General features: G+C 36.6%; 2 protein-coding genes, 1 non-coding gene and 2 pseudogenes across 3 annotated transcripts; 4 read left to right on the top strand and 1 right to left on the bottom strand.

Annotated features, from left to right (window-relative positions):
- Positions 1 to 97,558: 97,558 nt before the first annotated feature.
- On the bottom strand, positions 97,559 to 217,590 carry BRWD3 (bromodomain and WD repeat domain containing 3). The gene is made up of 41 exons (XM_060138136.1): positions 217,386 to 217,590; positions 217,200 to 217,258; positions 216,968 to 216,997; positions 216,507 to 216,566; positions 204,512 to 204,662; positions 203,059 to 203,157; positions 172,312 to 172,472; positions 170,802 to 171,023; positions 170,001 to 170,101; positions 169,428 to 169,498; positions 168,362 to 168,462; positions 166,069 to 166,109; positions 162,599 to 162,703; positions 161,413 to 161,566; positions 157,490 to 157,624; positions 156,328 to 156,456; positions 154,847 to 155,072; positions 152,645 to 152,812; positions 146,761 to 146,944; positions 143,262 to 143,355; positions 141,105 to 141,254; positions 138,328 to 138,404; positions 137,569 to 137,737; positions 136,588 to 136,701; positions 131,976 to 132,083; positions 129,223 to 129,347; positions 119,762 to 119,844; positions 118,559 to 118,670; positions 117,552 to 117,613; positions 117,293 to 117,448; positions 116,296 to 116,416; positions 115,159 to 115,284; positions 114,994 to 115,072; positions 110,118 to 110,174; positions 108,889 to 109,029; positions 107,937 to 108,011; positions 106,443 to 106,592; positions 104,964 to 105,127; positions 104,509 to 104,606; positions 103,806 to 103,964; positions 97,559 to 99,172 (listed from the first exon to the last, which is right to left on the bottom strand). Exons 1-41 carry the CDS (start codon positions 217,414 to 217,416, stop codon positions 98,421 to 98,423), a joined length of 5,400 nt encoding a protein of 1,799 aa, XP_059994119.1. The 5' UTR covers positions 217,417 to 217,590; the 3' UTR covers positions 97,559 to 98,420.
- Positions 129,827 to 130,640, top strand: LOC132513912 (tubulin alpha-1C chain-like). The gene is made up of 2 exons (XM_060138551.1): positions 129,827 to 130,255; positions 130,393 to 130,640. Exons 1-2 carry the CDS (start codon positions 129,905 to 129,907, stop codon positions 130,579 to 130,581), a joined length of 540 nt encoding a protein of 179 aa, XP_059994534.1. The 5' UTR covers positions 129,827 to 129,904; the 3' UTR covers positions 130,582 to 130,640.
- On the top strand, positions 149,157 to 149,757 carry LOC132513630 (protein lin-28 homolog A-like; annotated as a pseudogene).
- Positions 193,548 to 193,654, top strand: LOC132514191 (U6 spliceosomal RNA). The gene has a single exon (XR_009538679.1). It is a non-coding gene; the product is annotated as a U6 spliceosomal RNA (small nuclear RNA).
- Positions 217,591 to 272,822: 55,232 nt separating the features above from the next.
- LOC132514141 (U2 spliceosomal RNA) lies at positions 272,823 to 272,962 on the top strand (annotated as a pseudogene).
- Positions 272,963 to 288,358: the final 15,396 nt, after the last annotated feature.

Below are 288,358 nucleotides of genomic sequence, written 5' to 3'. Positions count from 1 at the left end.
AACCCACTGAACCAACCTTAGCCACTGGGGGCAGACACCAAAAACAAAGGGAACTACGAACCTGCAACCTGTGAAAAGGAGACTCCAAACACAGTAAGTTAAGCAAAATGAAAATACAGAAAAACACACAGCAGATGAAGGATCAAGGTAAAAAACCACCAGACCAAACAAATGAAGAAGAAATAGGCAGTCTACCTGAAAATGTATTCAAAGTAATGATAAAGATGATCCAAAATCTTGGAAATAGAATGGAGAAAATGCAAGAAACATTTAACAAGGACCTAGAAGAACTAAAGAGCAAACAAACAAAGATGAACAGCACAATAAATGAAATTAAAAATTCTCTAGAAGGAATCAATAGCAGAATAACTGAGACAGAAGAAAGGATAAGTGACCTGGAAGATAAAATAGTGGAAATAACTACCACAGAGCAGAATAAAGAAAAAAGAATGAAAAGAACTGAGGGCAGTCTCAGAGACCTCTAGGACAACATTAAACACACCAACATTCAAATTATAGGAGTCCCAGAAAAAGAATAGAAAAAGAAAGGGACTGAGAAAATATTTGAAGAGATTATAATTGAAACCTTTGCTAATATGGGAAAGGAAATAGTCAATCAAGTCCAGGAAGCACAGATAGTTCCATACAAGATAAATCCAAGGAGAAATATGCCAAGACACATATTAATCAAACTAGCAAAAATTAAATACAAAGAAAAAATATTAAAAGCAGCAAGGGAAAAACAACAAATAACATACAAGGGAATTCTCATAAGGTTAACAACTGATGGCTATCATCAGGAAGTCTACAAATAATAAATGTTGGACAAGATGTGGAGAAAAGCAAACCCTCCTATATTCCTGGTGGGAATGTAAATTGATGCATCCATATGGAAAGCAGTATGGAGGTTCCTTAAAAATAATGAAACTAAAGATAGAGTTACCATATGATTCTCTAATACCATTCCTAGACATATATTCAGAGAAAGCTATATTTCAGAGAGATACATGCGCTCCAATGTTCATAGCAGCACTATTTACAACAGCCAAGATATGAAAGCAACCTAAATGTCCATTGATGGATGAATGGATAAAGAAGATGTGTATATATATACAATGGAATGTTACTCAGCCATAAAAAAGAATGAAATATTGCCATTTGCAGCAACATGGATGGACGTAGAGATTATCATATTAAGTGCAGTAAGTCAGAAACAGAAAGACAAATGTCATATGGCATCACTCATATGTGAAGTCTGAAATATCATAGAAGTGAACTTATTTACAAAACAGAAACAAACTCACTGACATAGAAAACAAATTTATGGTTACCGAAGGGGAAGAAGGAGCAGAGTTAAATTAGGAGTTTGCGATTAACAGATACAAACTATTACATGTAAAATAGATAAACAACAAAGTCCTACTGGGACTAATATTCAATATCTTATAATAAACTATAATGGAAAATAATCTGAAAAAGAATATATATATATATGTATGTATGTATGTATAACTGAATCACTTTCCTGTACACCAGAAACTAACACAACATTGTAAATTATCTATACTTCATTTTTTTAAAGTGTGTGTATTAATAAAACTGTAGGTTATGATGTGATGTGAATCTTCAGTTGGAACTACTAATATAAAAGTAGCTACATTCAAAATTGAAGAATTGAAGCTGTGACAAAGTTAACATTTTTTAAAAATCTGAAGTTAGGACTGATAACACTATATTATTATTTTCTGATAAAGAGCAAAGCAGCACAAGGACTCTGATAAATACAAACATATTGACAGTGAAGTCATTGACAAATCTCTAGGATCTCTCCATACAGCATACAATTTCTAAAATATTTATACTAATAACATTTATCTGTACCAATTTAGCCTAGAAAATCTAAGCATGTCTTCCGATCTGACAACTATTGCCATGCAACACATCACTTGTTGTTACTTCACATAAACAATTATTATTAGAACCTCTCTCTTTACAAGGTCAAAGAACAAATCTTTCATGATTTTCCAAGGGCCCTCCAGGATATCTCAGACAGTTTTAGGTACAAGAGATAGTAAGATTCAATTCAATGTCAGAAGTTGTCATATTTGAAAACTTGATTAAGGTAGGATTTTAGGTTGCTGAGAAACAGTACTTGGATACCTATTTAACCACAATGACAATAAAAGATTTTTAAAGTAAACATAGTAGATAACATGATTGTAAAACATTTTACATCTTTCCTAAGTGAGAAGTATTTGTTCTCTTCAATCATCAAGGGCATAATAAAGTCAACATAAGCCATAGAATATTTGCTATATAGGCAGATTACACAGAATAAAAAATAACCTTATAGAATTTTTATTAAGAGCAACCTGATAGTCCAAGAAAATTTTGTCAATTTAAGAGAGAGAAAAAAGCAAACTCTAGTTTTGCATCTATATAATACTTGATACTAAAGGAAACACAGCTCTTTTTGAAAATTTTATGAAGAGACCAATTAAATCTTAGCCAGCTTTGTTCATGGTAAATAAAATTCCTCTTTCATGAAACTTCTATGACTTTCTATTTCCATTCAGATTTTGCAGTATAGTTTGCTCTTTTTCATTCTGGAAAAAAAAAATTACTTTAGGAAAACTACTCTTTTTTTTTTTTTTTGCAGTTCGCAGGCCTCTCACTGCCGTGGCCTCTCCTGTTGCAGAGCCCAATCTCCGGACGCGCAGGCCCAGCGGCCATGGCTCACGGGCCCAGCCGCTCCGCGGCACATGGGATCCTCCCGGACCAGGGCACGAACCCGCGTCCCCTGCACCGGCAGGCGGAATCCCAACCACTGCACCACCAGGGAAGCCCAAAACTGCTCTCTTTTTCCCTTAACAAAAACATATCCTGCATGCTTTGCATACAAATTCGAACTTCTCTGACACCATTGCTCCGAGTCTTATTTATGTATAATGATTATAACTTGAAATTAATGTCTATTCTTCAGATAAAACTAGAAGGTAGATAACTTGTGTGTGAACTGTCACACACGAGCATTTTTCAGCAGAATAGCAGAGCCCATGAATACATACAATATAGTATTATGTGGTGACACATATCCTTTATACAACTTCTCAAAGTGGCAAAAATGAACACATTCATTAACAGACACAAAGATGTCGCTTCTCTGTAGTATATAAAAATAAGAACCAAAGTATATAAACTTAAATTATGCTTTATAATGTTTCTGTATTCTTCTTACTTGCAAATGATCTAAACATCCAATGACAATTAAGTTAGTAAAGGATCTTTTGTTACCTAAAGATTTTGGAAATTATCTTTCAGCTGACATACAATAAAAAAAATTATTATTGAAATAAATTTTGTCAGAATAATGATTCAATTTGGTTAAGCATATATTTACATTTTTCATAATCTTAAGCATTTAGTAGAATTAATGATAGCTGATTCAATCAGTAAACCTGTATCGTTTAGGAAGAACACAACTCAAGTAGAATAAAAATCTACAAGTGTTGTGCTTAACATTGATTATCAGAGAAGACATAGGTGTTTTTATTAAACAAAAAATATTACACCAATCTCACTTGCCAAAGGTTTACCTAAATTATGTGAACCTGAATTCTTAAAACATTTTTGAGTTTGTTTCTGTAAGTTTACTTTTTACTTTTTAACACACTGAAAATACTGGAAGTTCAATGTCCTTATTTTTTATGAATTTTAAGAACATTCCTTTTATATAAGCACTTATTTATCTCTAAACCAATCAGAGTAGATCTTTAAGATTTTTTACAGACTAATTTGGTAATACCATCTGGAGGTCAGAAAGCATTACACACTTACATAATGAGAGGTAAAAAGCCTTTCTGAATTACAGACACATTCACAGACACACGGAGAGATAAAAATCATATAACTTCAATTCTATTTCAGCCCTGAGTCAAAAGGAAACACAAAATTACAAAACACACCAATTCTTATCAAAGAACCATTCTCTTGTCATTGGGTAGGAGTCTTTAACTGATTTGAGCTTAAAACAGTTAGACAAACAAACAGAAAAGGCTAACAAGCCAGATTCCCTTGCCATCTTGCACTCAACAGAGACAAGATCTCTATAAGTCATTAATCCCCATTTACAGAAATCACTAAATGGTCAGACAAAGCAAAAGAACCTGGCATGAAAAATCAAGTGATTATTCAGAAACAATCAAATCCTTACTGAACAATCAGTGGACAAGAGTCTGGAACACAGGACCAAGAATCAGACTCACCATTTGATATGTGGATCACCAGTCAAGAACAGAGTGCAAAAAGGCTCTGAGATCCCTGGTTACTTGGGTGGAATAAATAGGGATCCAAAGCAAGGTGGAATCCCATCTGAGTCATGGCACGAAACTGTCAAAGACACAATGCACTGGAAAAATAAGGACATGATTTTATTCAGGTTATTGCAATAGAGAGAACAGTCATTAATGAGGAACACTCAAAGAAAAGGAAGAAAGTATGAGACTTTATAGAGTTGGTAGAAAAAGGGGTCATGAAGAGGGGAAACAGTGAGGCTATCTGAATGGTAGAGGCAGTTAGTTCTCAGAATACACCAGAACAGGGTGGTCCTTTGTTGTTAGTTGTTTGGAACACAAAGGGATGGGGGGATTTTTCAACTGTCCCTGCTTTCTGGAAGCACAGGGCTTAGATAAAGTTCATCATTGCCACATGACACATCTTTCTCCTTTTTATGGTGAGAAGGGAAGGGGAGCTCAATTTTACAATACATTAAAAAAGATACATTCAAATATAAATTATTTATTATTTATACACCTAGCAATGGCCTAGACAGAGACAAACCTATTTCAATTTTTTTAATGTGTTGTTAATATTTTTCTCAACAACTTCCAGAATTACCTCATAATCTTGAGTGAATGTAAATTTAATTAAAAAAGTGACAGTTGACAGTCATTTACTCACTCTTGCCTCTTCATTTTCTAGGGAAACCACTAGCAACTCTATATCCTCCAAGCAAGCACATAAGCTTTATTATATTTCCCTCAGTTAAACCTAACAAACTATGTTCTCTCAAACAGCCAGTACCTCATATAACCTTGAAGAATGTGATTAGCCCCAAAGAAAAGTGAAGACATTTTCACTTAGTGGTGAATTATCAATCACATTTCTCAGATCTGTGCATATGTTCATGGTGTCCTACTGTCAAATATTGTGAAAACTGGAACCCTTACATTGTTCAAATATCCATAGGGTAATTAAGTTTGTTGAAATAAAATGTATAAAAACTTAAACACTTTCTCCTGGCTGGAAGAATTCCCAGAAAATATGACAGGAGATTGTAAACATACAAGAAACTAAACAGACGTAATCATCACCCTGGCTTAAAATGCTTTTTTTAAAAAAATTTATTTTCATCTCAGATTTGAAACATTAGTAAAACAGATCCTGAAAGAATGGAAAACATTAGCTCATATAGTTGCGTGTCTTGAAAGATTTTGTGGTTTCAGGAAACGACAAAACAGACGAAAGGAACAGAGTGCTTTCATAAAAAATAACATCCTATAAACAAAAGCCATATGTTGTCTTTGAGGCATATCAAACTCTAAGTTTATTAAAATTTCTACCTTGTACAGTTGCTAGAACAATAAAAATACTGTTATGTACCTGACTTGTCTTTTTCCCAGGGGTGACATTATCTTCTACCAGAGTGACCTTTCTTAGACAAGGTAGTTCCACACAGACTTCAGAAGGACACCAGAGCCTAGAATTTCAGTTCCAGAAATTCTAACCCAGTTCTGATAAAAGTTTCCCTATCCTTACCAGCTCCATGACTAGTCACCCACATGCTCTGAGCTAAGTTTACACTCAAAAAACTTAGGCATAACAGAGGAATCCTATTTTTTTTTCATAAAGTATATTTGTTGACAGAAGCCAAGTGATTAGAAAAGAAGTTCATGGTAAGCCCTGGACATTATACACTCTGAAAAATATAGGAGGAGGAGGTAATTCATATCTAGTGAGGATTCCAACCAAGTAGTGATACCTCCCATGCAAAGGATTAGAATAAACAAAATGTATAGCAATCCCACTTGACTCTAGACCACCCCATTCCTGCAGTATTTTAACAGCAGAGACAAAAGAACATTGTTTGAGAGTAACTTAGGCAGGAAGAGTTACTCAGGTTAGAGAGTTGCAGAACCACAAAGACCTGAGCTGTTTCCCTGGTTAACAAGGAAAGGAGGTAACAAGGGTTTTGCAAAAGATAAGGAAATAAACAAATCTCTTGTGAATACCTACTTATATTTTAAAGATGTCCTTAAAGGGAACTTTGAGGAATAACCTAAGTAAATTCTGAGAATAATTTGCAAATTATCTGAGCAATTCTAGCACAAATTTTGAGTAACGTGAAATTCAGGGACATAAAATTGTTCAGGAGAAACAGGGTGAAAAGGAATCCAGACTGGATCAAACAGGCCTTCTTCTATTAATTATACAGGATTAGATTCCCACCAGATCCTTAGTGAGGAGGAACTGGAAACCCATCTCAAAACTCCACTCCATATCTTTATAGTGATTATATCTATTTAGTGTAGTTAGAATAAATTATATCTAATTTTCACTAAAGAGGGAATTTTAAGGGATTCTCTGAATTCTTGTGTTGTATTCATAAAAATCTTAAAATTTAAAAATTCCTTCAGACATTATTATATATAGGTACCTAACGAAGCCCTGAAACTTTCAAAACCGCTTCACCACATGGAGACCAAGCACCCTTCATTAAAAGACAAGCCTTTGGAGTTTTTCAAAAGGAAAACACATGAACACAAAGAACAGAAGCAATTATTGAAGGTCACCACTTCACCAAATGTATCTGCACTGAGAGCATCATTCTTAGTGGCTAACTGCATTGCTAAAGCTAAGAAGTGCTTTACTACTGGTGAAGAGTTGATTCTGCCTGCTGCTAAGGACATTAGTCGTGAACCTTTAGGAGAGGCTGCAGTTCAAAAGGTGGCACGTGTTCCTCTTTTGGCTAGCACCATAACTAGATCAATTGATGAAATAGCAGAGGATATTGAGGCACAATTGTTAGAGAGGATTAATGAGACACTTTGGTACACAATCCAGGTTGACTAGTCTACTGATGTTGACAAGACAACAAAGCTTGTTCTTGTGTCATATATTTTTCAGGAAGCTGTGCATGAGGATAAGTTATGTGCACTTTTGTGATCAACGAACACCACAGCTGCAGAACTATTCAAGTCTTTGAATAATTACATATCAGGAAAACGGAATTGGTCATTTTGTGTTGGTATATGCACGGACAGAGCTACTGCCATGATTGGACGGCTTTCTGGTTTCACTACTCAGGTCAAAGAGGTTGCTTCTGAATGTGAGTTTCCACACTGTGTCATCCATAGAGAACTGATGACTAGCTGAAAAATGTCACCAGAACTTAACAATATTTTGCAGGATGTGATTTAAATTATCAACCGCATTAAAGTACATGTCCTTAACTCACGTCTGTTTGTGCGGCTCTGTAAGGAGATGGACGTAGAGCACACATGTCTTCTCTTATACACGGAAGTGAGATGGCTTTCTAGAGGTAGATCACTGGCCAGAGATTTTGAGTTACAAGAGCCACTCCAGAGATTTCTTTTAGAAAAACAGTCACCACTGGCAGCACATTTCAGTGACACAGAATGGGTCGCAAAACTTGCTTACTTGTGTGACACACTCAACCTGCTCAACAAACTCAATCTGTCACTTCAGGAGAGAATGACAACTGTGTTAAAGTTGGCAGAAAAAGTGGCTACATTCAAAGCCAAAGTGGAATTATGGGGGAGAAAGGTGAACATTGGGATTTTTGACATGTTTCAAACACTAGCAGAGATTTTGAAAGAGACTGAGCCAGGGCCTTCTTTCTCCCAGCTGGTGCTTGATCACCTATCTCAGCTTTCAAAAGAATTTGAGCATTACTTTCCAACCACAAAAGACCCCCAAACTGGGAAGGAATGGATCCGTGACCCATTTGTGAATAAGCCAGGTGAATCAACTTTGTCCGTGCTAGAAGAGGGTCAATTGCTTGAGATCACAAATGACGGTGGCCTTAAAAGTATGTTTGAGACAACTTCAAATCTCCATACTTTCTGGATTAAAGTCAAGGCAGAACACCCAGAGATTGCCACAAAAGCACTAAAAAGCCTGCTTCCATTTCCAACACCCTATCTTTTTGAAGCAGCGTTTTCTGCAGTGAAAGCAACCAAAATGAGATTACAGAGTAGACTGGACATAAGCAACACACTTCGCATGTCACTGTCTCCCATCACCCCCAGATGGGACCATCTAGTTGCAGGAAAACAAGCTCAGGGGTCCCACTGATTCTGCATTATTGTGAGTTGTATAATTACTTCATTATATAGTACAATTTAATAATAATAGAAATAAAGTGCACAATAGATGTAATATGCTTGAATCACCCTGAAACCATCCCCCCACCCCCCGGTCCATGGAAAAATAGCCACCTATGGGAATACCAGCTGGGTTTATATATACTTGCAAGTACTTAATTGAGAATGAAAGGAAATTGGGCCCTGAAATGGACAAAATGGGGTTCTTTTGGCATTCCAAAGATGAATTTTTAGTGCACAATTACAGCCAGCAGTCTTCTGGATCTCTGCCGGCAGGGTACTGGAAACAACAGTGGTAAGTGCTTTTCTCTTTCCTAAAATTAAATTAGCATGGAAAAATATTTGTAGGGCTAGCTCTTAAGGAATTAAAAGCAACTGTCCTAGTCTTTATAGGACCAGAGGTGTGGTTCCAAAAATAATCCAAAGCCTACCAATCCTTTTACCACTCCCAAAACCTCCCCTATTTATCTTTTTTTAAACAGTGCGTATGTATTTATTTTAAAATATAAGAAAGAAAACCTAAAATAAACAGCCCTAAATGTAAACAGATACTAGCTAACAGGATGATCACCACAGCAGTGTTTTTGTATCAAAAATGGAAACTTCTGGGCTTCCCTGGTGGCGCAGTGGTTGAGAGTCCACCTGCCAATGCAGGGGACACGGGTTCTTGCCCCGGTCTGGGAAGATCCCACATGCCGTGGAGCAGCTAGGCCCATTAGCCATGGCCGCTGAGCCTGCTCTCCACAAGGGGAGAGGCCATAAGAGTGAGACACCCGCGTACCACAAAAAAAAAAAAAAAGGAAACTTCCAAATGTCACAAAAATGGAGTAATAATTAAATCACTTATTCAATAACACCAAACACAAGAAGTAGTAAATATATTTGAATTTTAGGCAAGAAAATGTGTTCCCAAATATATCTATATATCATGCAAGTAGATTAAAAATCATATGTAGAGTAGGATGCTAATTTGTTGCAAGTAAACACTTTCCAATATGCAAATACAGCTAGAGATAGGTACATAGAAAGGCATCAACATCTTCACTGTGAGTATGTCTGGATGACAGACTTATCTGTGATTTTTGTTTTTCTTCTTACTCATTTTGGTTTTCTGCTATGGGTATGTATCACTTCATACTAGGAGAATGGGAGAAGTTAGTTTTCATAAAGGAAAAAAAAAACTCCAAAGAGCTTTATTTTCTTTTAGCATTTGATTTAAACACTTCAAAATATTTGCATTGGTATGTACTAGAACAGATGATGGCCTATTTTTTCAAGTTTTCCTGCATCTATTGAGATCATCATGCAGATTTTGTTCTTCAATTTGTTGATGTGGTGTATCCTTGCATCCCTGGAATAAATCTCACTTGATCATGGTGTATGATCCTTTTAATGTACTGTTAGATTCTGTTTACTACTATTTTATTGAGGGATTTTTTTGTCTGTGTTTATCAGTGATATTGGCCTGTAATTTTTTGTTTTTTGGTATCTTTGTCTGGTTTTGGTATCAGGGTGATGGTGGCCTCATAGAATGAGCTCAGGAATGTTCATTCCTCTGCACATTTTTGGAATAGTTTAAGAAGGATCGGTGTTAGCTCGTCTCTAAATGTGTGATAGAATTCACCTGTGAAGTCATCTGGTCCTGGACTTTTGTTTGTTGGGAAATTTTTTAATCACAGTTTCAATTTCATTACTTGTGATCTGTCTGTTCATGTTTTCAATTTCTTCCTGGTTCAGTCTTGGGAGATTGTGCCTTTCTAAAAATTTGTCCACTTCTTCTAAGTTGTCCATTTTATTGGCATATAGTTGCTTTTCGTAGTCCCTTATGATCCTTTACATTTCTGTGGTATCTGTTTTAACTTCTCCTTTTTCATTTCTAATTTTATTTGAGCACTCTCCCTCTTTTTCTTGATGACTCTAAAATTGTATCATTTTTGTTTATCTTTTCAAAGAACCAGCTTTTAGTTTCTTCATCTCTATTTCATTTATTTCTGCTTAGATATTTATGATTTCTTTCCTTCTACTAACTTTGGGTTTTGTTTGTTCTACTTTCTCTAGTTGCTTTAGATGGAAGGTTAGGTTGGTTATTTGAGATTTTTCTTGTTTCCGGAGGTAAGATTGCTTTGCTCTAAACTTTCCCCTTAGGACTGCTTTTGCTTCATCCCTTAGGTTTTGGATTGTCATACTTTCATTTTCATTTTTCTCTAGGTATTTTTTGACTTCCTCTTCGATTTCTTCAGTGATCCACTGGTTGTTTAGTAACATATTGTTTAGCCTCCACATGCTTGTGTTTTTTTACAGTTTTTTTCTTGTAGTTGATTTCTAACCTCATAGCGTTGTGGTGGGAAAAGATGCTTAATGTGATTTCAATGTTTTTTATATTTACTGAGGCTTTCTTTTTTCCCAGCATGTGATAAATCCTGGAGAATGTTCCATGTGTACTTGAGAAGAATATGTTTTCTGCTGCTTTTGGGTGGAATGCTCTATAAATTTCAATTAAGTCCATCTGGTCTAATGTGTCATTTAAGGCCTGTGTTTCCTTATTGATTTTCTGTCTTGATGATCTGTCCATTGATGAAAGTGGGGTGTTAAAGTTCCCCCCATTATTGTGTTACTGTCAATTTCCCCTTTTATGCTTGTTAGTGTTTGCCTTATACATCGAGGTGCTTGTATGTTAGCTGCATATATATGTACAATTGTTATATCTTCTTGGATTGATCTCTTGATCCTTATGGTACTGTCCTTCTTTGTCTCTTGTAACAGTCATTGCTTTAAAGTCTATTTTGTCTGATATAAATGTTGCTACTCCAACTTTCCTTTGATTTCTATTTGCATGGAAAATCTTTTTCTATCCCCTCACTTTCTGTCTGTATGTGTTCCTAGATCTGAAGTGAGTCTCTTGTAGGCAGTATATATGCAGGTCTTGTTTTTGTATCCATTCAGGCAGTCTGTGTCTTTTGGTTGGGACATTTAATCCATTTAAGTTTAAGGTAATTATTGATATGTACTTTCTAATTCCCATTTTGTTAATTGTTTTAGATTTGATTTTGTAGGTCTTTTTTTCTTCCCTTCCTCTTTTTTTCTCTTCTCTTGTGGTCTGATGACTAATTTTAGTGTTGTGCTTGGAATCCTTTTTATTTTTGTGTGTGTATCTATTGTAGATTTTCGGTTTGCAGTTACCATGAGGTTTTGATATAGCAGTGTATATATAAACAAGATTGTTTCAAGTTGCTGGCCTTTTAAATCCAAATGCCTTTCCAATATCCTGCATTTGTGTTCTCTTCTCACATTTGCTGGGTTTTATATTATATTTGTGTGTGGATGATTTCCTACCTTTACTATATGTTTGCCTTTACTGGTGAACTTTCCCATTTGTAATTTTCTTGTTTCTAGTTGTGGTCTTATCTTTTCCTCCTAGAGAAGATCCTTTAGCATTAGTTGCAAAGCTGGTCTCATGGTGCTGAATTCTCTTAGCTTTTGCTTGTTTGTAAAGCTTTTGATTTCTCCATCAAATCTGAATGAGAGCCTTGCTGGGTAGAGTATTATTGGTTATAGGTTCTTCCCTTTAATTACTTTAAATATATCATGCCATTCCCTTCTGGCCTGCAGAGTTTCAGCTGAGAAATTAGCTGATAACCTCATGAGAGTTTCCTTGTACATTATTGGCTGCTTTACCCTTGTTGCTTTTAATATTTTTTCTTTGCCTTTAATTTTTGTCAATTTGATTACTATGTGTCTCAGCATGTTCCTCCTTGGGTTTTTCCTGCCTGGGACTCTCTACACTTCCTGGACTTGGGTTACTGTTTCCTTTCCCATGTTAGGGAATTTTTCAGCTATTATCTGTTCATATATTTTCTCAGGTCCTTTCTCTCTTCTCCTTCTTGGACCCCTGTAATGCAAATGTTGGTGCATTTAATGTTGTCCCAGAGGTCTCTTATACTGCCTTCATTTCTTTTCATTCTTTTTTCTTTATTCTGTTCTGCAGCAGTGATTTCCACCATTCTGTTTTCCAGCTCACTTATCAGTTCTACAGCCTCTGTTATTCTGCTATTGATTCCTTCTAGTGTATTTTTCATTTCAGTTATCTTATTGTTTATCTCTTTTTGTTCTTTAGTTCTTCCAGTTCTTTGTTAAACATTTCTTCTATCTTTTCAATCTGTGACTCCATTCTTTTTCTGAGATCTTAGATCATCTTTACTATCATTATTCTGAATTCTTTTTCAGGTAGGTTGCCTATCCCCACTTCACTTAGTTGTTTTTCCTGAGGTTTATCTTGTTCTTTCCTCTGGGACATATTCCTCTGCCATCCCATTTTGTCTACGTTTTTTGATTGCAGTTTCTGTTCCACAGGCTGCAAGCTTGTAGTTCTTGCTCCTGCTGTCTGACCCCTGGTGGATGAGGCTAAGAGGCCTATGCAGGCTTTCTGGTGAGAGGGACTGGTCCTGCCCACCGGTGGGTGGAGTTGTGTCTTGCCCCCTGCTGGGCTGCACTGTGTCAAGAGGTGTGTTTAGCCGGTAGCTATGTTCTCAATAAGACTTTAAGCAGCCTGTCTGCTGATGGGTGGGGCTTTGTTCCCCCATGTTGGTTGTTTGCCCTGAGGCTTCCCAGCACTGGAGCCTACTGGCTACTTGGTGGGGCAGGGTTTGGTGAGAAAAGGCAGCCTCCAGGAGGGTTCACACCAATGAGTATTACCCAGAGCTACTGCTACCAGTGTCTTTGCCCCTGCAGTAAACCACAACCACCCCCCACCTCTGCAGGAGACCCTCCAATACTAGCAGGCAGATCTGGAACAGGCTTTTATGAGGTCACTGTTTTTTTCCCTGGGTCTTGGTGCACACAAGACCTTGTGTGCACCCTCCAAGAGTGGAGTTTCTGTGTCCCGCAGTGCTGTGGAATTCTTGTGATCAGACTCCGCTGGCCTTCAAAGCCAGATTCTCTGGGGTCTTCTCCTCCCATTGCCAGATCCCCAGAGGTGAGCTTTACTTGGGGCTCAGAACTTTCACTCCTGTGGGAGAACCTCTGGGATATAATTATTTTCCAGTTCTTAGGTTGCCCATCCAGTGGGTATGGAATTTGATTTTATTGTGGCTGCACCCCTCGTACCATTTTATTGTGGCTTCCTCTTTGTCTTCAGATGTAGGGTATCTTTTTTGGTAGGTTCCAGGGTGCTTTGGTGATGGTTGTTCAGCAGTTATTTGTAATTTTGTTGTTTTTGTAAGAAGAGGTGAGCTCATGTGCTTCTACTCCACCATCTTTTCTGTTTCTTCCCCCCCATTTGTCTTAAGAGGTTTGTAATTTTGAGAAAAAAATTTTGGCCTTAAGGGAACAAAGGCTCCCTTGAATGAACTTTTCTTTTTCCTCCTATGTCTTTGAGATGCAAATGTTCTACCTGGTCTTCTCCAGGAACCTTATCTCTGCTATCTTTTTAAAATGCAAATTTCAGGAAAGAGTATAGGTAATTTGGAACTTGTCTTGTCAAGGACAAATAGAAATCTTAAATGTCTTCTCTATAAGTATTAGTAAAAATTGTTTAGCCACCTAGACAGGTGACCTTGATTTGTTCCATCTGCCAGGAACCCAATTTGAATCCAACCTCTTTTGTAACTGATGGGTTTTATGTTACTTTATAGTAAGTCCTCTACATACAAACATTAAAGCTGTGAACTTTTAAAGAGGCAAACATGCGTTCACATGTCCAATCATGTAAGTTAGTTCAAGATACTGTACTGTTAAGGATTAAAAATGTTTTCTTTATTTCTTGTGTTTGCTTTTTATGTATTGTTTGTGTGAAAAGTATTATAAACCTATTACAGTATAGTACTATATAACCAACTGTGTTGGGTACCTAGGCTAACTTTGTTGGACTTACAAACAAACTGAACTTACAAACGCACTCTCAGAACAGAACTCATTTGTATATAGGGGACTTACTGTACCTGACTCATGGCTGAAATTTTGGAACGGTACTATACGGTCTCTGTCTTTATGTGTTTTTGTGAGTCTATATATGTGTGCTGTAGATGTGTGGTATTGCCAAAGTTAATTTGTAAAAGAGCTTTATTTAATTGGCTTAAAGGAAATTAAGTACTTAAATAAACCCTCACAAATATAAAAGAAACTGGCCAGAATGGATTTTTGGTTCACATGATCTGGAAAATACTATTATTGAATTAATATCTGGAGACTTCCCTGGTGACCCAGTGGCTAAGACTCTGCACTCCCCATGCAGGAGGCCCAGGTTTGATCCCTGGTCAGGGAACTAGATCCCACATGCCACAACTAGGAGTTCGCATGCTGCAACTAAAGATCCAACATGCTGCATCTAAAGATCCCACATACCACAACTAAAAATCCCACATGCCACAACTGAAAAGAAAAAGATCCCACATGCTGCAATGAAGATCCTCCATGCCAAAACTAAGACCACATGTGCCAAAACTAAGACTTGGCACAACCAAATAAATAAATACTTTTAAAAAGAATAAATATCTGGCTGCCAACAAACACATGAAAGGATGCTCAACATCACTAATCATTAGAGAAATGTAAATCACAACTACAATGAGGGGGCTTCCCTGGTGGCGCAGTGGTTGAGAGTCTGCCTGACGATGCAGGGGACATGGGTTCGTGCCCCAGTCCGGGAAAATCCCACATGCTGTGGAGCGGCTAGGCCCGTGAGCCTGCGCGTCCAGGCTGCGCGTCCACTGAGCCTGCGCGTCCAGAGCCTGTGCTCCGTAATGGGAGAGGCCACAACAGTGAGACGCCCGTATACTGCAAAAAAATAAAAAAAAAAACTACAATGAGGTATCACCTCACACTGGTCAGAATGGCCATCATCAAAAAATCTACAAACAATAAATGCTGGAGTGAGTGTGGAAAAAAGGGAACCCTCTTGCACTGTTGGTGGGAATGTAAATTAATACAGCCACTATGGAGAGCAGTATGGAGGTTCCTTAAAAAACTAAAAATAGAACTACCATACAACACAGCAATCCCACTACTGGGCATATACCCTTAGAAAACCATAATTCAAATAGAGTCATGTATCACAATGTTCATTGCAGCTCTATTTACAATAGCCAGGACATGGAAGCAACCTAAGTGTCCATCAACAGATGAATGGATAAAGAAGATGTGGCACATATACACAATGGAATATTACTCAGCCATTAAAGGAATGAAATTGAGTTATTTGCAGTGAGGTGGATGGACCTAGAGTCTGTCATACAGAGTGAAGTAAGTCAGAAAGAGAAAAACAAATACCATGTGCTAACACATATGTATGGGATCTAAAAAAAAAAAAACTGGTTTTGAAGAACCTAGGGGCAGGACAGGAATAAAGACACAGACATAGAGAATGGACCTGAGGACACAGGGAGGGGGAAGGGTAAGCTGGGACGCAGTGAGAGAATGGCATGGACATATATACACTACCAAATGTAAAATAGATAGCTACTGGGAAGCAGCTGCATAGCATAGGAAGATCAGCTCAGTGCTTTGTGACCACCTAGAGGGGTAGGATAGGGAGGTTGGGAGGGAGACGCAAGAGGGAGGAGATATAGGGATATTTGTATATGTATAGCTTATTCACTTTGTTATAAAGCAGAAACTAACACCAATGTAAAGCAATTATACTCCAATAAAGATGTTAAAAAAATAATTAATATCTGGTATTAATGTTAGCTTAAGCTTGTTGGTTTAATTAATACAGACATCGTTAGAGTCATCCACATCAATTATAATACTTTTATTGTACCTAGGTTTACTATAAATCAAATAAGATCTTATTAATCCTGTGACAATATGTGTCAGAAAAAAATAGCTTAATATTATAATACTTTTGTGTAAATGAAATAGAGGTAAATGAGATAAGAGCTTTTAGGTAAACTCTTTTAGGAATAATTATTTCTTGGGAATATCTACTTAGGAATAGTCTCTCATGACTTTCATAACTTGCTACATTAAGTTAAATGATCGGAATTTATTGACTATTGTAGATCGTCTCAAATAGGATAAAATATTGGAACATCAATTGCTGGCGAATCTAAGTTTACCTACCTTTGCCTTCTTAGGAGAGGAAGACTAAAGCATAAGTTTTCCAGTCAGGAAATGGTGATATGGCAAACAGTTCCCAATTACATGCTTCTTGGTTTTTGCTAGCAATTAAGGCTTTTAAGTGTTAAAATTATAATATATGTAATTAAAGCTACTAAAATAAAATGGGAAACATTTCAGTATGCCAGGACTGTAAGATGCATGTTTTCAGTAAAAGAAGGTGTGAGGAATGTAGATGCATTCTGTTAAAGGGAAAAAGGGTACTTTTGTCCTAGAGTTGGGTGTTTTTGAATGGAAAAGAAAATAAGGAACAGATTAGTATGGATACAGAAAGTTGTGGAGGAAGAACACTGAGAGAGTTTTGTGCATGTTCAGACTGGCTAAGATAAGATTGAATTTAATTAAGAAGATGAATTTTAAAGTTAAAGTGGTCCAAAACCTGAATTTAGTTTTCTCTCTAGGAGGACAAATTTTCTTAAAATGTTTAACTGCTTTTGGTAACAGATTGTGTGAGTTTCTGTGCAGTTAATTGATTCATTACAACCTTTGAGATCTTTTATTGTCCCTTTGGTTAAATGAATGGATATTGTTTCACAGTGAACTATGATCCTATTTGACCAGGTGTTTTGAAACTTTTTGATATTTTTGACAAACTTCCCAAACATCAAATTCTAAATGAAGTTCATTTGACTTCTAGCTAACTATTGAGTTTTCTAAAGGGTTCCTGGAACACCTCAAAATATTTGATTTCTCTCCATCCTCAGAGAGAGGAATATTAAATTAATTAGGCATGGGAAGCATTGTCAAATGACTGGTGATAGAACTTCTTAGGCTGTATCATATGGGTAAATGTTATGAATATAGATATTCTAGAAATTATATGGAACTCCTAAAATTTTGGTATGTTCTGGTAAATGATATCAGCCACAATTCTACTTATTATCTTAAATTGTGTGTCACAGAAGTAACTGAGGGGCTTCCCTGGTGGCGCAGTGGTTGAGAGTCCGCCTGCCGATGCAGGGGACACGGGTTCGTGCCCCATTATGGGAAGATCCCACATGCCGTGGAGCAGCTGGGCCTGTGAGCCATGACCGCTGGGCCTGCACATCTGGAGTCTGTGCTCCGCAACGGGAGAGGCCACAACAGAAAGAGGCCCGCATTCCACAAAAAAAAAAAAAAAAAAGAAGTAACTGAGTTTATTATAAACAGTTATTTTACTCTGATGCTTTTACAAAAGTATGTTTCATCTTCAAGAAGATTCATAGTACAGGTTTCTAATAACTTTCAGATCATACCACTGAACTGGGTAAAATTAAATATTCTAATGGAAAACATGATGGTTTCATAAACTGTTAACAGAAGATTAAGATCAAGGATTACTCTCATCAGAATGAGCAAAACTATAGGTATGGTTATAATTTTTGGTTTTTGTCTGAAATATTACTGGTTTGTAACCTGTGTTTTCCAGGTATAAGGAAATCTTTAAATTACACCTCTGTAAGTAGAAGTTAAATATTTATCTTTTCTTTCTACCTGATCCCTCCAGAATTTGGAAACTCTTAAGTTCCCATCAGCTTTCTCAGATATATATGGAAGGCCACCTCCTAACAGGTACAGGAATCTCTATTTGGGGGACCTTGAGAAGAGAGGAATTCATCAAAATCTATCACCTAAATCTATAGATATTACAGTTGGAATCTGTGACATACTCTTGGTGTGTCTTTCCTGGCATTAAGGTTTTTTAAATTTCAATCTGAGATTTATTATGAAAAGTTCCAGCAAAGCCAATTTAAAAGAGCCTATGTGATCAATTAACCAGAACTTTTTTGCAACCAGATTAGTCTTAATTTAGCTATATTTTGTAGAAATGAAGATAATTATAGAAAGAAAAGGATTATGTTTCAGTAGATGTTGAATTTTAATTTTGTTAATTAAGGTCTGTATTTACTGGCTAAAACTCACTTCCCAGATAGCTCCTTTTAAAACTTAGTTGTTAGAAGGACAGTCTAAGCCTCTTTCTCAAGTTATCACAGTAATCTAACTTTTGATTAAGGTTGGATTCTCTGTGACCTACAACCAGGTGATCATGCATACTGGAAAAGACATCAGATAAAGGACTATTTACAGCCACATTGGAAAGGACCACATCAGACCTCTCCTGAATGAACTGCAATTCCTGTTTCTGACACCTGACTTCAACTAAGACCAACACTACCAAACCAGGAGAAGAAGATGACATCTGAAGTAGACAGCTGACCCAAGATGCTGGACCAGGACTGTATACTGATTACTTTGACAATTGCTCACCCTTTTGCTTATGAATAAATGTATTTCTTGGCTCAATTGCATATAAGTTTCAAAAATCCATCAAATTGCTGGATTTGTGGCCAATTACCTATGTCCAGTGTTCCCAGGTTGCCTTGTTGGAATTCTCCTCTCCAAGGCTCTAATTAGATAGCCCTTAGAAATTTTATTTTAAAAGAAAGAAACTCTAGTAGCATGCAAGCTAATGTTACCACTAATATCACTAAGTGAGACCCCCTTACCTGGCCAACTGATAATGCCAGTTCTGAATGTGACCATAAATACTCCTTTTCATTAGATGTGGAGTATTGGGTAGCTCCTAACAGGGCACAATAGATTTATGGAACAAGTTTATGACCTTGGCTCTCCCCCCAGCTTGGATAGGAAGATACATAATTGGTTTCCCTTAGGCTCAAGGTCACCAAGATCGTCTTGGAAACAACCCCTGTCAATCTGTCTTTAATATGGGCACACTGGTCTCAATCAGTTTTCCAATGGTATGATCATTTGATCTCAATCTTTGTTCCTTCACTTGGAATAGATGGTATCATTAGTCACATACATAATTTAACTAAATTTACTCAGCAAGCTTTGAAAGATGGTAATCAAGCCATTAACTTGCTTAATTCAGAAGTCTCCATGATAAGAAATGTAGTCTTACAGAATCGCCTGGGCCTTAATATTTTAACTGCTTTTCAAGGGAGAATTTGTGTTATAATACATACTGAATGCCGCAACTTTATACCCGTTGAGTCTTCAAATGTAACCAACTTATGACCCATATAAAGAGTCAGACTTCAGCTCTGAACACTCCTCTTTCCTCCTGGTTCGTGTCAGGAGGATCCTGGCTTAAATCTTTGCTAATTATGTTGTTGGTCCTACTGGCAATTTTAATTAGTTTGTGGAGCTTATAAGGTGATAGTTTCTTGCTTTTTGTGCTTTGTGTCACCTACTGGTACTAAGATAATGATTTCTAAAACACTTGAAATTTTGATCACATTTAGAGTGTCTAACATAATGGACATACACAATTTACATATTAGGAAAATTGGCTCAAATCTTATTGGACCACTTGGAATTGACTGTAGGACCTTGCTGAAGATTCTACTAGTATAATCCACCAAAAAATGAAAACTGGGTGAGTAGGACTGGGCACTGAAGACCATGATGAACTCAGGGCAGGAAAGCAACCACCCTGGCATTGAGAGACCAAATATCTGATCACCTAATGCTTCCTATTGAAAGATTAATGATCAAAAGGGGGAAATGGCGAAATAAAATTCACATTTTATAGCAAGACAATATTTTTTTTTGTTTTTCTTGAAATTAATTGTTATTGTAGGATAGTTGATTTACAATGCTGTCTTAGTTTCTGCTGTACAGGAAAGTGAACCAGTTATACATATATCCACTCTTTTTTAGAATCTTTTCCCATATAGGCCATTACAGAGTATTGAGTAGAGTTACCTGTGCTATACAGTAGGTCCTTATAAACTATTTTATATATAGTAATATGTATATGTCAATCCCAATCTCCCAATTTATCCCTCCCTGCCTTTCTCCCTTCATGACCATAAGTTTTGTGTTCTACATCTGTGACTCAATTTGTTTTGTAAATAAGTTCACTTGCACAACTTTTTTAGATTGTACATATAAGTGAAAACATATGATACTGTCTTTCTCTTTCTAACTGAATTCACTCAGTATGGCAATTTCTAGGTCCATCAGTGTCATTGCAAATGACATTCTTTCATTCTTTTTACGGTTGAGTAATATTCCATTGTATATATGTACCTCATCTTCTTTATCCATTTATCCATTGATGGACATTTAGGTTGCTTCCATGTCCTGACTATTGTAAATAGTGCTGCAGTGAATATTGGGGTGCATGTATCCTTCTGAATTATGGTTTCCTCCAGATATATGTGCAGGAGAGAGATTGCTGGATTGTATGATAGTTCTATTTTTAGTTTTTTAAGGAACCTCATACTGTTCTCCATAGTGGTTGTACAAATTTACAATCCACCAACAGTGTAGGAGGGTTCCCTTTTCTCCACACCCTCTCCAGCATTTACTTTTTGTAGATTTTTTTGATGATTGCCATTCTAAGCAGTGTGATGTGATAACTCATTGTAGTTTTGATTTACATTTCTCAAGTAATTAGTGATGTTGAGCATCCTTTCATGGGCTTTTTGGCCATCTATATGTCTTCTTTGGGGAAATGTCTATTTAGATATTGGGCCCATTTTTTGATTGGGTTTTTTTTTGATATTGAACCACATATGCTGTTAGCATATTTTGGAGATTAATCCCTGTTGGTCACTTCATTAGCAAATATTTTCTCCCATTCTGATGGTTGTCTTTTCATTTTGTGTATGGTTTCCTTTGTGGTGCAAAAGCTTTTAAGTTTAATTAGGTCCCATGTGTTTATTTTTTTATTAATATTTATTGGAGTATAGTTGCTTTACAATGTTGTGTTAGTTTCTGCTGTACAGCAAAGTGAATCAGATATACATATACATATATCCCCTCTTTTTTGGATTTCCTTCCAATTTACGTCACCACAGAGAACTGAGTTGAGTTCCCTGTGTTATACAGTAGGTTCTTACAGGTTATTTATTTTATGCATAGTAGTGCATATATGTCAAACCCAATCTCCCAATTCATCCCATCCCCCATCCACCCCTGGTATCCACACATCCGTTCTCTTTGTCTGTGTCTCTATTTCTGCTTTGCAAAAAAGTTTATCTGTATCATTTTTCTAGATTCCACATATAAGCGATATTATACAAAATTTGTTTTTCTCCTTCTCACTTACTTCACTCTGTATGACAGTCTCTAGGTCCATTCACGGCTCTGCAAATTGCACAGTTTAGTTCCTTTTTATGGCTGAGTAACATTCCATTGTATATATGTACGTCTACGTTATTCTTCTGTTGAGGGACATTTAGGTTGCTTCCATGTCCTGGCTATTGTAAATATTGCTGCAATGAACAATAGGGTGCATGTACCTCTTTGAATTATGGTTTTCTCTGGGTACATACCCAGGACTGGGATTGCTGGGTTACATGGTAGTTTTATTTTTAGCTTTCTAAGGAACCTCCATACTGTTCTCCATACTGGCTATATCAATTTACAAGCCCTCCAAGAGTGTAAGAGGGTTCCCTTTTCTACAAACCCTCTCCAGCATTTATTGTTTGTACATTTTTTAATGATGGCCATTCTGACTGGTGTAAGGTGGTACCTCCTTGTAGTTTTGGTTTGTGTTTCTCTAATAACTAGTGATGTGGAGCATCCTGTCATGTGTTTCTTGGCCATCTGTATGTCTTCTTTGGAGGAATGTCTATTTAAGTCTTCTGCCCATTTTTTAATTGGGTTGTTTGTTTGTTTGTTTGTTTTTGATATGAGCTACATGAGCGGTTTGTATATTTTGGAGATTAATCCCTTGTCAGGTGCTTAGTTGGAAAATATTTTCTCCCATTCTGAGGGTTGTCTTTTCATCTTATTTATAGTTTCCTTTGTTTTGCAAAAGCTTTTAAGTTTAATTAGGTCCCATTTGTTTATTTTTGTTTTTATTTTCATTGCTTTAGGAGGTGGGTCAAAAACAGTCTTGCTGTGATTTATGTCAAAGAGTGCTCTGCCAATTTTTTCCTCTAAGGGTTTTATATTATCTGACCTTACATTTAGGTCCTTAATCCATTTTGAGTTTATTTTTATGTATGGTGTTAGGGAATGTTCTAATTTTATTCTTTTACATGTAGATAACCAGTTTTCACATCACCAGTTATTGAAGAGGCTGTCTTTTCTCCACTGCATATTCTTGCCTCGTTTTTCATAGATTAGGTGACCATATGTGCGTGGGTTTATCTCTGGGCTTTCTATTCTGTTCCATTGATCTATATGTCTGTTTTTGTGCCAATACCATACTGTCTTGATTACTGTAGATTTGTAGTATAGTCTGAAGTTAGGGAGACTGATTCCTTCTGCTCCATTTTTCTTTCTCAATACTGCTGTGGCTCTTTGGGATTTTTTGTGTGTTTCTATACAAATTGTAAATTTTTTTGTTCTACTTCTGTGAAAAATGCTATTGGTAATTTCATAAGGATTGCATTGAATGTGTAGATTGATTTGGGTAGTATAGTTATATTGAAAATATTGATTCTTCCAATCCATGAACATGTCATATCTTTCCATCTGTTTGTGTCATCTTTGATTTTTTCATCAGTGTCTTATAATTTTCTGTGTACAGGTCTTTTACCTCCTTAGGTAGGTTTATTCCTTGGTATTTTATTCTTTTTGATGTGATGGTAAATGGGATTTTTTCCTTGATTTCCCTTTGCGATCTTTCATTTTAATGTATAGAAATGCAAAATATTTTTGCGCATTAATTTTTATCCTGCAAGTTTACCAAATTCATTGATGAGCTCTAGTAGTTTTCTAGTAGCATCTTTAGGATGCTCTATGTATAGTATCATGTCATCTGGAAACAGTGACAGCTTTACTTTTTCTTTTCTGATTTGGATTCCTTTTATTTCTTTTTCTTCTCTGATTGCTGTGGCTAAAACTTCCAAAACTATGTTGAATAAAAGTAGTGAGAGGACATCCTTGTCTTTTTCCTGATCTTAGAGGAAATACTTTCAGCTTTTCACTGTTGAAAATGATGTTACCTGTGACTTTTTCATATATGGTCTTTTTTATGTTGAGGTAGGTTCCCTCTATGCTGACATTCTGGAGTTTTTATCATAAATGTGTGTTGAATTTTGTCAAAAGCTTTTTCTGACTCTATTGAGATGATCATATGGTTTTTATTCTTCAGTTTGTTAATGTGGTATATCTCATTGATTTATTTATGTATATTGAAGACTTGCATCCCTGGCATAAATCTCACTTGATCATGGTGTATGTTCTTTTAAATTTGTTGCTGGTTTTGACTTGCTCTTATTTTGTTGAGAATTTCTGAGTCTGTGTTCATCAGTGATATTAACTTGTAATTTTCTTTTATTGGTGATGTCTTTGTCTGGTTTTGATATCAGGTGATGGTGGCTTCATAGAATGAGCTTGGGAGCGTTGATTCCTCTGCAATTTTTTTGGAATATTTTGAGAAGTATAGGTGTTAATTCTTCTCTAAATGTTTGATAGAGTTCACCTATAAAGCTACCTGGTCCTGTACTTTTGTTTGCTGGAAGATTTTTATCACTGTTTAAATTTCAGTACTTGTGATTGGTCTGTTCATATTTTCTATTCTACTGGGAATTTACTGTAGGACCTTGCTGAACATTCTGCTAGCATTGCCCCCCCAAAGATAGAACTGTGTTATTAGGACTTGGCATTGAGGAACATGATTGACCCGGACAGGCAAGCATCCACCCGAGCATTAAGGGGCCAAATATTTGATCACCTAATGCTTTCTATTGAAAGATTAATGATCAAAAGGGGGAAATTGTGAAATAAAATTCATATCTTATGGCAAGGCCAGAAAAGTTTAAACATAAACATTTTTCTCTGCCCTTTGGCCTCCTCTTTCCCCCCTACTCTGCACTGTGGATCTGCATTATACATCAAGCAGACCCCCAACACCACTGGCAGAAATACTTGCTCCACCATAAAGAGCAACATTCTCCTAGCACCAAAAAGACAACTCCTTAAAAGATAACATTCCTTCTTGCTCTTGTAAGGGGCCACAATGATGCTTATGTCTGGCTTGTGTACATGGTCAATAATACATCATTTAATGTCCAGACCTTTGTCTCAAAAAACTTATATAACTGTGCCTTGACTTCTAATGGGCAGAACAGTTCTCAGAGTTTTCTGAGATGTTGTTCCCGGGTTATAATCCTTAATTTGGCTCAAATAAAATTTTCCATTTATCTTAGATTGACTGATTATTTTTTCATTGACAACATCATGTTCTACTGTAAGGCACTTAAAAGTGACCAAAATTTATAATATAAATTTAACAATTTATATTATAGAAGCTCAACAGTAATATAGTATCTCAGGCCTCATATTCCTCTAAATCTTCTTTTCCTCAAGCACAAGGACAAGAGTTCAAAATAAAGGATTTACCATTGTTTTCTGAGGAGCGAGAGAGTTTTTTTCTGTTTCATTTCATCTGTATATTCTTGGAGTTTGGGTTTATATTATTTTATGCTACAAATACACATTATTTCAGGCACTTAATGTGATAACTCAACTTCATGAGCTACAAGAAACATCACCATCATTTAAGACATTTTTTCTATAAGGGAATGCATTCCAAAAATATTTAAAGAGCTATTTGAAAGTGAACTATTTGGAAGTTACTGACGTGGGTCACAATATGCCACCTCAAAATATACCACTTTGACATGAAGATTATTTTGAGTTAAAGGCAATTAAGAAAGAGCAAACACAGGAGGAGATCTCTGCCCTGCCCTTATCTACCAAAAAGCAGGGCATACATTTCCATTTGTAAAAGTGTTCCCCTCTCCCTTTCCAGGAAGTGAACAACTCTTATCAAAAGAAAATGGCTTGGGCTTCCCTGGTGGTGCAGTGGTTGAGAGTCTGCCTGCCGATGCAGGGGACACGGGTTCGTGCCCCAGTCCAGGAAGATCCCACATGCCACGGAGCGGATGGGCCCGTGAGCCATGGCCGCTGAGCCTGCGCATCCAGAGCCTGTGCTCCACAACGGGAGAGGCCACAGCAGTGAGAGGCCCGCATACTGCAAAAAAAAAAAAAAAAAAAAGAGAATGGCTTGAATCTTCATAACAAATCTTACTAAACAACCCTATCTACTATATTTTCCTAGTTAACATCTCACTATTTACCACCCTTAGGATCCCAAACCCACTTTTCCTTTGTCTAGTCCCTTCTTCACAGTTTATCATTCTTTGTTAAAATGATATATAATCTCCCTGGTATAACTGCCTCTTTGGTTTTTACTATTTTTGTGTGTGTGAAGCCCCCTCCCCTACGTGAAAATTAAAGACATTAATATATCTTTTCTCCTGTTAATCTGTCTTTTGTCAATTTAACTTGCATGTTCCAGCTACATACATAAGAGGGTAGAAGAAGAATTTTTCTTCCACAACAGTTCAATGGGCTCATAAGTTCAATATTCCAGCATTCTAATATTTGCAATCAAATACAAATTAAAAGCTTATTTATATATTAGTCATATTTGCAATTCTGAAATTATTCATCATTTTCTCTCAATCAATTTTTCTCAACTAGGGGCTTACCTAAGGACAAGATAAATGAGTAATGGTCAGTGGCAGGCAAGTGAGAAAAAGTTCTCCAGGTGATACTGATGCACAAGTCCTCGCTCAATCACTATTGCAAACCTTTGTTTTCTGGTATAAATTTGCACCATGTCTCAGAATATATGCAAACATGGCCCCCTAAAACAGCTTCCTAGTAAACAACCTTATCTATTTCAAACCTCACGCCAGGTAGGCAAGGGTACCCTCTGTACTTGCTTACCACTTACCAACTATTGCTACCTGGGGCCCCACCCTATTTATAAACAAGTCTCTGACTCTCACTCACTCTTCCTCAGCATACTGGTATCCTCTTAAGAGGGAAGCATATATCTACATAGAGATGTCTGAAAGCACCATGTTCTAGATACCAATCCAGATATAAAATCACAAGAGTTCATCATTCTTGGCAGAGGGAAAAGGGGTAGCAACTTAGGTCATAATTGGGATATTCAGTTGACTAAAGGAGCTGTGGAAATTCAAGCACTATTTTAATACTAATACCTAGATTCTGAAATGAGACTGTCCAAATTGACTTGAGGAATTTAAAATCAATTTGGACTGTAGAAGTCTGCTGTTGCTATTTATCTGACTGAAATAAGAGACAAAGATAAAGCCAATCAAAAGTTAACAGGAAACAATATGCTTTCCCAAGTCCCATTGCAGCTGTAAAGTATCATAACAATCCCTTTCTTTGAGTGACTACGGCTCTCTCTAAAATCATAGACTATCAGAAACATCACTGTTTGAGACACTATCAGGAAGAATAAAATAACCTAATTTTACCTGGAGGATCTAAATTACTTTGACCCAGATAAGAGACCTTGATTTCCATCTAATGTACTCTGATTGATAAAAGATTTCTGGGTATAACATCCCACATCTATACTAACTATCTCTTCCCAAGGACACAGGATCTTGGGTCCACTTTGAAATCCAGATCAGATGTTGGTCCCTTTACATGCTGTCCTGCTTTGCCCATGAAGCACTGCTTCATTTGAATTTCACCTAAAATCTACCATTCTCTCAAATCTTATAGTAATTCTATATTTTCCTTTGTTTGGTGAGATACCCCATGATTCCTCTGGTTTTCAATATTGGCCTTTTTTATTAGCTCATCAATCCAAGTCTCATTCAGATAGATATTAAAAAGTCTACTTTTATCCTAGAAGAAAATTATATTTATCCATTCATTTACTATGAAATATTATCCAAAACTTGAAAGTAAAATAAACCTATGGGCATTATGTCTTTTAATGTTATACAGGGCAAATTCCACTCAAAGATTATTTAGAAAAATTAACCTAGTTTAAGTCACTGATATTGGTTAAAAGTCCCAAAATTAGTAAAGTTATATTGTAACATACAGATTTGGTGTAGTGGAGGTGCAAATAATTTCTGTCTGTTGAAACAGATAATTCCAAAGGTTACATTGTATGGCCTTGTAAGAATTAACATGTTTTGTATCTAAAACAGAAATTTTGTGCAGAGGAAGGAAAACTCCCAAACTCATTCTATGAGGCCACCATCACCCTGATACCAAAACCAGGCAAAGATACCACTAAAAAAGAAAATTACAGGCCAATATCATTGATGAAAACAGACACAAAAATCCTCAAAAGATACTAGCAATTTGAATCCAACAATACATTAAAAGGTTCATACACCATGATCAAGTGGGATTTATCCCAGGGATGCAAGGAAATTTTCAATATCTGCAAATCAATCAATGTGATACACCACGTCAACAAATTGAAGAATAAAAACCTTATGATCATCTCAAGAGATGCAGAAAAAGCTCTTGACAAAATTAAACACTGATTTATAATAAAAACTCTCCAGAAAGTGGGCATAGAGGGAACCTATCTCAACGTAATAAAGCCATATATGACAAACCTACAGCTAACATCATATTCAATGGTGAAAACATGAAAGCATTTCCTCTAAGATCAGGAAGAAGAAAGGGATGCCCACTCTCATCACTTTTATTCAACATAGTTTTGGAAGTCCTAGTTATGGAAATCAGAGAAGAAAAAGAAATAAAAGGAATCCAAATAGGAAAAGAAGAAGCTAAACTGTCACTGTTTCGGAAGACATGATACTATACATAGAACATCCTAAAGATGCTACCAGAAAACTACTTGAGCTCATCAATGAATTTTCACAAAGTTGCAGGATACAAAATTAATACACAGAAATCTGTTGCATTTCTATACACTAACAATGAAAGATCAGAAAGAGAAATTCAAGAACCAATCCCATTTACCATTGCATCAAAAAGAATAAAATACCTAGGAATAAACTTACCTAAGGAGACAAAAGACTTGTATTCTGAAAAATATAAGATGCTGATGAAAGAAATCGAAGACAAAACAGATGGAAAGATATACCATGTTCTTGGATTGGAAGAACAAATATTCTCAAAATAACTATACTACCCAAGGTAATCTACAGATTCAATGCATTCCCAATCAAATTATCAATGGCATTTTTCAGAGAACTGGAACAAAAAAAATCTTAAAATTTGTATGGAGACACAAAAGACCCCGAATAGCCAAAGCAATCTTGAGAAAGAAAACTGGAACTGGAGGAATCAGGCTCCCTGACTTCAGACTATACTACAAAGCTTGAGTCATCAAAACAGTATGGTACTGGCACAAAAATAGAAGTATAGATCAAGGGAACAGGATAGAAAGCCCAGAAATTAACCCAAGCACCTCTGGTCAATTAAAGTATGACAAAAGAGGCAAGACTAAACAATGGTGGAAAGACAGTCTCTTCAACAAATGGTGCTGGGAAAACTGACAGCTACATGTAAAAAAAGTGAAATTAGATCATTCATTAACACCATACACAAAAATAAGCTCCAAATATATTAAAGATCTAAATTTGAAACCAGACACTATAAAACTCCTCAAATGAAACATAGGCAGAGCACTCTGTGACATAAATCACAGTAATATCTTTTCTGATCCATATCCCAGAGAAATGGAAATAAAAACAAATGTGACCTAATTATACTCAAAAGCTTTTGCACAGCAAAGGAAACCATAAACAAAACAAAAAGACAACCTACAGATTGGGAGAAAATATTTGCAAGTGATGTGACTGACAAGGGATTAATCTCAAAAATTTACAAACAACTCATGAGGCCTAATATCATCAAAACAAACAACCCAATCAAAAACTGGACAGAAGACCTAAATAGACATTTTTCCAAGAAAGACATATGAATGACCAAGAGGCTCATGAAAAGATGTTCAACATTGCCAACAATTACAGAAATACAAATCAAAACTATGAGATATTACCTCATACCAGTCAAAGTGGCTATCATCAAAAAATCCACAAACAATAAATTCTGTAGAGGGTGTGGAGAGAAGGGAACCCTCCTACACTGTTGGTGGGAATGTAAATTGGTACAGCCACTGTGGAGAACAGTATGGATGTTCCTTAAAAAACTAAAAATAGAGCTACCATATGACCTTGCAATTCCACTCCTAGGCGTATATCTGGAGAAAAACATGGTCCGAAAGGATACATGCACCCTAATGTTCATTGCAGCACTGTTTATAATAGCCAAGACATGGAAGCAACCTAAATGTCTATTGACAGAGGAATGAATAAAGAAGATGTGGTGTATACATACAGTGGAATATTACTCAGCCATAAAAGGAATGAAATAATGCCATTTGCAGCAACATGGATGGACCTAGAGATTGTCATACTCAGTGAAGTAAGTCAGACAGAGAAAGAGAAATATGATATGGTATTGCTTGTATGCAGAATCTAAAATGAAATGATACAAATGAACATATTTACAAAATAGAAATGGACTCACAGACTTAGAGAATGAACTTATGGTCACCAGGTTGGGCAGGATGGAGGGAAGGCACAGTTAAGGAGTTTGGGATTGACAAGTACACACTGCCTTATTTAAATAGGATAACCAACAAGGAACTGCTATATAGCACAGGGAACACTGCTCAATGTTATGTGGCAGCCTGGATGGGATGGGAGTCTGGGGGAGAATGGATGCATGAATATGTATGGCTGAGTCACTTTGCTGTGCACCTGAAAATATCACAACATTGTTAATTGGCTATACTCCAATATAAAATAAAAAGTTAAAATAAATAAATAAATAAAATAGCAATTTTTTCCTAAAAGTTTTTTTGATTGTCTATACATAATTAGCTTCTCAAATTAACTGATTTTACAATCTTTCTGGTTCCCTCATTAATTGATGAATTAAATACAATCTTTGACACCTGTTCCTTTTATATTTGTATAAAAATAGTGAGCTAAACTTTCTGAAAATCAAATTTTAACAGTTTACTCAGTAAACAAACAATACAGATATTCAAACATTTTTACTAATTTTTTTATTATTTATTATTTACTTACATATTTACCATTTCTGACCCTCTTCATTTCTCTGTGGAGATCCAAATTTCCATCTAGAATCCTTTTCCTTCTCCCTGAAGAACTTGTTTTAACATTTCTTGTAGTTCAAATCATCTGGTAATTAATTCAGCCATTGTATGAAAATGCCACTATTTTACTTTTATTTTTAAAAAGAATTTTACTGGGTATTATGCTCCAGTTTGATTTTTTTCTTTCAGTACGTTTAAAGATGTTACTCCATTGTCTTCTGGCTTTCACAGTGTCAAAATAAAGGCAGTTGTCATTCTCATTTTGTTCCCTTAATATGACTTTTTTCTCTGGCTGCCTTATTTTTTTTTTCATTTTTGGCCACACTGCATGGCTTGTGGGATCTTAGCTCCCCAACTGTGTATCAAACCTGGGCCCATGGCATTGAAAGCACTGAGTCTTAACCTCTGGACTGCCAGGGAATTCGCTTTGGTGGCATTTAAGATTTTCTCTTTTTTACTGTTATTTTCCATTTATCGTGTGTGCTGTGTGTAGCAATGCATTTCCAATATTTCTTCTGTCTCTGGTTTGTATAAATTCTTAATTCTCCTGGATTATAATTTGTTTCAAATTTGGAAACATTTGGCCATTATTTTTTCAAATTAATTGTCTATACATCACATCTTCCTTTTGGGACTCCAATTACACATATTTAGACAGCTTGATATTGTCCCACAGCTCACTAAATTTCTGTTCATTTTTTTCTTCTTTTTTACTTCTGTGCCTCATTTTGGATTATTTCTTTTGCTATATCTTCAAGTTCACTAATCTTTTCTTTTGAAATGTCTAATCTTCTCTTATGAATTTGTCAAATTATCAATTCTAAATTGGAGCACAGGGTCTGGATGGTGAGACATGGTTCAAAAATAGACAAGAGAAATTGAAATTGAGAATTTCATTATTCACAGGTCCTGGAGGAAGTGTCTGTCATGCATCAAGAGGTTACATAGAGAAGTCAAGGCAAAGTGCACAGAGAAACAGGACCCGGGACACATGCCTTTATTAGGGTGTGTGGGTAAAATGTTTTGGGGTTCTTGGCCTAAGACCAGATTGGTCAATTCAAACCAAAAGAGCAGTGTTTAATAAGTTCTACAAGGTTCTTTCTAAGGGGCACAAAATAAAAGACACTAGGAGGCAGGAGAGACTGTTTGATTACAAGAGCTTTTGGAGAAATCACATCAGGAACTTGCATTTGCTTGTGACTCTGTGTGCTGCCATTTAGAGCATGCACTTTTGTGAGGGGGCTAGCATCAGTTTAACATCACTATAGGCTGCTTGGGCATACAAAATGGATGCCAAGACAGCAATATCATGGAAGAGTTTAGCTAAACTCTAGACATGTTGTTAATCCCATTTTTTTTCATTTCTGAGATTGTATTCTCTAGAAGATGCATTTTGTTTTTTTATATCTATTCTTTCTTTTCTCATTATGTTCATGTTTTCTTTTACAAGTATGAGAATATAAAGTATAGTTATAATAGCTGTTTTAGTGTTCTTGTCTTGTAATTTTATCTTCCCTGCAATTTCTGATTCAATTGACTGATTTAACTCCTTATTGATTATACTTTATGGCTTCTTTAAATAGCTAGGAAATACTGATTCAATGCCAGTCATTGTGAATTTTATGTTGCTGAGTGCTGGATTTTGTTGTCATCTTTCTAATACTATTGAACTTTTTCTGGCAGGCAGTTAAATAACTTGGGACTTAATTTGATAATTTTAGTACTTGTTAGCTCTCTATGGAAGGCTTAGAATTAGCTTTATTCTAGTTCTAATTTGTCTCTGCTTCTTAGGAATAGCCTTTCTGGGGTCTCTACTGATGTTGCATGTATTCAACAAGATCTTTCTCCTTTAGCTGGAAGTAAGATAAATTATTTTCAGCCCTCTGTGAGCTAAGGAAATTTTTTGACAGATCCTTGGTAATTAATTTTCCTCATAAGTTGTTTTTGCCTGATCTGTGGGGCTTTATCCTCTGCATGCAAAGATTGGAATTCAGCCAAAGACCTAAGGGATTCCCCATGCTAATTGTAGAGCCTGTAGTCTATGTAGCTTCCTTCCCTCAGACACTGTAATTTCTGTAATTTCTCACTTCCCTCATCTTTTCTATTTCTCCTCAACTCAATGTGATTCTCAAATTCTCTTTAGTTTGTCTCTACATATGAGATAGTCTAGGGATTATCTCAAAGCAGAAATCTTTGGTGATTTTAGGTTCATTACATTTGTTTGTGTTTTCCAAGAGATTATTGTCTTGTTCTCCCTTTTGTCTGAAAAATAGCTTTTTCCTATATTTGGTTCACTTTTTTAAATTTTTAACTGCAAAAGGGTTATTCCAGACTTCCTTACTCCTTCCTGCCTAGAAGCAGAAGTTTCACTTACATTCGTTTTTTAAATAATGTTTTGAAGAGTATAGATTTCCAAATTAGCTGCGTTTTTAAAGCACTTTAAAACTGTCATCCATAATTTAACTAAGGTGATAAAACATCTGTACACTAAAAACCATAGGACATTATTGAAAGAAATTCAAGAAAACTCAAATAAATGGAAAAAATATTCTATGCTTATGGATTGAAAGAATTAATGTGTTAAAATGTCCATACAAACCAAAGTGATCTGCAGTATCAATGCAATCCCTATTAAAATTCCAAAGGCATTTTTCAAAGGAACAGAAAAAAGAAAAACTATACTGAAATTTGTATGGAACCATGAAAACACCTGAATTGTCAAAGCAATCCTCTTAAAGGACAACAAGGTAGGAGGCATTACCCATCCTGATTTCAAACTGTATAACAAAGTTATAGTGATCAAAACAGTACTGGCATAAAAATAGGCACACAGAAAAGTGAAACAAAATAAATAGTCCAGATATAAATGAAAGCACATACAGTCAACAATTTTTGAAAAGGATGACAAGACCACACAATGGAGAAATATAGTCTCTTCAATAAATAGTATTGAAGAATAGTAATAGTATCTCACTGGTGGGGAGATCAGGTGGGACAGAAGGGGAGCTTCAGGGGCCAGGAGGAGAGTGCAGCACCTGGTCTGTGGCAGGCAAGACAAAGTGAGACCTACACAGGTGGTCTGTGACACAACCTTCCATACCCCAGCCTGAAATGTGTATCCACCAGTGCAGATGGGGGCTGAGTGTTGGAATGTGAGGCTTGGAGAGCAGACATGGGGAGAGGACTACGGTTGGCTGTGAAGAAACAGCTTGAGGGGATAGGAGTGAGGAGCTCCACAACCAGGAATTCTCATGGAGGAAGATCCAACCACCATAGAAGTGAAGCACCATTGTTGAATGACACACAAAGGGTGGGACCACCATTAAAACCTTTCTCCCCATGTGCAGGCCCCTGCCTCCATGGGTACTAGGAAAGGCTCCAACTGGAGCAGGCTCATGTGCCCCCAGCTGCCACCACCTCCTCAATCCCCTCCCCACTGGGACAAGGTCCTGTGCCCCTGGCTGCTGCTGCCTCCCCCACACCCCCACACCTGGGCAGGCTCATGTGTGTTGAGGCAGCCTTGGGAGCAGATGTCTGTGGGTGTCCCACAAGCAGAGGTGGGGCTGAAACCACAGCTGAAGCCCAGGGCCCATGCAACTGAGGAGAAGGGCTAAAATCTCTCCTCATTGCTGGGAGAACCATGGATTTATACCCCTGCAACTGGATTTGTAAACTCAGCACCTGCAGAACATCTGAATGGACAAGTGCTCCCACAACCAAGATGGGTCTAGCTTTAGAAGCTGTGGAATTTGTGGGCATGTACATGTGGGAGTTGGGCCCAGCCAGAGTCTGAGCTGCCTCCATAACACCCACAGCAGGTCCAGATCCATGATTACTGCAATCATGGGACCTGACTTCAGTGGACCTATGCTGTGGCCTTGTGAAAACAATGCATGAGAGACACCAGGACCAATTGCTGGCATAACCACGATTAAGGTGGGGCTTAGAGCAGTGCCAACAACAGTGTAATCTGAGAGCTCACACAATGTGTGAAAGATGACACAACAGAGCACACCCACAGATGAACAGCTCCAGAGATGGAATACTCAGTACCTTCTCTCCAGTGGGAGTGTTCCAATCCTGCCTACCTCACATCACAGATCAGAAACACAATGAAGAGACAGATCTCAAAGCCTCTATTCCAACATCTAGGGAGAAGACCTTGCCCCTGACAGGGCATTGACAACCACAGAGCAGAGGGGAGGCTCTGCTTAACATCCAGTGCAGGGTCTAGTTGCCAAAACATAAGTCACACCTCCTATCAAGGGGATAATGGCCAGCATACACTAAGGAAAGAGATGGCAGACATCCATACTAAAAACAGCCCTCTCATCAAAAATGATTAAACCTATGCAGGCTACACAGGAATGTTCCCACATAAAGATAACCCTCCAAGACAGTGTGAGGGTCTGGCATCAGAAGGAAGAAACCTCAAAACATTTAGCTTTGAAGGCCAGCAGGGGTTTAGTGTAGGAAATCCACAGACTGGGGAAACAGAGACTCCACACTTGGAAGGTGCACAGAAGATCTCACATGCACTGGGACCTAGCACAAAGCAGTACTTCCATAGAACCTAGGCTATACCTACCTAGGGGTCTTGGAGGGTCTCATGGGGAGGTGAGGGTCAATAGTAGCTCACTGTGGGAGCAAGGACAATGGTAGCAGAAGCCACAGGGAATGTTGATCAGTGTGAGCTCTCCCAGAGGACCCCATTTCAGCATCAGGACCAGCCCCACCCAACAGCCTGCAGGCTCCAGTCCTGGGATGCCTCAGTCAAACAACCAACAGGGCAGGAACAAAGCACCACACATCAGCATACTAGCTGCTTAAAGTCATACTGAGAGCACAGTTATCTGCTAAACATGACCCATGACATGGCCCTGCCCACCAGATGGACCAGACCCAGCTCCAGCCACCAGTGGGCTGGACCAGTCTCTCCCACCAGGAAGCCTACACTAGCCTCTTAGACAGCATCATTCACCAGGGGGCAGACAGCAGAAGCAAGAAGAACTACAAGCCTGCAGCCTGTGGAATGGAAATTGGAATCAAAGAACGTTAGACAAAATGAGAAAGCAGAGGAATATGTTCCAGATGAAGGAACAAGGTAAAACCCCAGAAAAAATAACTAAGTGAAGTGGAGATAGGCAATCTACCTGAAAAACAATTCAGAGCAATGTTAGTAAAGATGATCCAAGATCTCAGAAAAAGAGTAGAGGCATAGATCAAGGAGATACAAGGAATGTTTTAAAAAGACCTAGAAGAGCTAAAGAACAAACAAACAGAGATGAACAACACAATAACTGAATTAACAAATAACCTAGAAGGAATCAATAGCAGAATAACTATGGCAGAAGAACAAATAAGTGAGCTGGAAGACAGGGCGGTGGAAATCACTGCCATAGAACAGAATAAAGAAAAAAGAATGAAAAGAAATGAGGACAGTCTCAGAGACTTCTGAGACTTAAATATTAAACACACCAACCTGGGAATTCCATTGTGGGATAGTGGTTAGGTGTCACTACTTCAACTGCTATGGCCTGGGTTCAGTTCCTGGTCAGGGAACAGAGATCCTGCAAGCTGTGCAATGTGACCAAAATATAAATAAATAAATAAATACACATGCCAACATTCACATTATAGGGGTCCCAGAAGAAGAAGAGAAAGGGAATGGGCTTGAGGAAATATTTGAAGAGATTGTAGCCACAAACTTCCCTAACATGGGAAAGGAAACAGTCACCCAATTCCAGGAAGCACAGAGAGTCCCCCCATATAGGATAAACTCAAGGAGCAACACACCAAGACATATAGCAATCAAACTAACAAAAATTAAATACAAATGAAAAATATTAAAAGCAACAAATTATATACAAGGGAATTCCCATAAGGTTATCAGCTGACTTTTCAGCAGAAACTCTGCAGGCCAAAAGGAAATGGCAGGATATATTTAATTGATAAAAGGGAAAAACCTACAACCAAGTATACTGTACCCAGCTAGGCTCTCATTTAGAATCAGTTGGGAAATAAAAAGTTCTACAGACAACCATGGGAATTCCCTGGGGTTCCAGTGGTTAGGACTCCATACACTCACTGCCAAGGGCCCATGTTGAATCCCTGGTCAGGGAACTAAGATCCCACAAGCTGCATAGCTCAGCCAAAAAAAAAAAAAAAAAAAAGCTTTACAGACAAACAAAAGCTAAGAGAATTCAGCACCATCAAACTAGGCTTACAACAAAGGCTAAAGAAATGTCTCATGAGTGGGGGGTGGGAGGAAGAAGCCACAACTAGAAATAAGAAAATTACAAATGAGAAAGCTCACTGGTAAAGGTAAACATATGGTAAAAGTAGGAAATCATCCACACAAAAATATGATATCAAGACAAGCAACCATGAGAAGAGGAGAGTACAAATGCAGGAAATGAGAATTGCATTTGAAATTGAGACCAGCAATTAAAACAATCACATACATATATAGACTGCTATATCAAAATCTCATGGGAACTGCAAATCAAATAATTGACAATAGATACACACAAAAAAAGAGAAAAAGCAACCCAAACACAAAACTAAAGATAGTCATCAAACCACAAGAGAAGAGTACAAAAGTAGGGAAGAAAGACCAACAAAAAGAAATCCTAAACAATTTAAAAAATGGCAGTAAGAACATACATACTGATAACTACTTTAAGTGTAAACGGATTAAATGCTCCAACCAAAAGACAGACTGAATGAATGGATACAAAAACAAGTCCTGTATATATGCTGTCTACAAGACACCCTATTCAGACCTAGGGACACATGCAGACTGAAAGTGAGGGTTTGGAAAAAGATATTCCATGAAAATGGAAATCTAAAGAAAGCTGGAGTAACAATAATCATATGAGACAAATAGACTTTAATATAAAGATTATTACAAAGGACAAGGAAGGACACTACATAATGAACAAGGGATCAATCCAAGAAGAAGATATAACAATTATAACTATGTATACACCCAATATAAGAGCACCTAAATATATAAGGCAAATGCAAACAGCCATAAAATGGGAAATCGACAGTGACACAATAATAGTGGGGAACTTTATCACCTCACTTACACCAGCAGACAAATCATCCAGACAGAAAATCAATAAGAAACACAAGCCATAAATGACACATTAGATCAGAAGGACTGAATTGATATTTATAGGGTATTCCATCTGAAAGTAGCAGAATACATTTTCTTCTTAAGTGCAAATGGAACATTCTCCAGGATAGATCACATCTTGGGTCACAAATCAAGTCACATTAAATTTAAGAAAATTGAAATCATATAAGCATCTTTTCTGACCTCAACACTATGTTATTAGAAATAAGTTACAGAAAAAAATTGCAAAAACACAAAACACATGGAAGCTAAACAATATGCTATTAAACAACCAATGGATCACGGAAGAAATCAAAGATGAAATTTAAAAGAAATAACTAGAGAAAAATGAAAATGAAAACATGATGATCCAAAACCTATTGGACACAGCAAAAGCAGTCCTAAGAGTGAAGTTTATAGCAATATAATCTTACATCAGAAAACAAGAAAAATCTCAAATAAACAACCTAACCTTATATCTACAGCAACTAGAGAAAGAAGATCAAAATCCAAAGTTAGTAGAAGGAAAGAAATCATAACAATCAGAGCAAAAATAACTGAAATAGAGATGAAGAAAACAATAGCAAAGATCAATGAAACTAAAGGCTGGTTCTTTGAGAAGATAAACAAAACTGATAAAACAAACAAGAAGATAAACAAAATCTATAGCCAGACCCATGAAGAAAAAAGGGAGAGGATTCAAATCAATAAAATTAGAAATGAAAAAAGAGAAGTTAAAATGGACACCACAGAAATACAAAGGATCATAAGAGACTACTACATGTAACAATATGCCAATAAAATGGACAATCTAGAAGAAATGGATAAATTCTTAGAAAGTTACAACCTACCAAGACTGAACCAGGAAGAAGTTGAAAATATGAACAGACCAACACAAGTACTGAAATTGAAAATGTAATAAAAAAAATTCCAACAAGCAGAAGTCCAGGACCAGATGACTTCACAGGCTAATTCTATCAAACATTTAGAGACAAGTTAACACTTATCTTTCTCAAACTATTCTAAAAAATTTCAAAGGAATAAATACTCTCAAGCTCATTCTATGAGGCCCGTAGTATTCTAATATGAAAACCAGACAAAAACACCACAAAAAAATTTACAGCCCAATATCACTGATGAACATAGACACAGAAATCCCCTACAAAATACTAGCAAACCGAATCCGACAGCACATTAAAAGGATCATACACCATGATGAAGTGGCACTTATCCCAGGGATGGAAGGATTCTTCAATATACACAAATCAATCAATGTGGAATTTTTTGATCACAGTTTTAATTTCAGTGCTTGTGACTGGTCTGTTCATATTTTCTATTTCTTCCTGGTTCAGTATAGGAAGGTTGTACCTTTCTAAGAATTTACCATTTCTTGTAGATTGTCCATTTTATTGGAGCATTGTTATTTGTAGCATTCTCTTAGGATCCTTTGTATTTCTGTGGTGTCCATTGTAACTTCTCATTTTTCATTTCTAATTTTATTGATTTGAGCCCTGTCTCATTTTCTCTTGATGAGTCTAACTAAAGGTTTATCTTTTTTTTTAATCTTTTGAAAGAACCAGCTTTTGGTTGCATTGATCTTTTTTACTGTCTTCATCATCTCTATTTAACGAATTGAAGGATAAAAACCATATAATCATCTGAATAGATGCCCAGAAAACTTTTCACAAAATTCAACACCCATTTATGATTAAAAAAAAAAAAACTCTCCAGAAACTAGCCATAGAGGGAACCTACCTCAACATAATAAAGACCATAAATGACAAACCCACAGCTAACATCATTCTCAACTGAAAAACTGAAGGCATTTTCTCTAAGATCAGGAATAAGACAAGGATGTCCACTCTTGCCACTTTTATTCAACATAACTTTGGAAGTTTTAGCCACAGAATCAGAGAAGAAAAATAAATAAAAGGAATCTAAATTGGCAAAGAACAAGTAAAACTATCACTGCAGACAACATGATTCGATACATACAAAATCCTGAAGATGCTACCAGAAAACTACTAGAACTAATCAATGAATTTGGTAAAGTTGCAGGATACAAAATTAATACACAGAATTCTCTTGCATTCCTACACACTAACAATGAAAAATCAGAACCATAAATTAAGGAAACTATCCCATTTACCACTGCATCTAAAAGAATAAAATACCTAGGAATACAGCTATCTAAGGAGAAAAAAAGTCCTGTATGCATAAAACTATAAGACACTGATGAAAGAAATCAAAGAAAACACACACAGATGGAGAGATATGCCACGTTCTTGGATTGTAAGAATCAATATTGTGAAAATGACTACACTACCCAAAGAAATCTACAATTCAATGCAATCATCCCTATCAAACAACCAATGGCATTTTTCACAGAATTAGAACAAAATTTTCACAATTTGAATGGAAACACAAAAGACCCCGAATAGCAAGAGAAATCTTGAGAAAGAAAAATGGAGCTGGAGGAATCAGGCTCTCTGACTTCAAGCTATACTACAAAGCTACAGTAATCAAGACAGTATGGTACTGGCACAAAAACAGAAATATAGATCAGTGGAACAGGATAGAAAGCCCAGAGACAACCCATGCACATGCAGTCACCTTATCTTTGATAAAGGAGGCAAGAATATACAACGTAGAAAAGACAGCCTCTTCAATAAGTGGTACTGGGAAAACTGGAAAGCTACATGTAAAATAATGAAATTAGAACACTTCCTAAAACCATACAAAAGGATAAACTCAAAATGGATTAAAGACCTAAACGTAAGGGCAGACACTATACAACTCTAAGAGGAAAACATAGGAAAAACACTCTTTGACATAAATCACAGCAAGATCCTTTGTGACCCACCTGTTAGAGAACTGGAAATTAAAACACAAATAAAAATGGGACCTAATGAAACTTAAAAGCTTTTGCACAGCACAGGAAACCATAAAGAAGATGAAAAGAAAACCCTCAGAATGGGAGAAAATATTTGCCAATGACGCAACTGACATAGGACCAATCTCCAAAATGTACAAGCAGCTCATGCAGCTCAATATCAAAAAAAAAAAAAACAAAAACAAAAACAAAAAACAGATGGAAGAACTAAAGAGACTTTTCTCCAGAGAATATATACAGATTGCCAAGAAATACATGAAAGGATGCTCAACATCACTAATCAATAGAGAAATGCAAATCAAAACTACAATGAGGTATCACCTCACACTAGTCAGAATGGTCATCATCAAAAAATGTACAAACAATAAATGCTGGAGAGGGTGTGGAGAAGAGGGAACATTCTTGCACTGTTCATGAGAATGTAAACTGATACAGCCACTATGGAAAACAGTATGGAGGTTCCTTAAAAGACTAAAAATAGAACTACCATACAACACAGCAATACCACTACTGGGCATATACCCTGAGAAAACCATAATTCAAAAAGAGTCATGTACCACAATGTTCATTACAGCTTTATTTACAGTAGCCAGGACATGGAAGCAACCTAAGTGTCCATTGACAGATAAATGGATGAAGAAGATGTGGTGCATATATACAATGGAATATTACTCAGCCATAAAAAGAAATGAAACTGAGTCATTTTTAGTGAGGAGGATGGACCTAGAGTCTGTCATAGATTGAAGTAAGTCAGAAAGAGAAAAACAATTACCATATGTTAACATATATATATGGAATCTAAAGAAAAAAATCTTTCTGAAGAACCTAGGGGCAAGACAAGAATAAAGATGCAGATGTAGAGTATGGACTTGATGACACAGGGAGGAGGAAGTGTAAGCTGGGATGACGTGAGAGAGTGGCGTGGACATACATACACTACCAAATGTAAAACCGTTAGCTAGTGGGAAGCAGCCGCATAGCACAAGGAGATCATCCCAGTGCTTTGTGACCACCTAAAGGGGTGGGATAGGGAGAGTGGGAGAGAGGGATATGCAAGAGAGAAGAGATATGGGGATATATGTATATGTATAGCTGACTCATTTTGTTATAAAGCAGAAACTAACACACCATTGTAAAGTAATTATACTCCAAGATGATAAAAAATAAATAAAAAAATAAAGAGTCATGTACCACAATATTCATTGCAGCTCTATTTACAATAGCCAGGACATGGAAGCAACCTAAGTGTCCACTGACAGATGAATGGATAAAGAAGATGTGGCACATATATACAATGGAATATTACTCAGCCATAAAATTAAATGAAATTGAATTATTCGTAGCGAGGTGGATGGACCTAGAGTCTGTCATACAGAGTGAAGTAACTCAGAAAGAGAAAAACAAATACCGTATGCTAACACATATATGTGGAATCTAAAAAAAACAAAAAACAATAAAAACCAAAACTGTTCTGCAGCACCTAGGGTCAGGACAGGAATAAAAGATGTAGATATAGAGAATAGACTTGAGGACACAGGGAGTGGGAAGGGTAAGCTGGGATGAAGTGAGAGAGTGGCATGGACTTATATATACTACCAAATATAAAATAGATAGCTAGTGGGAAGCAGCCAAGTAGTACAGGGAGATCAGCTCAGTGTTTTGTGACCACCTAGAGGGGTGGGATAGGGAGTGTGGGAGGGAGCCACAAGATGGAAGAGATATGGGGATATATGTATATGTATAGCCGGTTCATTTTGTTGTAAAGCAGAAACTAACACACCACTGTAAAGCAATTATACTCCAATAAAGATGTTAAAATAAATTAATTAATATAGAACTACCATGTTTTCCAGCAGTAACACTCCTGGGCATATATCCAGAGAAAATCATAATTCAAAAAGATACATGCACCCCAATATTCATTGCAGCACTATTTACAATAGCCAAGATATGGAAACAACCTAAATGCCCATCAACAGAAGAGTGGATAAAGAAGATATGTTATACATGTACAGTGAAATATTACTCAGCTATAAAAAAGAACAAAATAATGCCATTTGTAGCAACATGGATGGACGTATTGATTGTCATAATGAGTGAAGTAAGCCAGATAGAGAAAGTCAGACAGATATCAAATATCACATGATATCAGTTTTATGTGGATCTAAAAAAAGGCTGCAAATCAACTTATTTACAACACAGAAATAGAGTCACAGATGTAGGAAACAAATTTATGGTTAACATGGGGAAAGCAACAGAGGGATAAATTGGGAGATTGGGATTGACATATACACGACTATATATAAAATTGATAACTAATAAGGACCTTTGTATAGCACAGGAAACTCTACTCGATACTCTCTAATGGCCTATATGGGAAAAGAATCTAAAAAAGAGTGGGCATATGTATGTGTATAACTGATTCATTTTTTCTGTGTAGCAGAAACGAACACAGCATTGTACATCAACTATATTCCAATAAAAATATTTTTAAAAAAGGGGTTGGTTTATGGATCAAGTGGGCTTGACCATACTCCAAAAAATAAAGAAAATTCTTTTTAGAAAAAAAGAAAGAATCAGAGAGAAAGTATAGATTATGTACAATGGAAAGCAATTAAACTAACAGACAACCTCTTAAAGCAACAAGTGAAAACTGAAAAAAAATTATATATTCAAAGTGCTGAGAAAAGATGACTTTCCACATAGTATTGTGTAGCTAACGAAATTATCTTTCTATCACAAGTGTGAAATAAAGACCTCTGAATAATTTTTTTAACATCTTTATTGGAGTATAATTGCTTTACAATGGTGTGTTAGTTTCTGCTTTATAACAAAGTGAATCAGTTATACATACACATATGTTCTCATATCGCTTCCCTCTTGCGTCTTCCTCCCTCCCACCCTCCCTATCCCACCCCTCCAGGCGGTCACAAAGCACCGGGCAGATGTCCCATTGCCATGCGGCTGCTTCCCACTAGCTATCTACCTTACGTTTGTTAGTGTGTATATGTCCATGACTCTCTCTCGCCCTGTCACAGCTCACCCTTCCCCCTCCCCATATCCTCAAGTCCGTTCTCCAGTAGATCTGTGTCTTTATTCCTGTCTTACCCCTAGGTTCTTCATGACATTTTTTTCTCTTCTTAAATTCCATATATATGTGTTAGCATACGGTATTTGTCTTTTTCTTTCTGACTTACTTCACTCTGTATGACAGACTCTAGGTCTATCCACCTCATTACAAATAGCTCAATTTCATTTCTTTTTATGGCTGGGTAATATTCCATTGCATATATGTGCCACATCTTTATCCATTCATCCGATGATGGGCACTTAGGTTGTTTCCAACTCCGGGCTATTGTAAATAGAGCTGCAATGAACATTTTGGTACATGACTCTTTTTGAATTTTGGTTTTCACAGGGTATATGCCCAGTAGTGGGATTGCTGGGTCATATGATACTTCTATTTGTAGTTTCTAAAGGAACCTCCATACTGTTCTCCATAGTGGGTAAACCAATTCACATTCCCACCAGCAGTGCAAGAGTGTTCCCTTTTCTCCACACCCTCTCCAGCATTTATTGTTCCTAGATTTTTTGATGATGGCCATTCTGACTGGTGTGAGATGATATCTCATGGTAGTTTTGATTTGCATTTCTCTCATGATTAATGATGTTGAGCATTCTTTCATGTCTTTGTTGCCAGTCTGTATATCTTCTTTGGAGAAATGTCTATTTAGGTCTTCTGCCCATTTTTGGATTGGGTTGTTTGTTTTTTTGTTATTGAGCTGCATGAGCTGCTTGTAAATTTTGGAGATTAATCCTTTGTCGGTTGCTTCATTTGTAAATATTTTCTCCCATTCTGAGGGCTGTCTTTTGGTCTTGTTTATGGTTTCCTTTGCTGTGCAAAAGCTTTGAAGTTTCATTAGGTCCCATTTGTTTATTTTTGTTTTTATTTCAATTACTCGAGGAGGTGGGTCAGAAAGGATCTTGCTGTGATTGATGTCATAGAGTGTTCTGCCTATGTTTTCCTCTAAGAGTTTGATAGTTTCTGACTTTACATTTAGGTCTTTAATCCATTTTGAGCTTATTTTTGTGTATGGTGTTAGGGAGTGATGTAATCTCATACTTTTACATGTATCTTTCCAGTTTTCCCAGCACCACTTATTGAAGAAGCTGTCCTTTCTCCACTGTACATTACTGCCACCTTTATCAAAGATAAGGTGTCCATATGTGCGTGGGTTTATCTCTGGGTTTTGTATCCTGTTCCACTGATATATCTTTCTCTTTTTGTGCCACTACCATACTGTCTTGATTACTGTAGCTTTGTAGTATAGTCTGAGGTCAGGGAGCCTGATTCCTCCAGCTCCTTTTTTCGTTCTCAAGATTGCTTTGGCTATTCGGGGTCTTTTGTGTTTCCATACAAATTGTGAAAGTTTTTGTTCTAGTTCTGTGAAAAATGCCAGTGGTAGTTTGGTAGGGATTGCATTGAATCTATAGATTGCTTTTGGTAGTAGAGTCATTTTCACAATGTTGATTCTTCCAATCCAAAAAAATGGTATATCTCTCCATCTATTTGTATCATCTTTAATTTCTTTCATCAGTGTCTTATAATTTTCTGCATACAGGTCTTTTGTATCCCTAGGTAGGTTTATTCCTAGATATTTTATTCTTTTTGTTGCAATGGTAAATGGGAGTGTTTTCTTGATTTCACTTTCAGATTTTTCATCATTAGTATATAGGTATGCCAGAGATTTCTGTGCATTAATATTGCATCCTGCTACTTTACCAAATTCATTGATTAGCTCTAGTGGTTTTCTGGTGGCATCTTTAGGATTCTCTATGTATAGTATCTGCAAACAGCGACAGACTTACTTCTTCTTTTCCGATTTGGATTCCTTTTTTTTTTTTTTTTTTTTTTTTAACATCTTTATTGGGGTATAATTGCTTTACAATGGTGTGTTAGTTTCTGCTTTATAACAAAGTGAATCAGTCATACATAAACATATGTTCCCATATGTCTTCCCTGTTGCGTCTCCCTCCCTCCCACCCTCCCCATCCCACCCCTCCAGGCTGTCACAAAGCACCGAGCCAATATCCCTGTGCCATGCAGCTGCTTCCCACTAGCTATCTACCTTACTGCGTTTGTTAGTGTGTATATGCCCATGACTCTCTGTCGCCCTGTCACAGCTCACCCTTCCCCCTCCCCATAACCTCAAGTCCGTTCTCTAAGAGGTCTGCGTCTTTATTCCTGCTTTACCCCTAGGTTTTTCATGACATTTTTTTTTCTTAAATTCCATATATATGTGTTAGCATACGGTATTTGTCTCTCTCTTTCTGACTTACTTCACTCTGTATGACAGACTCTAGGTCTATCCACCTCATTACAAATAGCTCAATTTCGTTTCTTTTTATGGCTGAGTAATATTCCATTGTATATATGTGCCACATCTTCTTTATCCATTCATCCGATGACGGGCATTTAGGTTGTTTCCATCTCCGGGCTATTGTAAATAGAGCTGCAATGAACATTTTGGTACATGTCTCTTTTTGAATTATGGTTTTCTCAGGGTATATTCCCAGTAGTGGGATTGCTGGGTCATATGGTAGTTCTATTTGTAGCTTTTTAAGGAACCTCCATACTGTTCTCCACAGTGGCTGTATCAATTTACATTCCCACCAACAGTGTAAGAGGGTTCCCTTTTCTCCACACCCTCTCCAGCATTTATTGTTTCTAGATTTTTTGATGATGGCCATTCTGACTGGTGTGAGATGATATCTCATTGTAGTTTTGATTTGCATTTCTCTAATGATTAGTGATGTTGAGCATTCTTTCATGTGTTTGTTGGCAGTCTGTATATCTTCTTTGGAGAAATGTCTATTTAGGTCTTCTGCCCATTTTTGGATTGGGTTGTTTGTTTTCTTGTTATTGAGCTGCATGAGCTGCTTGTAAACTTTGGAGATTAATCCTTTGTCGGTTGCTTCATTTGCAAATATTTTCTCCCATTCTGAGGGTTGTCTTTTGGTCTTGTTTATGGTTTCCTTTGCTGTGCAAAAGCTTTGAAGTTTCATTAGGTCCCATTTGTTTATTTTTGTTTTTATTCCCATTACTCGAGGAGGTGGGTCAGAAAGGATCTTGCTTTGATTCATGTCATAGAGTGTTCTGCCTATGTTTTCCTCTAAGAGTTTGATAGTTTCTGGCCTTACATTTAGGTCTTTAATCCATTTTGAGCTTATTTTTGTGTATGGTGTTAGGGAGTGATCTAATCTCATACTTTTACATGTAGCTGTCCAGTTTTCCCAGCACCACTTATTGAAGAGGCTGTCCTTTCTCCATTGTACATTACTGCCACCTTTATCAAAGATAAGGTGTCCATATGTGCATGGGTTTATCTCTGGGCTTTCTATCCTGTTCCACTGATCTATCTTTCTGTTTTTGTGCCAGTACCATACCGTCTTGATAACCATAGCTTTGTAGTATAGTCTGAAGTCAGGGAGCCTGATTCCTCCAGTTCCTTCTTTCATTCTCAAGATTGCTTTGGCTATTCGGGGTCTTTTGTGTTTCCATACAAATTGTGAAATTTTTTGTTCTAGTTCTGTGAAAAATGCCAGTGGTAGTTTGATAGGGATTGCATTGAATCTATAGATTGCTTTGGGTAGTAGAGTCATTTTCACAATGTTGATTCTTCCAATCCAAGAACATGGTATATCTCTCCATGTGTTTGTATCATCTTTAATTTCTTTCATCAGTGTCTTATAATTTTCTGCATACAGGTCTTTTGTCTCCTTAGGTAGGTTTATTCCTAGATATTTTATTCTTTTTGTTGCAATGGTAAATGGGAGTGTTTTCTTGATTTCACTTTCAGATTTTTCATCATTAGTATATAGGAATGCCAGAGATTTCTGTGCATTAATTTTGTATCCTGCCACTTTACCAAATTCATTGATTAGCTCTAGTAGTTTTCTGGTAGCATCTTTAGGGTTCTCTATGTATAGGATCATGTCATCTGCAAACAGTGACAGCTTTACTTCTTCTTTTCCAATTTGGATTCCTTTTATTTCCTTTTCTTCTCTGATTGCTGTGGCTAAAACTTCCAAAACAATGTTGAATAATAGTGGTGAGAGTGGGCAACCTTGTCTTTATCCTGATATTAGTGGAAATGCTTTCAGTTTTTCACCATTGAGGATGATGTTGGCTGTTGGCTTGTCATATATGGCCTTTATTATTTGAGGAAAGTTCCCTCTATGCCTACTTTCTGCAGGGTTTTTATCATAACTCGGTGTTGAATTTTGTCGAAAGCTTTCTCTGCATCTATTGAGTTGATCATATGGTTTTTCTCCTTCAATTTGTTAATATGGTTTATCACATTGATAGATTTGCGTATATTGAAGAATCCTTGCATTCCTGGAACAAACCCCACTTGATCATGGTGATGATCCTTTTAATTTGCTGTTGGATTCTGTTTGCTAGTATTTTGTTGAGGATTTTTGCATCTGTGTTCATCATTGATATTGGCCTGTAGTTTTCTTTCTTTGTGACATCCTTGTCTGGTTTTGGTATCAAGGTGATGGTGGCCTCGTAGAATGAATTTGGGAGTGTTCCTCCCTCTGCTATATTTTGGAAGAGTTTGAGAAGGATAGGTGTTAGCTCTTCTCTAAATGTTTGATGGAATTCGCCTGTGAAGCCATCTGGTCCTGGGCTTTTCTTTGTTGGAAGATTTTTAATCACAGTTTCAATTTCAGTGCTTGTGATTGGTCTGTTCATATTTTCTATTTCTTCCTGATTCAGTCTTGGCAGGTTGTGCATTTCTAAGAATTTGTCCATTTCTTCCAGATTGTCCATTTTATTGGCATAGAGTTGCTTGTAGTAATCTCTCATGATCTTTTTTATTTCTGCAGTGTCAGTTGTTACTTCTCCTTTTTCATTTCTAATTCTATTGATTTGCGTCTTCTCCCTTTTTCTCTTGATGAGTCTGGCTAGTGGTTTATCTATTTTGTTTATCTTTTCAAAGAACCAGCTTTTAGTTTTATTGATCTTTGCTATTGTTTCCTTCATTTCTTTTTCATTTATTTCTGATCTGATTTTTATGATTCCTTTCCTTCTGCTGGCTTTGGGGTTTTTTTGTTCTTCTTTCTCTGATTGCTTTAGGTGCAAGGTTAGGTTGTTTATTCGAGATGTTTCCTGCTTCTTAAGGTGGGCTTGTATTGCTATAAACTTCCCCCTTAGAACTGCTTTTGCTGCGTCCTATAGGTTTTGCGTCGTATTGTCTCCATTGTCATTTGTTTCTAGGTATTTTTTGATTTCCTCTTTGATTTCTTCAGTGATCACTTTATTATTAAGTAGTGCTTTGTTTAGCCTCCATGTGTTTGTATTTTTTACAGATCTTTTCCTGTAATTGATATCTAGTCTCATGGTGTGGTCGGAAAAGATACTTCATACAATTTCAATTTTCTTAAATTTACCAAGGCTTGATTTGTGACCCACGATATCATCTATCCTGGAGAATGTTCCATGAGCACTTGAGAAAAACGTGTATCCTGTTGTTTTTAGATGGACTATCCTATAAATATCAATTAAGTCCATCTTGTTTAATGTATCATTTAAGGCTTGTGTTTCCTTATTTATTTTCATTTTGGATGATCTGTCCATGGGTGAAAGTGGGGTGTTAAAGTTCCCTACTATGAATGTGTTACTGTCGATTTCCCCTTTTATGGCTGTTAGTATTTGCCTTATGTATTGAGGTGCTCCTATGTTGGATGCATAGATATTTACAATTGTTATATCTTCTTCTTGGATTGATCCCTTGATCATTATGTAGTGTCCTTCTTTGTCTCTTCTAATAGTCCTTATTTTAAAGTCTATTTTGTCTGATATGAGAACTCCTACTCCAGCTTTCTTTTGGTTTCCATTTGCATGGAATATTTTTTTCCATCCCCTTACTTTCAGTCTGTATGTGTCTCTAGGTCTGAAGTGGGTCTCTTGTAGACAGCATATATAAGGGTCTTGTTTTTGTATCCATTCAGCCATTCTGTATCTTTTGCTGGGGGCATTTAGTCCATTTACATTTAAGGTAATTATTGATATGTATGTTCCTATTCCCATTTTCTAAACTGTTTTGGGTTCGTTATTATAGTTCTTTTCCTTCTCTTGAGTTTCTTGCCTAGAGAAGATCCTTTAGCCTTTGTTGTAAAGCTGGTTTGGTGGTGCTGAACTCTCTCAGCTTTTGCTTGTCTGTAAAGGTTTTAATTTCTCCATCAAATCTGAATGAGATCCTTGCTGGGTAGAGAGGTCTTGGTTGCAGGTTTTTCTCCTTCATCACTTTCAGTATGTCCTGCCACTCCTTTCTGCCTTGTAGGGTTTCTGCTGAGAGATCAGCTGTTAACCTTATGGGGATTCCCTTGTGTGTTATTTGTTGTTTTTCCCTTGCTGCTTTTAATATGCTTCCTTTGTATTTAATTTTTGACAGTTTGATTAATATGTGTCTTGTCATATTTCTCCTTGGATTTATCCTGTATGGGACTCTCTGTGCTTCCTGGACTTGATTAACTATTTCCTTTCCCATATTAGGGAAGTTTTCAACTATAATCTCTTCAAATATTTTCTCAGGCCCTTTCCTTTTCTCTCCTTCTTCTGGAACCCCTATAATTCGAATGTTGGTGCGTTTAATGTTGTCCCAGAGGTCTCTGAGACTGTCCTCAGTTCTTTTCATTCTTTTTTCTTTATTCTGCTCTGCAGTAGTTATTTCCACTCTTCTATCTTCCAGGTCACTTATCCGTTCTTCTGCCTCAGTTATTCTGCTGTTGATCCCATCTAGAGTACTTTTAATTTCATTTATTGTGTTGTTCATCATTGCTTGTTTCATCTTTATCTCTTCTAGGTCCTTGTTAACTGTTTCTTGCATTTTGTCCATTCTATTTCCAAGATTTCGGATCATCCTTACTATCATTATTCTGAATTCTTTTTCAGGTAGACTGCTTATTTCCTCTTCATTTGTTAGGTCTGGTGCATTTTTATCTTGCTCCTTTATCTGCTGTGTGTTTTTATGTCTTCTCATTTTGCTTATCTTACTGTGTTTGGGGTCTCCTTTTTGCAGGCTACAGGTTTGTAGTTCCCACTGTTTTTGATGTCTGTCTCCAGTGGTTAAGGTTGGTTCAGTGGGTTGTGTAGGCTTCCTGGTGAAGGAGACTAGTGCCTGTGCTGTGGTGGATGAGGTTGGATCTTGTCTCTGTAGTGGGCAGTTTCACGTCTGGTGGTGTTTTCTGGGGTGTCTGTGGCTTTATTATGATTTTAGGCAGCCTCTCTGCTAATGGGTGGGGTTGTGTTCCTGTTTTGCTAGTTTTTTGGTATAGGTTGTCTAGCACTGTAGCTTGCTGGTCGTTGAGTGAAGCTGGGTGCTGGTGTTAAGATGGAGGTCTCTGGGAGATTTTCGCCGTGTGATATTATGTGGAGCTGGGAGGTCTCTTGTTGACCAGTGTCCTGAAGTTGGCTCTCCTACCTCAGAGGCAGAGCCCTGACTCCTGGCTGGAGCACCAAGAACCTTTCATCCACACGGCTCAGTATAAAAGGGAGAAAAAGTAGAGAGATTTAGTAGAAGTATGAAGGAAGAAAGAAAGAAAGAATGGAGGGAAGGAAGGAATGAAGGAAGGAATAAAGAAAGAAAGAAAGAAGCAAAGAAGGAAAGAAGGCAAGAAGGAAAGAAAGGAGGGAGGGAGGGAGGGAGGAAGGAAGGAAGGAGGGAAAGAAGGAAAAAACACAGAAAGAAAGAAGATACAGTAAAATAAAATAAAGTATAATAAAGTTATTGAATTAAAAAATACTTATTTAGGAAATAAAAAAAGGAGAGATAGAACCTTAGGACAAATGTTGGAAGCAAAGCTGTACAGACAAAATCTTACACAGAAGCATACACATACACCCTCACAAAAAGAGGTAAAGGGGAAAAAATCATAAATCTTGCTGTCAGAGACCACTTCCTCAATTTGGGATGGTTCGTTGTCTAAAGGAGGGAAGGAAGGAAAGAAAGAAAGGAAGAAAGAAAGAAGAAAGAAAGAAAGAAAGAAAGAAAGAAAGAAAGAAAGAAAGAAAGAAAGAAAGAAAGAAAGAAAGAAAGAAAGGAAGGAAGAAAGAAAAGTATAATAAAGTTATTAAAATTAATTATTAAGAAAAAAAATTTAAAAAAAAAACCATGGACGGATAGAACCCTAGGACAAATGGTGGAAGCAAAACTATACAGACAAGATCTCACACAGAAGCATATACATACACATTCACAAAAAGAGGAAAAGGGGAAAAAACTAGATCTTGCTCTGAAAGCACACCTCCTCAATTTGGGATGATTCGTTGTCTATTCATGTATTCCACAGATGCAGGGTACATCAAGTTGATTGTGGAGCTTTAATCCGCTGTTTCTGAGGCTGCTGGGAGAGATTTCCCTTTCTCTTCTTTGTTCTCACAGCTCACAGGGGCTCAGCTTTGGATTTGGCCCTGCCTCTGCGTGTAGGTCGCTGCGGGGAGTCTGTTTTTTGCTCAGACAGGACGGGGTTAAAGGAGCCGCTGATTCGGGGGCTCTGGAGCACTCAGGCCGGGGGGGGAGGGAGGGGCACTGCGTGCGGGGCAGGCCTGCGGCGGCAGAGACCAGCGTGATGTTGCACCAGCCTGCGGCCCGCCGTGTGTTCTCCCGGGGAAGTTGTCCCTGGATCCCGGGAACCTGGCAGTTGTGGGCTGCACAGCCTCCGTGGAAGTGGGGTGTGGATAGTGACCTGTGCTCACACACAGGCCCCTTGGTGGTGGCAGCAGTAGCCTTAGTGTCTCCCGCCCATCCCTGGGGTCCGTGCTTTTAGCCGCGGCTCGCGCCTGTCTCTTGGGTCCGCGCTTTTAGCCGCGGCTCGATGCCCAACTTTGGAGTTCCTTTAAGCAGCGCTCTTAAACCCCTCTCCTCGCGCACCAGGAAACAAAGAGGGAAGAAAAAGTATCTTGCCTCTTCGGCAGGTGCAGACTTTTCCCCGGACTCCCTCCCGGCTAGCCGTGGTGCACTAACCCCTTCAGGCTATGTTCAAGCTGCCAACCCCAGTCCTCTCCCTGCGCTCCGACTGAAACTGAAACCTGAGCCTCAGCTCACAGCCCTGCCCGCCCCGGCGGGTGAGCAGACAAGTCTCTCGGGCTGGTGAGTGCCGGTCAGCACCGATCCTCTGTGCGGGAATCTCCCCACTTTGCCCTCCACACCCCTGTTGCTGTGCACTCCACCTCTGAATAATTTACCCTAATACGCCTTTACTAAAATAACTTCTGAAGAATATAGCCCAGAGAGGAAAAAAGTAATCCCAGAATTGGATTAGTAGTGCAAGAAGGAATGAGGATCAAGGAATCTGGCAAATATGTAGATAAATGTAAATAAGCAGTTTGTAAAATTAAATATAATGTCTAATTTGTGGGATTTTAAAATGACAGCAAATCAATAATTTGGGAAGTGTGCAATTGTAGTAAAATTGTTTTAAGTAAAAGTGTGTAAGATTTTTTGCAAAGTGAATTAACATACTACTTTTAGATATTTTAATTTAGGTACACATAGTAAAATTTCAAGGGTGTATAATAAAAATAGAATGTATAAATTTTAAAACAGGTGATAGAAAAATTAAGTTATCAGAATCCAGAGTGTTTGAAAGCTGAACTTTGGTGGACTCTTCCAGGTCAATGTAGCTTTTTGGACTGAAAGACTTTCTAGTCTATAAATGGTAAAGTACCATTGTCTTTTTATGATTCTTTAATAGACACAAAAATTACTTACTAACTACAATTCTACGAGGTGATGACTGCTTTCAAACATCTGGATAACCATCAATGTCCTGATGCTGGTTTTCTACAACCTCTTAGAGCTGGATGAATAAGAATAGAATGCTTTGGACCACTGTGTCCTGCACAGAGTTTTAAGCTGCATGTTGAACAATATCACAGAATTCTGCAGACAAACTTCACATTAATGCACTAAAGCTCCTCTGAAGTCCTATTTAGAGGAATAATTCTCAAGCATGACTGCATTTTGAATCACATGTAGAGTGATTAAACACTGTAGGTGGCTGGACCCTTCTCCAGACCAATTAAATCAGAATTTGGTGGTGGAGCAGGAAGGGGTTTCAATCCCCAGCCCTAGCCTTTGAAAATACTGTAAAATTGCCTATATCCTCTTCCACCTCCTTCCTAAGGACCCAAGGCTCCATTATGCAGCCAGGCTGCCCTTGCTTTCATAGCTTCTTCTGTCTGAAATTGTCACTCTCTCATCTGTTATCCCACTCCCTCAATTCCAACAAAAAATTTACTAATCTTCAGTACTGAGTCACAACAGAGAGTGTTATTGGCTGAAAATAGCTTAGCTAGCTTCCTAGAGAGAGAAGAGGGAGTTGTAGTTTAACAGGGGAATTTCAATTACAGAGAATATAAACTCAAAAGAATGAATCCAGAAAGGAGCAATTCCAGACATCTTATTAGGGGACACAAGGAAGCTATTTGGGTACAAAATTTATCTGAGAGCCCCTCACCTACCTGGAGGTATTATCTTTTCTACCTGTATATAATTTGAGCTGTGAATTTGACTTTTTTCACTTGAGAGTAGAGATATGTGTTTATTCTACAGAATGGAATGTTAGAGGAGAATGATGAAAAGAAAGTAAAAGATAATAGTTACTGATGGTTCTCACAACAGCAAAGATGTTCCAGCCATTGTTCCTGTTCTCTGCTGCTGAGTCCATATACATGTTTGGGGAGGAGGACAGGAATTTTAATTCCCTCCTGCTTTCTGGGAATAACTAAATGAACAAGGAATTATATTGTTCTTGGGCTGGAGGGAAAACATGTTAACCACTTGTTTGTATGGAACTTATCTTGTCCCTTGGGATTGGCAGGTCAGAATCAGTCTTATTTGTACTTTATTTTTATTTAATTACATTGCAAGCATAGTGGGAGGGTGGAGTTTGGATAAATTTTCTTCATTCATATAAAAGAATAAATGTACATGATTTGATCAAAACACACATTTTAAAAAGAACAAGAGCTTGTGATTTATCAATCTGAAGAATTATTTGAAATATCTGTGTCTGTAATATTTTTAATCTAGTGGCAGGATTTTTTTCTTTTTGTAGCAAGAGCTATAAGCACAAATTAATCACAGCTTGAACGTCTGTGCATATAACTAAGATGGTAAAAGAATATACGAAAATGAAAATTGCCAAAAATTGTTGTGGAAGAAAAGAAAATTATATTTGAGTAAAATAATGGAAATAAACATAAGAAGACATCAAAAACTGAGAAGGAAAAACAAGTTGAAGAGTAAAAATGGAAAGAGATTAGTAGTCTATAAATTATTCCATTCCAGGGGGGCTACAGGACACAAAATAATAATAGCTAACATTTATTGACCTTTTTCAATGTGCTGGGTACAGTCAAAGTAATTTAAATACACTAACTCAAGTAATCTTCAAAGAGGTTGGTACGATTATTATCCCCATTTTATAGGTGCAGAGTAAGGAAAATGAGACACTGTGCTGTTAAATATCTTTGCCAAGGTCGTACAACCAGTAAGTTGAAAAGCTTAGATTTTTTAAAAGCTTAGATTCTAACCTTGGCAATCTGAAGCAAGAGGCTGTGCTTTCAATTACTGCAATATGATGTGAGAAACCAGAGTCCTACTCACCCTATCAAGAGTTTCTTTTAATCCCTACTTCTTTAGCCAAGCTAGTAAAACTTGGGAAAGAAAAACAATGGAATCCATTGGGTAAATACGTTTTAAAAACAGACTCAGCTAATATTTGGTCCAAATAATGGTTAAGTGATATTACTCATACCCTTGCATGGTGCTAGAACTCTGGAGTGCAAAATGGGAAGGTGCAATAGCTCTTTGTTAATGTTACATGTCCAGATGTAAACCTCTCAATTTTATTCATTACCGTGGTCACATCTTGGACTTTTCATCACCTGGATAATTAAATGTAACATAGAGGGAGAGTCAAATTAAAATAGCAGAAGGAAAAATTAAATATAAGCTAAGGACTGCCACTTCTGGCTATGATGACACAATTTGCATCAGATCAACCCTTCTGCTAGGAACTATTATAAATGTTGGATTAATATTTTATTTTAAAACTTGTTTGTTTGAAAGCATCTTAGAGCAATCAAGCATTCAGGACTTGAGAGGCCAAAATCCCAGAGAGAGAGAAACAAATGAATTGAGGCAAACCATAACTGATACTATTTTCTTTGTGGACATTTGCTTATACCTGGTATGGGGCATGAAGGTTGAACAGAAATTAGCAAGCACAAAGTTCTCTGTAGTCTCCAGAGGTTAGGGGGTCAAAAATCAGAGTTAAAAACTTCAGAAAACTATAGATAAGTTAGTTGTGTTGCCAGTGAAATGGGAATGGGAATTGGCAGGAGTCTGAGAAATCAAGCAAAAAGCATATGCTAAGAAATTATACAGAACTTTCAGCATTTTCACAAAGCAGGAGAGGCTGAAATTAACATTCAAGGATTGCCAATAGGGGAGAGACCTTGGAAAACCCCTAGGATTGCAGTTGATACCCTTGAAGTGCTGGACCATGAGTAAGAACAAATCAGAAATAAAACAGCCTTTAAAATGTCTGATAACAAGCCTAGAACCATCTCAATCCCTTATCTAACCAAGGTGTTCTGTCCTCATCCTAACTGCAGGTGACAAGAAAACTAAATTCTGCTTAGAATGAGATAACATCCAGATCCCTAGCAAGTTTTTTATACACAATGCCCAACATATAACTTAAAATCATTCATATTTCAAAAACTTAGGACCAAATGAGAGAAAAACAAAGGTAAAAGCACACAATAGGACTCAACCCAATCCCAAAATGGGCAGAATATCTAAATAGACATTTCTACAAAGAAGATATAAGATTGCTAACAAACACATGAAAAGATGCACAACATCACTAATCAATAGAGAAATGCAAATCAAAACTACAATGAGGTATCACCTCACACCAGTCAGAATGGCCATCATCAAAAAATCTACAAACAATAAATGCTGGAGAGGGTGTGGAGAAAAGGGAACCACCTTGCACTGTTTGTGGGAATGTAAGTTGATACAGCCACTATGGAGAACAGTATGGAGGTTCCTTAAAACACTAAAAATAGAACTACCATATGATTCAGCAATACCACTACTGGGCATATACCTTGAGAACACCATAATTCAAAAAGAATCATGTACCACAATGTTCATTGAAACACTATTTACAATAGATAGGATATGGAAGCAACCTAAGTGTCCATCAACAGATGAATGGATAAAGAAAATGTGGCACATATATACAGTGGAATATTACTCAGCCATAAAAAAAAATGAAATTGAGTTATTTGTAGTGAGGTGGATGGACCTAGAGTCGGTCATACAGAGTGAAGTCAGTCAGAAAGAGAAAAAACAAATATCATATGCTAACACACATATATGGAATAACACACAAGGGAATACCCATAAGGTTAACAGCTGATCTCTCAGCAGAAACTCTGCAAGCCAGAAGGGAGTGGCAGGACATACTGAAAGTGATGAAGGAGAAAAATCTGCAGCCAAGACTACTGTACCCAGCAAGGATCTCATTCAGATTTGATGGAGAAATTAAAACCTTTACAGACAAGCAAAAACTGAGAGAGTTCAGAACCACCAAACCAGCTTTACAACAAATGCTAAAGGAACGTCTATAGGCAAGAAACACAAGACAAGGAAAAGACCTATAATAATGAACCCAAAACAATTTAGAAAATGGGAACAGGAACATACATATCGATAATTACCTTAAATGTAAATAGATTAAATGCTCCTACCAAAAGACACAGATTAGCTGAATGGATACAAAAACAAGACCCATATATTTGCTGTCTACAATACACTCACTTCAGACCTAGAGACACATACAGACTGAAAGTAAGGGGATGGAAAAAGATATTCCATGCAAATGGTAACCAAAAGAAAGCTGGAGTAGCAATTCTCATATCGGACAAAATAGACTTTAAAATAAAGACTATTACAAGAGACAAAGAAGGACACTACATAATGATCAAGGGATCGATCCAAGAAGAAGATATAACAATTGTAAATATCTATGCACCCAACATAGGAGCACCTCAATACATAAGGCAAACACTAACAGCCATAAAAGGGGAAATCGACAGTAACACATTCATAGTAGGGAACTTTAACACCCCACTTTCACCCATGGACAGATCATCCAAAATGAAAATAAATAAGGAAACACAAGCCTTAAATGATACATTAAACAAGATGGACTTAATTGATATTTATAGGACACTCCATCCAAAAACAACAAAATACACACTTTTCTCAAGTGCTCATGGAACATTCTCCAGGATAGATCATATCTTGGGTCACAAATCAAGCCTTGGTAAATTTAAGAAAATTGAAATTGTATGAAGTATCTTTTCTGACCACAACACCATGAGACCAGATATCAATTACAGGAAAAGATCTGTAAAAAATACAAACACATGGAGGCTAAACAATGCACTACTTAATAACGAAGTGATCACTGAAGAAATCAAAGAGGAAATAAAAAAATACCTAGAAACACCGGAGGACACCGGAGACACGACAACCTAAAACCTATGGGATGCAGCAAAAGCAGCTCTAAGAGGGAAGTTTAGAGCAATACAAGGCCACCTTAGAAACAGGAAACATCTCGAATAAACAACCTAACCTTGCACCTCAAGCAATCAGAGAAAGAAGAACAAAAAAAAAACTCCAAAGTTAGTAGAAGGAAAGAAATCAAAAAAATCAGATCAGAAATAAATGAAAAAGAAATGACAGAAACAATAGCAAAGATCAATAAAACTAAAAGTTGGTTTTTTGAGAAGATAAACAAAATAGATAAACCATTAGCCAGACTCATCAAGAAAAAAGGGAGAAGACTCAAATCAATAGAATTAGAAATGAAAAAGGCGAAGTAACAACTGACACTGCAGAAATACAAAAGATCATGAGAGATTACTACAAGCAACACTATGCCAATAAAATGGACAACCTGGAAGAAATGGACAAATTCTTAGAAATGCACAAACTGCCAAGACTGAATCAGGAAGAAATAGAAAATATGAACAGACCAATCACAAGCACTGAAATTGAAACTGTGATTAAAAATCTTCCAACAAACAAAAGCCCAGAACCAGATGGCTTCACAGGTGAATTCGATCAAACATTTAGAGAAGAGCTAACACCTATCCTTCTCAAACTCTTCCAAAATATAGCAGAGGGAGGAGCACTTCCAAATTCATTCTATGAGGCCACCATCACCTTGATACCAAAATCAGACAAGGATGTCACAAAGAAAGAATACAGGCCAATATCACTGATGAACACAGATGCAAAAATCCTCAACAAAATACTAGCAAACAGAATCCAACAGCACATCAATAGGATCATACACCATGATCAAGTGGGGTTTGTTCCAGGAATGCAAGAATTCTTCAATATACGCAAATCTATCAATGTGATAAACCATATTAACAAATTGAAGGAGAAAAACCATATGATCATCTCAATAGATGCAGAGAAAGCTTTTGACAAAATTCAACACTGATTTATGATAAAAACCCTGCAGAAAGTAGGCATAGAGGGAACTTTCCTCAAACAATAAAGGCCATATATGACAAGCCAACAGCCAACATCATCCTCAATGGTGAAAAACTGAAAGCATTTCCACTAAGATCAGGAAAAAGACAAGGTTGCCCACTCTCACCACTCTTATTTAACATAGTTTTGGAAGTTTTAGCCAGAGCAATCAGAGAAGAAAAGGAAATAAAAAGAATCCAAATTGGAAAAGAAGAAGTAAAGCTGTCACTGTTTGCAGTTGACATGATACTATACATAGAGAATCCTGAAGATGCTAAAAGAAAACTACTAGAGCTAATCAATGAATCTGGTAAAATAGCAGGATACAAAATTAATGCACAGAAATCTCTGGCATTCCTATACACTAATGATGAAATATCTGAAAGTGATATCAGGAAAACACTCCCATTTGCCATTGCAAAAAAAAGAATAAAATATCTAGGAATAAACCTACCTAAGGAGACAAAAGACCTGTATGCAGAAAATTATAAGATACTGATGAAAGAAATTAAAGATGATACAAATAGATGGAGAGATATACCGTGTTCTTGGATTGGAAGAATCCACACTGTGAAAATGATTCTATTACCCAAAGCAATCTATAGATTCAATGCAATCCCTTCAAACTACCACTGGCATTTTTCACAGAACTAGAACAAAAAATTTCACAATTTGTATGGAAACACAAACAACCCCGAATAGCCAAAGCAATCTTGAGAACGAAAAATGGAGCTCGAGGAATCAGGCTCCCTGACTTCAGACTGTACTACAATTCTACAGTAATCAAGACAGTATGGTAGTGGCACAAAAACAGAAAGATAGATCAATGCAACAGGACAGAAACCCCAGAGATAAACCCACACCATATGGTCACCTTATCTTTGATAAAGGAGGCAGGAATGTACAGTGGAGAAAGGACAGCCTCTTCAATAAGTGGTGCTGGGAAGACAGGAGATTAGATCACTCCCTAACACCATACACAAAAATAAGCTCAAAATGGATTAAAGCCCTAAATGTAAGGTCAGAAACTATCAAACTCTTAGAGGAAAACATAGGCAGAACACTCTATGACATAAATCACAGCAAGATCCTTTTTGACCCACCTCCTAGAGAAATGGAAATAAAAACAAAAAAAACAAATGGGACCTAATGAAACTTCAAAGCTTTTGCACAGCAAAGGAAACCATAAACAAGACCAAAAGACAGCCCTCAGAATGGGAGAAAATATTTGCAAATGAAGCAGCTGACAAAGGATTAATTTCCAAAATTATAAGCAACTCATGCAGCTCAATAACAAAAAAACAAACAACCCAATCCAAAAATGGGCAGAAGACCTAAATAGACATTTCTCCAAAGAAGATATACAGACTGGCAACAAAAACATGAAAGAATGCTCAACATCATTAATCATTAGAGAAATGCAAATCAAAACTACTATGAGATATCATCTCACACCAGTCAGAATGGCCATCATCAAAATATTTAGAAACAATAAATGCTGAAAAGGGTGTGTAGAAAAGGGAAGACTCTTGCACTGGTGGTGGGAATGTGAATTGGTACAGTCACTATGGAGAACAGTATGGAGGTTCCTTAAAAAAACTACAAATAGAACTACCATACGACCCAGCAATCCCACTACTGGGCATATACCCTGAGAAAACCAAAATTCAAAAAGAGTCATGTACCAAAATGTTCATTGCAGCTCTATTTACAATAGCCTGGAGATGGAAACAACCTAAGTGCCCATCATCGGATGAATGGATAAAGAAGATGTGGCACATATATACAATGGAATATTACTCAGCCATAAAAAGAAACGAAATTGAGCTATTTGTAATGAGGTGGATAGACCTAGAGTCTGTCATACAGAGTGAAGTAAGTCAGAAAGAGAAAGACAAATACCGTGTGCTAACACATATATATGGAATATAAGAAAAGAAATGTCATGCAGAACCTAGGGTTAAGACAGGAATAAAGACACAGACCTACTGGAGAACGGACTTGAGGATATGGCGAGGGGGAAGGGTGAGCTGTTACAAAGCGAGAGAGAGACATGGACATATATACACCAACAAACGTAAGGTAGATAGCTAGTGGGAAGCAGCCGCATAGCACAGGGAGATCAGCTCGGTGCTTTGTGACGCCTGGGGATGTGGGATAGGGAGGGTGGGAAGGAGGGAGATGCAAGAGGGGAAAGATATGGGAACATATGTACATGTATAACTGATTCACTCTGTTGTAAAACAGAAACTAACACACCATTGTAAAGCAATTATACCCCAATAAAGATGTTATTAAAAAATCTAAGGTAAAAAAAATATGGCACATATATGCAGTGGAATATTACTCAGCCATAAAAAGAAATGAAATTGAGTTATTTGTAGTGAGGTGGATGGACCTAGAGTCTGTCATACAGCGTGAAGTAAGTCAGAAAGAGAAAAACAAATACCATATGCTAACACACATATATGGAATCTAAAAAAAAAAAATTGGTTCTGATAAATCTAGGGGCAGGACAGGAATAAAGACGCAGACGTAGAGAATGGACTTGATGACACGGGGAGGAGGAAGGGTAAGGTAGGGCAAAGTGAGAAAGTACCATTGACATATATACACTACCAAGTATAAAACAGATAGCAAGTGGGAAGCAGCTACATCACATGGGGAGATCAGCTCGGTGCTTTGTGACCATCTGGAGGGGTGGGATAGGGAGGGAGCCTCAAGAGGGAGGGGATATGAGGTGATATATATATATAGCTGATTCACATTGTTATACAGCAGAAACTAACACAACATTGTAAAGCAATTATACTCCAGTAAAGATGTTAAAAAAAACACAATAGAAACACATAAACAAGTGATCTAAATATTGGAGTTACTGACAGACACTTTAAAATAACTTTGACTATGTATACCCCATGAACCTAATCCAACTCCTATGGATATACAGAGAGATTTAAGTGTATACATCTAACAAAAGACATGCACAATAATGTTCATAGCAGTCATTCATCATAACACAAAATAGAAATGAACTGTATGCCAATCACATAAACTGTATGTGCACTTTATGTATTTAATATATGAATGCTAAACCTCAATAAAGAAGTAAAGCAAATAAAATAACTATGATTATTATGATCAAGAATATAGAGGAAAACATGGAAAATCTCACTAGAAAACTGGAATTTATATTAAAAATATAATGAAGATTATAGAACCAAATAATGAAATATTTAAAATCAATATCTTAATATGTGGACTTAACAACATATTAAACAAAACAGAAAGGAAGATTAGTAGGTTGAAAGACAGGTCATTTGAATGGAGAGTCTGAAGGGAAAATAGGATGGAAAATATAGAAAAGAACATGGGATGTATGGTACAGCAAAAAAATATCTAGAATATGTGTAATTGACATCCTGTAAGGAGAAAAGAGAGAATAGGGCAAAAAAATTATTTGGAGAGACCTGGTTAAATTTTTACAGAACTGATGAAAGTCAGGAAGCTCTAGAATCATGAAACTCTAAAAACACCAAGCAGGATAAATTCAAAAGTCACACTGGACACATCATAGTAAAACTGATCAAAATGAAATGAAAGACAAAGAGAAACACTTTTAAAGCAGTAAGAAAAAAAAGAGAGAGAAAGTAATTAACTTTCAAAATGGCAACAAGCCTCACAATGAAATATCTTTATTTTTCAACTTTATTGAGAAATAAGTGACAAATGTAATAGTGTATATTTATAATGTACAACATGATAATTTGATACCTATACAATGTAGAATTAGTACCAAGATCAAGACAATTAACACATCAATCATCTCAAATAGGTAACCCTTTTGTGTGTGATGAGAATTCTTAAGATGTACCCTCACAAACATTCGAGTGCACAATACCATATTACTAAGCATAGTCACGATATTATATATTAGATCCTCAGAACTTACTTATCTTATAACTGAAAGTATGTACCCTTTAACCTACATCTTCCCATTTCCTCCTTCCCACAGTCCCTGGCAACCACCATTCTATTACCTGTTTCTATGAAATCAGCTTTAATTTTTAGATTTCGTATATATGTGATACCATACAGTATTTGTCTTTCTCTGTTCTATTTCACTTAGCATAATGCCCTCCACGTTCATCCATGTTCTTACAAATAGCAGCATTTCCTTCTTTTTATGGCTGAATGTGAAAATGAATTATAACATTTTCTTTATCCATTCGTCAAACAACATTTAGGACATTTAGGTTGTTTCCATATCTAGGCCATTTAAATCATGTTGCAATGAACATGGGAGTTCAAATATCTCTTTGAGATACTGATTTCATTTCCTGCAGATTTATACTAAGAAGTGGGATTGCTGGATCATATGTCAGTTCTATTTTAAAATATTTTTAAAACCCCTATTCTATTTTCCATAGTGTCTGCACCGATTTACATTCCCTCCTACAGTGCACAAGGTTTCCCTTTTCTCCACATCCTCACCCAATGCTTGTTATCTCTTATCTTTTTGATAATAGCCATCCTAACAAGTGTGAGGTAATCTCATTGTGGTTTTGATTTGCATTTCCCTGATAATTAGTGATGTTGAGCATCTTTTCTTGTACCTGTTGGCCATCTATATGTCTTCTTTGGAAAAATAATCTATTGCTATCCTCTGCCAATTTTTTGAGTTGTTTGATATTTTGATATTAAGTTCTATGAGTCTTTTATATATATTAGATATTAACCCCTTGTGAGATATATAATTTTCACATATTTTCTCCCATTCATTCCGTTGATGGTTTCCTCTGCTGTGCAGACATTTTTTAGTTCGATGTAGTCCCACTTGTTTATTTTTACTATTTTTGCCTTTGTTTTTGGTGTCAAATCCAAAAATTTATGGCCAAGACTGATGTCAAGGAGCATATGCCTTATGTTTTCTTCTAAGAGTTTTATGGTTTCAGGTATTACATTCAAGTCTTTAACCTATTTTGAGTTGATTTTGTGGTAGAGCAAGACAGTGGTCCAGTTTCATTCTTTTGCATGTGACTGTCCAATTTTCCCAACATCATTTATTGAAGACACTCTTTTTCCCAATTGTACATTCTTGGCTCCTTTGTCATAAATTGACTATACATGTTTGGGTTCATTTCTGGGCTCTCTCTCCTGTTCCATTGATCTATGTTTCTGTCTTAATGCCAATACCATACTGTTTTTTTTTTATTTTTTTTTATTTTTTTTTTATTATTTTTTTTTTAGTTTTATTTTTTTTTTATTTTTTTAACATCTTTATTGGGGTATAATTGCTTTACAATGGTGTGTTAGTTTCTGCTTTATAACAAAGTGAATCAGTTATACATATACATATGTTCCCATATCTCTTCCCTCTTGCGTCTCCCTCCCTCCCACCCTCCCTATCCCACCCCTCCAGGCTGTAACAAAGCACCGAGTCAATATCCCTGTGCCATGCGGCTGCTTCCCACTAGCTATCTACCTTACTACGTTTGTTAGTGTGTATATGTCCATGACTCTCTCTCGCCCCGTCACAGCTCACCCTTCCCCCTCCCCATAACCTCAAGTCCGTTCTCTAGGAGGTCTGCGTCTTTATTCCTGCCTTACCCCTAGGTTCTTCATGACATTTTTATTCTTAAATTCCATATATATGTGTTAGCATACGGTATTTGTCTTTTTCTTTCTGACTTACTTCACTCTGTATGACAGACTCTAGGTCTATCCACCTCATTACAAATAGCTCCATTTCGTTTCTTTTTATGGCTGAGTAATATTCCATTGTAGATATGTGCCACATCTTCTTTATCCATTCATCCGATGATGGGCACTTAGGTTGTTTCCATCTCCGGGCTATTGTAAATAGAGCTGCAATGAACATTTTGGTACATGACTCTTTTTGAATTTCGGTTTTCTCAGGGTATATGCCCAGTAGTGGGATTGCTGGGTCATATGGTAGTTCTATTTGTAGTTTTTTAAGGAACCTCCATACTGTTCTCCATAGTGGCTGAACCAATTCACATTCCCACCAGCAGTGCAAGAGGGTTCCCTTTTCTCCACACCCTCTCCAGCATTTATTGTTTCTAGATTTTTTGATGATGGCCATTCTGACTGGTGTGAGATGATATCTCATTGTAGTTTTGATTTGCATTTCTCTAATGATTAATGATGTTGAGCATTCTTTCATGTGTTTGTTGGCAGTCTGTATATCTTCTTTGGAGAAATGTCTATTTAGGTCTTCTGCCCATTTTTGGATTGGGTTGTTTGTTTTTTTCTTATTGAGCTGCATGAGCTGCTTGTAAATTTTGGAGATTAATCCTTTGTCGGTTGCTTCATTAACAAATATTTTCTCCCATTCTGAGGGCTGTCTTTTGGTCTTGTTTGTGGTTTCCTTTGCTGTGCAAAAGCTTTGAAGTTTCATTAGGTCCCATTTGTTTATTTTTGTTTTTATTTCCATTACTCGAGGAGGTGGGTCAGAAAGAATCTTGCTGTGATTTATGTCATAGAGTGTTCTGCCTATGTTTTCCTCTAAGAGTTTGATAGTTTCTGGCCTTATATTTAGGTCTTTAATCCATTTTGAGCTTATTTTTGTGTATGGTGTTAGGGAGTGATCTAATCTCATACTTTTACATGTACCTGTCCAGTTTTCCCAGCACCACTTATTGAAGAGGCTGTCCTTTCTCCACTGTACATTCCTGCCACCTTTATCAAGGATAAGGTGTCCATATGTGCATGGGTTTATCTCTGGGCTTTCCATCCTGTTCCATTGATCTATCTTTCTGTTTTTGTGCCAGTACCATACCGTCTTGATAACTGTAGCTTTGTAGTATAGTCTGAAGTCAGGGAGCCTGATTCCTCCAGTTCCTTTTTTTGTTCTCAAGATTGCTTTGGCTATTCGGGGTCTTTTGTGTTTCCATACAAATTGCGAAATTTTTTGTTCTAGTTCTGTGAAAAATGCCAGTGGTAGTTTGATAGGGATTGCATTGAATCTATAGATTGCTTTGGGTAGTAGAGTCATTTTCACAATGTTGATTCTTCCAATCCAAGAACATGGTATATCTCTCCAGCTATTTGTATCATCTTTAATTTCTTTCATCAGTGTCTTATAATTTTCTGCATACAGGTCTTTTGTCTCCTTAGGTATATTTATTCCTAGATATTTTATTCTTTTTGGTGCAATGGTAAATGGGAGTGTTTTCTTGATTTCACTTTCAGATTTTTCATCATTAGTATATAGGAATGCCAGAGATTTCTGTGCATTAATTTTGTATCCTGCCACTTTACCAAATTCATTGATTAGCTCTAGTAGTTTTCTGGTAGCATCTTTAGGATTCTCTATGTATAGGATCATGTCATCTGCAAACAGTGACAGCTTTACTTCTTCTTTTCCGATTTGGATTCCTTTTATTTCCTTCTCTTCTCTGATTGCTGTGGCTAAAACTTCCAAAACTATGTTGAATAAGAGTGGTGAGAGTGGGCACCCTTGTCTTGTTCCTGATCTTAGTGGAAATGCTTTCAGTTTTTCACCATTGAGGATGATGTTTGCTGTGGGCTTGTCATATATGGCCTTTATTATGTTGAGGAAAGTTCCCTCTATGCCTACTTTCTGCAGGGTTTTTATCATAAATCAGTGTTGAATTTTGTCAAAAGCTTTCTCTGCATCTATTGAGATGATCATATGGTTTTTCTCCTTCAATTTGTTAATATGGTTTATCACATTGATAGATTTGTGTATATTGAAGAATCCTTGCATTCCTGGAATAAACCCCACTTGATCATGGTGATGATCCTTTTAATGTGCTGTTGGATTCTGTTTGCTAGTATTTTGTTGAGGATTTTTGCATCTATGTTCATCAGTGATATTGGTCTGTAGTTTTCTTTCTTTGTGACATCCTTGCCTGGTTTTGGTATCAAGGTGATGGTGGCCTCGTAGAAGGAGTTTGGGAGTATTCCTCCCTCTGCTATATTTTGGAAGAGTTTGAGAAGGATAGGTGTTAGCTCTTCTCTAAATGTTTGATAGAATTCGCCTGTGAAGCCATCTGGTCCTGGGCTTTTCTTTGTTGGAAGATTTTTAATCACAGTTTCAATTTCAGTGCTTGTGATTGGTCTGTTCATATATTCTATTTCTTCCTGATTCAGTCTTGGCAGGTTGTGCATTTCTAAGAATTTGTCCATTTCTTCCAGATTGTCCATTTTATTGGCATACAGTTGCTTGTAGTAATCTCTAATGATCTCTTTTATTTCTGCAGTGTCAGTTGTTACCTCTCCATTTTCATTTCTGATTCTATTGATTTGAGTCTTCTCCCTATTTTTCTTGATGAGTCTGGCTAGTGGTTTATCTATTTCGTTTATCTTTTCAAAGAACCAGCTTTTAGTTTTATTGATCTTTGCTATTGTTTCCTTCATTTCTTTTTCATTTATTTCTGATCTGATTTTTATGATTTCTTTCCTTCTGCTAGCTTTGGGGTTTTTTGTTCTTCTTCCTCTAATTGCTTGAGGTGCAAGGTTAGGTTGTTTATTCTAGATGTTTCCTGCTTCTTAAGGTGGGCTTGTATTGCTATAAACTTCCCCCTTAGAACTGCTTTTGCTGCATCCCACAGGTTTTGGGTCATTGTGTCTCCATTGTCATTTGTTTCTAGGTATTTTTTGATTTCCTCTTTGATTTCTTCAGTGATCATTTCATTATTAAGTAGTGTATTGTTTAGCCTCCATGTGTTTGTATTTTTTACAGATCTTTTCCTGTAATTGATATCTAGTCTCATGGCGTTGTGGTCAAAAAGATACTTGATACAATTTCAATTTTCTTAAATTTACCAAGGCTTGATTTGTGACCCAAGATATGATCTATCCTGGAGAATGTTCCATGAGCACTTGAGAAAAATGTGTATTCTGTTGTTTTTGGATGGAGTGTCCTATAAATATCAATTAAGTCCATCTTGTTTAATGTATCATTTAAAGCTTGTGTTTCCTTATTTATTTTCATTTTGGATGATCTGTCCATGGATGAAAGTGGGGTGTTTAAGTCCCGTACTATGAATGTGTTACTGTCAATTTCCCCTTTTATGGTTGTTAGTATTTGCCTTATGTATTGAGGTGCTCCTATGTTGGGTGCATAAATATTTACAATTGTTATATCTTCTTCTTGGATCGATCCCTTGATCATTATGTAGTGTCCTTCTTTGTCTCTTTTAATAGTCCTTATTTTAAAGTCTATTTTGTCTGATATGAGAATTGCTACTCCAGCTTTCTTTTGGTTTCCATTTGCATGGAATATCTTTTTCCATCCCCTTACTTTCAGTCTGTATGTGTCTCTAGGTCTGAAGTGGGTCTCTTGTAGACAGCATATATAAGGGTCTTGTTTTTGTATCCATTCAGCTAATCTGTGTCTTTTGGTGGGAGCATTTAGTCCATTTACATTTAAGGTAATTATCGATATGTATGTTCCTATTCCCATTTTCTAAATTGCTTTGGGTTCGTTATTATAGGTCTTTTCCTTCTCTTGTGTTTCTTGCCTAGAGAAGATCCTTTAGCATTTGTTGTAAAGCTGGTTTTGTGGTGCTGAACTCTCTCAGCTTTTGCTTGTCTGTAAAGGTTTTAATTTCTCCATCAAAACTGAATGAGATCCTTGCTGGGTAGAGTAGTCTTGGCTGCAGGTTTTTCTCCTTCATAACCTTCAGTATGTCCTGCCACTCCCTTCTGGCTTGTAGGGTTTCTGCTGAGAGATCAGCTGTTAACATTATGGGGATTCCCTTATGTGTTATTTGTTGTTTTTCCCTTGCTGCTTTTAATATGCTTCCTTTGTATTTAATTTTTGACAGTTTGATTAATATGTGTCTTGTCATATTTCTCCTTGGATTTATCCTGTATGGGACTCTCTGTGCTTCCTGGACTTGATTAACTATTTCCTTTCCCATATTAGGGAAGTTTTCAACTATAATCTCTTCAAATATCTTTTCAGTCCCTTTCTTTTTCTCTTCTTCTTCTGGAACCCCTATAATTCGAATGTTGGTGCGTTTAATGTTGTCCCAGAGGTCTCTGAGACTGTCCTCAGTTCTTTTCATTCTTTTTTCTTTATTCTGCTCTGCAGTAGTTATTTCCACTCTTTTATCTTCCAGGTCACTTATCCGTTCTTCTGCCTCAGTTATTCTGCTATTGATCCCATCTAGAGTATTTTTAATTTCATTTATTGTGTTGTTCATCGTTGCTTGTTTCATCTTTGGTTCTTCTAGGTCCTTGTTAACTGATTCTTGCATTTTGTCCATTCTATTGTCCATTCTATCTCCAAGATTTCGGATCAACCTTACTATCATTATTCTGAATTCTTTTTCAAGTAGACTGCCTATTTCCTCTTCATTTGTTAGGTCTGGTGCGTTTTTATCTTGTTCCTTTATCTGCTGTGTGTTTTTCTGTCTTCTCTTTTTGCTTATCTTACTGTGTTTGGGGTCTCCTTTTTGCAGGCTGCAGGTTCGTAGTTCCTCCTGTTTTTGATGTCTGTCTCCAGTGGCTAAGGTTGGTTCAGTGGGTTGTGTAGGCTTCCTGGTGGAGGGGGCTAGTGCCTGTGTTGTGGTGGATGAGGCTGGATCTTGTCTCTCTAGTGGGCAGGTTCACATCTGGTGGTGTGTTTTGGGGTGTCTGTGGCCTTATTATGATTTTAGGCAGCCTCTCTGCTAATGGGTGGGGTTGTGTTCCTGTTTTGCTAGTTGTTTGGCACAGGTTGTCCAGCACTGTGGCTTGCTGGTCGTTGAGTGAAGCTGGGTGCTGATGTTAAGATGGAGGTCTCTGGGAGATTTTCGCCGTTTGATATTATGTGGAGCTGGGAGGTCTCTTGTGGACCAGTGTCCTGAAGTTGGCTCTCCTACCTCAGAGGCAGAGCCCTGACTCCTGGCTGGAGCACCAAGAGCCTTTCATCCACAGGGCTCAGAATAAAGGGAGAAAAAGTAGAGGGAATTAGTAGAAGTATGAGGAAAGAAAGAAGGAAAGGAGGGAAGGAAGGAGGGAAGGAAGGAAGGAAGGAAGAAAGAAAGAAGCAAAGAAGGAAAGAAGGCAAGAAGGAACGAAAGGAGGGAGGGAGGGAGGGAGGAAGGAAGGAAGGAGGGAAAGAAGGAAAAACAGAAAGAAAGAAGATACAGTAAAAATAAAATAAAGTATAATAAAGTTTTTGAATTAAAAAATTCTTATTTAGGAAAAAAAAAGAAAAAAAAAGGGACGGATAGAAGCTTAGGACAAATGTTGGAAGCAAAGCTATACAGACAAAATCTTACACAGAAGCGTATACGTACACCCTCACTAAAAGAGGTAAAGGGGGAAAAATCATAAATCTTGCTGTCAGAGACCACCTCCTCAATTTTGGATGATTCGTTGTCTAAAGGTGGGAAGGAAGGAAGGAAAGAAAGAAAGAAAGAAAGAAAGGACGAAGGTAAAGTATAATAACGTTCTTAAAATTAAAATTGATTATTAAGAAAAAAATTTTAAGAAAAAACCATGGACGAATAGAACCCTAGGACAAATGGTGGAAGCAAGACTATACAGACAAGATCTCACACAGAAGCATACACATACACCTTCACACAAAGAGGAATAGGGAAAAAAATCATAGATCTTGCTCCCAAAGTCCACCTCCTTAATTTGGGATGATTGGCTGTCTATTCATGTATTCCACAGATGCAGGGTACATCAAGTTGATTGTGGAGCTTTAATCCGCTGCTTCTGAGGCTGCTGGAGAGATTTCCCTTTCTCTTCCTTGTTCTCACAGCTCACAGGGGCTCAGCTTTGGATTTGGCCCTGCCTCTGCGTGTAGGTCGCTGGAGGGCGTCTGTTTTTTGCTCAGACAGGACGGGGTTAAAGGAGCCGCTGATTCGGGGGTTCTGGCGTACTGAGGCCGGCGGGGAGGGAGGGGCACGGAATGCGGGGCGGGCCTGCGGCGGCAAAGTCCAGCGTGACCCTGCACCAGCCCGAGGCCCGCCGTGCGCTCTCCCGGGGAAGTCGTCCCCGGATCCCGGGAACCCGGCAGTGGCGGGCTGCACAGACTCCGCGGAAGAGGGGCGTGAAGAGCGACCTGCGCTCGCACACAGGTCCCTTGGTGGCGGCAGCAGCAGCCCCAACGTCTCCCGCCCGCCTCTGGGGTCCGCGCCTCCAGCCGCGGCTTGTGCCCGTCTCTGGAGTCCGCGCCCTCAGCCGCGGCTCGCACCCGTCTCTGGGGTCCGCGCCCTCAGCCGCGGCTCGCGCCCGTCTCTGGGGTCCGCGCTTTCAGCCGCGGCTCGCGCCTGTCTTTGGATTCCGCGCTTTGAGCCGCGGCTCGCGCCCGTCTCTGGATTCCGCGCTTTCAGCCGCGGCTCGCGCCCGTCTCTGGATTCCACGCTTTCAGCCGCGGCTCGCGCCCATCTCTGGGGTTCGCGCTTTTAGCCGCAGCTCGCGCCCGTCTCTGGAGTTCCTTTAAGCAGCGCTCTTAAACCCCTCTCCTCACGCACCAGGAAACAAAGAGGGAAGAAAAAGTCTCTTGCCTCTTCGGCAGGTGCAGACTTTTCCCCGGACTCCCTCCCGGCTAGCTGTGGTGCACTAACCCCTTCAGGCTATGTTCAAGCCGCCAACCCCGGAGCGTTTCCCTGCGCTCCGTCCGAAACCGAAACCCGAGCCTCAGAGCCTCAGCTCGCAGCCCCGCCCGCCCCGGCGGGTGAGCAGACAAGCCTCTCGGGCTGGTGAGTGCCGGTCGGCACCGATCCTCTGTGCGGGAATCTCCCCGCTTTGCCCTCCGCACCCGTTGCTGCGCACTCCTCCGCGGCTTCGAAGCTCCCCCCTCCGCCTCCCGCAGTCTCCGCCTGCGAAGGGGCTTCCTAGTGTGTGGAAACTTTTCCTCCTTCACAGCTCCCTCCCACTGGTGCAGGTGCCGTCCCTATCCTTTTGTCTCTGTTTATTCTTTTTTTTTCTTTTGCCCTACCCAGGTACGTGGGGAGTTTCTTGCCTTTTGGGAGGTCTGAGGTCTTCTGCCAGCATTCAGTAGGTGTTCTGTAGGAGTTGTTCCACGTGTAGATGTATTTCTGGTGTATCTGTGGGGAGGAAGGTGATCTCCGCGTCTTACTCTTCCGCCATCTTCCTGCTCTCCTCCTATCTTCCTGCTCTCCTCCCCATACTGTTTTGATTACTATAGCTTTGTAATGTAGTTTGAAAGCAGGGAGCGATGCCACCAGTTTGTTCTTCTTTCTTAGAATTGTTTTAGGTATTCAGGGTCTTTTGTTGTTCCACACAAATTTTAGGATTGTTTTATCTAGTTCTGTGAAAAATGCTGTTGGAATTTGATAGGGATTACATTGAATCTGTAGATTACCTTGAGTAGTATGGACATTTTAACAATATTAATTCTTCCAATCCATGAACACAAAATATCTTTCCATTTATTTCTGTCACATTCAATTTATTTTTCAATGTCTTATAATTTTCTATGAATAATATGTCATTAACCTCCTTGGCTAAATGTATTTCCAGATATTTAATTCTTTTTGATACAATTGTAAATGGGATGGGTTTTTTTGTTTGTTTGTTTGTTTGTTTGTTTGCAGTACGCCGGCCTCTCACTGTTGTGGCCTCTCCCATTGCGGAGCACAGGCTCCAGATGCGTAGGCTCAGCAGCCATGGCTCACAGTCCCAGCCACTCCACAGTATGTGGGATCTTCCCAGACTGGGGCACGAACCCATGTCCCCTGCATTGGCAGGCGGATTCTCAACCACTGCACCACCAGGGAAGCCCTGGGATGTTTTCTTAATTTCACTTTCTGAGAGTTTCATATTAGGGTATAAAAAACCAACTGATTCTTATATAATAATTTTAAAACTTTACTAAATTTGTTTATTAGTTCTAACAGTTCTTTGGTGGAGTCTTTATGGTTTTCAACATATAATTCTATGTCATCTGCAAATAGCACAGTTTTACTTCTTTCTTTAAAATTGGGATATCTTTTATTTCTTTTTATTGCCTAATTGCTCTCATTAATATATCCAATTCTATGCTGAATAAAAGTGGCCAGAAATGGAATCCTTTTCTTGTTCCTAATTTTAGAGGAGAAGTTTCAGTTTTTCACCATTGAATATGTTACCTCTGGGCTTGTCATACGTGGTATTTATCATGTTGTCGTACATTCCCTCTATATCCACATTGTTGAGGTTTTATCATAAATGGATGCTGTATTATGTCAAATATTTTTAATGCATCTATTAAGATGCTCATATGATTTTATCCTTTACTTTGTTAATGTGGTGTGTCATATTGATTGATTTATGGATATTGAGCCATCGTTGCATCCCTGGAATAAATCCCACTTGATCATGGTATATACTCTTTTTAATATATTGTTGAATTTGGATTGCTAATATTTTTTTTGAGAATTTTTGTATCTATGTACATCAGTGACAGTGGCATGTAATTTTTTTTTTTTTGTAGAGTCCTTTTCTGGTTTTGGTATCAGGGTAATTCTGGCCTCAAAAAATGAGTTTGGAAGTGTTCCCTCCTCTTCTTTTTTTTGGAAAATTTGAGAAGTAATGGTTGTAAGTCTTCTTTGAATGTTTGGTAGAATTCATCAGTGAAGCTTTTGGACTTCTGTTTGTTCGGAGGTTTTCAATTACTGAGTCAACTCCCTACTGGTAATCAGTATGTTCAGATTTTCTTATTTCTTCATTATTTACTCTTGGTAAGTCATATGTTTCTAGAAATTTATACAATTCTTCTTTGTTAGCAAATTTGTTGGCATAGGATTGTTCATATTAGTCTCTTATGATCCTTTGTGTTTTTGCAGTATCAGTTAAAACATCTTTTTAATTTCTGATTTTATTTGGGTCTGCTCTCTTTTTTTCTTGGTGAGTCTACCTAAAGGTTTGTCAATTTTGTCTATCTTTTCAAAGAACCAACTCTTGGTTTCATTGATCTTTTCTATTGTCTTTTTAGATCTCTATTATTTATTTCCACTTTGATCATCATTATTTCCTTCCTTCTAACTTTGGGTTTCATTTATTCTTATTTTTCTCTCATGTTTGATGTATAAAATTAGCTTGTTTATTTGAGATTTTCTTTTTTCTTGCTATAGGCATTTATTGCTATAAATTTCCCTCTCAGAACTGCTTTTGCTCCATCCCATAAGTTTTAGTATGTTCCATTTCTATTTTCCATTGTCTCAAGGTATTTTTTAAATTTCTTTTTTCATCTATTCATTGACCCATTGTTTGTCTAGTAGCATGGTGTTCAATCAACACATATTTGTTAATTTTCCAGTTTTCTTCTTGTAACTGATTTCTAGTTTTATACCATTGTGGTCGGAAAAGTTGCTTGATATAATTTCAACCCTCTCAAATCTATTAAGACTTGTTTTGTGGCCACTCATGTGATCTATCTCAGAGAATGTTCTATCCGCACTTGAAAAGAATGTGTATTCTATTGCTTGTGGATAGAATGATCTTTATATTTCTGTTAAGTCCATTTGGTGTAACATGTAAGGCTGATCCTTCCTTATCATTTTTCTGGATTATCTATCCATTGATGTAAGTGGGATATTACAATCCCCTAGTATCATTGTATTGCTGTCTATTTCTTCCTGTAGGTATGTTAATATTTGCATTATATATTTAAGTGCTTTATATTGGGTGCATAAACATTTACAAATGGTATATCCTTTTGTTCGGTTGTCCCCTTTATCATTTTGTAATGACCTTCTGTAACTCATATTATAGTCTTTGTTTTAAAGACTATTTGGTCTGAGACTATTTTGTCTGATATAAGTATAGTTACTCCAGCTTTCCTTTGGTTTCCATGTGGATGTGATATTGTTTTCTATCCCTTCACTTTCAGCCTGTATGTGTCCTTACATCTGAAGTGAGTCTCTTGTTGGCAACATATACATGGGTCTTGTATTTTTATCCATTCAACCACACTATATCTTTTGATTGGAGAATTTCATCCATTTATATTTAAAGTAATTATTGATAGGTATGTATTTTTGCCATTTTGTTAGTTATTCTGGCTCTTTTGTAGTTTCTGTTTCTTTCTTCTCTTGCTCTCTTCCTTTGTAGCTTGATGACTTTCTTTAGTTATAATACTCTATTATGAGTTGATATTAAATTAAGTTTGAACACATTCTGAAGTTCTGTATTTCTATTTGCCCCCCATGTTATGTTTTTGATGTTACATTTTACATCTTTTATCTTTGTATCCCTTTACTATTTATTGTAGTTATAATTATTTTAACTACTTCTGTGTTTTAATGTTTATACTAGCTTTATGTGATTACTCCGCTACCTTTACTATATAACTACCAGTAAGATTTACACTTTCATACGTTTTCTTGTTACTAATTAACACCCTTTCTTTTTAGCTTAAAGAAGTTCTTTTAGCATTTCTTGTATAGCCAGTTTAGGAATGATGAATCCTTTAGCTTTTGCTTGTTTGGAAAACTCTTTAACTCTCAGTTCTGAATGATAACTTTTCTGTGTATAGTATTCTTTGTTGGTAGCTTTTCATTCAGCACTTTGACTATATTGTGCTGCTCCTTTCTGGCCTGAAAAGTTTCTGCTGAAAAATCTGTTGACAGTCTTATGAGGGTTCCTTGTGTGTAACAAGTTATTTTTCTCTTGCTGTTTTAAGATTTTTTTCCTTGTCTTTAATTTTGACATGTTGATTATAATGTGTTTTGATATGGGTGTTTTGGGGTTCTTCGTGTTTGGAAATCTCTTTGCTTCCCAGATCTGGATGTCTGTTTCCTTCCCCAGGTTAGGGAATTTTTCAGACATTATAACTTCAAATAAATTTTCTGCCCTTTTCTTGCTCTCTTCTCCCTTTGGAGCCCTTATCATGCAAATGTTTGTCTGCTTAATGTTGTCCCATAAGTCCCTTAAGCTATCTTCATTTTTTTTAATGCTGTTCTGACTGGGTGAGTTTTACTGCCCTGACTTTGAGTTCACTGATCCTTTCTCCTTCTCCATCTAGTCTGTTGTTGAAACCCTCTATTGTATTTTTCAATTCAATTATTGTATCCTACAACTCTGTGATTTCTATTTGGTTCTTTCTCATATTTTCTACCACTTCATTGAAGTTCTCACTGTGTTCATCCATTCTTTTCCTAAGTTCAGTGACCTCCATGAACATTACTTTTAACTCTTTGTCAGGTAAATCACTTATCTCCATTTCATTAAGTTTTTTTTTTCTTGAGTATTACCTTGTTCTTTTGTTTGGAACATATTCCTCTGTTTCTTAATTTTGCTTGATTCCCTGTGTTAGTATCTACTCATCAGATAAAACAACCACCTCTCCCAGTCTTCAGTGAGTGACTTCATGTAGGAAATGACCCTTATTGTTCAACCCTGCCCTAACTCTTGGCTGTCTCTCAAACCTTTGTGATTGTTCAAGCAGCTTATTTTATTTTTAATGGTTTCCAGTAGTTGAGAGTATGATGAGACCTCAGTGCTCCAAAGGGGAGGACCTCAATCAGCACCTATATTTAGGCTGATTGGAAGCCAGACCCTCCAGTAGCAGCTTCTAGAGTATGCAAATGTATACAGTCCTATGGACTGCAAGTGTCAGCCCCACTGATCACCAGTGCCAGGTGATCTAAAAGTGTCCCCTGGGAAGCAGCTGCAAAACTCAGGTCTCCAAACAAATGTATAAGCTTCTGTCTGGGAGATACAAGCAAGCTGTAGTGAGGCAGATGGAGAGCACAAAGCTAGTGTGCACTGGCTTATGTTTCTCTGAGAACACATCCATAGATCTCTAGATGTGTGCCAAACCTGATGCCTACCCTCAGGTCAATGTTCTAGGACAAGCAAATAGACCTCCTTCACAAAAAGACTTGGAGTGTGTTTCAGTATGCTGTCTATGCAGAGCCCTGTGAGTGGTATCATGCCAAGAACTATCTCTCTGATTGTTATAGCCCCATGGGACCCAAGATTGCAAGTCCCTTTGTCTACCAGAGCCAGAAAATCAAGGGTCATCCCCTAGACTGCAGCCTCAAAGATCAGAGAACCAGAAGTAAAAACTGGAGCACCAGATGCATGTAAAATCTCCCCTCAAGAGATACTGGTGTTTTGGATTAAGGCATAGGGAGAGTGCAAAGATAGGGCCCACAATACAAGGCCTCTGGAAAAGAATACATTCAGCCCTTAGATGCATGTTTAGTTATAATCCTGCCCCTCAGGCTGCAACTATGATGATAAGTCAACAGGCTACATCATAGAAAGACTGGGATCTGGGGTCTATTGCTTTTTTGCTGTGCACTGGAGGTAGTAGCAATTTATAAACTCTTTTCCTGTTGATCACAGTGCTGTGGGACCCATGAGTGAAAGCCCCACTGGCCACTGGAGCCAGGTGATACTGAAGTGTCCCCTGACAGAAACCACAAAAATTGGGATTGCAGATATAAAACCTAGGCACCAGATGCATGTAAAATTTCCCCTCTGTGAGTTACTGACACTCTGGAGCATAGTAGAGGAAGAGTGAAAAAATGGCACCCACTGGCTGGAACAAGGCAAAGGAAAATTGTCAAGATTGCACCTGCCAGGAAAAAGGAAAGACAAAGAAAGGAAATAACCTCCTAGAGGTAAAAAAAATTTTTTTTAATGTTGCAGCCACTGGCTGGAGCAAGGCAGAAGGAAAGAAATAAGCAGGAAAGAAGGGAGGAAGGAAGAGAGGAAGGAAGGAAGGGAGGGAGGGAGGGAAGGAGGGAGGGAAGGAAGAATAGAAAGAAAGAAAGAAAGAAAGAAAGAAAGAAAGAAAGAAAGAAAGAAAGAAAGAAAGAAAGAAAGAAAGAAAGAAAGAAAGAAAGAAAGAAAGAAAGAAGAAAGAAGAAAGAAAGAAAGAAAGAAAGAAAGAAAGAAAGAAAGGAAGGAAGGAAGGAAGGAAGGAAGGAAGGAAGGAAGGAAGGAAGGAAGGAAGGAAGGAAAGAAAGAAAGAAAGAAAGAAAGAAAGAAAGAAAGAAAGAAAGAAAGAAAGAAAGAAAGAAAGAAAGAAAGAAATGGACCTAGAGGCTTAGGGATAATGCCTGCAGCTGGAGCAAGGCAGAAGGAAAGTACAAAGGTGGCATCCACCAGTCTCTATCCCAGATAGCACCTCAGCAGTCCTCCAAAAGTGTGTCAAATCATATGTCTGCCCCTCAGGCCTACATTCAAAGATCAGCAAATGAGGCTCTCCCGTACAACATCCGGGCATGCTTGATTGGCCACTTCTTTGCTGGGCCCTGGGGCAGGCGAGTCTGTGTGTTCAAGACCTTTAAGTGCCATTTCTCATATCCCTATAGCATTTTGTCTCTCATGGACACTAGCCTGATTGGTTTTAAAGGCTAGAATTTTGTAGCCGAGCAGGACCCTATGGGACCTTCCTGAGACAGACTCCTTCCCCCATGTCTTTTGCCTGACTCTTGTTTATAAAAAGGCTTTCATCTTCTAGACTTTCCTTGACTTCCAAAGAGCAGATTCAGTTACTTACTAGGAAAGTGAGGGAATGCAGAAACAAAGGAAAAGCAAGCCCAACATAATCTCTTCCATGATTGTTAGCTTAAACTAATGCCTTGATTTATCACCCCAAACTGTCAAGATAATGTCCTGTGGCTTCAACCAGTTGTCCACAAGCAGAAAGATTGAAAATGTGGTATTAGGTGGTATATATTAATATCAGTCCATTGCTGCTCTCCAATCAGCTACAGAGTTCAATTAACATCATCCTGGACTGCAAAGTATACTAAAGGTATGGTACTATAGACTTTACTCAGCTTTCATCTGAAATAAAAAGTAGCAGAATCTTGGCAACTGTTTACTTAAGGGGGTATGGTGCTGTCTTTTAGTTTCTACTTTGTTTCTTCTGATTGTAAAATGAAGAGAGTTTATTAAATTAGAGTTGCTTAAATATGAAATTTTTAAAACCTAAAAATTAGCCTAATGAATATTGTTTTGTTATTAAAGCAAATACCATGAGGGAGGGGATGAGTGGTCAGGGGAATGTAGCTCTCTTTTTTTTCTGCTTTTCAACCTTTCTGCTGCTGCCATCTAGTGTTCTGTCTATACTGTTTGCATTTACTTTTTAGTATTAACCGATATCCCTCTGTATCTCTAAATGCCACTGCAAGAAAGGATCTGGGTATTCTGACTTCCCTGTCCAATGTTATTTTCACTTTACCACATTTGGGATAAAGTAGAACATAATCATAACAACTGTAGCTCTCATTTGTGATGGTCTCTGCAGTTTACAAAGTACTTTCACACACTTGTCATCTTAGATTGCTCCTAATAGCAGCATTTCAATGATCCAGAGACTACAAATTCTTTAAGGCAAATAATCATAGAATGCCAGAACTGAAAATGATATTAGAGTATAGCTAGACCAATGGTTTTCAAACCATGGTATTCTCTGTCCTAAGGTTCCAGGGAAGTGACTTGGGGGTAGGGGTAGAGGTAATGGGACTTCCTCCTCTCACCCCTATCACCACAAAACACACCTCCTTTATATATAGCATTGTTCCATTGATTTTATATGTTTTATCTATTTGGGTACTAATAAGATTTTATTTTTCTGTATGAGATTTTGCCCACAGCCAGGATTCTACTACTAAAAAGTAAAAGTTGAAAATCCATACAGATGAGAAAACTGAAGCTCAGAGAGTTTCAGTCATAAGTGAAAGATCATGCAGCTAATAAATAGCAGAGCAAGATCTGCCTGATTCTAAGGTCCACATTGGCTTCCCAGACTATGGAGTTGCTTATACTAATCCAGATAGTTAAAAAAAAAAAGAAAGATCAGACAAAAAAGCAAAAACAGATGTTTTTTTTAAAAACTGCGGTAAAATATACATAACATAAAATGTACCCTTTTAACCATTTTTAAGTTTATAATTCAATGGCATTAAGTATATTTACAATGTGTATCTACATTGTATCCACCACTATGTATTTCAATAAGTTTTTGCCATCTCAAACAGAAACTCCGTATCCATTAAACAATAACTCCCCATTCTCCCCTCTACCCAGTCCCTGGAAACCAACATTTATTCTCTGTGTCTATGAATTTGACTGCTCTAGGAACCTCATATAAATGGAATCATACAATATTTGTCCTCCTGTGACTGGCTGATTTCACTTAGCAAAATGTCTTCAAGGTTCATCCATGTTGTAGCATGTGTCAGAATTCCCTTACTTTTTTTTTAACATCTTTATTGGAGTATAATTGCTTTACAATGTTGTGTTAGTTTCTGCTGTATAACAAGGTGAATCAGTTATATGTACACATATATCCCCATATCTCCTCCCTCTTGCGTCTCCCTCCCACCCTCCTTATCCCACCCTTCTAGGTGGTCACAAAGCACCAAGCTGATCTCCCTGTGCTATGTGGCTGCTTTCCACTAGCGATCTATTTTACATTTGATACTGTATATGTGTCAGTGTCACTCTCACACTTCGTGCCAGCTTACCCTTCCCCCTCCCCATGTCCTCAAGTCCATTCTCTACTTTTTGAGGCTAATATTACATTGTATGTATACACCACATTTTGTTTATTCATTCATCCATCAATGGACATTGGGTTGTTCTCTACTGTTGACTGTTGTCCATAGTGCTGCTATAATTATTTGTGTACAAATATATGTGAGTCCCTGATTTAATTTACTTTGGTATATACCTGAGAATAAAAATTGCTAAGTCATATGGTATGTCTATATTTACCTTTTTGCAAAACCACCAAATTACTTTCCACTTTGAAGAATATTTTTTTCTTTTATTCTTTTTCTTTTAATTTTTATGAGTATAGCTGATTTACAATGTTGTGCTAGTTTCACATATATAGCAAAGTGAATCGGATATATATATATATATATATATATATATATATATCTCCATTGTTTTTCAGATTATTTTCCCATATAGGTTATTATAAAATATTGAGTAGAGTTCCCTGTCCTTATTAGTTATCTATTTTATATGATGTCACTTATATGTGGAATCTAATAAAAATGGTACAAATGAACTTATTTACAAAACAGAATATAATTTGTATACTTATTTACAAAACAGAAACAGAGTATAACCAATCTCCAAATCAAACGTATGGTTACTAAAGGGAAACGTGGGGAGAAGTAATAAATTAGGAGTTTGGGATTAACATATACACACTGAAGTATTTTTAAAAGTAATGGATTATAAATTCAGACAATATGTTTTCCAAATAATATATTTACCACTACCAATAAAGATTTTCCTTTTATGTTAGATTGTTTTTTTATAGAACATTGTTGTCTATAATCAAGAACACCTTATGTGGTTTTTATCACTGCTCATGCTAAAGATTCTCTTGCTCTCCATATAGTTACAATGAGTTGAAGTTTTGCTGATAGTTAATGCTGAGATTTAGAAGTCCTGTGTTGTTTATGAAGACAATTTTCTTTAGAATATCTTCCTTTTTGTCTACCTTCCCTAACTTATTTTGGCAAGGCTTTAATCTAATAGAAATTCTGACATTTATTTAAGCACATTTGCCTCCAAAAGATGGAAGAATAAGACTAATTTATCATGCCCTTTTTTGAAGTTGCTCCAGATCAATCAAATGCCTTCTTCTCAGTGTTAAGTCCTCAGATTTCCTAAAGCATAATTTTCAAAATTAAAAATGTTTCAATTGATCAGTTAATTAATGAACTGAATGATCAACTTACAGTATTATGTCACAATGTCTTTTTTACCTGAAGTAACTCTGTGGTACAAATAAAATGTCCTTTTTATTTTTACCCCCAGCACAGAATGTGAAAATCTTCCAGCAGATGCATAATATGAAATCAATTTGACCAGGATTATTCTATCGTTATTGCTAATATCAGTGAGTATGACAAAAATAAAAATGCTTGAAAGAAGTATTCTTAGATACACTGGTTTCTAAAAGACAATTCTACCAACATATTGACAGGTTCAAGCATTTAATTAACTAAATGTTTACCTGCAGACCTACTAAGCTTCTGAGTTAACAAGAGAGAATATCCCTGTTTTCATAGAGGTTCCACTCTAGTGCCACAAGACAGACAAAGCACTAATAAGCAAAAATAATTTCAAATAGTGACAAGTACTAGATGGAAAGTGTTATTCTTTAGTTAAGATGGCCAGGGAAAACTTTTCTGAAGAGATATTTGAGCTGACACCTGAATGGCAAGTAGGAGACAGCCATGCAAAATATGATCCAGGCAGAGAGAATAGCAAGTGCAAAGGCCATGAGGTAGGAGAGGAAAGGTACATATATACCACATCATGTAGGGTCTTGAAAGTCATGATAAGGAGTTTAGATTTTAATCTCAGTTCAACTTATATCAATACAGTTAAATCACCATGTATAATCTACTATGAAAGGTTTTAATTTTTTTTTTTTTGTGCTGTACGCGGGCCTCTCACTGCTGTGGCCTCTCCCATTACGGAGCACAGGCTCTGGACGCGCAGGCTCAGCGGCCATGGCTCACGGGCCCAGCCGTTCCGCGGCATGTGGGATCCTCCCAGACCGGGGCACGAACCCGTGTCCCCTGCATCGGCAGGCAGATTCTCAACCACTGCGCCACCAGGGAAGCCCGAAAGGTTTTAAATTTTGATTCAGAATTTTATAGGAGAATTGACAGTTCCTTCATTCCTGTGTTGGAGGACAAGTCATTGGAAGTAGATCCTATTATAAGTCCAATAAGTGATCTTATCTCTGTACCTTTTATACTACAAATTTATGGCTGGACATTGCTGATGAACAGGAGGGAAAATAGGTCAGTGGTATTACTGCATTTTTGTGATGCTTTCAAGTTAAGTGTGTTGCAATAGGAGAAAACAGGGAATTTGATTTCAAAGAATTTAACAAATACTTGGCTTTATGGTTTTAGGGTTCAAGCCTGAGACACTTTGGGCCAGGGGGCAGGTAGTAAACCATTTTTGAATTTAGCCATTTCCAGCTAATCCTTATTCTTTGGAACAAATGAGTTTTGGAGTTAGCAAGAGGAAATCTGGACAGTCACTGGGGTCTTGCTCTTTTTATGGCCACTTTCCTACCTTTCCACCCAAGTCTGCTTTCTATACTGCTTCAGGAGAAAAGATGGAACAATAAGTGTTGGTAGGTCAAAATGTGACCTTAGAAAAGGGCCAGAATTCCTAGTAACCAGAGGAATGATGGAAGTGTGTAGGCCTTAAAGAAATGCTACTTCATCTGGTTGATGAGGCCTATTAGCATCTCATCACCATATTACATGATGAATGAGGACCCCTCCTCCAATATTTCAAGAGGGTGGGATACCGTAGTGACCCATCTAAGAAAGCCTTGCTGTTGTTTTAGGTAATGACACTGCTGTATTCCCCAGGAAGCTAGAGATGGAAATGGCTCACACAGCTCAGGGTAGCCTCATAGACATGAGACTAGGCCTCCATCTTGCAACTGAATGATGATAGCCTTGGGCTAATTTCCCACTCAAGTATTTTTGTTTTGGATTTGAACATGTATGAGGGTTCTAATCACTCCACATACTCACTAATATTTGTTACTATCATTATTATTATTATTGCCCTCTTAGTAGATGGAAAGTAGTATCTCAAGGTTTTGATTTGCATTTCCCCATGACTAATGACGTTGACCAAATTTTCATGTGCTTATTGGTCATTTGTTTATGTTCTTTGGAGAAATATTTATTCAAATCCTTTGCACATTTTTTAATGGGGCTGCTTATCTTTTTGTTGTTGAGGTGTAAGAGTTCTTTATGTATATTCTGGATACTAGATCCTTACCAGATATATGATTTGCAACTATTTTCTCCCTTTCTGTGGTTTATCTTTTCACTTTCTTGATAATGTTCTTTGAAGCACAAAAATGGTTAATTTTAAAGAAGTCCAATTTATTGTCCTCCCTTTGGTTGCTTGTGCTTTAGTTGTTATATCTATGAAATTATTGCCTAATCTAAGTTGACAGATATTTACACTCAGGTTTTCTTCAAAGAGTTTTATAATTTTAGTTAGGTCTTTGATCTGTTTTGAGTTAATTTTTGCATATGATATGATAGAGTGGTCTAGCTTCACTCTCTTGCATGTGGATATCAAGTTGTCCCAGCACTACTTGTTGAAAGGACTATTCTTACTCTGATTGAATTGTCTTGGCACCACTGTCAAAAATCAATAGATCATAGATGTATGATTTATTTCTGGACACTGAATTCTATTGCACTGATTTATATGTCTATCTTTATATCAGTACCACAGTCTTGCAGTTGTTTTTAGTAAGGCTTGAAATTGGGGATCGTGAGTCCTCCAACTTTGCTCTTTTCAGGATTGTTTTGGCTATTCTGAGTCCCTTGTATTTTCATATGAATTTCTGAAGTTTCTGCACAAAAGTCAGTTGGGATTTTGCTAGAGATTGCATTGAATCTATAGATCAACTTGGGTGTATTGCCATTTTAATATTATGTCTTCTAAACCATGAATACAGGATACTTTTCCACTTTTTTAGATCTTTAATTTCATTCAAAAGTATTTTGTAGTTTTCAACGTACAGGTCCTATACTTATTTTGTTAAACTTATTCCTAGGTATTTTATTATTTTTGATGCTGCTGTAAATAGAATTGCTTTCTCAATTTTATTTTTGGATTCTTCACTGATAGTTTATAGAAATATAATTGTTTTGCATATTGATCATGTATCATGCAAACTTGCTGTACTCATTCATTTGTTCTAATACTTTTTACATTCATTCTTTAAAATTTTCAACATACAGAATGATGTAATTTGCAAATGGAGATAATTTTACTTCTTTTTTTCCACTCTGGATGTCCTTTATTTATTTTTCTTGCCTAAACACCCATGTTAGGACCTCGAGAACAAGGTTGAATAGAAGTGGAGGAAGCAGAAATCTTGTCTTGTTCCTGATCTTAAGTGGAGAGTATTTAGTATTTCTCTCTTAAGTATGATATTAACTGTGGGTTTTTCATAGATGCCCCTTATCAGGTTAAGGAAGTTCTCTTCTGTTTGCTGCAAATTTTTATCAAAAATTGGTTTTGAATTTTTTTTTTTTTTCTGTACGCGGGCCTGTCACTGTTGTGGCCTCTCCCGTTGCGGAGCACAGGCTCTAGATGCACAGGTTCAGCGGTCATGGCTCACGGGCCCAGCCGCTCCGCGGAATGTGGGATCTTCCCAGACCAGGGCATGAACCCGCATCCCCTGCATCGGCAGGTGGACTCTCAACCACTGCACCATCAGGGAAGCCCTGGTGTTGAATTTTATCAAATGATTTTTCTAATTCTAATGACAAGATAATATAGTTTTCATTTTATTTTATTAGTATGGTGCATTACATTAATTGATTTTTCAAATTTTAAACCATACTGCTTTCCTGGGATAAAGCCCACTTGATCATGGTGTATATACCTTTATATATATATTTTTATATATATATATATATATATATATATATTACTGGACTTGGTTTGCTAGTATTTTTGTACCTGTTGATACCCACAAGGAATATAGGTCTGTAGTTTTCTTGTGTTGTCTTTGTCAGATCTTAGTATCTGTGTAACCCTGGGCTCATAAAATAAGTTGGAAAGTGTCCTTTTCACTTTTATTTGCTGTAATAGTTTTTGAAGGATTAGTGTTAATTATGTTTGGTAGAATTCACCAGTGAACCCTCTAGGACTGGGGTTTTCTTTGTGGGATGTTTTTAAATTATGAATTCAATTTACTTGTCTTAGTTCAGGCTGCTATAACAAAAATACTATAGAGTGGATAGTTTAAACAGCAAAAATTTATTTCTCACAGTCCTGGAGGCTGGAAAGTCTAATATCAATGTTCTGGGAAATCCAATATCTGGTGTGGGCCCTCTTCCTGGCTTGCAGCAGCCAACTTCTCATTTTATCCTCACATGGCGTATAGATCAAGGCTCTAGTCTCTCTTCTTATAAGGACACTAATCTCACCATGGGGGCCCCACCCTCAACACCTCACCTAAACCTAATTACCTCCTAAACACCCCACCTCCTAATATCATCCCACTGGGGGTTGTGGTTTCAACACTTGAATTTCTGGGAGACAGAAACATTAAGTCCATAACACTTGTTATAGGTCTATCTGGATTTTCTATTTATTCTTAGTTTTGGTAGTTTGTGTCTTTCTAGGAATTTGTCCATTTCATGTATGTTATCTGATTTGTTGGCATGCAGTTTGTCATGGACTGAATTGTGTACCCTGCCCCATATGTTGAGGCTCTAACCCCTAATATGACTGTATTTGGATAGGGTCTTTAAGGAGGCAATTAATGTTAAATGAGATCATAAGGGTGGGGCTTTAATCCAATATGATTGGTGTCCTCCTAAGAAGAGGAAGAGACACCAGGGATGCACGCTCTTCTGTGTGAGGAAAGAGCAAGAAGGTTTCCGTCTGTAAGCCAAAGAGGGAGGCCTCAGAATACACCATCTCTTCCAGCACTTTGGTCTTCTAGTCTCTGCAGCTGTGAAATTTCTGTTGTTTACACCACATGGTCTGTGGTATTTTGTTATGGCAGACATAGCAGACTAATACACCATTGTTCATAGTATTCCCTAATAATCTTTTTGATTTCTTTAAGGTAGGAGGTGATTTCTTCTCTTACACTCTTGATTTTAGTAATCTGAGTCTTATTTTTTCTTAGCATAGCTAAAGGATTGTCACTTTTGTTGATCCCTTCATAGAGTCGAATTTTTGTTTAATATTCTCTATTGTTTTTCTATTCTCTATTTCAACTCTAATATTTATCATGTCCTTCCTCCTCTTTGCTTTGGGTTTAGTTGCTCTTCTTTTTCTAATTTCCTAAGGTGAAAGTTTAGGTTATTGATTTGAGAGCTTTCTTACATTCTTTTATTATTATTATTTTTGGGGGCACACCATGTGGCTTGTGGGATCTTAGTTCCCTGACCAGGGATTGAACCCGTGCCCCCTGCACGGGTTCCCACCAGGGAAGTCCCCCTTCCATTTTATATAGGTATTTACAACTATAAGTTCTCCTTTGAGTACTCCTTCCGCTGGTCTCATAAGTTTTGGTATGTTGTGTTTCAGTTTTACTTATATCAATGTATTTTCTAATTTCCCTTATGATTTCCTCTTTGATCTATTGGTTATTTAAGTATTGTCTGACTTCCACATAAATTTCCCAATTCCCTCCTGTTGTTTGCTTCCAATTTCATTCTACTATAGTGAGAGGACATACTTTGCATGATTTAATCCTTTTAAATTTATCAAAACCTGTCTTATGGCTTTGAATATAGTATATTCTGAAGAATGTCCCATGTGCTCTTGAGAATAATGTGTATTCTGCTATTACTGGAAACTGTTTTATGCCTGCTTCTCCCTGCAAGGCAAAATCTCTTGAGTCAGGTCATTGGAGCTGGTAGTGGGGACAAAGGCAAGCTTCCCTCTGAGTGATCCCTACTCTAGGAGTTGAGCACTCAGTTGGGGGCAGGGACAGCAGCCTGAGATCTTCTCCTGGCATAGAATCACATCATGAGCTGGGGCAAGAGTGATCAGGGCCTCAGTCTTCTCAGCCCACACTACCAAAGCAGAACCTCCATACCATGAGAGGCAGTTGGGAAGAAAAAGGGAGCCCCCACCTGTCAACTTCATTGAGACTTAGTCTCAGTAACACACAGCTGGGGGAAGGATAAGAAATGTTGATATCCTGCTCCTACCTGGAAGAAAGCCTTTAGCCTGGGATCTGGAGGGATAGAGAGCCTTTGTTTTTGGCTGTAGCAGTCTAGAGTAGTCTCTGCCTTGCTGACCTGGGATGGGGTAAGGAGAGAACAGCCTTGGTCTTGGTTCAAATACCATAGATTCTCACCTTTCTTGCAGAATTTTCATAGATTTTCTTGAACAGACTTTTTTTTTTTTCTATTTGCCGTTTGTCTTTACATTTCCAGAGGTCTTCACCAGTTCCACTGAGAAGTGAGTCAGAAGAGCTCCTTCCATTGTCAGGCTAGAAGTTAATCTTTCTAATTCCTTTTTTACACTTAAATTGCATTCTGCAAGCCTTCCTTTATGAAAATTGAAACATCCGAAAGCAGTTCAGATAGGATATTTGTCTTTAAATGAATAACTTTAATCCGTAGAGTATAAGGCTTATCAAGATTCTAAGAAAATCAAGACTCCAATGAAAGTATGTTTTGGAGATAAGGAAGATGCATAAAGGATATGCAAAAAAATTAAGAGAATAAAATCATAGGGACTTTAGAAATCATTTAGTGATCAACTTCAGCCTTGTATAGCTAAAGACAACAGAAACCAAGGAAGAAAAGGGAATTGGCCAAAGCCACTCAGTAAGTCTCTGACAGATCTAAGGCTAAAACTAGACCAGTGGGAAGTGGCATGTGTAATAATAGTTAAGTATACAGACTTTGGAAAATGATCTGAGGGTAAATCCTGCCATTTATTAGCAGCGTGATCTTGGGCAAGTTATTTGCTTTTCTACACACCAGTTTCCTCATCTGCAAAATAGGGCTAATAATACCTTCTTAATAGCACTGAGATCTCAAGAAATTAACTATTATTGCTAATACCATCAATTCTGACATTAAAATCCCACCATCACAAGCAATCCCTTTACAGCCCATCCCCTCAAAAAAAAAAATCACGTGAGGCTTCCCCTAACCTGTTTCTGAGACTGCTGTGCTTGAAGGCATCAACACCCAAATCCTGAACACTAGAGGATTTCATTCCTCATTAACCCTCCAAACCCCATTCCTCTCTCTCCTCTAGTTAAAATGGATCTTAGAGAGGTATCAGTTTCCCCTTAGCTTTCCTTTCTCCCTTTACGCTCCACCATAACCATAGTACCTGACTCTAAAGTCAGACTCCTTCCATCAAAACACATGTCAAGCATACAGGCCAGGCCACAGAATGGTGTACAACCACAGCACAAGGCCCCAAGCCAGATTTCTAGGTTATATTCTCCTAATATAAGCAAAGATTAATGTAGATATAATCAGTGAGCCAAACCTGACTTTCTCTACCTAGCTAGAAAAATAAACTCTCCTATTTTGAAGCCAAAAATAAAGCAGAATTGACTTACTAGAAATTAGGCAACAACCCCAGAGAAAATTAATCCTCTATTTTCAACTCCCTTTCTGTTTGATTTTTACAGCAATCTTTGTTGAAAGAAGAACTCAACAGTCAATCTGTTAAAAACCAACATTTCTCTTCCTTGGATGACAATGAGTGGAAAGTGGTTAGAAGAGAAAATGTGGCATTGTGAAATATGAATGAAACCAATGTAAATGCCATGAACCAAATGTAACTTGGGCAGTCCTAATGGCTTTTCAAAACCCATTGCAAAATCCCATTACTTAAGAATAAAGAGGGGAGCTTTACCATGTAACAAAGGACATTAGTTCTGAGTTAAATTACTTGAAGTTTTTCCCCTAATAACCACATAAACTGTAACAGAATTGTTATAAAAATAAATAAAGGGCTTCCCTGGTGGCGCAGTGGTTGAGAGTCCGCCTGCAGATGCAGGGGACACGGGTTCGTGCCCCGGTCCGGGAAGATCTCACATGCCGCGGAGCGGCTGAGCCCGTGAGCCATGGCCGCTGAGCCTGCGCGTCCAGAGCCTGTGCTCCACAACGGGAGAGGCCACAACAGTGAGAGGCCCTCGTACCGCAAAAATAAATTAAAAAATAAAAAAATAAATGAATAAAAATTGTTATAAACTTCAAGTTAGCAGGGGTTCAAATTCCGTTTTACTATATTTATATGGCTACTTGAAACCCACCAAATGCCATTCCTGCCCCAAAGTCTTACCTAGGAAAAAAATCCAAATCATTAAAATGATACCAAAGAAGGATTGGTATATGAAAGATAGGTTAGTAAATGCTTTCTTTTTGAAACACTCTATTCTCCCTAGATATTTTGGATTTAGGGAAATTTTTTAAAATGAGGGTGCAAGGGAAGAGTGGCAAATTAAATGAGTAAAACTCAGAAGTAATTCAAGGACTATTAAAAAAAAAGCCCAAAACAAAACCCTAAACTAAATTAAAACCATGGCTTAGACCAGGAACCTTGCTATATTCTCTGAGAACTGTACTTAGAAACCATTTACATTCAGAAGGGAAAAAAGTTCTAGGTTTTGCAGCTGGCAAGAGAGCACAGAGTGTGTAAGGTAGCAGTAACTGATAAATTTTGTATCATGCACTGTAAAGGACACTTGTGTACATTATTAGCAGAATTAATCCTCAAAATAAGATATAAGTAAATTCGCTACATTTTTCTTGGATATTTACCTTTGTGTAATTATGCATAAGATATGTACTTTGAGTTCCATTCATTTTTATACTTACAAATCTGATATCTTTAAAACTTTTAGTTCCTAATTAAACACCTCCAAAAAGTACTAAGAGGCATAAAGACCCACATCATAATGTCCTCTTTATTAAATGATCTTAGATATAAGCAAAAAGAAATGTGATCTTCAAAGTACTTATTGCATGATTTTGGAGTCTTCTTTTCATGGACAATGGGAAAAAGGAAAATGAAACCAAATATCACCCCATTAATAAGATATAAAAGCTAAGACTAGAAACCTGGAAGCAGATATTCTGGATGAATCAAGGCTTTTCTATTTACTAGCCATGTAATATTCGGCAAATTACTAGATTTCACTGAAACTCATTTTTTCTGATCTGAAAAATGGAATTGACTGATAGTATCATTCTGGTGCTTGAGAATATATTTGAAGATGAAATTTGTAAACTGCAAAGCTCTTTAAAAAAATCACAGTGCTTGGCACATAACAAGTACTCAGTAAATGTTGAAATTCATTAATAAATGTTGACTGAATTAATAAAATTAACAAATAAACAAATCTGAGAAGGAATAGACTAGTCTTCCTTTAGCCACCTCTTATCATTGATATAAAGAATGTAGGCTACAAATTCCTGGTGGTAAATATCTTCTTCTATGAAGGTGATCCCCATATGTATCTGGAAAAAGAATGTAACTCATTATCTCAGATTGTTCTCTGGAAATTTCTGCTTGAATAATTATAAGCAAAGCAATAAAAGATTAATATTTTGACGGTATTGAAAACTTATTGTATTCACCGGTCATATTTTTGAGGCAACTGGAGAGTAAAAATATATCTACCATAAACTTGAACTATTATTTTGCCTTAATAACTATTTTTCTGTATCATGATAACTACTCAACACAATTACAACAAAAATGAACAGCAACCTTCGAAACTGAAAGGCAATGTGACTATGATCAATCAAATGATATTTTCTGCTCCATAGGACCACACTAGACAAAATTAACACTTATGTTCTTGTATACAAGGTTTGCTATAATTTGTAAATTAAAGTTTAACAAATAGAAACAATTCAGAACCACCAGTATTTCATTATTAATGTTTCAGATGAACAATACCCATCATAACAAAAAATCCCCTAAAAAATGAGCTATTTATAATTTGGGCTGAAAATTTCATTTTAACATGATATTCTAAGCTTTTTAAAAAGAAAAAAGGAAGAATCACCTTCAGACAGTTTTACTGCCTTAAATTACTTGACAGAATAAACAGAACTTCAAATATAAGTTAACATGTTGCTATAAAAACACTACTTAGAACAGTAGCATGACAAAAATCAATCAAAAAAATTCCTAAAATGAATAAGTCCCACCAAGTAATATTAGTAATCTAAATCAAGCAATTTAAAATGTTTTGATTTCTTCATATATTTACTATAAAACTTATTCTCTAAGAGAATAATAAAGATGCTGAGCAGGTAATCTGACTATACAAAATTTACAAATTAATGAAAGGATACTAACTTCAGAAAGTTGTTTTTAAAAGTTCTCTAATGTCAAATTAAGATTTAATTTGTTAATAATTAATAACAGAATTATCTATTAGATGTTTGTAATCGACAGATAAGAGGTAACTTTATTAAGGCAATTGCCACAGCTGGCAAAGGAAAAACATACTAAAGTTACCAAGAAAGGAAAGAAGAAAGAAAAAATGTTTCTTCAACACTTCAAGAAAACACTGACACCATAAAATGTTCATTTTATTTAATGTTGTATTTGGTTTACCAGCAATCTGTAGCATTAAAAAGTCCTTTATTTATATAAAAGACCTAAGAAAGCAACTTAGGTGTACGGGCTTAAATATCCAAAGAAAACCAACTCACAGGTTCAATATATTGGTTTCAATTTATTTTGTACATTTTTGGAAAGTAGCTTTAAATTGTCAGGGGCATATAACTGAGGAGGAGGGTAGAGAGCACTCTGTCCTTGACCTTCCCAACTAGAAAGAAAAATGGATCTTCTTCTGAATACTGCTGTAATATTTTGTTATAAAAATTCTTTACTTTTTCTATCTTAAAAAAACCTATCAGGTGAAGTCAGAAAACATCAGAGCCTGCTAATTAATAATTTTTAATGTACACTTTTATATCTTTAAAGAGGGCTATCTTTAACCAATCAAGCAACTATACACAAATACCAAACAATGCATCTCCACTTAAATCTCCAAATATTGCAAAAATGTGGACTACTTTCATAGCCATAGGATATGATGGCAGAAGGCAAAGGTGATATTTTTGCTAAATACCTTATTTCTTAATTCTAAATACACAAAACAGGCAGTATATGTATGAAACATACAGTTGGGTCTTTAGCCAGCTTACTTACCTTGAACCAAATGGAGTTCTGAGCACTGGGAAGAAAATTCTCAGCAACCATTTAGTTGCATAAGTGGGATGTTCTTGTTACGGCCTTCAGTTCCTGGCTTAAAAGTTACCTCTCACCTTAGTTCTCTCCCTTCTTCATTTACATTGAATTAAAGCACCGTTTATAATATAGTTAAGCCTCTGTGGGCAATTTTACTATAAATAAGAATGCCAGAGATTCATAGCTCAGCTGTTAAAACTTATAAGCTATAAACACATTAGAAATCTATTCATTTCAAAGAGCTCTCTCTACAAAACAAAATGTTGAATAAAGATTTGCAGGCTGTTTTTTAATGCACCAAGCAGCCCACATTTAAAATGCTAACATATTTTTACCTAAAAGTGACCCAAAGAATATCTGCAACAACTAAGGAAAAAAAAACAAACACCTTAATTTTCTTTGATAGGAAGAAGAGCCCTAGTTTCTCTAATTAAAATAATAACAATAATAGAATATTATATGACAAAAGAGAAGAAAGGCCTAAGAGTTACATGTTACAGTCTCTGAAGCTGGATAATGGAAAGGTAACTCCATATTTCTTTCTATTTGTTAATTTATCTCCAGTACCTGAGTTGAGGCACAAAGCAGCAAGAGTGCAATTGATTCCAAACAACTTGGAATTTTATTGTAAACATCCCATAAAGAATGGCAACAAATTAGTTCAGTTTTTTTTCTTTGAAGATAATTGCTTATAATGACTAATAACTGCCAAACAAAACATCTTTTATAAACCAAGCCAGTTTAGTTTACCTTTCTTTACTGAATTTTAGTTTAATGGACATTTTGTCCATATACAATATCACATCAACTATTAACTGAATGATTTTCTACCTTAAAATTTATGGATACTAAGAACAAACATAAAGTACAGTTTTGTTAATACTTTGCAAGGGATTACAAAAGACAAGGATGATAAGTTACAGGACAAAGAAATAAATTATTGATTGCCATCACCACAGTATTGTTTAAAGAATTAACATTTGTAGTACTGCCTAATGTGTATCTGGTGGTATATGTAAAAACACATTTCCCAACTGTGTTTCTAAATATTTTTGTATGTGATTTTAAAAGTCAATTACCAATGGCGATTTTAATACGTATCAATAGTTTTATTTTTTAGAAAATACTTACAATGCTTTTATGTCAAAGTCTCATATTCTAAATTTAATTAAGATAGGTATAAGAATAACAAATGGGCATACATATAAATAAACAAACACACCTTAACTCTAAACTGCAGGGCCTTTCTACTGTACTTCTTCCATCAATGAATCATAAATTGCCAGTCTTGTTGAAGTTTGCTAAATTAGGTGCACTCTTCATTGCAGAAAGAGAAATGAGGATAAAAGCAAGCAGGAGAGAAATGATGGAAAAGGAAATAATCAAGGATAAGACTATATAAGAAATAAATGTCAAAAAATTTGAGCGCAATCCATATTATACAAAATATAGCACCATGAAAATAATTTAACCTCATAATTAGAATTTAATCAAAACTTGTTAAATTTGGTAAATTAAACTTGGTAGAGAAACTTTACTGAGAGGTGAAAAGCAAAAAAGCATGAAAATATTTTCACACTGTTTTTTAAAACAAGCCTTAAAAACCATGTTAGAATATTCTATTTTCAATATAACTTTCATAAACCCTCATGTAACACAAAGATGTTGGGGATGGAGTTAACATTTAAAACAATGAACTTTAAATGTTGAAAGTTCCATTCCTTCCCCCAGAAATAAACTAGTTATTTCAGAACTCGAAATGTTTGTAAGTTTTTAAAAGGCTGGATATCAAAGTATACTGAAAATTATACAGGATGTAAGTCTTTTTGTGGATGTGAAAATTCCAGCTTAAAAAAAAAGAAAATTCTAACTTTAAAGATAAGTACCAGTTGGTAAATGTGCATAAAATAATTCCCGAGATATATGAGCAAGTAATAAGGGTGTTTAATTTTATCACTACCACAACATACAGATTTTGAAAAATGCTCAAAAATGTTTTTATCAAAAAGCTAAAAGTAGCATTCACATCTTTCTCTTTTAATCATTCTGTTATTGTCTGATGACAACCTAGGATTACAAGAAAAACAACAACAAAGATAAATGACTCAAATTTACTTCAAAGTACTGGAAGGCTGAGTTAGGTATCTGCGCACACAGTTGTGCAGAATAAGATTTATTAATTTTACTCAGTTTCTTAGCCTCTGGGTAAACAAAGTGCTGTATAGTAGAATTCCAGCACAAGCCTGATCTCTGGGAAGGGAAACAGACAAAGAAACACATGAAAGAAGGGCAAATTAGATTTTAAAAAATAGGACACATGTACACGACAAAACCTAGATTGTTTATCTAGAAGACATAATGATATGGATGATCAAGCAGTATATATACAGGCTAAGCGCTTTACAACAGAGGCAATAAATTGGTAGACAGTGAAAACAGCTGTCTTCCATATAAACATTTTTTTAATGTCTGAGATAAAGCGTGTCAAGTTGGGGAAAAAAATCTACATATAGACCTATGCATGTGTGTGTGTGTGCGCAGGCGCGAACGCCCATGTGCACACACACAAACATATCTAGTCATTACATTAATAGGCTAGTGAATGTTTTGGAGAGCATCCTATTGCTGGAAGAGATACACGCAGCAAGCCATAGAAGAAACACACAATTCTGTTTTCATAAACAGATACACATGCTAGGATCTTAAAGCTGGAAATTAAAACATTATTAGCATTCATGAGAAATATTACAATTCATTGACTGTTAATATCTAGCATAGGAATAGGCTTGTACATGTATATGGTCTCATGGGCCTAAATGTAACTGTTTTTTTCTTAGCAATTCATTTAAGATTTAGACTTTTCTTCAGAATTCTTAGCTCATTTCCTACTTTCTTTGCTATGGCTAAACCCAGATCTTATTTAGGTTTTAAGGACCTCTAAAAAATTAAAGTGATAAAATATCAATGCGATATAAATTACAACACATTCACAGGAGGTGGTATTACAAAAAAAAGCAAAGTATAAATGGGGGGGAGTCCAGATATAAAAGTAAAAATACTGTCTTCCAAACTTTTATTTTCACACTTATTAAAATAATTTGCATGCAAACAGAAAACAATCTGTTTGTTTTGTAATAAATGATAACTATGCTCATCTAACATACCCTGGTGACTAACTTTAAATCCTAATAACTGAAATCAATATCACAGCAAAATGCTGTTCACTAGTATTTTCACAGTATCTCACTACATATAAAATATGCTTAAAAATGTCTTCAGCCTTATTATTCTAATTATCTAAACCTAGAAAATCTTGACGTTTGGGAAATAAATGTGCCATTTTTATTTTTCAAAATAAATTATAAATAAAGCTTGAGATAGCTAAATCACACAAATGGAAATTCTTCTACATTTCAAGAGGTCGGCTCTTCATAGAAGTATGTCAAAAAAAATTTTTCACACTAAAACGATACACATGATACACATTTGAGTATATCCATGAATTTAAGTAACTATGTTACTTTGAATAGGGTAGGCCAAAGTGTTATTGATTCCAGGAAAACACAGGCACAAATTTAGTCTAAATGTATAAGATATGAATAACTAAAATAGTACATTTTAGCAAAAATCAAATGTAGAGTTTTAAACATGAATGTTTTTGAATCTATATTATGGTTAAAAGTGGCAGCTGAGTTACAACCAGAAGTAATTTTGGTTTAGTGAAAAGTAGACTACAACAACAACAAAAAATCAGCTTGATCTACTGTCCAGTAACAGAAGTTAGTTCCATTAATAATTCACAATACTAATTCACAATACTTTCTTACAGCCTGAACATCATTTCTACTGCAAGTGAAAATTGCTTAAAGATGTTAGTCCGAGAATAACCCCCACCCAACCCAACCAAAAAAGCAAAGTTTTGTGTGTACTCCTTCCTCTGCACTTAAGGATTTTCAGATGCATGAAATGATTGAAAGCATGAGACAAATACATTAGCTTAGGAAATATCCTGGGATTACTAAGCATACATTAAAACGTTTCTTTTATCCCACAAGTCTGATCTATGCGCAACAAATCGGTTGCTACAAAAACAGAGATCAATATTATCCTTCTCACCTCAAAAAAATCTAAGAATCTAATGAATTAGCGAATTTGCAATCTCTCAAATTTGAGGAGTAAAATTGATCTTGGAACTCAAGCTCACTTACGGAACCATGTGCACTCTACTGCTGTAAACAAGACCATACGGTTTAAAGTTTTTTAATCTATAAAATAATGACTCAAAATGTCAGTGTGCAGTACAACCAGGTTCTATTCTGAAAGATTATCACAGAAGAACCCTTTGGAATGGTATGAGCAGAACCCTATTAAAGTTGATTCAAAATATTAGCTAGCCAAAACATTCCAACTCAAACTAGGTGCTGTGTTACATTTTAAAATTCAAAACTAGTCACTCACAGCTGTTAAATAGTAAGTGGTAGCAGAGATACATAAATAGTAGATCAAGTCTACTTATACAAATATGTTCTAAGAAAAGCCTAATAAGGTAGAGCATACTAAAGAAAGTTTGTTAATTACAACTATTAATTTGAGAGCCAATACAATTATTAACCTCTCAGCTTATAACTTATGAGTATTCATTCCTACCAAGCTTGTTCTGTTTCTCCTTAGTAATGAATAACAGCATCTATTTTTCTTAATGTTTCCAGTAGTTGTAGTTAATAGAGGTAGCTGAGCTACTATTAAGTTATTATTTGTGGATGAGGATTTTTCAAATGTTTAAGTTATTTTTTAAGCTACACAAGTTCTATTAATGCAATAAAATATAATAGGAAAAAGAAAATGGATGCAAGAAACTTTTGCATTTGGCACCTTGTCTAGATTGATACCTCAAGTATTCCTTTTTTAATAAAGTTAATGCACACATCAGGACACACCACAAAGATTTGCTACATATTTACAAGGCACCAACCCTTTCTCACCTTTAACATGAATTAAGCAAATCAATGAAAAGCATATTAAGAATCCCCCACCCCCCAAAAAAACTGTAGTATAAATATATACTTCAGTTCAGTACAATTCATGAAAGTTTGGCCTGGGAAGAGTAAAATAATCCAGATCGTTCTTACAATATAGAAACTGTAAACATTTAATAGCTGCCTTTAGGATTGGTGTATTGTGCAAAAGTTATTATTACTGGTACAGGAATCAAAATGGCAAAAACAAACTATATAAAACTCTGTAAGAAGGTGCTATACTTCTGTGATACAAAAGCAAAAGAGGGATATTCCATTGAGATAAAAATGTCATGCTACTCTTAAGAAGCTGAATGCTCCCTTCATGTAGTAAATCTGTAGTGTGTCTGTGGTGTGTGTGTGTGTGTGTGTGTGTGTGTGTGTGTGTGTGTGTGTGTAGATTTTTTTTTAATTTAAGGCCTAATGAGTAAGGCTTGTTTGAACAAATGAAGTGTGGAGATCAAAAGTCTTGAAACAAATGTATACTGGCATAATGGAAAAGCACCAATGTGAAAGGAAGCAGAAGTCCCCACACAACTTGCTTTGTAGATTTCCTGGTAAATTCCCTGCAGTAGAAGGCCATTAAATTTTTAAAATTATTCTAAATTTATTAACTGTTAATAATTCCATCCCATGAGATGGCTAACCCTGGCTTTTTCTGTCATTTTACGGACTCTGCCTGATCTGGATGTACCAAGATTTAGAGGATCTTCAGTGGACACAAAATTGTCATTATCAGAATCATCATTATATAAAACAGTCCTCCTGCCTTGGTTTCTTGTTTTAATTCGAGGCAGTCTACTGAAACGTCCTGAAAACATAGTATCAAATTCATCATCTGCAATACGTGCACGTTTGGCTCTGGTGGCTCCTCTAGAGGCACCTCTTCCTCCTCTCCCTCTCCCTCTCCCTCTCGTGCCACCTCCTCTTCCTCGACTGCCTCGTCCCCTGCCTCCTCTTCCTCTGCCTCCTCTACTCCATCTACCCCATCTGCCCCATCTGCCTCTTCCTCCCGTGCCTCTCGTCTTCCAGTTTCTTTTTCCATTGGCATATTGCTTTCTGAGTTTTCTTTTAGGCCTAGTTTGTATGAATTTGCTATAGTCATGGTCTCCATCTACGTAATCTTGATCTGTTCTGGAAGTTGATTCAGAGTCAGAATCAGAACCACAGGTACTTTCAGAACTTAAACTGGATCCTAACTCTCCACTCTCTGAGGAAGATAAATGTGATTTCTCATTTGTTTCTTTTTTCTCTTTCTCTTCTCTTCCCATGCTCTCATCTTCTTCTGATGCACTAAGTAGTTTTCTCTTGATTCCTGCCCGGGGCTCTCTGCCATCACCATTTGTAAGGGGTCCATCAAGGGAGTGATCTAAATCAAGATGAATAATTTTTAAAGTTAAGCTTTGACATTGATAAGATGGTTATTTAGGTTCAAAAGTAAAATTAAAAGTCTATCAAAATACATTTGGTGCCCAAAGATAGATGGGGTAAAATCATGGAGAGTGCTGGAGTATGAATTTAAACCTGTTTGAAATGAAAGATACTAAGGTTTTAATTTTTATCTGATTGCTTTTTGCAGGGGATGGGGGGAGTGTAGAGGGATGATGGGTGGTGAGATAGCTAGGTAGAAATTTTAAGGGCTTGAACTCTAGAAGGAATAATCTGGGAACATGTATCAGAATAATTTTATTCATTCATTCAACAAATATTATTGATTACCTACTATCTGCCAGGCATTGTATGGACTTTGGAATATGGCAATGATGAGACAAAGTCCTTGATCTTTGAATTTATATTTTAGTGTGGAAACTCTGATAGACAATTAAGTAAACAAATAGATAATATAACTTCAAGTACTAATATGGGTTATAAAGAAAAAGAAAAGTGGGTAAAAAAAAAGAGTGTGAATATATGTATGGGGGGTATATTAAATAGGGAAGACTTTTCTGCTGAGGCAGTATTTGAGAAAAGAACTGAATGAAGTGAGATCTGGGGAAAGAACATTCCACTGAAGGAAACAAGAACCCCATATAATTAGAGTAGAAGAGAAAAATAAGAAGTAGTAGGAGATGACTGCCAGTGGAGAGTTTTAAAGCTAGAGAATGACAGGATCTGATTTACATTTTTAAGAGTGCTATGGTTGCTGTATAGAGAATGGAATATAGGAGGGCAAGACTGAAAACAGAGATCAGTTGGGAGTACATTGCAATGGTCTAGGTAAGAGATGATGAGAGATGTATCAATAGAGGTGATGATAAGTGATTAGATTTAGAATATTTCCTTCTGGGGGAGCTACCAGAACCAAGCTTCATAGTTCAAACTGACAGAAATTGCTGATGGATTGGATGTCAAGTGTTAAGCACAAAATGAAGATCAACTCCTAGGTTTTATGCCTGAGTAACTTGGTGAATGGTAGAGATATATTGCTAGGTTAGAGAACAATGAAGGAGAATAGGTTTGGGCAATCTGGTGGAAAGAAAAAATCAAGATTCCAGATAGAAATACTACTAGAAATCCAAGTCAAGACATTTGAAAAAGAAAAAAAGCAAGTGGATATACCAGTCCAGAACTCAGGGGAGACTTGGATAGAGTTGGAGATATAATTTTGGAAATTTTCAGTAAAGAGATAACATTTAGTGTAAAGAGAAATAAGAAAGCTCACTGAGAGAGCAAGTAAAGAGAGAGAAGGTGGCTGAGGACTGAGACTTGGTATATTCCAACATTTAAAGATAAAGAACAATTGGCAAAGATAAGCGAGGTAGGAGGAAAACAGGAGAGTGGACTGGAAAAATTGGAGAGAGCAAAGAGTAGGGTTGTATGGTAACCACAATTACAAGATTAGTCTAATAGTCTAGGTGTTATGGACTGAATTTTGTGTGCCCACTCCACTCCGCCAAATACATATGCTGAAGCCCTAACCCCCAATATGACTGTATGTAGAGCCTTTAAGGAAGTAATTAAAATTAAATGAAATCATAAGGGTAGGTGGGCCCTAATGCACCAGGACTCGCCTATGTCCTTATAAGAGAAAGACACACCAGTGCTCACTTGTTCTCCCTGTCTGTGTATGCAAAGAAAAAACTCACACGAGGACACAGGGAGAAGGTAGCCATGAGCAAGCCAGGAAGAAAGCCCTTACCAGACACCAACCCTGCTGGCACCTTGATCTTGGATTTTGAGCCTCCAGAACTGTGAGAAAATAAATGTCTGTTGTAGGTATATGAAAAGGTGCTCAACATCTCTAACCATCAGGGAATGTAAATCAAAAACACAATCAGATATCACCTCACACCTGTTAGGGTTGCTAATATCAAAATGATAAAAGATAACTAGTGTTGGCGAGGATGTGGAAAAAAGGGAACCCTTGTACACTGTTGGCGAAAAAGTAAATTAGTACAGCCATTATGGAAATCAGTACGGAGGTTCCCTAAAAAAAACTCAAAATAGAACTACCATTTGATCCAGCAAACCCACTTCTGGATATATACCCAAAGAAATTGAAATCAGCATCTTGAAGAGATATCTGTATTCCCATGTTCAGTGTAGCATTATTCACAACAGTCAAGACATGGAAACAACCTGTATGTCTTTCCACAGATGAATGGATAAAAGAAGGAAATATTGCCATTTACGACAACATGCATGGAGCTGGAGGACATTATGCTAAGCAAAATATGCAAGATACAGAAAGAGAAATATTGCATGATATCACTTATATCTATAATCTAAAACAGTCATACTCATAGAGGGAGAAAGTAGGATGGAGGTTGCCAGGGGATGGAGGGAAGAAAAATGGGGAGGTGTTGGTTAAAGGGTACAAAGATTCAGTTATTCTGGATATCAAATGTACAGCATGGTGACTACAGTTAACAATACTGTATTGTATACCTGAAATTTGCTATGAGGATAGACCTTAAATCTTCTCAACACACTCGGTAACTATGTAGAGGTGACGGATATGTTAATTAGTTTGATTGTTGTGACCATTTCATGGTGTGTATGTATATCAAAATATCAAATTGTATGCTTTAAATATATACAATTTTTATATGTCAAATGGTATCTCAATATAGCTGCTAAAAATGAATATCTGTTGTTTAAGCCAATCTGTGGTGTCTTGCTGTGACAGCCCATGTTGACTACTATACTAGGCTAGAGACTATGGGGATAGCAATACAAACTGTAGCAAGAGATTTGAGTGATACTAAAAGTTGTAGAATTCACAAAACTTAGCAACTGACACTTATGAGGGATAAAAGGTGAGTCAAAGAACACTGTAAGATTTTAAGTTGGATGACTCAGAAGATGATGGTGCCATTAACGAAAATAGTGAGTGCAAAAAAAAGAAGCAAGCTTGAAACATAAAAATGGATGATAAGCACTCAAGGGAAATTTTTTTAAGAAGTACTGGAAATGAGACTGGTAGAATAAAGAGATATTAGGGCTAGATATATGAATTTGGAGTCATCAGCATAAAGATGATAGATGTAGTTATTAAATTCCTTTATTTGTAGAGGACAAAAAAAGTGAGAAACTGCAAATAGGAGGCATGAAAGGCCAAAGAAAAGACAAAATATAGAAATATAGGAGAAACAGAGATATAGGATCAGTAGAGTATAGAAGCCAGGCAGTGGAGTTCCTAGAGGGGGTAGTCAATAGCATGCAATGATATAGAGAGATCAAGGAGATGGGGACTAAGAAAAGGACTGGTTGGTCACTGAAGATTACTGGTGATTCGGGGGAGAAAAGCTTTTGGAGAGTGGTATGGGCAGAGGCCAGACTACAAAGCATAAAGGAATGTTCAGATGGAAAGAAAATAGAGGTAGGAAGTATAAGCTATTCTTTCTAAAAGCTTGACAGTGAAGGAAAGGGCAAAAAGAGAAGTGCCATGAGTATGCAATGTGCAGCAGGATCAGAGGAGAGGGTAAAGATATAAATTGGAAAAATAAAGGCACTAATTATTTTAAAGTAATCTGAAGTTTCAATATTTCTCACATAACTGATATAAAATATATCTTTAGAACATCTATTTTTAAGTTATTTGATACTTCAATAACAATGGATAAGCTACTTAATCTTTCATTAAAAATTTATATAAAATAGAAATATATATTCCAATAAAGATATTTATAAAAGCATATTAATCATTCTTCACAAACTTTAAATAGATGAACATATTAGAACTTTCTGTGAACATGCTCAGGGTCCATAACATAGGACTAAGTATAAGAAGAAAGTCTGCATAACAACAATAACCTTCCAGTATTTATAACTGATGCCCTCAGACATAGTCCAAAATGGATGTACCTGATAATGAATTATTAGGTCAGGGATTTCTTTTTAAGCAGTGAAAATTTTTCTTCAAATAAAAGTTATATGAAAGCTCATCACATGAAATAAAAAACAGAGTTGCTCTGGTTGAAAGGAGAAAGCTCTTCTGAGTATTTTTGAAGTACCTCTTTGGATTACCCAGAAATAGGTAGAACAGTCTGAAAACCCCTGAATTATTGAGACAGCAGGCCCCTGAAGGAAGAGAATATCTGAGTAACATAACTGGGAAACCAAAGGAAGGTTTTAGAAGTGGATGTTGACTGAAAGAAGGCTCACTTTTCAACACAAACCCTTTTGTAAAATTGGGGTAGCCCCCAAAAATATGAGGCCTATTTAAAGGTGATTTTGGATTTTTTTCCTCTCTTATTAATATGGTTTAATAATATGAAAAGCCCTAAATGTGTCAAACAGTCTAGTTTTACGTGCTTGGGGAAAGATCTCTTCATTTAGATTTTTCTCCCTACTCATTTTAAATTTTATTTTAAAAGACTAAGATATGTTTGGAAATCTGCATATGAAATCCTATCTGACTCAAGTCTGACAATATTGAAATCCTCATTAACTATAAGAACATGCTAATTTTTACTACCTAAATATATCAGCTTTTAAATGATTTGTCTGCCATCATAAAGGAACAAAGAATAAATGCCCTGTCCATATTTATTTCTTACCTTGTTTAATCGGCAAAACTTTATTTCGAAATGATTTGGCTTTCCCTGGGTCATGGCTATTTCCACTTCGGCTATATCCACTGAAGCTCGATGAAGAAAATGGCCCATCCAGTTCATCATCAAGTAAATACAGTGACAGCCCTTCAGCAGCATCTGAAACTTACATTTAAAAAGATTGTAATGTTAACATAATTATGTTTTCAGAAAAATTTAACAGGCTGTTTTTAAAACTATATCTCAGTTATTTCACTCTAACATCAAAATTATAAATTGTTTAAAGAAAATATGAATATTTTGAGAACAAATGTTTTATTACATCATTAAGCTTTCAAGCAGTTTGTCAGAAAAACTTGTCCAAGAAAACCACCTCCCCACATTATGAATCTTCAACTCTTAGGTTGGCAAGTATATTATAGATGAGTGGTATGAGATATTACAGATGTTAAAAATCATAAAGTCACATAATTTTAAAACTAAGTGACTTTAAAATTCATCTAGTCTTAACACCCTTACTTTAAAAATGAAGAAACTAAGTCCTATGACCTAATGTCTTACCCAGGGCCACAGAGAACTGGGGATAAAATGAAATTTTTCTATTGATACATCCAAATCCACTGCTCCTTGCATTATAAACCATGCTGCCTCTTCTATATTCTTTAGTTAAACTAAAATACAGAAAACCAAAAACAAAAGACATATTTACCAGGAGATGAGAAAGGAGAGCTAGTCCTGGCATAAGACACTGAGGTATTCTGGTCATTTTTAGGCTGTAACTTCATTTGTTTCTGTTTCCCTTTTGGACTATAAGTAAAAATATATAATAATGAACAAATTTTTCTATTAGCAATATATTATGATAGTATGATACAAAATGCTTAAGCTAAGCAAAGAAGAAATGCAATATAATTTAAGTGAAATAATTCAAATTGGTAACAAAGTTAAATTTCAATCATTAAAATTAAAAAAAAAGGTTTTGGTATAGTAAAATCCATTTAAAAAAGCTTTGGGTTACCAGCTCCACCTTTACACAGGCATAAGAGTTCTAACAACAACAAAAAAATCTCTTGGATTCCCTCAAAGTAGTCAATAAACTTTAAGAAGTGAGGTAATACATACAAGATGCTTTGAAAACTAAACTGTTATGTCAATGTAATATACCTAGGAGCTCTGCTACTAGATAATGAACTGCTGCTGCTTCTTAGACGTTTTCTGTACCGTGGCCTTCTCCTCTTCTGACTCTGGATTGCTGACTTATATTCAGAGATGATATTTTTAATATGACTTTCAAATAAGGCAGATAATCGCAATGTCATGCTATAGATCTGAAAAGGTAGAAATTAGTCTTGTTTTACCAACTACTTTAATTATATAAAAATAACAGGTTATAAACATGCCTGAACAATATCAACATCATCCTTTCAGACATAATATATGTGCTTCTTACACTTGAAAAATTCTTCCTGAAGAACTAAAACAAAATACCATTTTTACCTACAAATTAATAAAGATTTTTAAAAGATAATATACAATGTTGGAAAGGGGAGGAAAAAACATTCTTATACATTGCCAGTGGGTATTTTAACCTGAACAACATTCTAAGGACAATCTGCAATATTTGCCAAAAACCTTAAAATATATACATCCTTTGGCTAATAATTTCATCTTTAGGAATTTATCCTAAGGAAATATCAGAGGATTACACACACAAAATAATTACGTTCAAGGATGTTAAAGATGTTAGCCACAGCATTATCCATTTAAAGTGAAAAACTAAAAACAACCTAAATCTCTAGCACCAGGACGCTGGTTAAACAACACAAAACCACCTACACAAAACCACCTACTCTTCTGTTTTCAAAGAGTAAAAATAAGATGGAAAAATGTTCATAATATATATTTTTAAAAAGGCTTCAAAATATAAAACCTACTGTTTAAAGATTATACATTTATCAGTACACATGTAAACGTAGAAAATAAATCAAGTGTGAAAAATTATGTGTACAGAAATCAGTGAAAATTCATTTCATATGAAGTGGAAGTGAGCATGTATATACCTACTGCGCAATTGATTTAAAAGTTAATCAGTTACTAGTGATTAGAAAACACAAAAATTATTACTTTTTTGTTCTCAAGATGTTTAAGTGCTGACAAAACACAGAGAAAGTATTAAATGTGAGTATGAATAAACAGTTATAATTTCCCAATATAGTTCACTAATTTGTTATAATAAAGGGAACATAAATATTCAGAGCTAATCTAAATATTTCATATAAATTAATCCTGTCAACCACTTTTATTTATCAAATTATTTATTGGACATATTAAAGAGTACTCAAATTTCTACCACTCCTTTCCTTGACTTCTCTCTGGCAAATACAGGTATTACTTAAGAGTAAAGAAGAGGCAGGTAGGAGAAAGGAAGTAGGGCTTAATTTCAGAATGACTATGCTAAATGTATCTTTAATGCATGCTTAATAAACTGTTTCAGAGAAAGTACTGAGAATCAAACTTTAGAAACTGTGTCAGAATGGTAGTACATACTTGTTTAGCAATTTTAAAACTGGTGAAAGAAAATTGCCTGATATATATAACTAAACACTTAGGTAATTAATCCACCTAATATTGTTTTTTTCATACCCTTGACTTTTTATTAGAGGTATAAGCTTTGGAGTTGCTGAATATTTGGCGAACATCCTTATAAAATTCCAGAGGACTACCATAGTTTCCTGCTTCCAAAGTTTCTTTCACAGTGCTGAAGTCCATAGGAGTGTCTATAACATGACAATCCTACAAAGAAGAATGTGTTATTAAACACACAGGCTGAGTAACAACACTACATAATACAATGGGACTGAGATTTGCATCATCATGAAACAAACACACTGCTCTTCAATCTGCCAGTTACCTCTTTGTAGTCCCAAACCATCCATTTAATAGAGGTCTTTTGGTGGCTCAGGGAAACAGCAGGGGTCTGTGGGAGGGTCTTAGCCCTCACCCTTCAATAGAAAACCATATGACTCTCTCAAGGGACAGAACAGAAAATCCACAGCCACTGGCTTCATCTCTACATAGATGGGAATATCTTGGAAATAGGTAGCTAATTTGTGACATGGAACTATTTAATTCTGTGTGAATAATCCCATCTTCTACTTTCATTGAGCAATGTGCCAGGGAGTTGGCATGAGGGCATTCTACCTAAACTGTCATTAGTTGAAGGTCAAAATCAAATTGGCCATGTTTGTGCCTTTCTCCTATCTTTTTGTTTTTAAATAAATGTGACACTTGTGCTTCATCTAAAGTCTTCAGTCTCAGATTCATGATTAGTTTGATCTTTATTAGTTAGGGGTAGGAGAAGATTCTTTCTATTTTAATCTAAATCTTTCAAGTCTAGTTAAGATATTCCTAGGGTTATCATATGGAATTACATCTGAAATTTATACTTATGTATACCACAACCACCAATAATAAACATGTTCTGGAGTGAAAACCATAGTCAATATTAGATCCTTCATCCTACTTAGAATCATTAAGAAATAAAAGCACAACATTTCTCTCAAAAGAGAAGCCAAAGGGCCAGATGAAGGGGCAGAAGAAAGGTATTATAAAAAGAGAAAGTATTTTTCAAAGTATGAGAAATCACAGTTGATCTTAATGTATCTTCTTAAATTTTTTTGCTTAAATCATAAAAACCAAAGTGTATTCCAACATAATATGGCTTATGAAACAAAGATTTTCATAGAGAAAAAATATTGGAACTTCATGCAATACAGTGACCAAAACTCAAAAGACCCAGTCAGCCTGCTGAATAAAGTCCCACTGGGAACAATCAGCTGCAGTTACAGACACAATTATGTTGTATAATTGATGTTTTCTACTCTGCTACAGTAGCTTTAGAACTATAGAAACAAACATCTACCCAGATGCTACAAAGAACTCTCCAGAGCATGTGTTGTTTAAAAGACAAAAAATAAACAAGCAAAATCTCAAACAAAGGTAAAAAGATAGTAAGCAAAGTTGAAAAATAGCTTTATAAATTATAAAAGGTTTGTTTACAGTATGGGGATTTAAAAAAGTAAAACAACACACAAACAACTAGAACATATATGCCTTTTAAGAGACTACTAGGCCTACCTCACAAAGAGATGGATCTTGTTGTCGTTCTGGAATAACTGACTCAGAGGATTCGCCCTCTTGCTCTTGATGGCCCTATTAGGGTAAAGAAGATATATTGTATTTCCAGACCACCATAACAAAATATCAAGACTTGCAATGCAATTATGATTTAAAGCTCAAAGATCCATAAATAGGAATTATGTTTTTACTAACTATAATTTAAGATGAAGGAATTCTACATTCACCATTCTCCTCTACCATGAAAAATACAAAACTAATTTATTCTACCTAAATCCCCTACAAAAACAAATCGTTTTGTTGAATGTAATTTTGTTCCTTATTGGAATAATATTTTTTCCCAACTGAAACCTGTTTATGCAGAGAATATTGATGTTTACTAATTTCAGAGGATAGTTTGATGTATTTCTGAAATATTGCTGTACCTTTTTTCTGAAAAAGCTAAAACAGATTTGCTATCTATACTAAAAGGTTATTCAACATGTAAATAGATATACTCCTAGAAAAGGTATCCTGTAATTTAAGTTCTCATGCTTTTATCTTTGATGAAAAGTAATATGGTATATTGATTACTCTAAGTGATCATATTTAATAACTTATTTATTGTAAATTAAATAGGGCTGACATATGTTATCAAGGGTCTCCAGTGTGTAGAAGTTTATTAGAAGTTAATAAAATGCATTAAACAAATAGGCAAAATAAAAGCAGCAAGGAAATGCAAAGATGTTTAGATTAAAATTTGGTTTACAACTGTGTAATTTACAAAGTACATGTCAGGCATTTTAAAAAGTCATGACTAATCACACTACACACTTTCACAATTCAAAGATACACAAACAAAGAAGGAAGAAGGAAGGAAGGAAGAAAGGGGGGAAAGGGCTCTTAACTAGAACTTAGCATGGACATTTATGGGAAATTACATATTGGTAATTAGTTAAATAACTATACTTACTGGGTAGGAAAGAGGATCAGATGGCTGTCGAAATGGCTCTGAGTCTTCACGTTCATAAATGAGGCCCAACAGTTCTGTGCATTGTTTTCTCCAAGCATCAGGATTACACTTTAAAGACAGTCTTCTGCCTCGGCATTTGACCTGTAGATTTTAAAAGAATTATATCTAAAAGCTCTTTCCTTAAGTCTTCATTGATTTTTTCCTGTCTTCCTCTGTTAATACATATCTATATAAGATAGAGCAGCTGCTATTTAAAAATTTCTTAGTTTAGATTAAACATCATTCTCCCTGGCAAAAATATAAACAAGTAAAAACTGGATATTATATTCTTAGAAACAGCAATAATTCTAGCATTCTGAATTCTCATTTTAAGAAAATCTACAAGGTCAATAATTTTAATACCTTAGTCTTTGCTGCTAGTTAAGAATATTTGACAATGGCACTGTAATTTTCTCAAAATAACAATTGAACAATATATATATTCTTAAGTAAATCCTTTGTGGTCATAATATATTCTTGCCTTTACTATTTGATGCCTTTTTTATACAATCTGTTTCAGTATTTGAAAGGGAACATTTTCCTTATATACAACAAATGTTTGTCTAATTATCATAGAGGAGAAGTGTGCAGAACAGAGTTAACATAACAGACCTGAGGCTATCTTTAGCAGGGCTTGCTTATAAGGTTGGCCCTTGACTGGCATCTAGGAACCTGGTACTTGAACTCTTTTCTAAATAATAAAGGTGGTTTACTGTGCCCACACTGTTTGTACAAAGAATGTCACTTGTGCTGAACATTCACTTTCCTGTACATTTCCTATGCTTTCCTGCTTTCTGTGAGTCTGGAATCTTGGCATGTGCTAGCTAGATGGGGTCTACATAACAAACTCCCAATAAATTCTTTGGGAGATCAGTCTCTAATCACACACATGTTGCTACATTTTCACTGTGGGAAAAGAATGTACTCTGTGTGGCCCTTCAGAGGAGAGAGAGAACATAAAGAAACCTGCACATGGATTCCTCCAGACTGCCTGTATCTTTTTCCTTGTGATCCAGCTGTGTATCCTTACTGTGTCACTGTCATAAACCTTAGGGATGAGTTAACAAGTATATATACTGAGTTCCATAAGTCTTTCTAGCAACTCTCCAAATATGTGGAGTTGGTCTTAGGGATCCCTGACACAGGAAGCCTGAATTTTTTTCTTATCAGCAGTTCATTTATCCACTTACCCTTCTTCCAGATGAAGTACCAGGACCATCTGAATCTAAATCAACCATTTCTGTATCCTAAAATTAAAAAGGAAGAGTGGGAGAAGATATTAAGTTATATTCAGTCTTTTACAAATTTACAAAGAAATGGCAAATATAATCACAATTAACTCCCTCATTGGAGCAGGCAACAGAACAAAGGTGAGAGGGAGACTCACTCCAAACTTCACCTACATGCTATATACAAGTTGGAAAATATACTGGGAAAAGAAGAGTAAATGAGGCTTCTCTTTAAATCAGAATAGGAAATGAGGGGGAAAGTACAATGATTGGTATCTAAAGTTGTACCTAAATGTTAGTATTTTTTAAAGAAACTTATTTTATATGACATGATAATTTAATATACTATAATCATGAATTACTCATGATTAATCTTTTGCTACTTCAAGAAATATATCTCTTTTCTATAGGGAAAATATGAATGTGTATTAAAACATAAGATTCAGTTAAGTATCCCTCTGAGGGTTAGTTTTTTAATACAAAGAGGCAAGGCCCACACACCACTATTAACTTGGTGATGGTGAAGCACACTGGTAATGCCTCAGAGAATCTAGAAAATGGCTACAAGTGAACTTATCTACAAAACAGAAATAGAGTTACAGATGTAGAAAATAAACTTATGGTTACCAGGTGGGTAAGGGTGGGGGAGGGATAAATTGGAAGATTGGGATTGACATATACACACTACTATATATAAAATAGATAACTAATAAGGACCTACTGCCTAGCACAGGGAACTGTACTCAGTACTCTGTAATGGCCTATATGGGAAAATAATCTAAAAAAGAGTGGATATAGGTATATGTATAACAGATTCACTTTGCTGTACACCTGAAACTAACACAACATTGCAAATCAACTATACCCCAATAAATTTTTTTTAAAAAAAGAAAGCAAAGTAGCTCATGAGCCATTGGTTTCCCTTTCTAAAATTGCTGAATTACATTTTACTTTAATTTTCTATTCTAACCCAGAGTGCCATTCTGAGGTGAGCAACATCCATCCATGATAAAAACTCCCTGGGGGGTTAATATCCAAAAGATATAACAAAATAGGTATAGATTTTATTTCAACATAATAAAGGCCATATATGACAAACTCACAGCTAACTTCATGGTCAATGGAAAAAAACCCAAAAGCTTTTCCTCTAAGATCAGGAACGAGACAAGGATGTCCACTCTTTTATTTTATTTAACATAGTATTGGAAGCCCTAGCTAGAACAATTAGTCAAGAAAAACAAAAGACATCCAAATTAAAAAGGAAGAAGTAATACTGTCTCTGTTAGCAGATGACATAATATTACATATAGAAAACTCTAAATACTCCACCAAAAAACTGCTAGAACTAATCAACAAATTCAGTAAAGTTGCAGGATACAAAATCAATATACAAAAATAAGTTGTGTTTCTATACAGTAATAATGGGCTATCAGAAAGAGAAATTAAGAAAATAATGCCATTTATAATTGCATCAAAAAGAATAAAATACCTAGGAATAAATTTAACCAAGGAGTTGAAAGATCTGGACACTGAAAACTATAATACATTGATGAAACAGAAGAATACACAAATAAATGGAAATTTTTTTCCATGCTCATGGATTGGAAAAATTAATATCGTTAAAATGTCTGTACTACTCAAAGCAATATACAGATTCAACACAATTTCCAACAGCATTTTTTGCAGAAATAGAAAATAATCTTAAAATTCATATGGAACCATATAAAAGAATTCTAATAGCAATCTTGAGAAAGAAGAACAGAGCTGGAGGCATCACACCTCCTGATACCAAACTATATTACAAAGATATAGTAATCACAAGAGTATGGTATTGACATAAAACACACAGATCAATGGAACAGAATAGAGCACAGAAATAAACCCATGCATATTGGTCAATTAATTTACAACAGAGGAGCCAATAATATAAAATAGGGAAAGGATAGTTTCTTCAATAAATTGTGCTGGGAAAAGTGGATATTCACCTGCAAAAGAATGGAACTGGACACCTATCTTACACCATACATTAAACACAACTCAAAATGGATTAAGGACTTGGATGTAAGACATGAAACCATAAAGCTCCTAAGAGAGGGCTTCCCTGGTGGTGCAGTGGTTGAGAGTCTGCCTGCCGAGGCAGGGGACACGGGTTCGTGTCCCGGTCCAGGAAGATCCCACATGCCGCGGAGTGGCTGGGCCTGTGACCCATGGCCGCTGAGCCTGTGCGTCTGGAGCCTGTGCTCCACAACAGGAGAGGCCGCAACAGTGAGAAGCCCGCGTACCGCAAAAAAAAACAAAAAAAAAACAACTCCTAAGAGAAAACACAGGGGTGTAAGCTGCTTGACATTGGTCTTGACAATGATGTTTTTGGATGTGACAAAATGCAAAGGTAATAAAAGGCAACAAAAGCAAAAATAAACAAGTGGAACTACATCAGACTAGAAAGCTTCTGCACAGTAAAGAAAACCATCAACAAAATGAAAGGCAATATACCAAATGGGAGAAAATATTTGCAAATCATATATTTGATAGGGGTTAATATCCAAAAGATATAAACAACTTGATAGCAAAAGAACAAATAATCCAATTAAAAAATGGGCAGAGAAACTGAATAGACATTTTTCAAAGGAGACATCCAAACGACAAACGGGTACATGAAAAGGCACTCAACATCACTAATCATCAGGGAAAAGCAAAGGAAAACCACAGTGAAATATCACCTCACACCTGTTAGAATGGTTATTATCAAATAGACAAAGAAATAACAAGTGCTGGCGAGGATGTGGAGAAAAGAGAGTCCTTGTGCACTGTTGGTAGTAATGTAAATCGGTACAGCCACTATGGAAAACAGTATGGAGGTTCCTCAAAAAATTAAAAACAGAACTACCATATGATCCAGCAATGTCACTTATGGGTATATATCTAAAGGAAATAAAAACAAGATATCAAAGATATAAAGTTGTACTCCCATGTTCATTGCAGTATTATTCACAATAGCTAAGATATGGAAACAATCTGTCAACAGATGAATGGACAGAGAAGATATGGTATATATATATATACACAATGGAATATTATTCAGCCTTAAGAAAGAAGGTAATTCTGCCATTTGTGACAATGCAGATGGACCTTGAGGGCATTATGCTAAGTGAAATAAGTCAGACAAAGAAAGACAAATACTGCATGGTATCACTCATATGTAGAATCTTTAAAAAAAGGGAAAGTCAAACTCATAGAAACAGAGTACAGAAAAGCGGTTGGGTGGTGGACCAGATGGTGGGGGGCAATATGGAGAGGGTGGTAAAAGGATACAAACTTCCAGCTAGAAGATGAATAAGGTCTGAGGATATAAGGATCTAATGTAAACCATGGTGACTATAATTGATAACACTGTATTGTACAACTGCAATTTACTTAAAGAGTAGAACCTAAATGTTGAAAGAAAGGAAGGAAGGGAAGGAGGGAGGGAGGGAGGAAGGGAGAGAGGGAGGGAGGGAGGAAGAAAGGAAAAGTAAGGTTGCTGAATTACATTTTACTTTAATTTCCTATTCTAATCCAAGTAATGCTACTTTGAGGAGGTATTCTTGCTACATCAAATTCTGAATCAAAATGCATTTATATGAAAGGTCAGAGAAAATATTAGGAATAAGAATGATAAATTTTTCATTAGTTTCAGGAGGATAATATCTAATTGGCATATCTGAGTTTTCCTTAATATGTAAATAACATTTAACTTCAATAATACTTACAACATTTTATAGTCAAATACATTTTTGTAAAATTTAAAAACACGGGGGAAAAAATAAATAAAAGAAAATAAAAACACTGGAGATTTACCATTCTGGGAATTAACAGTACAGAAAATATAAACATGTAAAATACCTCTGTACAATAATAGCCACTGCAATAAAATCCAGCATATCTGAGTCACTCATCCCTGGGATGAATTGTTTTCCATTAAATATTTTTGAATTATCACATTTCATTACTGTTTAAGCCTTTTATCTTGGTTTTTGCTTCTATCATAGCCTCTAGTCACAAATAGCTTAATGTAAATTAGGGATATGACTGGGTGGGGAAATAAGATATGTGAGGGTCTACTGACAATACTAATTCCATTTCATTAAGAAAAACTGGTTTATGTTTGCAAATTTTCGTAAAGGAAATCAAATAGCAATTCCATGAAAGTACTAAAGTACTAAAAATGTAGACTTTCAAGTTTAAAATTATAAAATACTTTAAAATTTTATATATACTGTGTAGAAAATTAATCCCTACTGAAACTACCATCAACTAACCATTCTTTTAAAACACTGATTAGTGCTTTGTCCTGTTTTCAAGGGCTGGAAAATAAAGTATTGATTTCTCATCACAGAAACCCACTGTGTCAAAAAGGATGACTGACCACCTCTCTCTGGCTGTAGCACACTACATTTTTGGTATATATTATCTACATATAGGTTAAAGAGTTTAACACAAAAAGATGCAGGTGTTCAGCCAGCTTTCAGAAATCAGCTTCACTGCTTATAGTTAGTTTTTTTTTTTTTTTTTTTCTGTACACGGGCCTCTCACTGTTGTGGCCTCTCCCATTGCAGAGCACAGGCTCCGGACACGCAGGCTCAGCGGCCATGGCTCATGGGCCCAGCCGCTCCGCGGCATGTGGGATCCTCCCAGACCGGGGCACAAACCCGTGTCCCCTGCATCGGCAGGCGGACTCTCAACCACTGCGCCACCAGGGAAGCCCCTATAGTTAGTTTTAACACTTACATATAATACTTATTGTACTTTAAATGACAGAAAAGGAATTTATGCCTACTAATCATGCTGTGATTCTTACCTCCTCTGCATCAGTACTGTTTAGTTCTTCTGCTTTAATTTTATTATAAGTATCCAGTATATCAGTACAGCTCTGATCCCTGATAAGACAGATAAGTTAAAATACATTTCAATAAATTTTAGAAGTCAGAAGTCAGCCTCTATGGGAGATAAAACTTCTTCTTACCCAATAAAGCGAAGTAAGACATCAGTTACAATTTTGGCTGCTTTAACTATAGGACTGTCTGGCTCATTGAAAGTCCTAGCATTATGCTCAATGTAGCGTACTTCCCACATTAATGCTGATATTCTCCTATGAAAGAAAAAATACCCTGTTACTCTTGGTTGATACATTTAAAGTCTATTCTAGGATTAGACAACATAGAACAAATAGGCATTTAATCATGATATGTCAAAGGTGTTCAGATATATGTATGTGACTCAATATATGTGTGTGACTAATGTGCACTAATAAAGGTATATAGTTAGAGTATTTGAAGCACAGGCAAGAGTTCAGAACCACTGGACTATAAACTTGGATATGAAAACTTGGAAAAGAACTGACCCACGACATTGTGGGTAAATAGCGATTTGACCAAGATCAAAGTAACAAAAACAAACAAATACTGCTTTGATAAATCAACAGAAGAATGTTTCGTTTTCAGAGAAAAGCAAAAAACAAAAAGGACATATTTTTACCTCATTGCTTTTATGATATATATTATTGAATGAAATTATAGGTAAAGATATAAAATACACCCAACTGGTTATATTTATAACCATTTCATGGAATAATTGTGGTTAGGACACAGTAGACTCTAGGGTGAGAGAGGTACCAAAAGCTGCCCTCCACTGCCTTCCCATAATCACCCCACTCCCAACCAAAACCAAGGAAAAAATAACTTGGCTTTTTCTATACACATTTTGGGACTGGTAATTAAATCTAATTAACTGCTGCCTAATTCCCCAACAGGGGATTTAAAACATGCTCCAAGTCCCTGGAGCACCATAATCAAGATGAATCCACAAACTACTTAATCTGCTTTTAATAAGTTAAAATTAACTGTAGTTTTTGTTTCATATGTGACTTCTGCTAGTCATAATTTCCTCGCTGTCCATACCCCTTCTTAGCCTGGAAGAGTGAAAATCTACTGAATAAAGGGAAATCAGTGTTCCAAATTTTCAGGAGAAATTTTGGAGTGGGTCTTCTGAACGGTTATTTTACACTATGAAAACAAAGATCTCAGTGTATCATTATGCAAAAAGGAAAGCAAAAGATATAAAACTATACAAGCTTTTAGGAAATGATAAATATTAAACAGACCTGTAAAAGCGATTTTCAAGTCTCCGCCTGATGGTGTTGAGGTCAGTTGGATAAGCAACTACAGTACAATACAAGGGATAGGCACTGAGATCCACTGGAACAGCAAAAGGGCTGGCAAAATCTACAACATTTACAAAATAAAAAAAGACAATTATAAAGAACACTAACATTTCATGTTAACAAACAAAAACACATATAAACAAGAAGGGTGGGTGATATAATACTACATTTCTAAAATGCTGATGATTCAATTATGCAAAAACTAGACCAATACTATTATAATGTTATTCTTTTTATTTGGACATTCTATCTACGAATCAATAATGCATGATACACTGGTTCAAATCGGTAAAAACAGGACAAAATTAAAGGAGAACTGTGTTTAGCTTCAAATTTATGTCTTTTCTGGATAAATGTCAAATGTCTCGTGATATACTTCAGAAAATATAAATAGTCATGGAGTAAAATATATTATTGCACCCACTGTCTTTACCAAAATATTGATCCAAAGTTAGGCTCAGGGAATAGCTAGAGAGCCAAAATGACTCAAGAAAGTAAAAGACACCTATATGGCTGCCTTCACTATTATAGCCCAAGAACTGAAAAAGTTTGCCAGTCATTACTTTGGCCAAGCAAATAAAAATGTTATTATTAAAACTAGAATCACCATGCCTCTTGGGTTAAAAGTATACAGTGAGAGGGCTTCCCTGGTTGAGAGTCCGCCTGCCGATGCAGGGGACACGGGTTCGTGCCCCGGTCCGGGAGGATCCCACATGCCGCGGAGCGGCTGGGCCCGTGAGCCATGGCTGCTGAGCCTGCGCGTCTGGAGCCTGTGCTCCGCAACGGGAGAGGCCACAACAGTGAGAGGCCCGCATACCGCAAAAAAAAAAAAAAAAAAAAAAAGTATACAGTGAGAAAATGCATTTCCTTTTACAGAACTTATAATTCTGCTGGTTTTCCTTCTCATCTTCCTAACATTCTTTCACATTCACCATACCCAGGGAAAGAAGGTGGTTGATGCCCTGAATAACTCGTTCACATTCCTCATCTCTGGAATGAGCCCCCCACTCTCCTTCCTGAGGTTTGTATAGCAAAGCAGTCAATTCCTCCTGGGACACAGGAACACCAGCACCAACTTCATCTGGAAAGGCAGCTATGCATAAAGTGAAAAATCAGAAATAATTAGTTTCTAGAATCATGCTATTGCCATTTTTCTTTTAGAAAAATTATAATTCATTTTTTAAAAGCATATTTACTTCCTTCTGGAATTGGTTCCATATCCCAGGGACTCATCTTTTCTCTCTCGTTATTGTCCCAGCTATTAAAAAATAACAAGATACAAATCAAATTCAGATGACATTTTATATACTAGCATAATTTGCATTACTTCTTGGGGGTGAAATTTGTAAAGGGACAATACAGTTTCCTTGAAGTACAACTTTGCTTACACAAAGATAATAATAAGCCTCTAATAGAGAAAACATGGCCCATCAATATGAAAGAGAGTTGTAAGCTTACTCTTAGTTCTGCTGGGCTTTTTTTTTTAATTCCAACCAAGCATACATTCAATGTTAAGCCAGGGTACAGAATAAAAAGATCTCTTTGGAAAATTCCTTTCAGGTTAAAAAAGTCGATTTAATAGATCACTTCTTTCTATGAGATAACCTAATTTATTCTAACAGGTTGAGTATTATAGCTTCTCCAAAAGTTTATTATTCCCTTTTGATCTACAATATGGAGACTAAAAGTCAATCTTCACAGAATAAACATTTGTTCTATCATTCTTGAGAAGAAAGCTTTATTTATTAGGAATCTTACAACTCTGGTATTTCATGAACAGCAAAAGTAAACTGTAGACAAACAGTACATCCAAACATAATGCAGTCACTCCTGTCTAGAATTCATACCATTAAATAAAAGACTATGTAAATATTCAGTATTATATTCCAGGTGTAACAATTAATTTAAACACTGAATTAATTTCAGTACTCTTCCTGAAATAATAATTGTAATTCTTGTCTAAAATAGAAATACTTACGAGAAAATACAGGAATAAGGGAGGCAGAAATAAGTCTTCAGTTCCTGCTTTGTGTTAGCATGCATATTGGACCAAAAGGCTTATCAACAAATTTCTTCCTTAAAGGTACTATGATTACTTCCTTACAGGTACAAGTCTTATAAGACTAGGTAAGGTAGGGTTTATAGAAAGTCCATATAGTACTACAGTATTATATCAGGTGTAAACGACCATAAATATACTTACTGAACACTGTAACACTGGAAAGAACTATCAGGATACTCTGGTTGAAAAGGCTGCTGACTCTCCACGGTCCCAAACCACCAGGCGTCATCTATTATACTGCGGAATCTATCACCTACAATGTTTTTAGAAATTCTTAAGAGTGCTCTTGAGAATAATCACTCTGTTCCCACTCTAAATCGCTAGTTTTTGTTGAATACAGAAGCAGCATTGTATCCAGCATTATTAGAAGTTTCAATCTGAGTTTTCCATATATGTGAATTTTACATTTTACCCTCTTCAAGGATTTTGATTTCCAAATGCTAATAATTATTCTGAAATAAATCACATATTACCGCATATAATTTAACTTTTATCAATTACTTGGGCTCATTAGACATACTGCTTTTTGTATTGCACATATGATACTACAGTTGTTTCTTCTATTTTTTGTTTCACCATTTTGTTTTTAAAAATCTCTTCATACTAGTTTTGTACCTTTAAATGGCTAAGGAATACAAAACCAACCATGTGGACAAAAATGTTTCTCCTACATAAGAAAGGAGAATTTAAAAGTACTAATAGCAGATAATAACATAGTGGTTGCTCTGTGTCAGGTACCATTTTATTCATATCGACCTTATAGGTATGTTCTGATGTGATTCCCATTTTACAGATAATGGAATTGAGGCAAACAGAGGTTAAAACCTTGCCCAAGATTAAACAGCTAGTGAAGGGGGAGGAATAGAGGGGGAGAGAATAAGAAGGGGAAAGAGAGAAAGGGAGAAAAAGGGAGAGGGGGAGACGGAGAGAGGAGGAGGGCAGAGGGGTAGATGGAAAGAGGTAGAAGAGGAGGAAGAGGGAGAGGAAGAGGGGGTGGGGGGGCAGAGAGAAAGAGAGAGAGAGAGAGAAAGGAGAGAGAAACCCACAATCAGTAAAGGTCTTTTAAGAGCCCAAGTGTTAAGTACTCCATTTCATGGCCATTGACATTTCAAGATTTTCTTTTTAATACAGATTTGTATCCTAATAGAGTAGGTATTCACAGAAAAGGTTTTATGCCACTTACAATGTTCATAAAATCACCGAAACGTAACTGAAAAGAAAAATTTAATTTTTCTAATTTGGCTAACAGCTTTTTCAGTCTACTAATTTCTTTCTGTTAAATTGGTTTAAAAGTTACTTACTCTACTTCAAACAATAATTATTCAGTGAGAATTCTATACTTACCAATCTGCCAGTTCCTTTCTTTGGCTTCATTATAAAACTGATGTAGCACAAGGAAGTCAATGACATCTGGCATGTCATGATACCTGAGGAGAAAGTAAAGTACATATGATTCAGTATACAGATATAACAGTATATGTTACTTTCTAAACATCCAGGAATATATGCTTAATGTGGAAGTATTGAGCAAAATGTTGCAAAACTCAACGTCCCTGTGAATGCATTTACTTAAATTAAACCCCATCTGTTTGATCTGTTTGGCTTAAATATTTACTTATGACATTATTTTTTTAATATTTGCATAAAGTAATTTATTTTCTTTATTACAGTGTATGTTTATTGGGGTTTATTTCACTTGTTTTTATTCTCCTTTTTTTAACATCATTATTGGAGTAAAATTGCTTTACAAGGGTATGTTAGTTTCTGCTTTATAAGAAAGTAAATCAGTTATACATACACATATGTTCCCATATCTCTTCCCTCTTGCGTCTCCCTAACTCACCCTCCTTATGCCACCCCTCTAGGTGGTCACAAACCACAAAGCTGATCTCCCTGTGCTATGCAGCTGCTTCCGAATAGCAATCTATTTTACGTTTGGTAGTGTATATATGTCCATACCACTCTCTCACTCAATCTCAGCTTACCCTTCCCCGTCCGCATATCCTCAAGTCCATTCTCTAGTAGGTCTGTGTCTTTATTCCCGGCTTACCCCTAGGTTCTTCATGATCTTTTTTTTTCTTTTTTTTCTTAGATTCCATATATATGTGTTAGCATATGGTATTTGTTTTTCTCTTTCTGACTTACTTCACTCTGTATGACAGACTCTAGGTCCATCCACCTCACTACGAATAACTCAATTTCGTTTATGTTTATGGCTGAGTAATATTCCATTGCATATATGTGCCACATCTTCTTTATCCATTCATCCAATGATGGACACTTAGGTTGCTTCCATGTCCTGGCTATTGTAAATAGAGGCACAATGAACATTTTGGTACATGACTCTTTTTGAATTATGGTTTTCTCAGGGTATATGCCCAGTAGTGGGATTACGGGGTCATATGGTAGTACAATTTTTAGTATTTTAAGGAACCTCCATACTGTTATCCATAGTGTCTGTATCAATTTACATTCTCACCGCAGTGCAAGCGTGTTCCTTTTCTCCACACCCTCTCCAGCATTTATTGTTTCTAGATTTTTTGATGATGGCCATTCTGACTGGTGAGAGATGATATCTCATTGTAGTTTTGTATTTCCCTAATGATTAATGATGTTGAGCATTCTTTCATGGGTTTGTCGGCAATCTGTATATCTTCTGTGGAGAAATGTCTGTTGAAGCTTTCTGCCCATTTTTGGATTGCATTGTTTTTCTGTTATTGAGCTGCATGAGCTGCTTATAAATCTTGAAGATTACTCCTTTGTCAGTTGCATCATCTGCAAATATTTTCTCCCATTCTGAGGGTTGTCTTTTGGTCTTATTTATGGTTTCCTTTGTTGTGTAAAAGCTTTGAAGTTTCATTAGGTCCCATTTGTTTACTTTTGTTTTTATTTCCATTTCTCTAGGAGGTGGGTCAAAAAGGATCTTGCTGTGAGTTATGTCATAGAGTGTTCTGCTTATGTTTTCCTCTAAGAGTTAGAGAGTGTCTGGCCTTACATTTGAGTCTTCAATCCATTTTGAGTATATTTTTGTGTATGGTGTTAGGGAGTGTTTTACTTTCATACTTTTACATGTAACTGTACAGTTTTCTCAGTATCACTTATTGAAGAGGCTGTCTTTTCTCCACTAGTATATTCTTGCCTCCTTTATCAAAGATAAGGTGACCATATGTGCATGGGTTTATCTCTGGGCTTTCTATCCTGTTCCATTGATCTATATTTCTGTTTTTGTGCCAGTACCATACGGTCTTGATTACAGTAGCTTTGAAGTATAGTCTGAAGTCAGGTAGCCTGATTCCTCCAGCTCCGTTTTTCGTTCTCAAGATTGCTTTAGCTATTCGGGGTCGTTTGTGCTTCCATACAAATTGTGAAACTTTTTGTTCTAGTTCTGTGAAAAATGCCAGTGGTACTTTAATAGGGATTGCATTGAATCCGTAGATTGCTTGGGTAGTAGAGTCATTTTCACAATGTTGATTTTTCCAATTAAAGAACATGGTATATCTCTCCATCTATTTGTATCATCTTTCATTTCTTTCATCAGTGTCTTTTAATTTTCTACATACAGGGCTATTGTCTCCTTAGGTAGGTTTATTCCTAGATATTTTATTCTTTTTGTTGCTATGGTAAATGGGAGTGTTTTCTTAATTTCATTTTCATATTTTTCATCATTAGGGTACAGGAATGCCATAGATTTCTGTGCATTAATTTTGTATACTGCTACTTTACCAAATTCATTGATTAGTTCTAGTAGTTTTCCGGTAGCCTGTTTAGGATTCTCTATGTAGGGTATTATGTCATCTGCAAACAGTGACAGCTTTACTTCTTCTTTTCCAATTTGGATTCTTTTATTTCTTTTTCTTCTCTGATTGCTGTGGCTAAAACTTCCAAAACTATGTTGAATAATAGTGGTGAGAGTGGGCAACCTTGTCTTGTTCCTGATCTTAGTGGAAAAGGTTTCAGTTTTTTACCATTGTGGACGATGTTGGCTGTGGGTTTTTCATATATGGCCTTCATTATGGTGAGGAAAGTTTCCTCTATGCCTACTTTCTCCAGGGTTTTTATCATAAATTTGGTGGTGAATTTTGTCGAAAGCTTTCTCTGCATCTATTGAGAAGATCATATGGATTTTCTCCTTCAATTTGTTAATATGGTGTATCACATTGATTGATTTGTGTATATTGAGAATTCTTGCACTCCTGGAATAAATCCGACTTGATCATGGTGTATGATCCTTTTAATGTGCTGTTGGATTCTGTTTGCTAGTATTTTGTTGAGGATTTTTGCATCTATGTTCAACAGTGATATTGGCCTGTTCTTTTCTTTCTTTGTGACATCTTTGTCTGGTTTTGGTATCAGGGTGATGGTGGCTTCATAGAATGAGTTTGGGAGTGTTCCTCCCTCTGCTATATTTTGGAAGAGTTTGAGAAGGATAGGTGTTAGCTCTTCTCTAAATGTTTGATAGAATTTGCCTGTGAAGCCATCTGGTCCTGGGCTTGGGTTTGTTGGAAGATTTTTAATCACAGTTTCAATTTTAGTGCTTGTGATTGGTCTGTTCATATTTTCTATTTCTTCCTGGTTCCGTCTTGGCAGGTTGTGCATTTCTAAGAATTTGTCCATTTCTTCCAGGTTGTCCATTATATTGGCATAGAGTTGTTTGTAGTAATCTCACATGATCCTTTGTATTTGTGCAGTGTCAATTGTTACTTCTCCTTTTTCATTGCTAATTCTATGTCCTGCCACTCCCTTCTGGCTTGCAGAGTTTCTGCTGAAAGATCAGCTGTTATCCTTATGGGGATTCCCTTGTGTGTTATTTGTTGTTTTTCCTTTGCTGCTTTTAATATGTTTTCTTTGTATTTAATTTTTGATACTTTGATTAATATGTGTCTTGGCATGTTTCTCCTTGGATTTATCCTGTATGGGACTCTCTGTGCTTCTTGGACTTGATTGACTATTTCCTTTCCCATATTAGGGAAGTTTTCAACTGTAATCTCTTCAAATATTTTCTCAGTCTCTTTCGTTTTCTTTTCTTCTTCTGGGACCCCTATAATTCGAATATTGGTGCATTTAATGTTGTCCCACAGCTCTCTGAAACTGTCCTCAGTTCTTTTCATTGTTTTTTTCTTTATTCTGCTCTGCAGTAGTTATTTCCACTATTTTGTCTTCCAGGTCACTTATCCGTTCTTCTGTCTCAGTTATTCTGCTATTGATTCCTTCTAGAGTATTTTTAATTTCATTTATTTTGTTGTTCATCATTGCTTGTTTCATCTTTAGTTCTTCTAGGTCCTTGTTAAATGTTTCTTGCATTTTCTCTATTCTACTTCCAAGATTTTGGATATCTTTACTATCATTATTCTGAATTCTTTTTCAGGTAGACTGCCTATTTCCTCTTCATTTGTTAGGTCTGTTTTTTTTTTTACCTTGCTCCTTCATCTGCTGTGTTTTTCTGTCTTCTCATTTTGCTTATCTTACTGTGTTTGGGGTCTCCTTTTTGCAGGCTGTAGGTTCGTAGTTCCCGTTGTTTTTGGTGTCTGTCCCCAGTGGCTAAGTTTGGTTCAGTGGGTTGTGTAGGCTTCCTAGTGGAGGGGACTAGTGCCTATGCTCTCATGGATGTGGCTGTATCTAGTCTTTCTGGTGGGCTGGTCCACGTCCGGTGGTGTGTTTTGGGGTGTCTGTGGCCTTATTATGATTTTAGGCAGCCCCTCTGCTAATGGGTGGGGTTGTGTTCCTGTCCTGCTAGTTGTTTGGCATAGGGTGTCCAGACTGTGGCTTGCTGGTCGTTGAGTGAAGCTGGGTCTTGGTGTTGAGATTTAGATCTCTGGGAAATTTTCGCCATTTGATGTTACATGGAGTTGAGAGGTCTCTTGTGGACCAGTGTTCTGAAGTTGGCTCTCCCACCTCAGAGGCACAGCACTGAATCCTGGCTGGAGCACTAAGAGCCTTCATCCACATGGCTCAGAATAAAAGGGATAAAAAATAGAAAGAGGATAAAATAAAATAAAATAAAGTAAGATAAAAATTTTAAAAGTTATTAAAATAAAAATTATTAAGAGAAAAAAGTTTTAAGTAAAAAAAAAAAAAACAGAAAAACGGATGGACAGAACCCTAGGGCAAATGGTGAAAGCAAAGCTATACAGACAAAGTATCACAGAGAAGCATACACATACACACTCACAAAAAGAGGAAAAGGGGGAAAAATTATATATCTTGCTCCCAGAGTCCACCTCCTTAATTTGGGATGACTCGTTGTCTATTCAGGTATTCCACAGATGCAGGGTACATCAAGTTGATTGTGGAGATTTAATCCACTGTTCCTGAGGCTGCTGGGAGGGATTTCCCTTTCTCTTCTTTGTTCGCACAGCTCCTGGGGTTCAGCTTTGGATGTGGACTTGCCTCTGCATGTCGGTCGCCTGAGGGCGTCTGTTCTTCGCTCAGACAGGACGGGGTTAAAGGAGCAGCTGATTCGGGGGCTCTGGCTCACTCAGGCCGGGGGGAGGGAGGGGTATGGATGTGGGGCAAACCTGCAGAAGGAGAGGGTGGCATGACGTTGCAGCATCCTGAGGTGCGCCCTGTGTTCTCCCAGGGAAGTTGTCCCTGGATCACGGGACCCTGGCAGTAGCGGGCTGCACATCCTCCTGGGAGGGGAGGTGTGGATAGTGACCTGTGCTTGCACACAGGTTTCTTGGTGGCGGCAGCAGCAGCCTTAGCGTCTCATGCCCGTCTCTGGGGTCCGCACTGACAGCCGCAGCTTGCGCCCATCTCTGGAGCTCCTTTAAGCAGCACTCTTAATCCCCTCTCCTCGTGCACCAGGAAACAAAGAGGGAAGAAAAAGTCTCTTGCCTCTTCGGCAGGTCCAGACATTTTGCCGGACCCCCTCCCGGCTACCTGTGGTGCACTAATCCCATCAGGCTGTGTACACGCCGCCAACCCCAGTCCTCTCCCTGCGCTCCCACCGATGCCCGAGCCTCAGCTCCCAGCCCTGCCCGCCCCAGCGGGTGAGCAGACAAGCCTCTTGGGCTGGTGAGTGCTGGTCGGCACCAATCCTCTGTGCGGGAATCTCTCCGCTTTGCCCTCCGCACCCCTGTGGCTGCACTCTCCTCTGCGGCTCCAAAGCTCCCCCCCTCTGCCACCTGCAGTCTCCGCCCACGAGGGGGCTTCCTAGTGTGTGGAAACCTTTCCTCCTTCACAGCTCCCTCCCACTGGTGCAGGTCCCGTCCGTATTCTTTTGTCTCTGTTTATTCTTTTTTCTTTTGCCCTACCCATGTACGTGGGGAGTTTCTTGCCTTTTGGGAGGTCTGAAGTCTTATGCCATCGTTCAGTGGGTGTTCTATAGGAGCAGTTCCACATGTAGATGTATTTCTGATGTACCTGTGTGGAGCAAGGTGATCTCCGCATCTTACTCTTCCGCCATCTTACTCAACTTTCCCTTATGACATTATTTATATCACTAACTATATTATTTATTTATTTATTTATTTATTATGTATTTATTTTTGGCTGCCTTGGGTCTTTGTTGCTGCGTGTGGGCTTTCTCTAGTTGCGGTGAGCAGGGGCTACTCCTCAATGTGGTGTGCGGGTTTCTCATTGTTGTGGCCTTTCTTGTTGGGGAGCACAGGCTCTAGGCCCGTGGGCTTCAGTAGTTGTGGCATGCAGGTTCAGTAGTTGTGGCTCACGGGCTCTACAGTGCAGGGTCAGTAGTTGTGGCGCACGGGCTTAGTTGCTCCACGGCATGTGGGATCTTCCTGGGCCAGGGCTGGAACTCATGTCTCCTGCATTGGCAGGTGGATTCTTAACCACTGTGCCATCAGGGAAGCCCTATATCACTAGCTATATTATTTTTATCCTGTCTATTTTATAAGATTGTTGTTTCTTACATTACCCAGTTATGTAACCAGGTCTTCAACAAAACTAATGATGCTTCAATGTCTTGAGGCAATTGATCACATACATAGTTCCATATAAATTAATTGTAATAGCGCAACTCTAGATATGGGAAGAAGCAACAAGGGAGGATATTTCCTGGATTATAAGAGTCTAGTAAAACAAATGATGCTGAGCCTAATCCAGAAATAGCACATTGAGTGGCCTACCAACAAAGTCCTTGCTTGATCTAAGAATAAGCCTTCATAATGCCATGGGACAAATGGGTCATGACATTCTTCCCAAACCTTAGATGAATTTATGACCAACGGGGGTTACTGTAAACAGAAATATGTTGCCTGTGATTCCAGTTCTACAAGGATCAAGTCATTAGCCACTGTAGTTGCTGACCTACAGCACACCCTGAAAGGAATTCAAGATGAAACATTCTGTGTTTTGGATATATGGGCCCCTAGATAGTTAAGATGCATATGTAATGAAGAACTTCAGTGACCCCATATATAGAAAAGCACTAAAACCATTAACTGAGATATCGGATCCTTGTGACTAGCAATAACTAGCAGGATGTATGCTTGACAACAGGTATTTCCCAGCCCCCCAAAAATCATATATACGCTGGCTCATTCCCTCCTAACTCTTGAGAGCAGTTTGTCAGAGCTATCTTAGAGGCTGTCTCCTAGACTATAGTCCTCAGTGAGTCCCCAAATAAAACTGAAACCCACAACTCTAACACTGTACATTTTTCAGTTGATATATATATATATATATATATATATATATATAGAGAGAGAGAGAGAGAGAGAGAGAGAGACAGAGACAGAGACAGAGAGAGAGACAGAGAGAGAGGAAGGGGGAGAGAGAGAGAGAGAGAGAGAGAGAGAGCTATTAAGTAGAGAAACAAAGAAAGAATTATACAAAGCAAGAATTAAATATTAAACCTTGGTACTGGCACAAAAACAGAAAGATAGATCAATGGAACAGGATAGAAAGCCCAGAGATAAACCCATGCACATATGGACACCTTATCTTTGATAAAGGTGGCAGGAATGTACAGTGGAGAAAGGACATCCTCTTCAATAAGTAGTGCTGGGAAAACTGGACAGATACATGTAAAAGTATGAGATTAGATCACTCCCTAACACCATACACAAAAATAAGCTCAAAATGGATTAAAGACCTAAATGTAAGGCCAGAAACTATCAAACTCTTAGAGGAAAACATAGGCAGAACACTCTATGACATCAATCACAGCAAGATTCTTTCTGACCCACCTCCTACAGTAATGGAAATAAAAACAAAAATAAACAAATGGGACCTAATGAAACTTCAAAGCTTTTGCACAGCAAAGGAAACCATAAACAAGACCAAAAGACAACCCTCAGAATGGGAGAAAATATTTGCAAATGAAGCAACCGACAAAGGATTAATCTCCAAAATTTACAAGCAGCTCATGCAGCTCAATAACAAAAAAACAAACAACCCAATCCAAAAATGGGCAGAAGACCTAAATAGACATTTCTCCAAAGAAGATATACAGACTGCCAACAAACACATGAAAGAATGCTCAACATCATTAATCATTAGAGAAATGCAAATCAAAACTACTATGAGATATCATCTCACACCAGTCAGAATGGCCATCATCAAAAAATCTAGAAACAATAAATGCTGGAGAGGGTGTGGAGAAAAGGGAACACTCTTGCACTGCTGGTGGGAATGTGAATTGGTGCAGCCACTATGGAGAACAGTATGGAGGTTCCTTAAAAATCTACAAATAGAACTACCATATGACCCAGCAATCCCACTACTGGGCATATACCCTGAGAAAACCAAAATTCAAAAAGAGTCATGTACCAAAATGTTCATTGCAGCTCTATTTACAATAGGCTGGAGATGGAAACAACCTAAGTGCCCATCATCGGATGAATGGATAAAGAAGATGTGGCACATATATACAATGGAATATTACTCAGCAATAAAAGGAAACGAAATTGAGCTATTTGTAATGAGGTGGATAGATCTAGAGTCTGTCATACAGAGTGAAGTAAGTCAGAAAGAGAGAGACAAATACCGTATGCTAACACATATATATGGAATTTAAGAAAAAAAAATGTCATGAAGAACCTAGGGGTAAGGCAGGAATTAAGACACAGACCTACTAGAGAACAGACTTGAGGTTATGGGGAGGGGGGAAGGGTGAGCTGTGACAGGGCGACAGAGAGTCATGGACATATACACACTAACAAACGTAGTAAGGTAGATAGCTAGTGGGAAGCAGCCGCATGGCACAGGGATATCGGCTCGGTGCTTTGTGACAGCCTGGAGGGGTGGGATAGGGAGGGTGGGAGGGAGGGAGACGCAAGAGGGAAGACATATGGGAACATATGTATATGTATAAGTGATTCACTTTGTTATAAAGCAGAAACTAACACACCATTGTAAAGCAATTATACCCCAATAAAGAAGTTAAAAAAAAAAGAACTATTAGAAAGCTATGTCAGAAAAGTCTCTTCTGCAATATCTATTGTTCAATAGTAAGTAATCCTTTCAAAGTATTAATATGGGTTTTATTTTATATAGTTAAGATTCTAATATTGTTTAAATACTAATATTTTACTAGTTATGGTTTTATAACTAAGTCTGCATTTAGATACTTAATGATTTGTTAAATATGGTTTCATATTTCTGAATATGAAAATCTTTAATATTGATCATTTTTGTGTATACTTTTAATAAAACATGCAACATATATTATTAAAAAACATTAAACCTTGGTCCTTAAACTCTAAAGCCTGTAGTGCTGTCATGTTTTCTTTCCCATTAAGACTTGTACTCTGCAGAATACATCATAGGGATTAAAATACACACACACACACACACACACACACACACACACACACACACACACATGATCCAAGATAGATACTCACTTAATGGAAAAAGATTCTCCAGTCATTTTGCCTGAAATGGGGTCCAGAAATGCAAGCTTCAAGCAGCACAGTGTAGGTGGTCCAACCTCATATTTGATTCCTACAATCTTAACAAATTCTTGTTCCTATTCATGAGAATAACAATAAATTATTACTTTTAATATAAATAATTGCCTAACATTTGCATATTATTTCATTATTATTTGAACAATTTAAAAATTATCTGAAACAACTTTGTAAATCAACTATACTCCAATAAAACTTTAAAAATAAAAAAAATAAAAATTATCCTAATACCCACCAGATACTAGGCACTCCACTAAGTGTTAAAGAGGTAAGAAGACATGGCTCTTGACCCCTTAATAGCAATTTGTAGTGTAGTGCAGGGCTATAAACCAATGATAAACAGCAGAATCCCCTTGGGAACATTTTTAAAATTCATGTTCCTAAACCCTACTACTATGGAATTGAGTTCACTATGTCTGGGGTAGAGCTCAGTCATATATATTTTGAAAAAACTCCCCAGGTTTTTCTCTGGGGAGTTAAGAATTGCTCTGCTGGTTAAGAATCACTCCTCTTGTCACTACTTCTCTCCTGAACTCCTTGATAGTCTGTCAGTGGGAGATCTTTGTGGCCGTCTTCTCGCCTCCTCCAACCCCACAGAACCCTACAAGTCTCAGTCATGTGTGAGTGCATCTCCATCCATGTTGGCCAGGCTGGTGTCCAGATCAGCAATTTCTGCTGGGAGCTTTACTGCCTGGAACATGGCATCCAGCCTGATGACCAGATGCCAAGTGACAAGCCCATTGGGGGAGGAGATGACTCCTTCAACACCTTCTTCAGTGAGACAGGTGCTGGCAAGCATGTGCCCAGGACAGCGTCTGTAGACCTGGAACCCACAATCACTGATGAAGTTCACACTGGCACCTACCACCAGCTCTTCCACCCTGAGAAGATCGTCACAGGCAAGGAAGATGCTGCCAATAACTATTTCCATGGTCATTACACCATTGGCAAGGAGATCATTGACCTTGTCTTGGACCAAATTTGGAAACTGGCTGACCAGTGCACAGGCCTTCAGGGCTTCCTGGTTTTCCACAGCTTTGTTGGGGAACTGGTTCTGGGTTCACCTCCCTGCTGATGGAACGTCTCTCTGTCGACTATGGCAAGAAGGCTCACCTGGACCACAAGTTTGACCTGATGTATGTCAAGAGTGCCTTTGTTCACTGGTACGTGGGTGAGGGCATGGAGGAAAGAGAGTTTTCTGAGGCCTGTGAGGACATGGCTGCCCTTGAGAAGGAGTATGAGGAGGCTGGAGCGGATAGTGCTGAGGGAGAGGATGAGGGTAAAGCGTATTAACCTGTCTGCTGCAATTTTACACCCTTGTCTTGAGACTGTCTTATTTGTGTTCTGTGGAGCTGCCCATTGTGGCCCTATCTTGTCAATAAAAGTGATATTTCGATTTAAAAAAAGAAAATAATCACTCCTCTAGCAGAAATACAGTTTGTAAGTAGGCAGGTGGACATGTTATGTATATGTTTGGGAAAAGGACTTACATTTATGAGTGCCTACAATATTATTTTATAATACCATCCTTATACATTGTTATTAGTCACACTTAACAGATGACAAAACTGAGCCTCATGGGTACAGTGACTTGTTTCAAGTTATACACTAGTATATAGCAGAGCTGGGATTGAAATTCAGGTCTTATTCCAAAGCCCAGGCTCTTATACCACATATATGCTGCCTCCTAAAATTTCTTATAACCACAGGGTTAGAATTTAAAGTAGGAAATCATATGGTTTATTTATTCCTTTGATCCTAAAAAAAAAAAACAAGAACAAAAACCTCAATTTTCACCTGATTCAGAACAGATGGTAGCATTCCTGTTTCCCAGGAGATGATTATGTAAAGCTCACTTGATAAGAAATTTTAGCACCTTACAACCTTAATACAATTTTTATGTTTCAATTCTTTATTTAAATAAATATATACATTCTCTCTTGCATCCTTCCTTTTAAGCATCATTACACAACAACTCTTCATTTACCTGGAAAACTATCGTAAAATTGCCCTTTACTCTCTTGCTCTCAGAGTCGAAGAAACAAAATGACAAAAACAAATGTAAACCTAAGTAGAAATGATGGTGTATGTATCTCTGTGTTTCTTTGTCTGTATTTATATAAGTATGAATGAATGAATGAATATGATGTATTTACAGTGAGAAAATCCTTCTCTAAAAAATAAACATATCTGTTTTATTCAGTGACATGTAGCTACATAGGTACTATATCAAAAGAAATAATAAATAAAGCACCACAAAGTCATGAGTTTCTTCGGATTTATGATATTTACTATATCCTAAATTTGCCAGAATCTCAAGGGTGTTTGTGGTCCACACATGCAGTCACAGTTTATAGAGCTTCTAGAACGTTCAAAGATGCTGAGGAAAATATCCACACCATGGAACTACTGCTTTGCTCCAATTATATCAATAGAATGGTATACACTACAGGACCTGAAGCTTGAAGGAAATTAGGTCAAATAATCAAGACAACAGGTGGCATACAAATTTCGGGAACCATAAAATGTGACCCATAACACTCAGCTGTACAAGAGTATGGTACATCACTTTATCCTGGATGCACAATCAACAGTGAAATATCCAGAAACTGAGAATAAGCCTACAGGCTAATAACTTAATTCCCAAGATACTTCAATTGCATAGATTATTAATTTGGTGAACTTACCCTGAGATCCATTTTATTCCATGGCTGTTTTTGTAGGTTAACGCTGTATATTTTTGATTTTCTTACAGCCCGTATATAAGCTTCATGTCCTTGCCTAAAATATATAAGCTAAAAAAAAACATGAGGTATTAAACAGCAGCATCCCATTTAACACCACTATACTTCCCAATATATTCCTACAAATGTCCTCTTCTGTTTACAAAGAATATAAATAATCATAATTTTGAAAAAATTTATACAATAAAGGTACTTATAATCAAATAATGTTCATTCAGTACTCATGCCTATGTAGCCCTGTGCTAAATATTGCAAAATAAAAACACACACAGTCCTTCTTCTCCCTAGCACCTTCATAAATTTCTGAAGAAACAGACTAATGACAAATGTACACAAAAGTGGTCACATTTTAAAGTAATATATTTCAATCTGTAATTGACATTCTAAAGCATCAACATTTTAATAGCCTACACATTATATATATATATATATATATATATATATATATATTTCTAACCACAGGCTACTAAATACAGTAATTTCTAGACAGATTAAAATTTTTCTTTTGTAAGAAATAATATCAGAACTAGCATGGTATGGAAGGAAAATGAATCCAAGTGCTTGATAAAACTGTTCACCTCTTTAAGACAGCATTCACTACCATATTCTGATTCATTAAAAAAAGTTTCTTTCCCACAATAATTTTTTTTTGTCCTCATACCATACTGACAGGTTCAAATCACCTCGCAACCACAAAAATCTTAGCCTCCTTTAAGGCTCAGAATACTGAATCTGATTAAACAATCAGCAAACATTTCCAAAGTGAATGCCAACCCTGGATACAGCTTATTGTCCCAAGTCTGTGCCCACCAGGGTAGAACAATGCCAGTGCAAATGGCCTTGCAGTAATGTTCCCTAAATATCCCTGGGTGCACTCTGTACCTGAGAAGCTTAAGATCAGGTTGCAAGTAGAATATGTAAGTAATGCCACCCTTCTTGTACACGTAGCTTCTTCCAAACAGCAGGCCTACTTTGTAGGCGTTTTTCCCACTCTGCTTCCTTTATTTATTATTAATCCAAACACCCCACAATCATTACACAAAGGCAACCATAGGGACAGGGAAGAAGTCAGGAGACCTGACTGCTGTTGGTGCTACCCTTACAGGCCATGTGACTCTGGCCTTCGACATGCTCACCTGTCAAATGAAGAGGACACTCTGCTGGCAGAGGTGTTTGAAAGATTAATAACAATAACAAAAGACAGACAGACTAGCATGCCTCAGGTACTATCCTAAGTGCCCTACAAATATCCTTTAATTTAATCCTTCCCAGAGCCCTATAAGGTAGATACCTTTATCCCCACTGTACAGTTGATGAAACTAGGGCACAGAGAAGTAATTTGTCAAAATCTTATTAGGTTTCATGCACTCCAATGTCCATTGCAGCACTATTTACAATAGCCAGAAGCAACACTGAAGCAACCTAAATGTTCAACAGAGGAATGGATGAAGAAGGTGTGGTACATATATATAATGGAATATTACTCAGCCATAAAAAAAAATGAAATTGAGTTATTTGTAGTGAAGTGGATGGACCTAGAGTCAATAAAAAAGAACAAAGTAATGCCATTTGCAGCAACATGGATGGACCTAGATTTGTCATACTGAATGAAGTCAGAAAGGGAAAAACAAATATCATTATGATACCACTTATATGTGGAATCGAATAAAAAAGGGTACAAATGAACTTATTTACAAAATAGAAGTAGAGTCACGGATGTAGAAAACAAACTTATGGTTATCAGGGAATAAGGGGGAAAGGAATAAATTAGGAGATTGGGATTGACATATACCCACTACTATACATAAAATAGATAACTAATAAGAACCTTCTGTATAGCACAGGTAACTCTACTCAGTACTCTGTAATGGCATATATGGGAAAAGAATCAAAAAAGAAAAAAAGGGCTTCCCTGGTGGCGCAGTGGTTGAGAGTCCGCCTGCTGATGCAGGGGACACGGGTTCGTGCCCCGGTCCGGGAGGATCCCACATGCCGCGGAGCGGCTGGGCCCGTGAGCCATGGCCACTGGGCCTGCGCGTCCAGAGCCTGTGCTCCGCGACGGGAGAGGCCACAGCAGTGAGAGGCCCGCGTACCACAAAAAAAAAGAAAAAAAAAGAGTGGATATATGTATATGTATAACTGACTCACTTTGCTGTACATCTGAAACTAACACAACATTGTAAATCAACTATACTCCAATAAAAATTTTTAAAAAAAGAAAAAAAAACTTATGTTTCCTATAATATTTTTAAAGGGGTGGTAGAGATAAATAGAAGAAAGTAATGTAAAAAATACCATACTATGGAGATTTTAAAAATACACTGACATATTCTACCAATCAACACTAAGTCAGAATTTCTAATAGTTAAAAATACAAGTAAAATTTTTTTAAACGTTTAAATATTAGTATATAAACACAACTGTAGTGGTAAAAAAATGTCATTACCATGCTTACCAATAACATGATAAGCATGTTATTCAGATATCCTTTATTATATATTTATTCCTGTACTCAACAAATATTGATCAAATATATATGTACAAGGCACTGGGTTCTATGGTAAGACATCAAAATAAAATCCTTTCCCTCAAGGATATGGACAGACATGTAGATGTATGAGTATGATACAAGGCAGAATGTAGAATGTATCATAAGAGAGAAATAATTTAGATGGGAAAGCATATGAAGAAGGAGTGGCAAGCAAATGGTAAGTAGGGATAACATGCAAAAGAAGTTGGCATTTAAGTTAAACCTTGAAAAATGAGCATTTTGAGAGGCAATGACCTGTGGGTAGGGGTATTCCAGGCAAAATAATGAAGCCTTAACACTTAAAAGTAAAAAGTAATGCTGTCATTAACAGATTGATTATATAAAAGTATGTTTCTGCCTTTATGGGTTCTTTAACAACATTCTTTAATTCACGTATTTCACTGTCTGATTCACTTATACACCTTTTCCATTACCTGAACAACTGTCATTACCTAATACACATTAGTCTTGAAGCATATAATCATGCACTAAGTTTAACAAAATAAAGGGAAAGGTAAATATGGTCCTATAAAATAGAGAGGAGTCTCAGATCATAGAGTATACAGATCCTTATTCTGTTCTAAGATTTTTTTTTTAATATTTATTTGCTTATTTATTTATTTATTTTTGGCTGCATTGGGTCTTAGTTGCAGCACATGGGATCTTTTGCTGTGGCATGTAGGCTTCTCTCTAGTTGCAGCGCATGGGCTCTCTAGTTGTGGTGCACAGGCTCCAGAGCACATGAGCTCTGTAGTTGCGGCACACGGGCTCTCTAGTTTTGGCATGCAGGCTCCGTAGTTGTGGCAAGCAGGCTTAGTTGCCCCTTAGCATGCAGGATCTTAGTTCCCTGACCAGGGATTGAACCTGCGCTCCCTGCACTGGAAGGCGGATTCTTAACCACTGGACCACCAGGAAGTCCCCCTGTTCTAAGATTAATTCAAAATTATTTCTCTTAAGCCTCCATAAAAAAAGGCAATAAATACAAGAAATAGTGATTTTTGGATATACCCCTAAGAAAGCTCTTCTAAGTTTTTTCATACAGCATTCATCCAGAGCACGTTTTACTAAAATAACCAAACAAACGAGCATTGCTCAAAAGTCCGACACTTACAAGAAGACACACTTAGGAAAGGAAACATTTTAATAATATCAAAAGATATTATAATAATAAGTAATAGCTTAATTGTAAGGCTACTTGGTAGCTATCTCTGGTACAAAATATCTATAGAAGACAATTATAGAAAAGTTTGGTAAAATTTTTATTGGTTCCAAGACTTTTAGAACCATTTCCAAGGTTCTGCTCCTTCTTTATTATGATGATAATATTACATTCCTACTATGGGTCTTAAGTTGAAAACTGTGGGTAAGCATTTAATCATTCAAAAATGAATGATTAGTCAACATGTCAGAGACTATACAAGCCAACTAGGGCTCAAAATATAACAATGCTACCATAATTTTCATAAGAAAATCAAATAAAAATTTTTCACTGTATAGAATTTAAATCAATTTTTGACTGACCAATCATAAATATGGCTGTTATTCAATCATAGGTTCAGTAGGAAGGCCTTGTTTGTGAAATGACTTTCCCGTAAGCATTGAAAGGGGTGATCATCCTCTAGAATATTTTCTATCAGGTTGAGCATGGGCTTCTTTTAAAAAAACAAAAAAACAAAAAACAGTATTAGGACTTGATTAGGATTCAAAATACCACTCAATTCTACTATGTGGCAATTAAGATAAAAATAAAGACAATTATTTTCATGGCTTCACAAGCCAATCAATTTATCTCAATGTTCATTGAGCATCTACTATACTAAAGACTCTGTGTCAAGCCCTACAAAGGACACAAAAATTAGTAAGATTCAGTCACTGTCCACAATAAATATATAATTGAGCAGCACAGTTAAGATGGTGGACATATAACTATAACAGAATTGAGAATATGAATGGCCTAAGACTGATATTAAAGTGAGTACTCTTGAGGTTCCAAGAGAAAAACGTTATTTAACAGAAAACAATTACCTCGTCTCCCATCTGTGGGACAAACGGGGAACGTCGTGGTATGGTATCCAAGATCCACTGAGGGGCAAACCATTCTTCACTGGGCTCACCTGCCATAGAAACCAGTCCTCCTTTCTAAAATATAGTTCACAAACATATAAACTGTAAATATATGAACAATTGTAGAAAAAATAGCAGGTAGAAAATGTTAAAAACATCAGGTTATAATAAAACACAAAATATACAAACTTTACACATTTTCTTTTACCAATTAATTATGCATAACTTTTGTACCAATAAAACAATCAAGTGAGTAACATGTTCAATTTTGGCTGACAGATAATATGACACTATATACTATCTAAAACCCACAAATTTTACTCTTCATGTCCCTAGTATATCAAAGGAATTCAAATACAAGTAACACAATAACTTTTTGCCAATTAAATGATGACCATCAAGAAGATAATTCTGTCTACTAAAGCAAGAGGTTACAGAATGAATACAGAACCCATTTTTAAATTAATATTCAAGGAACTCCGTGGATTAGGTTTTTACATCATTCAAATGAAATTAGAGTGGGAAATAAAACCCCATCATTGGGATGAAATAAAAACATAAAGAAACAGAAGAAGCCCTACATGATTTATCATATCCTTCCATTTTACAAGTCAAAAATATATAGAAATTTATGACTGGTGATATGACAAGAATAATCCTTTTATACTACAGTGGCTTATTTAAAAACTCTACTACATTTTAACAAACAACTGTCAAAATGTTTTATTTAATGTTAACATAATAATGAAAATATTCTAGCCTCTACTTTTGACAACAGAAAAATTTCAAAATATCTTTACATCTTTTATACAATTTTACTTAGTTTCTCAGATGGAATATTATTTTTAGATAAAAGTGAAGTGTTACTGTTAAATATTCAAGTATCAAAGGAAAAACCAAAACCTCCCCCAAAAAAGAAAAACAACCTGTAAACTTACAAACCTTCTTTCTAGTCTGTTTAGGTTTCTTTTGCCGTTCTTCAAGTGACTTCAAATTCTCCTCCTCAGAGCTGCTGCATATTTTCCGTGTTGCCTGTCTCGTTTGCCTTTTTGGAGGTTGCAAATTTATTCCAGCATCTGCTGTCCAATCAGAATATTCACTTGATGAATCACTGTAAATAATACATAAGTTCAGAAAAGGAATAGTTTTGCCTCATGATTGAAAGATGATCATTTTGTAATCAAACAGCATTATAAATGACATGGTTTGATTTTGTTCTAACCAAAGATAAAAAAATATCAAATATAGAATTTTGATCATTACCTAAGTGATTTTAGTGAAATGCTTCTTGGATAAAGTATAATGCTTAGTTTCCCATAACAGGATTTAAAATTCAAAATTCCTGTCCAAATCACAAAAGCTTCTTTAAATAAAGATGTTCCTTATCCCTGGAAATGGTTAAATATAGTTGTTTTAAACCTGAAATAAATACACATAGCCTGCCAAGGTGTAGAATCTTGGATTTACAAAGAATCTTATTTTACAGATGGAACTATTTTAGGGAACTAAAGTCCATGATGACATGCGCAAAAAGATATTGGTAGAGCTAGGATAAAACAACAGGTCTCTGGGCTTCCAACCCAGTACTCTTTCTACTATAAAATACTATTTTAACTCTGGCTTTACCAAATTCCTACAAGAACATAATTTCACATTAAAACTGTCAAATGATTTTGACCAAATCAAAACCATTAAAACTACCTGGAGGAACTTTCACTTTGCCATTCAATAACAGGATCCTCTATAGAAGCATCACTTGTGCCAACTGTTTCATCTTCCTGCAACAAAGAGCCAGCAATTGAGATATATTGTTATTATTAACTAGCATATTATTAATTAGCATATATTACCTGTTTTATAACACTTTTTGTAGTCCCCCCTCCAAAGAAAAGTTCTAGTTAAAATGTATGTAATCATTTTTCTATATATACTTGTAACTCATAACTAAGCCTACCAAGTATTTAAAAATTTCTAGCATCTACTATCTTACTGATATGACACACCTTTTCTTATTTCAAAGACGCAATAGACTCCTTAAGAAATGCAAATATAACCCTCTTAAATTTTGTTAAAACCACTGTTTTCTTTTTTTAATTGAAGTATAGTTGATTTACAATGCTGTGTTAGTTTCATATATACAGCACAGTGATTTGGTTTTTGTTTGTTTTTCATTGGGGTACAGTTGCTTTACAATGTTGTGTTAGTTTCTGCTGTACAACAAAGTGAATCAACTATATGTATACATATAACCCCTCCCTCTTGATTCAGTTTTATATGTATATATATACATGAAAAAAATATATATGAATTTATATGAATATATATATTCTTTTTCAGATTCTTTTCCCTTATAGAAAGCCATTGTTTTAAAAAATACCTACACAAAAAAAGATAAAAATACCTATATGCCTCTACCAAGTTAATATAATTACTCTCCATAAAAAAGTTAATCATCTTTTTATTACGTAAGATCTCAAACGTATCAAAGTAGAGGAAATAGATAACATCCTTGTGTACACAATCTCCAGTTTAGACAATCTCACTGCCTAGCTTGTATATATACCCTTACCAACTGCCTCATACCTCAGGAATTATTGTGAAAAAAAAGCATTTCCACTATAAATATTTATTAAGATAAGGATTCTTTTTAAAAACATAACCACAACACAATCATTACATTAAAAAGATAACAATTCTTTTCTTTTTCTTTTTTAATAACAGCCTATTGAGATAGAACTCACATACCATAAACTTCACCACTTCAGAGTATACAGTTCAATGGTTTTTAGTATATTCAGAGCTGTTCAACCATCACCACTAATATTAGAACACTTTCATCACCCCAAAAGAATCCCTAAACCCATTAGCAAGGACCCCTCACTCCCCACTACCTCAAGCCCCTGGCAGCCACCAATCTACTTTTGGTCTTGGTACTCTTGTCAAAGTACCACATCCTTTGAACAACAAAATCTGTACCAAGTAATCTTCGTTTTTCTTCTCTCGTCTTCTTTTTCATGTATTTTTAATTTTCTTAACCATCTTAAATTGCTACGTTGCCCTGAATTTCTCCTTGCCTATCTGTCTTAGTGACACTCATGCAACAGGACTCTATAATCCATCTACATTCAATGTATTTTTGTTTTAATTCTTTTAAGTCCATGGCTCAGAGGCAATAGTTTTTTAAAAAAATTTTTATTGGAGTATAGTTGCTTTACAATGTTGTGCTAGCCTCTACTGTACAGCAAAGTGAACCAGCCATACACACACACACATCCCCTCTCCTCTGGATTTCCTTCCCATCCAGGTCACCACAGAGCACTGAGTAGAGTTCCCCATGCTATACAGTAGGTCCTCATTAGCCATCTATTCCATACATATCAATAGTGTTTATATGTCAATCCCAATCTCCCAATTCATCCCACCCCCCCTTCCCCCTTGTTATCCATACGTTTGTTCACTACGTCTGTCTCTATTCCTGCTTTGTAAATAAGACTGTCTATACCAATTTTTTCGGATTCCACATATATGTGTTAATATACAATATTTGTTTTTCTCTTTCTGACTTACTTCACTCTGTATGATAGTCTTGAATATGTGATCATTCTTTTCAGATCAAGATTTTCATGGGTGGGGGGAGAGAAGGAGGGATATCATTGATAAGAGTTAAAGAATTGTGAATGGTGGGAGAAGAATGAGGGTACCATACATTATCAATGCATAATTAAACCCTCATTATTCACTTAAATACTATAGTTATTAAGAGAACAAAAGGAAAGGACTGGAGAAGAGAGGAACATGAGGAAAAGAACTGCTATAGTTTTTATTTCATTACCATGAAAAAGGTAGGTCTGAAAAAAATCATCACTCAGTAATCTCCATGACTGGTAAAGTCAACAATAACAGAAAACATGTATATTATGATTACACAGTCAACAAGTTCTGGAACTGTATAACTAGTTATCACAGTTAATATTCCACTTCTTTCCATTTCTAGGCAGATTTGCTCTCACTCTCTTTTCTTACTGTCCCAAAGCCAAACTTTTCCTGGCATGTTTGATACCCTCAACCAAGATAATATCTTGGGTACAAATAAGAGAAGATATCTAAAGGAGTTCAATATAATGCTCGAATTTGCCTATTAAATGCCTTATTAATAAATAATACTCATAAGATCATCATTAAAATAATTTTCTATTAAATTGACCCTTAAAAGTAAACCCAAAGTTTATCAAATTGTTACTTCTTTCGTGATATGTCGATTTTCAGCCTTTCATAGAAAAAAAGAACTTTGAAAAGGAATCTAGGTATCAGATATGCCTTAACTTCTTTGTGATTTTACAAGGTCTCGAATATTGACCTCATTGATAGTCTCATGTTATTAAACCTAGTTGAAAAATTTTAAAAAAAGTAAACCCAAAGTGATGACACTAACTGGGAAACAAAAAATTACATTGAGTAAATAATAGCAGATATCTAACCTCTGAGGAGCTATCTGAGTCTTCCTGTACACCTGAATTTTGACATGATGCTTGTGAATTATGCTCTATGTTGGATCGTGTTTGGTAAGTATGCTGACGTTTGCGTTGTGTCCTTCGTAAAGACCGCCCACAGCTAGGCGGATAATCATTCTATAAAACAGAAGGAAAATAAATTTTAAAAAATGAAAGCCTCAGTGAATATACACAAAAGAACACATATAAAGAGAATCAATTGGGCTTGATTTGGAGTGAGGGTGGAGGTAAGAGATAGGAATAAATTTCCTAAAAGAAAACCCAAGATACATTTTTATACTATGTTTTTACATAAAAAAATATACTTCTTCTTTTTTTTTTTTTTTTTTTGTGGTACATGGGCCTCTCACTGTTGTGGTCTCTCCCATTGTGGAGCACAGGCTCCGGACGTGCAGGCTCAGTGGCCATGGCTCACGGGCCCAGCCGCTCCGCGGCATGTGGGGTCTTCCCAGACCGGGGCACGAACCTGTGTCCCCTGCATCGGCAGGTGGACTCTCAACCACTGCGCCACCAGGGAAGCCCCAAAATATACTTCATTTTTATATATTTAACCCACTTCCATTAATACTGATTACTTTCTGTATTTTGAAAACTTTGTGATCAAATTAAAGACAGTGCTGAAATTCTAAGCTGCAAGAATCTGCCCACTCAGAATTTACATATACCATATTATCTACAATTTATTACAGGATGAAGCAAGATATCTATATCATATGTATGTGTATATATAATTCTTAATATAACATGTATTTCTTTAGTTCTATAAAAAACTACATTTAGTAAACGAGTCAAAATAAAAATTTAATTTTTAATAACAAAAATGTAAAGTAAAAACTGTTTTATTCTACCCTTTACAAGTATAAAATATTATTACTGATATACCATATGTCAAAACTATAACCCTAATATGTCATCAGGAGTAAACAAGCTTAAAGGTCTTCTAAATCAGTATCAAGGGCCAGTTTCTTATCTTACATGTAAATGTTTCTCATTTTCAATATAAATAAAAATGTTTACAGATCCAACTACCCTGTTTATTAGTCTCAGACAAGTCTGATGTTTGACAAATCAGCTTAGCAGGAAAAAAGAATATAAATCATGGATGTGAGTCATTCAAAATCTCTAAGAAAATAATCTTATCAGAGAACATCATATAAGCTAATAAAATCTGAATAGAAATTAAGAAAGTGGGTATCAAAATGATGTAAGAATATTTAGAGATATTCATATAATAATTACCTGAAATTGTATTTATCAATACTGAAAAGACACTTAAAATTCAGTACCCATTGCTTATATTTCCTTAATAAGATTAAAATCAACCTAGACTTTCCAATTTACCATACTCTTCAGGAGTTATAGTTGTTAGTTCCGAGAACAAAACTATATTCTTATGTCACTAGTTTGTTCAACCTCAGAGTACTAGTAAGGGGCTTAACATGCACCTAATGGAGTACAGGGATCTTATTTCCTGATTACCAGTTTCTACTGGGAATATGAATCTTCCTAATGTATATAGAACAGATTTTGCTCCTGTCTAATTAGGTAGGCCAGGAGTAAGCCTAGGGCAGGGGTCAGCAAACTTTTTCTGTAAAGGGGCAGAGTACAAATATTTTGGCTTTGCAGGTCATATGATCTCTGTGGCAACTACTCAACTCCATATAGCATGAAAGCAATCATAGACAATATATAAATGAATAGGTATGGCTGTGCTCCAATAAAACTTTATTAATAGGAATAGGCAGTAGACCAGATTTAGTCCATGGGCAGTTTGCCAACCTCTGGCCTAGGGTATCTGAACATTTGTTTTACATTGTGATTAGTGATACAGCATTAATTTTAAAGTTCTACTTTAACCATATGAAAATGGTATTTTAATACAAATGTCTTATACCTACAATGACCACATATCCTAGATTTGGGGGGATAGTTCTAACTTTGTGTAATTTTATCCTTATTAATAATAACCACATATCTCCATTTGGGGTTTTAAAAAAATAGTTTCCCTATATACAGACACCTATCAAAATAATCCCTTAATACATAACTTCCACCTTTCAAAAACCTGGTACCTGCAAATATTTACAAATAGTGTATTGCAAAGTACTGTAAAGCTAAACTTACCCTTTGGGTAGCATAAGATGGCTTTTTCTTCTTTTCGACTGTATAAAGACTGATTTCTATGTCACCTTTAGCAGTTCGACATTCTTCCTGAACCCTAATAACATATCAAAGGTCAAAGTAACAGAAAATCATCAAAGAGCAAACCAATGGTTTATTTATTATTAGAGAAATGCAAATCAAAACTACAATGAGGTATCACCTCACACCAGTTAGAATGGGCATCGTCAGAAAATCTACAAACAACAAATGCTGGAGAGGGTGTGGAGAAAAGGGAACCCTCTTGCACTGTTGGTGGGAATGTAAATTGATACAGTCACTATGGAGAACACTATGGAGGTTCCTTAATAAAATAAAAATAGAATTACCATATGATCCAGCAATCCCACTACTGGGCATATACCCAGAGAAAACCATAATTCAAAAAGACACATGCACTCCAATGTTCATTGCAGCACTATTTACAATATCCAGGTCATGGAAGCAACCTAAATGCCCATCGACAGACAAATGGATAAAGAAGATGTGGTACATATATACAATGGAATATTATTCAGCTATAAAAAGGAATGAAATTGGGTCATTTGTTGAGACATGGATGGATCTAGAGACTGTCATACAGAGTGAAATAAGTCAGAAAGAGAAAAACAAATATCGTATATTAACGCATATATGTGGAACCTAGAAAAATGGTACAGATGAACTGGTTTGCAGGGCAGAAATTGAGACACAGATGTAGAGAACAAACGTATGGACACCAAAGGGGGAAAGCGGCGGGGGTGGTGGGGGTGGGGGTGTGATGAATTGGGAGATTGGGATTGACATGTATACAGTGATGTGTATAAAATTGATGACTAATAAGAACTTCCTGTATAAAAAAATAAAATAAAATTCAAAAATTCAAAATAAATAGATAACAAAAATACTTCTAAATATAAAATTGGACATTTAAACCATTTTAGGTATGTAACTCAGTGGTATTAATAACATTTACAATGTTGTGTAACCATCATCACTATTTCTAAAACTTTTTCATCACTCCAAACATAAACTTTGTAACCATTAAGCAATAACTCTTTATTTCTCCTTTCACCAGCCCCTGCTAACCTCTAATCTACTTTATGTCTCTATGAATTTGCCTACTCTAGATATTTCATGTAAGTGGAATTATACACTATTTGCCCTTTTGTGTCTGGCTGATTTCACTAAGCATTATGTTTTCCATGTTTATCCATGTTATAGCAAGTATCAGAAGTTTTTATGGCTGAATTATATTCCAGTGTATGTATATATCACACTTTACTTATCCATTCATCTGTTGACAGACACTTGGATTGTTTCTACAATTCAGCTATTATGAAATAATGCTACAATATACATTGGCATACAAGTATCTGAGTCCCTGTTTTCAATTCTACTTCTAACGTTTTGAACAGAGAATTATTTCATATTGTTCTACTGCCAGGGGGTAGCATTCAGTTCATATATTAGCTATGTCTCCCTTTTCTTATTACTGCTAAAGAAAGAAAAGGTGAAACCAAATTAATTTTGCTACTTGTTGGCTCAGCTGGTAAAAAGGTTTTGCTAGGAAGATATCATGATTTGAATGGATTTCTATGTTCTCTGTCAATGTCCTTTCTGTTTTCCAAATCTATTTCTAGTTGCTGTGCATTATCTGGAGTCAATATTACAGTAAATGTTAAGGTTTACAAATAAGGATAGGGATTCTAAGTTTGAAATTCATCCTAATGAAATCCTTTCATCCAAAGAAGTCTACTTAAATGATATTTCTAAATATATGCTAAGCACTGGGTCTACTACATACCTATACTGCACTCCCAAACTGCTCCAATTCTGAGTTTCCTCAGAACAACTGTTGAATATTGGGTCCATGTATCACTGACATATTTAATCACATATGGCCTCATGTTCTTACTTAATAGTATTTTTTCATATCTTCTAACCTAGACTATAAATTCAAAGAAGACAGAGATTATGTTTTTTCATTTTTCAGTATTCCCCAAAACATTTACCACAAAGCTAAGCAAATTTAAGATAATCTTTAAATAGTTGTTATGGAACGAACTAATGAAATAATGTGGAAAAACTAATGCATGGCTCAGCTAAATTAAAGAAAAACACCTTAGTTATTAGCCTAACAGAGTACATTTTATTTTATTTTATTTTATTTTATTTTATTTTTTAGTACATTTTATTTTTTAACATCTTTATTGGAGTATAATTGCTTTACAACGGTGTGTTGGTTTCTGCTTTATAACAAAGTGAATCAGCTATATGTATACATATATCACCATATCTCCTCCCTCTGGTGTCTCCCTCCCACCCTCCCTATCCCACCCCTCTAGGTGGTCACAAAGCACAAGCTGATCTCCCTGTGCTATGCGGCTGCTTCCCACTAGCTATCTATTTTACATTTGGTACTGTATATAAGTTGATGCCACTCTCTCACTTCGTCCCAGCTTACCCTTCTCCCTCCCCATGTCAAGTCCATTCTCCACATCTGTGTCTTTACTCCTGTCTTGGCCCTAGGTTCTTCAGAACCATTTTTGGTTTTTTTTTAGATTCCATATATATGTGTTAACATATGGTATTTGTTTTTCTCTTTCTGACTTACTTCACTCTGTATGACAGACTCTAGGTCCATCCACCTCACTACAAATAACTCAATTTTGTTTCTTTTTATGGTTGAGTAATATTCCATTGTATATATGTGCCACATCTTCTTCATCCATTCATCTGTCGATGGACACTTAGGTTGCTTCCATGTCCTGGCTACTGTAAATAGTGCTGCAATGAACATTGTGGTACATGACTCTTTTTGAATTATGGTTTTCTCAGGGTATATGCCCAGTAGTGGGATTGCTGGGTCGTATGGTAGCTTTATTTTTAGTTTTTTAAGGAAACTCCATACTGTTCTCAATAGTGGCTGTATCAATTTACATTCCCACCAACAGTGCAAGAGGGTTCCCTTTTCTCCACACTCTCTCCAGCATTTATTGTTTGTAGATTTTTTGATGATGGCCATTCTAACTGGTGGGAGATGATACCTCACTGAAGTTTTGATTTGCATTTCTCTACCTCACTGAAGTTTTGATTTGCATTTCTCTAATGATTAGTGATGTTGAGCATTCTTTCATGTGTTTCTTGGCAATCTGTATATCTTCTTTGGGCAAATGTCTATTTAGGTCTTCTGACCATTTTTGGATTGGGTTGTTTGTTTTTTTGATATTTAGCTGCATGAGCTGCTTGTAAATTTTGGAGATTAATCCTTTGTCAGTTCCATCATTTGCAAATATTTTCTCCCATTCTGAGGGTTGTCTTTTGGTCTTGTTTATGGTTTCCTTTGCTGTGCAAAAGCTTTTAAGTTTCATTAGGTCCCATTTGTTTATTTTTGTTTTTATTTCCATTTCTCTAGGAGGTGGGTCAAAAAGAGTACATTTTAATTTACTTACTCAAAAAGAATGTTACCATACTGACTCACCTACTAACTCCATTATTTAGTTCATTGACCACCACTCTTCTGCTCCATGCCATGAGATCTCTTTCAGTGGCCATCTGGCTTCTAGGAGCATTGTTATGCATTTGTCGGACACCTTCAATTTGACCACTACGTCGGAGTCCAATGTTTGGGGAAGAAGATATGTCCATATTTGGATTTCTCAGAGCTAAAACAAAAACAAAGGAAGGCACCACTCTCTCAGCAAAGGCACCAAACTTTTCCAGATTAGAGCTCTAAATAAAATAGGAGATTCAAAGACAGTACTGCTGGACAATATTGCTATCCCTTTTTTATACATTTTCTGTACCCCCTTTATGGTTTTTACAGTCTTATAGATAAAGCAGGCACTCAATAAATGTTTACTGTCTCTATAGCTCTTTTAATTTTTTCCAGAGGACTTTCACATCTGTCATCTACTAAATGCTCAGTAAATACAAAAGGTGTATTTAACATATTTGGTAGATTCACAAATGTTATTAGTACTAGTTCAGAAAGCAGCTTTTTAATCTAAATTCTACCTTTATTTAGCCCATTAAAAGGTTTTTGAATAGAACTCCAATAAAGCTTTCAAAAATAGTACGAAAAAAATATTAAAAAAATTTTAAACTATCAAAATTTCATTTTCAAAATTGATAAGGAGTGAAAGAAAGGGGAAATAAGCAATAGAAATTTTACTTTTGTTTTTAATCCTCCAGTAAGGTCCCTGTTTATTTTTGTTGTAATTGCAAATAAAACAAAAGTGGAAACTGAAACATTGAACTGTTAAAATAAGCACCAGGAAAAAAAAAACAAAAACAAATGAACATTGCAAAGAGAAGTCATTGGGGTCCCTTTGACTAACAGCATTTCAAATCTAACCACAGAAACCTAGCATTGAAATTACTGACCTCTAAATCAGGGTTCTAAGCAATTTTTATGTCTTAGGAACAAAAGGCCTGGATATATAAGATTATCAGCCCACTTCTTATCTTGTTCCAGGTTAAGGAAAGCTTATCTGAGCTAGGTGCTCCAAATGACATGAACAAAGAATGTTTTTATTTTAATTTTATGGGATACTAAAGAAATCAGGAAATGAGTAAAAGATCCTGTGAATCACCTCAAATTTAAATCACCTTATTCATTTCTGTGGACTCCAAAATGTCACAGTACCCAAATAAATGACCTCACTTATGTAAATATAAAAAGAAACACATTTGCCAAAATCCCATACGAGGACTGCATTTTAAACAGAACTAATAGTTCTTGATAAAAGTAAAACTGACATAGGCTAAGATTATATAAAACTCAGATGCATAGACACACTTCATGTAAAGTGAAGGAAGACATACAATAGATTGGAATAATACTGGTAATTAGAATCAAACTTGTCAAAGTCAATTAAGAAGTTGTATCTGGGGCTTCCCTAGTGGTGCAGTGGTTGAGAGTCCGTCTGCCGATGCAGGGGACGAGGGTTCGTGCCCCGGTCTGGGAAGATCCCACATGCCGCAGGGCGGCTGGGCCCGTGAGCCATGGCCGCTGAGCCTGCGTGTCCGGAGCCTGTGCTCCGCAACGGGAGAGGCCACAATAGTGAGAGGCCCACGTACCACAAAAAAGAAAAAAAAAAAAGAAGAAGTTGTATCTGTATTCCCTAAGAAGAGGGCTTCTTGTCTTCCAGTGTATTTTTGTAAACTTGAGAGACAGATGATATGTTGCTTCCTTTTCAACAAAGGAGGGCAAATTATTTTGGTATTAATTTTTAAATTTAAAGTGGCTTTAATTTTGAAAACTTTTAGGTTGGTTCCCCTAGAAGGGGCTGGACTTATTGTAGCACCTTGCTTATTAGAACAAAAGTAAAGACTGCAAATACTTAACTGAGTTAACAGAAAACAGTATATTAAAATACACCATCTGTGGGCTTCCCTGGTGGCACAGTGGTTAGGAATCCGCCTGCCAATGCAGGGGATGCGTGTTCGAGCCCTGGTCCAGGAGGATCCCACATGCCACGGAGCAACTAAGCCTACAACTGCTGAGCCTGCGCTCTAGAGCCTGTGAACCACAGCTGCTGAGGCCACATGCCACAACTACTGAGGCCCGCACGCCTAGGCCCCGTGCTCCGGAACACAAGAAGCCACCGTAATGAGAAGCCCGCGCACTGCAATGAAGAGTAGCCCCAGCTCACTGCAACTAGAGAAAACCTGCACGTGGCAATGAAGACCCAGCACAGCCAAAAATAAATAAATGAAATAAATTTATAAAAACAAAATAGGGGCCCTCCCACCGCTATTGTGCTGGGGAAGATGTAGCAGCCTCTTCTCCGAGCCACCCCTTTGCCTCCGGACTTCTCTGGGGCCAGCAGCCGGCCGACCTGGGGCCCGGGGCCGCGGGCTCAGCCGACTACCATGGGCTCTGTGTCAAACCAGCAGTTTGCAGGTGGTGGCCGGAGGAGGCACAGGAGGACGCGGCCTGGGCGGCCGAGGAGCCGCAGCTGCTGCACGGAGTCGGCATCTGTAAGTGGTTCAACGTGCGCATGGGATTTGGCTTCCTGTCTATGACTGCCCGCGCTGGGGTCGCACTCGACCCCCCAGTGGATGTCTTTGTGCACCAGAGTAAGCTGCACATGGAGGGCTTCCGGAGCCTGAGGGAGGGTGAGGCCGTAGAGTTCACCTTTAAGAAGTCTGCCAAGGGCCTGGAATCTATCCGAGTCACCGGCCCTAGTGGGGTGTTCTGTATTGGGAGTGAGAGGCGGCCCAAAGGGAAGAACATGCAGAAACGCAGATCAAAGGGAGACAGGTGCTACAACTGTGGAGGTCTAGACCATCATGCCAAGGAATGCAAACTGCCACCCCAGCCCAAGAAGTGGCACTTCTGCCAGAGCATCAACCATATGGTAGCCTTGTGTCCACTGAAGGCCCAGCAAGCTCCCAGGGAAAGCCAGCCTACTTTCGGGAGGAGGAAGAAGAGATCCATAGCCCTGCCATGCTCCCAGAGGCCCAGAATTGAGCCACAGTGGGTGGGGGCTATCCGTTTGTGATCAGAAAGTTTTGAGGAACAGGCATCAATCGGCAGAGTGGAGAAAGTGGGGACAGGGTGGGTAGGGGGCAGCTGGCACTGCCATATATCTCAGGCCGGGGGCCAAAGTGTCACCCCCTCTTCCCTCTTGGTGGGGGGAAGGGGTGAGGCAAAGAAACTCCAATCATGGTCTATCCAAATGCATGTGAGGGCTTTGGGGGGTAACCCTTCCTGCATGCTTTATCTGAATCTCCACCCCCAGAATCTCCAGCTTTTGAAAGTGGCCTGGATAGGGAAGTTGTTTTACTCTTCAAGAAGGATATGGAATAATATTTCCCGTGCCAGAGTGAAAAGATTAAGCATGAGACCAGATTGATGGACCCAACCCACAAGCCACTACATTCTGTGGGAGGAAATATCTCAGGGGTAAGGCAGGGTTTTCCACATCTTGTCTGCTCACAACCTCCTCCTGGGAGAGAGTGCTGAGAGAACTGTCCCAAGCAGTGGGTTGTGATGATGGGCAAAAGGGGAGTTGAGGGAACAGCTGCAGACCTGCTGCTTCTAAGCTCACTCCCACCCCATTCTGGGCCAATACAATTTTATTTATTTGCTCCCTTGGATTACTGTACCTTGGGTCCCACTTTCTTCAGGATGCCAACTGCACTAGCTGTGTGCGAATGACGTATCTTGTGCATTTTAACTTTTTTTTCATAATATAAATATTCTGGTTTTGTATTTTTGTGTATTTTAATCTAAGGCCCTCATTCCTGCACTGTGTTCTCAGGTACGTGAGCAATCTCAGAGATAAGTCGGCAGCAGCTCCGGGTCTGCACAGCAGGAATACTTTTTGTTGCTCTATCACCAGAGAGAACAACTATTTGGAGCGTATAGCCTATTGAACTACCTCATTTTTGCCAATTAAAGCTGGCTTTTCTGCCACAGTGTCCTCTTGAAACCCCTCCATCTTCAATGTTTCATGGGAGACTAGGTTTTAACTGGGTTGCCCCATGGCTTGGTCTCCTTCTACTGAAAGATTAGAAATTGGTCTGAACAGAAAAAAGGTGGTACAGAGAGGTTAGGAGAGGCTGGGCCAGGTAAAAGGTGCAGAGAGAGGAAGCCAAGATTAGGCAGAGGTCATCTGTATGTGTGATAAAGGATTCCTGTTCCAGACCTCTAATCCCAGGGCATAGGACTCGTTTTACATACCAGGTCCATACTTCAGTGGATTAGGCTAGGCCTAACATACACAACAGGGTATATTGTATGTGTTTTTGTGAAAACTGTGAGTTGGTAAGGACAGGTTTTAAGAATGATGCCTCTGTACCCATCTTGAGCTGCCCAGGGATGGATATATGAAGCAAGGACAAGATCCTTAATCTTTAACAATTCTGGACTTTTCCTCCTTGGTTTAAAGAGAGACCATCAGTGATGGCTTCTTTGTGGTTCCCAGAGCCAGTGTCCTGCCCTGCTGCAGCAGTAATTAGTGTCATGGTAGCTAAAGGAGAAAAGGGGGTTTCGTTTACATGCTGTGAGATCACTGCAAACCTACCTCACTGTGTTGTAACGGGGCAAATGCAATAGAATGCATTGGGTGATGTGTGTCTGATCCCCTCTAGTTATTGTATTTGTCTGGACTTTGTAGGACTTCACAAGTAGCTGATTTGGTGATTGCTAGGTGGCCTAGTTTGTGTAAATATAATGTGTTGGTCTTCTCCATGTTCTTTTGGGGTTTTATTGTTTACAAACTTTTTATATTGAGAAAAATAGCCAAAGCATCTTTGACAAAAGGTCTGCACCAGCCAAAAAGATCTGAAACATAAACTTGGCGGCCCCTCTTCTTGAAGTGGGAGATCTTGAACTACACTTTCTTTTGTGTTCCCCTTCCCTGTTTCCTATTTCGAACAAGATCTTCTGTCCTAAAAACTGTATTCCTACCCCCTCTTCTTTCCCCCTTCGTGCCCTCCCCAAAAATAGTCCATACACCTATACGTTTAATTTGTGGGGTGTCTGTGATTAAATGATTTCTGCAAAAATCCTGAAGAAGCTAAGAACTCACCATCCATCCCTTGTTCTCAATCTCCTGAGTCATGACCATTCCTTGATTTGATTCATGCCAAACAGACTGCTGTCCTTGGATGGATTAAAACCTACTTTAATCTCTAATCCTGGGGTAGAGAGGAGCAACGAGGGGGCCTTCCATGTAGAAAGTGGTGTTGGGAGACCACAAAAGGAAAGATGAATGTATAGCCAAGTCACTCAGGAACTTTTATGCAGGTGCAAGAAACTTATGTCAAAGTGGCCACAAAATTGTTTAATAGGAAACGGACGAATGTAACTCCATGTTTACTGCTAGAAACCAAAACTTTGTGTGAAATCTTGAATTTATGGGGAGGGAGTGAGGGTAGAAAAGCATGTACCTGTTCTTCATCCCTTCCCCTCATTACTGAACTGCAGGAGACTGAGCCCCCTTGGGCTTTGGCGACCCCATCTGGGCAGTGTTTATTTGTTGGTTGATTTTGCTGTGCCAGGTACTTCCTTTCCCATTTGCTATCATTTTGTAACACACATGCTGACCCTTTCCCCTTCCCCTTCTTTTCCTTGGGAAAATACAATGAATAAAGACTTATTGGTACCAAAAAAAAAAACAAAAAAACAAAATAAAATAAAATACACCATCTGTATTCCTTAGGAGATGCTAAATCACTTTAGCCCCAAATGATAGAGTATGGCACTTTAGTGTATCATATCACAACTGTAAATTAACAAAAATGTTGCTTTTATTTAAAAACCTAAAATGTTCCTCACATGTAATTACTTGGTACAAGTAAAATAATTAAAGTACATTCATCATACCTTTTACAAATATACACATACTTACCACCATTAGAAGAATATGATCTATTAAGTGGAAAATGTGGAACATCTCCTTCATTAATTAGCCTCAGATCTTGTTCTCTTTGTAACTCCCTGATTATTCCATCAAGAATGCTCTCATCTTGGTCATTGGTTTGTTGCCCAATTACCTGTTCTACTACTTCACCATCACCTTAATTGGACCAAAGATATAAAGCCACAAAATTATTTACATTTCAGTGTACCATAAATATAATAAAATCAAGCTTAATCTATAAGTTTCTAGACAAATATTTTTAAAGGGATTAAAATGAAAATAAAATGTATAGCAAACAAAGTATTTTTTAAAGAACTTTTAAATATGTCAGCTTGTGTGTTTAACTTAACCAGTGTCCCCAAACTAGACATTATTATGAGAGCCTTCTCACCTTAAAGAAAAATTATTAAATTATTAACTTAAAAATTAATTTTCTCTATAGAATATTCCAAGCTAAAAGTTGGGAGTAGAGATTTGAGTAAGGTTTTAATAAGTTTAACTGAAAATACCAAAAATGCTTTGCATCTTTCGTGAGAATTTCCTTTCTGAGAGAAATCAATTATGGTCTTCCAAATATTGTCTCTTTTTTTTTTAATTTTTTTTTTAATTTTCTTTTGCGGTACGCGGGCCTCTCACTGTAGTGGCCTCTCCCGTTGCGGAGCACAGGCTCCGGATGAACAGGCCCGGCGGCCATGGCTCACGGGCCCAGCCACTCCGCGGCATGTGGGATCTTCCCGGACCGGGGCACGAACCCGTGTCCCCTGAACCGGCAGGCGGACTCTCAACCACTGCGCCACCAGGGAAGCCCCAAATATTGTCTCTTTTGATAATACCTCAGTATATGGATGAGTATAGAAATTATTTCTTATAATGAAATTCAATGATTACATCTGAATAAAAACTTATTTACTTCTATGATCTTTTTCTTTCTTAAATACATCTTAGACCTATTTTTCATCTTGTCCTCTAGTCAGATTAAATGGCATCTAGTAGAGTAGCCAAGTGATCAGGTCTTATTGGAAGTAAAATATGAATTACAGATTTTTTTATTCAAATGCTTTCAGTTTTACCTCCTATTAATATTCATGCTTTTCCCCCTTATTTAATAAATATGACATCAAAGAAGTAACTATTGGCACATGTGTAACACCATTTCATTGCTCTACAAATCTTTATGAGAGAGACAATAAAAAAGGATATGCAACATTTCATTCTAGAAAGGTCAAGTCTTAATTCCCTAGTAAGGATATAAAATTCCATTTGCAGGAGTTCCCTGGTGGCCTAGTGGTTAGGATTCAGTGCTTTCACTGTGGAGGCCTGGGTTCAATTCCTGGTCGGGGAAACGTCTCACATGCCGCATGGCACAGCCAAAATATATTAAAAAAAAAAAGGAAAAAAAATTCCATTTGCAAATAAATAACTCATTACCTCATACTTGGAAGAAAACCTACAAGTAACAAACTAAGGTATGAAGGCATTCTGGTGTGGGGGGTGGTGTGGAGGCAGCATACCTAAGGGAAATATGCCAACCAGAAGAGTTGCTTTAATAGAGAATATCTTATTTCAATGTCTTTTTCTGCTACGTTGCCATCATGCATCACACTCATCACTGCTTCAGTATCCTCCAAGGTTGAGTGTTATTTAAACACTCAGCATCCCCCACCCCAAAACTCAATAATTCTTTACATTTCAAACATGAGGATGGGTAAACAGCCACTACCCAGTTTGTAGTTCTTGAAATTTCCTCTTCTTCAGTCCATTAACTATGTACTGTCAAATTAGAATACTAATATTATGAGCAGTGGAATTTCACCAATTATAAAAGCTTGACACATTAAAGTTAGTACATTTAATCATCACTAGAAGCCAATACTACAAACAACAGGATCATACATATGTTCAGGGTTCTAAGAAAGCAGGTCAACACATTCTCTGTTTGAGTGTACTCTTGTTTGTCCTAGTCCATTTATCTGTGTCCAGGTGAGATAAACAGTGCAAAAGTACTCTGGTAAGATAAAAAGTTTTATGCAACTGAAAATTAATAAAGTATTAGGTAAAATATAGTATAACCTACTACATGGGGATATATTATATATATTAGAGTTTAGCATGGGCATATATTATAGAGAGAACAGGAGCAAGTATAACATTTTACAAAATGTTTTAAATTTAATTTTGTAGAGAACGTACCATTAGCCACATATCCCAGCTGTGGTATAAGCTGTTCATCTTTACAATTTTCCCGTCCTGGTACTAGCCTTTGGAATTTTGTGGGATGAGGATTTCCATCAACATCCACCAAGAATGGGGGAGGCATGAGATGAGGAGCTTGTTGGGTTTGTTCATCCAATACATAGTTGTTGGCATCACGGATAAGAGGTCGATAATCCGTATGGAAGAACATCTGATCTGGAATCTTTATGACAGATTTTTAGTATTTAATATGCACAGGAAATTTATAAATAAGCATTTATTTTCATTCCTAGAGCACATGTGTTTTTCAAATCAGATAATTTCTGCATTATCTTTATAGTCCTCTATAGTCATATGTTCCCTCTAAGTAGAAGTGAATCACCTAGATCATAATCCTATCTTTTCTCCACAAAACTCTACAATCTATATTACTTTCTGGCCCTCCAATATTGTATTTTTCCAATTAGGATAAGAAGAAGCAAAGCAACAACACAGTAGATAAAGTTAGTTACTTTTTAAGTTGCAAAAAAATACAAACTTTTATAACTATTTTTCTTGCTTATTTGTATTCAAATAAGAATAGATGGAGTATAATATAAATGGTGAGGCAGGTAAATATCAATTGCATGAAAGACACTCAAAGGTGATACAAGTATTGAGCTGAACTCAAAGATTCTAAGCTCTTTTCCAACTCCAAGATTCTATAATCTATCCTAAAGTCACAGCTACTAAAATATAAGAAACCAATTAAGTTAGCTTCCAAAGTATTTTAACAAGATCAATAATAGGTAAACTAGCCAAGCAAGAAAATAAGCATTCAGTCACCAGCTGTTTATTCCCAACTTAGGATAAGTAGAGGATGTAATCTGGTAAAATTGTTCTCTTATTACACCTAAAAGGCAGTACAGAGAATATGTTCTAAGCAAAAGGATTTCCTAATGAATTTTTTTAAATTTATTTTTAAATTTTATTTATTTATTTTTGGCTGCGTTGGGTCTTCATTGCTGTGTGCGGGCTTCTCATTGCGGTGGCTTCTCTCGTTGCAGAGCATGGGCTCTAGGTGCGCGGACTTCAGTAGTTGTGGCACGCAGGCTCAGTAGTTGTGGCTCATGGGCTCTAGAGCACAGGCTTCAGTAGTTGTGGTGCATGGGCATAGTTGCTCCGTGGCATGTGGGATCTTCCCAGACCAGGGTTCGAACCCATGTCCCCTGCATTGGCAGGCGGATTCTTAACCACTGCACCACCAGGGAAGTCCCTCCTAATGAATTTTTATATCTACATCATCCTATATCTTAATAGTAATTTGAACTGCCAAGCTTTATGTTCTGTCAGTGATGAAAAATTTTACCAAAAAAGGTGACTTTGTTATTTTATATCTATTGACACAGAGTGACCTTATTAACTGGAATACTTCAAATAAAATTTATGAATGATACAATAAAAAATTGCAATCTACAACAAAAATTAAATATATTAACCTTTTCATAGTATTTACTGCATCCAAATCCAAAAAGCAGCAAATGCCCATGAGAATCAGTGCAGGCAAAATGGTTTCCATCTGGTGAAAATTTACAGTCAAACACTGCACCATGGCCTTGACCTTCAATCTGAAATTTAAAAAAGTCACTTTAAGTCATCTTAAGAGGTAATTTTAAAATAATAAGTGGTCAATAGCTTCTGCTTGCTAATATCTTGGATTCTGTGATGCATCAACATGCCAATGTACTCTCTGACTTCTGTAGCCAGAACCCTACTGTAATAGTAAAGCTCTAAAAGAAATTAGGGAGAATTTCGCAACAAACATTACTAGCAATGTCATTTCTGAAGAAGAACTGCATGAATGAGTGAGGAGAATAAAAAAGACCTAAACACAACCAAATTGACAAAGGCACTATCTCAGCAAAGTCAAGATATTATCTTCATATTTAAATTGTAATGCAAGTTTTAAAAGAACCATCCTAAAATTAAAGTACACAAATCAATCTCACTGACACAAGGCAGAGGGTTATTATTAACACTCTGAATCTGTATAAAGCCTATAAAAGGGAGCTCAAAGGCCAACAATTTAGAAACGTTTAGTCAGAACTATTCTTCAGAAAGGAACACTAAATATGGTGAATATGAGTATTCCCATCACCACAGGAGGGTGTTCTACTGGACGAAGAGAATGGCTCACCATATTTTTCCATAGTTTGTATGAAATATATCTTAGAAGTATCCATATCTCCAATTCCATGTGTGCCAAACAGCTTTCTGATTACTAACTAAGCTATATGGGGCTTACCAGAGACAGATACAATACAGTTACTGTTGTGATTCATTAATTAGGATTATAGTTTAAACATTAACATTTTTTGTGATTTTGGTTAGTGTTAGCTCCAAATGCTTATTAAATTTGAGTTTCTAGAATTAAGAGCTTGGAACAAGAATTTGGAAGGTGCTAACACCACAATAACAGAGACACCCTGAAAGGCATAATTCTCAACTGGCCTTACTCTTGGGTCTTGAGTCATTCTCTAAGTTATTACATGGATTTAAACAGATGACAAGAGGTTCCTTGGCACTAAGTATACTTTAATTACCAAGTTGTCACATAAGAGAAGTCTGTTTTAATATCAACTAAGCATAGATTTACCTTACCATGTTAAAATAATTCCGAATTTTGGTCCCCCGGTCAAGGTCCCAAATAAAAATGTTCCCATCATGACCTGCCGAAAGTATGATCTTTTGATCAAATGGATGTGCTTCCAAAACAAATACTTCATCATCATGTCCCTGTGACAAAATCAATGTTAAAAATGAAAAGCAACACTGAGTATCTGGCTTATTTGGTTAAAAGATCTCGGGAGTATGCTATCAATCTGATTCAGATGAATTCATGTATGCAAATTTAACAGCATTTACTACATGCATTCTATAAGAAACAGTTTAGAGTTCCTTATATATTTAAATGCTGATTTCATAAAATATTCAATAGAGAGAAGACCTGAAAAGGTGTTTAAAATAAAGACAGTCAAAATCAGTTACAGTTCATTAACCAGGTCCCTGAAGTGGAATTCTTATTTCTAGGACTCTGCTATTAAAAGGTTACAAAATATGTGACAAACAGAATCTTTTATTAACACCCAATTCTAACATAGTGATAACAGACAAACCTTCATTATTCTTCATCCAGCACTCTCTATCACTGGTATTCATATTGTATCGTGGGAGGCCCCATGATATATTCAAACAAGCTATAGTTTGTCCTTTTTACCTTTATCTATTTTATAGTTGAAGGTTTCATCTAATATGCTATCTGAAAAATGGGTTTGCTGCTAAAAAAAAATAAGTTTGAAAACCAATGCTCATATGTTCCCCTGACAATAAATCAAGTAATATCAGTATCTCTATAGACCTAAGAACAGGAGTCTGCAAACTATAAACTTCAAGCCAAATCTAGCCCCGGGATGTTTCTGGACATACAGTCTGAGAGCTAAAAATGGTTTTTACATTTTTTAACAGGTTGTAAAAAATGAAAGAATATGCAACAGAGACCATATGTGGCCTGCAAAGCCTAAAATATTTACTATATGGCCTCTTAAAGAAAAAGTTTGCCAAAACCTGATTTAGATCATTGTTGATTTTCCTAAACTCCTGACTGGAGAGTACATCTTTAACAATAGGCTCAAAGTCTTAGAAAAACATGCAGGACATCCTGAAATTGGATTTTACTTAGGAACACGTCAGCATATTACACATCAGGGGCTTCTAGAAATGATCATATATTGTGAACCTAAAAAGTGCATTTTATCCCAAATCATTGTATACAAAAATAGAATATCCTACCATATTACCATTATGGACAAAAATATAAAAGTAACTTCAGAATGGCTCAAAATGAAAAGTGGAAGATGAGGAGGTAAAATCCATTACAATAAATATCATCACAAAACTTTTTCCCAATGACTACCAAAGATCTTATTTATTTATCATAACAAAATCTCTTGCTGAATATCCAATTTGATATAGTAAATACTTTCTCAGTTTCCTAACCAGTAAATAATAAAATTACACTGTTAAACTCAAATGATAGTAATACAACTACATTAGTGTACATTAGGAAAGAGAGGCTTTTAAATAGGGGGTTGCATTTTTGGCCAAAATGACATAGTCACTGGGTCATGGGAAACAAAACCTAGTCAGCTTCAGTAATGTCTTAAGATTTATCACCTGCCCTATTTTTATTTATCAAGCACACCTCTATTTCCACCACTACCACACAATCCAAATTATCATCATGGCCCATCCTACCACAGAATCCTACAGTGTACCCAGAGTCATTCTTATCTCATTCCAATCTATTCTGTCTACTCTATTGCTAGAATTACAGGGTATTTTTCAAAAGCAATAGCAAAGGCATGCTATTCCTTTGCTTTTAAACCTTTTCATGGTATCCTGTTGGTCTCAGGATAGATCCTGCAAGACCTTGTATGGCCTGGCCCCTGTCCATTTCTCCAGTCCTATGGGGTGACACTCTTTCTGCTCTCTGTGCTGTAGCCAAAAATTGGCTTTCTTTCTCCTCCTTTCTACCTCAAGACCTTTGTACATGCGTTTTCCTCTTCTTAGAGGGACCTTTCAACCTTCTCACATGTGTAATTTACCAAATATTTATTGACCACACTGAGACAGAAAATAAACAAACAAATAAACACAATAAGAAAATATCAGGTAGTGATAAACACTATGATGAAAATAAAGCAAGACAATGACTGGGAGGCTACTCTAGATTGTTTGATCAGGGAAGGCCTTGTCAAGGAGGTGACATCTAGGTTGAGAGCTACAAATCTTAACCCAAACTTCACTTCCTCAGGAAGCTTTTTCTGAACCTGCCAGACCAGGTTTGGTCATCCTATTAGAAACTTGCTTTGCACTTTTCTTTCTTAGCATTTATTTATTAAATGCTTGTTTCTTTTTTAAAAATTTATTTATAAGCTGTAAACTCCAGGAGGATGGGGACCCTTTAATTTAACATTTACTCCTAACTCAACAGTTGGCACAGTGGATACTCAGTAAGTATTTGCTGAATGGAAGAACTTTACGTCCTAGTTAAGACCCTGACATACAAATTGTTAACACATAAAACATAAATTCTATACCAAAACTAAGCAGATTTGACTGTTACAAGGACTAAAAATAGTCTGTTCTAAAATTTCTTCATTAAAATTCACTGGAAACAGATGACCCATGAGTCAGCCCATGGGAAGTGTACCACTAAAGAGAACTCTAAATTAAGATATTTATTAAGACAGAATTTTATAAAACCAATGGCTACATCATGGCCTTTGAAGCTGTGATTTTTAGAGATAAAGACCTGCAGCCACTGGCCACATGTGGCTACTAAGCGTCTGAAATGTGGCTAGTGCAAATTGAGATGTTCTATAATTGTAAAATATACACTAGATTTCAAAGATTTAGTATGAAAAAATGTGAACAATTTCATTAATGTCATATTAATTACATGTTCAAATGTTACTATTTTAGATATACTAGGTTAAATAAAATATATTAAAATTAATTTTACCTGTTACATTTTACTTTTTTATTGTGGCTACTAGGAAAATTAATATTATATACATGGCTCATATTATATTTTTATTGGACTGTGCTGACATAGACAAACATTTCCTAGTAAGTAATAAAGCAAACAGTATAGGTTTTTCCACACATATTAATAGAAACTTGTATCAGGGAACAGGGAGAGCCAGAATGAGATAAGTATTGATTTAACAGATAAAAGGAAGAATCTAAAACTCCCCTAACACAGTGTTAGGGTTTTACTTAGGAAGGAGGACTTGGGAGGTATATGAAAGATCAACTGCAAATCCTCCCAAAATTAAACTAATCTTTAGAAACCTCAGAGGTCTTAGAAAAGATTATCTCACATAGGCATCAAATAAGGATGATACTATGGCATACAACAAAGAAATGAGTCATGAGAATTGGTATCTAGTCCCTATCACTTACTACTGTGTAAACCATATGGCAGTCACTTGGCCCTTCTGAAAGTACTTATGAATCGATAATTGAAGCAGATAGGAAATAGGCTTTTAAGTAGAGTTCAACTATGACAAATTCCTTTTTTTAAAAGAAAGAAGGAAAGACACCATTTTCTCCTACTTCTTCCTCTTACCTCTACTTCTTGCATAAACTAATCCCCAAAGGTAGAATACAGGTTACCCTTGTTAAAATAAAGTCAGCTCTACCCTTAAAACATTAACAACAAAAAATCCCAACTCACGCTAAAAACAAAATAACTTACATACCCTTGACCACATATGATAACATAATGCGTAAATAAATATCAGACTTGGAAAGGATCTTAAGAAGTTTTCATACTTGCTTTTAGCAGCTACACCATGTGCCATCCCTATTTTGTTGATATGTCAACAGAGGTACCTTGAATAGTTAATTCTCCAAAGGACAGTAAGCCATAGAAAGTAAACTAGAACACTTAAATTTCCTGTCTTCTAGAATAATGCCCTTTTTGACCATTTTAATTATTCCAAAAATAGAGTACTTACGGATAAAGTATGAAGAAGTTGGCCTGTGATAGAATTCCATACTTTCAAAAGGAAATTGTTCACTGCAGTAATAACTGTGGTATCATAGCGATCCCAGGCCACCATAGTCACCTTAAGTTTAGTGACCTTGTCTTCTCCAGATGGCAAATTATTCCTAAACAAAATGATATCAGGTTCATAAATTTTGAACAAAGGTGCATCTAACAGAGCAAATTATGGCAAAAATCTCTCCAGGAGCATGCAACTTTTTAAATTAAAAACTCCTAAACTATACTTTTAACTATTAATGAAATAAAATAATAAGAGTAACACATAGGGTAATACCCATAAGCTTATTTTAGGGAGAAAAAACCCCACAAAATGACAAAAATTTTGTAGTTAGTTACATGAGAACGAGAACAAAAAAGTGAAATTAGAAAGGAATCTGCAGATACCTTGAAAAATAAAGTACAAGGTTAGATTGGCTACCAGAAAATATGAAGAAACCATATAATGGACATTTTATTCTTAAATATTCATTTTTGAAACTAAAAGGTCTTATAAAAAAGCAGTAAGAAATTCAGTAACTTTTGCTTTAATTGAATGACATTATCAGTAACTGACTATGACCACAAAGTTGGTTCTATATTGTTATTAATGGGAAGATAATTAATTTCCCGGTCATACCCTAAAGGAATTGCAGTATCCTAAAGAGGAATTATATATCTTCCAATGAACAGTGAAGATGATGAAACAGAATTCTGATTAATTGTATTTATAATGTCAAGTAGGAATGTTAGCAATATGAAACATAAAGGTATCCTCAGTAAGTCAGAGAAATATCTAAACATACGATGACATTTAATAGGGGCAATCCTCAAAGTAGAAAATAGTATAAATAGATATAAAAAATGACTCATACAAAATCAGGGCAGAGAATGATTATATGGGCATTAGTAAAGCACAGAGACCTTTGGATCACAAGAGACCAGAATTTTCAATGAGTCAGCTATGTTCCTATCATCCAATCTGTCCACTAACAGCAAAAGGCAATAGTGCTTAGAGACTATATACAGATGCAAACTTCACATCTACCAATTAACTCCAAATTAAAAAGATATTTATTTTCATAATTAAATAGAATTCAATAATGTAAAACATACTATACCATATGAGAACCACTAAAATATCTAACATCCAATCTTACCCAGTCATTTTAGTAGCCATATCTAGCACTATACTCTTCCACTCTTGTTGCTGATATTGCCAAATTCTTGCCGTTCCATCTCTACTTCCACTAACAAATCTTAAACTGCAAAGAAACAGTTAAAATATCCTTATTACCTCCCTCTAAAATGGAAATCACTATTTTTCTAATTATAAAAGTAATACATTCATCCTCATATACTTCTGCGGAGAATAAAAATGGTACACTTTGTAAAACAGTTTGGCAGTTCCTCAAAATGATAAACAGTACCATATGACTCAGCAATTCTACTCCCCCATAAATATACAAGAGCAATGAAAACATAAGTCCACACAAAAACTTGTACACGAATATTCATGACATTATTCATTATATGCCAAAAAGTGGTGACAACCCAAATGTCGATCAACTGATAAATGGATAAACAAATTGTTGTATATCCATACAATTGAATACTGGACAGCCACAAAAAGGACTCCAATTCTTATACATGCTCCAACATGGATGAATCTTGAAAACATTATGCTAAGTGGAAAAAGTCACAAAAGACCAAATATTGTATGAGTCCATTAATATGAAACATCCAGAATAGGCAAATCTATAAAAACAAAAAAGTGGATTAATGGTTGTTCAGAGCTGAGGGTGGAGGTGTAAAAAGATTGGGGATTGAAAGCTAAAGGGTATAATATGGGAATTCTTTTTAGGGTGATGACAATGTTCTAGGGATATGGATTAAGAGATACAAACTACTATGTATAAAACAGATAAGCAACAAGGATATAGTGTACAGCATGAAGAAATATAGCCATTATTTTGTAATAACCTTAAATGGAGTATAATCTATAAAAATATTGAATCACTATGTTGTACACCTGAAACTAATACAGTATTATAAATTAAATATACTTCAATTAAAAAATAATAAAATAAAATTGATCGTAGTGAAGGTTGCACAACCCTGTGAATATACTAAAAACATTGAATTTTATGTGGAATATATCTCAATAAAACTGTTATAAAAATACATTCATTAACCTATAAATCTATCACTGTTCATAATTTAGTTTCCATTCTTTCAGACTTTATTAAAGACATATATATATACTTAGATATTCCCCCTATGGAAAATAGAATTACACTACATATAATGTTTTATAATGTTTTTCTTTAAGTGTACAGTTTGACCCCTGAACAATGTAGGGATTAGAGGCACCGACCCCCACACTGCCACACAATCAAAACTTTGCGTGTATATTTTGACTCCCCCAAAGTTAAATACTATTAGCCTACTGTTGACCAGAATTACCAATAACATAAACACTTGACTAACACTTATTTTGTGTGTTATATGTGTATCTACATATATTTTATACAATCATGACATACCTTTCTCTTAATTTTTTTGATATTTCTAAGCTACATGGTTTGTCTGAGTTTTTTCAAATTGTCACAAATCTCCAAAACTTTCTCTAATGTATTTTTTGAAAAACAATCTGCATAAGTGGACCTGCACAGTTCAAACCTATGCTTTTCAAGGGTCAACTGTATTTTGTAGATATATTTCTATGTTTACAAATATAAAAATTACCATCACTTTCAATAAATGTTCAACAATACGGATGTATCAAAATTTATTTAATCAACCTCCTAATGATGAATATTTTTACTGTTTCCAGTCTTTGCCATTATAAATAATGTTGTGATGAATATCTCTATACACATCTTTGTAAAACCTTATATATATATCTTTGCTGAGTCAAAGGGTAGGCACATTTTTTTTTTAAAGAAAGAAAAGCTTTATTCTGTCTCAACTTCAGGTTTGGCCACAGAGGCACACACTGGGAGCTGTCAAATCAATGACATTTTCCTAGTATAACAGTATAAAGGACTCTTTCATGAAGAATTTATACTCTCTTCCTGAATCTTTTCTCCCTTATATTCCCCCTTCAGGGTAGGCACATTTTGAAAGCTTTTGACATACTGCCAAATTATTTCCCTGAAAAGTTTTTTTAAAAACAATTTACAGTATCATCAAGGCTGTGGGGGAGTGTCTATTTTCCCTAAACCCTTGTCAATATCGGGTGTTATCATTCTTCAATATCTTGTCATTCTGAAAGAAAAAAATTGTTACTGTTATTCTAAATTGTATTTCTCTGATTATTAGTAAAATTGGACATCTTTTGATGTATTTACTGGCCACATAACTAATTAAGATAAAATAATGCTTCTCATTTAAGGAAAAAGGCAAAGAATTAAAAAATTCATATACTCCTAGAATGAAAGAATAGTAGCTGTACAAACCTTCCAGTGTATAGCTCAGTAGGGTGCAATAAACCAACTTAAAAATTATTTTAAGGATTTTTCATTCCTAATAAAAACATCACTCTTTGTGGACCATCATTATTTACTCTCGCATTTAACAAAGATGAACACATTCATCATAGTAATCACCCAGTGTTTGAAAAATATTTAATAATAAAACATGGTCACCCATATAAAGTCTTTATAGACAGATAAGGATACAAATTTATGCTAAGTGGTTGAATTTTTAAATCTATTCTAGGTCAATTTCTAGGCCAGGGCAGAAGATTATCACCTTCTGGGGACCAGACATTTGAGAGGGTACATGAATACCTGTATATAATTTCTGAGTTTACAGACATAGGAAATTGTGTATCATATGAGTAGTAAAGACAGTAAGCGATACAGATGCTCAAAGGAAGAAAAGACAGCTAAAATCTCAAGCAGTCAGGAAAGGCTTCAGGTAGGGTATGAACCTTAAAAGGAAGATAGAACTTAGAGAAGAAAAAGAGACAGGAGGGAGAAGGAAAATAAAAAGGAAGGAGAGCAGAAGGGAGAGGGAGGACATAGGTGGGATAGAAAGGAGTGAAAGGAAGTAGGGTATGATTATTTCTGGTGTGAGGTAAAGTATAAGTGAAAGAATGGATAACAGAATGTATATGGGATGTAATAATAATGATGACTAAATCAATTGGGCTGGATCTAAGTATTTAAATGGGTAATAGTAGATAAGAAAAGAATGTAGGTCTAAGTCAAGTTGAAGAGAATTCTGAATGCCAGGCTAAAACATTTGAGTTCTATAAACAAAGAGAAAACACTAAAGATTTCTGAACAGGGCAATGTTCATCTGACAGAGATGGACAAGATACATTTAGAAGGGAAAAGAAAACTGAAGGTAATGGGTCAAATAATGGAATTCTTGACTAAGATGGGTGATAACAGAAATGGAAAAAGGAAAATCACTAATAAAGGAAGAACTGATAGACTATGGCTACTACTTAGATGGGAGCTTAGAAGAGCTGGGGTAAGCATGTCATCAAAGACAGACAAGGGCTTTCAGCCTAAGTGACTGGACAGAAAAAAAAATGTAGTAGAAGTAGTGTTTTCTGAAGAAATACAGGTAAAATATGTGAAACATCTGTTTATATAGATATGTACTACATAGTTACCTGTCTCCATTGTTACAGAACTGAACAGCAACAACCTTGTCCTAAAACATAAAACAACAGATTTTTGGTTAGAATTAATTTATTTTTAAAATGAATAAAGTACTCTTTCCGTCATATTCACATATGAATGTATCATGGAGTAGATTTTTTAATGCTATAATTTTCTTTAAAAAAACCCTCTAATTTTCTTTAAAAAATTAATGAAGGCTGAAACAATACATTAACTAAGGAGGAATACTTATCAGCAGTAATTTGAGACAAACCAGACATAAGCAAACCTGTTTCTAAACCATAATCTCAAGAGACAGATAGTTCTGAATAGATGATAGTTTATTATATTCCCCATAATAAGACAGCACACTAATCTAAAACGCCAACTTAAAAAAAATTCATTTAATAGTAGTTGAATTAAATTCCTCACTTAACGTTTTTTTTAATTTTAGAAAACAAATCAATAATGTCCTGTTTCTTACATGGTTTATTTAATTATTTTACAATGAATTCATTTGACCGTCTTTAGGTTCTATAATTTAGATACTGTTGTTTGAACCTTCCTTTACAATGACTAAACTATACTTTTACAAATATGATGTGCATGGTAGTGATTATATTATAGTAATATACCTTCAAATGTTGTAAACATTTTGACAAACCACAATTATTGAACTACATTTGAACTTAATTTTTTAATTTTTTTTATTTGAACTTAATTTTTAATAAAAAGCTCAGATATTAAATGTCTTCGTATTTATTTTTTCATTTTAAAAACGTATTAAACCGTCTTCATACGTTCAGACGTATCTGTGATTCACACTGTTCCATGATTTCACTGAGTGTTTATCTGACAGATTCGGGATTCTCACTGCCAGTTGCAATAACTGATTTTAGATGTTCTGGAAGGACATCTTACTTTCAATGACTAACAGCCGCCACTGATTTCAACAGGGAATGTTTAAGTTTTCTGATTTTTTCTTAGCTGGGCCCTTGCCAAAAAAACCCTACCAATCAGTTTTTCTTCATCTTTCCCCCCCTCAATTATTTCCCATTCATTTATTAACTCCTCCTCTCTCAGCTCTCAATAAATTTGACTGCACTGTATACACACCTTGCTTGGGTGGTAACTGTAAAGATGCCTCCTTTGTGTGCTCTAGCACAAGTGGATTTTTCCCACTGGATAGTCTCAGATTGAGATCTTTATATATTTCCTAAGTTTTTCTCTTTCACAATTTACATAATATTCCAGGATTTTAGTATCTAGGAATAAGTAACAGCAAGGTGAGAGCTCAGCTAGGTTCAGTAACTTTTCATAAGGAGAATATCCAATTATGTTTATATGGTAAGACAAAAGCAGGAGGCTGTTTCCAAAAGCTCAAGGAAAAGGTTTCTAACAGGGGTCTCTTTTACTACAAATTTCAGGAACATGATTGATTCTGGAACTCACAAAGTATCTTTTTTTAAAAGTCATCTTTCAGGGAAATTATGTGTGTTTTATTGATATGTACTAATACTATTCCAAATAAAGGGTCAATAGTAGTAGGAACAGTAACAGTAAGACTTGTAAAGCTGAGTACTTTCAAATGCTGACTATGCAGCTTTGACAATGAGGAACATGAGATATACAGTGAGCTGAAACAGAAATACTCCCATATTCAACAGTAAATAATTACCTGGAGAAGGTAAGGAAATAAACAGAAGGAAGAAGTGAAAGGTACACAGGGATATGAATAAACAGTAGTGGCTCCAAGATTCCTGAAAATGTCACAGGAGAGTGGAAAGAGCTTGGGAGGAAAAATGCCAGGCACCAATGGCTGTCACCCCAGCATAAAATTGTCCCCTGTATGGAAGGATGTTTTTGATAACTAAATGGGATTAGATTTCAGGAGTCTGATGGCATTCTCAAAATAATCAAACTAAGATCAATGAGCTAAATTCAGTAAAAAGAATTTTTTCCTAAGACATACTGTAATGTGTCTTTTAATAAGTGTATAGGCTTCGAAGTAACACTTATATAATTAATAAAATAAAGCAAGCTAGAAGAGGATTTTTGTAAATTATTACTGTAATATATATTTTTCCCTTCCCATACAGTCAGATAGAAATTGTCTTAAATACTACAACCATACTAAATCCAGAATTTCACACTGATCTTCATTACTAAAGAGACATCTTACCATATAGGTTTCAGTACCAATCTATTAAATTAGGGTAGAGATCGGAAAAAAAGAAATAAAACCAATTTTCCAGGGGTGTTTAAAAAGAAAGCACATATTTAAGTTTCTCATTTTGTTCTTACCGTATGTGACTCTAATTCAGCAATTTTCTCAGGGATCTCAGAACCCAAATAATATATTCTAATCACATGGTCGGTGCTACCTGTTGTAATGAACATACCACCTAGAGGATTAAAAAACAAACAAACATTGTACCAAAGAATTTTAAAAACCCTCTGATGGCTTCCTTAGTTATACATTACCTTGCTAATTAAAAAGCCTTCAAGAAACATAAGGTTATTTTCTAACCATTAAAGACATATTAATATTTCTGAGGAAAAATAAGTAAAATTCAAGAAAAACAAGAGGAATATTTAAAGAACAACTATACCATTCACCCAACAAAAATCCACCAACTATACATTAAATACAGGCCTTTGGATCATAAACATTAAAAGCGTTGAGGAATTCGTTTCTTCATATTTTATGTAAAAACATAATGTTCCAAAATTATTTATAAAATAACCTATATCTACAATTCTCTGTATAGTGGCTACAGTAGTTGAGTGTGAAAACTCAGCAGCTTTTGGGATGATGAAAAAAATTCTAGAGATGGATGGTGGTAATGTATGTAGAACAATGTGAATATACTTAATGCCACAGAACTGTACACTTAAAAAAAGTTCTTAAAATGGTAAATTTCGTGTTATATTTTACCACAACAAAAAAGAAAAGGTTAACCAGCACATAATCCTTAGCAGTAGAAAAGCACTGTTTACATACTGTGAACATGTCTTCTACATGGAGCCACTGTACATGTTTTCTGAAAAGTCAGGGCAGGATTTTAGTGTTGAATTGTGTATGAGTATTGGGGGAAGGCTGTACTTTTTACCAACTAAATTCTGTATTATATAAAAACATATTAATTGTAAATAAGAAAACAACTCAAAATCTATTACATGTTAATTAGAGTCTACAAAGGTCTGTCTATTATAACATATGGTTCGCATTTTTAGCATGTTTCCATTAATTCTCAAACATATGCATTTTTTCTCCACAAAATTAAAAAATATTTTACAGTTGAAAAATCTTTTATAACTGGATTATTCAATATTTTAGATACTCCAAACATTCAATTTTTACACATACCAGAGCTGAAAGATGAACAAGATATCTGAACTCCAGGTCTAGATCTCTCAGTAAATTTCACTGGGCGATCTCTAAGAGAAAAGTAAAATGTTTTTATTTTTCATCATGTTCATTTAATGTGCAAGAATTTTAGCACACTGCTAGATATTGACAGATTTATCATCAATATTATAGAAACCACAAAACTGAAGTAGTAAGTACTATTCCCATTATTGAAGTTAAAAATACATTTAAACTTACAAATATACTTTATGCTATCAGTATAATTATGTTAGCTTTACAAAGAAATTACCATGTTACTTACTACCATCATGAAGAAAGGTTCAAAGTGTTCTTACCAGAGTAAGAAATGAAACAAATACTCCTTATCAAAATTTTGTGTATAAATTAAATAGTCTCTTCAACATTGGTTTCATAAAAAATTTATTCTAAAATCTCTAACATCTAATTGAAGTAGGTATGGATATGTACATACACACTCATACATATATAAATTTATATACTTACATACATGGACTATCAAGAATCTCTCAAAGTGATAAAGAAAAATTTCTAACCCAATTTTAAACTTACTTAAACTTCATTGTTTTTACATGCCATTGCCAGAAACAGATAGTTCCGTCAGCACCAGTAGAAGTGAGGTATCTGGTTGTGCCTTTAGTTGATGGACAAAACTGGAAAAAAAAATTAATTAAAATAGAAACCTTTCATGTTCAAGCTTAATTTCAGTTTCAAGAAATTAGTTATTTAAATTTCCTAGATTAATGAATACCTTATAAAATTTGAAAATATCAAAAAACTAGAAAAGTCATTCATTGAATTTAGGATAAAATATTTTAGCCCTAAAGATAATTGTTTTAAAATTATTCAACATCACACTTTAATATTATTATTTTACTACTTTTAATGGAGAAAAACAAAGTCATTTCCTTAATATTAAACTACGCATACACACACACACACACACACACACACACAAAATCTGACCTGATAAACATTTTGCATTAAATATTAACACAAAGTATGCCAATATTCAAATTAGAAGCTACTTATATCCTGCCTAAAAGGTACTGGTGTTGTTCCTTAAGGCAATTCCGTCTTTTCCCTTCTTCACAAATACAAATGAGATAAAGAAGATGTCTTACACTACATTTGAAAAAACTTTTCAATGACCTTTTTACTTATTTCTAAAGGGAACAGATTTATATGAAAAGGGAACTTTAAAAAATACCTGTCTGCAAGGTAAGGACAAAGCCCTTAAGAAATCAATATTTTTCTGTTGCCATTCTTTGTATAATCCACACGATGTAACAAAAAACAAGAGAATTCTCATTCTTATTACATCTACTAGAGGTATCTTTTTATTTTTCTTACCTGTATGGAAGTAATAGAAGCTGAATGTCCCTGAAGGACTGCAACTGGTGCACAAGTTCGAAGACACCACACTCTTACAACTTTATCACAGCTGCCTGCGGCAATGAGAGTGTTTTCATAGTTAACAGCCATGTCAGAAATTTCAGCAGAGTGCCCTCGAAGTGTAGCAAGAAGGCGCCCATCATCTGTTGCCCAAATTTTCACCAAACAGTCATCTGAACCCTACAGCAACACAAAAGGACAGAAGATTTACAATAAAGCAGAAATTCGCCCCCTCCCCCCACAGAAAAAGCAAAAACAAAGGAGAATTTTATTAAGTTACTTCTAAGCCTTTACTTTTTAGTCTCTTTTCTTCATGTAACATGGAGCGAGTAGAAAATATAAAATATGTCCAAATGACAGCACTGACAAAGCACTGTCCAAACTGATAATGGCATATGTGAATAACTCCTCAAAACTACTACCAATCCTGACAACTCAAAATATTTTTTACTTTTAAGTGATTTGGCATTAACTATCTCTGTCATTATTTCTTTCCTTACACCTGACAGCCTTTTTTCTTAATTGCTTGAATATTTTTTTCTCTATAAATACTTAAAACTTTAACCTAAAATCTACATGCAAACATGAGACTTTGTTAATAATCTCTGGGGAATATTATGTGGAACTTCCTACTGAGAATTTCAAAAGAGCTTTAAATAGTAAAAAGCAATTCTACTGTGGTAGATAAGCTATTTAATAATTATCTGTTTATAAAAAGATGAAAATCATCATCATCATCAACACCCATATACTTAGGTGATGCATTTTGGAGTCATGAAAACATCAATGGAAGAGTCTGTAATGAACTCCAAGAAGTCGAACTTCTCAAAATACAAACCACTTCCTTTGTTGTAGCCTAGGAATTTAAAAAGAAAATTATGCCAGTACCTACACTTCTACATTAACTTAGTACTGAAACAATGAGACTAAGCCTTTACTTGGAAATATTAGTGTGCTACAATTTTGTACTCTAAAGCACACAATATGATCTGGTTATTAACAATCCAATTTTAAAAATAATTACTATTGAATTCAAAGAGAGATATATACAATAACTGTAATCTTCATTACTAAACATGTAGTTCAACTATTCAACTATAAGGATGATGTAATCATTAATTAAGCAGAACTGGCACCAATAGAAAATGCATTTTAATAAATGTTTGCTAAAAGGGAATGAAACCAATTGAGTAGATAAACTTGTTTCACATAAATTAACCACCTCTAGAATATAAGGCCTCCTGAAGATTTATTTTTTTTAAATTAGATTTCCCAAATATAGGTCATTATAGTTCATCCATTTACTTATATAGAAAGAGAAAAGATTTTCAATTTCCACTCATCTTTTCTTGCATGCATGTGTCTAAAAAGGAAGAACTGCTTACAAAGCATAATTCAATGCCATGAAGCCTAGCTTCCATTGTTGTAAATCTCTAATATGCTATAGTATCATTAATTTTAAACTCACTGTAAAAATTCTTCTCCCACTTCGGTCAAATGCTACACAGTAGACAGATGACAAGTGCCCCAGAATTCTCTTATGCATCTTAATGTGCTGGTAAGCAGATGAAGGGAAAATATGGCTGAAGCGACTACATCCGGTTAATTGCCTGGCAGAGGTGATATTCACTGAAAAACAGAAAACAGGGGATTCACTTCTTAAAACCTAAAAGTGAAAACTACATTTAACATGAAGTTAAATCATCAGTATTATGATGAAACAAAACAGGGTACACACACCATGGCAATTCTACGCTGTGAGAAGTCTAAATTCCATCACACATTTCATGATTTTATGAACTCAAGTTCACTACCACAAAGCACTAAGAGTACTCTTCTTTCAAATTCCAGAAGTCTGATTTTCTGTTTACCTTACTATGGTTTCCCAAGTACAATCCCATTTTGCCTTTCTTGGTATACTTCAGTCAAAGACACTGTAACTTTAAATATATATAGGTAAATCTTACCATAACATGAAAGAATTTTAGAATAAAAACGGTATTTGGTTAAGTATAATACATCTTAAAATGTATATAGGAAATTTTATGAACTCCTGTCCTACCTTCTCACACCCATCCACCCTGTAAACAGCTGCGCCTAAAAATTCAAGAGTAATACAAGAGATTTATACAGTAAAAAGAGGAAGGAAACTATAACACCACATAGATTTTCAGTAACAAACAATCCTTTCTAGACTTGTCTATAGGTTCTCCCCCTTTTTGGTTTCAGAAACTATAGACTCTCCCTCTAATCAATGAACTTTTGAGAATTCATCTCTTATAAGGTCATCTTAGATCCTGTCTCCTTTTTTGTTTGTTTTGTGTTCTAATTTTCTTAAAAAGCAGCCAGAATAAAGCATAAATCTGCAAAATTCTCCTCCAAATACCACCTGGATTCTACTCATTTCCCTAAAACGAAGATCTTGTTCCCTATAAGGATATACAAGCACCTACTTGCTCTGTGACATTCCACCAGTCTTCCCTTATACACTGAAAGTATTCAGCATCCAACATATTATATTTTAATCAAAACATAGAAGCCTTAAAAGTTAGAGTGACCTTGAGGCAAGGCAAAATTTTACCATACTTCATAATAATATAGTATAAATAATAATAGCTTTATGTTGAAACAAGGCAAAATTAAGGCAAGAATTGAGTTGTAGCTAGATTAGTACGATTAGAAGCATGCCACAATCAAAAATAAGAAACCTTTCAACATCTCAATCTTAAGAGCAATGAAGTCTTTTTCAGGCAACGGTCAATCCACTGGCCATCTCAAACTGATAAAATGACAAAAATTGAATGATGAATAGAAAAATCCAACTTTGAATGCAAATCATAAGAACACATTAGAAATCTTAATATTTATGTCGAGATGCTGAATAAATAATGGTGGAAAATCCATAAGTATCAGTACTAGGTAAGAGGTTTCCTTTTTGGCAGTTGCTTCCCATGTCAACCTCTAGAAATGGCCACAACTCTAAGATGGGAAGAGCAGGCACCGTAACTTTTGGACTTTAGCAATCTTCCCTCTCCAGTCAAACATTTCTTACTGCTCTGAGTTCCTTGAAACAATCAACCATTACTTCTGCTTTGCTTTTTTTACATTCATATTCTGTAAATATATAGAGGAAAAGGTGTGTTACTTTTAAGGAAGGATTTCTCAACCTTGGAACTATTGGCCTTTGGAAATTTGGGACTGAGGATTCTTTGTTGTGGGGGTCTGTCTGTCTATTGTAGAATGTTTAGCAGCATACCTGGCCTCTACCCACCAGATGCTATTAACACCCCACCAACAACAACTTTTGACAAGCAAAAATATCCCCAGCCATTGCCAAACATCTCCTGGGGAAAAACTGCCCCTGGTTGAAAACCAGGTTGAAGTTTAAAAACAAAAAACACCATCAATATGAAGAAAAATATCAGAAAAGCAGAGATAGAGAAAGAATCAGAATTATAGAATATATGATGGACTATTCTGTAAAAATTAATAATTAAAATATGAAAACTCCATCAATGTGGGACAATTTAGGAGCTACAAAGCAAAAAATATAAAATATGAACTTATAAGTAGATTATGATTTAAATTATACAAAAAACACATACATATATGTATAAAGACTAGAAAGAAAAATGAAACCAACTGCTTTGTGATAAAAGTATAGATTTTTTTAAGTTTCACTTAACACTCTTCTAATAATACATTTTTATCTTAAACACAAGTTTTCTATTAGGTTCTCTAGTCCACTAACAGCTATTCAAAAACTTCCTATATATGGTATATCGCATATTCGACAGCAGGATCATCAAATATTCCTTCTTTCCTATCTCAGCGATTTTTGTTTATTCATATAGCACCTGAGATGATAATATTTATACATTTTTCTCAGTCATTTGGTAATGTCAACAGGTCTTAGGCTCTATATACAATAAGGAGTTCTGTCAACACTCTTTTGCATGTATTCTCCATTTAGCCACTCTTTTTCAGTACTGATGCTTTTTGCTTTTCTTACATCTCTAAAGAATCCTTTATCAAGAACACTTTCTGAAATTTGTAATGGCTGATAACTGACTTTAAAAATACAATTAAAAAGAGTTCACTTTTGACCAATCCTTGAGTATTTTACTAGAAAGTAGATCTCATTCTTCTAGAATAAATATTATATAGCTCCTTTGGGGGAGAGGGATGCTTAGAGTCCTTTTCTCAAAAGTAGTAATTCCTTTCCTCAAAAGTAGTAATAAAATAAAGGGACACACACACACAATTATGACTGTATTGTATTTAAATGTCTCTATCAAGATTACTATGAAAAGCTATATGCCAATAAAGTGGACAATGTAGAAGAAATTGACAAATTCCTAGAAATGTACAATCTCCTCAAACTAAACCAGGAAGAAATAGAAAATATGAATAGACCATTGGTAACCAATCTAGTGGTTACCAATGGGGAAAGGAAAGGGGGAAGGGGCAAGTTAGGGATAGGGGATTAAGAGGTACAAACTAAAATGTATAAAATAAATAAGCTATGAGGATATATTGTACAGCAAAGGGAAACATAGCCAATATTTTATAATAACTATAAATGGAGTATAATCTATAAAAAATTTTTGAATCAGTTATACACCTGAAACTAATATTGTAAATCAACTATACGTCAATTAAAAAATAAATAAATAAAAATAAAACAGTCAAAAATAAAATAAGGGACTTCCCTGGTGGTGCAGTGGTTAAGAATCCACCTGCCAATGCAGGGAACATGGGTTTGATCCCTGGTCGGGGAAGATCCCACATGCCACGGAGCAACTAAGCCCATGCACCACAACTACTGAGCCTGTGCTCTAGAGCCTGCGAGCCACAACTACTGAGCCCGTGCACCACAACGAAGAGTAGCCCCTGCTCGCCACAACTAGAGAAAGCCTGCATGCAGCAACAAAGACCCAACACAGCAAATAAATAAATAAATAAAATAAAATATATACCCTTTTTTAAAAAAAATAAAAAATAAATATCTATCAAATGTACTATTTGAATGCATTGTTTCTTCTTCTATTATAAGCAGAATGCAAGATTAGAGATGAGCAATTTAAACTTTCACCCTAACAAAGTAGAAGGAAGTATTAATGAGAAACAACTACAAATAAATTTTTAAAAAAATCCCACAATCCTATGCCAATATATCCACTATTCATTATTGCAATCTCAATATTAAGCTTTCTAAAATCTACTGTATTTCAAAGGTATGTAATAAGTTTTAGTATATATAATTAATTACCTTGATTACTTATTTAAGTATTTCAAAAACACTATAAAGAGTAAACGTTATCTCAGCTTCAATTTACTAAGGAATGTAGCTCTCAAAGTTACAAAAGTGAAATGACAATACAACCCTCAAAACACTGGTTAGAACTGGGCAATCAATCAACATAATTTTAGTCAGAACAAAATGCCTGCTTCTCCATCCACTGTTGTTAAGGACCTGGCAACCTTGAAAAATAGTACACCTTAATTATGACACCTTTCTATCTGGGGAGCTGATACGGTAATAGTCAGTTTCGAACAATCAGCTACAGAGCATTTTCTCTTGAGTACTGATGTGAACATGCCAACCTTGTCTTGAAATACATTAAGAACTTTTGAGAAAAACATCTTTGATGTCACAATAATTTCTTTGTATTTAGCAATGCTGACAAATTCAATTAGTAGATAAACTAGTCAAATATACATACATATAAAATGTATTTAAATACGAAATATTACATTCAGAATCCACTATGTCTCCTAAGTGTTTCTCTTTAAATCTTTGTAGGATAAGTTTCCAAACTGTTCTCTAAAACATGATATATGAACTAACCCAACAAGAGACCAAAATGCTTAAAGATTCAAGTAATAACAAGATAAGACTTATTCAGTGTATTTTATAAACTTTTTAAGTCACAGAGATTAATAAACAGCTACAAATGGAATAATTGCTTTCTCTCTTTAAAAGGTATTTGTTGACAACCTACTATGAGCTAAAGCACTGTGACAGATACTAGAATACAACTTATAAACGAGTCAAATAAGATTCCCATCCTTGTGGAATTTACATTATTCCACTGGGCAAAAGCATTCATTGTTTACTCAATTGCAGGAATGAATAAGATACTTTAATGAAGTGATCTGCAGAAATATATATCTCTCAAAATGTGTTTTTCTAATAAGTTCTGCAAGTGATGCTGATGCTGTGCCAAATTTGGGAACTACCAATTCTAGTCCAACTTCCCTCCCCACAAAATTATCCTTTCTATAATGTATCTGGTAGATAGCCATTCAGCCTCTGCCTATACACTTCTAGTAAAGAGAAGATTATTTCTAAAAAATGAATGATTTATATGTTGAGCTGCTCTAATTTTGCAGAGACTCTACCTTTCACTGAGCTCAATTTCTTTCCCTCCAAGTTCCAGAGAATCACAGGTTTAGCCCTTGAGAGCTACACTTAAAAAAAAAGTCAAATCCCTTTGTTATATGGTAACCCATGAAATATTTAAAGATAGCTATCATTTGTGCCTTAAGTCTTCTCTCAACATGTGAGGTCTCCTCTATATTACTCACAGCCATAATTTACAAACACCTTTCTTTCCTATCATTCCCTATAGAAAAAAGCATTCTTTCACCATAAACACTACTGTGGTTGCTTTTTTCTGGTAAGGTAAGTCTCTAGTTCATCAATGTCTGAGCCTCTTAAAACAATACAAGGACTTCCCTGATGGTCCAGTGGTTAAGATTCCACACATACAATGCAGGGGGTGTGGGTTCAATCCCTGGTCAGGGAACTAAGATCCCACATGCCGCGTGGTACGGCCAAAAAAAAAAAAAAACAACTGAGCAAAATATCCCCAGTGGTCTGATCAGCACAGAGTACAGGGGATTATTTCCAGCTATGCCTCTATAAATGCAATTTAAGATTGCAAAGACTACATTAGTTTTCTAAAACAGCTGCCTTATGCTATCTAATAGTCAGATTAAAGTTAGTTTAACATTCTTTTCTAGTAAATGTATTTAAGGTTCTAGTGATCACCTCCTTCTTTTCTAAAAGTACACAAACCACTTATTAAATAAGCCTGTCTAAAATTTTCCTGGGGTTAAAGCTAAGTTCACCGATCAATAATTTAAAGATCTGTTCTTTGTTCCCTTATTGTACACTTGTCCATTGGTCATTTCCATTTCTCTTGTCTCCTCTGATTTCACAAAGAATACCTGCCAGTGAAAACTGGTTTAGTATACTGTGACTTAATTCATTTGGGACTCTTAAAGCAGCTAGGTACTCATGCATCTTGGGTTTTCTTTTCTTTTAACCATGCTAGCTCTATCCTTTATACAGTTTAGAGATCTTCCTTTTTGATAGAGAAGACTAAAGCAAAATATAATTATCCCCAGCACTTACATTTTAGTTATAAATTTATTCCATCTATTCCTTTTTAATAAATCTATAGGTTCCTTCCCCATATGCTAATTGGAACATTAAAGGTGTTTTGGGGGTATTCTTATATGGATTGAACCATATGAAATTGTTGATATTCAACCATTTTCTACAAATAGAAGTAGTAATTTTAAATGGCTCAACATAATAACTAAATTGGAGTGGGGAGGAATAAAAGGACATTCATTATTAGTTTGATATAGATATCCTGTTTTACCTCTCCATTAGGAAAGCATCATCCATACTGTCCAGTCTGTAATATAATCCAATATAAATTTCTCACTCAATCTCTACACACTGTTTTTCATAGCACAGCCACATTTTGGCCTATGGATTTGTAAATACATTTAACATGCACTGCTACTCCTTACCTTCCTATTAGATATGTTTGTTTAGAACCAAATATCACCACTCATCACACTTTAAGTACTAATACCATTACAAGTTTTGAATGTCTTTATGTTAAATTTTCTAGTTCACTTTGTTGCATTATATCTAATATTTGTAAATATTCTGCCTAACCTGTATGTTTTCTATCATGAATTACTGGTCACTTCCTCCTTTATGGATCTTTTCCCTATGTTATACCTGCTATACTTCATCATATTTTTTTTTCTTACGGGTAATTTTACTAGTGCGAGTAACAAACAGTAAAATTAACTTATTTTGGCTTAATTTCCTGTGCTTTCTCCACATAAATTAGAAGTGGTAATGAACAGTAAAAGGGAGAGAATACAAGGTCACAGTTATCCCACAAGAAGACTCAAATTTTATGAAGAACATATTAAAGGATTAATTAAAACTGAATAAAATGCACATATTCTCCTGAAATCTATTTTTTCTATTAATATTTTAAATGCTATTTAATTACCTTTAGAAATTAATAATACTGAATGGTCTTTGAAAAAAGGAACAGAAAAATAGCATAATTTGAAGTGTATAATATTCTAGTGTATGTTGGATATTAATGCACCATTTTATGTAATCAAATTCTATTTGTTTCAAAATTACAATATGGAACACTGTGTCCCAAATTAATAAGGTTAGAACCAGACTGACTTTTTCATCTAGTCTTCAATAATAGCTTTGCCTTCCTCACTTTTTGGCATCCTGAATTATAAGGATGTGCTTCTTTTCTTACGTTACTCGTTTTTTCACTGTCCTCTCCATTAGTTATCCATCCCACCATTTTATAGGAAAAAAGTAAAATCTACCAATAACCTATAAAATTCTAGTGTTAGAAAAAAGTGTGTCTATTTTAGAACATTTGTTGAGTGTGGCACAAGATATACTATTTATTCTCTTGACTTCAAAGGTTAGTACTAGACCCTCAAATATTAAATGGTGATATAAAAAACTTAAAAAAAAATAGAAGAATAACAAGGACACTTAACAACAGTAAATCCAAACTGAGGACTTATTACAGGGTTGTTGTACCAAAAAAACTGTATTAGTACATCAGCTTATTCCTACAATAGTTCAAGACCACACAGTTTGTTCTCCTAAATTCAGTCAATCACATCAACACACCTAGGTTAGTAAGCAAAAATAAATAGAAGCATCATTGTAAGTGCATAAATTCTGTGAAAAAATACCTCAAAGCACATTTCCTTCTATTATCTTCATACATGAAAGATAGAACATTATTAGACCAAAAAATGATTAGAAAGCCTAAGCTAAAACATACTGAAACAATTATATAACAGGCAGAGGACAAAAACTGTAAAGTAGTAAATAAGTTTAAAATTGGGGAAAGTTGTAATAAAGTATAAAATATTTGTTATTTTATACTAAATCTAAGGTTTTATATTTTATATACTTAATAAAGAAAATGTTGAATTAAAATGAGTATTACAGAATTTCATACTCCACATGATTTCTTGCTAAGACACAGCTATCAGTAGCAGAATCCAAATTTAAAGTGCATTAGGGGAATGATGTCAGCATCATAATAGTTGAGTTTTTCTTTTCTTCTCTCCCCTCTGATGAACAACTAATTGGACAATAATAGCTGAGAACATCCGAATGATGGGAAAGGACTTGGACATACAAGTACATGAAGCTAATAGAAAACCTTATTACCACAATGCAAAAAGATGTTCTGTAAGACACATTATAATGAAAATTTCAGAAATCAATGATAAAGAATATTAAAGCCAGCAACAGGAAAAGAGAAAGTAACCTACAAAGGAAACCCCATTAGCCTATCAGCAGATTTCTTAGCAGAAATTCTACAGGCCAGGAGAGTGTGGACTGACATATTCCAATTATTGAAAGATAAAAGTTGCCAGCCAAGAATACTTTATCCGGCAAAGTTATCCTTCAAAAGTGAAGGAGAAATAAAGGTTTTCTCAGCCAAACGAAAGCTGCGGGAGTTCAGCGCCACTAGACTTGCTTTGTAAAGAAACACTAAAAGGAGTTCTCCAACTGAAATGAAAGAACCAAAAAGCGAGATGATGACATATGAAATACTCTGGTAAAGGAGAAAAATGGACAGAATTAGAAAACTGTAATTCCATATTAGAATGGTATGTTAATCACTTAACTTTAGATACAGGTTAAAGGGAAAGACTATTAAAAATAACTATAACCACTATAATTTGATAATGAATACACAGCATAAAAAGAGGCAAATAGTGAAATTGAAAATAGAAAAGTGGAGGAGAAGGACTTCCCTGGTGGTCCAGTGGTTAAGACTCTGTGCTTCCATTGGAGGGGCCATGGGTTCAATCTCTGGTTGGGGAACTAAGATTCCACATGCTGCATGGCATGACCAAAAAAAAAAAAAAAAAGAAAAAGAAAGAAAGAAAAGTGGAGGAGAAAAGGGGTGGAAATCTTTAAAGGTGAATGAAGATAAGTTGCTATCAGCATAAAATGGACTGTTTTTTTTTTTATCTATAAGATGTTTTATGTAAACCTCATGGTAACCACAAAGCAAAAATCTGGAATAGATTCATGAAACTAAAAATAGGAGAGACAGAGCATTCCACCATGGAAAACCAACAATTTACAAGGCAGGCAGAAACAATGGGAAAAAGAAACAATGGAGACATAAAACAACCACAAGGCAAACAATAAAATGGCAGTTGTAAGGCCTTACATATCAATAATCACTCTAAATGTAAATGGTTGAATTCACCAATCAAATGGCATAGAGTGGTTGGATGGGTAAAAAAACAAGACCCAGCTACATGCCATTTACAGGAAACTTGTTTCAGCTCTAAAGACATATAGGCTCAAATTAAAGGGATGGAAGAAGATGCTACTGGCAAGTGGAAACCAAAAGAAAGTGGGGATAGACATATTTATCAGGCAAAGTAAGACCTTCAAGCCAAAAATGATAACAAAGACAAAGACTGTCATTATATAATGATAAAAGGAGTCATTACATCAAGAAGGTATAACAATTGTAAATATATGTGCAGCCAACATAGGAGCACCTAAATATATTAAGCAAATACTAACAGGTCTGAAGGGAGAAACAGACAACAAAACAACAATACTAGAGGACTTTAATAGCCCCCTGTCAGCAATGGATAGATCACCCAGACAGAAAATCAATAAGGAAAGGTTGGAATTGAACATACTTTAGATCAAATAGACTTAACAGATATATAGAACATTCCATCCAATAGCAGCAGAAGAAACGTTCTTCTCAAGTGAACATGAAACATTTTCCTAAATAGATCATATGATAGGACACAAAACAAGTCTTAGCAAATTTAAGACTGAAATCATTCCAACTATCTTTTCTGACCATAATTGTATGAAACTACAAATCAACAACAAGAGGAAACCTGGAAAGTCTACAAATATGTGGAAACTAACCAACACGCTTCTGAACAGCCAATGGTAAAAGATAAAATCAAAAAGGACACAAAAAAACTATCTGTAAACAAATGAAAATGGAAACACAACATATCAAATCCTACGAGATGCTGCAAAAGCAGTTCTAAGGAAAGTTTATAGTGATAAATTCATGTATTAGAAAGACTGGAAATAAACAACATCACTTCAAGAAACTAGAGAGAAGAACAAAGTAAGCCCCAAGTTAGCAGAAGGAAGGAAATAATAGAGATCATAGTGAAAATAAATGAAATAGAGACCAGAAAAACAATAGAAAGGTTCAACAAAACTAGGAGCTGGTTCTTCAAAAAGATAAACAAAACTGACAACTTTAGCTAGGCTAAGAAAAAGCAAGTGAAGAAAATAATATTAGAAATGAGAGACATTATAACTGATACTGCAGAAATACATAGGTTCATAGGAAACTACTATGAATTATTATATGCCAACAAATAGATAACCTAGAAGAAATGGATAAATTCCCAGAAACACATAAACTACGAACACTGATGCGGGAATAAATAGAAAATCTGAACAGATCAATAACAAGTAAAGAGACTAAATCAGTAATCAAACACCTCCCAACACAGAAAACCCCAGGACAGGTGGTTTCACAGGGAAATTCCACCAAAAATTTCAAGAATTAATGCCAGTCCTTAACAAATTCTTTCAAACTATAGAGGAGGGAACACTTCCAAACTCATTCTATGAGGCCAGGATTACTCTGATACCAAAGGCAGATAAGAGCACTACAGGAAAAGAAAACTACAGATCAATATCCCTGATGAACATAGATGTAAAAAATTCTCAACAAAATATTAGCAAGCGGAATTCAAGAACACACTCAAAGAATCATAGAAAATGACCAGGGCTTCCCTGGTGGCGCAGTGGTTAAGAATCCACCTGCCAAGAAAGGGGACACGGGTTTGAGCCCTGGTCCGGGAAGATCCCACATGCTGCGGAGCAGCTAAGCCTGTGCGCCACAACTACTGAGCCTACACTCTAGAGCCTGCAAGCCACAGCTACTGAGCCTGCATGCCGCAACTACTGAAGCCTGAGTGCCTAGGGTCTGTGCTCCAAAACAAGAGAAGCCACCGCAATGAGAAGCCCATGCACGGCAACAAAGAGCAGCCCCCGCTCCCCACAACTAAAGAAAGGAAAGCCCACATGCAGCAACAAAGACCCAACACAGCCAAAAATAAAACAAATTAATTAAAAAAAGAAAGTGACTAAGTGGAATTTATCCCTAGGATGCAAGGATGGTTCAACATACGCAAATCAATAAATATAATATATAACATTAAAAGAATGAAGCATAGAAATCACATAATCATTTCAATAGATGAAGAAAAAGCATTTGACAAAATACAACATCCTTTCATGATAAAAACTTTCAACATATTGGGTACAGAAAGAGCATACCAACATAATAAAGGCCATATGCAACAAACCCATAGCTAACATTGTATTCAATGGTGAAAAATTGAAAGCTTTTCCTCTAAGACCAGGAACAAGACAAGGATGCCCACTCTCACCACTCTCATTCAGTTTAGTACTAAAAGTCCTAGATAGAGCAATTAGGTAAGACAAAAAACTACAAGACATCCAAATCGAGAAGGAAGAAGTATAATTGTTGTTATTAGCAGATGATATGATTTTATATAGAGAAAATCCCAAAGACTCAAGTAAAATATGTTATAAGGAATCAACACATTGAGTAAAGTTGCAGGATATAAAATCAACATAAAGATATGAGTTGCATTTCTATACACTAATAATAAAACATCTGAAAACAAAACTATCCATTCACAATAGCATCAAAAACAATAAAATACCTAGGAGTAAATTTAACCAAGGAAGTAAAAGATTTGTACAAATATAAATAAATAAATAACTACAAGACTTTGTTGAAAGAAATTGAAGATATAAACAAATGGAAAGAAATCCCATGTTCATGGATGCAAAGATTGTTAAAATGTCCATGCCACCCATATCTATCTGTAGATTCAACACAATCCCTATGAAAATTCCAATGGCATAATTCAAAATAAAATTCAAAATTCAGAAAAAACAATTCCAATGGCATAATTCAAAGAAATAGAAAAAGCAATCCTAAAATTTGTATGGAAGCACAAAAAAAACCCAGAATAGCCAAAGCAATCCTGAGAAAGAACAAAGCCAGATATACCACACTTTCTGATTTCAAACTATACTACAAAGCTATAGTAATTAAAGCAGTATGGTATTGGTATAAACACAGACCCACAGACCAATGGAACATATTGAGAGTCCAGAAATAACCTTACATGTATGGTCAACTAATATTCAAAAACAGAGTCAAGGGAACCAAGAACACTCAATGGGGAAAGGATAGTCTCTTCAACAAATGGTGCTGAGAAAACTAGATAAACACAGGCAAAAAAATGAAATTGGACCCTTGTCTTACACCACTCACAAAAATTAACTCAAAATGTACCAGAGATCTGATACCATAAAACTTCTAAAAGAAAATGTAGGGAAGAAGCTCCTTGACACTGGTCATGGCAGTGATTATTCACATATGACACCAGAAACATAAACAACAAAAGCAAAAATCAACAAGTGGGACATCAAACTTAAAAGCTCCTGCTCAGCAAAAGAATTAAAATGATGAAAAGACAACATACAGAATGTGAGAAAATTTTTGCAAACCATGTATCTGATAAGGGGTTAATATCCAACATATATAAAGAACTCATAAAACTCAATAACAAAAAATCTGATTAAAAAGTGGGCAGAGGAACTAAACAGACATTTCTCCAAAGAAGACATCCAAATGCCCACCAGATAAATGAAAAGATACTCAACATCACTAATTGTCAGGGAAATGCAAAGCAAAGCCACAACGAGATATCACCTCACATCTTTTAGAATGGCTATCATCAAGAAGACAAGAGATAACACACACTGGCAAGGATGAGGAGAAAAGGGAACTGTTGGTGGGAATGTAAGTTGGTTCAGCCCCTATGGAAAACAATACGGAGGTTCCTCAATAAATTAAAAATAGAACTACCAGGGAATTCCCTGGCAGTCCAGTGGTTAGGATGCCACACTTCCACTGCAGGGGTCATGGGTTCAATCCCTGGTTGGGGAACTAAGATCCCACATGCTACACGGCACAGCCAAAAAAAAAAGAAAAGAAAAAAAAAAACTACCATATTACCCAGCAATTCCACTTTTCACTATATTCCCAGAAGAAATGAAAACAAAATATTGAAGAGATTCACTCTCACTTTTATTCTGGTATTATTCACAATAGCCATGAGATGGAAACAACCTACGTACCCATAACAGACGAATGGATAAAGCAGTTGTGGTATACAATGGAATATTATTCAGCCATGATAAAGAAGGGCATCTTGCCATTTCTGACATGTATGGACCTTGAAGACTTTATGTTAAGTGCGATTAAGTCAGACAGAGAAAGACAAGTACTATATAAAGACAGTAAGATGGTGGTTATCAGGGGCTGGGGAGTAGGGGAATAGGACAGATGGTTGAGGGTACAAACTTAGTAAACAGTAAATAAGTCCTTTGGATCTAATGCACAGTATAGTGAATATAGACAACAATACTGTTGTATAATTATCAAACTTGCTGACATTAGAACTTAATTATTCCAATCATTAAAATGAAATGATGATTATGTGACGTGATAGAGGTGCTAACTATCATTACAATGGCAATCATACTAAAATATGTAAATGTACCAACATGTTGTACACCCTTAAATTTACACAATGTTATATGTGTAACAAATATATTTCAATTTAAAAATGTGCATTAAAAATGCCCATTTTTGTAAAAAGCATAGGCTCAAATAAGCATTTGATTCAACCACAGGAAGAGACATTTGCCCACAGGTACAATTAGAAATTTAATATTTGTAATCATTTTCTGTCTTATGAAATTTTTCATTGAGATTTACATTTAAAACGTAACTGAGCTTTATGCTCTTTAATTCTAGACACAGGAAATGCAGGAGACAGGAAAAACAGCTGCCTTTGGCAATCAGAAAATGCAAACCTGCTGTCTATAACAACATGGATGAACCTGGTGGACATTATGCTAAGTGAAATAAACCAGACGGAGAAGGACAAATATTACATGATTTCACTCATATGTAGAATCTTTTTTAAAAAGTTGAATTCATAGTAACAATAAGTAGAATGGTAGTTGCCAGAGGCAGGGGGGAGACAGAGGAGGAGATACTGTTTAAGGAGTACAAACATTCGGTTTTAAGATAAAAAAATTCTGGAGATCTAATATACAGCTTAGTGACTACAGTCAATAATAATCTACTGTATACTTGAAATTTGGTAAGAAAGTAAATCTTAAGTGTTCTCATAACACACACAAAAATGGTAACATGATAGGTAACTAACAGGTTTATTTTTTATTGTGGTAATCATTTCACATTTGATATATGGTAGACATATATCAAAACACCAAGTTGTACAACTTAAATGTATACAATATGTTTTTGTCAAAAATAAATAAATAGAAAGGAAAAATGCAAGCCAACACTAGTGAAGATTCTGAGAGGCTAATCAGCATTTCTGAGGCCCTAGAAAGTAATCTACACACAACCATGATTTACCTTTCTCTCTTTGAACTAGTGTATGTTATAGAATTGTGCTAGAGCTTGAAGGGACTTTAAAGATTAATTTTTACTCTAATAACTCATTTTACATATAAATAAACTATGATCCAGGTTGGTGAAGCAAATTTTCCAAAGTCATACAGGTGATAATTAACAGAGAAGGAGGGTGCTTGAACTTATGTCCAATGTTCTTTTTTCTTATACCACAGCTACCTGTCAGTTAGTGCTTTATGTTTAAACATATCAGCAATGTTTACCCCCCACCAAATAAAGAATACTGATGGGTCAAAGCAGTGAACTCACCCCTTGTTTTTCTGGGTACCAAGTCACTATTCAATATAAATGAGGACATGTGTTTGACAGACAAGGAGAGCAGGGCAAAGGATATATACAATAGTAATCCTGTGGGAAAATCAAAGAGCCAGGCAAGTAGCTCAACAGGTGTTGGCAGAGTGGGTTCTACCAATTCCCCCTATTTTGGCAGAATAATGGAGTAAAAAGACAACATAGTATTGAGAAAAGAACAAGAGGCCTAGCTTCTTCCTTATCTATAAAATCTATAAAACAGGCATAATACCACCTAAGTGACATGAATTTTGTAGAACATCTAGCACAGTAAGGTTTACTTTCTGTGAAGCTTAGTTCCTATTCTTCTTCCCTTTCCTTTCCTCTCTAGAATTTCAATGTTCTCACATTCCAAAATGGGTAGGGTGGAGGGAAGAGGGAAACATTTGGTATTAGATCGGTTACTCTAATGATAGTAATCTCTATGCTAAAGAAAATAATAAAATACATACAAAAATATTATATTATCCATACATTGCCAACCAGAGTAGACTAAAAAAATCCCTTGTTATATAATAAAACTTAATATTTATTTAATACTTTTTATGTGCCAGGCACTACGCTAAGCACTTTATATGTTTAACTTAGTTAACCCTACAAAGTGAGTACTATTAACATCCCCTTTTTAAAGACATGGAAGCTGAGGCATAAAGGGGTTAAATAATTTCTCCAAGATCCCAAGCTAGTAAGTGACAGAGCCAGGATTCAAATCTAGGCAATATGACTTCAGAGGCTGATCTCTTAACCAATATTGTATAACAGTTTTTCTGAAAATGAGAGAAAAAATTTTAAAAATTATCATTTGCACCAATAGGTAAACTGTGTCCCAAACCTTCTAGCCCAAACCAACCCATATCATAATTACATCTGCCAAATCATATAATCCCAAAACTATAGTATAAAAAAGCAAGATAGAATATGTTTTAAAAGAGATTGAAAACTCCTAGAAATAATAGGTGGGCTGAGCAAGGTCACAGGAAATAAGATCAACACACATAAATCAAATGCATTTCTATACACTAATACTGAATATGCAGAAACCAAAATTAAAAACACAATATCATCAATAGGGGTAGGGGGTTAAGAGGTACAAACTACTTGGTATAAAATAAATAAGCTACAAGAATATATTGTGCAGGGTTTCCCTGGTGGCGCAGTGGTTGAGAGTCCGCCTGCCGATGCAGGGGACACGGGTTCGTGCCCCGGTCCGGTAAGATCCCACATGACGTGGAGCGGCTGGGCCCGTGAGCCATGGCTGCTGAGCCTGCGCGTCCAGAGCCTGTGCTCTGCAACAGGAGAGGCCATAACAGTGAGAGGCCCGCGTACAGCAAAAAAAAAAAAAAAAAAAAAAAAAAAATATATATATATATATATATATATATATATATATATAGTGCAGCACAGGGAATATAGCCTCTATTTTATAATAACCACAGATGGAGCATAATCTTTAAACGTTGTGAATCACTATGTTCTACACCTGAAACTTACGTAATATTGTAAATCGACTATACCTCAATAAAAAATAAAGTGTAAAAAAACCACACACATTTACAATCACTCCAAAAATTAAATACTTGGATATATACTTAACAAAACATGTACAATATCTGTATGCTGTAATTATAAAATGCTGATGAAAGAAATCAAAGGAGACCTCAATAAAGAGACATACCATGTCCATGGATTGAAGTCTCGACATAGTAAACACGTCAATTCTCCCAAATTGATTTATAGGCTTAATGCAATTCCTTTCAAAAGGCTTTTACAGACATTAATAACCCTGTCCTAAAATTTATATGGAATGGCACTGGCCCTAGAATGTTGAAAACAATCTCGACAAATAATAAAGTGAGAGGGACTACTCTTTCCAACGTTAAGCCTTACTATGTAACTACAATAATCAAAACAATGCGGTCCTGGTAAAGAGATAAACACATATATCAATAGAACAGAATAGAGGACCAAGAAGATCCACACAAATAGTAACTGATGTTTGAAAAAAGTACAAATCAAATTCAATGGAGGAAGGATATCATTTTAAACGAATGGTGCTGGAGCAACTAGATATCCATTGATAAAAAATAATGAACTCCCACCTAAACTTCAAACCTAAACTTCTCCCAGTTTACCAACCCAGCACCTTTGCTTATGCTATTCCTTTAGCCTTATGCCTAACCTCTGCCATTTCATCTTGTCAATATCCTTCTTATCCTTGGAGGCATAGCCTAAAACCATTCTTTTTCATGAAATCTTTCTCAATCACTTCAGCCAAAACTAAACCCTCCTGTTTCACTTCTTATTGTGGTCCTTGTATTAGTTATCTGTGCATATCTCTGATCTAAGATTACAAGCACTTTAAGGATAGAGATTAATGTATCATGTACTGACCTAGTTCAGTCAGTACATGATAGATTAATCATGTACTGATTAATGTACTTCTAGTACCTTGGAAGCAAAAGACCCTCAAGTATTTGCTTAATTAATCTGGTCCCACCTTTCCCAAAATATCCAACCATAATTCATACTCCTCCAGGGCATAAATTTTCCACTTAAAATCATAGAAGCCTTCTTTTCTGTCCTATGCAGATATCCTCTCATCTGTAATGTTCCACCCTTCAAGTTATAATTAATCCTTCAAAGTTCATCTCAAAGGTCACTTATTCCTTAAAATCTTTCCGTGTTTCTCTTAATCAGTTTCACCTCTCCTTCCTTCCTTAATGCCCATTACTGTATTTCCCTTAAATCACTTAGTCTATGTCTGCTTTAGACAGAACATTTGTGCTTCCTCCCCCAAATTCATAAATTGAAAACCTAATATCCAATGTGATGGTATTAGGATGTGGTACCTTTGGGGAAGTAAATTAGTGACCTTATATAAGAGGCCTGAGAAAGTTCCCTTGCCCCTTCCTCCATGTGAGGTATCTATGAACCAGAAAGCCAATTCTAACCTGACACCAAATCTGCTGGTACCTAATCTTCGACTTCTCAAACTCCAGAACAGTGAGAAATAAATCTTGTTCATAAGCCACCTCGTCTATAGTATTTTGTTATATCAGTCCAAAAGGACTGAGACAATGCCTTGTACTATAATCATAGTCCAGCATCTGTCTAAACCTCCCCAAAGAGTAAAATTCTTGACAGCAAGGACTGCCCTGAACATTAGAAAAGGTTTTGCATATATTTGCTGTTCAAGTATTTGCTGAATTGAATAAAAATTATTTCTAGTATTCAACCTTCCAAAACCATTGAGAATATAAATTCCATAGTAAGTTTGATAGGGAATATTGATCAAATCTGCAATTTTCTTCTTATGACTTACAAGATATCATTTCTGATTCTCATTTCAAGATATCATTACTGCCTCTCTAAACTTTGCCTTCTTAGTTTCTTATATTGTTTTTCTACCCTGACTCACCCTTGATGAAATGCTAACAGTTCACTCAAATTCTATCCTGGGATTTCTTCTCTGTTTTCATGCTGTCCCTGCAATCTTACCTACCCATATACTAATTACTGCCAAATCTTTATCTCTAACTTACATCTTTCACCTGAGCTCCTGGACCACATTTTCAACTACCTAATGGACATCCTTCCCCTCTACCTAGATGTACCACAGATGGAGAGTTCCCAGATCACATTCATTATCCTTCCATCACAAGTTTTCTATATTCTCCCTCTCCTCAATTTTGTTACTAATAGTTTTACTCTTCCTCTTTTATACCCCACATCCAACCAAACTGTATTATTCATCTCACCTCCAAAATTTTGCTTGAATCAATCCAGTTATGTCCATTTCTGTTGCTACTACCCCCACACTCATCATCTCCTGTCTATACCTACAGTAAGAGCCTTCCCTCTGATTTCCCTGCCTGCCTCCTCCATTCTCTCTCCTCTCCAATTTATCCTATATTCTGCCACCTGAGCTGTCTTTTCAAAATAAAAATCCAATCATATACTTTTCCCATTCAAAAGTACCCAATGGTTCTTCAGTACCTGTAGTATAAAATCTAAATTCATTAGTGTAGAACAGAGGTTGGCAAACTTGGGTCCATAGGCCAAATTCAGCTTACCACCTATTTTTACAAATACAATTTTATTAGAAAACAACCATGCTCATTCATTTACATATTATCTAGAGCTGTTTTTACACTACCACAGAGTTGAGTAATTGCAACAGAGACCAAATGATCCAGAAGGCCAAAAAAAAAATTGACTATCTGGCCCTTTATCCAAAAATTTTGCTGACTCCTGGCACGGACAGTTCCGAATAATTGGGCCCCAACCTCCCTTTCCAGTTTCATCTCCCACCACAAACTCTAGGCTCTTACAAGGGGTTCTATTATGGCAACTAGGAAATATATATTACTTACTTTGCTGAGACTTTTGTGGAAAGGGCACTGGATTTGGAGACAAAGAACAGGTCCTGAAACTTAAGTTTAGATACTAAAAAAGCACCCCACTACAGTTGCATGTGAGCTAGATAATCTTTTTGTGATGATAACTCAAATACCAGATGTTTAACCTATGAGTCATTATTATCACTATCAACATTATTATCAGCGTGTGATCCAATATCATAATTACAAGTTACATTTGCATAACATTTTAAAGCTTATAAAGTAATTCCAAAGACATCTCATTTGAGTTCACAGTAATCCTGTGAGATCTGAAGGCAAGCATTTTCTTCAATTTGTAAATGAGGAAATTAAAGCCCAAAGAAACTGTCTTGCCTAACATCAATACATAGCAGACCCTTGGTTCAATCCAGGTCTCTTGATTCTAGTTCAACAGTCTTCTTACTTTTAAGTGCTGTCTATTTAATGACATTGTAGAAAATATATAATGAGCCTGAAATAGGAAATAACTATAACATCAAAAATTCTACATTATATTCCTCAATCTTCCCTCTACCTGCAAAAGACAGTGAACAAAATCGGCAGGGACTCTGGTATCTACTAAATTGGGTTTTACTGGAAAGTTCACCAAGAACCGAAGTGTTGGTTTGAGATGGCCACATCAGAGTTGTTAGACCACTCTTCTACTCCACTCATTATTTACAGTGGAGAAAAATCTGTTTGTTTTAAAATTATTGTACACTGGCATGGAATTTTGAACTGGTGTTAGAAAATATCTGTAGACCAAAACAAAAGATTTTCAATTCAACAGACTAAGAATATCCAGAAAAGCCCTTAAAGACAATAACAAATTGTTGTAGCTTGACCATGTGTTTTTAAAAGATTTATAAGAACACATGTTGAAAGAATCAAAACCTATCTGGGACTGAAAGAGTAAATGTCAGTTAGGACTGAAAAAGAAAAAAGCAGCCCTGCAATTAATCAGGCTGGGAGGACAGACACAGATAAAGCCAGCTGAAAAGTTAACAGGAAACACTGTTTTTCCCAAGGTCATGTAGCAATTGTAAAATATCATAGCGACCCCTTCTTTGGGTGATTACAGCTTTCTTACCAATGATGCCCCCATCCTCACTTTGGTATTTTCATTTATTACTGGAGCGAGATACCCAAGTCCTAAACCGCCCAGCTTCATGACCACACCCAACCCGTAGTTAATACCCACTTCTCTCAATTTACCTCAGAATCAGCCACCAATCCAGAACTAATCCTGGCTTCCTTCAGACACTCCTCAAAATTCTTCAGTGGTAAGCCAAAATTTACTAAAGACACTTCCCTCCTCCCTCTTGCCCAGAGGCCTTCCACGGTGCCTCAGCAGTACACTCCCTCACTAAGAGTAAATAAATTTGATTTTTTCAAACTACAGGCTTGTTCCTGGTGGTCTTTGATGAGACTTGCACAAGGTAAGTTATTTTGAATTACCCTACACATTCAGCAGTTTAGTACTGATAAAAGCCCTCCTCGCTACAAAACAAACAAAAACAAAAACAAAACACACTTGAACTGGACTTCCCTGGTGGTGCAGTGGTTAAGAGTCAGCCTGCCAATGCAGGGGACACGGGTTTGAGCCCTGGTCCAGGAAAATCCCACATGCTCTGGAGCAACTAAGCCCGTGAACCACAACTACTGAAGCCCACGCGCCTAGACCCCGTGCTCCACTACAAGAGAAGCCACTGAAATGAGAAGCCCATGTACCGCAACAAAGAGTAGCCCCTGCTTGCCACAACTAGAGAAAGCCCGTGCTCGGCAATGAACAGCCAACACAGCCAAAAATAAATAAATAAATTAATTAATTAAAAACACTTGAACCTAAACCAGAAAATCACTAACCACAAGAAAATTTCACTGCCGATAAGGATGAATAACTCACTGAATTCTACGGCTTATATCACAGGAAATATCTGATCAATGATGCTAAGAGATAATGACATCTACCATATCTTTGCCTGCCAAAGCCAGGAAACTACCATATCTGCTGGGAAAAAGAGTATATCATCGTGCTTGCTTCAGCAGCACATATACTAAAATTGGAAGGATACAGAGAAGATTAGCATGGCCCCTGCACAAGGATGACACACAAATTCGTGAAGCGTTCCATATTTAAAAAAAAAAAAGAGTATATCATCAACTTGGCATCAAGCTCCAGATAAAAACCAGATGTGTGCAAATGGGTGATATTATTCGATTTTTAACACAAATGAGTCACATAACTCTTGAGCAATTTTATCTGTCACCTACAATCTAATAACATGCTATACAAAGTGTTCATGAAATCCTTGTGTAATTTGCTAATTTTTAAACTTTAATACAGATTATATAAAAAGTAGAATATTTCCAATTCTTCTGCAACTGGCATTGAAAGATAAACTGAATTAATTGTTTAAAAAATAGGTCAAGCTAACTTCCATAGAAGCCATAAACAACCCAGAGAGTTTAAAGGTGCCTCTTTACCAGTAATGCTTTGGAAATAGCAGGTCTAGCTATTTTAAAGAATAATCTCAACCCCTTTGCTAGGCCAGCCCTATGAGAGGAATGAAGGACAAAGGACATTATTACCAAAAGCATGTTCTAATATGATGCCTATAGCATCAAGAAATGTTTTAAAATCCACTAAAACAACTTCATAACAATAAAGCAAAGTTGTGACCTTCTAAGAAATAGTAGTTATATACCTACCTCAAAGACAAACCTCAAGAATGTGGGGGTAGGGTAGAGGATGAAGGAGGGAGAGGGGTGCTTTCAGCAAAAGCTTAAGACAATCAAAACAGTACCAGGCTCAACCGATAATTGCTAACCAAATAAAAGACTTAAGGCTTTATACACACAAGGCAGAAAGGATTATTGTTCACAGATCAGACTTCTTACACCACACCCATCACTATCAACATCATCTTCAAAAACAGTTTTTCAGGAAACAAGCTGTATTTAAAGAGGGCTAAAATATTCTTGGATTAGTCTTTTCTCTTTTACAAAAAAGTCAATTGATTAACATTTGTAGTTTTATTTTTTAATTTTTATTAAAAAATAGCATATATACGACCTTATGATTGGTTAAAATGCAGTTGAACATATCAATCAACTCCTATAGGTAGAGAGGACAATAACAGACCAAGAAAATACTCTGCCAAGAATATTGGAAATTGACTCATGAAATTCAGTGTTAATTCCAGATTTAAAATGACTAGTGTTTTCTGTGTGAAACTTGGTTTGGGATTTCCCAAAATAGCTCTAACAACAAATTAATATAAAGTCTTAAAAGAAGCCAGAAAAAAGGGCAAAAATGAATTTTAATAAAACCTGAAAACTGTAGTAGAAGCACAACAGAATTATTTCTTTCACGGATTTGATGCTACTATGAATCAAATTATATCTCTGAAACCTTAACCACACAGAGTAACAGCTTCACACTCTTTAAGGCTGATGCCATTCCCACCCCTTAACACCCATCCACAGTACAATTTAAGTAAACCTAGTAAGTCCTACAGGCTATTGGTATTCATGGTCATTGAATGTCTTATTGCTAGGATAATATCATATAAGATATGGCAAAGAAACAATATTTCTAATTCCATTCAGGCTTTCTGCAAAGTTCACTTAATATAATTTGGGAATAAATATCCTAAATCTTTATTTTACTATCTTCTTCTAAACCATTTAATTTGATTTGGTTATCATACACAGACATTTTAATTTTAGACTGCCTTTTCCTCCAAATAAACAAATCTAAACTGTTTTACAGCTTCCCTTTGTGAACTATAAAGTTCTATTTCTATAAGGTACTGGGTAAAATGTATAGAACAAATACTAAAAGATCCTTTTAGAATACTCTGGTGTATGTTGAAAGAAAAAGCTAAAGAAATGACAAAGAATAATGAGGAAAGGAAAAAAGTGTTCTTAATAGGATTAAACAGAAATTATTTTTTCATTATATTTTACATGATCATACTAAGACACAACAAAATCTACTTTCTTTCAAATAAAGGAACTAAAATTATTATCCTAATATTAATACAATATTGATTCCAGAAATGGATACAAGGGGCTAAAAACTCATATAAGCTATATAAAACCATAAAAATGCCTTTAAAAGGGATGCTTCCGTTTCCATGTGGCAGCAATCATAGCACTTCCATTCATTTAATATTTAGTGAGCACTCACAATGTAGCACTTACAAAAGACTCTGAGTTTATATTCCAGTTCTAATTACTTGCAGGTGTGACAAGAATCCCTTGCTCCTCTCCAGATACAAGAAAGTAATAACTTTAGAAGCAACTTGCTTCATGCATAATTATCAAGTACAAAAAGGAGGAAGGTGAAGTGGAGGGAAGCAGGCAACAAAAAGCAAGGCTTGGCCAAAGTGTGATGCACGGGCAAGAGACGAGAACTACATAAAATCAGAGGGAGAATGACAAATATTCCTGGCAGAAACCCAGCCAACCTCAACCAAATAAAGTTTACCTTAGAGTACTTTCTTTCAATTTACATTTACATATTAACAAGAGGTAGATTTCCCACCTCCAAGTGAATTCTGGCTTTAAGTTGACATATAACCATACAATGGCCAATAAGTCAAGAGCCAATCAATGTTAAATGGAAGCTTATGGCAACAGATAAATATGAATTTGGCTACAGAGTTAATACAAGCCTCCTGAGTTGTATAAGTTGTAAATTACAGGCCTACTACATAAATTACAGGACATTGCTATATGTCAATTGTACTAAAGATAAAAGAGGTAAAAAAAGGTTTAGAGTCTTACAGCATCATGCCCTTGACTCAGTTTAGAAATACAAGCATGTACATTTGTTCCTTGGGTATAATGTTAAGTCTCAAACTAAAATGAACAAGGCATCTTGCTGCCATTTCTATGGATAATTTTATGAAAATTGTTTAGAATGTGATAATTAGGACAATTTCTGAAACTCTTACCATGATGGGTAATAACTATAATACTAGCTCTTCCAAATATTCATTTCAAACAGACATGAAACAGATTTTCAAAATTATTTCTGTACTGACAAACTCTCAAAGCAGAGCTGTACTTGTATGAAATTATATTTTCAAGTTTTAATATGACCACTACAAAGTTTCCAAAACAACTACTAATTTTTAAAGGGATGAAGAAATAACAATACATAGTGATTATAGTGCAAGATCTCAAACAATACTACAAATATTAATTACATATGCCCCAGGATTTCTTTCAGTGGCATTAGGTATTAATACTGTTTTGAAAGAAAAAGACTCACAGGCATAGAAAACTTATGGTTACCAAAGGGAATGGTGGTGGGGGAGGGAAGAAAAATCAGGAGTTTGGGATTAACACATACACACTACTATTTATAAAACAGAAAAACAACAAAGACCTACTGTATAGCACAGGGAACTATATTCAGTATCTTGTAATAAACTATAATGGAAAAGAATCTGAAAAAGAATTGATAGATATACATATATGTTACTGAATCACTGTGCTGTACACCTGAAACTAACACAACATTGAAAATTAACTATACTTCAATTTTAAAAAGTTAAAAAAAGAATAAGACAGGGACTTAATATGAAAAGTACTGTTTTGAATTTAGTTCAATTTTTTTCCTCTGATTTAATTTGACACAATGCAAAACCAACTTGATTAGTCAAGCATACAGCTAATGAGGTGGCATGACTGGAGCTTAGACCTGTAATAATGTAAATATAGGCATTGTTGGTCTTGCCCTATAGGAATTTGGAAATTCATTCCTGGTAAATTTATTTATTTATTTTTCCTGGTAAATTTAAGTACACATATATTTAAAGTATTACAGCTGTTAATCTGGAGAATGTAATCTGGGAATTAACTCCCAAGTTCCATTCCCATGCTCCCTCTCCTCACTTCATTAAATTACTAAATAACATTGCTGATTAACTGCACAAAAGATGGGAACATTTGAATAAATAATCCAATATAGTAGAGAGTACAGAAGGTCAGAATTTTATTGGTTTTGGCCAAAGACAATTGTAAAACTTTAATTGGAAAGAAGTGGCACAATATGATCTTTAAAGTGAGTTACTAAAATCATAATAGGAAATGCTAAAGGCAGTTTCTAAGTACAAAAATTGGAAATATTCCAGGTTAAGTATATAAAGTGAATCATTAGGCAATATATTATTACCAAATTATGCACCTATCCAGAGGGCTGCTTACGGATTCCCACACTGGTCTAGATCTGCACTGTCCATTGGCTATATGCGGTTACTGAATGTCAAATTACTTAAAGTTCCATAAAATTAAAAACTTAGACCTCAGATACAATAGCCACATGTGACTAGTGGCTACTGTTTTGGGTATCACAGGATAGAACATTTCCATTATCACTGAAAGTTCTATTGGGTAGCACTATACTATATAAAATACCAGTTAAAGTGAGTGCCAAGAAATAACTGGTACAATTCCAACTATACTGAATAAAATTTTAAACGTGGGACATATCTCTTTACGATAAAAATTCTACAGAAAGTAGGAATAGGGACTTCCCTGGTGGTCCAGTGGTTGAGAATCCACCTTCCAATGCAGGGGATGCAGGTTCGATCCCTGGTCGGGGAACTAAGATCCCACATGCTGCAGGGCAACTAAGCCCATGTGCCACAACTACTGAGCCCACGCACCACAATTACAGAGCCCACATGCTTTGGAGCCCATGCGCCCACGCACCACAACTAGAGAGAGCCCATGCAATGCAATGAAAGATCCCGTGTGCCACAAATAAGACCCGACGCAACCAAAAATAAAATAAGTTTTTTTTTAAAAAAGGAAGTAGAAATAGAAGGGAACATCCTCAACCTGATAAAGAGCATCTACAATCATACTTAATGGTGAAAGATTGCCTGCTTTCCCTCTAAGATCAGGAATAAGGCAAGAACATCCAGTCTTACCACTTCAATTCACCATTGTACTTGAGGTACAAGCAGTTCAAGGCAAAAAAAAAAAAAAAAAGCACTATAAGGCATAAAAGATTACAAAGGATAAAGTGAACCTGTCTTTATTTGTGGACAACATGATCATCCATGTAGAGAATCCCAAAGAATCTCAAAAAAGAAAAAAAGGCTATTAGATCTAGTTAGTGAATTTTGGATTAGCAATATACAAAAAAAAAAACAACAACTGTGTTTACTAACAACAACTGGAAACTGAAATTTTAAAATATACAATTTAAAATAGCATCAGAAACCCTTAGGGAAATATCTCACAAAACATTGCTGTGAGAAATGTAAAAAGACCTAAATAAATGGAGAATTATACTATGTTCCTGGAATGAAAGGCTCAATGTTAAGATATTAATTTTCCCCAAATTGATCTACAGATTCAATGTAATCCCAAACAAAATCTCAGTTGCTTCTTTTTATAGAAATTGAGACACTAATTCTAAAATTATACATTGCTAGTAGGAATACAAAATGGGATAGCTACTTTTGATATAATTTGATAGTGTCTTAAAGTTAAACCTGCACTTACCATATGATCCAACAATCCACTACCTAGCTATTTACCCAGAGAAAGGAAAACAGATGTTCATGCAACAACCTGTACAAGAATATTTATAGGCCTTTATTTATAATAGCCAAACTCTGAAACAACCCAAATGTCCATCAATAGATGAATGAACATACAGAATCCAGTGTACCTATACAACAGAATACAACTTGGTGAAATGATATGCATGAATCAAAAAAGAATTAGGTCTAAGTGAAATCAAACAGACACAAAAGGCTACATACTATATAATTTCATTTAGATGACATTCTAAATAAGGCAAAAGTACAGTGATAGATTAGTGGTTTCCAGGGATTGAGGAATAGGGCATTGACTGCAATGAGGCATGAAAGAAATTTAAGGGGTGATAAAAATGTTCCATATTTTATTGTGTTGGTGGTGGTTATACAAATGTATTCATTTGTCAAAACTCATTGAACTGCACACTTAAAAAGGCAGAACTTGGGAATTTCCTGGCGGTCCAGTGGTTACGACTCAGGGCTTTCACTGCCAGGACAGGTTCGATCCCTGTTGGGGGAACTAAGATCCCACAAGTCATGCGGCGTGGCCAAAAGAAATGGGGGGAGAACCTTTTTATGTAAATCATACATACACCATAATATATGACTTAAAAAATAAAAAATGATGTGGCTAATCCTTTATCTTTTGAGTTCTAAGTGTAGATCTGTTATAAAAGGAAGTATTGGTAACATCTGACCATGAAATGTTTTTTTTTCCTTTGGCCGCCCCACACAGCTTGTGGGATTTTAGTTCCCCAACCAGGGACTGAACCTGGGCTCTCGGCAGTGAGAATGTGGACTCCTAACCACTGGACCGCCAGGGAATTCCCCATTAAATGGTTTAGAAATAGACTGGAAGGCAAGCAGTGTAACGTATGCCAGTCACATACTTCTCTGGGCTTTGGATTTTTCTGCTCTAAACGGGGGTTTGCAACCCAGTTTCCTAAATCTGCTCCCAGGAAACTTTCAGAATGTTACAGGTGTTCTGGGAAAAGGATTTCCACTGCCAAATTACTTAGATAATGCTCCCCTTAAGATGATTCACAATGCATTTCAGCATATGAAAGGATCTGAGCAGTCCTACGTGCATTCATTTCTTTCTGTATTTTTTTAAACTCAGTGTTTCCCACATTTAATTGACCAAGGAACCCTTTTATCAAGAAATAGTTTTGCTAAAAGTTCTTTCTAGTGCTAAGATTCTGTGATAAAACCTTCAAGACTTACCTTCATGATTAAGTTTTATTTATACAGGGAAACTATAAAACTGATTTTAAAGTAGCTATGGAAAGCTGTACCCCACAAGGAGAAAACTGTCTCAAATAACAAATTTTAAAAGATTTTCTACTTATCTTGTTTACTTTCGTAGTCAACTCCTGAGTTTTTATCAGGTTCTGAATTTTAAATATGTTGAACTTAAGTATCTTGACTAGTATATACTACATGAAAATACATCATGATTGAGTTATCTCTATTTCAATAGCTCATCCCCAAATAACATGGCAGATTTAAGAATGTGAAAGCATCAGTGACAGGGACACTAAAATTCCTAAGCAATTACCATTATGAATAACAAAATGATTGTCAGAATGTAAAGCATTTACTGTACAAAACCAACAGAAGTTTGAATGTATATGCACAGTAGAAAGAATTTTTTAAAAGAGAAGGAAAGAGGGACTTCCCTGGTGGTCCAGTGGTCAAGACTCCATGCTCCCAATGCAGGGGGCCTGGGTTCGATCCCTAGTCAGGGAACTAGATCCCACATGCCACAACTAAAGATCCCACAAGCGGCAATGAAGATCTCATGTGCCACAACTAAGACCGGGCGCAGCCAAATAAATAAATATTTTTAAAAAAGAGAAAGAGGGCTTCCCTGGTGGCGCAGTGATTGAGAGTCCGCCTGCCGATGCAGGGGACACGGGTTAGTGCCCCGGTCCGGGAAGATCCCACATGCCACAGAGAAGCTAGGCCTGTTAGCCATGGCTGCTGAGCCTGCACGTCCGGAGCCTATGCTCCACAACGGGAGAGGCCACAACAGTGAGAGGCCTGCGTACCGCAAAAAAGAAAGAAAGAAAAAAAGAGAAAGAGAAGGAAAGAAAGAATAAAGAAATATTGAAAACCTAATACTCTACAGGTTGCTCTTCAGTGCTTCACATGTGACCACTGAAGGAAGTATAAAGCATATAAACAATGTTGATAGTACGACTAAGACTATTATACCTTTTGAACATAAATAAATGCATGAAAAATAAAAGCTATCTCAATTCAATTCAATAAATTAATTATGAATAAAGCTTAAGGGAAAAGTGAACACCAGAAAATTCTGGATGATAAACTGCCCCTGAAAATTAAAAACAAATAAAAAAGTTAAAAACACCATGTCCAACTAGACCCAACCCAGTAGTCTACTTTTTCCAGTAATATCCAGGCTATGGAAGAGTAGTGTTAGCAATATGTATCAAAGAATCCAATTTATCTTAATAACACTTATGAATCTTTATCAGTGACTTCATCTAAATATTTTTAAAAATTACTTCTAGTCTAAATTTATTTAACCTCTTTGGGTAAATAAGTTCTATAAGCTAATTACATAAAATAGTATTCCTTAATAAAAGTAATCTTATTTTTCAATTTGAATTTAAGGCATATTCTCTAGGCACTAGGCACTATATAAAATAATGTAATTTTTCAGAAGAGTGAGAAAATAGGAAAAGAGTGGCAGTTACTCATCTTGCTGCTTGGTTCTGTACATTCTTTGCAAGAATTAACTTTAGTATAAATGGATTTGTTAGCTAGATCTCCTCAGGAACCACTACTATTATTTCTTCATAATGGTCTGGCCAGAGATGACCCAGGAATAATATGAATGGGACATGTGAATTTCAGTAAACTACAAGTGGGAAGGGTGATTTTTTCCTTTTAATAAAGACATAAAATTTATTACATCATTATAAGTTTGGCAAGCAGCTATAAGCAGAATGTACTTTTGCTTCCTTCTGAAATCTATCTTTACATAGTTCCTGTAAAATCTTTGAGCTCAGCACAGAAATATGTAAATAGACATCCATATGGTAAAAAACACCTGAAATATATAAAAAAGGAAATGCTTCTGCTAAGAGGAAAGAAAGAAAGAAAGAAAGAAAAAGAAAGAAAGAAAGAAAGAAAGAAAGAAAGGAAGGAAGGAAGGAAGGAAGGAAGGAAGGAAGGAAGGAAGGAAGGAAGGAAGGAAGGAAGGAAAGAGAAAGAGAGAGAGGGAGAAAGGGAGAAAGGGAGAAAGAAAGAGAGAGAGAGAAAGAGAGAAGGAGAGAAAGGAAGAAAGGAATAAAGAAAGGAAGAAAGGAAGGAAGGAAGAAAGAGAGAAAAATAGAAAGAAAGAAAGGAAGGAAGGAAGAAAAAAAAGAAAGGGAGGGAAGACAGGAGAGGAGAAGAGTGGAGGAGAGGGAGGGGAAGGGGAAGGGAGAGGAGGAGGAGGGGAGGAGGAAGGGAGGGGGCGGGGGAGGAGGGGAAGGGGAGGAGGAGAGGCCAGGGGAAGAGAAAGAAAGAAAATGAATTTTAAAAAAAGGTTACCTTTTACAAAACCATGATTATATTTGCTTTACATAAAAATGCTTTAGGGCTTCCCTGGTGGCACAGTGGTTGAGAGTCCGCCTGCCGATGCAGGGGACACGGGTTCGTGCCCCAGTCCGGGAAGATCCCACATGCCGTGGAGCTGCTGGGCCCATGAGCCATGGCCGCTGAGCCTGTGCGTCCGGAGCACAGGCTCTGCAACGGAAGAGGCCACAACAGTGAGAGGCCCCCGTACCGCAAAAAAAAAAAAAAAAAAGCTTTAAAAAATCTGGACCAACCATGAAACTCTTCAAGAATGTAAGCAGTTTGTTTATACTTCAAATTTAATTCTGGTACGTATTTTTGGCTGTATAATGAGTTCAGGAAGGAACAAATTAAGAATATGTTTATAACTCACATGGACATTACTCACCCACATTTGGAGGTTTCACATAATTTACAGGTAGTTCTGGAGGTCTGCCTCTATGTAGAGCTGCAAAAGCAGAGCCATTCCATAGCGTACTCTTACAGTCTATACAGAAAGATTCAAAAGTTAGTCAAGGCATAGAACAGTTTTTTTTTAACTGTACCCTAGAGGCAAATATCTGTTTTCAATTTTATTTATTGAAATACATTTTAACTATTAAAACCACAATAAGAAATAACATGCATATGTTTAAAAGTGTTATAATCTATATTATGATAGGTGAACACCAATGCCTTAATATTATCATCAGGATATTTTATTTCCATGCTGATATAGAACCAAAGCTTTTATTATACATATATTTGAATCTTATGTAAATATGTCATGGATTAATAAGGTTTTAAGTTTACATTGGTCCCCTTCTTGATCTTTAGGCTTATACACATCTGCTCATATAAAACTGTATAAGCAAGGAAATGAATACAGCACAAGTATGCCAGGTAAAATTCAGAAACATTTATACTTCGTGTATGCTAATGTTATGGAGCGCCTGCCAGCTGTGCCATAACAGGTAACACTGCATATCAGATGATAATTGAGTAAAAATAGTTGTGTTTTTTATCTTTAATGTTTATGTCAAAAAATTCAAGCAAATACAAAATATTCCTAATAATTCAACTTTGAAACAAAAATATTCTACTACTCTCTTGAAAGGTTTCAAATTAACTGAATTAAAGAATTTCCTTAAATTAAGATATTTAAAAACTTACATCATTTATGTAACTATTTATATTTGTAAATTAGGATTTTTAAAACATTATGCTAAAAAAACAAAACATAGAAATAAATTGGTTGCTAGATCTGAAGTATTTAATTCACTAAGGCATCCTAAATGCCTAATTTCACATTTTTACATTCAGAAAATTCTATCTATATAATTTACATATGGGGGTTCCGTGTAAAACTTTGGGAGAAATCTGTAAAAGACTGAAAAATAGTGGAGTAGAGAAACTGTTACTGAACGCTGATGGATTGATTTTTTTTAATATTTTTAATTATAAACATAGTTATATATCATAATTTTCATTTACCTGTTATGAAATACCCAATGTGATTAGGATGATATCAAGACTCAAAGATTAAGAACATCAAAATGTAATGAAAGAATATTTTATGTATTTATACTGTACTAATCAGAGCAGCAATCTTTTGAGATTTCTATTCCACAGGATTACAAAGAGATTTTATAGTCTTTACCTCTATAGTATTCACTGTTTTACAGAAAAGGGCTCCATTTAGGCCTCTAAAAATTTACTTGTACACTAGGAAAATAAAAACAAGATTGGCAAGATAAGAAAAACTAAAAGAAAATTAGTATTTAGAAAAGCATGGGAACATTTAATTAACATAAAAACACACTACTCTCGACTCCTTCCTCTAAAAACTGTAAAAATCTTACCTTTGGCATCCCGTAACAGAGACTGCCGACCAACACCTAGTAATGTCTGTACCCCAGGAACACTCTGAGGGATCTCCTTATCTAGTAAGGGACCAATCCGCTCACAAATTTTAAGGAGGTAGTCTGGAGGAATGTGTGCATTGGCTGCCACCTAAAAAGCATAAGTAAAATACAGGAAAACAAATTTGGTTTAAAAACATTAATCTAGTCCATTACCAAACTGTTCTATCATGGAAAAAAGTACAATTTTAAAACACACAGGAAAATAACATTTTAAATATTTAATACTTCAACCAAATTTAAGAAACAGCTACAAAAATTAAGCATCATTTAAACAAGTGATAACACATAAATGACATGGCAGTTTAACTTACTTTTTCGTGCCTTGATTAAATCATTTGCTTAGCTGTTAATCTAATGCAATAAGCATTACAAAACAGCAAAAAGGATCATGCCTAAAAATCAAAGTACAAAGATGATGGGTAAACTCTACTAGTACTTGATCAGCAGTGATCAAGAATCAGAGAACCTAGATTCTATATAAATGATAAGAATGCAAACAAAAGGTAATACTTGCACCAAACTCTCACTTAAGTCCCTTTAGGATTAACAGGACACATTTGCTTAATTAAAGCAGAACTCTTTCTCCTAAAAAAGTTAATTGGTTTTCAAAAGAGTATCAAATTAATGATTATTTTAAATACCATGTTCTAAACAAGCTATGTACTCAAAATTCATTGCAACATTAACTCATTTTTTTCCTCCAAGTGCTTTATTTATTTATTTTAACATTAACTCATCTTTAAAACACAAGTAAATTTCTGAAGATGATTAACTAATGTAGATAGGAATGAGACAATAAAACAACAAAACTGGTTTTCATTTTTTATCTAAGCTAATGTTAAAGTTACTGATGTGTTTCATAAATACCTAATTATTAAAACAGTAAAGAGTAAACTAGAACATTAAAAATCCTTAGATAAAAAGAACATCTACATTCTCATCTTGACAAAAGGCCCTAAAATCTACTTACAGTTACAATGCCAATTTTTATAAGTGCTACAGAGATAAATATATATATATATATATACATATATATACCTACCATCACATAGGACACATATCAATATATTACTTCCAAGTCAAAAACAATATAACTCAAAGGAATAATTTTGTAAATCATCCCTAATGATCACCAGAAGAGATTATGTGTGTTCTTGATAAATACTGGTTCACTGAATCAATGAATGAATAAAAACCAAAGTCTACCTATAAGTAATATCATATGAACTCACAGAGGAAAAATCTTTCTCCTATCAGGGTGCCTTTTTTGTTTTCTTAGGAAACACAGGTCAAAGAACTACAATCCAACATGTATTTAGGAATCTGGGAATAAATGATTCTATTGTGATTTTTTAAAATTATTTCCTGCCAATTATCTTTTGTAAGTCCCTGAAGAAACAAATTTTAATCTACCAAAATCACTGGGGCCTGGCAACTGTCATGATGGTCAGGAAGAATGGCAACTTATGGGACTTCCCTGGCACAGTGATTAAGACTCCATGCTTCCACTGCAGGGGGCACGGGTTCGACCTCTGGTCAGGGAACTAAGATAAAAAAAAGAAGAAGAAGAATGGCAACTTAACCTGATTATTTGCATCTACAAGTTTTAGCTTCTGGATTGGGACAAAGGATCAAGCAAATTCTTTCAGTTATTTCACACATGTCTAGTTTTGTTTTCCAAGCAAGTAACTACATAGAACTAAAATATACAGGTAATATTAAAGTCAAAGTACGTGATGATTCAATCTAAAAACTTTTTTTTTGTTACTTAGAGACACTGATGTCCTAAAATCCTAGTTTGTAATTCATTCTCTCCACAATAGGGCATTCCTAAATAGGCCTACGTGCAAATATAGTTAGTACTCCTAAAAACATATATCTCAAAGAAAAAAGCCTTAACATACTGCATATTAACATCTATAATATTTTATGCCTTTTTTCCCGCAACACTGTCTTGTATAAACTGGGCTTCTGATATCAGTCATTACCTTTTCACCAAGTAAATGTTATAAGGCTTTACACACAATGGTAGTTGTTGTCTTTAGTGGCATTTTCTTTTTTATCAATTTTCTTTTCCTCATTTCATTACCATCTCAAGAGTTATTCACTTGTTACACAAATCTACCCACCAACTTGCAATATATATACAGTAACATATAATCCAGAAAACGGGAGTTCTCTGATATGAATTTTTAGTATTACCCTCTTAAAGAAACCTGTCAGAATTATACCTTAAACTGAAACCTTAGGCCTCCTGGCTACTTCATTTTATAAAAACAATGATGCTTCATTTTCAGCTAGTTATATAAATGTTTTATCTATTCCTCAGTAATCATTAAAAAACACAGAATCATTAATTAAGCAACTAAAACAAGGCTCATCTACTCTCACATTCTCCCCCTTGAAAATTTGTATTATAAACTATTAAAGTTTACAAGTTTGCTTTTCATCCTATGCAACAGAAAATTGCTCAATTTCTAGGCAGTCCCATTCAAAAATCCATTCCTCAAAATCAATAAAAATTTGATTGTAAAACAGCACAAGAGAAACAGAGATTCTATCAACACAATGGCAATAACAATACTTTTGAGTTTGAACGTGCTCTTTTCCTTTAAACAATATTTACAGGCTTCCAGACTATATCAGCACAGTTCTTGCAATGATAGTTTCTTCTAAATCAAACTTCAGGACTTATAAGTGGTATTAAACATTTACTTCAATCCATTTGCTTTGCCTAAAGCTGGAATTCCTTTTTTTAAATTTTTTTTTTAAAAATAGGTATTTATTTATTTATTTATTTGGCTGTGCCTGGTCTTAGTTGTGGCATGTGGGATCTTTAGTTGTGGCATTCGAACTCTTAGTTGGGGCATGTGGGATCTACTTCCCTGACTGGGGATCAAACCGGGCCCCTTGCATTGGGAGTGCAGAGTCTTAGCCACTGGACCACCAGGGAAGTCCCCAAAGCTGGAATTTCTTAAAGGTGATCTTTTTAGGCATAAGAACTCTTATCCACCCTCAGTAATTACATTTCTAAGTTTTAAAAAATTCTGTATTAGAATTACATGTGAATATAATGTAATATATCATAAAATATAATATTGAAGATATGTATTAAAATATTCTATGAAATTTGTGGCTTATTAAAAGCCACTCTTGGGCTTCCCTGGTGGCGCAGTGGTTGAGAGTCCGCCTGGCGATGCAGGGGACGCAGGTTCGTGCCCCGTTCCGGGAGGATCCCACATGCCGCGGAGCGGCTGGGCCCGTGAGCCATGGCCGCTGAGCCTGCGCGTCCGGAGCCTGTGCTCCGCAACGGGAGAGGCCACAACAGTGAGAGGCCCGCGTACCACAAAAAACAAAAAACAAAAAACAACAAAAAAAAAAAAGCCACTCTTTTTGATTAAAACTCAAAATATTCTAATTGCAGTTATTTAGCCAAATTTCTTTCTGGAATATAATGGCCAAGAAGTAACACAACAAGCACTTTGAGATCTGAAGAAGAAAGGCACTCTCTAAAAACAAAGTTCAAGAGCATAATACAAACTTTTGTATTATTCTGTAAAATAGCTCCAAGGAGTTAAATTATAGAACCTTTGAACTGGAAGGATCCTTATATACAATCAACTTAATTCCACATCTTACAGTAGGAAAAACAGATCCAGAGGAGTGAAGTTCAATGGTCACAATGAATGGACCAGAATCTGGGTCTCTGTGCCCACTGTTATTTCTATTACTGTCCCATTAAGGCAGCTGAAAAATCATGAAAGTAACACAAAGACTGGAAAAAATTAAAACTATAAATTTGATAAACTGAAAGAAATTAAATGAAGCCTAGATTATAAACCTTCTTGATAGGAACACTGGCTGACCTAAAGAGCAAATCTAACAACTGAAATCACCACACTTGAGAATCATTATGACAACTGAGAAGACCAGAAGGAATCCAGCTGGGCACTGAATAACATACAAAAGGTACCTAATCTCAGGGGGCCAGACCTGCACCAAGAGCTACATTTGAAATACTATTTTCAGATAGCCATGATAGCATTCTTACTTTGGCTTTTCGAAATAATAAGATCAGACAAGTAACTAAAAAACAAAGAAAATAGAATTGTGTGTTTTGTTTTATAACTAAAATCACTACACAGGTAAAATGAAGAATGAAACTGAGACCATATGCTGAAGAAGTAAAATGCAACATTTTCTCTGAGATTTGAAATGGGTTTTTTTGGGGGGGATAGAAAATGAACATCCATAAAGTTAGTCACATGACTTTTTGATATTTAGGGACAGGAAACAAAACAGATTTTGAAAAATACAGCAAGGCTTTAAATATATCAATATAAGTATAGTAGAGATAAGCACAGTACTTTGAAGTCTAAGAGCCTGGATTACTCAGGCTCTAAAATTTACTAGCTGTTACTCCTTCTGGCAGTATGATACTGTAGAAAAGACTTAGATTTGAATTTTTCCAGCATCCCCAGGATCCTACTTATATGACCTGCAAAGTTATTCAGTCTCTCTGAGCCTGAGCTTCCTCAACTGCAAAACAGGGAGTAATGATAACCACCTCATATTATTTGTAAAACAAAAACAAAATCATTCACTCATGCATTCATTCATTCAGACATTTGAAGTATAGGGATATAATGGAAAGATTAAACTGCTGCCCTAAAAAAATCCATAATCCCAGTGGGGGAAACAAACTAGTAGCTAGAAACAAATCAAATCTACAAGCGCCCAGAGGTTTAGTACAGAGAGCTAATGAAGCAAAGTACAGTACCTAATTTAGCCTGGGGGTAGGGGTTCTTGTCCAATTTCACACCTGAATTCTAAGTGAAAGTTAACAAGGCAGACAAAAGGAAGGGAAGGCATTCCAGGCAAAGAGAAAGGAACCCCCATCCAGTAAACACACTTTGCACAGTGACTAGTACATATATCTCCTCAATGTTTAAGATGCTCCTACACAACATTAAGTTAAAAAAAATAAAAATAAAAAACTCTATCCAGAGTATCTGATTTTGAAAGAAAAAAATGCCCATACTTGTACAAAAAAGATGAAAGAAAACATAAAAATCTAATAGTTTATTTTCTGCTTGATACTGTTCAGTAAAATATAAATGCCTGCAATAATCCAATATTATCTTTATAATTTAAAATTTGAGTTTTAATGTTTGCTGAATTTGAAGGAGGAGAAATGAAAAACTGGGAAGCAAAGGAAAGAAAACAGGCCTTTCCATTGTAGTAATACCACTGGTTAACAGGGTGGGCCACAAAGTGTTAAGACTTCCTATCATTTTCTTTTGAAAAAATTAATCATTGTTCATAGCATTTATTTTTATTTTTATTAGTTTTAAGATTTCCTCAGGAATGAGACAGGCAGAGCAATCCACCTAGGGCTCAAGTATTCTCTGGTTAATACTGCCTCAAGAAAGCACTAAAAGTACTATAACCCTGAGGTCAGATGATATCAAGACAAGAACAAGGGACCCACCCACAGTCTAGAAGTTTCTCAGTAGAGAAAGGCCCAATAAAAAGAACTCCATACTAGCTAGCAGATTAGTAAGCCTAAAAAATATATATCATGAAAACACTTCTAAGGGCTTCCCTGGTAGCACAGTGGTTGAGAATCTGCCTGCCAATGCAGGGGACACGGGTTCCAGACCTGGTCTGGGAAGATCCCACATGCCGCGGGGCAAGTAGGCCCGGGAGCCACAACTACTGAGCCTACACGTCTGGAGCGTGGGCTCCGCAACAAGAGAGGCCACGATAGTAAGAGACCAGCGTACGGCGATGAAGCGTGGCTCCCGCTTGCCGCAACTATAGAAAGCCCTCGCACAGAAACAAAGACCCAACACAGCCAAAAAATTAATTAATTAATTAATTTTAAAAAGCTACAAACATCCATGACTTATAAAAAAAAAAGAAAAGAAGAAAACACTTCTAAAAAAGTTAAGAAAATTGAACAAGTAATAACTAAGAACCAGCTAATTATAAAGCACCATGGTAGATACTAAAAGGCATAAGAAAACATCTTCAACAAGGTAATTTAAAATACAAGAAATAAATTGTCAATAATGTATAGAAAATAAGATTAGGATAAGAAGAGATCAGTCAGAAGGGTTGAGGATCCCTGCAACAAGACATGGGAAAAACATACCTCCCACTTCTTAAAAATGAGTTAATACTATACCAGTATCATATTGAATTACTCTTCTGTAATACATAAAAATGCAAATAACACTAAATATCTTTTCACCTAGTGATCATTCCTTGCTTAACACAGATGCACTTCAAAGACACTCATTTTGGGCTCAATTCTGACATTTTTTAAGTGCTTTTTTTTTCTTTCTTTCTTTTTTTTTTTTTTTTTTTGTGGTACGCGGGCCTCTCACTGTTGTGGCCTCTCCCGCTGCGGAGCACAGGCTCCAGACATGCAGGCTCAGAGGCCATGGCTCACGGGCCTAGCTGCTCCGCGGCATGTGGGATCTTCCTGGACCGGGGCACGAACCTGGATCCCCTGCATCGGCAGGCGGACTCTCAACCACTATGCCACCAGGGAAGCCTTAAATGCTTTAATGGTACTATTTTATATGTCCCTTACCTTATAAAAAATATTAGGAAAATTGGGTGGTGATAATTAGCCAATTACCCAAGAAAACATAAATTCTGGGGTCATAGTTCTTCAGATTTTAATGCTAACCATTCAAACTCTCTGTCCTATATTTAAAATGTAGTAACCAACTCATTTGCACTCATTTGCATTCTTTCATATTTAACTCATTTGGTCCACACAACAACCTTGCAAAACAGGTAGGGGTTTTTATTTTATAAATGAGGAAACTGAATCTCTGAGAGGTTAAGTAACTTGCCCAGGGTAGTTCAACGAGTAATGACTATCTCCTGGACTAAATCTTATGGCCTTTTCTACTACCCACAAAATCCTATTTGAGAAATGTCAAACAAAGGCATCTCTAAAATATGACACAAACACTAAGTTGACTTTAAATTACTATTTTGCTCCCTATAAAAAAATTATTAATCAGTCAATAACCAACATCAGTAGAACTTCAACAGAAACACACAAACTAAACTAATATTCAAATGTCATAAAGGTGCTTTCTGGACAAAATTTTATAAGAAACATTCACCCAATCCAAATTCTTACTCTTTAACAGCAGCTCTCTTCGTTTCCTTAATACCATCTTATTTGTACTGAGATACCAGTTTTCCTAGGACTGATGCTATATCTCCAAAAGGATTTTAATCATTGAAAGTATGTTTCTAGAGCCCAAGTGTGGAAAAAAAAAGCCAGTGATCAATCCAGATGAATAGGTAAAACAAACATGTTATAGAAAGCAAGAGCGTACATGTGGCTCAAGCCAATCAGTAGTGAGGAATACCAGTTTACAGACATTGACTGCTGCCTGCCATAATACCTATCAGTTAGCATTATATCCACACGGGAGTCAAGCAGCACATGCTTTTTGGTTTCCCATGATGCATTCCATTCCTCCTAACCATGGCTGTGTGTCCACATAACAGTTAATAAATCACACATGCTTAAATTGCTTCCACACTTAGAGATGCAATACCATGCTACCAGCACTCAAAATCATTCTACAGTTCTAATAGACAATTTAAGCTATTACTAGTAACTAGAGAACAAGAGCTGAGTAAGGTAAGAAAAAAATGCAGGTATGTCTGGAATTCAAATACAGTGTTTTAAAGCAGTTGGTGAGGATCAAATGAGATAATGTGAAAACATTTTTAAACTCAAATATGTTAAATGCAGATGTAAATTCTTATAATGACATATATCACCATAGATGTACTATTTCTAAAGACAGCAGTGAACATACGATCTTGATAAAAGTTTTTTAAATAGCAGAAAACTACTTCAAGTCTTTTGAATATAAAATGAAGGTAATAAAATCTATGTCACTCCAAATGTAAGCACTAATTGGTACTTTCAATTCTACAGATGAAAAATGCTGAATAAATGTAAAAATATATACCACACCTAAAGATAATTATGTCTTTGGTTCAGTCTTATGATAGGAGTACCCATACAGTGATTCAAAAATCTTAAAGCATGCCTTTAAAAAATGTTTCCAACTCACCATTCCAATATATAAAATTTGTATATTTACAAAAACTGTTCATTTGTTTACACACACACACACACACACACACACACACACACACACACACACACACGCCCCTCACTGCTCTGTTTGTCATCCCCAATAAAGCTCCAAGGAGGAAGCAATAAAATAGTCAACAATTCAACAGGGTCACCACAAATGAAAGGACATCTGTATTTATTTATATTATCTACCTTAAGATGTAAGAAGCAAATCTAATTCTATTATGCTATAAATAACAGTCAAGCAGAAATAAAGAAAAATACTCAGATCAAACTTCAAAAACAATCACCCTGACTTCAATTCTCTCCCTGTATCATTACAAAATTCTGAAAATTAATTTAGAATTTTTTTGAATGTCATAATCAAAAACGTTACAGTTCAACATAAACTGACAAACATTTCATGTTCAGACTCATTTTTTAAAGGCATTTCAGATCTTGACATGTCAATACTTGACTACAAGCAGCTTTAACAAAAAAGCACCTTCCCATGTGTTCCAAATTATAAGTAAAACACTAAATCAGATTTAAGAAAGAAAAAATAGGGATTCCTAGGCTATGCAATAGTAACAGTAGTAATGAAGTGTTGAAGAAATCTAACTTATTATCTTAATATTCTTCTGGATAAATCAAGTTAAGCAGTATAGACAATTCAAATGAAAATATACATATGGACAGAAAGGCAGGATTTTTGTTTCAAGTATGTAGTATACATGACTATGCAACTTCAATTCAGTATTTTGATATCCTTGTTTATAGTCCTTCACCTCTTCATTATGCATTTGTCTTCTTTCCTTTTTATATCCCAGTACATCTTCAGTTTGAAGTGCCGCTATAAAATTATACTAATTAATACTTTGCCCTAAATTTAAATCCAAAACATGTAGCTAAATCAAAGATCACACTGTATAAATCCATTGTTCTAACAGCACTTTAAAAAATACTACCCCGGGACTTCCCTGGTGGTCCAGTGGTTAGGACTCTGTGCTTCCACTGCAGGGGCACAGGTTCAATCCCTGGTGGGGAACTAAGACCCTGCATGTCCCTTGGTGTGGCCAACACAACAAAACAAAACAAAATGAACCTACATCTCTCCTACAATGAAGCCACTCAAAATCTCAAGCCAGATTTGAAATAATTTTTATCAACAGTACGACTGATGAATCTAGCAATCAAACACTGCACACTCAGTTCTCAGCCACTTCTTTTCCTTCTGTTCAATTCTCAGCCCTGCCTCATCTTCCCTTCCAAAGAAATCTATAGGTAGAGAACAGACATATGACTAAAAATAAGACCATATTATCAAAATGTAATATCCCTACAAAAATTGGACCCTGGTGTGGAAAAATAAAAACCTATGTGTACAATACAAAAAGTAAATTAAAAACAAAAAAGGTAACACTAAACCATAGATAACAGTCAAACAATAGAAGAAATTCTGTGTATATAAAAATTAAAAATGTATAAGTAATTATAAAAACAATAAATTAAAAAGATAAAGGTGAAAATCAAGTATATGTAGGGATATACAAATGGATTAATGACAATTAAAAAATAATTTGTTAAAGTTTAAGCCTCACTAATAATGGGGAAAAGAACCAATTAAGTCAATTGAGGACTATTTTCACCTATTAAAACCACCAAAAGATTTTTAAATATTTTAAAAATTCATTCTAAGTATCTAGATGGTTACATTATAAATTAGGACAATCTTCTGGAGAGCAATTTTATAATATATAACAAAAGCTATAAAATGGATGAGTCCCTTGACCTGATAACTCCACTTCAGAAATATAGCCCAGAAAAACAACTGAAAAAGAAAAGAAAAGAAAAAAAAAGGAAAAAAGCAGAAAGACTACTTAACTATGCAGATATTAGTGAAAAACTGGAAGTAACCCAAATGTTCAACTGGCAATTGAGTTCTAATCACAGCAACTTAAAAACAACCGAATCTTTCCTTGCCATTAAAATAACAATGACTACTCAAATATAGATAAGTATACGTAAAAGTGTTACATAAGAAAATATAAAGCATAAAGTGGACATTGATTACAATTACATGAAAATATGCCTTTACAATATAAGGAAAGGAAGTCTAGTAAACTGGACTTTGTTTTTTTTGTTTTTCTGTGTGTGTGTGTGTGTGTGTGTGTGTGTGTGTGGTTAGGAGACTATTTTTAATCATTTTGGTGCTCATTTACTTTTTGGAACTGTCAAGTTAATTTTTAAAAAGCTTTTTCCTTTTAAAAAATGTTACTTGCTTAAAATGGTCTACTTAGAAACAAATAAACAAAAATATTGTCAATACACCTCAGTATACAAAACCACATTAGTCATAAAGTATTAAAACATATTGGTAAGCACTGTTGTTTTTGCCCTTTTTTTGAAAGAACTTCAGTCCAACAAAAAGTCTGACTACAAATTAAATTGGTAATACATGCAGTTTTTCAAAAATATTTTTTATCCATCGGAGAATTTTTTACCATTAATATTACAGATGGTGGAGTTTATCCTTATCACAATTATTATATCATTTTCTGTGCTTTGCAAAACTAAAAAAAATTAGTCAGTAGATTTGGTGATAATTAGCATGGCCTCATTCTTGTAATTTAATACAAAGAAAATTATCAAATGAACACCAAAGTAATTTAAATATTGTCCTGTTGAAAGCAAATTTTAAATCATTCTATTTATATTTAGAGTCTACCATACCCCTCCAACTTTCTTTAACTTTGTCTGATTTTCCTCTGTTTGGATCTTACTGGAAGGAAAGATAGCTGAACTTAGATTTTAGTAACATCACCCCTTTCTCCTTTCATTTCCTTCCAATTGACTGTGCCAGTGGCTAACACAAGGGAACATCCTCCCAAAAATAAAAAGGATCACCTTTTTGTGTGTGTCAATGCCGAACAGAAGGTGCATTTACACTATGAATTATATTTGCTGAACAAACAACAGTCAATCCAATGCTTTTGGTCCTTTACTAAAGTATATTCTATTTTAAAATATGACCATTGTTGTTTCCTTGTAAATCCAAAATCGTGTTTCGTCAATTCTCAAAAAGCTCATAATCCACAGTTCTTATTTAGTGAAATTGTTAACTGCATAAATGCGATTTAATAATGATTTGATGAGCTATTTTCTACAATCTGAGATATACAACGATTATGCTTTTATTCCGTAGTCGATTATCTAACCCCCGACAAATTTTGAAATTAGCTTGATGCTATTATTTTTAATTGTGTCGTTTTTCCCTAGTCCCTGGTCCGTCAACTCCCCTCCTGAACCCCCTCTGCCGTGCGGCCCGCCGCCCCCAGACCAAAAAAAAAAAAAAAAAAACAGCCTGGCCTCAGTTCCCGTATTTCAAGCCAGGACCAACCAGAAAGCAGTTTTCTTCCACTAATCCGGAACTCCAGGCTGTTACCAACGCTGTCATTGGCCAGCGTCAGTCCTTGGTACGTGCCCCAAGATAACCCCCTGGTTTCTCTCCCTTTTACCCCTACAATGGGCCTTTCCCGATGTTTGTAACATATTCATAATCTACAGTACGGCATCTCTGATAACCAGTTCACATTCTTCAAAGTTTTCGGGTGGAAACAAACGAGGCCAAGGGGAGGGCAAGGTACCCTTTCTCCAACTCGCCGGGAGGGGGGAAGGGACAGTTCTTCGGCTCAGCACTGAGCTCCAGAGCCGCGTAGGTTGAAGGGTCGGGGGCGGGTTGGGGGAACAAGGTGGGGAGGGAGTGGAGAAAGAGTTGGGTTAAGTTGAAATGAAAACTTTACTCACCAGATCCTCGAAGCTTCTTCGGTGCTCTCTCCCCTCCCAGTCTAAGCGGCGCGGAATAAGCTGGGGGCCGGCGAAAAGAAAGGGGGGAGGGGGCAACGATAAAGGCCAAGCCTCTGCTCCGCATCAACCCGACCCAGTTTGGGTCCGGGTCCTCGACCCTTTGGCGTCTTTATTGCTGTTGGCCTGATAGCTGTTGTCTCAGAGCTAGAAGAGTGTGGGGGAAAGGAGGCCGAGGAGGAGGAAATCCTGAAAAAACACCTCCCACAGGCATAAAGAGGGGGCGAGTTAAGACCCCAGCGATATCCGCCCCTTTTGAGGGAAGAAGCCGGTTCACCACTGTGACAACAGCTATGAGTGCCCAGTTCCAAGCCTTCCTCCCGGTCCTAGCCCTCCGCCCCTTACTTGCCCTTCCTCCAGTCTCACCCCAACCGTCCCCACCTCTTCCCGAAGGGGCTGCGTACCTGATGCTCCTCGAGCTCCTGCACTAGCACCTGAGCAAAAGGGAAACACGGATATGAGGGCAGCTCGGGCCACCAACCCATTCCTCCCTCCCCAAACTGAACCCTGCCGCTGACGGCAGCGCTACTCAAGGCCGGCCTTTTCCTCACCCACAGCGGAACCGCACACCCAGCTGCCTCGGTTTCCCCACTGGGACCATTCCCCAAGACTCCCAGATCTCCTTCCCCTTCTCACCTGAGCGGATTTGTTGCAGGGTCCGGACTGCAAGAATCTAGCGATCAGGTAATACAGCTCTGAGGAAGAGGGGGGGAAAGAGGTTGAGAGGGAGGCAAAGAAGAAAAAACAGAAGCTTTTTCAAAAGAAACTGACAGCCGTCGCGCTAAGCTCCCATCCTCTTAGCCCCAGGACACAGCTACCCACCGGCTTCGATCTGGGTAGGTGCCGCCGCCATCCTTTTCCCGAGGGGGTTTGGGGGATTTGCTCCAGAGGGGCTGGCGGGGGCGGGTGGGGATGCTGCCTCTATTGTGGTGAAGCCCCCATGCCCAGGAGTCCCGCCGCTTCCGCCGCACTCCTCGTCCCAGTTTCGGTCTCTCTCGGATTCATCGCATCACGTTTCGACCCATAGATATTCTAGCCCAAGAGCTGAGGAGGCGGAGGAGGAAGGAGAGGGAGAGAGAGAAGAGGAGGGAGGAGCCGAAGTGGCGGAGGGGTGGGCGGGGGCAAAGGGGGTGGGGAGAGGGGAGGGTAAAAACTGTGAGAGGGACCTGCAGCGCTCGTTGTTCACCGCCAGAGGCACTAACGCATCCTCCAGTCCTCAGCTCTCCAATACAGCCGACAGTTACCTAGCTACCGCTCCCGGAAGGAAGGGGAGGTGCTAACTGATGGCAGACTCTCTGGCAGCTACCGTAGAACTCAGTGGTGACGTTCCCTTCAGCGAGTTCCAGAGTGGTTACCCTTCCAGTGAGGGCAGTCGGGCCCTTTCCTATTGAGGACCTTTCCCTCTGGCGTGGTCGTGAGGAACATGTGAGGAGCCGACTTGATTCAGCTGCTTTCTTCGATTCCCTCCCGGCACCGAGGAGGCTTTGATTTTTTTGTCTCTCTTCCACCGAAAGGAGGCTAGCCGCTAAAGGATCTCGTGACTGAGAAAGAAAAGGAGTCCCTACTTCGTTGTCACTTGTTTCTCTTTAAAATGATTTTTGTACCAGATGAAAATGCTGTTAACTTAGAAGTCCGGAGGGCAGGGCTCATATTGTTATAGAGAAAGAGCAGCTCTCTAAACGTCCCCTGATTCTGATAAATTTTCAGGAAGAATTTGCTGTCAGACATGAAGCATTTTATTTTTTCCCCTTCTGAATGTGTAACACATGCCATATCTGTCCCATTCCTATAGGATAATTTTCAATTGTGTCTTCAAATACTGTCAAAATATTTTATGTTAACCATGGATTTTTATGTATTATTGCATATCTGTATGCAAGGTAGTTTTCTACAGGTTTGGGGCAACTTTCGTTATTTAATATATAACCCCTAACTCTTAGTACAGTACCGACTTTCAGTAGTTGGTTACTGAAATCTTAAGTGATCAAAGGATTTGTAGAGTAGTAATTGACACACATATAGTGAACAGTCTACTTCCCTACTTTCCCTCACGTAATATATTCCCACCTCAAGCCCTGACCAAAAAGTAATTAATAGAAGCTGAACCTGATGAAACCAGAAATGCTGTTTAAACTGCATGTACTGTTTACATTGAAATATTCAGATTTGAAGGTTCACCTTTTAAGGTTAGGGCTGGATTCTTAGGAATTTGATTTCCTCACTCAGAGTTCAGCCATTGACCACAGTGTGCCTAGAATTGCATTATGCTGGCATAAACTTAGCCTAGGTTGGTTAGTTCTCACTCTGGTCATTATTTTCCCCTCAGAAAGAAAGAACCACACAAAATGTGATATAATAGGTCTATCTTTGGTCATTATGCTGTAGTACTTGATAAGACAAATGCCATTAACTGAAAAATATTAGATATTGAAAAGACCTATAAGCCCTAGATAACTCATTGCAAGTAGCTTAGCAAAACACCAGACTAAATATATTTTACAGATCAAGTATAATATATACAACAGTTACCATTAAGCTATTACAATGTACTAAGCACTTTACATATTTTACCTCATTTAATCTTTATAATGACCCTAGGAGGTAGTTTCTATTGTTATCCACATTTTACAAGTTATAAAAATGTCTATATGACTTTGGACAACTCACTGAAATTCTGTGAACCTTATTCCTCATCTATAAAATGTAATAGTACTTGCCATGCCCACTTCACAGTAATTGCTGTAAAAGTCATGTGAATATGTTTGTTCATATTTCAAACTGTATAGGGCATTGTTATTTCAGTGATCGCTTCAATTTCAGTCGGGTGCAATCAGGAGAGAAAAGGCACACGGTAATTTGAATAGAGAAAGTTTAAGGTACAGAATTATTAACAATAACAGGAGATTGGAGTAATGAAGAATTACCTAGTAAGGTGTAAAGAGAACTCTAAAGAATATAGGAATAGAAGACATAGTATATAATATAATAGCAGATAGTAATAGCCACTAACCCTAGAGCTGAGAGTACTCTCAATCCCTATTGCCCACCCAGGGCTAAGATCCAGACCTTGTTGGAGAGGACACAGCCAACCAAGGCTCATTCAATGGCAGGAAAGATGCTGTGGTACCTTGCTGAAACTCCAACTTCTGGAACTTTCTAGAAGCCTACCTTCTGGAATCAACCCTCTAGGGTACCTGGGAAATAATGTTCACAGGGAAATGTCTCACCAGAGGCACGTTACTACAAAACCACTAGAGGCAAGGTGCCAGGGGAGGCTGCTGGGTGCTACCAAAAGCATGCACCACAGGAGCTAGGCACTAGAGAAAGCTGCACAAGCTGCAGGAGCATCCTACTCCATAAGCACTCCAGAAGCGGGACACAAAACCTTTTCTTCTTATACTGTATTTCCAGTTTGCTCTACTGACAAAGCTTCAGTTCTTGCTGACAAAAGGAAAAATATTTAGATAGCCCAGATCCATTTTCATAGAGCAGTCAATAATGGAGAGTTTGGAGATGATGAGCAACAAATCAATAAACTGGCACAAATTCCCTACTGTTTTCTTTACTATAAGGACTAGGTTGATAAAAGGAAAGTTATTAAAATGTGTGTGTTAACATAAAAGTGTTCATTTGTTCTTTAGGATAAGCCGAATGCTTTGAATTATTTTGTTGCAATTAAAATCACCAGTCTTAACCCTGTGGCCAAAGGCTTAATTGGGAGGGGAAGGAAATTTTTATAAGCTAAAGCAAATATTGATTTACATAGAAAAAATCAGGAATGTTTACCTGATAGGCATTAGTTTCCTAGGACTGCCATAACAAATTACCACAAACTGGGTGGCTTAAAATAAGGGAAATTTTTTTGTCACAGTTCTGGAGGCCAGAAGTCTGAAATCAAACTGTCGCCAGGCCAGAATTCCTTCAAAATCTCTGGTGGAGAACTCTTCTCCCAACTTTTGATGGCTCCTGGCATTCCTGGAAATTATGGTAGCCTAACTCAAATCTCTACCTCCAGCTTAACATGGCCTTCTTCCGTGTGTGTCCCTGTGTTAAATCTCCCTCTCCTTTTTCTTACAAGGACAACAGTCATTGGATTTTGGCCCCATCCCAAATCCAGAATGATCTCGTCTTGAGAACCTTAGCTTAGTTACATCTACAATGACTCTATTTTCAAATAAGATCATGTTCACAGGTACAGGTACTAGGGGTTAAGGCATGGACATATCTTTTGGAAGATATATAACTAAACCCACTAAATCATTTATTTCATTCTGACTCTTTAAAAATCACATTTTAAGGGAAGATCAAAGTTGAAAATTTAACAGTTCTCCCCAGGATGGCCAGAAAAGAAAGAAAATAGGAAATTCTGAGATGGGGGGACAGAAGTAGTAAATAAGAAGATTAAGGGACTTCCCTGGCTAGGACTCCATGCTTTCACTGCCATGGGCCCGGGTTCAGTTCCACAAGGGAACTAAGATCCTGCAAGCCACTCAGAGTGGCCAAAAGCCAAAAAAACAGTTTAAAAAAAAAGATTAATATACCAAACTCTGTAAATAAATAGTTGCTCTCTTTTCCTGTCTCAGTTTCTTAAAATAACAAAATTATATAATGTAATTATTAAAATAATATATTCTTGAATTAAAAACATATCACATACATTATAATATGTTAACATATTTTAATACATTGTATAGGTGTGATATGCATAACAAAAATAGGAGAAAAAAGAAGGAAGAGGGAATAGAACTATATAGGAGTAACATCTGTATATCTCAAAAGAACTGATTTAGTATAAAAGCAAACTACATTCTGTTAAGAGGTATACAATCAACCCTAGATGAGCCACTAAGAAAATAACTTTAAAAAGAGTGAAAAAGTAATTTAAAAAGTTAAAAAAATGAAACAAAAAAATGTTAAAGTTCCACTAAGGAATATTTACTTAACTCAAAAGAAAGGGTAAAAAAGGAAGAATAGGACAAAAAGACATGAGATATATAGAACAAAAATTAAAATGGTGGACATAAATCCAACTATATCAATAACAACATTACAGGCTTCCCTGGTGGCACAGTGGTTGAGAGTCCGCCTGCCAATGCAGGGGACACGGGTTCATGTCCCGGTCCAGGAAGATCCCACATGCCGTGGAGCGGCTAGGCCCGTGAGCCATGAACGCTGAGCCTGCGCGTCTGTGCTCCGCAACGGGAGAGGCCACAACAGTGAGAGGCCCGCATACCGCAAAAAAAAAAAAAAAAAAGTGTGAGAATTTGTTGCTAGCAGACCCTTATTACAAGAACTGTAAAGGGAAGTTATTCAGGCTGAAAGCAACTGAATCCAGACAAAAACTCAAATTATTCAAATCCACATGGAAAACAAAGTTCAATTGTAAAGATTACTATATAATTATAAAAGACAGTAAAAATACATATTTCTCCTACATTCTTAAATTATTTTTTAATTATATAAAATAAAATAATGTGTAGATAATCTAGTTTGGCATATCACATATAGAAATGTAATATATTTGCCAATAACAGCAAAAAGAAGGTGAGTGAGAAGAAAGCTGTATTGGGTTAAGAACATGATACCATGTGGTACGTCAAATCTGTAGGAATAAATGCAGAGTGTAAGAAATGACAAAAAAATCAGGCTAATATAACAGAAGCTATAAATATATACTAGCTCTTCTTTCTTCTCTTAGCTTCTTTAAAATATATTAAATTATATAAAGTAATGATTATAACAATATATTGTTTGGATTGAAAATTTATAAATGTAATATGTTTAACACCACAAAATGGGGGAAAATGGAGTAGAGTCATATAGAAGTAACATTTCTATATCTAAGCAGAATTAAGTTAGTATTAATTTTAAGATGATTCTGATGAGTTATGATGTACATAGTAAGCTCCAGAACAAACACAATGGAAATAACTCCCAGAAATATAGTGAAAATGTTATTAAAGAAATTTAAATGCAGCATCAGAAAATATTCACTTTAATGGAAAAGAAAGCAGTAAAGAAGGAATAGAGGAACAAAAAGGAACAAAAAGTAAAATGATACGACTGTTGGTGGGAAAGTAAATCAGTGCAGTCAGCATTGAAAACAGTATGTTTCCTCAAAAAATTAAAAATAAAACTACCATATGATACAGCAATCCCACTTCTAGGTATATATCTGAAGGAAATGAAATCACTGTCTTGTACAAATACCTGCACTCTCATGTTCGTAGCATTATCCTCAATAGCCAAGACATGGAAACATCCTAAGTGGCAATCAACAGATGTATGGATAGGGAATTCTCTGGTGGTCCAGTGGTTAGGACTCTGTGCTTCCACTGCAGGTGGCCCAGGTTTGATCCCTGGTCAGGGAACTAAAAACAAACAAACAACAACAACAACAAAAAAAAACAGGAATGAAGAAAATCTGGTATATATATGCAATATAACATTATTCATCCATAAGAAAATAAATCCTGCCATTTGCAACAACATGGATGAAACTTGAGGGCATTTGGCTAAGTGAAAGAAGTCAGGCAGAGAAAGACAAATACTGTATGATCTCATTTATATGTGAATCTAAAAAAGCCAAACATAAAAACATAGAGTGGAGTGGTGTTTGCCAGGAGCAGGGGAAATAAGGAGATATTGGTCAAATGGTACAAACTTTTAGTTATAAGATAAAGAAGTTCTGGGAATCTAATTTTTGTGTTAATTTACTTTTAAGTAGAGCCCCAGGATGTCGGATGGTGAGCCTCAGTTCAACAAAAGACCGAAAGGAATTAAAACAGAGAAGTTTTTGGAAGTTCTCTGGCAGTAGAGTTGTTAAGACTGCACCCTTCCACTGCAGGGGGCACGGGTTCGATCCCAAGTCAGGAACTAAGATCCCCGCAAGCCATGAGGCTTGGCCAAAAATAAGTAAGTAAATACATAAAAACAAAAATAGTGAAGTTTATTACTCCAGGTCCTAGAAGAGGTACACAGCATGCCTCAAGGGGCAATGTGGGAGGTCAAAGCAGAGTGCAGGCTGAGAGAGAGCAGCAGGACATAAGATCCATGCCTTTAACAGAGTCTGAGGGTGGAGCACTTTGGCATTCCCAGGCTAAAGCCAGATTGATCAATTCAAACCAAAAAGAGCAGGTGTTTGGTAAGTTTTGCAAGGGTTTTATCTAAGGGGTGCACGAGGGGAAGGCTCTGGAAGATGGTGGGGACTGTTTATCACAAGGGCCTTTGGGACAGTCGTATCAGGAACTTATATTTGCTTGTGACTCTGCAGGTTGTTTCTAAGTCAGGTGTTCCCAGGAGGAGCTAGTGTCAATTCAAGGGTCCTTCAGGCCACTTGGTCATGCAAAATGGATACCAAGGAAGCAATGTTGTGGAGTAGTTTAGCTAAACTCTCAACATTAATGTACAACGTGGTGATTATAGTTAACAATACTGTTTTGTATACTTGAAAGTTGCTAACAGAGTCAATCTGAAATGTTCTTATCATAACAACAACAAAAATAGTGAAGGATGTGTTAACTAACCTTATATGATAATCATTTCACAATTTATATCAAATCATCACCTTGTACATCTTAAAGTTACCCAATGTTATATGTCAATTATATCTCAATAAAGTTGGGAAAAAGTAAAATGATACATAAATCCAAATATATCAATAATGCCATTAAATATGAATGGATTATACACTACCAGACGTAAAATAGATAGCTAGTGGGAAGCAGCCACATAGCACAGGGAGATCAGCTCGGTGCTTTGTGACCACCTAGAGGGGTGGGATAGGGAGGGTGGGAGGGAGGGAGATGCAAGAGGGAAGAGATATGGGAACATATGTATATGTATAACTGATTCACTTCACATGCCGCAGAGCAACTAAGCCCGAATGCCACAACTACTGAGCCTGTGCTCTAGAGCCCGCAAGCCACAACTACTGAAGCCCACGTGCCTAGAGCCCATGCTCCTCAAAAAGAGAAGCCACCACAATGAGAAGCCCACGCACTGCAGTGAAGAGTAGCCCCTACTCGCTGCAACTAGAGAAAGACCGCGTGCAGCAACAAAGCAAAAATAATTAATAAATAAAATTTTAAAAATAATAAAATAAAATAGATAGCTACTGGGAAGCAGCTGCATAGCAAAGGGAGATCAGCTCAGTGCTTTGTGTCCACCTAGAGGGGTGGGATAGGGAGGGTGGGAGGGAGACACAAGAGGGAGGAGATATGGGGATATATGTATATGTATAACTGATTCAGTTTGTTATAAAGCAGAAACTAACACACCACTGTAAAGCAATTATACTACAATAAAGATGTTAAAAAAATTATCCAACTGTATGTAGTCTATAGGTGAAACACTTTAATTCAAAGATACTAATAGATTAAAATGAAATGGATGAAAAAATATATATCATGCAAACAGCAACCACAAGAAAGCTGGAGTGGTATACTAATATCAGAAGAAATAAAATTAAAAACAAAAAATGTTACTAGAGATAAAGAGGAACATTTTCTAATGATAGAAGTTTCAATATATCAGGAAGAGATGTATTCTAGGCCATAAGACTGACCTTAATAATTTTTAAAAGATAGAAATGCAGTCAGTCCTCAACTTAGATGGCACTACTTATGATTTTTCAAATTTCTGATGGTGCAAAAGCAATATGCATTCAGTAGAAACCATACTTTGAATTCTGAATTTTTATCTTTTCCTGGGCTAGGAATATATATAATATAATACTGTCTTGTGATGCTGGGCAACAGCAGTGAGCTGCGTCTCCCAATCAGCCACAGCTCCCAGTCAGCAATGCAATCACAAGGGTAAACATCATATGGTTCTGTACCCACACAACCATTCTGTTGTTCACCTCCAGTACAGTATTCAAGAAATTACATGAGATACTCAACACTTTATTATAAAATAGGCTTCATGTTAAATAATTTTGTCCAAGAGTAGGCAAGTGTTCTGAGCATGTTTAAGGGAGGCTAGGTTAAGCTATGATGTTCAGTATGTTAGATATATTAAATGCATTTTTGACTTACAGTATTTTCAACTTATGATGGGTTTATCAGGACATAACTCCACCATAAGTCAAGGAAGATCTGTAATACAAATTGTGTTCTCTGACCAAATAGAATGAAATTAGAAGTCAATAACAAAGAAAATTGGAAAAGTTACAAATATGTGGAAATTAAACAGCATACTCCTAAATTACCAAAAAAGAAACCCAAAAGGAAATTTTAAATTTATTTATTCACATTTTTGATGAAAGCATTGAAATTTTATTTGTCCAAAGGAGTATTTATCTGATGATTGTTACATTTAAATAAATTGGATTTCTTTTAAAAAGAAATTGGAATATGAGCTACATTTCTCTTTTATTATGAATCAAATTTTAAGGACAGTCCTGGTCCATGTTTCAAGAGGTATATACATGAAATGCCTGATATTCTGATCTTTTAAGGAAATTAGTCTTTGAGGAAATCAGTACCTAATGATAAAATAAGATGTTTATAGTACGACTTCAAAAACAGCAAAACCTTCAGTAGAACCTTCAGATTTTCTTGCATGTGGTTATAGTCTCAGTAAATGATTGCTAACTAGATGAACAAGAAGAGAAAGTATTGATTCTTTTCATTGACTTCAGTAGTAATATTTGTACAGAATTTCTTAAAACTTTTCATTCAAATTCATTTTGTAGACCTCTAAGGGTATCTGTGAAGTACAGAAATATACCTTAAACCACTGATTGACTTTAGAATTATATTACTCTGTTTCACAGTGTACTCTATATGAAATAATTTTCAAACAAAAATAGTGTTACCCCCCGCATTGTTCACTAGACTTAGTTCTGAATTACTTTTGAAATATCTCCAAATGTGGTTTCACCCTCAAAAGATAATGTATCACTTATCACTGAGACTGTCCAAAACTATTTAACATAAGCTTGGAAAGCATTATAAAAACATTTAGAATGTGTCCTAGTGGCAGTTTCACCAGAGTAAGTGCATAGCCATAGTCCTGTGGCTTCTTCAATTGCATTAAAAATTATTTTAGATTAATGCAATGAAGCAAAAACTTATGAAATCAGCTAAAGCAGTGCTTAGAGGGAAATTTAAAGTTGTAAATGCTTATATTACAAAAGAAGAAGGATCCAACGTCAATAAGCTAAACTTCCACCATAATATCAATACACTGGAAAAAGAAAAGCAAATGAAATGCAAACTGCACAGAAGGAAATAATGAAAATTAAAGAAAAAATTAATGAAATAGAGAATGGAAAAATGGTAGAGAAAAATCAATGAAAGCAAAAGTTGTTAATGTGAAAAACCAACAAAACTGAGAAAACTAGATAGGCTAACCAAGGAAAAAATGACCAAAATAGGCTCATATTACTAAAATCAAGAATGAAAGATGAGACATTATTGCCAAGCTCACAGAAACAACAAGTAATCAACTTCCAACTTCCAACAAATAAAGCCCAGACTCAGTCAACTTTACTCCTGAATTCTAGCAAACATTTAAAAAATTAATGGCAATTCTTCACAAATTCCTCCAAAATATAGAAGAGAAAATAATACTTTGTAAATCATTCTATGAAGTATTACCCTGTCAAAAGCAAACAAACACATCACAAGAAAACTATAGACAATATCTCCTATGAATATTGCCATAGTTAATTTAATGTGTCAACTTGACTAGTCATGGGTGTCCATATTAAACACTACTGGGTGTGTCTTTGAAGGTGTTTCTGGATGAGATTAACATTCGAATTGGTGGACTCTGTAAAGTAGATTGCCCTTCCCAATGTGGGTAGGCATCATCCAATCCATTCAGGACTTTAAAAGAACAAAAGTCAGGGGAAGGAGAAAATTGCCCCTTTTTTTCCCATTTCTCTCTTTGAGATGGGACATCTCATCTCATCTCATCTTCTCCTGCCCTCTAACTAGGATTGGCACCATTGGCTCCCCTTATTCTCAGGGCTTCAGACTTAGAGTGAATTACATCACTGTCTCCAAGCTGGAGACAACTGGGACTTCTCAAGACTTCATAATCATGTGAGCCAATTCCTAGAGGAACAGAATTTTATGGGTGTGTTTTCTAAAGTGGTTCAGGGAATTTACTCCCTAATCCGATTAGATTCAAAGATACTAATGAGCAAGGAGCTAGGTAACTCTGTATATGATAATTTCTACTATTTTTGAAAAACTAGTAAGTATAATGATGTTGGTTGATTGCTCCTAATGTCACTAATGGTGAAAGAAAAGGAAATCAGGGATTCAAATTCCCAAATTCAAGAGGCACAAAAATGACCTAAGAACTTCTATGTGTGTCATGAAGGAGAACTTATCGCTTGTAGCTGCAGAGATGAAATTGCTAAAATTCAAATGTAGAACCTCATCCTGTGACTGGTTGAGTTACAATGCAAGTTGAACTCCCAGACTTGCAGGGTGTCTACTGTTAAAGTGAGGACATGGATTGAGAAAGAATGAGATCCCATAAATTGTGGGAAGATCCTGATGAGGCTGAGGAGATTGGGCCCCTAAATTCTGATTAATCTTATTTACCAGTCGAAGAGAGCTCCCCACCACCAATGGAAATTGTCTTCCTCGATCCCAGCAGAATTGGCCTCCCAACCCCCATCAGAAGCAGCCTTTCACCTCCAGCAGAAGCAGCGAGTTGCCCCGGGGCATCTCTACCTTGATTGGTATCAGCTTTTCCACCAATAACAGTATCAGGCTTTCTTCCTCCACCTAAGTGGATTAACCATGCATTGCCCAAGGAAACTCTAAAGACCTCCCTAAGGCAGTTGCCATGTAAGACAATGGTGATTCTCCTCAGGGCCCACCACCACCACCACTCTGCTTCTAGACCTATAACTAGACTCAAGTCCCTGCAGGCTCCTAAAGATGAGGTATAATGTGTGACCCATGCGGAGGTATGTATTCCAAAAGAGCTACTTGAGTTTTCTAATTTATACAAACAGAAGTCCTGGGAACATGTGTGGGAATGGATATGAAGGGTGTGGTTAATGGTGGAAGGAACATAATGAATCAGGTCAAATTTATTGATATGGGCTCATTAAACAGAAATTATGGGTTTAATGTTGCAGCCAGGGGAGTTAGAAAAGACTCTGTTTTGTTTTTTGGTAGGGCTAAAATGTAACGAGCATGAGTGAATTAAAAATGCTGGAAATGCCTTGGTTTAACAGAGGAGGGGCTACAAAGGCTTAGGGCTTAGGGAGACTGGAATGGTGGAGTGGATTTGGCACTTAAGACCAACCCACCCAAATTGGGAGGGTCCAAAAGACATACATTTCACCAATGCTGGGAGGCATATATTTGTGAGGAGAGCCACAGCATCCTTGAGGAGCTCTGTGATCGCTCTTCTTTATAAGCCAGACCTCACAGTGGGAACTACAGTTACTGAATTGGGAAACCTAAGTGCAGTGGGAATAATTGGATCCCCAGGTGACAGAGGCCAATTGGTTGCACTCAACCATTAAAGTCAATGTGGGCATGATTGTTGTAATGGACAGCAAAGTTAAAGCTGCAATTACAAAAGTATGACTTGACCAGACCTAGAGCATTGGTTAATTGATCATAGTGTTCTTAGAAGTGTAAGAGATAGGAAGCCTACTAAAACCTTAGGTGATCTATATGAGCAGAAAAGTTCTTAGTCAAGTAAATCAAAGTCGAAGCTAAGTCATAGAAACAGAGAGTCACAATCACTGAATTCCCAGATGAGAGAGTTTACAGATCCAGAAACCCTTGAATAAAGGGGAGGGCACCTTCCTTCAAGGAAGGACCTGGTACACTCCTGAAAATTATACTGTTAATCTTTCTCTCAGCTTTACCCAAAAGGACCTATGGCCTTTTACCAAAGTAACTGTATACTGGGGAAAAGGAAATAATCAGACCTTTTGGGGACTACTGGATTCTGGCTCCGAACTGACATTGATTCCAGGAGAACCAAAATGTCACTGTGGCCCTCTAGTCAGATCAGGAACTTATGGAGGTCAGGTGATCAACAGAGTTTTAGCTCAGATCTATCTCCCAATGGGTCCCCAAACACATCTTGTGGTTATTTCCCCAGTTCCAGAATGTATAATTGGAATAGACATACTTAGCAAGTGGTAGAATCCCCACTTTGGTTATCTAATCTGTGGAGTGAGGGTTATTATGATGTGAAAGACCACATGGAAGCCCTTAAAACTGCTTCTACCTAGAAAAGCAGTATATCTAAAGCAATACCACATTCCTGGAAGGATTGCAGAGATTTGTGCCACCATCAAGGAATTGAAAGACATAGCGGTGGTAATTCCACCCCATCCCTGTTCAACTCTCCTATTTGGCTTGTGCAGAAGACAGGTGGATTTTGGAGAATGACAATGGATTATGATAAACTTAATCAGGTGGTGACTCCAATTGTAGCTGCTATGCCAAACATAGTTTCATTGCTTGAGCAAATTAAAATATCCCCTGGTACCTGATATGAAGCTATTGATCTATCAAATGCCTTTTTCTATATCCTTGTACATAAAAATCCACCAGAAGCATTTTGCTTTCATCTGAGAAGGCCAACAATACACTTTCACTGTCTTACCTCAGAGGTATATGGACTCTCTAGCCATGTGTCATAATTTAGTTCTCAGTGACCTTGATCAACTTTCCCTTCCACAAGATATTACACTATTCCATTACACTGATGACATTATGTTGATTGGACCTAGCAAGCAAGAGGTAGCAACTACTCTGGCTTGTTGGTAAGAGAGTTGCATGTCAGAGAATGGACAATAAATCTGATTACCATTCAGGTGACTTCTACCTCAGTGAAATTTCTAGGGGTCTTGTGATGTGGGGCATGTTGAGAATTCCTTTCTAAGATGAAGGATAAGTTGTTGCATCTGGTCCCTCCTACAACCAAGAAAGAGTCACAACACCTAGTGGGCTTCTTTGTATTATAGAGATAACATATTCCTATTTGGGTGTATTTCTCTGGCCTATCTACCGAGTGACCCAAGAAGCTGTTACTTTTTCGTGGGGCCCAGAACAAGAGAAGTCTCTGCAACAGGTCCTGGCTGCTGTGCAAACTGCTCTGCCATTTGGACCATATAATTCTGCATATTCAATGGTGCTTAAAGCAGGTAGGGACACTCTTTAAAGTCTTTGGGAGGCCTGTCTGGGTGAATTATAATACAAACCTTTAGGATTTTGGAACAAGATCCTGCCATCATCTGTAGATAGCTACTTTCCTTTTGAGAGTTTTTGGCCTGCTACTGGGCCTTAACAGAGACTAAATGCTTCACCGTGGGCCACCAAGTTACCATGTGCCCTAAGCTTTCAATCATGAACTGAGTGTTGTCTGACACACCAAGCCATAAAGTTGGGCATGCACAGCAATACACCATTATCAAGTGGAAGTGGTATATACAGGATTGGGCTGAAGCGGGCTTTGGAGGCACAAGTAAGTGACATGGAGAAGTGATCCAAATGCCCATGGTCTCCATTCCTCTTTTTTTTTTTTAATCCATTCCTCTTAAACTACAGTAAGTCCCCTGCATATGAAACTTCAAGTTGTGAACTTTCAAAGATACAAATGTGCGTTAGCATGTCCAATCATGTAAGTTAGTTCATGTGTCTGGCGTACATTGTCACGTGTGTGCATCCTCTACAAGTGGTTGTGCTTTTGTATACTTTACTATACATTACTGCATAGAGTACAGTAGTACTGTATCTTTATTTCAAGCCCAGGAAAGAGCTACTACCCAGACATCACTGGATCATTTTTTCAAGAGGGTAGATGGAATTGAATCCAACAAGGAACCAGAACCTGTGCCATCAACTTCAGGCGTGAGTGAAATTGTAGCTTGCCCTCTGTCTCCTATTGCTGATGATCCTTCTGCTCTTCCATCTCGCACCTCCTCTCCCTCCTCCAGTCAGTAACTCTTCTTGCTTATTCACTTGATACCAGCCCCTGTATTCCAGCTGTTGTATTGTACTACTGTACTTTTCAAGGTACTGTAGTGTAAGATTAGAAATGTTTTCTTTGTATTTTGTGTTTATTTTTTATATATTATTTGTGTGAAAAGTATTATAAACCTATAAGTACTATATAGCCAATTGTGTTAGTTAGATACCTAGGCTAACTTTGTTGAACTTACGAACAAATTGGACTTACAAATGCGCTGTTGGAATGAAACTCATTCATATGTAGGGAACTTACTGTAGAGGATTTATTTTTTGAATTTTGACTAGTTCTTTTCTTTAGTTGGGGACAAATTATAAAGCATCATTCAAAAAGTTAGTAGTCGGGCTTCCCTGGTGGCGCAGTGGTTGAAAGTCCACCTGCCAATGCAGGGGACGCGGGTTTGTGCCCCAGTCCGGGAAGATCCCACATGCCGCGGAGCGGCTGGGCCCGTGAGCCATGGCCGCTGAGCCTGCGCGTCCGGAGCCTGTGCTCCGGGAGAGGCCATGGCAGTGAGAGGCCCACATACCGCAAAAAAAAAAAAAAAAAAAAAAAAAAAAAAAGGTTAATAGTCACAATTTAAGGATTTCTCCCTTAAAAATTGTCCACTTATTTAACTATCAGACGTTAACAACAAATATGAACAGAACAAGTCATACTAAAGTTGCATTCATATCTGACTGAGAACCTTCATTATAAAAAAAAAGTATATAATTTTCTACTTTCAGCAAAAAATTTAAAGAAGTAATTTTGTTTTACATTTTAGGGAATATCTGAGGGGTAGGACATATATAGTTCAATCTCTGTATATGCAATGAATCTGTAGAATGGCATCCCACAAAACATAGTGATAATCTAAGAGCCTACTACAGAATTTTTAGTCTTCAGAGAAATATTGTTGATTTCAGCATTCTTATTTACTAATGTAAGACAAAATTTCACCTTAAGTTTTGGGGAATTCTGATTAATCAGGCATTATAAGCCATAATTCCTAATTCCCCCAGCTCTCTGATTAAAATGAAAATTCACTGTGATTAATTTTATATACATTAAAGTCCATATTGCTCATTCAGTTTATTGTTTCACATTTTTAAATAGTATAGCTGAAGTCAAATTACCTAGTCCCCAAATATCACCTCTTTCTTAAAAGTGCATCACAAACAAAAACTCCCTACAAAAGTGGCTGATGTGAATTTCTTATTCTGAGTAAACTTGCTTTCTACCTGAGCTAACAACATCAAAGTACACTTTGTCCTTTGAAATTCTTATGAATTTGCTAGTAGTTTTATTTTTCTGAAAATAGCTCTTTCCAGCATGATGCAGCATAAATAATGAATGGAGTGAGTGTCAGAAAAACGTTATTCTAATTCTGGCTCCATCATTAACTCTGTGAACTTAGGCAAATCATATAACTTATTTAGACTTTAAAAAAAACTATATAATGAACATATTCCTCCTAGCTCTAAAATCCTGTGACTATAATGTTTACTTCTACTCCATTAATTTAGCCATTTCAGTTTTCAATATCCATCCAGTGAAGATGCAAGTCTCTTATTTCTGTTACATCCTTTAAGATAACAAATACTCATCCAACATATCCCTACCCTACTCAATAGTGCTCTCAATTCTCCTGCATTTTTCCTTTTCTCTCTTCTAGGGTGCTTTGTGGAGACACTGACGCTTGTAGGAAAATTCCACTTTTTTCTAAAACCTCTATGTCAGCCTAACAAAATCTCATTCTTACAAGAGGACATCAACTTCTCCAGTTTTCCTCACTGGAGATTTCACCTGCAAACTCCAATGCATGTGCCTTCGCCAGTGCCCAGCTTCTGCAGCATAAGGGCAGTTTCTCCAGTGTTTGGCTCCTGTAGCATGTGTAGCCTCCCAAGTACTTAGCTCCTTCAGCAGAGATGGCTTCTCTATTGCTCAGTTCCCATAGCTTCCCTTGAGCACTTCCCCCTTGGGCATTTTTCTAGCTGATACCTCCACATGATCAGCAGTCGTAGGAACTCCAGAGGGTGGATTCTGGTAAATCTTGGAAGGCAAATTTCCAGCAAGTTCTACAATCATAACACCACAGTGACTTCTCTGTCATGGTAGTGCCCACTCCAATAAGGTCTGGATCTCAGCCCTGGGCAGGGGGTGGGGTGGGGATGATTTACTTTGGGTGCTCTATCACGGCCCTAGGAGTGGTAGCTATTCCTTGTTTCTGCTATTCTTACATTCTTTTAAGGTTTTACTTCTTACTAGCTAATAGTCTCTTATTTTCATTCACTGTTACAGTTAATAATTCTTTTTTTTTACGTTTTTATTGGAGTATAATTGCTTTACAATTGTGTGTTAGTCTCTGCTTTATAACAAAGTGAATTATACATATACATATGTTCCCATATCTCTTCCCTCTTGCGTCTCCCTCCCTACAACACTCCCTATCCCACCCCTCTAGGTGGTCAAAAACCACGGAGCTGGGCTTCCCTGGTGGCGCAGTGGTTGAGAGTCCGCCTGCCCATGCAGGGGACACGGATTCGTGCCCCGGTCCGGGAAGATCCCACATGCCGCGGAGCGGCTGGGCCCGTGAGCCATGGCCGCTGAGCCTGCGCGTCCGGAGCCTGTGCTCCGCAACGGGAGAGGCCACAACAGTGAGAGGCCCGCGTACCGCAAAAAAAAAAACCCAAAAAACCACGGAGCTGATCTCCCTGTGCTACGCGGCTTCTTCCCACTAGCAATCAGTTTTACGTATGGTAGTGTGTATATGTCGATGCCACTCTCTCACTTTGTCACAGCTTACCCTTCCCCCTCGCCGTTTCCACAAGTCCATTCTGTAGTAGGCCTATGTCTTTATTGCTGTCTTATCCCTAGTTTCTTCATGACATTTTTTTTCTTAAATTCCATATATATGTGTTAGCATATGGTATTTGTCTTTCTCTTTCTGACTTACTTCACTCCGTATGACAGACTCTAGGTCCATCCACCTCATTACAAATAGCTCAATTTCATTTCTTTAATGGCTGAGTAATATTCCATTGTACATATGTGCCACATCTTTATCCATTCATCCGATGATGGACACTTAGGTTGTTTCCATCTCCAGCCTATTGTAAATAGAGCAGCAATGAACATTTTGGTACATGACTCTTTTTGAAATATGGTTTTCTCAGGGTATATGCTCAGTAGTGGGATTGCTGGGTCATATGGTAGTTCTATTTGTAGTTTTTTAAGGAACCTCCATACTGTTCTCCATAGTGGCTGTATGAACTTATATTCCCACCAGCAGTGCAAGAGAGTTCCCTTTTGTCCACACCCTCTCCAGCATTTATTGTTTCTAGATTTTTTGATGATGGCCATTCTGACTGATGTGAGATGATATCTCATTGTAGTTTTGATTTGCATTTCTCTAATGATTAATGATGTTGAGCATTCTTTCATGTGTTTGTTGGCAGTCTGTATATCTTCTTTGGAGAAATGTCTATTTAGGTCTTCTGCCCATTTTTGGATTGGGTTGTTTGCTTTTAGGTTATTAAGCTTCAAAAGCTGCTTATAAATTTTGGAGGTTAATCCTTTGTCAGTTGCTTCATTAGCAAATATCTTCTCCCATACTGAGGGTTGTCTTTTGGTCTTGTTTGTGGTTTCCTTTGCTGGGCAAAAGCTTTGAAGTTTTATTAGGTCCCATTTGTTTATTTTAGTTTTTATTTCCATTTCACTAGGACGTGGGCCAAAAAGGATTTTGCTGTGATTTATTCCATAGAGTGTTCTGTCTATGTTTTCCTCTATGGGTTTCATAGTTTCTGGCCTTACATTTAGGGCTTTAATCCATTTTGAGTTTATTTTTGTGTATGGTGTTAAGGAGTGATCTAATCTCATACTTTTATATGTACCTGTCCAGTTTACCTAGCACCACTTATTGAAGAGGTTGTCCTTTCTCCACTGTACATTCCTGCCTCCTTTATCAAAGATAAGGTGACCATATGTGCGTGGGTTTATCTCTGGGCTTTCTATCCTGTTCCATTGATCTATCTTTCTGTTTTTGTGCCAGTACCATACTGTCTTCATTACTGTAGCTTTGTAGTATAGTCTGAAGTCAGGGAGCCTGATTCCTCCAGCTCCAATTTTTGTTCTCAAGATTGCTTTGGCTATTCGAGGTCTTTTGTGTTTCCATACAAATTGTGACATTTTTTGTTCTAGTTCTGTGAAAAATGCCAGTGGTAGTTTGATAGGAATTGCATTGAATCTGTAGATGGCTCTGGGTAGTAGAGTCATTTTCACAATGTTGATTCTTCCAATCCAAGAACATGGTATATCTCTCCATCTATTTGTATCATCTTTAATTTCTTTCATCAGTGTCTTATAATTTTCTGCATACAGGTCTTTTGTCTCCTTAGGTAGGTTTATTCCTAGATATTTTATTGTTTTTCTTGCAATGGTAAGTGGGGGTGTTTTCTTGATTTCACTTTCAGATTTTTCATCATTAGTGTATAGGAATGCCATAGATTTCTGTGCATTAATTTTGTATCCTGTTACTTTACCAAATTCATTGATTAGCTCTAGTAGTATTCTGGTAGCATCTTTAGGATTCTCTATGTATAGTATCATGTCATCTGCAAACAGTGACACCTTTACTTCTTCTTTTCCAATTTGGAATCCTTTTATTTCCTTCTCTTCCCTGATTGCTATGGCTAAAACTTCCAAAACTATGTTGAATAAGAGTGGTGAGAGTGGGCAATCTTGTCTTGTTCCTTATCTTAGTGGAAATGCTTTCAGTTTTTCACCATTGAGGACGATGTTGGCTGTGGGTTTGTCATATATGGCCTTTATTTTGTTGAGGAAAGTTCCCTCTATGCCTACTTTCTGCAGGGTTTTTATCATAAATGGGTGTTGAATTTTGTCAAAAGCTTTCTCTGCATCTATTGAGTTGATCATATGGTTTTTCTCCTTCAATTTGTTAATATGGTGTATCACGTTGATTGATTTGCATATATCAAAGAAACCTTGCATTCCTGGAATAAACCCCACTTGATCATGGTGTATGATCCTTTCAATGTGCTGTTGGATTCTGTTTGCTAGTAGTTTGTTGAGGAAATTTGCATCTATGTTCATCAGTGATACTGGCCTGTAGTTTTCTTTCTTTGCTACATCCTTTTCTGGTTTTGGTATAAAGGTGATGGTGGCTTCGTAGAATGAGCTTGGGAGTGTTCCTCCCTCTGCTATATTTTGGAAGAGTTTGAGCAGGATAGGTGTTAGTTCTTCTCTAAATGTTTGATAGAATTCGCCTGTGAAGCCATCTGGTTCTGAGCTTTTGTTTGTTGGAAGATTTTTAATCACAGTTTCAATTTCAGTGCTTGTGATTTGTCTGTTCATATTTTCTATTTCTTTCTGATTTTGTCTTGGCAGGTTGTGCATTTTGAAGTGTTTGTCTATTTCTTCTAGGTTGTCCGTTTTTTTTGGCCTAGAGTTGCTTGTAGTAATCTCTCATGATCTTTTGTATTTCTACAGTGTCATTTGTTACTTCTCCTTTTTCATTTCTAATTCTATTGATTTGAATCTTCTCCCTTTTTTTCTTGATGAGTATAGCTAGTGTTTGATCAATTTTGTTTATCTTCTGAAAGGACCAGCTTTTAGTGTTATTGATCTTTGCTATCGTTTCCTTCATTTCTTTTTCATTTATTTCTGATCTGATTTTTATGATTTCTTTCCTTCTGCTAACTTTAGTTTTTTGTTCTTCTTTCTATAATTGATTTAGGTGCAAGGTTAGGTTGTTTATTCGAAATGTTTCCTGTTTCTTAACGTAGGATTTTATTGCTATAAGCTTCCCTCTTAGAACTGCTTTTGCTGCATTCCATAGCTTTTGGATCGTTGTGTCTCCATTGTCATTTGTTTCTAGGTATTTTTTGATTTCCTCTTTGATTTCTTCAGTGATCACTTCATTATTAAGTAGTGTATTGTTTAGCCTCCATGTGTTTGTATTTTTTACAGATATTTTCCTGTAATTGATATCTAGTCTCATAGCGTTGTGGTCAGAAAAGATACTTGATACAATTTCCATTTTCTTAAATTTACCAAGGCTTGATTTGTGACCCAAGGTATGATCTATCCTGGAGAATGTCCCATGAGCACTTTAGAAGAATATGTATTCTGTTTTTTTTGGATGAAATGTCCTATAAATATCAATTAAGTCCATCTTGTTTAATGTATCATTCAAAGCTTGTGTTTCCTCATTTAGTTTCATTTTGGATGATCTGTCCATTGGTGAAAGTGGGGTGTTAAAGTCCCCTACTATGAATGTGTTACTGTCGATATCCCCTTTTATGGCTGTTAGTATTTGCCTTATGTATTGAGGTGCTCCTATGTTGGGTGCACAAATATTTACAATTGTTATATCCTCTTCTTGGATCGATCTCTTTATCGCTATGTAGTGTCCTTCTTTGTCTCTTGTAATAGACTTTATTTTAAAGTGTATTTTGTCTGATATGAGAATTGCTACTCCAGCTTTCTTTTGATTTCCATTTGCATGTAATATCTATTTCCATCCCATTACTTTCAGTCTGTATGTGTCTCTTGGTCTGAAGTGGGTCTCTTGTAGACAGCATATATATGGGTCTTGTTTTTGTATCCATTCAGCCAATCTGTGTCTTTTGGTGGCAGCATTTAGTCCATTTACATTTAAGGTAATTACTGATATCTATGTTCTTATTCCCATTTTCTTAATTGTTTTGGGTCGTTATTGTAGGTCTTTTCCTTCTCTTGTGTTTCTTGCCTAGAGAAGTTCCTTTAGCAGTTGTAAAGCTGGTTTGGTGGTGCTGACTCTCTCAGCTTTTGCTTGTCTGTAACTGTTTTTATTTCTCCATCAAATCTGAATGAGTTCCTTGCTGGGTAGAGTAATCTTGGTTGCAGGTTTTCCTCCTTCACTACTTTAAATATGTCCTACCAGTCCCTTCTGGCTTGCAGAGTTTCTCCTGAAAGATCAGCTGTTAACCTTATGGGGATTCCCTTGAGTGTTATTTGTTGTTTTTCCCTTGCTGCTTTTAATATGCTTTCTTTGTATTTAATTTTTAACAGTTCAATTAATATCTGTCTTTTTCTCCTTGTATTTATCCTGTATGGGACTCTCTGTGCTTCCTGGACTTGATTAACTATTTCCTTTCCCATATTAGGGAAGTTTTCAACTATAATCTCTTCAAATATTTTCTCAGTCCCTTTCTTTTTCTCTTCTTCTTCTGGAACCCGTATAATTCGAGTGTTGGTGCATTTAATGTTGTCCCAGAGGTCTCTGAGACTGTCCTCAGTTCTTTACATTCTTTTTTCTTTATTTTGCTCTGCAGTAGTTTTTTTCCACTCTTTTATCTTCCAGGTCACTTATCCGTTCTTCTGCCTCAGTTATTCTGCTATTGATCCCATCTAGAGTATTTTTAATTTCATTTCTTGTGTTGCTCATCGTTGCTTGTTTCATCTTCAGTTCTTCTAGGTCCTTGTTAAATGTTGCTTGCATTTCTCTATTCTATTTCCAAGATTTTCCATCATCTTTACTATCATTGTTCTGAATTCTTTTTCAGGTAGACTGCCTATTTCCTCTTCATTTGTTAGGTGTGGGGGGTTTTTATCTTGCTCCTTCATCTGCTGTGTGTATTTCTGTCTTCTTATTCTGCTTATCTTACTGTGTTTGGTGTCTCCTATTTTGCAGGCTGCAGGTTCTTAGTTCCCGTTATTTTTGGTGTCTATCCCCAGTGGCTAAACTTGGTTTGGTGGGTTGTGTGGTGGAGGGGACTAGTGCCTGTGTTCTGGTGGATGAGGCTGGATCTTGTCTTTCTGGTGGGCAGGTCCACGTCTGGTGGTGTGTTTTGGGGTGTCTGTGAACTTAATATGATTTAAGGCAGCCTCTCTACTATTGGGTGGGTTTGTGTTCCCATCTTGCTAGTTGTTTGGCATAGGGTGTCTAGCACTGTAGCTTGCTGTTCGTTGAGTGAAGCTGGGTGCTTTTGTTGAGATGGAGATCTCTGGGAGATTTTTGCCATTTGATATTATGTGGAGCTGGGAGTTCTCTTGTGGACCAGTGTCCTGAAGTTGGCTCTCCCACCTCAGAGGCACAGCACTGACTCCTGGCTGCAGCACTAAGAGCCTTTCATCCACATGGCTCAGAATAAAAGGGAGAAAAAGTAGAAAGAAAGAAAGCAGGAAAGAAAGAAAGAAAAGAGGGAGGGAGGGAGGGAGGAAGGAAGGAAAGAAGGAAGGAAAGAAGGAAAGAAAGAAAGAAGATTTAAAAAATAAGATAAAATAAAGTTATTAAAATAAAAAATAATTATTAAGAAAAAATTCTTTTTTAAAACAAAAACAAAAAACGGACAGATAGAACCCTAGGACAAATGGTGAAAGCAAAGCTATACAGACAAAATCTCACACAGAAGCATACACATACACACTCACAAAAAGAGGAAAAGGGGAAAAAATCATAAATCTTGCTCTCAAAGTCCACCTCCTCAATTTGGGATGATTCGTTGTGTATTCATGTATTCCACAGATGCAGGGTATATCAAGTGGATTGTGGAGATTTAGTCCACTGCATCTGATGCTGCTGGGAGGGATTTCCCTTTCTCTTCTTTGTTCTCACAGCCCCAGGGGCTCAGATTTGGATTTGGCCCTGCCTCTGCAAGTAGGTCGCAGGAGGGCGTCTGTTCTTTGCTCAGACAGGACGGGGTTAAAGGAGCAGCTGCTTCGGGGACTCTGGCTCACTCTGGCCGGGGGGGAGGGAGGGGTACGGAATGCAGGGCAAGCCTGTGGCGGCAGAGGCCGGCGTTACTTTGCACAGCCTGAGGCACACCGTGCATTCTCCCCGGGGAGTTGTCTCTGTATTCCGGGACCCTGGCAATGGCGGGCTGCAGAGGCTCCCTGGAAGGGGTGTGTGGATAGTGACCTGTGCTCGTACACAGGCTTTTTGGTGGCGGTAGCAGCAGCCTTAGCGTCTCATGCCCGTCTCTGGCGTCTGTGCTTTTAGCCGCAGCTCGCACCCGTCTCTGGAGTTCCTTTAAGCAGTGCTTTTAAACCCTTCTCCTCGCGCACCAGGAAACAAAGGGGGAAGAAAAAGTCTCTTGGCACTTCGTCAGGTGCAGACTTTTCCCCGGACTCCCTCCCAGCTAGCCGTGGTGCACTAACCCCTTGCAGGCTGTGTTCACGCCGCCAACCCCAGTCCTCTCTCTGTGCTCCGACTGAAGCCCGAGTCTCAGCTCCCAGACCGTGCCCAACCCGGCGGGTGAGCAGGCAAACCTCTCGGGCTGGTGAGTGCTGTTCCGCACCAATCCTCTGTGCTGGAATCTCTCCACTTTGCTCCCGCACCCTTGTTGCTGCGCACTCCTCCGCGGCTCCGAAGCTTTCCCCTTCCGCCACCCGCAGTCTCCACCTGCGAAGGGGCTTCTTAGTGTGTGGAAACCTTTCCTCCTTCACAGCTCCCTCCCACTGGTGCAGGTCCCATCCCTATCCTTTTGTCTCTATTTATTCTTTTTTCTTTTGCTCTACCCAGGTACGTGGGGAGTTTCTTGCCTTTTGGGAGGTCTGAGGTCTTCTGCCAGCATTCAGTAGGTGTTCTGTAGGAGTTGTTCCACGTGTAGATGTATTTCTGGTCTATCTGTGGGGAGGAAGGTGATCTCCACGTCTTACTCTTCAGCCATCTTCCCTTCTCCCCTATAGTTAATAATTCTTTACCTTAAACTTTCCCTATTCAAATTACTGTGTGGGCCCGGACTGATATATATGATTCTATTTCTTTGTAGCTTAATTCAGTCCTTAATTGTTTGCAATCAGGCTTCTATCCCAACTGCTACTGAAAATTCATGAAATCCAACCACCTTTCTCCATCCTGTTTTTTTGTTGCTTATGGCAGAAACTTCTTGAAACTCTTACCTAGGCTTCCATGATATTATATTAGTCCAATTGTCTTCCGAAATTTCATTTTTTCCTTCTGTATTTTCTTTATTTCCTCAATTTCTGCTCATACTTCTTAACTGTCAGTACCAAAGTCTGACTAGCCTTTGGCTACTTTCTGTTTATTTCTCTTCTTTCAATAACTCATATTCTCATGGTTTCAGCTCACATCTCTGATATAATTAATTCCAATCTATGTTTGTAGTCCTCTCATTTCTCCTAACTTTAATTCTATATTATTCGTTCTTTTATTCAACAGATATTTACTGAGTTCCAACTATGTGACCGACATTGGTAGATACTGGACATACAAAAGTGAACAAGGCACATTTCCTGCACACAGCAGGTTTATTGACTGGTGGTGAGCAATAACATTAAACAGAATATTATTATCCAGTGTGATAAGTGCCTCAATTGAAGTAAAGAGTACTATGGGAGCAAAAAAGAACACTCAATGTAATCTTGGAGGAGGTCAGGGAGGACTTCCCAGAGGAAAGATGTAATCAGAGACCTGAAGGATGAGCAGGAGTTATCCAAGTGAGGGGCCTTGAAAGGGAGGAAGAAGTTAGAAAGACAATTTCAGGAAAGAGAACAGTATGTGCAAAAGCCTAAGTGTCATAGAGAGCATAGAGTTTTTGGGAGACTTCAGTTAGTTTAGATCATAGAATTGTAGATCAATTAGCCAGACAAAATTTAAGGGGAGAGTGACTAAAATGAAGCAGAGGTCAGAAATTCAAACTGTCTACTTCTTAGACATTTTTTTTGTGATGTTCTGCAAACATCAAACTCACTACGTACAGGTAATAAAAAACACATTTCAACATCTTTTGTTTTCCTTAAAAGTTCATCCTTTCAACTTCTAACCTCTGATTTTTCTGTTTCTCTACAGAAATCATACCCTTTTATGCCAATTTTTCTACTACCAAGATCATTGTTATTCCTTTGCCTTTGACTATATTGCCTCCACTCTGAAACTTCCACTTTCATCCTCTCTAGTCACACAATTTTATTATTTATTTATTGTCTCCCTCTTTAAAGGAAACGTTCCTGACCTATTTTCAGTACAAAATCATACTTATGTAGTATTTTTCCCTCCTATATCATTATTTATTTCATGTAACCATATATTGTTGTACCTTGTTCACTGATTGTTTTATTCACATATTTCTGGGTGCTGTTCTGAACACAAGAGACCCAAGAGTGAACAAGATAGACAGGACTCCCTAACTCCCTAACTATCCCTTCCTCTCACCTTTCCCCGTGGTAATCATAAGGTCATTATCTAAGTCTGTGAGTCTGTTTCTGTTTTGTAAATAAGTTCATTTGTATAATTTCTTTTTAGATTCCACATGTAAGATATATCATACTATATTTCTCTTTCTATGTCTGACTTACTTCACTTAGTATGACAATCTCTAGATCCATCCATGTTGCTGCAAATGGCATTATTTCATTATTTTTAATGGCTGATGGGAAGGGAGCTTGGGGGAGAATGGATATATGTATACGTATGGCTGAGTCACTTTGCTGAATGAACCAGAAACTATTACAACATTGTTAATCAGCTATACTCCAATATAAAATAAAAAGTTAAAAAAAAGATATACAGGACTCTTGCCCTCATGGAGCTTATAATATACTAGAGTTTTCTGAATGCATGTCCTACCTTTTCAGCTATACTGTAAGCTCCTTGAAGTCAAGGGCTATGATCTAAAGTTTGTAATATATGTGTCTGAGCTCAGAATAATAGAAATGAAAAAAAAATGAACAGGTGAAAGGCTTAAGCGTAGTAACATTCTTAAAAAATATCCCTAGGTAGTGTGGACACATTTTCTAGAAAATGGGACATTTATCTAGGGCATAACATATTCTAATTTTTAAATACTTTACAGTATTTCACTCATTTTTTCAAGTGCATATCACAGCAAATATCTTGAACATTTATCAATTAAACATATATTCACCTATTTATTTCTGATAAATTCTAACTTCATTACGTTAATCCAACCTCATCACTATTGACATTTTGGGCCAGATAATTGTTTGTTGTGTGTTTGTACAATGCCTGTGCATTGTAGAATGTTTAACAGCATCTCTGGCCTCTTCTCACTAGATGTGTGTAGCACCCCTCCTACCCTAGTTGTGACAACCAACAATGTCTCCAGATATTGCCAAATGTCCCCTGGGGAGCAAAATCACCCTGATTCAGAGACACTGCAACTTTTTTCTGAGATTCGTGGTAAACAGTTGCATGGTGACCTTCAGTCCAATATTCAAAATAAGATCTCTGTATTTGCATTTTAGCAGCGGTCTAAGGATTCCCCACACACAAATCACAGTTGCTTTTTATACAGGGTATATTATACTCAAGAAATGTTCATATTTTTAGAAATGAATGTGGAATTTACTCATTCTTTGGCATTCCTTATCTTTCAGGTAAAAACTAACGTTTATTAGCTATACATTGTGATAAATGTTCTACATGTATTATCTCACTTTAATTCCTATAACAACTCTGAGAAGTTGGTATTATATCAGCAGATGAGAAAACTGAGGTTCAGGAAAATAAAGTAATTTAAAAAAATTTTATTGAAGTATAGTTAATTTACAATGTTGTGTTAATTTTTGCTGTACAGAAAAGTGGCTGAGTTACACACACACACACAAACACACACACACACACACACACATATATATTTATTTTTTAATATTCTTTTCCATTATGGTTTATCCCAGGGTATTGAATATATTTCCCTGTGCTATACAGTAGGATCTTGTTGTTCATCCATTCTATATGTAATAGTTTGCATCTACTAAACCCAAACTCCCAGTGCATTCCTCCCCCACCCCCCTCCCCCTTGGCAACCACAAGTCTGTTCTCTATGTCTGTGAGTCTGTTTCTGCTTTGTAAATAGGTTCATTTCTGCTATATTTTAGATTCCACATACAAGTGATAACATATAATATTTGTCTGTCTTTTTCTGACTTACTTCACTTAGTATGATAATCTATAGTTGCATCCATGTTGCTGCAGATGATATTATTTTGTTCTTTTTATGTCTGAGTAGTATTCCATTGTACATATGTACCACATCTTCTTTATCCATTCATATGTCCGTGGATACCTAGGTTGTTTCCATGTCTTGCTAGTGTGAATAGTGCTGCTATAAGCATAGGGGTGCATGTGTCTTTTTGAATTATAGTGTTTTTTTTAACATCTTTATTGGGGTATAATTGCTTTACAATGATGTGTTAGTTTCTGCTTTATAACAAAGTGAATCAGTCATACATAAACTTATGTTCCCATATGTCTTCCCTCTTGCGTCTCCCTCCCTCCCACCCTCCCTATCCCACCCCTCCAGGCTGTCACAAAGCACCGAGCCAATATCCCTGTGCCATGCGGCTGCTTCCCACTAGCTATCTACCTTACTACATTTGTTAGTGTGTATATGTCCATGACTCTCTGTCGCCCTGTCACAGCTCACCCTTCCCCCTCCCCATAACCTCAAGTCCGTTCTCTAGGAGGTCTGCGTCTTTATTCCTGCCTTACCCCTAGGTTCTTCATGACATTTTTTTTTCTTAAATTCCATATATATGTGTTAGCATACGGTATTTGTCTTTTTCTTTCTGACTTACTTCACTCTGTATGACAGACTCTAGGTCTATCCACCTCATTACAAATAGCTCAATTTCGTTTCTTTTTATGGCTGAGTAATATTCCATTGTATATATGTGCCACATCTTCTTTATCCATTCATCCAATGATGGGCACTTAGGTTGTTTCCATCTCCGGGCTATTGTAAATAGAGCTGCAATGAACATTTTGGTACATGACTCTTTTTGAATTTCGGTTTTCTCAGGGTATATGCCCAGTAGTGGGATTGCTGGGTCATATGGTAGTTCTATTTGTAGTTTTTTAAGGAACCTCCATACTGTTCTCCATAGTGGCTGAACCAATTCACATTCCCACCAGCAGTGCAAGAGTGTTCCCTTTTCTCCACACCCTCTCCAGCATTTATTGTTTCTAGATTTTTTGATGATGGCCATTCTGACTGGTGTGAGATGATATCTCATTGTAGTTTTGATTGGCATTTCTCTAATGATTAATGATGTTGAGCATTCTTTCATGTGTTTGTTGGCAGTCTGTATATCTTCTTTGGAGAAATGTCTATTTAGGTCTTCTGCCCATTTTTGGATTGGGTTGTTTGTTTTTTTGTTATTGAGCTGCATGAGCTGCTTGTAAATTTTGGAGATTAATCCTTTGTCGGTTGCTTCATTTGCAAATATTTTCTCCCATTCTGAGGGTTGTCTTTTGGTCTTGTTTATGGTTTCCTTTGCTGTGCAAAAGCTTTGAAGTTTCATTAGGTCCCATTTGTTTATTTTTGTTTTTATTTCCATTACTGTAGGAGGTGGGTCAGAAAGGATCTTGCTGTGATTTATGTCATAGAGTGTTCTGCCTATGTTTTCCTCTAAGAGTTTGATAGTTTCTGGCCTTACATTTAGGTCTTTAATCCACTTTGAGATTATTTTTGTGTATGGTGTTAGGGAGTGATCTAGTCTCATACTTTTACATGTACCTGTCCAGTTTTCCCAGCACCACTTATTGAAGAGGCTGTCCTTTCTCCACTGTACATTCCTGCCACCGTTATCAAAGATAAGATGTCCATATGTGCATGGGTTTATCTCTGGGCTTTCTATCCTGTTCCATTGATCTATCTTTCTGTTTTTGTGCCAGTACCATACCGTCTTGATAACTGTAGCTTTGTAGTATAGTCTGAAGTCAGGGAGCCTGATTCCTCCAGTTCCTTTTTTCGTTCTCAAGATTGCTTTGGCTATTCGGGGTCTTTTGTGTTTCCATACAAATAGCAAAATTTTTTGTTCTAGTTCTGTGAAAAATGTCAGTGGTAGTTTGATAGGGATTGCATTGAATCTATAGATTGCTTTGGGTAGTAGAGTCATTTTCACAATGTTGATTCTTCCAATCCAAGAACATGGTATATCTCTCCATCTATTTGTATCATCTTTAATTTCTTTCATCAGTGTCTTATAATTTTCTGCATACAGGTCTTTTGTCTCCTTAGGTAGGTTTATTCCTAGATATTTTATTGTTTTTCTTGCAATGGTAAGTGGGGGTGTTTTCTTGATTTCACTTTCAGATTTTTCATCATTAGTGTATAGGAATGCCATAGATTTCTGTGCATTAATTTTGTATCCTGTTACTTTACCAAATTCATTGATTAGCTCTAGTAGTATTCTGGTAGCATCTTTAGGATTCTCTATGTATAGTATCATGTCATCTGCAAACAGTGACACCTTTACTTCTTCTTTTCCAATTTGGATTCCTTTTATTTCCTTTTCTTCTCTGATTGCTGTGGCTAAAACTTCCAAAACTATGTTGAATAAGAGTGGTGAGAGTGGGCAACCTTGTCTCGTTCCTGATCTTAGTGGAAATGCTTTCAGTTTTTCACCATTGAGGATGATGTTTGCTGTGGGCTTTCATCTATGGCCTTTTTTATGTTGAGGAAAGTTCCCTCTATGCCTACTTTCTGCAGGGTTTTTATCATAAATGGGTGTTGAATTTTGTCAAAAGCTTTCTCTGCATCTATTGAGATGATCATATGGTTTTTCTCCTTCAATTTGTTAATATGGTTTATCACATTGATAGATTTGCGTATATTGAAGAATCCTTGCTTTCCTGGAATAAACCCCACTTGATCATGGTGTATGATCCTTTTAATGTGCTGTTGGATTCTGTTTGCTAGTGTTTTGTTGAGGATTTTTGCATCTATGTTCATCAGTGATATTGGCCTGTAGTTTTCTTTCTTTGTGACATCCTTGTCTGGTTTTGGTATCAAGGTGATGGTGGCCTCATAGAAGGAGTTTGGGAGTGTTCCTCCCTCTGCTATATTTTGGAAGAGTTTGAGAGGATAGGTGTTAGCTCTTCTCTAAATGTTTGATAGAATTCGCCTGTGAAGCCATCTGGTTCTGGGCTTTTGTTTGTTGGAAGATTTTAATCACAGTTTCAATTTCAGTGCTTGTGATTGGTCTGTTCATATTTTCTATTTCTTCCTGATTCAGTCTTGGCAGGTTGTGCATTTCTAAGAATTTGTCCATTTCTTCCAGATTCTCCATTTTATTGGCATAGAGATGCTTGTAGTAATCTCTCATGATCTCTTTTATTTCTGCAGTGTCAGTTGTTACCTCTCCTTTTTCATTTCTAATTCTATTGATTTGAGTCTTCTCCCTTTTTTTCTTGATGAGTCTGGCTAGTGGTTTATCTATTTTGTTTATCTTCTCAAAAAACCAGATTTCAGTTTTATTGATCTTTGCTATTGTTTCCTTCATTTCTTTTTCATTTATTTCTGATCTGATTTTTATGATTTCTTTCCTTCTGCTAGCTTTGGGGTTTTTTTGTTCTTCTTTCTCTAATTGCTTGAGGTGCAAGGTTAGGTTGTTTATTCGAAATGTTTCCTGCTTCTTAAGGTGGGCTTGTATTGCTATAAACTTCCCCCTTAGAACTGCTTTTGCTGCATCCCACAAGTTTTGGTTCGTTGTGTCCCCATTGTCATTTGTTTCTAGGTATTTTTTGATTTCCTCTTTGATTTCTTCAGTGATCACTTCATTATTAAGTAGTGTATTGTTTAGCCTCCATGTGTTTGTATTTTTTACAGATCTTTTCCTGTAATTGATATCTAGTCTCATGGCATTGTTGTCGGAAAAGATACTTGATACAATTTCAATTTTCTTAAATTTACCAAGGCTTGATTTGTGACCCAAGGTATGATCTATCCTGGAGAATGTTCCATGAGCACTTGAGAAAAATGTGTATTCTGTTGTTTTTGGATGGAGTGTCCTATAAATATCAATTAAGTCCATCTTGTTTAATGTATCATTTAAAGCTTGTGTTTCCTTATTTATTTTCATTTTGGATGATCTGTCCATGGGTGAAAGTGGGGTGTTTAAGTCCCCTACTATGAATGTGTTACTGTCGATTTCCCCTTTTATGGCTGTTAGTATTTGCCTTATGTATTGAGGTGCTCCTATGTTGGGTGCATAAATATTTACAATTGTTATATCTTCTTCTTGGATCGATCCCTTGATCATTATGTAGTGTCCTTCTTTGTCTCTTTTAATAGTCCTTATTTTAAAGTGTATTTTGTCTGATATGAGAACTGCTACTCCAGCTTTCTTTTGGTTTCCATTTGCATGGAATATCTTTTTCCATCCCCTTACTTTCAGTCTGTATGTGTCTCTAGGTCTGAAGTGGGTCTCTTGTAGACAGCATATATAAGGGTCTTGTTTTTGTATCCATTCAGCTAATCTGTGTCTTTTGGTGGGAGCATTTAGTCCATTTACATTTAAGGTAATTATCGATATGTATGTTCCTATTCCCATTTTCTAAATTGCTTTGGGTTCGTTATTATAGGTCTTTTCCTTCTCTTGTGTTTCTTGCCTAGAGAAGATCCTTTAGCATTTGTTGTAAAGCTGGTTTGGTGGTGCTGAACTCTCTCAGCTTTTGCTTGTCTGTAAAGGTTTTAATTTCTCCATCAAATCTGAATGAGATCCTTGCTGGGTAGTATAGTCTTGGCTGCAGGTTTTTCTCCTTCATCACTTTCAGTATGTCCTGCCACTCCCTTCTGGCTTGTAGGGTTTCTGCTGAGAGATCAGCTGTTAACCTTATGGGGATTCCCTTATGTGTTATTTGTTGTTTTTCCCTTGCTGCTTTTAATATGCTTTCTTTGTATTTAATTTTTGACAGTTTGATTAATATGTGTCTTGGCGTATTTCTCCTTGTATTTATCCTGTATGGGACTCTCTGTGCTTCCTGGACTTGATTAACTATTTCCTTTCCCATATTAGGGAAGTTTTCAACTATAATCTCTTCAAATATTTTCTCAGGCCCTTTCTTTTTCTCTTCTTCTTCTGGAACCCCTATAATTCGAATGTTGGTGCATTTAATGTTGTCCCAGAGGTCTCTGAGACTGTCCTCAGTTCTTTTCATTCTTTTTTCTTTATTCTGCTCTGCAGTAGTTATTTCCACTCTTTTATCTTCCAGGTCACTTATCCGTTCTTCTGCCTCAGTTATTCTGTTATTGATCCCATCTAGAGTACTTTTAATTTCATTTATTGTGTTGTTCATCATTGCTTGTTTCATCTTTAGTTCTTCTAGGTCCTTGTTAACTGATTCTTGCATTTTGTCCATTCTATTGTCCATTCTATCTCCAAGATTTCGGATCATCCTTACTATCATTATTCTGAATTCTTTTTCAGGTAGACTGCCTATTTCCTCTTCATTTGTTAGGTCTGGTGCATTTTTATCTTGCTCCTTTATCTGCTGTGTGTTTTTGTGTCTTCTCATTTTGCTTATCTTACTGTGTTTGGGGTCTCCTTTTTGCAAGCTGCAGGTTCGTAGTTCCTCCTGTTTTTGATGTCTGTCTCCAGTGGCTAAGGTTGGTTCAGTGGGTTGTGTAGGCTTCCTGGTGGAGGGGACTAGTGCCTGTGTTGTGGCGGATGAGGCTGGATCTTGTCTCTCTAGTGGGCAGGTGCACGTCTGGTGGTGTGTTTTGGGGTGTCTGTGGCCTTATTATGATTTTAGGCAGCCTCTCTGCTAATGGGTGGGGTTGTGTTCCTGTTTTGCTAGTTGTTTGGCATAGGTTGTCTAGCACTGTGGCTTGCTGGTCGTTGAGTGAAGCTGGGTGCTGGTGTTAAGATGGAGGTCTCTGGGAGATTTTCGCCGTTTGATATTATGTGGAGCTGGGAGGTCTCTTGTTGACCAGTGTCCTGAAGTTGGCTCTCCTACCTCAGAGGCAGAGCCCTGACTCCTGGCTGGAGCACCAAGAGCTTTTCATCCACACGGCTCAGGATAAAAGGGAGAAAAAAGTAGAGGGAATTAGTAGAAGTATGAGGAAAGAAAGAAGGAAAGGAGGGTAGGAAGGAAGGAAGAAAGAAAGAAAGAAGGAAAGAAGGCAAGAAGGAAAGAAAGGAGGGAGGGAGGGAGGGAGGAAGGAAGGAAGAAGGGAAAGAAGGAAAAAAGACAGAAAGAAAGAAGATACAGTAAAAATAAAATAAAGTATAATAAAGTTATTGAATTAAAAAATTCTTATTTAGAAAAAAAAAAGGGACGGATAGAACCTTAGGACAAATGTTGGAAGCAAAGCTATACAGACAAAATCTTACACAGAAGCATACACATACACCCTCACTAAAAGAGGTAAAGGGGGAAAAATCATAAATCTTGCTGTCAGAGACCACTTCCTCAATTTGGGATGATTCGTTGTCTAAAGGAGGGAAGGAAGGAAGGAAAGAAAGAAAGAAAGAAAGAACGAAGGTAAAGTATAATAACGTTTTTAAAATTAAAATTGATTATTAAGAAAAAAATTTAAAAACAAAACCATGGACGGATAGAACCCTAGGACAAATGGTGGAAGCAAGACTATACAGACAAGATCTCACACAGAAGCATACACATACACATTCACAAAAAGAGGAAAATGGAAAAAAAATCATAGATCTTGCTCCTAAAGTCCACTTCCTTAATTTGGGATGATTGGTTGTCTATTCAGGTATTCCACAGATGCAGGGTATATCAAGTTGATTGTGGAGCTTTAATCCGCTGCTTCTGAGGCTGCTGGGGGAGATTTCCCTTTCTCTTCTTTGTTCTCACAGCTCCCAGGGGCTCAGCTTTGGATTTGGCCTGGCCACTGCGTGTAGGTCGCTGGAGGGCGTCTGTTTTTTGCTCAGACAGGACGGGGTTAAAAGAGCCACTGATTCGGGGGCTCTGGCGCACTCAGGCCGGCGGGGAGGGAGGGGCACGGAGTGCGGGGCGGGCCTGCGGTGGCAAAGGCCGGCGTGACTTTGCACCAGCCTGAGGCGCACTGTGCGTTCTCCCGGGGAAGTTGTCCCTGGATCCCGGGAACCTGGCAGTGGCGGGCTGCACAGGCTCCACGGAAGAGGGGTGTGGAGAGTGACCTGTGCTCCCACACAGGCCCCTCGGTGGCAGCAGCAGCAGCCTTAGCATCTCCCGCCCGTCTCTGGGGTCTGGGCTTATAGCCGCGGCTTGCACCCGTCTCTGGGGTCCGCGTTTTTAGCCACGGCTCGCGCCCGTCTCTGGGGTTCGCGCTTTTAGCCGCGGCTCGCGCCCGTCTCCGGAGTTCCCTCAAGCAGCGTTCTTAAATCACTCTCCTCACACACCAGGAAACAAAGAGGGAAGAAAAAGTCTCTTGCCTCTTCGGCAGGTGCAGACTTTTCCCCGGACTCCCTCCCGGCTAGCTGTGGTGCACTAACCCCTTCAGGCTATGTTCAAGCCGCCAACCCCAGTCCTCTCCCTGCGCTCCGTCCGAAACCGAAACCCGAGCCTCAGAGTCTCAGCTCGCAGCCCCGCCCGCCCCGGCGGGTGAGCAGACAAGCCTCTCGGGCTGGTGAGTGCTGGTCGGCACCGATCCTCTGTGCGGGAATCTCCCAGCTTTGCCCTCCGCACCCGTTGCTGTGCACTCCTCCGCGGCTTCGTAGCTCCCCTCTCCGCCTCCCGCAGTCTCCGCCCGCGAAGGGGCTTCCTAGTGTGTGGAAACTTTTCCTCCTTCACAGCTCCCTCCCACTGGTGCAGGTGCCGTCCCTATTCTTTTGTCTCTGTTTTTTCTTTTTTTCTTTTGCCCTACCCAGGTACGTGGGGAGTTTCTTGCCTTTTGGGAGGTCTGAGGTCTTCTGCCAGCCTTCAGTAGGTGTTCTGTAGGAGTTGTTCCACGTGTAGATGTATTTCTGGTGTATCTGTGGGGAGGAAGGTGATCTCCACGTCTTACTCTTCCGCCATCTTCAAGGTCCCCCCTTGAATTATAGTTTTGTCCTGACAATGCCCAGGAGTGGGATTGCTGGATCATATGTTAATTCTATTCTTAGTTTTCTGAGGAACCTCCATACTGTTTTCCATAGTGGCTGCACCAACTTACATTCCCACCAACAGTGTAGGAGAGTTCCCTTTTCTCCATGCCCTCTCCAGAATTTTTTATTTGTAAACTTTAATGATGGCCATTCTGATCAGTGTGAGCTGATTCTTCACTGTAGTTTTGATTTGCATTTCTCTAATAATTAGCAATGTTGAGCATCTTTTCATGTGCCTTTTGGCCATCTGTATGTCTTCTTTGGAGAAATATCTATTTAGGTATTTTGCCATTTTTCAATTGGGTTGTTTGGTTTTTGAGTTGTATGAGCTGTTTGTATATTTTGGAAATTAAGCCCTTGTCAGTTGCATTATTTGCAAATATTTTCTCCAATTCTGTAGGTTGTCTTTTTATTTTGTTTATGGTTTCCTTTGCTGTGCAAAAGCTTGTAAGCTTGATTAGGTCCCACTTGTTTATTTATTTATTTTATTTCTATTGCCTTGGGAGACTGATATAAGAAAACATTGGTACAATTTATGTCAGAGAATGTTTTGCCTATGTTCTCTTCTAGGAGTTTTATGGTGTCATGTCTTATGTCTAAGTCTTTCAGCCATTTTGAGTTTATTTTTGTGCATGGTGTGAGGGTGTGTTCTAACTTCATTGGTTTACATGCAGCTGTCCAACTTTCCCAGCACCACTTGTTGGAGAGACTTTTTCCCATTTTATATTCTTGCCTCCTTTGTCAAAGATTAATTGACTATAGGTGTGTGGGTTTATTTCTGGGCTCTCTATTCTGTTCCACTGATCTGTATGTCTGTTTTGTGCCATTACCACACCGTTTTGATTACTATAGCTTTGTAGTATTGTCTGAAGTCTGGGAGAGTTATGCCTCGTGCTTTGTTCTTTTTCTTCAGGATTGCTCTGGCAATCCTGGGTCTTTTATGGTTCCATATATAAAATTTATATGTTCTAGTTCTGTGAAAAATGTCATGAGTAATTTGATAGGGATCGCATTAAATCTATAGATTGCTTTGGGTAGTATGGCCATTTTAACAATATTAATTCTAATCTGTATGTCTGTTTTGTGCCATTACCACACCGTTTTGATTACTATAGCTTTGTAGTATTATCTGAAGTCTGGGAGGGTTAGGCCTCCTGCTTTGTTCTCTAGGAAACTCAAATAACTTGTCTAAATTTATACGGTTTATGGTTTAAATGAGTTTCAAATCCAGAACTCTGACAACAAAACCAGTTTACTTTCACACTTACTGACCTTTCCTTCATCTGAGTAATTCACCAGTAGGAATGAGTTATAGAGTAAATTTTAATACCAGCAGAAGGTGGTGGATCAAAAAGTTTCCATTCTTACTTTAGAGGAAACTGTTATTAACTTTCTCAATTTACACCTCACCATCTCAGTTTTCATGTTGTTTAATGACATAAACTACCAGAAACTCATCAGTTTCTCATAACAGTTTTCTAAATGAGAAGGGAAAAGAGATTGATCTCCACTACATGCAAATAAATCAAGGGTGTTAGAAGGATAAAGATCTAGTCACTCTGTGGTAAACACTTCAGTAGGATTACAGAGGTTTCAGTGGTTTTGTTGATCTTTTTTCTAGTTAAAAATAATGTATGTTTACTTATGATAGAGTTTAAAGGATAGTGTGCTAGAATGAGAAAGTACTATTCTGGAAATCAGGAGATTCCAGAGATTTTAGTTCTGGTTCTTGATGTAATTAAGGCCCTGAGTAAGTTATTTCTCTATTCTGGACCTCAGGTTCCTCACTTGTAAAAGGAAGGGTAGTAGCCCATATGATTTCTAAGGTCCTTTATAGCTCTGACATTCTAAAAAGATCTGTGTTGTAGAAAACTCCTCTGAAAGAAATAGAAATCATAAATATCATATATAAAACTATTAAGATTTCACTGTTTAAGTAAAAAATAATTGGAATTTGGATGATTGTAGAAATTCAAAATTATATACAGTCCTAAAGTTGTTCGTTCCTTAGGGTTTTTTTATTTGATTGTTTTAGATATGATTGTTATTTAACTCCATTCTTGCCTAAAGACTTTTGTTTTTCTCCTCACATTTCCTCTAGATGGTGCTCCATAACCAAAAATCACTCCTTTTAGGCTAGAAGCTATTAAGAAATATTCTTAGTCAGGAGCACGCTCCCTTGTGTCTCCAAATTCTGTATTATATTTTATCAGTGTCACAATTTAGAGGATACCAGCGCTATAAAGTATAAACATATTTTTCTAAGTTTCACAAATGTATTTAATATAGCACAAAGCACCATCTATATGGAATAGTTCCATCTGTTATGCTGCGTACTGATATCATATCTGTGCTATGGAAGCCAGGCATTAATTGGTGTTAGATGTTTAGTATTCTGTTGATCTGCTAGATAGTGTGTACATCATTTATAAAATGAAGCTTTGGGGAATTCCCTGGTGGTCCAGTGGTTAGGACTCCACCTTTCCACTCAGGGGGCATGGGTTCAATCCCTGGTAGGGGAACTAGGATCTCACAAGCTGCTTATCATGACCAAATAAATAAATAAATAAAATGAAGCTTTTAGAAACATAGGACAGGAGACACATAGTTTTTCAAGGCAGAAGCTCAGGGTGTCTCCCTTTGCCTGGCAAAGCAATAAAGCTATCCTTTAAAAACAAAAAGAAAAACAAAAACATAGGACACCTTGAGTTAAATTTTCTTTACACATATTCAACAGATACATAATGAATATTTTAAAGGCAAAGTTTTACTTATATGTTATGTATTTCTTATTATAATATTTATTATTTCACAAAAGTATTAAAACTTCATACATAGGAAAGATCTTAGACCAGATAATTTTTGACTTGTAATTAAAAAAGGGTCATAAATGTCTTTTAATTTAAAAAATTACTGTTACATTTAATGTCTTTATTCTTAACTATTTTAACATTGTTTAGTTCTCTACTCTCTTTAAGGAACTAATTATTTCTGTAACTCTAATCCCTTACCATCACTGTGCTTCTCACTTTAACTCTGAATGTCAATGATATAAATTCCATGGTATCTCAACATATTGAAAGTACCAACTTGAAAGATAAGATGAGTTGTCTCTGAAGATTTTATGTGTGGGTTTTATCAGATACAATTTTGTATTTAGCTGCCATTTTAAAAGAATTACTCATTCAGCAAATGTTAAATGTAACCAAAGTTGAATGTTTTGTTTTGTTTTGTTTTGTTTTGTTTTAAACATCTTTATTGGGGTATAATTGCTTTACAATGGTGTGTTAGTTTCTGCTTTATAACAAAGTGAATCAGTTATACATATACATATGTTCCCATATCTCTTCCCTCTTGCGTCTCCCTCCCTCCCACCCTCCCTATCCCACCCCTCCAGGCTGTCACAAAGCACCGAGCCAATATCCCTGTGCCATGCAGCTGCTTCCCACTAGCTATCTAATTTACGTTTGTTAGTGTATATATGTCCATTACTCTCTGTCGCCCTGTCACAGCTCACCCTTCCCCCTCCCCGTATCCTCAAGTCCATTCTCTAGTAGGTCTGTGTCTTTATTCCTGTCTTACCCCTAGGTTCTTCATGAAGTTTTTTTTCTTAAATTCCATATATATGTGTTAGCATACGGTATTTGTCTTTTTCTTTCTGATTTACTTCACTGTGTATGACAGACTCTAGGTCTATCCACCTCATTACAAGTAGCTCAATTTCGTTTCTTTTTATGGCTGAGTAATATTCCATTGTATATATGTGCCACATCTTCTTTATCCATTCATCCAATGATGGGCACTTAGGTTGTTTTCATCTCCGGGCTATTGTAAATAGAGCTGCAATGAACATTTTGGTACATGAATCTTTTTGAATTTTGGTTTTCTCAGGGTATATGCCCAGTAGTGGGATTGCTGGGTCATATGGTAGTTCTACTTCCACCCTCCCTATCCTACCCCTCTAGGTGGTCACAAAACACTGAGCAGCTCAAAACAAGTAGTTCTACTTGTCAAAGATTAGGGATGAGGGGAGGAAGAAAGTGGGTTAGTATGACTATACTATAGTATGACTATAAATGGATAGCATGAAATATCTTTGCAGTGAAAGAATAGTTCTGTATCTTGATTCTGGTGATGGCTTTATACATCTACACATGATAAAATTGTACACACACACACATACACAAATAAGTACATATAAAATTGGTGGAATCTAATTAAGATTTGTGAATTGCACCAATGTCAATTTCCTGGTTTTGACTGTACTGTAGCTACCCTGGGGGAAACTGGTTGAAGGGTGCATTGGATGTCTCTGTATTAATTTTGTAACTCCTTGTGAATCTATAATTATTTAAAAATTTAAAAGTTAAGAACAACCACTTCATATACTGGGACCAACTTCTGATTAGAACAGTAAAAAGATAAACTTCAAAATTAAATAGAAGGGCTTTTTTTCACTTGTGACACGTTGCTCTCATTTTATTTGGCAACCACACAATAAAAAAATTAAACACCTTCCCTCCTCCCCTTTTGCACACAGCTAGAAAACTTGTATAAGGACAAACTGACTTAAAGTGATTCTATGTACTTCAGATGTAAATGAGTTGGGCTTATTTTGTAATGTAAGACTCTAGAGAATTCTCATCAACTCCACATTGAGTAACAGACCTTCAATATTACGCCTAATTTTTATTTGTCCCACGTTTAGAGCTTCTATTATTTACATGTGTCTTGTGCTTTCTTGGCAATATGTTAAAAGATTATCTGAGTTTCCTCAAGAGCCATATTTCAAATTTAAAAATGCATTAGTCTATGAGCAGGGAAAGCATGAAATACATTGTCTCCACTCAATAATTCACTATTAAATCAATACATAATAAATGTTTTTTTAATTAATTAATTTATTTTGGTACTTTTTAACACTTTTATTGGAGTATAATTACCTTACAATATTGTGTTAGTTTCTGCTGTATAAGAAAGTGAATCAGTTATACGTATACATATATCCCTATATCCCCTCCCTCTTGCGTCTCCCTTCCACCCTCCCTATCCTACCCCTCTAGGTGGTCACAAAACACTGAGCTGATCTCCCTGTGCTATGCGGCTGCTTCCCACTAACTATCTCTTTTACATTTGGTAGTGTATATATGTCAATGCCACTCTCTCACTTCCTCCCAATTTACCCTTCCCCCTCCCCATGTCCTCAAGTCCATTCTCTACATCTGCGTCTTTATTCCTGTCCTGCCCCTAAGCTCTTCAGAACCATTTTTATTTTAGATCACGTATATATGTGTTAGCATATAGTATTTGTTTTTCTCTTTCTGACTTACTAGAAGGATTTTTTGAGAAGGAAACTCACACAAGGCTGTTTATGACAACAAAATGTGTGAGCCTGAACAACTAATAATTTATGACATTTTTAGAAACCTGGTTCTTAAATTCTTTTTCTTCATTTTTTATTCTTTGTGAACATATAACATAGTGGATATTTTTGCCACACACTACGTGTATGACATTGGGCATGCTGCTGAAACTCTAAACATCTCAACATCTTAGCATTCTTATCAATAAAGTAGCAATGGCAAAAGAGTACTATATTGCAGTTATTATAGGGGTTATATAATTAAATGGAATGCTTTTAAAGAACTATGTTCAGAGAAAACAATAAAGTTAAGTAAAATTAAAATAAAGTATTAAATTAGCGTTCTCTTTGTCCTTTTTCCTTGTTTTGGTTGCCAAGAATTTTGGAGTGGAATTTGATGTAAATTTTCAAGAATTAAATAGAATAAAACACAACACTAAAACACCTTAATAAACATGACTGAGGTTATTCTAGTGCTTTAGAATGAATATGTGAACACCCAACATCATTACAGAGTACAGAAATTTGGAAGTTTTCTCTCTATGGAACCAAATGGCATCACTTGGAAAATGAATTATTCTGAAACGTATAGTTCTGGTATGATATTGTTTACTGGTTATCTTTATTTTTATGTAAACAGTAAAGTAGGCACCCTCTATTTAATTGAGCCTACCAGTTACTTGATTAGAGTAAACAAGAATATATTCTATCACTGCAATGCAATTTCCCCTTTGTTCTTTTTCCTATATAGTAAGCATTTAATTCGTGACATTGAAAAGCCCGAGTATCAGAATCTGAGATCTGAAATTTCATACTATGAATTTTGAATCTCCATTATCCGACACACTGAGATGCTATCTTCATAAACATTTTCCTTCAGATACATGTGTTTTTAAACACAAGTGGAAAAAGGTAACTTTTTTAAACATTTATTTTAATTGATTTACAATGTTGTGTTAGTTTCAGGTGTACAGCAAAGTGAGTCAGTTACACATATACGTCTCAACACTTTTTTAGATTCTTTTCCCATATAAGCCATTACAGAGTATTAAGTAGAGTTCCCTGTGCTATACAGTAGGTCCTTATTAGTTGTCTATTTTATATATAGTAGCATGTATATGTCAATCCCAATCTCCCGATTCATCCCTAAACCCCTAACACCCTGGTAACCGTAAGTTTGTTTTCTACATATGTAACTCTCTGTTTTGCAGATAAGTTCACTTGTACCTTTTTTTTTTTAGATTCCACATATAAGCTATATCATATGATATTTGTCTACCTCTGTCTGACTTACTTCCCTCAGTATGACAATCTCTAGGTCCATCCATGTTGCTGCACATGGCATTATTTCATTCTTTTTTTATGGATGAGTAATATTCCATTGTATATATGTGCCACCACTTCTTTATCCATTTCTGTATAGATGGACATTTAAGTTGCTTCCATTTCCTGGGTATTGGGAATAGTGCTGCAATGAACACTGGGGTGCACGTATGTTTTCAAATTATGGTTTTCTTTGGATATATGCCCAGGAGTGGGACTGCTGGATCATATGGTAGCTCTATTTTCAGTTTTTTAAGGAACCTCCATATTGTTCTCCATAGTGACTGTACCAATTTACATTCTCACCAACATTGTAAGAGGGTTCCCTTTTCTCCACACCCTCTCCAGCATTTACTGTTTGTAGACTTTTTGATGATGGCCATTCTGACTGGTGTGAGGTGATACCTCACTGTAGTTTTAATTTGCATTTCTCTAATAATTGTGATGTTGAGCATTTTTTATGTGCTTTTTGGCCATCTATATGTCTTCTTTGGAGAAATCTCTATTTAGATCTTCTGCCCATGTTTTGATTGAGTTGTCTGCTTTTTTGATATTGAGCTGCATAAGCTATTTGTATATTTTAAAGGTTAATCCTCTGTTGGTCGCTTCATTTGCAAATATTTTCTCCCATTCTGATTGCTGTCTTTTCGTTTTGTATATGGTGTTCTTTGCTGTGCAAAAGCTTTTAGGTTTAATTGGGTCCCATTCATTTATTTTTGCTTTTATTTTTGTTGTTCAAGGAGGTGCATTGAAAAAGATCTTGCTGTGATTTATGTCCGAGTGTGTTCTGCCTATGTTTTCCTCTAAGAGTTTTATAGAATCCAGCTTTACATTTAGGTCTTTTTTTGAGTAGAATAGACTAGCTTTCTTACTTTGCCACGCAAAGGGGGACACAGTGGTCTACTGCCCCAGAAACCGTGTGTCCCCCTCCTTTGTTTTTGGCCATGCCACCTGGCATGTGGGTTCTTAGTTTCCTGACCAGGGATTGACCCATGCCCCCTGCAGTGGAAGCGCAGAATCTTAACCAATGGACTGCCAGAGAAGTCCCTACATTTTAGTCATTAATTCATTTTGAGTTTATTTTTGTGTATGGTGTTAGGGAATGTACTAATTTTATTCTCTTACATGTAGCTGTACAATTTTTGCAGCACCACTTATTAAAGAGACTGTCTTTTCTCCATTGTATATTCTTGCCTCCTTTGTCATAGATTAGGTGACCATAGGTGTGTGGGTTTATCTCTGGAATTCTATCCTGTTCCATTGATCTGTATTTCTGTTTCTTTGCCAGTACCATATTGTTTTGATGACTGTAGCTTTGTAGTATAGTGTAAAGTCAGGGAGCCTGTTTCCTCCAACTCCATTTTCTTTCCCAAGATTGCTTTGGCTCTCTGTTGTCTTTTGTGTTTCCATACAAATTGTAAGGTTTTTTTTCTAATTCTGTGAAAAATGTCATTGGTAGTTTGATAGGGATTGCAATGACTCTGTAGATTGCTTTAGGTAGTATAGTCATTTTCACAATATTGATTTTTCAAATCCAAGAACATGGTATATCTCTCTGTCCGTTTGTGCCATCTTTGATTTCTTTCATCAGTATCTTATAGTTTTCTGAGTACTGGTCTTTTGCCTCCTTAGGTAGGTTTATTCCTAGGTATTTTATTATTTTTGATGCAATGTTGAGTGGGATGTTTCTTTGATTTCTCTTTCTCATCTTTAATTGTTAATGTATAGAAATGCAAGTGATTTTTGTGTATTACTTTTGTATACTGCAACTTTACCAAATTCATTGATGAGCTCTAGAAGTTTTTTGGTAGCATCTTTAAAGTTTTCTATGTGTAGTATCACATCATCTGCAAACAGTGATAGTTTTACTTTTTTTCCAATTTGGATTCCTTTATTTCTTTCTTTTCTCTGATTGCCATGGCTAGGACTTCCAAATCTATGTTGAATAAAATTGATGAGAGTGGACACCCTTGTCTTGTTCCCGATCTTAAAGGAAATTATTTCAGCTTTTCATCATTGAGAATGATGTTTGCTGTGGGGTTATCATATATAGCCTTTATTATATTGAGGTAGGTTCCCTCTATGCCCACTTTCTGGAGAGATTTTATCATAAATGTGTGTTGAATTTGGTCAAAATCTTTTTTTGCATCTATTGAGAGGATCATATATTTTTTTATTCTTCAGTTAGTTAATGTGGTGTATTGCACTGATTAATTTGTGGATATTGAAAAATCCTTACAACCCTGGGATAAATCCCACTTGATAATGCTATATGATCCTTTTCTTTTAATATTTATTTATTGAGTTATTTGGCTGTGCCAGGTCTTAGTCGCAGCACACAGGATCACAGCATGCAGGATCTTTAGTTGCAGCATGCGGGATCTAGTTCCCTGACCAGGGATAAAACCATGGGGCCCCTGCATTGGGAGCACAGAGTCTTAAACGCTGGACCACCAGGGAAGTCCCTGATCCTTTTAATGTGTTGTTGGATTCGGTATGCTAGTATTTTGTTGAGGAGTTTTGCATCTATATTTTTCAGTGATGTTGGCCTGTAATTTACTTTTTTTGTGATATCTTTGTCTGGTCTTGGTATCAGAGTGATGGTTGCCCTGTAGAATAAGCTTGAGAGTGTTCTGCAATTTTGGGGAAGAGCTTCAGAAGGGTAGGTGTTAACGCTTCCCTAAATGTTTGATAGAATATGCCTGTGAAGCAATCTGTTCCTGTACATTTGTTTGTTGGAGGATTTTTAATCACAGTATCAATTTCAGTACCTGTGATTTGTCTGTTCATACTTTCGATCTTCCTGACTCAGTCTTGAAAGCTAGTGCCTTTCTAAGAATTTGTCCATTTTTTCTAGATTGTCCATTTTGTTAGCATATAGTTGCTTGTGTAGTGTCTTACAATTCTCTGTATTTCTGTAGTGTCTGTTGTAACTTCTCTCTTTTCATTTTATTGATTTCAGACCACTCCCTTTTTTCTTGATGAGTCTGGCTAAAGGTTTATCAATTTTGTCTTCTCAAAGAACCAGCTTTTAGTCTCACTGATTTTTGCTAATGTTTTCTTTGTCTCTATATCATTTTTTAAAACAATTTTATTGGAGTATAATTGCTTTAAAATGGTGTATTAATTTCTGCTTTATAACAAAGTGAACCAGTGTTACATATAGATATGTCCCCATATCTCTTCCCTCTTGCGTCTCCTTCCCTCCGATGCTCCCAATCCCAACCCTCTAGGTGGTCACAAATCACCGAGCTGATCTCCCTGTGCTATGTGGCTGCTTCCCACTAGCTATCTATTTTATATTTGGTAGTGTATATATGTCAATGCCACTCTCACACTTTGTCACAGCATACCATTCCCCCTCCCCATATCCTCAAGTCCATTCTCTAGTAGGTCTATGTCTTTACTCCCATCTTACCCCTAGGTTCTTCATGAACTTTTTTTTTCTTACATTCCATATATATGTGTTAGCATATGGTATTTGATTTTCTCTTTCTGACTTACTTCATTCTGTATGACAGACTCTAGGTCCATCCACCTCACTACAAATAAGTCAATTTCGTTTCTTTTTATGGCTGAGTAATATTCCATTGTATATATGTGCCACATCTTCTTTATCCATTCATCTGTTGATGGACACTTAGGTTGCTTCAGTGTCTTGGCTATTGTAAATAGAACTGCAAGGAACATTTTGGTACATGATTTTTTTTGAATTTTGGTTTTCTCAGGCTATATGCCCAGTAGTGGGATTGCTGGGCCATATGGCAATTCTATTTTTAGTTTTTTAAGGAACCTCCATACTGTTCTCCATAGTGGCAGTATCAATTTACATTCCCAACAACAGTGCAAGTGTGTTCCCTTTTCTCCACACCCAATCCAGCATTTATTGTTTCTAGCTTTTTTGATGATGGCCATTTTGACCGGTGTGAGATGATATCTCATTGTAATTTGGATCTGCATTTCTCTAATGATTAAAGACGTTGAGCATTCTTTCATGTGTTTGTTGGCAATCTGTATATCTTCTTTGGAGAAATGTCTATTTAGGTCTTCTGCCCGTTTTTGGATTGGGTTTTTTGCTTTTTTGTCATTGAGCTGCAGGGGCTGCTTGTCAATTTTGTAGATTAATCCTTTGTCAGTTGCTTCATTTGCAAATATTTTCTCCCATTATGAGGGTTGTCTTTTCGTCTTCTTTATGGTTTCCTTTGCTGTGCAAAAGGTTTGAAGTTTCATTAGGTCCCATTTGTTTATTTTTGTTTGTATTTCCATTTCTCTAGGAGGTGGGTCAAAAAGGATCCTTCTGTGATTTATATCATAGAGTGTCCTGCCTATGTTTTCCTCTAAGAGTTTGATAGGTTCTGACCTTGTATTTAGGTCTTTAGTCCATTTTGAGTTTATTTTTGTGTATGGTGTTAGGAAGTGTTCTAATTTCATACTTTTATATGTACCTGTCCAGTTTTCCCAGCACCACTTATTGAAGAGGCTCTCTTTTCTCCACTGTATATTCTTGCCTCCTTTATCAAAGATAATGTGACCATATGTGTGTCGGTTTATCTCTGGGTTTTCTGTCCTGTTCCATTGATCTATATTTCTGTTTTTGTACCAGTACCATACTGTCTTGATTATGGTAGCTTTGTAGTATAGTCTGACGTCAGGAAGCCTCATTCCTCCAGCTCCATTTTTCGTTCTCAAGATTGCTTTGGCTATTCAGGGTCTTTTGTGTTTCCACACAAACTGTGAAATTTTTTGTTCTAGTTCTGTGAAAAATGCCAGTGATAGTTTGATAGAGATTGCATTGAATCTGTAGATTGCTCTGGATAGTAGAGTCATTTTCACAATGTTGATTCTTCCAATCCAAGAATTTGGTATATCTCTCCATCTATTTGTATCATCTTTAATTTCTTTCAACAGTGTCTTATAATTTTCTGCATACAGGTCGTTTGTCTCCTGAGGTAGGTTTATTCCTAGATTTATTTTTTGCAATGGTAAATGGGAGTGTTTTCTTAATTTCACTTTCAGATTTTTCATCATTAGTGTATAGGAATGCCAGAGATTTCTGTGCATTAATTTGGTATTCTGCTACTTTAACAAATTCATTGAATTGTTCTAGTAGTTTTCTGGTAGCATCTTTGGGCTTCTCGATGTATAGTATCATGTCATCTGCAAACAGTGAAAGCTTTACTTCTTGTTTTCTGATTTAGATTCCTTTTATTTATTTTTCTTCTCTGATTACTGTGGGTAAAACTTCCAAAACTGTGTTGAATAATAGTGGTGAGAGTGGGCAACCTTGTCTTGTTCCTGGTTTTAGTGGAAATGATTTCAGTTTTTCACCATTGAGGACGATGTTGGCTGTGGGTTTGTCATATATGGCATTTATTATGCTGAGGAAAGTTCCCTCTCTGCCTACTTTCTGCAGGATTTTTATCATAAATGGGTGTTGAATTTTGCCAAAAGCATTCTCTGCATCTGTTGAGATGATCATGTTTTTTCTACTTCAGTTTGTTAATATGGAGTATCATATTGATTGTTTTGCCTATATTGAAGAATTCTTTCATTTCTGGAATAAACCCCACTTGATCATGGTGTATGATCCTTTTAATGTGCTGTTGGATTCTGTTTCCTAGTATTTTTTTGAGGATTTCTGCATGTATGTTCATCAGTGATATTGTAGTGTAGTTTTCTTTCTCTGTGACATCTTTGTCTGGTTTTGGTATCAGTGTGAAGTCAGCCTCATAGAATGAATCTGGGAGTGTTCTCCCTCTGCTATATTTTGGAAGAGTTTGAGGATAGGTGTTAGCTCTTCTCTAAATGTTTGATAGAATTCGCCTGTGAAGCCATCTGATCTTGGGCTTTTGTTTGTTGGAAGATTGTTAATCACAGTTTCAAAATCAGTGCTTGTGATTGGTCTGTTCATATTTTCTATTTATTCCTGGTTCAGTTTTGACAGGTTGTATATTTCTAAGAATTTGTCCAATTCTTCCTGGTTGTCAATTTTATTGACATCGAGTTGCTTGTAGTAATCTCTCAGGATCCTTTGTATTTCTGCAGTGTCAATTGTTACTTCTCCTTTTTCATTTCTAATTCTATTGATTTGAGTCTTCTCCCTTACTTTCTTGATGAGTCTGGCTAATGATTTATCAATTTTGTTTATCTTCTCAAAGAACCAGCATTTAATTTTACTGATCTTTGCTATCATTTCCTTCATTTCTTTTTCATTTATTTCTGATCTGATTTTTTATGATTTCTTTCCTTCTGTTAACTTTGGGTTTTTTTTTTGTTCTTATTTCTCTAATTGCTTTAGGGCAACATTAGGTTTTTTATTTGAGATGTTTCATGTTTCTTAACATAGGATTGTATTGCTATAAACTTCCCTGTTAGAACTGCTTTTCCTGCATCCTCTGTTTTGGTTCATCATATTTTAGTTGTCATTTTTTACTAGGTATTTTTAATTTCCTCTTTGATTTCTTCAGTAATCTTTTGGTTATTAAGAAGTGTATTGTGTAGCCTCCATGTGTTTGTATTTTTTACAAATGTTTTCCTGTAATTGATATCTAGTCTCATACTGTGGTGGTCAGAAAAGACAGTTGAGATGATTTCAATTTTCTTAAACTTACCAAGGCTTGATTTGTGACCCAAGATATGATCTATCCTGGAGAATATTCCATGAGCACTTTAGAAAAATGTGTATTTTGTTGTTTTTGAATGGAATGTCCTATAAGTATCAATTAAGTCCATCTTTTTTGATGTATCATTTAAAGCTTGTGTTTCCTTATTTAGTTTCATTTTGGATGATCTGTCCATTGGTGAAAATTGGGTGCTAAAGTCCCCTAGTATGATTGTGTTACTGTTGATTTCCCCTTATATGGCTGTCAGTATTTGCCTTATGTTTTGAGGTGCTCCTATGTTGGGTGCATACATATTTACAATTGTTATATCTTCTTCTTGGATCGATCCCTTGATCATTATGTAGTGTCCTTTTTTGTCTCTTCCAATAGTCTTTATTTTAAAGTCTATTTTGTCTGATATGAGAATTGCTACTCCAGCTTTCTTTTGGTTTCCATTTGCATGGAATATCTTGTTCTATCCCCTCACTTTCAGTCTGTATTTGTCCCTAGGTCTGAAGTGGGTCTCTTGTAGACAGCATATGTATGGGTTTTGTTTTTGTATCCATTCAGCCAGTTTGTGTCTTTTGGTTGGAGCATTTAATCCATTTACATTTAAGGTAATCATCAATTTGTATGTTACTATTCCCATTTTATTAATTGTTTTAGGTTCATTATTGTAGGTATTTTCCTTCTCTTGAGTTTCTTGCCTAGAGAAGTTCCTTTAGCATTTGTTGTAAAACTGGTTTGGTGGTGCTGAACTCTCTCAGCTTTTGCTTGTATGTAAAGTTTTTAATTTCTCCATCAAATCTGAATGAGATCCTTGCTGGGTAGAGTAATCTTGGTTGTAGGTTTTTCTCCTTCATCACTTTAAATATGTCCTGCCAGTGCCTTCCGGCTTGCAGAGTTCTGCTGAAATATCAGCTGTTAACCTTATGGGTATTCCCTCATGTGTTTTTTTGTTATTATTCCCTTGCTGCTTTTAATATGTTTTCTTTGTATTTAATTTTTGATTTTTTCATTAACATGTTTCCTGGCATGTTTTTCCTTGGATTTATCCTTAATGGGACTCTCTGTTTTTCCTGGACTTGATTAACTATTCCCTTTCCCATATTAGGGAAAATTTCAACTTTAATCTTTTCAAATATTTTCTCAGTCCCTTGATTTTTCTATTCTTCTTCTGGGATCCCTATAATTCGAATGTTGGTGCCTTTAATATTGTCCCAGTGGTCTGTGAGACTGTCATCAGTTCTTTTCATTCTTTTTTCTTTATTCTGCTCTGAGGTAGTCATTTCCACTGTTTTATCTTCCAGGTCACTTATCCGTTCTTCTGCCTCAGTTATTCTGCTATTGATCCCTTCTAGAGTATTTTTAGTTTAATTTATTCTGTTGTTCATCATTGCTTGTTTCCTTTTTAGTTCTTCTAGGTTCTTGTTAACTGTTTCTTGCATTTTCTCTATTCTCTTTCCAAGATTTTGGATCATGTTTACTATAATTTTTCTGAATTATTTTTCAGGTAGACTGCCTATTTCCTCTTCATTTGTTAGGTCTGGTGGGTTTTTACCTTGCTCCTTTATCTGCTGTGTGTTTTTCTGTCTTCTCATTTTGCTTATCTTACTGTGTTTGGGGTCTCCTTCTTGCAGGCTGCAGGTTCGTAGTTCCCGTTGTTTTTGGTGTCTGACCCCAGTGGCTAAGTTTGGTTCAGTGGGTTGTGTAGTCTTCCTTGTGGAGGGGACTAATGCCTGTATTCTGGTAGTTGAGGCTGCATCTTGTCTTTCTGGTGGGCAGGTCCACGTCCGGTGGTGTGTTTTTGCATGTCTGTGGCCTTATTATGATTGTAGGCAGACTCTCTGCTAGTGGATGGGGCTGTACTCCTGTCTTGCTAGTTGTTTGGCATGCGGTGGCCAGCACTGTAGCTTGCTGATTGTTGAGTTATGCTGGTTCTTGGTGTTGAAATGGAGATCTCTGGGATATTTTTGCCTTTTGATATTATGTGGAGCTGGGAGCTCTCTTGTGGACCAGTGTCCTGAAGTTGGCTCTCTCATCTCAGAGGCACAGCATTACTCCTGGCTGGAGCATCAAGAGCCTTTCATCCACACAGCTCAAAAAAAGGGAGAAAATTTGAAAGAAAGAAAGAAAGAAAGAAAGAAAGAAAGAAAGAAAGAAAGAAAAAGAAAGAAAGAAAGAAAGAAAGAAAGAAAGAAAGAAAGAAAGAAAGAAAGAAAGAAAGAAAGAAAGAAAGAGAAAGAAAGAAAGAAAGAAAGAAAGAAAGAAAGAAGAGGATAAAATAAAACAAAGATAAAATAAAATGAAATTATTAAAATAAAAAATAATTATTAAGAAGAAAATTGTTTTAAAAGGAAAAACAAACACAGAAACCAAAAATGGACGGACAGAACCCTAGGACAAATGGTAAAAGCAAAGCTATACAGACAAAATCTCACACAGAAGCATACACACACACATTCACAAAAAGAGGAAAAGGGGAAAAATAATATATCTTGCTCTCAAAGTCCACCTCCTCAATTTGCGATGATTCGTTGTCTATTCATATGTTCCACGGATGCAGGGTACATCAAGTTGATTGTGGAGATTTAGTCTGCTGCTCCTGAGGCTGCTGAGAGAGATTTCCCTTTCTCATCTTTGTTTACACAGCTCCTGTGATTCAGCTGTGGATTTGGCACCGCCTCTGCTTGTATGTCACCTGAGGGCATCTGTTGTTTGCTCAGACAGGACGGGGTTAAAGGAGCCGATGTTTCGGGGGCTCTGGCTCACTCAGGCCGGGTGGAGGGAGGGGTACATATGTGGGGAGAGCCTGCGGTGGCAGAGGCCGGCATGATGTTGCACTAGCTTGAGGCACGCCGTGTGTTCTCCCGGGGAAGTTGTCCCTGGATCACGGGACCCTGGCAGTGGCGGGCTGCACATGCTCCTGGGAGGGGAGGTGTGGATAGTGACCTGTGCTCGCACACAGGCTTCTTGGTGGCGGTAGCAACAGCCTTAGCACCTTATGTCCGTCTCTGGGGTCTGCGCTGTTAGCCGCGGCTTGCGCCAGTCTCCAGAGCTCCTTTAAGCAGTGCTCTTAATCCCCTTTCCTCGCGCACCAGGAAAGAAAGAGGAAAGAAAAAGTCTCTTGCCTCTTTGGCAAGTCCAGACTTTTTCCCGGACTCCCTCCCGGGTAACCGTGGTGCAGTAACCCCTTCAGGCTGTGTTCATGCTACCAATCCCAGTCTTCTCCCTGCGATCCATCCGAAGCCCGAGCCTCAGCTCCCAGATCCCGCCAGCCCCGGCGGGTGAGCCGACAAGCCTCTCGGACTGGTGAGTGTTGGTTGGCGTGATGCTATGTGCGGGAATCCCTCCATTTTGCCTTCCACACCCCTGTTGCTCTGTTCTCCTTCATGGCTGCAAAACTTCCCCCCTCCGCCACCCACAGTCTCTGCCCGCAAAAGGGCTTCCTAGTGTGTGGGAACATTTCCTCCTTCACAGTGCCCTCCCACTGGTGCAGGTCCCATCCCTATTATTTGTCTCTGTTTATTCTTTTTTCTTTTGCCCTACCCATGTATGTGGGGAGTTTCTTGCCTTTTGGGAGGTCTGAGGTCTTATGCCATCGTTCAGTTGGTGTTCTATAGGAGCAGTTCCACGTGTAGATGTATTTCTGATGTGTCTTGGGGAGAAAGTTGATCTCCACATCTTACTCGTCTGCCATCTTCCTCCCAATCTCTTCATATATATCTTCTTTATCCATTCAATTTGTGGTGGATACTTAGGTTGCTTCCATATCTTGGCTATTGTAAATTGTGCTGCTATGAACATTGGGGTGCATCATCTTTTTGAGTTAGTGTTTCATTTTTTTTGGATGTACACTCAGCAGTGGAAATGCTGGATGATATGATAGTTCTATTTTCAGTTTTTTAGGGGAACCTCCATATTGTTTTCCATAGTAGATGCATCAGTTTATGTTCCCACTAACAGTGTTCAAGTGTTCCTTTTCCTTTGCATCCTAGCCAACCCTTATTTGTAGTCTTTTTGACTATAGCCATTCTGACAGGTGTGAGGTGATATTTCAGTGTCATTTTAATTTGCATTTCTCTAATAATTAGCAATGTTGAGCACCTTTTTATATGCTCATTAGCCATCTGTATGTCTTCTTTGGAAAAAAATGTCTATTCAAGATATATATATAGATAGATAGATAGATATAGATATATATATAGTTTGGATATTAACTACTTATCCATCATATCATGTGCAAATATTTTCTGCTGTTCAGTAAGTTGTCTTTTAATTTTGTTGGTAGTTTCCTTTGCTGTGCAAAATCTTTTAAGTTTAACTAGGTTCCGTTTGTTTATTTTTGCTCTTGTTTCCTTTGCCTGAGGAGACAGATACAAAAAAATATTGCTACAATTTATGTTAAAGAGTGTTCTGCCTATGTTTTCTTCTAGGAGTTTCATCATTTTAGGTCTTACATTTAGGTCTCTAATCCATTTACAGTTTATTTTTGTATAAGGTGTTAGAAAATATTTTGAGCTCATTCTTTACATGAATCTGTTCAGTTTTCCCAGCACCACTATTGAAGAGACTGTCTTTTCTCCATTGCATATTCTTGACTCCTTTGTTGTAGGTGAATTGACCTTAGGCATGTGGGTTTATTATGTTCCATTGATCTTTGTGTCTGTTTTTGTGGTAGTACTATGCTGTTTTCATTACTGTAACTTTGTAGTATAGTCTGAATTCTTGATACCTCCAGCTCTGTTCCTTTTTCTCAAGATTGTTTGGTAAATTGGGGTATTTTCTGTTTTCATAAAAATTTTTGGATTATTGGTTCTAGTTTTCTGAAAAATGTCATGGATATTTTGGTAAGGATTGCATTAAATGTGTAGATTGCTTTGATTAATATTGTCATTTTAACAGTATTAATTCTTTGAATCCATGAACCCAGGATTTCTTTCCATTTCTTTGTATCATCTTCAATTTCCTTCATCAATGTTTTATAGTTTTCAGAGTATAGATCTTTCACTTCCTTTGTTAAGTTTATTGCAAGATATTTTATTCTTTTTGATAAAATTTTAAATGGGATTTTTTTTCTTGCTTTCCCTTTCTGATAGTTCATTATTATATCTATAAAAATCAACACATTTTATATATTAATTTTTTATCTTGCAACTTTAGTGAATTCATTTATTAGTTCCAAGAGCTTTTTGGTGGACTTTTGGGTTTTCTATGTAGATTTTCATGTCATTTTCACAAAGTGACAGTTTTGTTACTTCCCTTCCAATTTTGATGCTTTTTATTTTTTACTTGTCTGATTGCTGTGGTTAAAATTTCCAGTACTGGGTTAGTTAGAAGTAACAAGAGTGGACATCCTTGTCTTATTGATTTTAGAGGAAAGGCTTTCATCTTTTCATCATTGAGTATGATGTTAGCTGTGGATGTGTCATAAATAGCCTTTGTTATATTGAGATATGTTTTCTCTATATGAACCTTGATGAGAGTTTTTATTATGAAGGGGTGTTGAATTATTTTCAAATGATTTTTCTGCATCTATTGAGATGATCATGTGAGTTGAATTCTTCCTTTTGATAATGTGTTGTATAAAATTTCATATCTGGAGTAAATCCCACTTACCCATGGTGTGTGATACTTTTTATGTATTGGTGAATTCAGTTTGCTAATACTTTGTTGATGATTTTGGCATCTATATTCATCACAGGTATTGAGCTGTAATTTTCTTTTCTCATAGTGTCTTTGTCTAGTTTTGGTATCAGGGTAACTGTGCCCTCAAAAAATTGATTTGGGAGTGTGTCTCTCCTCTGTAATTTTTTGCAATAATTTGAGAAGAATAGCTATTAGCTCTTCTTTATATGTTTGGTAGAATTCTCCTCTGAAGCCAACAGGTCCTGGGTTTCTGTTTACCAGGAGTGTTTTTTTTATTACAAATTCAATTTCAATGCTATTGATTAGTCGGTTCAGATTGTCTGTTTCTTCCTGATTCATTTTTAGCAGATTGTATGTTTCCAGAAAAATTTTTATTTCTTCTAGGTAGTCCAATTTTTTGGTGTGTAATTGTTCATAGTATTCTCTTATGATTTTTGTACCTCTGTGGTATAAGTTGATATTTCTCCTTTTTCATTTTTTATTGTTTTCTGGGTCCTCTCTCATTTCTTCTTGATTAGCCTGGCTAAAGGTTTATCAATTTTGTTTATCTTTTTTAAAAAACAGCTCTTGGTTTCATTGCTGTTTTCTATGTTTTTTCTCAATCTCTATATTATTTATTTCCTCTCTGATCTTCATTATTTCCTTCTTTCTTCTGACTTTGGGCTTTGTTTGTTTTTCTTTTTCTAATTCCTTTAGATAGAACATTATGTTGTTTATTTCATATTTTCCTTGTTTTTTGACAAAGGCCTTTATTGTAATTAACTTCCCTCTCAGAACTTCTTTTTCTGTATCTCATAGATTTTAAAAAGCTTTGTTTCCATTTTCATCTGTCTTGTGGTATTTTCTGATTTAATCTTTGATTTCTTTATTGACTTATTTGTATTCTAGTAGCATGCTGTTTAGTCTCCACCTGTTTCTGCTTTTCTCAGTTTTCTTTCTGAAATTTATTTCTAGTTTTATACATTGTGGTTAGAAAAAGTTCTTGATATGATTTCTATCTTCTTAAATTTTTTGTGACTTGTTTTGTTTCCTAGAATGTCATCGATCTTGGAGAATGTTCCATGTGCCCTTGAAAAGAATGTATATTCTGCTGTTTTTGGAAGGAATGTCCTGTACATATTCTATGTCTCATGTGTTTATTGTGTCATTTAAGCCCACTGTTGCCTTGTTGATTTTCTGTCTGGATGGTTTGTCCATTGATGTAAGTGGGGTGTTAAACCCCTACTATTTTTGTAGTACTGTCCATTTCTCCCTTTATGTCTGTTAATATTTGCTTTTTATATTTAGTTACTCCTGTATTGGGTGCATGTATGTTAAAGAGTGTAATATCCTATTCTTGTATTAATCCCTTCATCATTATATAAATCCCTTCTTTGGCTTCTGTTATTTACTTTATTTTAAAATCTATTTCATTTGATATGAGTATTTTTTTCTTGTTTTTTCCATTTTCATGAAATATTTTTCCATCCCCTCACTTTCTTTGTGTGTGTTTTTACCTCTGAAGTGAATCACTTATAAGCAGTATATAGATGGGTCTTGTTTTTTTTTTTTTTTTTTCCAATACAGTAAGTAAGTCACATTGCTTCTTGGCCTTTTGGCTAAGATCAAGTGCAGTAAGTAAGCCACACGTAAGTCTTTGATTGGAACATTTTTTCCATTGACTATTGAAGTAATTATTGATAGGTAAGTACTTATTGACATTTTGGTACTTGTTTTCCACTTGTTTTTGTAGTCCTTCTCTATTCATTTCTTCTTCCTTTCGTTTCTCCCATTGTGGTTTGATGATTTTCCTTAGTAGTATTCTTCAGTTCCTTTCCTTCTACTTTTGGTGTATCTATTGTGGGTTTTTAATTTGTGGTTACCATGTGTTTCATATAAGTGGACCTATAATTATAACCACTTATTTTAAACTCATGGTCATTTAAAGTTCAAACACATTCTAAAAGATCCACCTCTTTTACTCACCTCCCTTACATTTTTATATTTTTGGTATAATTTTTATCTTGATCATTAATCACTTCACTGTTAATTGCAGTTATAGTTGCCTTCACTTTTTTTGTCCTTTAACCTTCATATGAGGCTATGTAAGTTGTTGGGCTTCAAATATTACTATATATTAACCTTTCTTAGTGGGATTTTTCCCCTTTCCTATAGATTCTCACTTTTTGTTATAGCCTTTTCTTTGCCACTCAGATAAGAGCATTTAACATTTCTTTTAGGGTGAGTTTAGTATTGATAAACTCATTCATTGTTTTCTTGTCTGAGAAGTTCTTTATCTCTCCTTCACTTCTAAATGACAACTTGCTGGTTAGGGTATCCTGGGTTGTAGGTTTTTCCCTTTCAGCACTTCAGATATATCATCTTATTACCTTCTGGCCTGCAAAGTGTCTGCAAAAAATCAGCTGATAGCTTTATGAGATTCTCTTGCAAATGACATTTATTTTTCTCTGGCTGCCTTTAGAATTCTCTTTTTACCTTTTGCTATTTTAATTATCATGTGTCTTGGTGTGGGACTTTTTGGTTTCATCTTGTTTGGGACCCTCTGTGCTTCATGGACCAGGATATCTGTTTCCTTCTTCAGGTTTGTGAAGTTGTCAACCATAATTTCTTCAAATACTTTTTTGATACCCTTCTTTCTCTCTCTCCTTCTGGTATCCCTATAACGTGAATGTTGGTATGAGTCATATTATCTCAAAGACCTCTTAAACTACTCTTGTTTTTATTATTTGTTTTTCTTTCTACTGTTCTGGTTGAATATTCCCATTATTCTATCTTCCAGATCACTTATGCATTTTTCTGTACCAGTTAGTCTGCTATGAGCCTCTTAGACAACCTCATCAATCAGGGAGCAGACAGAGGAAGCAAGAAGAACAATAACTCTGCAGCCTGCACAACAGAAACCACAATCACAGAAAGTTAGACAAAATGAGACAGCAGAGGAATATGTCCCAGATGAAGGAACAAGATAAAACCCCAGAAGAACAACTAAGTGAAGTGGAGATAAGCAATCTACCTGAAAAATAATTCAGAGTAATGATAGTAAAGATGATCCAAGATCTCAGAAAAAGAATAGAGACACAGATAAAGAAGGTACAAGAAATGTCTAACAAAGACCTAGAGGAACGAAAGAATGAAAAAACAGAGATGAGCAATAACTGAAATGAAAAATACACTAGAAGGAATCAATAGCAGAATAACCGAGGTGGTAGAATTGATAAGTGAGCTGAAAGACACAATGGTGGAAGTCACTGCTTCAGAGCAGAGTAAACAAAAAAACATGAAAAGAAATGAGGAGAGCCTAAGAGAACTCTGGGACATTAAATGCACCAACATTCACATTATAGGGGCCCGAGAAGGAGAAGAGAGAGATAAAGGACCTGAGAAAATATTTGAATAAATAATAGCTGAATATTTCCCTAACATAGGAAAGGAAACAGGTACCCAAGTCCAGGAACTCAGAGAGTCCCGGACAGGATAAACCCAAAGGGGAACACACTAAGACACATAGTAATCAAATTTACAAAAATGAAAGACAAGGAAAAAATACTAAAAGTAACAAGGGAAAAGTAACAAATAATGTACAAGGGAACTCCCATAAGGTTATCGCTGATTTCTCAGCAGAAACTCTGAAGGCTAGAAGCCAGTGGCATGATATATTTAAAGTGATGAAAGGGAAGAACTTAGAAGCAATAATACTCTACCCACCAAGGCTCTCATTCAGATTCAGTGGATAAATCAAAGATTTACAGAAAAGCAAAAGCTAAAAGAGTTCAGAACCACCAGCTTTGCAACAAATGCTAAAGGAATTTCTCTAGGCAGAAAAGAAAAGACCACAACTAGAAACAAGAAAATTACAAATGGAAAATTTCACTGGTAAAGGCAAAGATACAGTAAGGGTAGGAAATCATCTGCACACAAATATATGAAAACCAGCAATTGTGAGAAGAGGAGAGTACAAATGCACGAAATGGGAAATGCATTTGAAGTTAAAAGACGAGCAACTTAAAGCAATCTTTTTTATATATAGACTGCTATATCAAAACCTCATGGTAACCACAAACCAGGAATCTACAGCAGATATACACACACAAAAGAAAAAGGAATCCAAACACAATACCATAAAGTTAGTCATCAAATCACAGGAGAAGAGAACAAAAGAGGAAGGGAAGAAAAATGACCTACAAAAACAAATCCCAAACAGTTAACAAAATGGCAACAAGAATATACATATTGATAATTACCTTCAATGTAAACAAGTTAAATATCCTAACTGAAAGACATAGACTGGCTGAATGGATACAAAAACAAGACCCTTATATATGCTGTTTAAAAGAGACCCACTTCAGATCTAGGAGCACATACAGACTGAAAGTGAGGAGATGGAAAATGGTATTCCATGCAAATGTAACTCTAAAGAAAGCTGGAGTAGCAATCCTTATATCAGACAAAAAAACTTTAAAATAAATAGACATAGAAGGACACTACATAAGGATCAATGATCAAGGGAGCAATCCAAGAAGACCTAACAATTGTAAACATATATGCACCCAAGATATGATCACCTCGATATATAAGGAAAATACCAACAGCCATAAAATGGGAAATTGACAACAGCACAATAATAGTGGGGGACTTTAACACCCCACTTTCACCAATGGACAGATCATCCAAAATGAAAATAAATAAGGAAACACAAGCTTTAAATGATACATTAAACAAGATGGACTTAATTGATATTTATAGGATATTCCATCCAAAAACAGCAGATTACACTTTCTTCTCAAGTGCTCATGGAACATTCTCCAGGATAGATCATACCTTGTGTCACAAACGAAGCCTTGGTAAATTTAAGAAAATTGAAATTGTATCAAGTATCTTTTCTGACCACAACACTATGAGACTAGATATCAATTAGAGGAAAAAATCTGTAAAAAATACAAACACATGGAGGCTAAACAATACACTACTAAGTAACCAAGAGATCACTGAAGAAATCAAAGAGGAAGTCAAGAAATACCTAGAAACAAATGACAGTGAAAACACGATGATCCAAAACCTATGGGATGCAGCAAAAGCAGTTCTAAGAGGGAAGTTTATAGCAATACAATCCTACCTTAAGAAACAAGAAACAGCTCAAATAAACAACCTAACCTTATACCTAAAGCAATTAGAAAAGGAAGAACAACAAAAACAAAAACCCAAAGTTAGCAGAAGGAAAGAAATCATAAAGATCAGACCAGTAATAAGTGAAAAAGAAATGAAGGAAACAATAGCAAAGATCAATAAAACTAAAAACTGTTTCTTTGAGAAGATAAACAAAATTGATAAACCATTAGCCAGACTAATCAAGAAAAACAGGGAGATTGGAGTGGAGATGGAGGGGCTAAGACTGGAGCCAGATGTGAGTCATGGCTTCCCCTCTGATCACTGGTTATCCCCATCCTATCAGAGGCAGGGTTGGATCCCGAGTTGATGGAGCAGAAGCCCTGAGGTTTGTGTCCAAGCTGTCTCTGTTTCCTTTACGTGTGTGTTCTCCTGTCTCCCAGTACTGGTACCCCTGCTCCAGAGGGGAGCAGTGTTGGAGCAAGAGTGGCCTGTGTGGGCTCTCAGCTTGTAATAGGGCACAGGCTGTTGGGGGCTGGCCACAGACAGAGGTCTGGAGTGCCTCCAATGTGTTCTCTGCACAACCACCAGCAGTGGCAGTTACCACTGAGTCTGAGTATCCTTTGTTCTTCACAGCTGATCACTACCCCCTTGTTGTCGAGCCATACCACAGGCAGGTGGGGCCCGCATGGGCTTTCTGCATATATGGGGTGTGGGCTGAAGTGGTCTGACTGCCGTTGCAGATTGTGATTGTCCCTGAAGTTCTGCCCATGCAAGTGTCAGCGATGCCAACCCCCACCATGCTCAGATTTCACCCTGGGTTTGAGTCCCTCTGCATCCCATGGCTGAGTTCTCTCCCTGGTCATGGAAGATTTTGCTTCAATGTGGAGCTGTGAGTTGAAGTAAGTGGGGCTGCAACATTCACCTGGTTCAGGCTGCAGTGTGTGCTCAGTGTTCTTCTGCCAATTTAGAGTTAGTTTTCAGTAAGAATTGTTCCAAACGTAGATGTATTTTTAATGTGCTTATGAGTGGAGGTGAGTTCCATCTCCTCCTAATCCACCATCTTGATCTGTCCCCCAACTCACCTTTTTGATTCTTCCTTCAACTTTCCATTCACATGATATATTCTTAATTTAAAACCTTGTCATTTCATATCTGATATTATATAATATCTCCATAATAGAACTCCTTATCCATAATCTTTTCATTCTTCATTCCAACCTACATCAGGTCACCAGGAATCTCCAAAACACATTCTGATGCTATCACTCTCATTCAATCACAAGATAATTTTAAGTTCAGGTATATAGCCATATAGCCCACAAAGCTCTTAACAATATGGCTCCACCTCACTTTTCCAACTTCATCACTTTCCAGGTTTTTCCTCTACCAACACATTCATATTCTCTCCCTCCCTCCCTCCTTCTCTCTCTTTCTCCTACATCAGCACTGGACTAGTTGCTATTTCCTGAACATTCACAAAACTTTTCTAACTCTGTTTTTGCTCATACCATTCTTCATGCCTTGAGAGACACATCCTTCAGGGTACAGCTCAAATTTCTCCTCTTCTGTAAAGAAGACTTCTCTAAATCTGGCACTGATGTGCACTTGCCAATTGTGTGATCTTGAATCAGTTACTCAACTTCTTTAGGTTTTAGTTCATTCAATCCATAAAAAAAATGTAAGGAAAAGTAATTTAACATTTATGCTATCTACAGTTTTATGTGAGAACAGATAAAAGCAAAAATGATAGGAAAATAGAAATATGATTGCTGAACAGTAAATTTTGAAGGAAAAAAGTTACTTTTACACTCACAACTTTTAAAAACAGAAATTTTAAGTACCTATAATTTTTATGAGCTTTGTATGGTAAAGAGATAGATCACGTCTATACGATAGCTATTTAGGAAAAGACACCACAAAAGGTGACATTTCGGTTTGAATAAAACATCTTGTATCTCATAGTTCACAATATACTTTCATATGTAGTTGTTCTTTGAACTAAATGTTAGAAATTTTATATTAGGGCTTGGACTTTCAAGATGGCAGAGGAGTAAGATGTGGAGATCACCTTCCTCTCCAAAAATACATCAAAAATACAGCTACATGTAAACAACAACTACAGAACTCCTAATGAACGCTGGTAGAAGACCTCAGACTTCCCAAAAGGCAAGAAACTCCCCATGTACCTGGGTAAGATAAAAGAAAAAACAGAGACAAAAGAATAGGGATGGAACCTGCACCTATGGAAGGGAGCTGTGAAGGAGGAAAGTTTCCACACACAAGGAAGCCCCTTCACTGATGGAGATGGTGGGGGGGTGGGGGGGAAGCTTCAGAGCCATGGAGGAGAGCATAGCAACAGGGATGTAGAGGGAAAAACAAAGGGATTCCTGCACAGATGATTGGTACTGACAAACACTCACCAGCCTAAGGCTTGGCTGCTCACCCACTAGGGTGGGTGGGGGCTGGGAGCTGAGGCTAGGTCTTCAGAAGTCAGACCCCAGAGAGAGGACTGGAGTTGGCTGTGTGAAGACAGCCTGAAGGGAGCTAGTGCACAACAGATAGCTGGGAGGGAGTCCGGAAAAAAGTCTGGAACTGCCTAAGAGTCAAGAGACCATTGTTTCATGGTACGCAAAGAGAGGAGATTCAGAGTGCCGCCTAAATGAGCTTCAGAGACAGGCGCAAGCCACAGCTATCAGTGCAGGCACCAGAGAGGAGCATGAAACACTAATGCTGCTGCTGCAGAAAAAAAGAATCCTGTGTGCAAGCACAGGTCACTATCCACACCTCCCTTCCCAGGAGCCTGTGCAGCCCACCACTGCCAGTGTCCTGTGATCTAGGGACAACTTCCCCAGGAGAACACACAGCATGCCTCAGGCTGTTGCAACATCATGCTGGCCTCTGCTGCCACAGGCTCGCCCCATATTACGTACCCCTCCCTTGCCCTGACCTCAGTGAGCCAGAGCCACCTAATCAGCTTCTCCTTTAACCCCTTTCTGTCTTGGCGAAGAACAGATGCCAGAGGGTGACCTACATATAGAGGGGGTGCCAAATCCAAAGCTGAACCTCAAGAGCTGTTTGAACAAAGAAGAGAAAGGTAAATTCCTCCCAGCAGCCTCAGGAAAAACAGATTAAATTTCCACAATCAACTTGGTGTATCCTGCAACTGTGGAATACCTGAATAGACAATGAATCATCCCAAAATTGAGGTGGTAGATTTTGGGAGCAACTGTAGACTTGGGTTTTGCTGTATGTGACTGATAAATTTCTGATTTATATGCTTATCTTAGTTTAGTTTTTAACACTTGTTATCATTGGTGGATTTATTGGTTTGGTTGCTCTCTTCTTTTTTTTAATATGTTTTATTTTTTAATTATTTTTATTTTTTTATTTTAATAGTATTTAAATATTTTTTATTTCAATAACTTTTATTTTATTTTATTTTATTTTATTTCTTTCTTATTTTCTCCATTTTCTTCTCAGCTGTGTGGCTGACAGGGTCTTGGTGCTCCGGCCAGGTGTCAGGCTTGAGCCTCAGAGGTGGGAGAGCCGAGTCCAGGACATAAGATCACCAGAGATCTTCCAGCCCCATATAATATCAATTGGCAAGAGCTCCATCTAAACACTAAGATCCAGCTCCACACAATGACAAGCAAGCTCTAGTACTGGACACACCAGGCCAAACAACTAACAAGACAGGAACACAAGCCCACCCATTAGCAGAGAGGCTGCATAAAATCATACTAAGTTCACAGACACCCCAGAACACACCACTTGACGTGGTCCTGCCCATCAGAAGGACGGGACCCAGCCTCATCCACCAGAACACAGGCACCAGTCCCCTTCACCACAAAGCCTACACAACCTGCTGAACCAACCTTAGCTACTGGGGACAGACACCAAAAACGACGGGAACTACAACCATGCAGCCTTGAAAAAGGAGACCCCAAACACAGTAAGTTAAGAAAAATGAGAAGACAGAGAAATACACAGCAGATTAATAAGCAAGGTAAAAACCCACCAGACCAAACAAATGAAGGGAAAATAGACAGACTACCTGAAAAGAAATTCAGAATAATGATAGTAAAGATGACCCAAAATCCTGGAAAAAGAAAGGAGTAAATACAAGAAATACTTAACAAGGAGCTAGAAGAACTAAAGAGCAAACAAACAATGATGAACAACACAATAAATGAAATTAAAAACTCTCTAGAAGTAATCAATAGAAGAATAACTGAGGCAGAACAGATAAGTGACCTGGAAGATAAAATAGTAGAAATAATTACTGCAGACCAGAATAAAGAGAATAGAATGAAGAGTTGAAGAATGTCTCAGAGACCTCTGGGACAACATTAAACACACCAACATTCGAATTATAGGGGTCTCAAAAGAAGAAGAGAAAAAGAAAGGTTCTGAGAAAATATTTGAAGAGATTATAGTTGAAAACTTCCCTAATATGGGAAAGCAAATAGTCAGTCAAGTACAAGAAGTGCAGAGAGTCTCATACAGGATAAATCCAAAGAGAAACACATCAAGACATATATTAATCAAACTATCAAAACTTAAAAACAAAGAAAAATGTTAAAAGCAGCAAGGGAAAAGCAAAAAATAACATACAAGGGAATCCCCATAAGGTTAAGAGCTGATCTTTCAGCAGAAACTCTGCAAGCCAGATGGGAGTGGAGGACATATTGAAAATGATGAAAGGGAAAAACCTACAATCAAGATTACTCTACCCAGCAAGGATCTCATCCAGATTTGACAGAGAAATTAAAACCTTTACAGACAAGCAAAAGCTAAGAGAATACAGCATCACCAAACCAGCTTTACAACAAATGATAAAGGAATCTCTCTAGGCTGGAAACACAAGAGAAGGAAAAGACCTAAAATAACAAGCACAAAACAATTAAGAAAATGGTACTAGGAACATGCATATTGTTAATTACCTTAAATATAAATGGATGAACTGCTCCAACCAAAATACACAGACTGCCTGAATGGATACAAAAAAAAGACCCATATACATGCTGTCTACGAGAGACCCACTTCAGACCTAGGGATACATATAGACTGAAAGTGATGGTATGGAAAAGGATATTGCATGCAAATGGAAATCAAAAAAAAAGCTGGAATACCGATTTTCATATCATACAAAATAGACTAAAATAAAGACTATTACAAAAGACAAACAAGGACACTACATAATGGTCAGGGAATCAATCCAAGAAAAAGATATAACAATTGTAAAAAGTTATGCACCCAACATAGGAGCACCTCAATACATAGGGCAATGCTAACAGCCATAAAAGGGGAAATCAACAGTAACACAATAATAGTAGGGGATTTTAACACCCCATATTCACCAATAGACAGATCAACCAAAATGAAAATAAATAAGGAAACACAAGCTTTAAATGACACATTAAACAAGATAGACTTGATATTTATAGGACATTCTATCCAAAAACAACACAATACGCTTTCTTCTAAAGTGCTCAGGGAACATTCTACAGAATAGATCATATCTTGGGTCACAAATGAAGCCTTGGTAAATATAAGAAAATTGTAATCATAACAAGTATCTTTTCTGACCACAACACTATAAGACTAGATATCAATTACAGGAAAAAAAAACTATAAAAAATACAAACAAATGGAGGGTGCACAATACAATACTAAATAACCAAGAGATCACTGCATAAATCAAAGAGGAAATAAAAAAAATTCCTAGAAACAAATGACATTGAAAACACGATGGACTTAAACCTATGGGATGAAGCAAAAGCAGTTCTAAGAGGATAATTTATAGCAATACAATCCTACCTCAAGAAACAAGAAACATCTCAAATAAACAATGTAACCTTACACCTAAAGCAATTAGAGAATAAAGAACAAAAACCCCCCAAAGTTAGCAGAAGGAAAGAAATCATAAAGATCAGATCAGAAATAAATGAAAAAGAAATGAAGAAAATGATAGCAAATATAAATAAAACTAAAAGCTGGTTCTTTGAGACGATAAATAAAATTGATAAACCATTAGGCAGACTCATCAAGAAAAAAAGGGAGAAGACTCAAATCAATAAAATTAGAAATGTAAAAGAAGAAGTAACAGCTGACATTGCAGGAATACAAAAGATCATGAGAGATTAATACAAGCAACTATATACCAATAAAATGGACAACCTGGAAGAAATGGCCAAATTCTTAGAAAAGCACAACCTTCTGAGACTGAAGCAGGAAAAAATAGAAAATAAAAACAGACCAATCACAAGCACTGATTTTGAAACTGTGACTAGAAATCTTCTATCAAACAAAAGCACAGTACCAGATGGAGTCAGAGGTGAATTCTATCAAACATTTAGAGAAGAGCTAACACCTATCCTCAAACTCTTGCAAAATATAACAGAGGGAGGAACACTCTTAAAATTATTCTACAAGGCCACCATCACCCTGATACCAAAACTAGAAAAAGATGCCACAAAAAAAGAAAACTGCAGACCAATATGACTGATGAATATAGATGTAAAACTCCTCAACAAAACACTAGCAAGCAGAATCCAACAGCACATTAAAAGGATCATATATGATGCTGAAGTGGGGTTATCCCAGGAATGCAAGGACTCTTCAGTATAAACAAATCATTCAGTGTGATAAACCATATTAAGAAGCTGAAGGAGAAAAATCATATGATCATCTCAATAGATGCAGAAAAAGATTTCAACAAAATTCAACACCCATTTATGATAAAAACTCTCCAGAAAGTAGGCATAGAGGGAACTTAGCTCAACATAATTAAGGCCATATATGACAAACCCACAGCAAACATTGTACTCAATGGTGAAAAACTGAAAACGTTTCCTCTAAGATCAGGAAAAAGATAAGGTTGCCCACTCTCACTACTATTATTCAAAATAGTTTTGGAAGTTTTAGCCACAGCAATCAGAGAAGAAAAGGAAATAAAAGGAATCCAAATTGGAAAAGAAAAAGTAAAACTGGCAGTGTTTGAAGATGACATGGTAATATATATAGAGAATCCTAAAGGTGCTACCAGAAAACTACAAGAGCTAATCAATGAATTTGGTAATGTAGAAGGATACAAAATTAATGCACAGAAATCTCTTGTATTCCTATACACTAATGATGAAAATTATGAAAGAAAAATTTAGGAAAACTCCCATTTACCATTGTAAGAAAAAGAATAAAATACCTAGGAAAAAACCTACCTAAGGAGACAAAAATCTGTATGCAGAAAACTGGAAGACACTGATGAAAAAAATTAAAGATGATACAAACAGATGGATAAAAGTACCATGTTCTTGGATTGGATGAATCAATATTATGAAAATGGCTATACTACCAAAAGCAATCTACATATTCAATGCAATCCCTATCAAAATACCAATGGAAATTTTCACAGAACTAGAACAAAAATTTTCACAATTTTTTAAGCTTTTTCAAATTTATTGCGCAAAGAATCATGTGCAGTATTAGTTAGAATGCAGATTCCTGAATTCAACCACTATCAGAGGGATTCTCCAGCTCTGGGATGAGTTTTAAAAAAAATGTATTTTTAGAAGCTACCATGAGGAATGGGCAAACTTATCTTGGAGACCATGGTTCCTCCTACTATCTTATTATTTTTTTTTACATTGTTATTGGAGCATAATTGCTTTACAATGGTGTGTTAGTTTCTGCTTTATAACAAAGTGAATCAGTTATACACATACATATGTTGCCATATCCCTTCCGTCTTGCATCTCCCTCCCTCCCACCCTCCTTATCCCACCCCTGCAGGTGGTCTCAAGGCACTGAGCTGCTCTCCCTGTGCTATGCGGCTGATTCCCACTAGCTATCTACCTTACAGTTGGTAGTGTATATATGTCTATGCCTCTCTCTTGCTTTGTCACAGCTTACCCTTCCCCCTCCCCATATCCTCAACTCCATTCTCTAGTAGCTCTACGTCTTTATTCTTGTCTTACCACTAGGTTCTTCATGATATTTTTTTCTTCAATTCCATATATATGTGTTAGCATACGGTATTTGTCTTTCTCTTTCTGACTTACTTCACTCTGTATGACAGACTCTAGGTCTATCCACCTCATTACAAGTAGCTCAATTTCGTTTCTTTTTATGGCTGAGTGATATTCCATTGTATATATGTGCCACATCTTCTTTATCCATTCATCCGATGATGGACACTTAGGTTGTTTCCATCTCTGGGCTATTGTAAATAGAGCTGCCATGAACATTTTGGTACATGACTCTTTTTTTTTTCTAATATCTTTATTGGAGTATAACTGCTTTACAATGGTGTGTCAGTTTCTGCTTTATAACAAAATGAATCAGCTATACATATATCCCCATAACTCCTCCCTCTTGCGTCTCCCTCCCACCATCCCTATCCCACCCCTCTAGTTGGTCAAAAAGCACTGAGCTGATCTCCCTGTGCTATGCAGCTCCTTCCTACTAGCTATCTATTTTACATTTGGTAGTATATATAAGTCCATTCCACACTCTCACTTCATCCAAACTTACCCTTCCCCCTCCCCATGTCCCCAAGTCCATTCTCTACGTCTGCGTCTTTATTCTTATCCTGCCCCTAGGTTCTTCAGAAACTCTTTTTTTTTAGATTCCATATATATGTGTTAGCATACAGTATTTGTTTCTCTCTTTATGACTTACTTCACTCTGTATGACAGTCTCTAGGTCTATCCACCTCACTACAAATAACTCAATTTCCTTTCTCTTCATGAATGACTAATATTCCATTGTATATATGTGTCACACTTTTTTATCCATTCATCTGTTGATGGAAACTTAGGTTGCTTCCATGTCCTTGCTATTGTAAACAGAGGTGCAATGAACATTGTGATACATGAATCTTTTTGAATTATGGTTTTCTCAGGGTATATGCCCAGTAGTGGGATTGCTGGGTCATATGGTAGTTTTATTTGTAGTTTTTTAAGGAACCTCCATACTGTTCTCCATAGTGGCTGTATCAATTTACATTCCTGCCAACAGTGCAAGAGGGTTCCCTTTTCTCCACACCCTCTCCAGCATTTATTCATTGTAGATTTTTTGATGATGGTCATTCTGAGTGGTGTGAGGTGATACCTTATTGTAGTTTTGATTTGCATTTCTCTAGATGATGAACATGTTTTCATGTGTTTGTTGGCAATCTGTAAATCTTCTTTGGAGAATTGTCTATTTCAGTCTTCTGCCCATTTGCGGATTGGGTTGTTTGTTTTTTTGATATTAGGCTGCATGAGCTGCTTGTAAATTTTGGAGATTAATTCTTTGTCAGTTGCTTCATTTGCAAATATTTTCTCCCATTCTGAGGGTTGTCTTTTTTTGTTTGTTTTAACATCTTTATTGGGGTATAATTGCTTTACAATGGTGTGTTAGTTTCTGCTTTATAACAAAGTGAATCAGTTATACATATACATATGTTCCCATATCTCTTCTGTCTTGCGTCTCCCTCCCTCCCACCCTCCCTATCCCACCCCTCCAGGCTGTCACCAAGCACCGAGCTGATATCCCTGTGCCATGCAGCTGCTTCCCACTAGCTATCTAATTTACGTTTGTTAGTGTATATATGTCCATTACTCTCTCTCGCCCTGAAACAGCTCACCCTTCCCCCTCCCCGTATCCTCAAGTCCATTCTCTAGTAGGTCTGTGTCTTTATTCCTGTCTTACCCCTAGGTTCTTCATGAAGTTTTTTTTCTTAAATTCCATATATATGTGTTAGCATACGGTATTTGTCTTTTTCTTTCTGATTTACTTCACTGTGTATGACAGACTCTAGGTCTATCCACCTCATTACAAGTAGCTCAATTTCGTTTCTTTTTATGGCTGAGTAATATTCCATTGTATATATGTGCCACATCTTCTTTATCCATTCATCTGATGATGGGCACTTAGGTTGTTTCCATCTCCAGGCTATTGTAAATAGAGCTGCAATGAACATTTTGGTACATGACTCTTTTTGAATTTTGGTTTTCTCAGGGTATATGCCCAGTAGTGGGATTGCTGGGTCGTATGGTAGTTCTATTTGTAGTTTTTTTAAGGAACCTCCATACTGTTCTCCATAGTGACTGTACCAATTCACATTCCCACCACCAGTGCAAGAGTCTTCCCTTTTCTACACACCCTTTTCAGCATTTATTGTTTCTAAATATTTTGATGATGGCCATTCTGACTGGTGTGAGATGATATCTCATTGTAGTTTTGATTTGCATTTCTCTAATGATTAATGATGTTGAGCATTCTTTCATGTGTTTGTTGGCAGTCTGTATATCTTCTTTGGAGAAATGTCTATTTAGGTCTTCTGCCTATTTTAGGATTGGGTTGTTTGATTTTTGTTATTGAGCTGCATGAACTGCTTATAAATTTTGGAGATTAATCCTTTGTCAGTTGCTTCATTTGCAAATATTTTCTCCCATTCTGAGGGTTGTCTTTTGGTCTGGTTTATGGTTTCCTTTACTGTGCAAAAGCTTTGAAGTTTCATTAGGTCCCATTTGTTTATTTTTGTTTTTATTTCCATTCCCCTAGGAGGTGGGTCAAAAAGGATCTTGCTGTGATTTATGTCATAGCATGTTCTGCCTATGGTTTCCTCTAATAGTTTGAAAATTTCTGGCCTAACATTTAGGTCTTTAATCCATTTTGAGCTAATTTATGTGTATGGTGCTAGGGAGTGATATACTTTCATACTTTTACATGTACCTGTCCAGTTTTCCTAGCACTACTTATTGAAGAGTCTGTCCTTTCTCCACTATATATTCCTGCCTCCTTTATCAAAGATAAGGTGACCATATGTGCATGGGTTTATCTCTGGGCTTTCTATCCTGTTCCACTGATCTATCTTTCTGTTTTTCTGCCAGTACCATACTGTCTTGATTACTGTATCTTTGTAGTATAGTCTGAAGACAGGGAGCCTGATACCTCCAGGTCTGTTTTTCATTCTAAAGGTTGCATTGGCTCTTCGGGGTCTTTTGTTTTTCCATACAAAATGTGAAATTTTTTTCTAGTTCTGTGAAAAATATTAGTCGTAGTTTGATAGGGATTGCATTGAATCTATAGATTGCTTTGGGTAGTAGAGTCATTTTCAAAATGTTGATTCTTCCAATCCACAAACATGGTATATCTCTCCATCTATTTGTATCATCTTTAATTTCTTTCATCAGTGTCTTATAATTTTCTGCATACAGGTCTTTTTTCTCCTTAGGTAGGTTTATTCCTAGATATTTTATTCTTTTTGTTGCAGTGGTAAATGGGAGTGTTTTCTTGATTTCACTTTCAGATTTTTCATCATTAGTGTATAGGAATGCCAGAGATTTCTGTGCATTAATTTCGTATCCTGTTACTTTAGCAAATTTATTGATTAGCTCTAGTAGTTTCCTGGTAGCATCTTTAGGATTTTCTATCTATATTATCATGTCATCTGCAAACAGTGACAGTTTTATTTCTTCTTTTCTGATTTGGATTCCTTTTATTTCCTTTTCTTCTCTGATTGCTGTGGCTAAAACTTCCAAAACTATGTTGAATAAGAGTGGTGAGAGTGGGCAACGTGTCTTGTTCCTGAACTTAGTGGAAATGCTTTCAGTTTTTCACCATTAAGGACGATGTTGGGTGTGGGTTTGTCATTTATGGCCTTTATTATATTGTGGAAGTTTCCCTCTATGCCTACTTTCTGCAGATATTTTATCATAAATGGGTGTTGAATTTTGTCAAAAGCTTTCTCTGCATCTATTGGGATGATCATATGGTTCTTCTCCTTCAATTTGTTAATATGGTGTATCACGTTGATTGATTTGCGTATATTAAAGAAACCTTGCATTCCTGGAATAAACCCCACTTGATCATGGTGTATGATGCTTTTAATGTGCTGTTGGATTCTGTTTGCTAGTAGTTTGTTGAGGAAGTTTGCATCTATGTTCATCAGTGATATTGCCCTGTAGTTTTCATTCTTTGTGACATCCTTGTCTCGTATTGGTATCAAGGTGATGTTGGCC

This window comes from Lagenorhynchus albirostris, chromosome X, assembly GCF_949774975.1.
Source record: "Lagenorhynchus albirostris chromosome X, mLagAlb1.1, whole genome shotgun sequence".
Taxonomy (NCBI): Eukaryota; Metazoa; Chordata; class Mammalia; order Artiodactyla; family Delphinidae; genus Lagenorhynchus; species Lagenorhynchus albirostris.
Note: the sequence above shows the minus strand (reverse complement) of the source record. Positions and strands in the feature narration are given on the sequence as shown.

Coding starts and splice junctions, on each gene's coding strand:
- LOC132513912 (XM_060138551.1), top strand. CDS start 129,905: ATGTGTGAGTGCATCTCCATCCATGTTGGCCAGGCTGGTGTCCAGATC. Junction 130,256..130,392: donor GCAAGGAGATCATTGACCTT/GTCTTGGACCAA, acceptor GACTATGGCAAG/AAGGCTCACCTGGACCACAA.
- BRWD3 (XM_060138136.1), bottom strand. CDS start 217,416: ATGGCGGCGGCACCTACCCAGATCGAAGCCG. Junction 156,457..157,489: donor TTCGGAATTATTTTAACATG/GTAAGGTAAATC, acceptor TTTAAATTTCAG/ATTGAAGGTCAAGGCCATGG. Junction 115,073..115,158: donor GTCTTACTTCGCTTTATTGG/GTAAGAAGAAGT, acceptor CTGTCTTATCAG/GGATCAGAGCTGTACTGATA.